Source organism: Mesoplodon mirus, assembly GCF_964341445.2.
Source record: "Mesoplodon mirus genome assembly, chromosome: 19".
NCBI lineage: Eukaryota > Metazoa > Chordata > Mammalia > Artiodactyla > Ziphiidae > Mesoplodon > Mesoplodon mirus.
Genome location: NC_138995.1, coordinates 48016795 through 48285855, shown reverse-complemented (window position 1 = coordinate 48285855; position 269061 = coordinate 48016795). Strand labels below are relative to the sequence as shown.

At 51.0% G+C, this 269061-nt stretch overlaps 2 protein-coding genes across 4 annotated transcripts; one reads left to right on the top strand and one right to left on the bottom strand.

The window, feature by feature from the left end:
* The first annotated feature begins 130588 nt into the window (after window positions 1-130588).
* On the top strand, window positions 130589-247969 carry PEPD (peptidase D). The gene is made up of 15 exons (XM_082605987.1): window positions 130589-130661; window positions 138921-139104; window positions 141048-141175; window positions 149143-149206; window positions 156454-156501; window positions 158076-158137; window positions 166594-166638; window positions 176714-176789; window positions 177698-177744; window positions 223447-223515; window positions 224977-225054; window positions 235143-235291; window positions 243274-243458; window positions 246813-247004; window positions 247459-247969. Exons 1-15 carry the CDS (start codon window positions 130645-130647, stop codon window positions 247594-247596), a joined length of 1482 nt encoding a protein of 493 aa, XP_082462113.1. The 5' UTR covers window positions 130589-130644; the 3' UTR covers window positions 247597-247969.
* Window positions 247970-250979: 3010 nt separating this feature from the next.
* CEBPG (CCAAT enhancer binding protein gamma) lies at window positions 250980-263294 on the bottom strand. 3 transcript variants are annotated; one of them, XM_082608285.1, is made up of 4 exons: window positions 260464-263294; window positions 259674-259861; window positions 254821-254903; window positions 250980-254518 (listed from the first exon to the last, which is right to left on the bottom strand). In XM_082608285.1, exon 4 carries the CDS (start codon window positions 254427-254429, stop codon window positions 253980-253982), a length of 450 nt encoding a protein of 149 aa, XP_082464411.1. In that variant the 5' UTR covers window positions 254430-254518; window positions 254821-254903; window positions 259674-259861; window positions 260464-263294; the 3' UTR covers window positions 250980-253979. The 3 variants fall into 3 exon arrangements, with proteins under 3 accessions (XP_082464411.1, XP_082464409.1, XP_082464410.1); XM_082608283.1 differs by lacking the exon at window positions 254821-254903; XM_082608284.1 differs by lacking the exons at window positions 254821-254903; window positions 259674-259861.
* Window positions 263295-269061: the final 5767 nt, after the last annotated feature.

The following is a 269061-nucleotide window of genomic DNA, read 5'->3' as shown; positions in this document are numbered from 1 at the left end:
GGTGTTAGAGCCGTGCGTGGCTTCCCCTGCCCAGACCCAGCCCTTAAGCTTCAGACCCCAGCCTTCCCCCGCTGCGACCCTCCTCCCAGTGGGGGCTCACACTGAGAGACCATCTGATTGGCTAACTCCCTGCTCCACGTAAATAAGAATCAAAGGTTAGCATGCCTCCCCTCCTGGGAGGCTGGTTTGCAGTTGGCTGGGTCTTCAGTGCCCCAGGAGGGGGCCAACATCACATTATCCGTAGGAGCCTCCTTCCTTTAAAGGGAGGTAGCTGAGAGGTCACCAGCAGACCACCAGACACTCCACAGGGTATGCACATCTGATCCCCTACTGTTCCTGTGAGGGTCCTTGTCTTCAAAGTCACACGTTATTTTCAAGGCCGTAGGGAGAGCTGTCCAAAGGCTGTCTCCCTCTCCTGGGAGTTGAGCTGCTGCCTGGGAAGGGGACACCACACTCTATCACAGGCTGGGGCCGGGCTGCCCAGGGGCCCATCAACACATTCACAGGCCTCCACCCCCAGCTGGGAGGACTGGTGCATCCTCAGCACACACATCACCTTCCGCCCCGATGACAAGTGGAAGACCCTCCCCTACCTCCCTGCTTCCCTTCCAAGGCCAACAGACAATAAGAAAATTCAGATAACGGGGGGTGGAAGGGGGAGGGGTGAGGCAAGAAAAATAAACAGCCCACTGAGTTTTCAGAAGGTCCTGCCTTCCTCACAATTCCTGGTGCTCCCAGTGGCTTCTCTCCCTGAGGCCTGAATGGCATCACCAATTTTTACAGTAAGAAAAAGAAATCCAATTAATCTTGTAAACACCTCCTGGGACACAGGGCAGGGCCAAGGATTTCTCCTATTTCCTTATTTATCTGATTTAAAAATTCGTCTCTAGAAAATTCACTTCAGGGCACAAGCAAGGACTTGGGAATTCAGCCAACAAAACACACGCACCTCCAGTGGCGAAAGGCCGGCAGGCAGACGGACGGACGGCTCCAAGGACACACTTGGCTGTGGATGCTCCAAGGCCCAGACACTCACCCCAGTCACCCAGAGGACTCTGTGCCCCACTGGAGGCAGCCGGATGTATCCAGCCACGTGCCCACTGGGTGCACTCACTTGGTGTGCAGACCCCGGGCCCAGGAAAGTTCTCTGTGTAGTCAGTCTCCTCCTCTAACCGGCAGGAGTGAAGCAGGAGCGGAGAATGACGTGCCTCCCGGCTGAGGGCTCCAGGAGAAGCTGCTCGTAGGGAGAGAGGCTGCTATGGCAACTTGAGGAGAATGGAGCCAGGCACTGCCGTCACCTTGAATCCGGCACCGAGCGTTCTGCCAGGGCAGCGGAGGGGGCCGTGCCTCCGGCTCTGCCCCGCACCGAGGCCGGCGCTGGGGCTGACCTCCCGGCTTCCCTCCTCAGCCTCCTGGCCTCAGTAACTCATTGGCTCTTTGCTGAAACAAAGCACACGGCCCAGTCCCCTGAGAACACCACCTCCATCTGTTTTGTCAGACGAGTTCTTCCGTGTGTGTGGCTCCTGCTTACTTCTGAGATGGGGTTCTTGATTTCAACTCCTTAAAATCCTGCAGCTAATTAAAACTGCTCTAACGGCAGTGGTGGGAGCAGCAGCAAACTCTGGGACGAGACCCTCCAGTTTTTATGCCTCGGCGTAACGTTGCAATGCACTGCGAGGATGATGAATGGCTGCAAGCGCTGAGACTCTGAGGCGGGGCTGCAGACTCCTGCCCCACCGCTGACACGGGTGTGTGTGTGTGTGTACGTGCTCACCTGGGTCCTGAAATGGCCAGGGCCCAGCCTTGGCACACCCAAGTAGGCATGACAGCACCCCATTCCTGGGGGAAGCAATTCACTTGATATGCATTCCCCTGTTACAAGGCAGGGAGTCCTTCCAATCCCCTGTGCTCTCTGCAGGGGGAGAGAAAGGGGACACTAAGGTGAAGGCCGAGGCATAAATCAGGCTCAAACAGTCCCAAGCCACATCGTCACGGCCCCACTAGGAACACCACAGCCTAGCTTCCCACCACTGCGTACACAAAGAGGATGAACGGAAGCCTGCAAACACACAGCCACAGCAAGAGGGTCCTGAGAGCCTGGCCAAGGTGTCACAGGCTGCAGTGCCTTCCACTGCTACTATGGGTATCATCTCTGCCCAGAACATCTTATATTTTCAGGGTGTTTTATGACAATGTAACAGGGTTGTGGAGTAGTAATTCTACAGGTAGAAAAACTGAGTCCCAGGCTTCCCTGGTGGCGCAGTGGTTGAGAGTCCGCCTGCTGATGCAGGGGACACGGGTTCGTGCCCCGGTCCGGGAAGATCCCACATGCCGTGGAGCGGCTGAGCCCGTGAGCCATGGCTGCTGAGCCTGCACATCCGGAGGCTGTGCTCCGTAACGGGAGAGGCCACAGCAGTGAGAGGCCCGCGTACCACAAACAAACAAACAAACAAACAAACAAAAAACTGTGTCCCTCCCCACCCCTGCCCTGGCTGTATCTCCAATCTTGTGAGCATGTGTACCTCAGTTACAGCCCTTCCCCCACTGTGTGGAGAGCATTCACATGCCTGTTTCAGACTCTTTGCTCATCTCTGTACTCCCAGCACTTAGCACAGTGGCTGGCACAGGTGATCGATAAACTTCGCTGCATGTTGAATGAGCATGAGTTAACAGACACAGGTGATTGGGCCATCTGGAGAGAGGCACTCCATGAACCTGGAATTTTAAAAAGGTCACTAATGTTTCAGGGAGCTGTGGGTTTGTTTTGATCAGGTCTGCGTTGGAATCAGGTCCAATGAGTAGTCCAATCCTATGATTGAAGAAGAGACAAGGAACTGAGCTCCACCAGGGAGCCCAGTGGAACCTGACAGCTCCCAAATGCCCAAGGCACACTCACCACCAGGATGCCACTTTTGTATCCTCGTGTTGGTAGGGCAGATTTCAAATCACGCGGCTTGAAGACTAGTATACTTGTGGAGGTAAATGACGACTCTATTTCTATATATACACGTATATTAACACACACAACACATGCACAAACAAATATACAAGTAATTTAGATGCTGTAAAACGGATGATTCCCAAACCTTTAAAATATAGTATGATGACAGGAAACTCCCAAACAAAACTGGAGGTTGAACGTGTTGATCAAAAACCAATGAAAGCTTAGAGAAATGCAAATCAAAACTACAATGAGATATCATCTCACACCAGTCAGAATGGCCATCATCAAAAAATCTAGAAACAATAAATGCTGGAGAGGGTGTGGAGAAAAGGGAATCCTCTTGCACTGCTGGTGGGAATGCGAATTGGTACAGCCACTATGGAGAACAGTATGGAGGTTCCTTAAAAAACTAAAAATAGAACTACCATATGACCCAGCAATCCCACTACTGGCTTATACCCTGAGAAAACCATAATTCCAAAAGAGTCATGTAGGGCTTCCCTGGTGGTGCAGTGGCTGGGAGTCCGCCTGCCGACGCAGGGGACACGGGTTCGTGCCCCAGTCCGGGAAGATCCCACATGCCACAGAGTGGCTGGGCCCGTGAGCCATGGCCGCTGAGCCTGCACGTCTGGAGCCTGTGCTCCGCAACGGGAGAGGCCACAACAGTGAGAGGCCCGCATACCGCAAAAAAAAAAAAAAAAAAAACGAGTCATGTACCCCAGTGTTCATTGCAGCTCTATTTACAATAGCCCGGAGATGGAAACAACCTAAGTGTCCATCATCGGATGAATGGATAAAGAAGATGTGGCACATATATACAATGGAATATTACTCAGCCATAAAAAGAAACGAAATTGAGCTATTTGTAATGAGGTGGATAGACCTAGAGTCTGTCCTACAGAGTGAAGTAAGTCAGAAAGAGAAAGACAAATACCATATGCTAACACAAATATAAGGAATTTAAGAAAAAAAAATGTCATGAAGAACCTAGGGGTAAGACAGGAATAAAGACACAGACCTACTAGAGAATGGACTTGAGGATATGGGGAGGGGAAAGGGTAAGCTGTGACAACGCGCGAGAGAGGCATGGACATATATACACTACCAAACGTAAAATGGATAGCTAGTGGGAAGCAGCCGCATAGCACAGGGAGATCAGCTTGGTGCTTTGTGACCGCCTGGAGGGGTGGGATAGGGAGAAGGGTGGGAGGGAGACGCAAGAGGGAGGGGATATGGGGATATATGTATAGCTGATTCACTTTGTTATAAAGCAGAAACTAACACACCACTGTAAAGCAATTATACTCCAATAAAGATGTAAAAAAAAAACAAACAATGAAAGCAACACATGGTGTAACATGGATGAACCTTGAGGCCATTATGCTATGTGAAAGAAGCCAGTGACAATAGGACAAATACTGTATGATTCCATGTAGTCAAATTCAGAGACAGGAAGTAGAAGAGTGGTTACCAGGGGCTGCAGGGGAGGGAGGGAGGAATGGGGCATTATTAATTAATGGCTACAGACTTTCAGTTGGGAAAGATGAAAAAAGCTCTGGAGATGCATAGTGGTGATGGCTACACAACAAAGTGAACGTAGTTAATGCCTCTGGACTTAAAAATGGTTAAAATGGTAAATTTTATATTATTTATATAAATAATAGTAATGATAGTAATTTTACTGCAATAAAAAAAATCAATGAAAGCAAACTGAGCAGAAATTACCATGTTATCATTTTGCTCATCCCACAGGTGACTGGGTGTGGGCCCAGAAGCTGAGGAGGACCAGAACGGTCAAGTTCATGCCTGTGTGAAACATGACCAGGACACAGAGGAACTAAGTTTATGAACCCAGGCAGTCCCCCCAAAAGCGACCAGATGTCATGGGATGGACACAAGGCTTAGAGTGGAGCTCAGGTTCTGGCCCTGGCTGCCCCTCCAATTAACTGTTGACCCTCAGGGTTTGATTTTCCTAACCTTGAAATCAAGATGCATCCAAAATATGAGCTATAGGTGAGTTTCCAAATTCCCTGCAGCTCTGGTGTGAGACAAGCACCTATCTTGGAGAACAGAAAGGCACCTTGTGAATTTTATTTGCGTGAGGCCACTTTCAGGGCCCTCAACCACACCTGCTGACTATCCCTTGCCACAAATCTGGGTCAATGCTGTGCCCCTATGGACCAAAGCTGCCAAGCTGTTTCTCTTCAAGATAACTCTGTCCTGATTTGAGGGGGCAAGGGACCCTGATGCAAGTGTCAAACTGAAAAATGTGTTCTCAGGTTCTTTCTGATCTACCCCTGAGGCCTGTGTGGTTGAGGCGAGTCTCTCCTGGGTCCACTCTCTACCTAGGTTACCACTGCTCTATGTTTGAACCCACTGAGCCCAGTTGGGACAGTGTTTCACCTAATGATAAAAATCATTTTAAGGCAGAAATCTAAACAGGGCTAATGATTTGAATCCCACTGTATCCATGGTCAACTTTGTCATTTAAAAATCTTTAGTTCTTAATGTAAAAGGGCATCATGAGGCGTCCTTGTGGTGATGGAAATGTCCTCTGTCTTGACTGTATCAATGTCAATGTTCTCACTGTGATATTGGACTGTAGTTTTACAAGATGTTACTATTGGGGGAAACAGGATAAAGGGTACACAGTATTTCTCTGTATTACTTCTTACAACTGTATGTTAATCCATAATTATTTTGAAATAAGAAGTTTAATTAAAAAAATCAAGAACTTGAAAAGTTACTGGCCTTTCAGCTCATGCATAATGGAAGCACATTCTAATGTTGTGCACATAAATGACAGATAACCATTTTCATGGATTAGCACCATCCACTGTTGAATAAGAAACATTTTAAAGGTAAGGGACTATGCCTTTAACAGGAAAATTTGATGTGTTAGCAACTACTGGTTGATCTTTGTGTATTTTTCAATTGCAAATTGCACTTTAAAAATGCAAGCAATTATTAATATTGATTTGGACTAAAACAATATTGAATTTCAACGTATTTCTGGCTCTTTCATGAATTTCCCCGTGGATAATACTCTTTTATCATAATCAATGATAAAGGAGTATTTGCATGCTCGATTTCTTTTCAGTGAGGGACCTTGAAGAGGGCTGATGTGATCCATGGATAATGAACTTCACAGGAACAAGGTTGGCTCCAGAATCCTCTGCCAGGCTCTCAAACTTAGCAGCTGGGACAAACTTTCAGGGCCACTTTCCCCTCTGGTCTTTATCCAGACCGATATTACAGAGCACAGGCTACGAACAAATGCTCAAGGCCTGGAATGGGACTTAGTGTCACAGTTTTTAGGGGAAAAGGAAAAGGAACAGATATTTGTCACGCTTTGTTAACGTTCCAGGCACTATGCTGGATACCACATAAACATCCCATTTAGCTTTCACACAGTAACCTCTTGAAGTGAAAATCTTTATCCCTATTTGTCACAGGTTTGGTTTTCTATAAAGAGATGCTGTGATGGGGTCTGGGGTACCAGATGTTTATCAAGGCTCAACATCCATGAAGGGAAAAGGGAGGAAGGGGAAGTGAGCAGGAGACGTCGGTCAGGGATTCAGGTCCAACAAAGCCTGGATGGGAACTCTGGAGTAGGTGTTGGCTGTCAGAGCACCCTGCAGCAGGCAGAAATGGCTCCACCTGTATGCCTCTACCTTTCTCAGTAGCTGGATGTGGGGTGCCCAGGGAAGGGCATGACCTGGGATAAGGCAGTTTGCTGCAGATCCCTAGGGAGCGGACAGCTGACCACCTGTCCCGTGGGTGCTCAGTGAGTCCTTCCCGGAAGGGGATCCAGACAGCATATCTTCAAGTCCACTGCTCTGTTTTACAGATGATAAAATTAAGACCCAGAGAGGCTGTCAAGGCTACACGGTAAATAAGCCGTCCCAGATCTGTTTGCCTCGCTTCTTCCAAACAAAAGCGTAGATCAGATTATCCTGACCTTCAATTACTGAGTCACGAAGGTTTGAAAGTCTCCAGAGGAACACGCAGAAAGTTTGACTGCGTAAGCAGATACCTTTGTTTCGCCTGCAACGCGCACTACTAACATCCCCGCAACACGCATGCATGTGTCTGTGTGCACACACACGCTTACTTCTTGGCAATGAACTCATTGCTAATGGTAGGCGGGGACGTGGATTATTGGGGTTAAAAGTTCCCCTGACAGTACAGCCTGGAGAGCATCTCCCCACAGTAGAGCCGCTGGATCTTGCGAAGAGCAGCAGACGATGTACGAAGCGGCACAGCCTCCTTTCACTTTTAGAAAGCACCGAGCTACTCACATTTTCCAGCTGCTTTGAAATCCACAGCCACAGCAGGGAAAATTACAGGGAGGAAACAATTGCATATTTACTTCTCAAAATGGAAAGTTGGGGTATAATATGAACAGAAAGGAGTGTATGAGTAAACCCAGAATGCCCTGGTCCCTGGCAGAGTGCAGCTGCCTGCAAGTTGCAAACTGAATCCACAGACTCCAGAGGAGTAGAGAATGGCAAGGAGCTTTGGCTTCCTTCCAGGGAATCCCTCTCCCTGCGGCTGGCGCAAGGAGGCCCCAGAGGACTTGCCTTTGTGCTCCCAGCTGCCAACAGTGCCTGGCACAGAGGAGGTATTCGGGCAATGTGTAGTGAGTGATGAAAGGCTAGGAGGAGGCGGGAGGAAGGGAAGGGATGCTTGTACACTAAGGCCAGCTGGGAGCTTTGAGTTGAGGTCATGTGGAGCCCAGCAGGTGTGCCCTGTGAGAGTGGGCTGGCCTTTCTAAGCTGACGCCAAGGCTGACCGCCACATTCATGATTCCTACTAGTCCAGCATGATTTTCCCTGGAGCTCTTCTCAGAACAGGCTGGTTCCTTCCAATCTAAGGGCTCAAAGACTAAGGATATGGCAGAATAACCAAGACTATTGTCTCTGTCCTGACTGTTCCGTGGAGAAGTGGGTCTCTCTCAGGCTATCAGGATGGGGCCAAGGCTGTGAGTGACCTGGAAGTCCTAACGAGCAGCTATGCATGAGGTAGGAGCCTGCCTTCTTCATGAGACTCTGCTTCATGTCTCCTTCCACTTGACTTCCTGTATTTCAAGTCTCCTCCCCCTCAATGCCTTCCCCCTTTTGCACCACAGAGTGTTGGAAAGACATAAATTTAGACATAAATTCCCCTCCCTTCCCTCTCCCCTGACATCCAACCGTACACTTGGTCCGCTGCTCCTGTCCTGTCTATCTTTTCCAGCCCCTCAGTGTGGCTGATTCAGCACCGGGGGCCTGGACAGCTCCCCACCTCCACACCACTTCTGGCAGTGCATTTGCTGTCCCTCCCTGTTCAAAACCATCTGAGGGCACCCCGTTGCCGAACAGTCCAAGTTTAAATGTCTCAGCATGTCCCACAAGGCAAGTGAGCATCCGGTCTCATCTCACCATTCCCTGACAGCCCCCAGGCCGGGTGAGAGGCATCCAAAGAGCCCCTGGGCTTTCCTCCAACACAAGAGTGAGAAGTTAGTGTAGAGAAAAGACCACTGGGCTCTGAGTGTGTGCTACTCTCAGCACTAAATTTTCTCCCTGGGAGACTTTGGGGATCATCATTTTATATCTCTGAGCTTCAGTTTTCCCAACCAGTAAGTCAGTCCCAGGGGGACTGATACCACAGGGCTATTTGTGAAGAAGATTCCTGCTGTGATGGGATGCTGTCCTGGGGTGGAGGAAAGAGACTCAGGGCAGGTGGGGTGAGCCTCTGAGTCCCAGTCCCTTCCCTGTGGGGCACGCGCTCTGCATGGTTGGTCTTGCCCTTCTCTCCAGTTCTGCTGACTTCTCTACTTACCCTGAACAACATACAAGGCAGGAGGAGGGGTTCTGGTTTTTCTCTCCCTGAGCCTGCAGCCTCTTTTCTGCTGCCCTGCGTCCTGGATGTTCTCATCTTTCAGCTTCAAGGACACAGGTAGACAAGGGGCTAAACCTTTAGGATCCCCGGACATGGCACTCTATGGCCTGTCTGCCAGGCTGGAGTGGTGGGCAAACCCCAGTGAGCGGGGAGCATCTGAAAACAGAATGGCATCAACACAGGCCCCACGCTGTGCCCTATACCACTCTGCATGCAAAGGGTCACTTGAGCCCTGACTTTTTTTATATGGTTGCTGAAAACAGGAAGACACAGGTGCAAATCCACATTTTTATGACGAGACTCAGACTGGCCAATCGATGGTCTTCAGTGAACACTTGTTTAAAGCAGCCCTTTCCTATAATAACCGTAAGACTTTTTAATATGAAAATTCTTTTAAAGTAACCCTTGGTAGCAGATCCAGGCCTGCAGATTTTCTGGTTTGAAAACCTGGATTTTTAACTTGATATTTCCTGATTCTCAAATTGGCAAGTAATGTACACTTTAAAAACCGACTTGACCCAATAAAAACTCATGTCCAAGATGGATTTGGCCCGGGGTCCACCCATTGCCAGTCCTGCCATGAAAAGTATAGCCTGGATTGGGGAAAAGCACCCAACCTCTGGATAAAAATGATGCCTAACAGTTCAAGGAATTTTTGTGCAAAATCATCTGAGGGGAGAGAAAGCTTGTGAGTCAGCTGCAGTGGAGTGAAACTGCAGCAGCCTTGCTGGTCAGGAGCTGCTTCCTACAGCTCTGTAACCAGATGGCACTCACGCAGAAACAGGGGCTTGCAGCCCAGGGCATCTGTCTCCACCTGGAGGACAGTCACTCTGATAGGACAGGGGAGTAGTGACACAGTATCCCAACCCAGCAATGACACACATACACACACAGACTCACACTTGTATGTGCCTGTTATGCATTGAATTGTGTCCCCCCAAATTCATATGTTGGAGCCCTAATCCCCAGTACCTCAGAATGTGACCTTACTTGGAAACAGGGTCATTGCAGGGGTAATTAATTAAGATGAGGTCACACTGGAGTAAGGTGAGCCCCTAATCTAATAGGACTGATGTTCTTATGAAAAGGGGAAATCTGGACACAGACATGCACACAAGGAGAATGCCCTGGGAGGATAAAGGCAGAGATCTACAAGTCAAGAGATGCCAAAGACTCGGGGAGAGGTCTGGAACAGATTCTCCTTCACCTTGCCCAGAAGGAACCAACCCTGCAAATACCTTGATCTCAGACGTCTACACTCCAGAATGGTGAGACAATATTTTTCGGTTGTTTAAGCGCCCCCCCTCATTTGTGGTATTGTTATGGCAGCCCCGGCAAAGGAATACAGCTCCTGTGGCAGAAGGCTCAGCCCCCACCTATAGGGCAGCGTCCTTGGTGGGACAGGAAGGAGCTGGGGTGTTGCCAGGAGACCAGCTCTTGCCTGGTTCGGTGGTTGCCATCCATTGTGTGCAGTGTCAGGCTAAGCATTTGCCACGAGCCCTGTGACAACCAGCATGTGTTTGGAGGTGAGTAATAGGAAACCCAGCTCGGTGGGAATCCCGAAGTTTCACAGTGTCACCAGGACCCAGGTCCTTCCTGTGGCTCCACGCCTCTGTCCTCAGGCAGGTTTTATCTTCAGATGGCTCCTTCATGGTTGTACGATGGCTGAGCCGCAGTCCAGCGTACAGGCATCCGCGTTACATCCAGCAGGACAGAGGGAGCCCTGTCCCCAACTGGGCCCCGAGCCAATGGCACCTCTGGGGCTGGGGGAATGCCCTCTGTTGGTGGATGCAGGCCTGGGTTACTGGAGCCAGTGGGATGGAACTGGCCTCCCTGGAGCTGAGGGTGGGGTCAATCCCTCCCAAACCCAAAGACTAGGGTACGAGCTGGGGAGGGTGACCCGGAGCTGGCCACTGAGTTCACTGCACAATTATCTCCTTTGCTCCATATAAAAGCCACATGAACAAGCATAACCCCCGTTTTACAGATGAGGAAACAGACTTAGAGAGGCTGAATAACTTACCCAAGGCCACACTACTAGGAAGTGGTGGAGGCAGATTTGAATTCAGGTCTAAGTCCAAAGGACGTGCTCCCCACCACTCCTCCTGTTGAGCCCTGGAACTAACCCTGCCTGTGACCGAGGAAGCCACATGCCAGGCACACGGCAGCACAGACCTGTGTCGGTCAGTGGAGAGGTGGTCAGGGCTGCTCTGCCGCTCCCAGGAGCCCTCTCTAAGCCACACCCTGCCTGCAGCACTGGCCTACTGGCTCCCAAGCAGACATTGGCCTTGGTGAGACCTTGAGGGACAGTGAGAGCAAGGAAGGTCCTAAGAGGGCCCTTGGCTCACGTGTGAAAGCGTCTGTAACTACATGTGTGCACACACATGTGTGAGCATACAGACGTGCCTGTGTGACTCCATCCTGTGGATAGAGTGGGTGAAGGGCCGGGTATGTGTGCCTGGGTGAGTGTGTGTGTAAGTGGACATGTGTGTGTGAGTGGATGCGTGTGCGTGTGTGTGCCCGTGAGTGGCGGTTCCAGAACCTCCCACCCCTCTGCCCTGTGACCACCAGCAGGGAGCAGTCCAGCTGCAGCCCAGGCCGTTCCCAGCTCCTGGCCACCAGGACACAGACCACAGCGGCCCTCGCTCCCAGCTCAGAGGTGCTCCCGCACCCCCAGCTGCTGCCTGGGGTCAGGCCTCCTTCCTGGCAGAGGAGAACAAGGCTCCCTTTTCTGCAGGGCCCGGAGGGAAGGTGGCGGGAGGGTGGGCTGCGGGGGGCAGTGCTCAGGGGTGGCAGCCCAGAAAGGCCATCTGCCATCTGTGCTGTGCCTCCCGCTCTCCCCACTCCGTCCCTTTCCACCTCAGGGTGCGTCACTCTGGCGACCCCTGGGAACTGGAAGCTAATTTTCCACGATCATTAGCAATGGAAAGACCTCAGGTTCTGCCTTTAATTAAAGTCAAACGTGGGGCTGAGGAGAAGCGCTGCATGCAGGCATCCTCTCCTCACTTGTAAAAGCCATACGCAAATAATTAAGCCAGGCATGGAAGCCGTAATTAAAAATTTCACAAACCCCCTCATTAGCTGAGCAGCCTGCACAGAGAAGCGGAACTGAGCCCCTCCCTCATGTTGGTAGCAGCTCCTACAGATGGTTAATTGGGGCTGGGAGAGGGGGTAGGCTGCACCTAGCTGACCATGCACCTGGCAATGAGCTGACAAGACTCCTGACCTCCCAGGCCAGCAGTGATGACCTCTCACCTCTATCTAGGAAGCTTCTAGCCAAGGGCTAGGGCTCCCAGAGTGTAACGGGTGGATCCATGTCCATCCCCCCACACCCCCACCCCCAGGTCAAGGAGGACCACAACATAGGACCCTGGTCCCAAATCTCACAGTCTCCCTGGCTCGGGTCCCATCTGTGCAGGGTGGGGTGCACTGATGGAGCAGGAGAAGGGGCTCAGCTAGAGATTAGAGATGGCGCCAGTCGGACATCCTCAAGCCCCCACTACCCCCCAGTGTGCCCAGGAGGGAAGCGGGACCCTTGGATGGAGGCAGGCTCAGCAGATCCCTTCTCTCTCCCAGCAACTGTGTGTCCTGAGGCCCTTCAACTCCTGCCATGCACACAGATGTCGCCAGGCCTGGTGGCTGCTGTGCAGCAAGTGACCCACCTGAAGACAAAGGCCCTAGACAGGATACCTCCACACACCCCAGAAACATTCCATCAGCCCCAGCTTCAGTCAGCTTTCAGACAGCTGTGAGTGGGGTGGCATGGCAGCCTCGCTGGTCCAGACATTCTCTGGCCCCCTCTCCCCCCGCCCGAGTCTCAGTCCCTGTAGACATCTGGTCCACCTCTTGTCCTGAATCGATCCTGCCCTGCCGGTCACCGCAAGCATAATCTCCACGTGCCCTCTAACACTGCCAAATGAATATTCACTTGTCCCTATCGCTGCCACTTGTTTTCCGTCTGGCCTGATCAATGGAGCTCCTCTGAAGGAACTGTTCTCGCCAGAAGCATTGATTGACATCTGGGAAGCTGCCTGACGTGCATAGGGACAAGATGTGTCCTCCCGGCTATGACCAGCTCACCTCACCTGCAGACCACTGGCCCTGGGCTGGGCCAGGGCGTCCACACAGCCAAAACTGGCTCTCAGCACTGGCTCTCCTTTTGTGGATTTGGGGATCTTATGGGGCCACAGGAAGTCATGGAGCCGAGATCTGAGTTCAGTCTCCACCCAGAGGAGCTCCCATCTGAGCCTTCTACCAGGTCCCCGAGCTGAGCCCTTTCCACCCTCCTCATGGTTCAGGAAATGTCATTTCTCTTCTGTCTCTTCACTGGCAAACAGAAGGGATGCGAGTCCTTCTGCCAAGGGTCATCAGACACATCCCTCACCGCCCTCCCCCCTACCCTGCCCCCAGCATGCTGTTCTCGGAAGCTGACCCAGGGCAGCTGTGCTCTTGTTCCTCATCTGTTCTCAACATGTTTTGACGGTCAGCTCTGCGAGTCAGCTCAGGGATCCCTTCATTTCATTCACCCTCCAAGCCAAGCTGCCCTGACGGTCAGAGCCCTCGCCCCACTTTCTCCTACTGTCCCTCCACATTTCCTGCTTCCAAATGCAACTGCCTAAGAACTTGCACTTTCAACCACTGACACAGGATAGTACACAAAAGTGAGCCAATACATTTGGGTGGGGAAGGGGACTGTCCTACAAACATATATAAATACATATGTTTGATACAAACCATATATAAATATATAAATATATATATATATAAATCTTACTTTTTGACCCAATTTGATGTTTTAAAAATAAATATATTTATTTATTTACTTTTGGGCTGCGTTGGGTCTTCGTTGCTGCACGCGGGCTTTCTCTAGTTGTGGCGAGCGGGGGCTATTCTTTGTTTCGGTGCACGGGCTTCTCATTGTGGTGGCTTCTCTTGTTGCGGAGCACGGGCTCTAGGCTCACAGGCTTCAGTAGTTGTGGCTCGCGGGCTCTAGAGTGCAGGCTCAGTAGTTGTGGCGCACGGGCTTAGCTGCTCCGTGGCATGGCATGTGGGATCTTCCCCGACCAGGGCTCAAACCCTGTGTCCCCTTCATTGGCAGGTGGATTCTTAATCACTGTGCCACCAGGGAAGTCCCTCCCAGTTTGATTCTTTAAAATTCATTGTGAAACATTTCAGATAGACAAAAAAATATTAAAATAATATAAGGAACAACCAGTGCACTTACCCTTAGCTTAAAGAATAAAACAATTACCAATATTTGGAGTCTCTTTTGTACCCCTTCCTACTACTTAACCCCTCCCTCCCCCCAGAGGTAACCACATGGGTTAAATATTTAATGAGCACCTACTATGTGCCGGGCACTGTTCTAGGCAATTAGGATCTACTGGTGAACAAAACAAACAAAGATCCTGCCCTTGTAGAATTATATTCCAACCAGGAGAGAGATAGTGCTACAAACATGATAAATGAATAAATTACAAATAACACTAGAGAGTGATAAATGCTACAGAGAAAAGAATAACAGCTGGGTGATGGGGATGGGAGAGCTGGAGGCTAGAGGCAGTCTCAAGACCTAAGCATGTGGGAGGAGGCCTCATTGAGAAGTGACATTTGAACCATGTGGGTATCTAGAGAACAGCCTGTGTAAAGGCCCTGGAGTGGGAGCATTCCTGACTCCCAGCATGTTGCAAAGAAGTGAACATAAGGAAGATGAAATGAGATAAGGTAAAAGAAGTAATGAGGGGCCAATCATGTGGGCTGTTGAAAGGATGTTGGCTTTGACTCTGAGTGAGACGGGGGACAGTGGAAGGATATTATGACTTGGATTTCAGCAGGATCCCTCTGGCCATGTAGATAGGCAAGGGCAGAAGCAGGCGGGTCAGGGAACAGGCAACCATAATAATCCAGGTGAGAAATTTCGGCTATAACATGAGAATCTGCGTCTGCCATTCTCATGAGAATTGGCGCTCTTAGAAGAGGGCTTTATTATGATGTTGAAAATTATATGTTTTTACTTTGATGCTCTGATATCAATGTGTATCTCAGGTCCACTTGCTGAGCTTTTCTCATGTAAATATTCTGGATCCTGAGAAAACTGTAAGTTACTCTTCATGTCAAGCCTGGCCCTCCCAGCTGGTTTTCATACCTAGAAGTGCAGGAAACTCAGTTGCCTGGTATATGTGAATGAAATGGAAATGAGATAATGAGACACATAGTGATGACTGGAAGGAGGGCGATGGAGTGGCCAGGCTGCTTGGGTCCAAATCCCAGCTCCATCACTTACCAACTGTGTAGCCCTGAGCAAGTGACTTAAGCTCTATGTGCCTTGGTTTTCTCATCTGCAAAATGGGGGTAATAATGGTTACCTCCCAAAGTTGTTATAAGGACTAAATGAGAAGTGTCTGGCACACAGGGAGTGCTCCCATGTTAGCGGCTGCTTTGGGGAAGATGAACAGGGCTCCCCAAAGTGTTCCTCTCTCAGGCAAATCCATCAACCTGGACCTGGAGAAACAACTCCCTCTAGCAAAGCCTGAATGACAGCAAGAAATGGGAGTTGTGGAAGCTTCCAACGGGGGTCTCCGAGAAATGTCTCAGGGACTCAGACTAATAGGCAGACCCACAGAAAAATGTGACACTCCTGGAAAGGGCTTCCATGAAACTGGCCCTTGAGCACTTCATCAAGAAGGGGAAATGAGCAGCCGTTCCAAGCACTCTGCCTCTGCAGCCAGCACTGGCCTTGGGCTACCTCTACTGCGTGCGTCATGACGAGCAATGGGGTTGGTATTTATTTCAAAGTACCGTGTTTGCAAAACTGTTTCAATCAGGTCTGCTGAGTATGCCAAACACTTCAGAATGATCAATTTCAACGTTTGATGCAGTTGGTCTTTTCCCTAATGATTAAAAGCATGGTAACGTCTACCTTCAGCCTGTTTACTCACCAAGCACTTTTGACAATTTCAGTTCAGACCAAGAGAACCCAGAGAATTAAGAGAACAGCGCGGCATCCAATGCATTGGGTTTGGGTGGGTGTTTTTGGTTGTTGTGAGGTGTTTTGTTTTTACATAATTATTTTACTAGCAAGGTTGAAGTCTTCTAAAAAAAAAACTGGCAAACGCTGAAGCTTGGCAGGGAATGATGGAGTATATTCTGAAAATATTTGTGAGGTTTTCCCTTGTATTCACACACACACACACACACACACACACACACACACAGAGTCCTTGTCTTGAATTTGGCATTGCAAAAACACCCTTAATGGAAGTCTAATATTATTTTCCAATTCAGCTCATTTACTTCGAAGAAATTTGACTCCAGTTCAGAGACATAATCAATTCTATTGGTAGTCTCCAAGGCTTAGGAAAACAGCATTTCCTCTCTGATCACCTCCTGAGCCACGGATCACACACACCTAGGTAGCTATGCATGGTTTCCTTTATCACCCATTCATCACAGCTAATAGCCAAATAATAGATCTGACCTTTTGCAAAACTTTTAGCCTGCCACCCTCGTAATGAATTCCTCCGGGCTATGTTCTCAGTTTCTTCACTAAGGCAAGGTTTGGCTGCCGTCAATGTAGTTTTCATGGGAATTTCCAGTAAGGTGAGAATCTGTATCCTTTAGGATTGCAAGAGTTTCGCACAGACTGGTGACAAGATCCTGATGATGCTAGTTTCTTTCATGTGAAGTAGAGAATGACGTTTTGCAGGAAAAAAAAATTAGACCCACAGGTTTTAGAGTAAATTTCATGTGACCTTGGTCCAGCATATTTTAAGATATGAGGGTGGCTTGGCATTGACTGCCCAGATTTTCCAGTGCCTCAAGGAAGGTGACCCCATCTTTGCAAGAGACATAAATCTACACTTGATACCAGCCTCATGTGTCATCATCGTCAGCTACATCAAAAGGGACAAAGAAAGCAAAACCTGAGTCCTGATGCTCAATTTGATTTGCAGATGGCAGTGGGACCTCCATGGCCAGCAGCCAGAGGGTAGTGGGGCAGGCCCGGCATCCATCCACACCCAGGCTCCAAGAAGCAGGAACGTGGCTGTGGGCTTGTTTCATATAAAAAGTCGTGAGCACAGTGTACTGGCGCCTGTGGTGATGGAAATGATCTTACTTTGATTTCCAGCTTGTGTAGTGTTAGGACCAACTTCAACTCTTGGAAAGGATAAAACTGAAGAAGTAACAAGCTCACAGTCCCTTTTCTGTGCTACTCTCTAGTAAATACAAAAATCAAAACTTTTCCTCAAAACATATCCTCACTTTAAACCAGAAAATGCTTCTGTTTATGACATGTAATGGGAACCACAGTGCACATGGCAACATAAGCACACAATGACAGTCCACAATATACACAAGTGTCACAGAGCAAAATCTCTTTTGTTCAAAATTCTGCAGAGCCCCACCCACCAGAAGAATTGTGAAAAGCTTTCCTTTCTATAGTTTGATTATGAAAATATAATTTTATACTTTGAACCCTCCCCACAAAACACCTCTCCAATTATGAAATATTCTTTTTCAAGCATTTCAAATCCTCCTCTCCCTCCCCGGATCCTGATACACCTGCCAGAGCTTCATCTGCCTGTCCTTCTTCCTCCCATCTCCCTGGAGAAGTGCTGCTGTCCACGACCACCTCTGGGGAAGGTGGTGAAACAACGCCACTTGTTTTCCAAGCCCTAATTGCTCAGAGACTTTCTTTCCCTCCCCACAAAGCCACAATACCTCTTCCCATCTTGGTTAGGACCAAGCCCCAACACCCAGCACGGTGGAGGGTGGAGTTCCCCGAGGCTGTGTGTTCTCCCAGCCCCATGATGAAGACCAGTGAAGGTTCTCAAAAGGAAGGCAGGGGTTTAAGCAGCATGCCTAGCATGGAAAACCCAGGGTCCCCAAGCTCTAAGCCTCTATCTCTCCCCTGGCAACAATCACTCAGATGCAGTTTAGTTAATTCCCTTCCACACCATCTCTGGGCATGACTCAGCACTCATGGCAGCCTTCCTGCATACAATAGCTGAGGGGGCAGAGTGGTGGGCATGAAGGCACCTCAGAATCATCCTTTCTCAAGCAGAGACGATTAAAAACCAAGCGTCAGATTTGCTCTCTGACATGTGCAGCGTTATGGCCACTCTCATGCTTTCCCTCAGGCCCTGTTGTTTCAGGATGATATGAAGTAACTAAAAATGGCCAATATTTCTCCCCCGACACAAAGGCATAAATCACTCCATCTTTGGTGCTTTCTCTGTGGTATTGATTCTTCGCAGATTGAAGGCAGATGGTTCCGATATGGCATCATCTAATACTCCCCCAGCTTGATTTATGGATTTCTTTGTGCATTACCTGAACATAAACCCGTCTTGCGTTATTTCTTGCACACGTGTCAAATTAAGGTAAGATATTCTTGTTGACCTTTAAACCTAAAAAAATTAAATGTGCCTGAGACATCTTCCAGCAAGCATAAAAATGAGCTGGGTCCTCAGATGCCAATTAAGAGGATGTAATTATGAAGGGGATCGTTGTCTGTGCCTCGGGTGATGATTTAATTTTAGTTTTAATGTGTTCACTCAATGGAGGAAAAGAAAATAAGCCGGTTACGAATAACCTCGTGAAAGAGACGAGAACAATTTGGCACGATCTGTCCCTTAATTTACCAAAATGGGGAGGAGCTGGGGGAGCTTGGCACCCCAGCCTTCCAGAAGGAAGGAACGCTTCTTGAAAGGTGCAGAGAGAAGCAGCAGTGGCAGGAACGGAAATAGAGACAAGGAGGCCGTTTGCTGGGATGTTACCAAACAGAGTCAGCACCAGCCTTCAGGCTGTGCGAGGGTGTGAATTGGATCTAACTTCCAGCAGGGGAGGAAATTCCGTTTGGGCGCTGCATGAAGGCTTTCTCCTATGTTGCTTTTCCCTCTGCCCTTCCCACAACCAGGCCCAGACCCAGGAAAAGGGTCTCTGGGCAATATCCACATGGGGCTGACTATTGTCTGCCAGGACACAGATAAAATGAATGCACCGTTCACCCTCCTTCTACAAACCCTACTCTTCAAGGCTGAATGATGTTGGCTGCACCTATGTGGTCTAGCCTCGGTATGTACAAACCTAGGAGTGCACACATGTGCACACACACACACCTGTGACCACATAGGGCCTAGCCCATATGAGGCTGGCTTTGGCATGCCTGAGGTCCCTTTCAGAAAAATACCCACTTTAATCACTTACAAAGATTGTATGAAGGTTAAAAGACAAGAGTAGTAAAAATAACTATGATTACAACAATTAGTTAAGGGATACACCAGATAAAAAGATGTAAAATGTGACACCAAAAACATAAAACATGGGGGATGGGGGGGTAATAATGTTGAGCTTTACAATGGGATCAAAATTAAGTTGTTATCAACTTAAAATAGACCATTATAGATATAAGTTGTTATGTGTAAGCCTCATGGTAACCACAAAGCAAAAACCTATAGTGAATACACAAAGAGAAAGAGAAAGGAATATAAGCATACCTGTAAAGAAAGACATCAAATCACAAATGAAGAAAGCAAGAGAAGATAGGAGCAGAGAGGAGCTATAAAAACAGCCAGAAAACGATTAATAAGCACATATCTATCAATAATTGCTTTAAGTGTAGATGGACCAAATTCTCCAATCATAGAAAGGTGGTAGATAAAAAAAACAAGACCCTGTGCTGCCTACAAGAGACTCACTTTAGATGTAAGTACACACACAGACTGAAAGTGAAGGGTGGAAAAAGATATTCCATACAAATGGAAACCAAAAGAAAGCTGGAGTAGCTATACTTATATCAGACAAAATAGACTTTAAAACAAAGACGGTAATAAGAGACAAAGAAGGGCATTACAGACAAAGGGGTCAATCAAACAAGAAGACGTAACATTTGTAAGCATTAATGCACCCAACGTAGAAGCAGCTAAATATATAAAGCAAATATTAACAGACCTAAAGAGAGAAATAGACAGCTATACAATAATAGTAGGGGACTTCAACACCCTACTTTCGTTAATGGATATATCATCCAGACAGAAAATCAATAAGGAAACATTGGCCTTAAATGACACATTAGATTATATGGACTTTGTTAAGTATGCTTACAGAACATTCCATCCAAAAGCAACAGATTACACATTCTTCTCAAGTGCTTATGAACATTTTCCAAGATAGATCATATGTTGGGCCACAAAACAAGTCTTAATAAAAATAAGAAGATTAAAATCATATCAAGTATCTTTTCTCACCATCATGGTATGAAAATAGAAATTCATTACATGAAGAAAACTGAAAAATTCACAAATGTATGGAGATTAAACAACATGCTACTGAACAACCAAAGGGTCAAAGAAAAACATCAAAAAGAAATAAAAAATACTTGAGACAAATGAAAATGGAAATGTAACATATCAAAATTTATGGGATGCCCGAAAACAGTTCTAAGAGGGAAGTTCATAGCAATAAATGCCTACTCAAGAATAAAGAAAAGTCTCAAATAAGCAACCTAACTTCACACCTCAAGGAACTAGAAAAAGAACAAATGAAACCCAAAATTAGTAGAGGGAAGGAGATAGGAAAGATTAGAGCAGAAATAAATGAAATAGAGACTAAAAAGACAATAGAAAAGATCAATGAAACTAAGAGCTAGTTCTTTGAAAAGATAAACAAAATTGACAAACCTTTAGCTAGATTTACCAAGAAAAAGAGAGAAGACTCAAATAAATAAAATCAGAAATGAAAGAGGAAACATTACAACTGATACCACAGAAATACAAAGGGTCAGAAGTGACTATTATGAACAATTACACATCAACAAATTTGACAACCTAGGAAAAAAATGGATAAATTTCTAGAAATATACAACCTATCAAGACTGAATAATGATGAAATAGAAAACCTAAACAGACTAATTATTAGTAAGGAGATTGAATCAGTAATCAAAAACCTCCTGACAAACAAGAGTCCAGGACAAGACACCCTCACTGGTGAATTCTACCAAACATTCAAAGAAGAATTAATACCAATGCTTCTCAAACTCTTCCAAAAGACAGAAGAGGAAGGAACTCTTCCAAACTCATTTTACAAGGCCAGCATTACCCTGATACAAAAACCAGACATGGATGCCACAAGAAAAAAAAAAACTACAGGCCAATATCTCTGATGAACATAGATGCAAATATCCTCAACAGAACATTAGCATACCAAATTCAACAATACATTAAAAGAATCATATACCATAATCAAATGGGGTTTATTCCAGGGATGCAAGGATGTTTCAACATCTGCAAATTAGTGTGATATACCACATTAACAAAATTAAGGATAAAAATCATATGATCGGGCTTCCCTGGTGGCGCAGTGGTTGAGAGTCCGCCTGCCGATGCAGGGGACACGGGTTCGTGCCCCGATCCCGGAAGATCCCACATGCCGCGGAGCGGCTGGGCCCGCGAGCCATGGCCGCGGAGCCTGTGTGTCCGGAGCCTGTGCTCCGCAACGGGAGAGGCCACAGCAGTGAGAGGCCCGCGTACAGCAAAAAAAAAAAAAAAAAAAAAAAAAAAAAATCATATGATCACCTCAATAGATGAAAAAGCATTTGACAAAATTCAGCATCCATTTATGACAAAAATGTTCAACAAAGTGAGTATAGAGGGAACATACCTCAACATAATAAAGGCCATATATGACAAGCCCACAGCTAACATCATACTTAATGGTGAAAAGCTGAAAGCTTTTCCTCTAAGATCAGGAAAAAGACAAGGATGCCCATTCTCGCTACTTTTATTCAACATAGTATTAAGTCATAGCCACAGCAATTAGGCAAGAAAAATAAATAAATAAGAGGCATCCAAACTGGAAAGGAGGAAGTAAAACTGTCACTATTTACAGATGACATTATTACATAGAAAACCCTAAAGACCCCATCAAAAAACTATTGGAACTAAAAAACAAATTCAGCAGAGCTGCAGAATACAAAATCAATATTCAAAAATCTGTTGCATTTCTATACACTGATAATGAACAATCAGAAAGAGAAATTAAGAAAAACAATCCTATACAAATACCTCAAAAATAGAATAAGAATAAATTTCATCAAAGAGGTGAAAGACCTGTATATTGAAAACTTGTAAGATATTAATGAAAGAAATTGAAAAAGACAGGAAAAAAATGGAAAGATATACCATGTTCACGTATGGGAAGAATTAATATTGTTAAAATACTACCCAAAACAATCTACAGATTCCAGGCAATCCCTATTAAAATTCCAATGACACTTTTTCACAGAAATAGAATAATCCTAAAATTTGTATGGCACCATGAAAGATAACAAATAGACAAAGCAATCTTAAGAAAGCACAGCAAAGCTGGAGGTACCATGATCCCTGATTTCAAGCTATATTACAAAGCTATAGTAATTAAAACAGTGTGGGGTTGGCAGAAGAACAGACACATGGATCAATGGAACAGAATAGAGAGCCCAGAAATAAACCCATGCATACTTGGTCAATTAATTTATTACAAAGAAGCCAATAAGATATAATGGGGAAAGGAGAGTCTCTTCAGTAAATGGTGTCGAGAAAACCGGACAGCCACACGTAAAAAAAATGAAACTGGACCACTATCTTACACCATACACAAAAATTAACTCAAAATGAATTAAAGACCGTAAGACCTAAAACCATAAAACTAGAAGAAAACATAAGTTGTAAGCTCCTTGACATAGGTCTTGGCAATGATTTTTTGAATCTGATACTGAAAGCCAAAGCAACAAAAGTAAAATCACAAATACAGATAACAGATGGGTGGTTGCCAGAGGCAGGGGGTGGGGGGGTGGGAGAAATAGTGAACTGTTTTGTGGGGTTTTTTTTTTTTAGTTTAAATAAATTGAATTTAAAAAATACCCACTTAGGGACTTCCCTGGTGGTACAGTGGTTAAGAATCCGCCTGCCAATGCAGGGGACACGGGTTCGAGCCCTGGTCCGGGAAGATCCCACATGCCGCGGAGCAACTAAGCCCTTGCAGCACAACTACTGAGCCTGTGCTCTAGAGCCCGCGAGCCACAACTACTGAGCCTGCACACCTAGAGTCCGTGCTGTGCAACAAGAGAAGCCACTGCAATGAGAAGCCTGCACACCGCAAGAAGAATAGCCCCCGCCTGCTGCAACTAGAGAAAGCCCGCGTGCAGCAACAAAGACCCAACACAGCCAAAAATAAATACATTTATAAAAAAAAAATACCCACTTTACAACCAACCTCTAATTAAATCTATCCCCAAAGCTCACTAAGATAACAAAGGGATCCCATTGGTAACACCCAGCTGCCTGTTAGAGCCCTCCGTCCCCATCCTGCTTCGGTATCTTGCGTGTATGCACACCAGCTGTCCCTGTCCCTCTCCTCCCCCTGCCCAAATGCCCCAAACCCCTTCTCTCCTCACACCCACCTCTGAGCTCCATAGCCCACCCAGCCCCTCTCACCCTCCACTCCCTTCTTTTCTTTGCTGTGGTAACTCTGCTCTTTCCTGGGTAACCCTGTTCCCTCTTCCTTCCAGGACCAATGGGATCTGTCTTTCTTCTTCTCATTACCCTGACTACACAGAGGCATGGGAAACACCAGGAAGACAGAATTCTCCTTATGAGGCTGGGAGGAGGGGATGCTCAAGTGCTCGCCTGTTAGAGATTGTTTCCCAGCCACACCCCTCTGCAGGCGTCTGCATGTGTATGTGCAGGGACACACGCACATACACGTGCTCACTTACCATGAAGGAGAGGAGACACACATACTCTTGGGTCCTATGGGGTGTAAGGTGCTCAGTCCCAGAAACAAGTGCTCCATCTTAAGCCACGTGTCTAATAAACGTGGCCCACGTAGCTGGGCGCTAATAGGTCCTTCCTGTCCTGCAGCCCATGGCGCTTAACCTCGGCCCCCTGGCCCGGGAGAAAGCCGGGTGAGGGAGAGGGGCTCTGATGCCCCAGCCAGGAGGGCCGAGGGTGGTCCAGGGGCTTATCTGCCCCAATCTGACCCTGTCCACCACCTCCCCAGGGCTGGGCAGGCCACTCAGAGTCCTCTTCAGGCAAACAAAGCTTACTGAGTGCAACCGTGTGCAAGTTCAGGCCCCTCCCAGACCAGCACAGGGTCGGAAAGCACCTCTCGGAGGGCCTGCTTCCCCCAGAGCCACAGAGGAGAAGTCCTGCCTCTCCTTCCTGGGCTCTGGCAGCCTAACTTCACCCTGGAAGAGGCTGTAGGACGGTGCTTAAGAAAAGCAATGTTTTTTTTCTTTTTCCTTCAGTTTTGCAGATGCCCAAACAATTCTTTCGATATGATGGTTCTGATTAGATGCCTAAAATATTTCCATTTGATATTTTTCTCTACTTTCATACCCATCTGTGTCTTAAACCCCTAAGAGTCAGCCAACCACGGCTCACAGGCCCAAACCCACCGGCAACCTGTTTCCTTAAATAAAGTTTTATTGGGACACAGACATGCTCATTTGTTTTCCTATTATCCATGGCTGCTTCATGTTATGATTGCAGAGCTGAATGGTTTCAGCAGAGACCTTTCGGCCCACAGAACCTAAAATATTTGCTACCTGGCCCTTTAAGAAAAAGTCTGCTGACCTCTGACCTGAACTGCAAATATAATTCACTTATAAATCAGCAGTCAAATAAACTTTTGGGATGTCCAATAAACTTTGAGTAAGCCATTCAACACCATCACTCAAAGATATAAAAATGAAAATCCCAGAAGCTCAGGGTAAAACATATAGAATCTCAATTCTAAATCCATACATCTCTTAAAATGACACATACACACAGGAATATATTCTCATAGGAAAAAACTTCAAACAGTACAATTAAAGATCCCTTTGAAAGTCACCCCAATCCAATCCACTCCACACTGGGATAATTTGGCATAATTCCTTCCAGACTTCTTTCTAGCTATGTATTTACAATTATGTAAATAGAGAATATACAGTTGTGGCTTTTTTTTGCATGCACATATTTTTAAGCCATAAATGGTAATATAAGTACACATTGTTCATAGTCTGCTTTTTAATTTCACAATACATTTTGGACATTTTTCCAAGGCAGTACATACATGCTTTTTAACCATCTAGGATATTTGAAGGTTGGGTGTTGCAAACTCTAATCTCAATGCACACAAACATCTGGAGTGGCCGCTGAGCTTAGCATAACCAGCTATCCCTCTTCCCAGGAAAGAGGAGCCTGGGAAGAGGAGCCAACATCCTAGGGTCAGAAAGCAACCTTTCAGTTGATGCACTGCAGGCCCCTGGCACACACCCCGCCCCATCTATTTGAAGGCACTCCCCACCCCCGGAGGCCCTGGTCCTTGTCTACAACTTGTGCCCCCTCAAGGAGTCTTTGCATGACCCTCAGCCCCTCCTGGCAGAATCCCTAAGAACCATGACTCCAAAAACACCACTCGAACGAGCTATTTGAAAGGAGAATCACTGTGAATTTAAATGACTTTCTCAGAAGCTTGACTTATAAAAAAGGAAGATGAATCTGGCCCTTGCAAATAAAAAACAGATTGAGAAGCTGAGCTTCGCGGAGTGACTTAAACAGGCATTCAGAGCTGGCACCCACTGGGAACAGTGCAGCAAAGGCGGGCGTTGGGAACAGGCAGAGCCTGGAACTTGACTCATGAGCACCTCCCCCCGCCTTTGTATCTCCTCCTCTTTGCCCCCTGCCTTCATCATCCCCCCCACCTTTATCTCCTCCCTTTGTTCCACAAACCCTCACTGAGCACTGCACCCACTATGTGCCAGCTTGTATATACTGCCCTCAAAGAGTTCCCAATGATGCCAAGACAGTCCTGAGGCAAGGGACCATGGCATGTGGCTCTGGCCTGGGCAAAAGGATGTGCAAGGTGAGAACTGAAGGAGGAGCGGGGCAGGTAAGGGATGGGGGAGGGGTATGAACCTCTCCCACCAAATATGTGCGATTTTCTCTTTAAGAAGACCCACTCCGGCTGCTGATGGAGAACAGACCTGTGGGAGGGAGTTGCTCCACCCACCCAAGGGCAGCCTGAGTGGCGCTGGGTAAACATTGGCCAAAGGAGCAGGGGTCCCACACACACTGTGCAGGGGCTGTGCAGGCTGCAGGGAAGATTGTGGCTGGGAGGTGGGTACCGCCTCTCTCCTGAAGGTCCAGCCGTGTTGGTCCAACGGGGTGCCAGACTGACCCTTCCTTGGGGAAGGAGAGAGGGGCTCCAGGGGGTGCTGAGCTCTCTCCAGCTGAAATTCATGAAGCAGCCAGGAACAGAGGACCCGGGTGAAAATCCCACTGGACTACTGACCGGCTGGATGACCACACACATGGGGCTCAACCGTGGGTCCCTTTTCATTCATTGATTGGAATCAAGACAAGGCTGCCAGCTCCACACAGCTTCCGTGCCCTCATGTGGGGCTGGGATGTTTGTTAGAAACCTTCCTTCCTGCCATGAACACATGTATAGATGGACACCTGAGGGTGCTGGGGCTAAGGAAGGTGGTCAAGCTGAGTAAGGAAAGCACATTCATGCCTGGAAAAGCAGTTGTCGGAAGAAAAGGGACTTCTGTGTTAAGGATGACACCGAACACCATTTGTCTAACTTCTTTTCTTTCAAGCTTACTTTGAAAGAATCAAATAAATATAGAAATGGGCGGGGTGGGGGTGTGCAGCCTGTATCCATGGAGGAAAGTTGGTCAGGTCATGGGGCAGGAAATCAGGCACAGCCAAGAATTCTAGCAAGCCTAGTGCAGCGGGCACAGGACGGGTGACAGGTCAGCCTCTGGGAGGTCAGGGTGCCTGGCAGAGCCCAAGAGCCACAAAGGAGGTTCACGAAAGCTTCAGGGGGATGCCAAGGGTCAGCCCCATGGAGTGACCTCCACAGATGGGCACCAATACATCTCACAACACAGCTTCAGAGTCTATAAAGCAAATGATTAAAGGCAAAAGGAGACTTGACAAATAGCCAGTCATAAAGATTTTAACACTTTTTAAATGAATAAATTATGCAAACAAAATTAAGCGAGAATATTAAAGACTTGACTAATAAAATCTGGCGTTCTCTCTCACAGCTTTGTGCTCAGCAAACAGTATACAGTTCTCTCAATCACTCTTAGAATATTTAGAAATATGGGCTTATATTAGACTACAGAAAAAAATCTCAATAGAAGTCATTACTGGGACTTCCCTGGTGGTCCAGTGGTAAAGAATCCGCCTTGCAATGCAGGGGATGCGGGTTTGATCCCTGGTCGGGGAACTAAGATTCCCACATGCCTCACGGCAACTGAGCCCGCGCACCACAACTACTGAGCTCATGTGCCTTAACTAGAGACCCCGCATGCTGTAAACTACAGAGCCCATGCGCTCTGGAGCCCACGCGCCACAATTAGAGAAGAGAAAAACCGCATGTCACTACTAGAGAGAAGCCTGCATGCTGCAATGAAAGATCCTGCGTGCCACAACTAAGACCCGAGGCAGCCAAAAGATAAATTAAATAAATAATAAATAAATCATTTTTTTAAAAAAAAGTCATTACTTTACCATGATGCAGTAGAATAGACTCTAATGAAAAAAAGAGAGATAAAAATGTTGGCTACAGAATTGTTTTCAATAGAAAAAAGTTCAAAAAATATAAACTCCCATTAGTAGAAGAAGGTTTAATTAAATTTTGGTCCTTCCAAACTCTGGAATCCTATACAACTGCTGAAAAGAATCACCTCATTCATCTAATACAGAGTTGCAGAAGAGAATGGGGTACTGGTAGAAAAAGCAATAAATTGAGGGATAATGGCTGAGAATGTTCCAGAATGGAAGAAACATAGTTTTTTTTGTACTGAAAATGTACACGCAATGCTAAAACCTGGGTAAAAATTTTAAAAATTCACCCATCTTGGTAAAACTCCAGAATACCAAAAAGGTAAATCTTAAAGTTTACCAGAAAGAAAAGACTGATTATCTACCAACAGTTAGACCACAGCAGACATCTTAGCATCAAGAGATGCCCAGAAAACAGTGGAGGAATATTATTTTTTGTAGGTGCTGTAGGGAAATAAAGGTCATTCTATTCAATTATTCAAGAATGAGGGCAAAATAAAGACATTTTCAGACACCCAAAGCTGAGGGTGTGCCAGCTAAAATAAAAGAATTACTAAAGGATACATTTCTGCAAGAAAAATGAACTCAGAGAGAATGAGTGGGATTTAAAAAACAGGAACATTGGTAAAATTTGTTGGCAAATTTAATTAACTATCAACCGTACATATTAAAAATACTATTTTTGCATTAAGGTACCAAAAAATTCTCAACTATAACAAGGAAGATGGAGGGAGAAAGTGTTTGGTGTGCAGTCCCTATGTGCAAAGATCCTTGATTGTTTTGGAGGATGACAGAGATAATAACTTTAGACTTGGTAGAAAATTTATAGTTAAATATGTATGTTAACATTTTGAGGGTACTCAAATGATAGAAAAAATTGATAGTTTTCAAATCAATCGAGAGAAAGAAAAAGAAAGAAAATTGTATTGACTGGACTGAAAACAATAAAGGAAAGTAAACAGAAGCCACAAATAAGCTGATAGAAATAAATCCAAAATATTAGTGATAACAATAAATATTAAGAGATGAAGCCCATCTAACATTTAGCGATGCTCATTATATGCCAAACTAAGCATGTTACATGTATTGGCTTATTTAATCCTCCAAACAAGTGCATGATCACATTTTATACATGGGGTAACTGAGGCCCTGGAGGTTAAAGGAATGTGTGCATCACCCAGGCTGGTAGAGAGCAGAGCCAGGATACAGACATGCACACGCAGGATCCCCAGCCTATGCACTTTCTCATGTTCTCTGCTGTCTTCGGAAACAGGTGCTTTCATCTGGCCTACTGCCAGTCAGATGAAAACCATCAATCTTGATGGTAAAACCCTTTAAAAAGCAATACAGAAAGGCTGGAAGTGGCTGGAAAGTGGAATGCCAGGAAGTACTAACCAAGGGGAAACTGACATGATATTATTGATATTATTATCAAATAAAAGTGAATTCAAGGGCTTCCCTGGTGGCGCAGTGGTTGAGAGTCCTCCTGCCGATGCAGGGGACACGGGTTCGTGCCCTGGTCCGGGAAGATCCCACATGCCGCGGAGCGGCTGGGCCCGTGAGCCATGGCCACTGAGCCTGCGCGTCCGGAGCCTGTGCTCCGCAACGGGAGAGGCCACAGCAGTGAGAGGCCCGCGTACCGCAAAAAAAAAAAAAAAGTGAATTCAAGGCAAAAAAGGCATTAATAGAGGCAAGGAGTGGCACAACACAATGAGAAAAAGAACAATCTGAAAAAGAAGGTGTAACAATTAGGTACTTGTAGCCATCTAACAACAGAACCTCACAATACATAAAGCAGAAAGGGGCAATCACAAGGAAAATTAACAAATCTACCACCAGAGTGGGAGATTTTAACAGGTCTCACTCAGAAATGGAAAGATCAAACCAATAAAAAAAATTAGCAAGGGTACAGAAAATTTGAAAAGCACCGTTTCAAGATTGATTTTATATATGCATGTGTGTGAATGTGTGTATATGTGGAATATGCAAATATAAATATGTGTGTGTATTCCTATAGCCAGCAAATAGAGAAGATACATTATTTTCAAGAACATGTAAACATATATAAAACATATATAAAAACTGACCACCATACCAGGTTACAATGTATTGCAAGGAACTAATATACTGCAGATCACATTCTCTGACCACAATGTACTTAAATTTAAAATGAATGATATATGATATCACTTATATGAGAAATATAAAATATGGCACAAACGAACTATCTACAAAACAAAAAACAGACTCAAAGACATAGAGAACAGACTTGTGGTTGCCGAGGGGGAGGTGGAGAGGGAGAGGGATGGGCTGGGAGTTTGAGGTTGGTAGATGGAAACTATTGCATTTAGAATGGATAAACAACAAGGTCCTAACGTATAGCACTGGGAGCTATACTCAGTATCCTGTGATAAACCATAATGGAAAAGAATATAAAAAAAGAATGTCTGTATGTGTATAACTGAGTCACTTTGCTGTGTAGCAGAGATTGGCACACCATTGTAAATCAACTATACTTCAATAAAAAAATTTTTTAATAAAATAAATGATAAACTCCATATTTCATACATTCTAAGATTTACTTTTTCATAACATTGAGGAAACCAAGATACATCTTACAATAGATGGAATGTTAGAGTTTAACTAGCAGTGTTTTGGGTTTTTTTCTGCTTATTGGCATATAAAATAGTGGTATGCATTACAATCAGCATCAATTTAAATTTCATGTAAATATGGTAGTTTTAAAAAAATGTATGGGATACAATACTAACTAGAAATTAATAACAAAAGAAAAAATAAAGAGCTTTAAAATACTCTCCTGAACACCTCTCTCATATCAAAGAGAAAATAAAAACAGCACTTTTAGACCATGAAAAATTATGATAATGGCAACTTATGCACACCAAAACTTATGGAATGTGGCCAGAACTGTACTCAGAGGAAAGTTTTAACACTTTAAGTGTTTTATTCTTAAAGAAGAAAGGTAATAAACGAACTGGACATTCAACTTAAAATGAGAAAAAGAACAAGATAATAAACCTTAAAAGGGGATTAAAGATAAAAGAAGAAACTACAGATTTTTAAGAGTTCAACAGCAGGATGAACAAATTCAATAACTGTTTCTTAGAAAAGGTCAATATAATATAGGAATCTCTGGTAAGTCTAATCAAGAAAAGAAAGAGAAAAACATTAAAGAGAAAGAGATATAACCAGAGACGGAAAAAAAAAACTATTAAAATATAAGAATACCACGTGGAATTCTATGCTAATAAATTTTAAAATCTTGATTAAATGTATGATAGTCTAGGGAAGCAGAAGTTACACAATCTGATTTAAGAAGTAGAAAAGCTGAATAGAAAGTAAGTGTGGAAAACAATCATCCCCACCCCCAGAGGCATTGTCCTCAGACAGATTTCACTGGAACATTTCAAACCTTCAAGGAACAGAAATTTTCTATGCTATTTAAAATGTTCTGGAGGATAAAGAAAGGAGAGAAACTTCCTAATTAATTTTATGAATAACACATAACCCTGGCACCAAAACCTGCCAAAGATGAAACAAAAATAAAATCATAGATTAATCTTGCTTGTCACTCTAGATGTAAAAATCCTAAATAAAAGATCATGGCAGACACACACAGCCCCCACCATCACCACCCCCAGTTCCAAATGTATGGAAATGCTGGATAAAATATAATATAAAATAATTAAATACATAATCAGGCTTAAGGGAAAAAATGGAAATCCTTGGGTGCAAAAAATGGAGAGATGTGTGAACTGGAGCGATAAACTGTCAGCTGGTGCCCCCGAGGCCCTGAACAGCAGATGGCAGACGGAAGAGGGCAGAGCTGGGGCGTTAGTGTCCACAAGGGGCAGGAGATACAGCCTGGCTCTCACCTCTCATAAGAAGAGGAGCTAAAACTGAGCTCTTGCTCTAGAGGGGATCTCACCTCAGTGAAATGGGGCCTGGAACACTCAACCTATGTCTGGGGAAATACAAAAGATCTTGTAGGGGGGCAGTTTCCAGAAAGAAAGGAAATCCCATCCCTGCACTATGGTCATGAAATCCAAATTTACACTACGGATGTGGTGTTAGAATCCCCGCATGTAGAAATAATGGGGAAAATGGGTCCCAACTGGTGCATCCATGGAACTCCCAGCAGAAACAATTTTTGAAATGTACCGAAGCAACACTTTTACAACCCAGGAAGCACAGGGCTACCATTAAAAAAAAAAAAGAAAAAAGAAAGAAAGAAATCACCAATCTTAAATTAGCTTGGATAATTTTTTTGTTTCCCTAGAATATCATATAGAAATTATAATCTGCTCAAGGAAATGATTCACTGTGAGTGAAATCAGCTGATAAACAAACAGAAGGACTAGCACTCCATGATGCAATAAGGAAAAACCCCAAAAGATACTATAATTATGTTTTAAATTATTAAGTGAGTAAAAGAAAGACTTAAAATAATGAAGGAACAAAAACTACGAAAACAAGCATGTAGATTTAAAAGGTCTCCTTAGAATTTCTAGAAATAAAAAATATAATGGTTGAAATTAAAAACACAGTACAAGAGTTTAATAATAGATTAATTAGTAAACCAGGAGATGTAGTGATCTAGGAAATAAATCTGATATAATCACCCAAAATTCATACATAGAAAATATGAGACTGAGGTTACAAGGAAGAGAAAAGAATGAGAAGGTCTCAGATAATACTAATAACCATAGAGACTCTGGCAGAAAGGCATCCCCAGGGACTAAAAGAAAGTCAGATCCTTCTAGAAAACTTACAGTAATGATCTGAAGCAAACGTGCTAGTGTCAGTGGAGGGTCTCTGGAGCATTCCAGAGAACACTAATAACTAAGACTTACAAAGAAATGACCATGTTCCACGAGCTATTTTAAGCACTTTACGTACATTAACTCATTTATTATCACAACAACCTAAGAGTTTGGTAATATTGTTATGCCCAACTTGTAGATGAGAAAACTGAGAAAGAGTTTATATAATTCTCCTCAACTGTTATGCACTGAAGTAGAGTCAGATCCATGTAGCTATCTGCAGAGTCCATATTCTTAACCACCATGCTATACTGTCCCCATACATGTGGTTGGCATTTCAAAGGCTAACATTGAGAATGAAGGAAAAGAACTATTGGAAGAGATGATGACTGAAAATTTTTCAGAACTTAAGAAAGTCATCAGATTGAATAAATAAGTGTTTTAACTTCCAAGCAGGAGAAATAAAATTATATAAGTAGATATATCTGAATGAAGCTGAGGAATATCAAAGCAAAGAGAAAATCACAAAAACTACTGGAGATAAAGATATTATCCACAAATTACTGACAGACTAACTCCCAGCTTCTCTGAGGAATAGTGGACACCAGAAAACAATGGATTAAGTCTTCAAAGAGCTAAAGAAATATAACTATCATCCAAGAATTCTATACCTGATTTAACCATTAAGGGCAAAATCATATTTAAATGAACAAAGTCCCAGAGAGTCTTTGGTCTTCCACACAGGTCTTCCCAGAAAGGACTACTGAAGGGTTATGAGGGGGCAGTTAGAAATGGAACCCAGAGAGAAGGAACAAGATGCAATAAGCAAAAAGTTGGTAAACAGTTGTAAACCTAAATAATCAGTAACTGTAAATAATAATAACAGTAATAATGATTTAAAAATTGGGGAATTTGTCAACAATATGGTGCTAAAATTAGACAAAAGATATGAGATGGGAATATAATCAGAATTAAAGTGTTCTACAGTCATTGTGTTGCTTTGGAAAAAGGTAGAAACTTATTTAATTCATACTGTGTTAAGCCAAGTATGCATATTAAAAATTTGAAGGTAATTAATCACTGAAAGAATAAAAAACAGAATGTGTAACTTTCAAGTCAATAGAGGGAGCAAAAAAGAAAACACAATTAACCTTTTGGAAAGCAGAAAAGATTTTTTTAAAAGAAACAATAAAAAAGCAAGGAAAGTAGAAACACAAAATAAAACAGAAAAAAGAATGCAAATATACCAGTAACTACACACACACACAGATTAATCTTGCTACAAGAAAATTCCAAAACATGATTCAGAAATGTTGAAAATCAAGAGATACTATAAAGCTATGCCATATAAAAGACAAAGAAAAAGTTATTTTTTACAATATTAATATAAGGTTAAACCAAATTTAAGGCAAAAAGCATCGATGGGGATTAAAAGAGTTCTTACACACTAGGAAGATATAAGTCTTGAACCTGTATGCGCCCCATAATATAGCCTTTTAAACAAATATAGAGTAAAAGTTGATAAGATTACAAAGAAAAAAAATCAATGAATTGATAACCATATTAGGAGATTTTAATACATCTCACTCTGAAATTGATAAGTAAAATGACAAAAATTTAAAGATATAGAAGATACAAACAATACAATTAACAAGATTGAGCTAAATAATGTATATAGTTATAGATAGCAGAATTCTGCACCCAACTATTAGAGGATATGTATTATTTCAAACATAATGGAACAAAATATGACCGTATACTAACCAGGAAACAAAGCAATTCTCACCTAAAATCAAAGAATCAATAGCATACAAACCACAATCTCTGGCTACAATGCAGTAAAATTGGAAAAGCAGAAGAGAAAAATATGGCTTTGAAATGCTTAAGAGTCTAAATAACTCATGAGATAAAGAATCACAAAGGAAATTATAAAACTTCTGGCTATCGAACAAGCAGTATAATAAAATAATTATGTACCCCAACAAAGTAAGATTAATCCAGAAATGCATTACAGAATGACTCAATATTAGAATATCTATTAATATAACTTATTGCATCAACAGGTCAAAGGATAAAAACCATGTTTATCTACATAGATAGATTAAATACATTTGCAGGGGAGGGGGAAGCCCTTGATTACATATAAACACTAGTAAGATGAGATACTTTGTTTTTTTAAATTCTGAAAATCTTATCTCATAGATAGCATCATGATTAATAATGAAACATTAAAGTCAGGAATAGAAGAAGGGAAGCCAGCTACTATTTAATATTGCCCTGGGAAGATTTGCCAATTTAATTAGAAAGGAAAATTAAATTAAAAACATATATAAATAAAAAGTAGAAAAGAGTAAATCTTCATGACCTTGAGTTAGGCAAGGCCTTTTTAGATACAATACCAAAGCACAGCAACAAAAGAAAAAAAAAAAGATAAACTGGACTTCATAAAAATTAAAAACTTTTGTGCTGCAAATGACACTATCAAGAAAGTGATAAGATAACCCACAGAATGGGATAAAATATTTGTAAATCATATATCTGATAAGGAACTTGTATCCAGAATATACAAAGAACTCTTACAATTTGATAATTTAAAAAAATTAATTTATGGGCAAAGGATCTGAATAGACATTTTCCAAGGATATACAAGTGACCAATAAGCACATGAAAAGATGCTCAACATCATTACTCATTAGAGAAATGCAAATCAAAACTACAATGAAATCAAATACTAAATGCAAATCAAATACTACTTCATACCCACTAGGATGGCTAAAATCAAAAGGACAGACAATAACAAATTGGCAAGAAGGTGGAAAAATGAGAACACCCATACATAGCTAGTGGGAATGTAAAATGGTACAACCATTTTGGAAAGCAGTCTGGCAGTTTCTCAAAAAGTTAAGCATAGAATTACCAAATGACCCATGATTTCCCCTCCTCTGCCTATGCCCCCAAAAATGAAAACACACATTCACATAAAATCTTGTCCCATAATGTGTACACAGCAGCTTCATTAATCATAGCCAAAAGGTGGAAACTATCCAAATTCCCATCACTGATAAAAGGATAAAATAATAAAGGTAGTATATACATTACAAGGGAATATTATCAGCCATAAAAAGGAATGAAGTGCCACAATATGGATGAACCTTGAAATCATTATGCTAAGTGAAAAAAAGCTAAAAAAAAAAAAAAAAAAAAAAAAAAAAGACCACATACTATACGACTCAATTTATATGAAGTGTCCGGAATAGGCAAACTTACAGAGACAGAAAGTAGATTAGTGGTTGCATAGGATTGGGGAGGAATAAATAAGGAGTGACCACTAATACGTACACAGTTTCTTTTTGAGGTGATGGAAATGTTCTAGAATTGACTGTGTTGATGGTTGCACAACTATGTGGACATCCTGAAAACTTCTTTTTTTTTTTTTTCTGGCCACACTGCGAGGCTCATAGGATCTTAGTTCCCAGACTAGGGATTGAACCTGGGCCTTCAGCAGTGAGAGCGTGGACCTCCAGAGAATGCCCTGAAAACTATTAAACTGTGCACTTTAAATGGGTGAATGGTACAGTATGTAATTATACAAGAGAGGTGGGCAGAGAGAGCAAGACAGAGAGAAACAGAGAACTTCCAGATTCCAATCGCCATATTGGCACCCACTATTCTGCCTTCTTAGCCTTCTCTATGCTTTGCCAGAGGTTACGTGTCTGTACTCCAAGGGCTAATCCTTCCACTTCTACCAGCTCCAATGCTCTCTTACCTTCTCAGGGACTTCGAAACAGCCTATAGAATTTTCCACATTCTACTGGGTCATTCCCATCAACATAAAAATATCCTGTTACAGACTTCCCTGGTGGCGCAGTGGTTGAGAATCTGCCTGCCAATGCAGGGGACACAGGTTCGAGCCCTGGTCTGGGAAGATCCCGCATGCTGCGGAGCAACTGAGTCCGCGGGCCACAACTACTGAGCCCGTGTGCCACAACTACCGAAGCCCGTGTGCCTAGAGCCCGTGCTCTGCAACGGGAGTGGCCACGGCAATGAGAGGCCCATGCACCGCAACGGGGAGTAGCCCCTGCTCACTGCAACTAGAGAAAGCCCGGGCGCAGCAGCAAAGACATAACGCAGCCAAAAATAAATATAAATAAATTTATTAAAAAAATATATATCCTGTTATTTTTCCCATCAGAAAAAATATATCCTGTTATTTTTCCCATCAGAAAAACCAAGCAACAACAAAAAACCTCTCTCAACTCTTTTTGCTTTCCATTTCTTTGCTCAGTTTCACAGAAAAACATGTTACCCATATTCACAATCTCATCTCTTGCCATTGTCTCATAGACCCACTTAAATCAGAACGTTGTTTCCCCCACTCCACCAAAGCCCCTCTTGCCAGGGCACATAGTGGATCCACCAGTCAATCCTTGGTCCTCATCCTACCTGACCTGCCACCAGCATCTGACACAGGTGACCACACGCTCCTCCAGGAGGCACCTTCTTCACTTTGGTTCTAGGACACCACACTCTTGCTTTCTTCCTACCTGACTGGTCACTTTTTGGTCTCTTTGGTTGGTCCCTCCTCATCTCCCTGACTTCTTCATGTTAGAATATTCCAGGTCTCAGTTTTTGGTCCTCTCTTCTTCTCTATCTACACTCACTCCTTTACTGACCTCAATCAGTCTTATGGCTTCAAAAACCACATGATGGACTCCCAAATTTACATCTCCAGCTCTCACCTCTCTCTGTAACCCCAGGCTCATATATCCCACCAAATATTCAACATCTGCAGTGGGATGTGCATTGGACATCTCAAATACAGTGTGTTCTTAACTGAATTCCCTCCAACACCTGTTCTGCCCACTGCCTTTCCATCTCAGTTGTGGGTAATTCTATCTTTCAAGTTGCTTGGACAAAAGCTTTCTTTTCCTCACACCCCATCTAAGGCATAAGGAAATCCTGTTGGCTCTGCCTTCAAAATCTATCTGGAATCCGACCCATTCCCTCCATGTCACTGCCACTGTCTTGGCCCAGACCACCATCTCTCACTGTAACAGCCTGTCAGCTCTCATTGTCCTTTATCATGGTAGCAAGAAAAGAATGACCCTCTCAAAACATAATTTGATATGGCACTCCTCTGTTCAAAATCCCACAGTGGCTCTCTACCTCATATGGAGTAAAGTCAAATTCCTTATCCTGCCGTGCACAACCCAAATTGTCAGCCCTCTTCCCATCTGCCCTCCGACCAGTGACCTCATTCCCAGCTGCCCTCCCATTGCACCTCTCCACCGTTTTACTGTTCCTCACTCCTGCCTTAAGACCTTTCACTAAGTGCCCCTCTGCCAGGAAAATCTTTGCCTAGATCAGGATTTCTCAACCTCGGCACCATCAACATTTGAGGCCAGACAATTCTTTGCTGTGGGGGCTGTTCTGTGCATTGTAGGATGTGGAGCAGCATCCCTCGCCTGGTGGTACCCATTAGATACCAATAGCATCTTCCAGCTGTTGCCAAATTCCCCTGGGGGGGCACAATTTCCCCAGGTTGAGAACCACTGTCCCAGATCACCTGCATGACCCACGCCCTCAGTTCCCCCAAATCTCACCTTAACAATGAGGCCTACTCTGAGCCCCCCATTCCCTCCTCCCCCACCCCCCACTGCCAATCCCCTTTACCCTGCTTGGCTCCTCAAAGCAACTCTCATGTTGGCTTCATGGGGGACTGGGATCTTCCTCTGCTTTGTTTCCTGACGTATCCCCAATGCCTCAAATACCGCCTGACACACAACTGGTTCTCAATAAATATTTGTTGCATAAATGAATCAGAAGACTCAATATGGTAAAACATAATAAATAAATAAAGTAAAAGGTCAATTTATCTGCCAACTTATCCTAAATTTACCTACAAATGAAACACAATCCCAATACAACTATTGGATAGTATTTGAAATTTGACCCAACATTTCCACGAGCGTACCTAAAAGAATAAAAATGTGATATCACACAAGCATAATGAGGTGGTTTGCTTCCACTCTAAGATATTACAAATGTATTCATAAGCTACAATCATTAAAATAGTGGGTTCTGGTACTAGAATAGACAGACCAAAACAGAGGAGTCCCAAAGCGGCCCCAGGAAATACAAGAATTAAGCAAATGATGAAGTTAGCATTTAAAAAAAAATAAGCAAAGAGTGAGTGCTCAATAAATAAAGCTGAGACAATTGGCTGGCCATTTTACACCTGCAGTATATGCATGTGATGTGGAAATAAATATAGAAGTAGTAATACACGCCAGGGAAAGAGCTCAAAGAGTCCTGGGGGGTTGCCTCTGGGGAGCAGGACTGGGAGAGGTGGGGAGGGATAAAGCGGGGGATTGCTGGGTTTATTACACTCCTTTTGTTACCTATGCTTTTTAAATGACACATACATATTACCTTGATGAAAATAAAAGTTATTTTAAAAAAGCAATAAGCATGCCCCTCTTTAACCTGTCAAGTTAACCGAGATTTTAAAAATGAAAATTTGCTGTATGAAAAAAGGCACACTCATGCACCACTGGGTCTTTCTGTAAGGTGATCTGTAGGGAAGTATTAAAAGTCTTAAAATCAGGCATACCCTTTGAGCCAAGAATTCCACTTCTAGAAATTTATCCTGAAATGACACAAAGGAATACAGCAAGAACGTTCACTCTGACATTCTTTAAAATTGAAAAACAACAATGAAAATCCCCCCAAATGTCCAACAGGGAACGGTTTATATAAATTATGATAAATTCATAGGAAGGAATGCCGTGCAGGTGTCAGAAGCGGGATGGAAAGAGATCCGTTAGCAGGCAAAGGTGTTTGTGATGTATAGAGTGATTAAACAGGTTATGTGCAGTAGGCATAAAAATTACTGCACTTTTTAGAAAACGAATATGACTTATGAGTTTATGTACATAAAGTGATTTAAACGTAAGATCTTCCCACCCTGTGAAAATGTATGGGAACCCCAGATCCAGAGGATAGGTTGGGTGATGAGACTTTTATTTTCTTCTTTTTGCTCTTAAGGCAGGGAGTTACTAAGATTTGTGAAGGTGAAGGCAGGAATGCTAAGGTGGGGTCCCTCAGAAGTGGGGTGGGGGTCTGCACAGGCACCTCTGCTACTCACTCATCCACCAAACCCCAAGCTGAGCGGACCAACCGGCCAGCGCTGGACTTGCCAGGATCCAGCTGCACTCAGGGTCCAGGCAGCAGCCCCATGGCCGCAGCTACAGTGGCAAGGACCCCCCTTCTAGCAGATTGGGCAAGGGGGCCCCAGGACGGAAGCCATATTTGGGCAGGCCACAGCTGCCTGCAGCCTGGCAGTTCTTCAGCATGGCCTGCAGTCTTGGCGGTTACTGCCACTTCCTGGGGCTCTGGCCCCCACCCTCCAAGTGGGGAACTGTTCACCTTGCCAGTGAAGCTCTGGGGTCCAAACTCCTCCAGCCCAGAAGCCAAATGCAGTTCACAGGCATATTGTTTGGTCAGTGTAGGACTTGGATTTTAAATTCTGAATTAGTCTCCAGACTTCAGAAGGGGAGAGATTTCATATAAAAATCTACCCATTCTTGAATATTTGAATACCTGGCTACACTGAACCCCTAGCCCTGCCTGCGATGACAGCTGGATCTGAGTTCCCCTCCCCACTTCCGAAGGGGCAAGTGTCCCCAGGCATCCCAAACTGCACCACTTTCTTTCCAGGAAGCCTGGCTGCACTGGGGGCTGAATTTTCCACCCGGGCTGTTCATGTCTGGGCTATATCATGCCCTCTCCCCACTTTACCAGGCCCCTTTTCCCTCCTACCATTGGCTGTGGGAACCAGTGCCCTCAGCCCCTGTTCTGACCTGCCCCTTTGGGACATTAGGGTTTTTGTTGCAGAAAATCTCTCCAAGTCTGCCCCCCACCCAGAGCCGGGTGGTGTGGTAGCTCAGATCCGAGGGAGCCCTTTGGCCCTTCTGCTGCTCAAACCCTCCCCAAGGGGACCTGGACTGAGGCCAAGACCTGGTCACTGCCTCACCCCAGTCCTGGGCTCAAGAAGGGGACACAGAGCAAAAAGAAGGATCTTGGTCCTCGGGGACTCTGATCCCGGCAGAAGATACTCACCTGGCAGACAGCTGGTTTAGGAGAAGCGAAATCCCTAAGAGCCAGTGTTGTGGGCTTCGTTTCCTGCAAACTCTGGGGATTACTGGGAAGGGCTCTTGGAAGAGGCCCCTGTGAGGAAGTGAGGAAGACAGGAGTGGGCAGACAGAGAAACTGACGCAATGCCTCACAACTGAGGCCTGAGCCCGTCCCACAGGGGGCTCCAGAGCGGGGATGGACACTGCCAGTCATCGGATGCAGATGGGGTTGGGCAAAGAGCCCCCAGAGGTCGAGGGCAATTCTTTTTTTTTTTTTTTTTTTTTAAGATGTTGGGGGTAGGAGTTTATTAATTTATTTCTTTATTTTGGCTGTGTTGAGTCTCGTTTCTGTGCGAGGGCTTTCCCTAGTTGTGGCAAGCGGGGGCCGCTCTTCATCACGGTGCGCGGGCCTCTCACTATCGTGGCCTCTCTTGTTGCGGAGCACGGGCTCCAGACGCGCAGGCTCAGTAGTTGTGGCTCACAGGCCTAGCCACTCTGCGGTATGTGGGATCCTCCCAGACCAGGGCTCGAACCCGTGTCCCCCGCATCGGCAGGCAGACTCTCAACCACTGCGCCACCAGGGAAGCCCCTCGAGGGCAATTCTTATTTGGTGAGGAGGGGTACGGCTGGGAGCATCAGCAGCAGAATTTCCCAGCAGCCCCCATGGGAGCTTGTGGGCACAGCACCACCTGGGAGTGGTCAGGGAAGCGCCCTGGAGGGGTGCTGCCAGCCTGAGTGCTGCCCCTCGGGCAAGGCCTTCTAGGAAGAGCTAGAGACGCGAGAGGAGAGTGCACTGAGAATTCAGTCACATCCCGGCATTTATTTGAAACAGAACATTAATTCTGACTGTCATTAGAGTCCATTTCAATTTTGTAATAACATAAAAAGTTTAGAGCCTAATTTATTCATACAAAGCTTGTTAGCATCCAATTTCCACATAACGTAACGTATTCCTTAAAAAGCTGACAAAACAGGAGAAATTAAAAACATAAAAAAAGACATCCAGGGGCGCCCACTGCCACAAAGCCAAAGGTGAGGAGGGGGAGAGCAGGATTGCTCCAGAAAGGGCTGGAAGATTGGAACAGGAACCGGTGGACGCTGGAGAGGCAGGCTGCGCCACCTGAAGGAGCTGCCACCTGAAGGAGCTGCGGTCCATCACATTCCAGATGCTGCAGGGGGGTGGGGCGCTCCTCTTCACCACCTGCACGGCCCCCACCTGTGCCCAGCATGCGTCCCTGCCCTTCCAGCTCCACAGACAGCTCCCTAGCACCTTCCTCAGCAAATCCACCCTCGAGAGCCCATAACTCCTCTTAATTACACGTCTGCAGTGTTTGCATTAGATGGCTGTCACCCTGTAATTTACCCGTACACCGGTTTTAATTGTACATTAATCTTTCCTACACGCCACTCTTCTGCTAGAATCTGTAACAGCAGCAGTTTGGGCCATTTTGTTTATTCCTCAACCAAAAATAGCTGATGAATATAATTGCAGATTGTCCCTCCCCTTCTTTTCCAAGGATTACCTGCTGTGTGCCCGAGAGAGACTCCTGTCACCTGCAGGCTGCCTTTAAACACAATATTGGACTGTTTCATGGCTGACATAAATTTCAGAGGAAAGGTCAGCAGCAACAAGCAATCTTCCAATCACCTGCCAGGAGCTCCCTGGGCGCCTCTGCTCACATCCTTTCTCTCAAGCTCCAGCCTGATGGGTGCTGGGAGCGCTCGCTTGGCTTAAGGACCATTCTCACAAGAGAGGATGACAAGAGAGGGCAACGAGTGAACCTAAGGAATCCACAGGCATGGAGGTTCCAAGGTCACTTGGAGAACCAGGAAGGAGAACTATAAATTACAAAGCCCTGGCTAGCTGCCAGGGCCCCGGGAAGCTACATTTAGCATATGATTCTCCCAGCAGCAGGAGGAAGCTTTAACCCCCTTTCCAACGGAATGTGAATGGAATTTGTTACAGGAATATTGTGATTGAAATATCACCGCTTGGCTTTTCATGACAACTCTGCAATAGCCTGCAATCGTGATGGGTTGTGTGTGTGTGTGTGTGGGGGGGGTGGCTGTTGTGGTCTTCAGGGGACCGAGTGGCAGGAAGAGAGCCCCCTACAATATTTATGAAATCCAGATGAAGCCCTACCCTGGCAATGAGCTGATACCATAACACAGATTTCAGAAACGCCTTGACATTTGCCCAAGATCAAATCTCCCCTTGCGAAACCCCATGAGGCCTTGTGCTGACGGCGGTCTGCCCTCTTGCCCCCCTCCAGCCACCTTCTCCATTTAAACCTGGGTAATTAACACTGGATGGGAGGAACCGAGGGATTGGAGTGGTGCACACTAGACTAATACCATGAAAGCCAAATTTCCTTTGTGGAAAACAAAAGCAGTGGTTTTCAGGGGTGGAAGACAGGAGTTTTGATAATATTTATTGTTCAACACTTTCCAACAGGCGAAACAAAGTGCCAAAGCGCGGCGATCTCCTTACTGACTTACTGACGAGGCTCTGACAGCGTATTTGGATGAAGAGAGACAGGCAGCGATGATCCATCACACATCAGTCCAGGAAACAGAAACGAAAGCATGAAATGTATTTCCTTGGGGCCACAGATCTCGTTTAGGTGCTACCCTTGATTCGTTTTAGGAGACCCCATTAGGAAGAGTGTCACCAGTTTTCCCAGGACCTGGGTAACAAGTCATTTCCAAAGTGGTCCCTTAGGGCATCCTCCACCCCAAAGGGCTCCCTTTTCTACCACTACCCAGTACCCGTGGCTTTTAGAGACATAGGTTCCCCATGTTCCAGGACCTGGAGTGGTGGAATATTGCATGAAATACTGCCTAGGAAACACTGAATGAAATATTGTATGGAATTCAGGCCTGAAGTCCCCAGAGATTGTTTACTAGTAAAAGGCGAGGGTGATTTAGTTGGGTTTTGATAAACACTTCATACAGCACATCCTAAGAGAAGCAGAATCCTTGTCAAGCATGCATCTTTATGAGCTGTCCGCCTATAAACCTTGCATGAAAGGTCCATGCTTAATGTTGGTTTGGCAGTAAATTGGCACGATGCATGCGTCTGCTGCATCAAATTAACATCAACCCATAAATCGTTACTGAATGATTCCTCAAATCTGCCAAGTCTTCAGATCAATTCGGAGAAAGTGTCAAAGGTTTTTTTTTTAACTTTGATAAACTTTTCATATTAGTTATCACAGGAGAGCATAAACCTTTCTAATCTGTCTTTCCACACCACAAAAAAGGTGTTGTTTTTCCCAAACTGCTTTCAGCTCTTCCATCTTTGCACACCCGCCTCCACATCGGCATAAACAATGTGCGTGTCATGGATTCTCTGTTGCCCTGTTTTAAAGTGATTGGTATTTAGCTCACACTGCCCCTGCCCCAGGATCTTGGAGAAAATTTCTACTGGCACTGTAACAGGGAAGAGGTAAATCGGACTCCACATTGGATCTGTTCGACTTTAACCTTTGCTTTTCGTTGCTTTTGTTATTATAATCGTACATAATGGCCTGCCTCAGGGAACGCTTCCCACCTGTGAACGGCTGCAAGAAAAAAGAAACTAACACATCCCCTCACCGAGGCTGGTCATTCCAGATGTTTTGCAAGACTGATGGCCCTTTTACTTTCCTTCTTCACCGCCTCTCCCTCTTTGATTCTATTAATGAAACAGGTATCCAGACCCGGATAAGGTGGTTTTTCAGAGACACTAGTCTGTCATCTTCTCAGTCGGCCAGCTTTCCGAAAACACCTTGTCTCCCATTCAGTGGCCTGTTGTGCGGCAAGCAGAGAGAGCTTGGGCTTGGTAACAGCCCAGGATAAAGTTCTCACCCCTGGCCTTTGATGTGCAGTCCCAAGCACACCTCCTCCAGGAAGCCTTCCATAACTCACCGATGAACGCTCATCCCTGCTCTATGCCCTTGTGTGTCGTGTCAACTAGACTATAGTTTCCTGGGGCCTCAATGCACTTCCTTCCCTGAGGACTTCACATTTTGGACCCTCAGGGATGGGGCTCACACTGAGTGATCCATGAGGTGTCATCTCCCTGCTCCCCATCTTTGAGGGCCAGCCCAGACCGCCCTCTTCCAGAGCCCCCCGCAGATGCTCTGGCCAGAATCACTTGCCCTCACTCCCCAACCTCAGAGATTTCAAACCAGCCCCCCCCCACCCCGTTATTCCCCCATGGGTTGCATCAGAGTTGTATGTGAATCTCTCTCCTGGAGGTAACGGCTGGGTCCCCAAACCAAACAAGAACAGAACCTGGATTTGAACACGGGTCTGATCCAGAACTCTCATCCCCCTGGCAGTGCTGCTTTCCACATAATTGTCACACTTGAGGAGAAAAGGACCAAGTCACACCCAAAGAAAGGAGGCTTTATCATGGTCCCCATCAAACTGTGATGGGGGGCTTCCCTGGTGACGCAGTGGTTGAGAGTCCGCCTGCCGATGCAGGGGACACGAGTTCGTGCCCCGGTCCGGGAGGATCCCACGTGCCGCGGAGCGGCTGGGCCCGTGAGCCATGGCCGCTGAGCCTGCGCGTCTGGAGCCTGTGCTCCGCAACGGGAGAGGCCGCAGCAGTGAGAGGCCCGCGTACAAAAAAAAAAAAAAATGTGATGGGGCAGGAATGGATGAGGTGCTAATAGACTGGCCCTTTCGCCTTCACTTGACCAGAGGGCATGTCATCTGTGCCCTTTGTGTGTCATCTATGAAAAGGTGGTGTTGAAAAGCCTAGCATGCTACATGGAGCAGGGATGGAGTGTTGCTCTCTGCAGAGGGACCCAATGACAGATAAGCGCATCAGGGATGAGGGCCCCCTCGGGGTGCTCCTAAATGGCCAGTGCTTGGAGCACTGGAGGTGAGCACAGCTGCTGTGGGGAGGTCATTTAAACGAACAGAACACCAGGACAGAACACCCTCCAGGGTCCGAGAGCTCGACGTCCAGAGCCATCCCCATAGCAGCCCAGGCTTCCAACAAGTCCCTGTCAAGTCAGCTGGGGTGGGAGAGGACAAAGCCAACAGGCAGTGCTCCGTCCGCTGGCCCTTCGTTCAGTGGGTATTTATGGGCCCCACTCTGCGCCAGGACTGTCCTAAGCACTGGGACACAGCAGTGCACATGACAGACAGGGTGGTCTCAGTGCTCCTGGAATTTGTGAAGGGAAAGAAAAATGAGCCCCGGAGAGACTGATGGACCACGGGAATCCAGCTGGTCATTCTGGGACAGGTGGCCAGGTCCCAGCTTCATCCAGAGAAATACCTGTCCACCCATTGCCTAACGACATGGAGGATTGAAACCCACCTGGCAGAGGGAATTACCAGCACCCTTGACATTTAAGACACTTAATGATTTGAAGATGAAAGTGAGTTTTCAAATTTGTTGAATGATGTTTTCAACTACAACACATCCTTGGCAAAAATAAAAAATACTGTATTAGTCATCTGGGAAATAAAATTAAAACCACAGTGTGATATGTCTACATACTCACAGAAGAGCTAAAATGAAAAAGGTTGACAATACAAAGTGTTGGAAAGGATGTGGAACAGCTGGCACTCTCATATACAACTGGTATGTGTTGGGGGAATTAGTACAACCCTTTTAGAAAACTGTTTGCTGGCACCTACAAAAGATGAACATATGCATATTCTGAGACCCAACAATTCTCTTCTAGGTACATGCTTATGAATATGTGTACAACATATGCCCAAGAGATACACACGAGAATGTCTACAGCAGCACTGTTCATAAGGCTCCAAACTCTGAACAACCCAAATGTCAATCAATAGGAGAAGGGATAAATAAATCAGGGTATCTTCACACAATGGGATCCTACACAGTAACAAGAACAAACAAACTACAACTACTCACAGCAACGTGGCGGACTCTCACAAACATGATGGTAAGCCAGACACAAAGGCACACAGACTTATGACTCCACTTATATCAAGTTTGAAAACAAAGAAAACCAGGCTTCCCTGGTGGCGCAGTGGTTAAGAATCTGCCTGCCAATGCAGGAAACATGGGTTCGAGCCCTGGTCTGGGAAGATCCCACATGCCACGGAGCAACTAAGCCCACGCGCCACAACTACTGAAGTCTGCACTCTAGAGCCCGCAAGCCACAACTACTGAGCTCATGTGCCACAACTACGGAAGCCCTTGTGCCTAGAGCCCGTGCTCTGCAACGAGAAGCCACCGCAACGAGAAGCCTGCACGCTGCAACAAAGAGTAGCCCCCGCTCACCGCAACTAGAGAAAGCCCGCATGCAGCAACGAAGACCCAACGCAGCCATAAATAAATAAATTTATTAAAAAATAAAAACAAAGAAAACCAATCCACGCCATTATGAGTAAAGACAGCAGTCACCCATGCTAGAAGGGAAGTATCAGGAAGCGATCACAGGGGTGCTGCCGTGTTCTGATCCCTGCTCTGGTGCTGGGCACACAGGCCTGTCTTGTTTGCAGATATTCATTGCATTGTACACACAATCTGTGTGTTTTCGGTATGCATACTGTACTTGGAGTTAAAAGTTTTCAAAAGGGAACCCACCTACACTGTTGGTGGGAATGTAAATTGGTGCAGCCACTATGGAAAACAGTATGGAGGTTCCTCAAAAAACTAAAAAGAGAGTTACCATATGATCCAGCAATCCCTATCCTGGGCATATATCTGGAGAAAACCCTGATTTGAAAAAATACATGCACCCCTATGTTCATAGCAGCATTCTTTACTATAGCCAAGACATGGAAACAACCTAAATGTCCAACAACAGATGAATGGATAAAGAAGACATGTTATATATATACAATGGAATATTACTCAGCCATAAAAAAGAAGTAATACCAATTGCAGCAACAGGGATGGACCTAAAGATAATCATACTAAGCGAAGTAAGTCAGAAAGAGAAAGAAAAATACCATATATCACTTATATGTGGAATCTAAAATACGATGCAAATGAACTTCTCTACGAAACAGAAACAGACTCACAGACATAGAGAACAGACTTGTGGTTGCCAAGAGGGAGGGGGGTGGGGGAGGGATGGAGTGGAAGGTCCTACCGTATAGCATAGGGAACTATATTAAATATCCTGTGATGAACCATAAGAGAAAGGATATGAAAAAGAATATATATATGCATAACTAAATCACTTTGCTATATAGCAGAAATTAACACATTGTAAATCAACTATGCTTCAATAAAATTTTTTTTAAAGTTTTCAAAGGTACTGAATGCAAGACAGGGAAAACGCATCCTTGGGAAATTGCTAAGAAAAGGGACAGCAGTCTGTAGGGGCACACGCCCCCTAAGCCTTTGTCACATCACCAGACAAGGTCCTTGATCAACATGCTTCCTTGCACCTGAGACGGAGAAGGACTGAGCCTCGGCTGAAAGACCAAACCCAGGAGATGATGGTGATAATGACGATGAAATAATAGCAGTTTCCATTTACTGTGGGCTGGCTATCTGCTGGGCGCAACTGCTCTATGAGGTGTATTCTATTATCATCTCCATTTTACAGATAAGGAAACTGAGTCCCTAGTCCACAAAGTGATCCCGTGGTGGAGCTGGGTTTTGAATCCAGGCAGTCTGACTCCAGGTGCTGGCTTCGCGCAGGGTGGAGCGAGGGGTGGAGCTGGTTGCCATGGCTGTCCATTGACACTTCAATTCGTGGCAGAGGGAACTGAGAAACGTTAAGTAATAGGCATAGATTGTGTTTTCACAGGGATGAATAGTCAGTCATGAAATTAAATTTGCAGATGAGGCCAACCCTCAGGAGTGGAAATAACATCAGTGGAGACAGAGGCCCAGAATCTAAGCAGGAGACAGCAAGATGGGCCCAATCTGGAGCAGTGCAGTTCACCAGGCACACTGGGGCAGTAATCCACGCCTAAATGACTTTCATGAGAAAAATGTGTGGGAGTGGGTGCTGTGAGGGATGCTGAGGTGGCCGTGACCACGGACAGCAGGCAGCCCCTGCACCACAGCAGCGGCAGGCTTGGCCCCCAAGCACAGTGACGGGAGAGGGGGCATCGGGCTGAGATCGCCATATGGCACCAGGTCACCACGCCCCATGTGCACACCACCCCCAGCCCTGTGCCAGCCTCTGCCAAAGAGATTCGAATAAGATGTGGGAAACTGAGGGAACCATCAAGAAAAGCTCCTTGGAAGCAAGACTCAATTTGGACCCAGATGTGTGTAAGGTAAGGGGTAGAAAACAGTATTCCTGGCAAACGTGTCAAACAGGCTGGCTGTATCACCCACTGGCTCCACCAGTATAGACAGATGGCTTACATCATGAACTGGGCCAAACCAGTGTAGACAGACTGTGTTGCACTTTGGGCTCAACCACCCCAGCTCTGGGAGACAAAGCCTGATGGGCAGCACCATGTCTGAGGGGAAGCAGGGGCCTGAGCTGAGTTCAGCCACAGGCAAGTCCCCGAAGCCAGAGAGAGAGAGTTTCAGAGCTTGTGCAAAGACTCCACAGAAAGTGGGGCAGGCATGGACTAAACGGAGGGTTCCAGTGCTTACACCCTTGACTCAGCCAGTGTAGACAGACTGCCTGCACCATGTACTGGCTCAGCTGGTGTAAAGTATCCGTATCACACACTGGCTCCACCAGTATAGACAGACTGCACAGTTAAGCTCACCCTGCCTGCCCTCAGCAATCAGTGAGTACCTTCTCCATGCCGAGAGGGCAGTGCTTGTACCAGCATCGTGACCCGCTGTGTTCCCCTGGCTTCCTCCAGAGCTGGCAGGAGGAGCTGCACATGAAGGACCACAGTCAGTATTTGCTGGGGGCCTGGATGCTTCCCTCAGGAGCACAGGGAGAAAAGCTCCCCCCACCTTCTCCGGGCTTGGGGAGGGTCTCAGTGCTCACAGGCTTGGACAGATGGGTCTTGTCCAGGGAGATGAGTCAGCCCCCCGAGAAGAGGCAGCCTCAAAGGTTGGGACAACTGGTCTGCCAAGTATGAGTCAACCTGAGCCTGGGCTAGGAGCTGCTGGCAGGGTGCTCTCCTGTGCTGCCTTCCCACTGAGGAGCACGAGGGCATGACCGGTGGTCCACAGTGGCGAGTGCAGCAGCCAGAATAGAAAGGAAGGCTGCGGGCTTCCCTGGTGGCGCAGTGGTTGGGAGTCCGCCTGCCGATGCAGGGGACACGGGTTCGTGCCCCGGTCTGGGAAGATCCCACATGCCGCGGAGCAGCTAGGCCCGTGAGCCATGGCCGCTGAGCCTGCGTGTCCGGAGCGTGTGCTCCATAACGGGAGAGGCCACAACAGTGAGAGGCCCGCGTACTGCAAAAAAAAAAAAAGAAAGGAAGGCCGATCTGGTGAGGCCACACTCCAGGCAAAGAGCCCAAGGGCTGGAGGAATCAGCCCAGGGAGGCCTGGGACCTGTGGAGTAGATCTGTCCCTCCTAGCATCCTCTCCTTGGCGCTCATCCCTCCCGTCCCAGAGTCTGGCCCAGCCAGGGAGGAGCTGGCTCAAGTCCAGGCAGTGAGGACAAGGTGACAGCGACCTGGCCTGTCGCCTGCAGCTCAGGGGCTGCTCGGCTCAGGGCCCGAAGCCAGCAGCGTGGGCACAACAGGAAGCGGGGTGACTCACAGACCTGCTCCCCCGACTCTAGTTTTGGAAGACAGAGCTGAGGGGACCCAGCTGATGTCTGCGGGGAAGCCAGGGCCTGAGCTGAGCTCAGCCAGCTGCACGGAACTCACCGGCATCAGAGCGGGTTTGGGAGCTCAGGGCCTTGGGCAGAGCCCCTCACAGAGGGTGGGGGGCAGGCACAGCCTGGCTCCACAGGGAGGAGGGAAAGGAGAGAGGATGGAGAATGAGGGGAGGGGACAGGAGAGGAGTTCTTTCTGGGGCAGGCGGCAGCCAGCTGCCTGTCAGATACAAGTGGGTGGCAGGTTAAGGACCTACCAGGGATGAAACACAGGTCGAGGCCACCTCTGGCCAGCAGGTGGGCGTGAAGGTGGGCGTCCGAGCAGCCTGTCCTCATGAGGGAGCACTGACACTCAGCTGTCACTTACTGAGTGCCCACCACGAGCCAGGGCTAAACAGTGAATGCACAGGGGAAGGTGGAAGAAGGCCCAAGGGCTTAGGGGACAGCTGGGAGGTGGGCCAGGTGGGCAGGGGCACAGAGGCAGCGGCACACAAGTGGCTGCCTGACCCACCAGCCCTGGAGGATATAACCCAACCAGAGTGGCTGGCCACTTGGAACATTCTGGTCCGAGGAGCGCTAAGAGCTCCCGGTCATGATCCAGAAGTCATGGTCCCAACCATGGTCATCATCTCCTCTCTGCACGTAACCAAGCCGTGGTAGATTCATGCCCACGCATCCCCTCTGTAGGACCACAGCCACCTTCCTTCAGGATTACTGCAAGCCCCCTCCTCACCGGGCTCCTTACTTTGCAGCAGGTGGTAGCATCGAGTCCCAAGTCCCTCCCTGGCCTTCAAGGCTTTTTACGGCCAGGACTCCACCTGTGTCTCCAGCCCCGTCTCCCCCTCCTTCACCCCACTGGCCACATGGGCCTTCCCACAGCTCCTGGCCGGCGCTCTGCGATTTCTCTCACTCGTTCACATTCTGCGCCGGGAAGCTCCCTCCCTGCTTAGTTCCAGCTCTTCCTTCGGAGCTCAGCAGAAGAGTCACCTCCTCCAGGAGGTCCTCCAGAGCCCTCGGTCTAGGTCAGATTACCCTATTGTACTCTCGCGACCACCCAGATGCTTCCTTTATACGTTTATCATGGCCTAGAATCACACTTGTATTGGTGACTTCTTTAGTAATGGGATCGTCTGGCACAGCATGAATCAGTGCATGATGAGGGGATGGTGAGAGTTTCTGCAGGCGACAAACCCCAAGGGCAGGTGCCCCTCTTAGTTTTGCTTTCCCCAGAGCCTGATCCAACAACAGACACAACATATTGGGTTGGCCAAAAGGTTTGTTCAGGTTTTTCTATAAGATGTTACGGAAAAACCTGAACGAACCTTTTGGCCAACCCGATACATGCTCATATACGGTCACTGAATGGAGGGTGACAAGGAGTCTGACACTGGGAGCGTGGGACGGATCATCATTTGGCTTCTGGTTTCAATGTTGACAACTCTAATTTAGTTCAGATAAATATCACTCACCAGGGCCAGCTCTGACCTTGGGTTGGCAGGGACAGGGTGTCTTGCCCTCCGTCACCAGTAGCAAGAAGCACTGATTTCCCAGAAATGCATAGCCTTCAAGGTGGGGAGTGGGAATGCTGAGACCCAGGCCCCTTGCCTGCAGACACTCTCTGACTTCCCCAAAGGTGGGTTTCGAGATGGAATTTTGCTTCTTGATGTCAACCTACCTGGTCACATGCAGGCTTCCCCCATTTTGCTGGTGGCCAAGGCTGCATCTGTGGCCAGCAGGTGCAGGTTAGAGCACCAGATCACAAATGACAGGTAGCTTTGTACAGGGTAAAAGTTACAACTTTTTCCCATGACCAATCTGTAAGTCTCATGTTCTGCCACAGTGATTTACCGACCACAGGGTCACACATCCTCCAGCCGGAAAGAAATGAGACGGCATCTCCGGTGTCCTCTGCCACCTGCGCTAATGTGGCTCTGTCCGCTGGCTGTCTGAGCCCAGGGGTTTCCTCTGCCTTTGGGCAGCCTTTTCCCAGGACGGAGGGAACACAGCTGCTCGCGAGTCAGACGAGCCTTGGCAGTGGCTCCAAAGACAGTGCCAGGGAGCCTACTGTCACCCAGCAGTCGCCGCACAGGCCACCTGCTCCTAACAAATGTCCTGAGGCTCCCAGACACCGTGGCCGCGTATACATCCTTGATAGCTTTTTTATTTCTCGCTGTCCCGTGTCAGAGCCACATTGATCTCCTTGGGCCGGCACTCCATAAATCTCCTGTTTATAACTCATTACCTTCTGATTAGCTGAAAGGCTGGGTATTTATTTCACAGTGTTCACTAACTCGAATTGCCATAGTTATTCATGAAGGAGCTGCCATAGTCCTTTGTCCACTTTCCTGCCCATACACTCCCTCCCTGATCCATATTTCCCCGATGTGGCTGCCACACACGGATAAATCAGGGAGGTGTGGCAGATGCAGCTAAGACAGGTGTCTGAGACTCCAGACCAGGCAGCAGGCAGGAGATGGGGAACCACACCTTTCCCCACCAGCCCCCCAAAGACTCCAGTGCCCACCGCAGGTGCCTTTAACCAGATGCATCAGCTAGCAATGATAAAAGCTCCCATCTCTTCGATTGGCAAAACCACAAAAAGCCTATCAGGCCACCGGTGGCAGAAACCAGGTGAAGAGCAGAGAAGCAGCCTATAAGACGTTTCCAATCAGGAGAATCTGAGTTCCTCCTTTTGAAGGTGAATTCTGAGATGAGCCCACCAGGCACGTCCTCCCAAGAACCATACAGCAAAAAAGTAGCTACTGAACTTTCCCAGACTTATTAGCTTACACAAACAGAGACTTGAATAAATGTTTAAAAAATGAAATTCCCCTGATACTTTGTAATCAGTAAATGTTCATTACGGAAACGCAGCAAATATGCATGAAATTTCCCAAATAGTATTCTGGCTACAAGACTAAAAAGGCATCTCAAACAGCAGCCTGAGTTACAAGCATCCTCCTCTGGTCATAGTTCAGGAAAGCTCAGCCAAGCCCCGGAGGTCAGGTGAGGCTGCTCCTCTCCCAGCCGGAACCAGGGAAAATCAGAAAATGCTCCTTCGGCCTCTCAGGCAATTTGGAAGTGAGCCCCCGCACTGGTTGATGCATGTGTCTCTATAAATAATTAATCCTTGACCTTGCTTTAAGAGAGCCTTGACTTTTTAATTTGGGGTCTTTTAAAAAATCAATACTGGGGGGAACATAAATCACTCTTGTGGAGTCTGATTCCAGGTAAATAAATAAATAAGCTATGCCTTCCCTCTGTCCCAGGGTGAATGGGCCAGGCAACGGATGGGGGTCAGGCTTTGAGGATTTTTTTTTTTTTCTATTTCACTGCTATTGGATTATCGATCATCCTATGAGGCTCAGTTCTCTTCAGGGTCTGAATTTTATCCCTCCTTTGGGTCACTTCACAGAGGCAAGTCTGATGAAGTCTTCAGAATGTGCTTCCACACCCGCCAAGGGCTTCCCAGAACCCGTCCTGCCATATGTAGTGGGCTGTCTGGATTAAAACAAGGTCTCCTCCGGGGACCAGAGTGTCAACCCCTTCTGGTGGCCTATCTGCCTTGCCTTTGGGACAGGGGCAGAGGGTGGGCAGGAGAGGCTGTGACAGGTGGGAAATTTTAAAGAGGGCTCTGCCACTCTTGCCCCAGAGGCTGCACTGTTCTAGGGCAGGACTTAGGAAAAGTTCTCCACCCGCTGAGCAAGGGTCAAGGTGAACACAGATGTGAGAAGTTAGCCAAAGAAAGTGGGCTTAGTAGTGCAGCTGGTAAGCAGCCCAGGGATGGGGAAGAGGCTATTCTGACCCTTACCCCTCTGCAACCGCCCACCCCGCCACACACACTGGTCCCTTCACTCACAGGCCTCTCCTTCAGGCTCCGCTGCCAGGCCAGATCCCCGCCAAACAGATACAGAGGGCCCAACCCGTTCCCCTTAGTATAGCCAATCACGGCTCAGCCTCCAGGTGGGAGGGGGCCCAAAGACCCGGGGTCCACCGCAATATCGGAGACGGCTAAGGGACAGAGAGTCCCAGGGTTGGCTCCTACTTTTCGTCTAGGACAGACAGCCGGGCAGCGAGTGCCCATAGCCGAGGGCGCTGCATAGTTGCCGCGCCAGCTCCACGTCGGGGTCGCGGGGCCTGGAGGCCAGACCTACCGCGAAAGTTAGGGGAAGGGAGAGAGGTCACCTCCGACACAACCGCCAGCACTGGCACAACTAAATCCCGCGAACGCGTCTTCGCCCGGCCGGGCAGGCCTCGGGCGAGGCTGGTGTGCAGAACTAGAAGCTAGCAGCTGAAGCTGCAGACGCCGCCAGAGCTCGGCTGGGTCCCGCGGCAAAGCGGATCCTCTCACCGCCCACTCCTGGGCTCCTGCACTACTACTGCACTCCTGGACACACACACGCACACACCTTCACACGATCACTGACGCACACACACTCTCCTCGAGTACAAAACAGGCTGGTGCCCCGGAGAGTCGTGGGGTGAGGATGCGCGCGATGGAACCCGTAGGCACCTTCCGCCGTTCCGTAGGAAGCCAAGAAGGCAGCCTCTAACTCCTTTCTCGCCCCTGCCCGCCACAACCGGTCCCCAAGTCCCAGTCCCCAGCGCGCGGGAAAGCTCTGGGCTCCCCGGGGCTCCAGCCCGGCTCTCTCCGGGCCCGACGCTGCCTCCCCGCGCCCAGCATCCAGGGCGAAGAAGAGGAGCGGAGGATCCGCAGGGACCGAGGCAGCCCTCGGGGTGGCAGTTCACAGACGCGCGGCAACGACTAAAATCCAAGGAGCAGAAGTCTAATTAAAGTTCCCGCTACTGGAGCCAGTCCCCAAAGTGCGGCCAGACCGGAACCCCGCGCGCTCTATCTCCGCCCGCGGCTTGGGACTCTTACCGGCGTCGGTTCTCGGGTATGGGGCTCAGTGCAGTCCCGGGCCCTCCCGGGACCCTTCGTGGCGCCGCTCCCGGCGGGAGCCGGCACAGGGAGGGGACAGGGGTGGGGCGGGGGCGCAGCGCACCTACCTGGCTCAGCCGGCGCTGGCGGGGCCGCGGGTGCCACCAGCCCGGGCGCGGTCCTCCACGGCGAATCCTCCGTTCCGGTGTGCCCGGGCTGCAGGGAGGACCCCCGCCCCAGCTCGGGCCCGGTGCTTCCTCCTGCTCGGAGCGGAGCCCCGTGCGGTGGGTGAGGCGAGAGGCGTGGGGCCGGCCACCGGAGCGCGCAGAAGAGGGAGAGGGCGCGGCGGCGTGTTCCTCCTCGTTCCCCGGCTCCGGTCCGTCCCCCTCCCGCCGCCGTCGTCGTTGTCGTCTTCGTCTCCTCTTCTCACCGCACCGCCGACTCCTACTCTCACGCTGGGAAGACTCCCAGCGAAGTGTGAGCGGAGCCTCCGGCGAGGCTAGAAATAACGCCGCGCCCGCCCGGCGCCCCGCCCCCGGCCTGGGCCCCGCCCCGGGCCCCGCCCCGCGGTGGTGGAGGCAGCGGCGGTGGCGGGGTCGGGAGGGGATCACTCCTGCGATCGACTTGTCCCTCCAGGGAGCTCACGGGCTCCGCGCCCCCGCGCGCTCTGCGACTCCGGCGGCCCCAGGAACCGCGCGCTGGGAGGTAAACGCCGCTGGGCGCGGTCCGGCGGCCGCCGGGGTGGGGGTGGGGATGCCCGGCGCGGCGCCGGTCTCCCGGGTTCCCTGAGAGCCGGACTCCCGGCTGCCACTTGGCTCCAGACCGTGGCCAGAGTGCTGCCACTGCCTCGGGGGGTCGCACGCCGGCGCCGACCCCGGGCAAGGACTAGGTGTTACCAGAGTGGGCCGTGACCACAGCTGGACAGGAGGGCGCGCCTAGGACCCGACTCTGCGGGGGCGCGGAGCTGGGGAAACGCAGAGGATAGATCCTAGGAAGACTGTGAGAGGTCCCTGGGCTACAGCCTCGGTGGAATTCGGTCAAGGTCTTGGGCAGCCTCGAGCCCCCGTGTCCCCACCTATCCCCAAATTCCTAGGGCTCTGGATTCTGCTGAAAGCGCCCCATGACTCAGGCTCTCCCTTGAGGGTTACCTCCTTGAAGTCCCTGTTGTGTCATGGACCTGAGAGCTGGGAGGGGTCCTGAACGAGGTCAACCTGGGTCAACCAACCCCTCTGCATACATCCCCCCAAGAGGAGAGTGGGCACGTGACAGATCCATAGCCACACAAAGCCAGGGCAGAGCAGGGACGTGAAGGGAGTCTGTGGGGGGCTCTGATATGCTGGTCCTTGTTCTTCCAGAGAAGAGGCAGCCCCCACCTGCAGGGGGCCAGCAGGTGCCAGGAAGGCAGGCAGGCTGGCTTCTCACAGGAGCTATATGAAACTGCTAATCAGTCACCTCTTAGTCTTGAAGGGACACCCAGTATTTTCAAAAACCTGTAGAGAAACCTGTAGTAAAATAAAGTGAAGGATGTTCACCCTCCTTTCATTTTATCGGCTGATAAACTATCATGATCTCCCTTAGTTTCTGCAACAACTAAGTAGGCATTATTATCCCTGTTTTATAGAGGAGGAAACTGAGGTACAAGGTTACCCCCAGCATACAAGTTACAAGCCACCAGGTTGCTGGATCCCACACATCTGGAGGATGGCAGAGCCAGGAGTGGGCTGCTGATTCCAGAGTAGAATGGGTTCGGTGCTGGGGTTCCCTCTCCAAGACCAGGGCCCTAGGCCCAGCCATGCTCCACTGGCTGCGTATTGCTTGTGTGCATATGAGGGAGGGGGATGTGTAAGGCTGAAATCTACCTGCTCCACCTCAGTCAGGTGCAGATTGGACAAACTGAATGTAAGGGACAAGGACTCAAGTGTTAGGGAGAGCAGGACAGTGGTGTCCTTATCCATCCCATGACCAGAAGCTGTCAGAGTTGAGAGGGAGGAAAGGAGATGGCAAACAAAGGGGGTAGGGGCTGGTGGTGAAGTGGGCAGAAAGCTACTTTCCTGAGGAGCCCAGAGTGCCCTGCCCCTCTACCTGTCCCTGTGCCCCCTTGTCCCTACACCTCCAGCCCCCTCTCACCACCTGGGGTCCTGGCTGCTGGTTGGCTGGGCAGCTGGGCTGGTTGCTGAAGCCTGGTGGTCAAGGGAACCTCTTCAGTACCATGCACCCTCACTCGGGCAAACACACACACACACACACACACACACACACACTCACTGGGCAGTGGGAAAAGGATGGGGAGAGGAGTTCCCATTCCCTGACCCCAGCCCTACAGTGAGGAGGAGGCTCTGGACCACAGGTGCCTCCATAGGATGAGTCTACACAAGCTCTACTTCCACAGGACGTGTCTACACAGGCTTTAACCCAGCCAGGCTAACGGTGAGTGTGGCTGGTTAGGCTGTCTCAGCTGCCCTGTGCATCTGTGTGCAGTGATCCTACTGGGAAGGACGGTTTTTCCATTAGCTTTTCCAACTGTACTTATTAGCACTTATTTGCATCTAATATTCAGGCAGACCCACTAGGAATCAGCAATACTGCATTCCTTTGACATAGGCTACATGTTCAGTTTTGCACTCAGACTTCCTTCTTGTTTCGAGAGGCCCTCAGGGAAATCCCCAAAGCGGCCCTGAGGCCCCTGGCACCAACGTACACTGAGATTTCCTCCTCGGGATTTGTCCAGGGCTGTGTGCCCTTTTTTTTTTTTGCGGTATGCGGGCCTCTCACTGTTGCGGCCTCTCCCGTTGCGGAGCACAGGCTCCGGACGCGCAGGCCCAGCGGCCATGGCTCACGGGCCCAGCCGCTCCGCGGCATATGGGATCCTCCCAGACCGGGGCACGAACCCGTATCCCCTGCATCGGCAGGCGGACTCTCAACCACTGCGCCACCAGGGAGGCCCTGTGTGCCCTTTTTTGAAAGTCAGGCTCAGCCTCTGCAGCAAGGAAGGCAGAGAAACGCTACAAATCCCAGGCAGCCCTGTGCTCACTTACGATTCTTGATATGTGTGTCTCCACTGAAAGATTAGTGGCAAACTGTTCCCTTTGCATCCCAACTAAGGTAAAAAGACATTCGCACTGGATGGCCCCCTGAGTCCACATCCCAGGCCCCAGGAGAGGTAACAGAGGTTCAGAAGGCATTCTGTTACGGCCAAAGGGGTGGGTGCAGGAGGGGGCCTGGCCAGGCTTGGCTGAGGGCAGCAGGCAAACCACCCCTCCCCTGCTGGGGCCCAGACCATTCCCGGGAGCAGCGGAGATTCTTGCTGCCTTGGGGCAAGGAAGTGAAGGCAGCACAGCAGGGAAAACACCTTGTGTTTGATGAAGGGCATGGAAACGCTGTAGCAGAGCTGACTCCTAAGTTCTAAACCTTCCATTCTGTTGCAGTGAGAAGCACCAGGACACTGTTCTTGGGAGGGGGATGGAAGTCATCTGAAGTGGCAGGTCTGGGAGCATCTGTCTCCCTGATCCCACGGGAGAAAGAAGAGAATGATGGTATGGACCAGGGGGTCTGTCTCAGGTCTCCAAGGGCTGGCTGGGTGGTCTTGAGTGTGTCTCCTAGCCCTCCCCATCCTGTTTCTTCATTTGCAAAATGCGAACAGTAGACTCAGCCCCGCTAGGGCAGCAGGGATTGGCAGAAGAGATGAAGGGTGTGAAAACATTTTGAAAAGTGGAGTCCGTGGCTGGCCCGCTCTGAAGTCACACTTAGATCAGCCACCTCAGGGCTTAGGTGTCCAGCATCTGGCCCTATACTGGCCTCTAAAATATCATGACCCCAAGGTTTCCCAAAGTCGGTTCACCACATCATGACATGCTGATCTGAGCACCATTCAGATGGAGGACTCTTCCCCGGGGACCTAGCTGCTTCCCAGCTGCTTCTGCTGTGGTCCCGCTGTGGGCTGGTGGCCAAGCCTTTCCTCCTTATTTGAATAGTGAGGGGAGTTCAGCCCAGGTTCTTGAGGCTCCTCCAGGCCTGAGCTGTGATTCCATGATTCCTAAAATTTCCTCACCTGGAAAGGAGGCCCAGAGATTCCCTTGGCCACCTGGGATCTCATCAGATGAATGTCCCTTCCCTGCTCTTTTCCTCCAGTCACCATGACCTTTCTCCTTTTCTGTCCACCCTTGGGTTTCTGAGGAGCTGGAGGGAATATGTCGCTTTGCTTCCTTCTGTGTTGAGTTGCCTGAAATTCCCTGAATATCAGCGTGCCTCTGTGAAAGTTGGCTGCATTAGCAATGCTGCTGGGGTTCCAGGCACCCACGTGTGCCAGATACCTGTTATAATTTCTCAAATTCCACCATCGTAAGAACAGTTCCTTTTTAAAGAGCAGGTTTCTGGAGACACCAGTGTCCATCTTTAACACGACGAGAGCTGGGGAACAGATAGGGTTTCCTGGGTAGCCCATGGTAGAAACTGACTGTGGTTAACTTGAGCAAAAAGGGAGGCCTTCTTGAAAGGACACTGGGGGTCTCAGAGCAGAGAGGGACCTGGTAGCATCAGCAACCAGGGCAGAGGGCTAGAGGACCCTTGGGGTTTACAGGAAGGGATACCCTGCTTCCAATCTAAGATCCACAGGTCTGCAGATAGCCTTTTGTTGACTCCAGAGGCCAAGAAGCAGCCAGATAGATTCAAGTCCAAGTCCAGCCCATCCATATGCAAACTGGGCTCAGAGCCAGCCTGGTTTCTCTGTTGAGTCTTGCCGATATCAAGTTCATTTTGGTGCTTCTTAATTAAAAAAACAAAACAAAACAAACAAACAAAAACAAACCACAAAACACTACTGAGCTAGTCTGCTGCAGGCCACTCCTTCAGTTCCCAAGAATCCTTAAGCCCCATCATCCTCTGGCGGTCTGCCTATGGGGAGAGGACACTAAGGTGGGGGTTAACTGTAGGAGGGGGTCCAATAGACCTTGAACATAAATGGTAGAGATTTTTCTTTTTACTTTGGGGTAAAGAGTTTAAAATTCTAGACTATTTATATGTCACAACTCAGTACATGCTATTTAATTTGGACCAAATGAATTCAGCATTCACGTCATGTGGGGCTGGGCTGAAGTTTACTTTTTCACTGTCGGTCAAAGACAGTGGAAATCGGCTGGTAGGGGGCATGTCTTCCCTACCTGGAGCATAAATGAGTTTTGACTTCTCTTGCCACTGTAGTGTTCCTGTGCATCTATCTGCATCCAGACACAAATGAGCTCATTATGAAGAGTTCTCCCTATTCAATCAAGTTCACTTGGCTGACCTTCTTTTTTGGCTATATGTTGTTAGTCATTAACTGAGATGACTATTAAAATGAGGAAATTACTGTATGACATAAATAAATGGCACTTCTTTTTAAACACTCCCTAATTGGGAGAGCTTGCTGATTCTCTAGGACTCCTTCTGGCTTAGCCCAGATTGGCACGGCTTAGCTTTTCATGTGTCTGCCGGTCACTGCCCAGAGTAGAGTGGCTGTAGGTTACTCAGCTTCATCCAGGGCTCCCTGGGGTCTGAGAGAGGCAGTGGGGTCTCTGAGGGCAGAATTTCCTCTCTAGCATCATCAGCCCATATGCCCTTACCAAGGGGGCATAAATCACTTCATCTCTTTCCATTATGTGGTGAGAAAATGGGGCTTAAGTATCTTCTGAGTTCTTGAGATAGCTAAAAGCGTTTTTAAAAAATGCAAACTTGAATGCTATTCTAAATTTAATGCTTAGTATTAAGAATCATGTTTGGAGATTTTTGAAAAGAAAGGATTGCTTTGAACTGAACAAAATACTTCCATAGGGACACTCCAGAAACATTTATCAGGTGCCATTGGGAGCATGCCATGGGGTAAGGAGGTATACCCTGAGACTTCCCTGTTGGGGGAGGTTTATCATCATATGAGCTTAGAAATGTGACACAAAGATAGAGGACACACAAGTGGCAATTTCTTAGCCAGGCTAGAAAAACCGCTTTCTGGAGGAGCCACAGGTCTGCGCCCACAGAGCTGGAAAACAAGACGGTCACTAAGCTCAGCTGTGATGTGTGCTTTCCTGAAGACAGATACTGTAAGAATCTCCCAGATACAGTGGGTTAGTCTCAAGGTTTTCTCAGATCCTTTTAGCAAAGGCGAGTTGTGCCGTAAACCACGTGGGTGGCCACAGCAGAGATGATAAAGCAGTGGCAGGTACTGCCCTTCTCCAGGCGATCCTGAGCAAGTGTCATTTCCACAGTGTGCCGGGGGCCCACACAACGCCTGGCAGCATGCATCTCTCCACCGGGACTGAAAACAAAAGCCTGGTGCATGATGCGTCCAAGGAAACAGATCAGGAGAAGCCCATCAATCAGGCAGCATGCCCCCAAGAGGGACATCCAAGGGCAGCAGATCAGGAATGCCTGTCCCTGGTCCAACACCCAAACCGGGTCCCTAACCTGCAGCCTCTGCTACCCACTCCTCTGTGGGAAGATGCCTCCACAGGAAACACCCAAGTTTACCTTGGAGGGAAGCACCTGAACCCTTCTCCTATAGGTTCCCCGTGAAGGAGAAACTGGAAAATCCTGAGAAGGTTTAGTTCCTCAGACCCTCCAAAGGTTTTCCAAGCTGGAAGCAGGTCATGCTAAAACTTACTGTCAGCCCCTCCTATTCCATGCCCAGCACATCGCTGAGAGCCAGCCAGCCACCCAGGAAACTCCCCTCCCCACTTTGCGAAGCCATCCTCCAGTGCAGAAAATGTGCCAAGGTCACCAGGCTTTGGAAGGAGATGACACCACCTGGGAAGGTTTGTGGGGGAAGGGACATATCCAGCTACCTAGGATTCCTGGGTGCAGGAGTGTTCTGCAGGGAAACCCTTTTGGATACCTGGAGAATTAAACCCTGTCATTGAAAATAGAAGGCCGTTGCGACAGAAACTGAGATAAGCAACTGCCAGTTCATTGCTGAGTTCTCCCAGAGCCGAGGAAACTTCATCCTGCAAGCAGAGCCTGAGATGCTCTGGAGTTCAAAGCACTGCCCAGTGGCGTCCTGTCAGTAGCTATGGAAACAGTGAGCCCGCTGCCTCCCTGTCAGCTTTTGTGCCAGAGATATCTTGCTGTCAGTAGGGTTTCAAGTTAGCTTTAAAAAAAACAAGACAACCCAAATCGCCTCTTCTGACACCACGTGAAGGGCCCTGTGGCATGGAGGCAGCCCTGCAGGTCCCAGCATGGAGCCTGTCACACTCTGTCCCCATCCCTGTCCTCAGACAGAGCTTCCTGGATGCCTTGGGCTCAAATGAGTCCACCTTTTGTGCCTGTTCCAGCCTTGGTGGCTTGTCCTAAGATTCGGGGGCGGGGGGCGGGGCATGAACCAGGCTCAGCCCTGTTTAGAGGTGTGCTGAGATGATGCACCAGCTGGAGGCAAGCCCATGAGTGAAGCCCAGCCCCTTCTATGGTTCTGGCCACCTGCCTTTAGGCACAGACTGTCCTGCCCCACCTTCACGGATGGACTGCTAGGGACAGGATGGGGGAAGCAGAGGGAAGAGCAGCTCACAGTAAAGGAGGAAGACAGATGTATGGAGTAGAATGCAAGGCAGATTATGATGGAGCCATGACAGACGTGGCTGAGTCACCTTCCCAGGGGGGGATCAGGAAGGGCTTAAGGAGGAGGTAGCATTTGACCTGACCTAATCTCACCTGGCCTGTTCTCACTCCTAAGATTCACAGCTGGGCTTCCCTGGTGGTGCAGTGGATAAGAATCTGCCTGCCAAGGCAGGGGACACAGGTTCTATCCCTGGTCCAGGAAGATCCCACATGCCGTGGAGCAACTAAGCCCGTGTGCCACAACTACTGAGCCTGCGCTCTAGAGCCCGTGCGCCGCAACTACTGAAGCCCGCGCACCTAGAGCCCGTGCTCCGCAACAAGAGAAGCCAGCGCAATGAGAAGCCCGCTCCCCGCAACTAGAGAAAGCCCGTGCAGCAACGAAGGCCCAACGCAGCCAAAAAAAAAAAAAAAAGACTCACGGCCACAGAGAACCAAGGGGACAATAATTCAACATATATTTGGTTAAACATCAAGAATACTTTGGCACTACAGATAAAAGACTCTCACTTCCACACCCAGAAAAAGGGTAGACTCTACAATTAGAAGGTAGGATTGCTGAATTCTGGAAAACAAGTGTAGCATTTAGGAATGACACTGTCTAGGGAAAACAGTCAGGGGCTTTTGAGGGAGTAAAGAGGTTGTAGACAAGGAAAGACAAACATTTTATTTGTGTGGAATAAAAGATGTCTCATCAAAGCTATTAAAAGTATTAAGCCAACATCATCCCATTTTTGAAAATCATAAGCAGGTTATACGACATGAGAAATGTTTGAAACAGGCAAAGCTACTGGAACACAGCTTAGTCTCTGTCTTGGGTTATGGTCCCCCCAAAGCAGACCCAAGACAAGCATTTGGGTTCAGGTAGTTTATTTGAGAGTGACCTCAGGAAGCCCAAGGCAGGCTAACAAGTTCTGATGGTTCCAGGGAAAGCTCTATAGAGAGAAAAGAGATGCAGGAGCTTAAGGTTGGGAACATCTCCTGGGTCAAACTCAGATGGGCTGAGGGGATCAATAGAGTTTGTCACAATGTCATTATCAGCACAAGACACTCTACACAAATGAATGTTTACATAGCTTTTCTCCTCTGGTTCGGTCGTGATGAAGCATGCCTTGGTGGTGTTAAAGAGACAAGGTTAAAACTTCTCCCTGTGGTATTTTTGAGAATATGGCAGCAATGCTGGTATAATTTTGAATCCCCTAATAAAAACAGACAGACCAACTAGGTAGCCAGACCTAAAACCCGTGGGAAACATTCTTAGTAAAACTAGTGGGCAATGGGAATTCCTTGGCAGTCCAGTGGTTAGGACTCTGTGCTTCCACTGCCGTGGGCCTGGATTTAATCCCTGGTCAGGGAACTAAGATCCCACAAGCCACGCAGTGCAACCAAAAAACAAACAAACGAACAAACAAAAAAAGTAGTGGGCAACGTATCCCTCCAACATCAGAATACTAGCAAAGGGAAGAAACAGGGTGCTTGTCATGCCTGAGAACATGAGCACCCCCAGATAGTCAGTAGGTATTCACTGGGAAGCATAGAGATCCTGTTTTAGAACAGTAGCTGAAGCTGGGAGCGTTTTCCCCCTCCGACAGCATGTAAGTGCAAAAGGCACCAGGTAAGATGATTTAAAGGGGATGGAGCATCCTGAAACTGACCAGCCAGGTCTTCCTTTCAGGAGGAGACACTGCTGAAAGAGGAATCAGAGTTGAACCGAGAAGGGATAAAAGAGGGGAAGGAAACAGAAGATCCAGATAAAAGTGGAGACATGTTTATAAGAGCCAGACGTTGGAAATCAAACTGCCAGATCTTTTAACTGCGTGAAACGAAACAGGGAGCTTTGTGAAGTTAGAAAAGCTACCTTGAACTAAACTTCCTCCTAAAAGTTCAGAAAAATTAATTTCCTCTTTACAGAAATGAGCACAAGAAAAGGATCAAGGTCGTACCCCACACAAAGTAAAAGAGAGAGAGAGAGAGAGAGAGAGAGAGAATAGGGACTAGAATACCATCTCCACAGACATTGAAAAGCATAAAGAAAGACATGCTTACAAAACAAATGAGAAGCTATAACCTACTATTTCCAAAGATAAAAGCCATAAGAAATTAAGGAAATGGTATAACAACATAAATCAGAAATTTAAAAACTCAGAAATGAAATGACAAATTCAGGAAAAAATTTGGTTTAAAAGAAAAAAATATTTCAGAAATTAAGACTAAACTAGAAAGAATACATGAGTGAATAAACATGACAGATATTGCACTAGAAACAATAGGAGATGGGAAAAAATGGAAAATATTAAAAATCCATAAGAAATGAACATGATACAAAGGATTCAAGAGAAAGTGACAAATGTTGAAGCTAGGTAAAGATGACTTAACATGCAGAGAATAGGAGTCCCTGAAGAAAAAAACAAAAGTAGGGCTTGGAACAAATGTTAAAAGCTATAATTCAAGGAAAACTGTCATAAACAAGAAAGGGTTGAAACTACGTATTGAAGGGTCACACCATGTTCCTGAGAATACTGACCCAGAATGACCAACTTTAGGGTATAATTTTAGTAAAATAATGAGACTTAAAAAAAAATTCCTTTGGGTAAGCAAAAGTAGCATATGATTTGATAGAAAACTGGATTATCACCAGCTTTTTGACTGTAACACTTGTGTCACAAGAAAATAGAGTACCATATTGAAGATACTCAAGGAAATAAAATGTGAACCAAGAGTCTAGGAAAACTGACTTTCAAGTATAAAGGGTACAAACTCTTACCAATATGCAAAAATTCAGGAAATATTGAGCCCTTCCTGAGGAATCTACCAGAGAACCAAAGTGACTAGAGAAACATGAACATAAAGAGATGAACACGAGCTCTAAATATTTGGTTGTTTATGGAATTAAGAATAATTGAGGATTAAAAAGGAAAGAGTATAGTATGTAATGGCTATACTTTCTGACAATATAGATATAGTACAGCCCTTTATTAATGGGAGGAATAAGAAAATGAGGAAAACATATGGAAAAAAATTTTTAAGTATAATACTTTTATTGTACCTAGGTTTAATAGACGTCAAATAAGATCTTGTTATATCTGTTCCAATTTTGTCAGCAAGAAAAATAACTTGGTATGATAAAATTCTTTTATTTTATTTTTTAATTGAAGTATAGTTAATTTACAATGTTGTGTTAGTTTCAAGTGTACAGCAAAGTGATTCAGTTATACATATATATAATATATGTATATATACATTCTCTTTAGATTCTTCTCCATTATAGGTTATTACAAGATATTGCATATAGTTCCCTGTGCTATATAGTAGGTCTTTGTTTTTTACCTATTTTATATATAGTAGTGTGTATATGTTAATCCCAAACTCCTGATTTATCCCTCACCGTCCCCTTCCCCTTTGGTAACCATAAGATTGTTTTCTATGTCTGTGAGTCTATTTCTGTTTTGTAAATGAGTTCATTTGTATCATTTTTTTAGATTCCACATATAAGTGATATCATATGGTATTTGTCTTTGTCTGACTTACTTCAGTTAATACAATAATCTCTAGGTCCATACATGTTGCTGCAAATGGCATTATTTCATTCTTTTTTAAGGCCGAGTAATATTCCATTGTATATATATCTATACCACATCTTCTTTATCCACTCATCTGTTAATGGACATTTAGGTTACTTCCATGTCTTGGCTATTGTAAATAGTGCTGCTATGAACATTGGGGTGCATGCATCTTTTCGAATTAGTTTTCTCCAAGTATATGCCCAGGAGTGGGATTGCAGGATCATATGGTAGCTCTATTTTTAGTTATTTTTAAGGAAACTCCATACTGTTTTCCATAATGGCTGCACCAATTTACATTCCCACCAACAGTGTAGGAGGGTTCCTTTTTCACCACACCCTCTCCAGCATTTATTATTTGTAGACTTTGTAATGATGGCTATTCTGAATGGTGTGAGGTGATACCTCATTGTATCATTAACTTTTTTTTTTTTTTGCGGTACGCAGGCCCCTCACTGTTGTGGCCTCTCCCGTTGTGGAGCACAGCCTCTGGACGCGCAGGCTCAGTGGCCAATGCTCACGGGCCCAGCCGCTCCGCAGCATGTGAGATCCTCCCGGACCGGGACACATACCCGCGTCCCCTGCATCAGCAGGCAGACTCTCAACCACTGTGCCACCAGAGGTGCCCATTAGCTATTTTTAATGATGTTGATTGAGGTAGTATTAGTGTTTTACACGGAGACTTTTGTGCGTATGCTATGGGATAAAGTAAATAAGTGTTGGATATTCTAATTCTGTTATTCTTGTGTACTCTTGAGAAGTATGATTTTGGGTGAGAAAAAGGAATTCAGGTATAAGAAAGAAGAGTTTAAATAAACACTTGATAATTCTCAAATTGAATTGAAAGAATCAGTACACACTCATGAGGCATTTTATCTTTTTTTAATTAATAGAATTAGTTTTAAAGAACTGCTTTAGGTTCACAGCATAACTGAGTGGAAAGTACAGAGGGTTCCCCTCCACCCACCCCCATCCCCCGAAACCAGCCTCTCCTACCATCAACATCCAGTGTCAGTGTGGTACCTTTATAACAGTCAATCTACCAACATTGACCAACCTCAACCGAAGTCCATTGTTTACATTAGGGTTCAGTCTTTGTGTTGTACGTTCTATGGATTTTGACAAATGCATAGTGGCATGTATCTACCATTATAGTATCGTACAGAATATTTTCACTTCCCTAAAAATCCCCTGAGCTCCACCTATTCATCCCTCCTTCCCTCCCTCCATCCCCTGAACCCCTGGCAACCACGGATCTTTTTTACCATCTCCATGGTTTTGCCTTTTCCAGAATGTATTATAGTCAGAATCATACAGATGTAGCCTTTTTAAATTGGCTTCCCTCACTTAGCAATATGTGTTTAAGTTTCTTTCATGTCTCTTCGTGGCTTGATAGCTCATTCTTTTTATTTCTTTGTATATTTTGGACAACAATCTTTTATCAGATATGTATTTTACAATATTTTCTCCCAGTCTATGGTTTGTCTTTTCATTTTCTTAACATTTTATTTATTTTTCTTAAAAAAGATAACTAGATAGATAGAATCCATTATGTATAGATAGCAAGGAGACTGGCAGTACTAAAAGATATGTCAAAAAGACGTGGAAACCATCTGTAAGAGGCGCTTGGTGGCCAAATATGGAACCATTTGCGCTTCAACAAAGATTATAATTGTAATGAATTAAAACCCATCAAATGTATTTAAACCTTTAATTCATAAAACTACTTAAAACATAGTCACCTTCAGAGGAGAAAGAACAAATTTATTCTCTCAAAAACTGGTAAATGAAGGGAAAGAATCAAACATTTTTCCTGTCTTTAATATGTGAACTATACCACTGGGTAGCCAAACAGTGTATGAGTGGAAGCATCTCTTTTTAAAAATTTAATTAATTTAATTAATTTATTTTTGGCTGTGTTAGGTCTTCGTTGCTGCGTGTGGGCTTTCTCTAGTTGCGGTGAGTGGGGGCTACTCTTTGTTGCGGTGCGCAGGCTTCTCATTGTGGTGGCTTGTCTTGTTGCGGAGCACAGGCTCTAGGCACATGGGCTTCAGTAGTTGTGACTCGCAGGCTCAGTAGTTGTGGCTCGCGGGCTTTAGAGCGCAGGCTCAGTAGTTGTGGCGCACGGGTTTAGTTGCTCCGCGGCATGTGGGATCTTCCCGGACCAGGGCTTGAACCCGTGTCCCCTGCACTGGCAGGCGGATTCTTAACCACTGCACCACCAGGGAAGACCAAGCATGTCTTTATAGAAGTACTCAAGTTAATATATGAAAGAGAAATGATAGAATATCACCATTTTAAAGCCCCTGTGAATGAACAGAGCTAGGTATTGTGCAGCAACAGCTGTTAAACTCACAAAAGGAGAGGCAAACAGACATTATGTGTCTCCTTATGAAAGAACACACCACCACCTGTGGTCCTGCCAAAAGGACTGAACCCGAGTCTGATTCAACCTCTGGATTCAGCTGCAAATTTTACAGGAAAATACAGAGGGACACCTTGAACTCCACCAAGAGTATCAATCAGCAGAACCCAGACAGTGGGAAACTGGGTCAAAAGGCTCAGATTCTTCAACAGATAAATTATAAAGAACAGAAAGGGATGGAGGGGGAAACCTCTAGATTAAAAGAGACTCAAAATGTAGATTGGATTTTGAAAAATAGCAAGACTACAGCACATGTCTAGGAAGGCACTCGGGTGATACAAGCGTCAAGAAAGACAAGAGACCAGATTCCTATTAGAGTCTGGAGAGGGGTCATTTCTGCAGGGAGGAAGGCAGTTAAGATTGAAAGCAGACACATGAGGGCGCAGCTGGGGATGTTGGTGAAGTTCTAGTCCTTGCTCTGGGTGGTGGTTGTTATAATAACTCCTTAAGCTATACATTTGTTGGGCTTATTTTTTCTGTTTTATTTTACAATGAAAATACTTCTTTAAAAATTCTCCCCCTCCCTAGTTTCATCCTCATTCTCCACATGCCCAGAGGCAATGGTTGTGGCTGTGACTGATTTCCCAATATGATGCCTTAGGGCTCTGTCTCCAGAGTAAGGATGCTGAGTGTCTAATTAGAAGGACCCAACGACCCACCAGAATAAATGCTCCAGAAGGGCAGAGACTGTGCCTGCCGTGTTCACTGCTGCACCTGGCATGTAGTAGGTGCTCAATAAATATGCCTTGAATGAATGTATGACAGAAGCTGGACTCAGTGGTTTCACTTTGTCGGGGAGAAATGTGTAGTGTAATCGGTCATATAAAAGATACTGTGACCCCACCACGAAAAGGCCCGTCTCCTCCCTGGTCCTGAGTCGGTCATATCCACATCTCTGAGGTCAGTTTCTGGCCCACCTTTGGACACCACCCGTCCTACCAACAGGGAGAACCTCCTTGGTGCACCACAACTATGAAGGATGCCTTGCTGCTTCTAGAGGACTGGCCAGGCCAGGGTTGGGGCTGGATCATCCCTTCACCTTCATTTTGAACAAGAGTTTGGTGATGCTTCAGAGAAGCAATGCCTTGGTGCAGTCCCCACTTCTCCCTACCTGGAGAAGCATTTGCCATGGTGACTGCCATGGGAGAAGCAGGGATATCTGTGGGCTCTAGGGTTCAAGAGGATTCCTTCTGAAAACATCAGGGAAAGACAGCATGGGCTGACACTGGTGTGTGCAGGCCCTCTGCTGCTCTGCTTCCCATCCCTGCCCTTGAGGGTCCCCAAGAACACGGGGATTCCAGGTGCACCCACATACAAACATGAGGTACAACCTTTATCCTTGGAGACCCAAATTCAGGGCATGTTTGGAAGGTAGCATCATTTAAAGTGACTTAGATGAAATTAGGTTTACACGAAATTACTGAGAATTATTTGCTTCCCTTAGCCCCCTTTATCCTAGTTTATACCCATTTAACAGCTGGGACAACCGAGGCCAGAAGGTTAGTTATTACTCCAGTTGGAGAGGAGTAAGGGCTCTTGAGGGTGGTGCCTCTGTTTTCCATAGATGGTCCCACTCATGACCGGTGCCTCCCAAACTTGACTTTGGAAAGGATGAGCAGGTGGTTCATGGGACTGGAGCCAGTTTCCTTTCATCTGGCATTTGTTTGCAGTTCTCTTCCCAGAGCATGGATGCTACCTGCCCCTCCACATGCACCTCCACCCTGCTTCCCAAGAAATAAGTTCTAGAAATCTCGGGGATTCCAATTCCCTACAGTCAGATCTCTGGGCCACCTATTCCAGAGAGTCACTTGCTGTGACTCGTCCCAGTACAGGGAGCTGATAATTCCTTTCACGTCATCTTCCTAGGAAGTGTCAGGCACAGAGTGAGCAAGACATGCCCAGACCTCCCCTCACAGAGCTCATGGCCTGCCCACTGGACATTCAAACGTCCATGCCTTGCAATTTCCGGAGGTGGATAGAGGTTCCCTTGTTTAATAAAAAGCAGAAGAAAAAATGGATTAAATAAAAGTTCTCTCAAGTAACCCTCTTCTCCACCAGTTAAGTACAGTAAACCTATTTTAAGAGCATCACTCAGGAAGCATAAACTTTATTTCACTGCATCATATAATCCCCCGTAATAGAAAACCAGTGATGAGGATGCCAGCAGCAGGTGCAAAAGGCAGTTTTACATCAATGGAAAATTCAATTCTAATTAATCTCTTCACAGCCAACATAATTGAGTTTTCATGGGGACCACCGGGCTCAGCCCCAACCCCACCCCACTGTTCCCTTTGACGGGGGACTGTCTTGCCCACTGCTGTGCCGGAATTTGTCTGGAAACAAAGGGAAAAACAGTGCTGATACCATCTCGGGCAATGTGGGTTTGCAGTGGAATCTCTTTATTTCCACCACCGAGTTATTACTGACATCCAAGCCTCTGAGAGTAGTCTCAAAGGTCTTCCCTGGGTATGTAAATAGCATCCTGCTTTGTTATTTATTTCTTAGCTCTCCTCTTCCCTCCCCTGCCCCCAAGTTGTTTTCTGTCTTTTTTTTTTTTTTTTTTCTGAAGACATCACAAGGGTCACATCTCTTTCTTCTATCACAGCGGTCTTCACTTTTGCAGCATAAGAAGGAATTATGAGCCGGGTGAGTGCCGGTGTCCTACGCGCGGGTGTATGTCTTGTCGGCTTCCCCATCCTCCCAGGTTGAGGCCATAATTCATGCATGGGTGACAGCCAGTTTAAAAGCAATCACTGTGAAGCCACAAGAAAATGCACAGGATTCATAAACTCCCAATATTGCCTCATCTGATCTATTTCCTTCATTGCTTTCTTCTCCCTATGTTAAACTGTGATCAGCCTTAGCGTGGAGCAAAGTTGCATCAGCCTAATGTTTCATACCAGCTATGTTCATTAAAATGCTCCCTCAATGCCGATTTCCAATAGGCTCTCCTCCCAGCACATGTGAGCGCACAAAAAAAGCCCAAATCAGACTTGTATTGGTTCTTCACGCCCACAGTGAGCAACAGTTCAAGCAGAGATGGGGTGGGGGCACTGCCCAGGAGCCAAGGTCTGGCACAGAAAGAGGATGCTGCAACTTCAGAGTCCTCCTTGAAGAAGGGTTCATGGTCCCTGTAATCAGAACAAGCAGCTTGCCAGGGTGAGCTGTCTCCCACCTTATTTGGAGTCTGGGGTCTGCTTTGGATGCCTCTGAAAACTGCGCCTTCTATTGCCAAAGATAGATCTAGGTTTCTACCTTGCCCACGTGAGGCGTTGGCACTGCCAGATGAGGCTGTGAGCATCGTCAGGTGTGGGTGGAGCAGTCCTGCCCATCCAGCAGCCCATCACCTGCATCACCACCAGATACCCGTTTGCCAACTACCAAATCAGAGTCCCCAGCCAGGAATTCAGGGCTGGGCTTAAGCAGAAAATCGGAGTGCATCTCCTGTTCATGATCATCCTTGGACCTTGGTGTCCCAGAAGCCACGGACACTAGCAATGCTTTCACGTTCATGCCAGTAAAGACGACTAGGGGCAGCAGAAAGCCCAGAGAACCAGAGTAAGGCTTGGGAATGGGGTCCGGATAGACTCCTCACCACTAGGGCTCGGGCTCCTTGGTGGAGTCTGGGGTCAAAGGATCAAAGGGCTCTCTGCCCAGACTCCTCCTGTGCTGGTTTCCCTTGAGGACTTTGAGGGGTTCCTGTTTCCCTGGTCAAACACCCATTTTTAAACACATTGACAGATGAATGGATAAAGAAGATGTGGTACATGTATACAAAGGAATATTACTCAGCCATAAAAAAGAACGAAATAATGCCATTTGCAGCAGCATGGATGGATCTGGAGATTGTCATACTGAATGAAGTATGTCAGACAGAGAAAGACAAATATCATATGATATCACTTATATGTGGGATCTAAAAAATGGTACAAATAAACTTATCTACAAAACAGAAATAGAGGCACAGATGTAGAAAACAAACTCTCGGTTATCAAGGGGGAAAGCAGGGTCGGGGTCAGGATAAATTGGGAGATCGGGATTGACATATACACACTACTATATATAAAATAGATAACTAATAAGCGCCTACTGTATAGCACAGAGAACTCTACCCAATACTCTGCAATGACCTATATGGGAAAAGAGTCTTAAAAAGAGTGGATATATGTTTTTTTAAAAGTTCTGTACTAATTATTTTTTAAAAGTTACAATAAATGACATTGTGAGACAGCCATAAAAAAATTAAAAAAAACCACACACCCCACTTCCCAAACTCCTCACGGGGACAGCCTCCATCCACCTGCTCCCCTCTCTGTCCCCCAAGGGCCATCCCTCCTCCCTTGCCTGCTTTCTGCCTGCCTGTTCCTTGTTGCCCCTGCTGCTGTGGGTGCTGAGCTGGCTTCTTCTCTCTAGTCTCAAGATCTGGGCTCATCCTCTGGCCACCTCTTGCTCTTCTGATGCTCTTATAGCTGGATAGGAAGGGTCAGAAAGTGGTCTGAATGCCGCCCTGGAGACGCTGTGGGGAGTGGGGAGATATTGGCACCACAGTGAGTCACCGTCTCCCAGGCCTGCTTCCCATTCTCATGCCACACCCTTGAGGTCCAGCCATCCCCGCTAACCTAGAGATGCTCACTGAGGTCCCAGACTTTTATGGGGCTGAACTAACCAAGGTCAGAAAATGGAGGATGTGGGTGGTGAAGCCTTGACCACTTTCTGATGTTTCAGATGTTACACTGAAGTCTGGGGCCATAGCCCTTTGAGGCCTGAAATCTTGAGTTTTTATGGATTGCTATTTATGTAACATTCAATGACTAATAGCAAAAATAAAAGGAAATCCCACAAGACCCCATCCCCACTTGGAAGTATAACTGAGGGTGTAGACATTCTTCTGGAGGGTGAGACAGGGAAGGCACAGAGGCTGCCCTTGGGGAGGATCATTAGCTTTGTCCTGCCACACTTGAACTTCTTTGGGAGAAAGCACAAACCTCCCCATGCTACACAGGGCCCCAGAGTTTTAGGACTTAAACCTAATCTCAACAGAAGACCTGGTGTTGCTCATCACAGGGGACACCAGCAGGCACTCCCACACAGGTCCTGTCCTCACCACCTCCACTTTGAGGATTTGTAAGGACCTAACTGGCCACCCTTTCTAGGTCTCACATCCCTCTGGTCCACCCTCCACCACAGTCTGAGTCGTGCTTCTAAAATACAACCTGACCACACCAGTCTGATGTCTACCACTTGTCAAGTCAAATCCACAATCCCCACCCTGGGAGTTTAAGACCAACTTCTCCTTTCTTTACACCATTCTCTAGATGCATCACTGCTTTCTTCCTGCCTACTCCCATTCACGCTGTCTGCTGGAATGCCTCCCCTGCCACCCACTGCCATGCCTCAGTATGCACTTGTATCTGCTACCGCCTCTTATCCAATATTGTTCTGAGAGTCTTAGCCTGTGCAATAAGTCAAGAAAAAAATATAGATATGTATAAGAATGCAAAAAATAGAAAAGAAGGTAATTACTTGAAAATTATATGCATTTCAAAAAAACAAATGGAAAACTGTTAGAACATTGATATCAAAAAAAGAACTGAGATGCATAGTTTCCCTATATACAAATTGTAACTTGCTAAATATAATGAAAAAAATCCCATTTACCATAGCAACAAAATATATAAAATATCCAGGGATAAACCAAAAGAAATATGCAATAACTGTACCAAAAAAACCCTATAAAACTGTACTGTGAAATATAAAATAAGAGCTTAATAAATGAAGAGCCATGTTATGGCATAGGAAGACTTGGTAATAAAAGTATTTCAATTCTCCCTAAATTAATCTATAAATGTAACTCCAATAAAAAATCCCAGCAGGATTTAGGGAGAAGAACATAATAAAATTCAATTGGAAGATTTCCAAATGACCAAGATGAACTAAGAACTGTTCTTTAAAGAGGAACAATGAAAGAAGATTTGGTTTACTGGCTATTGAACCAGAATATAAAGGGATGCTTCTTAAAAATAGAAATAGACAAAACAACAGAAGAGAAAAGGGGATTCCCCAAATGGATCCTTGCATATGTAGACATCTGATATTACTAAGAATAAAAATGGATACTTACTGAGTAAGTATCCCATGTGCCAGGCCCTGTTCTAAGTACTTTACATGTATTAATTCATTTAATCCTGACAACAGCTCTGGGAGTTTGGTTACTATTACTAACCCAAGTTACAGATGAGGAAACTAAAGCACAAAGCAGTTGAATAACTTGCTCAAGGGCATACACCATTATGATAAGAGTGACAGATCAAATTGGTTAAGAAGGATAGTCTATGGGACTATCGATGGGATAAAAGGAAGAAAATGGAATTAGATTTCCTACCTCAGATCATGTACAAAATTGAATCCCAGATATTGGAAAGATTTCAATGTAAGAAGAATCAAGGGTACTAGATGCTCATCACTATTCACAATCTCCAAAAGGTGGAAACAACCCAAACGTCCACCAACTGATGAATGGATAAACAAGATGTGGCTAGTCCATGCCATGGAATATTATTCACCCATGAAAAGGAATGAAAGACTAATACATGCTACAACGTAGATGAACCTTGAAACCATTATGCTGAGTGAAAGAAACCAGACACAAAAGTCCACATGTTGAAAGACTGCATTTATATGAGACATCCAAAATAGGTAAATCTATAGAAATAGAAAGCAGTGGTTTCCAGGGGCTGAGAGTACGTAGGAGGAGATTTGGGAGTGACCGCTCAATGAATATGGGTTTTCCTTTTAGGGTGATGAAAATGTCTTGGAACTGGATAGAGATGATAGTTTCCCAACATTGTGAATATACTAAATGCCATTGAATTGTACACTTTAAAATGGTTAATGGTTAATTTGATCTCATGTAAATTTTACCTAAAAAAAAAATGTACTAGAAGACACTGTGGAAAGAGTGACTTTGACACCTTGGAGTAGAGCGTTACTATACTGGCCTCCACTGAACCACGTCTTCCTGTGTCTGTGCGCCTTAGCAATGTGACCTTGGTGTTCCTTCCATCAAGAAGTGGAATCTGTCTCCCCATCTCTTGAAGTTAGGCTGGTCTCGTAACTTGTTTTGGCCGATATAATGCAGGGAAGTGACCCTGGGCCAGGTGTGGATCCTCTGATGTAAGAGATGTTACAGCTTCTACTTTACCTTCTCATAGTCCTAAGACCACCATGCCATGAAGGAGGCCAGGCTAGCTTCTTGGAGCAGGAGAGGGCATGTGTTGGAGAACTGAGGCACCCCAGCCTACAGCCAGAAACAACTGCAGCTTTAGTCACGTGTGTGATCCCAGGAGAGACCAGCAGAAAAACCACCCAAATGCCATCCAGAGAATCATAAAAAATAATAGATGGTTAATGTTTTAAGCCACTATGCTTTGGAGTAGAGTGTTGAGCACTGATACCTGAGTAGATAACTGATACATTTGGGCTAAGTAAGGCTTTTTTTTAATGCAGTGGTAAAGAAAAATAGATAGTGATGAAATAAAAGTTCACATTTTAAGGCAAGACAAGAAAAATATGAACATAAAACTTTTCCTCTGCCCTTTGGCCTCCTCCCTCCCCTCTGGTGTGCCTTGTGCACATGCATTATGTATTAACCAGATCTCTCTGATGGCAGGAATACCTGCTCAACAATAAAGATCAACTTTTCTTCTTCTGGCACCAGCCATGTAACTCCTTAGAAGATAACATTCTCTTCTCAATCCTGTAAGGGGTCACGGTGACCCACCACTCACCTTGTATGTGCAGACATCTCTGGTGAACTTTATGTATAATGCCAATGTATCATTTCTCTTAAAGATAGAGATTGGTGCAGAACAGACTAGTCAGATGACCTGGTGAGATACTGGGCCACACCTCACAGAAGTTCTTAGCTTAAATATTTACTTATGACCTTATTAATGCTACTAGCTCTATTACTTGTATTCTGCCTATTTTACAAGATACTTGGCAATGCTTCTTGCATTGCCAAATAGTGTGACTGAGCCTCAGATAAAATTAATGATAATTAGGTGAGTTGAAATGATTGGTCAAAAATATAGTTCTAGGGAGTTCCCTGGTGGCCTAGTGGTTAGGATTCCAGACTTTCACTGCTGTGGCCTGGGTTCAATCCCTGGTTGGGGAACTGAGATCCTGCAAGCCATGTGGGGTGGAAACAAAACAAAACAAAACAAACAAAATATATAGTTCTATAAGATCAGTGATTGTAATAGTGTTACTCTAGATATGGGAAGAAGCAATAAGAGGGAACCATTTCCTGGACCATAGCAGACTAGTAAGACAGGTGGTCCAGAGGCCTTTGATTACTGTTAACAGGGCCTAGTCCAGTAATAGCACACTGAGTGTCCTATCAACAAAATCCTCACCTGACCTGGGAATAAGCATTCCTAGCATCATGGGACAAATTGGTCATAAAAATACCTTCTAAACCTTGGTTGAAGTAAAGACCAAAAAGGAAGAGATTGTAAAATAAAGAATGTCACCCACCATTCAGTTCTACAAGAATCAAGTCATTAGCTACTGCAGTCACTGACCTACAATACACCCTGAAAGGAATTCAGGGTGAAGCTCAGGATGAGACACTTTGTGCCCCCAGAAAATGGACAGAACTGGCCCTCAGATAGGGCCAGATATTTTCAGGAGAAGACTGTGTGAACCTAGTATCTTGCATCTTCCCATACTTAGAAAAGCACTAAAACCGCTAACTGAGATGTCTGTTCCTCGTGGCTAGTAGCAACCTTCTACCAAGAGGTGTGCTTGATTGCACATACCCCTTTGCCAAAATCACATATCTACTGGCCTCCCCCTTCTCCTCTTCGGAACAGTTCTCAGAGCTCTCTGAGAGACTGTCTCCCGGGTTATAATCCTCAGGTTGGCTTGAATAAATTTTTTCATTTCTTAGTTTGACTATTGATTAATTTTTTGCGGATAATAGAAATAGGACAAATTTGACTAGGTAAAAAATGTAAAACTTCCACACAGCAAAACACAAACAAATATATCCTGGGGGTATATCAAAACTGCCTGGGAGCTTTCTCAGTACACATATATCAGTCACATGTCAAGGAAACATTTCAGACTCCCCAGGGTTTAGAGTGAATACATGTGGCACTAGGTCATGGTTAGAGCAAGAATCCTGTAGACTGGCAACGGCTTGAATCCCAATTGCCGGCTGTGTGCCCTTGGGCAAGATGTCTCTCTGCCTATAAAACTGGTACAATAGTAGTATGTGTCTCATAGGGTTATTGTTGTATGGATTACAACAAGTTAATACATGTGAATCAATTAGAACAGTGCCTGTCATATAGTAAATACTTAATAAATGTAGTCAGCATGTGAATACTGAAAATTTTCCAAAGGATTCCCATACACCACCCACCAAACCAGAAAACAAAATTTGACTGGAGTGTGTATGTGGACAGAGATTTGTAATACATTATGATGAGCAAAAGTTATCCTCAAGGTACAGACAGCTCTGAACAATCAATAAGAGAAACATGTAAAAACAAATGCAGTCAGTTCCAAAAGTAATGTAAATACACAAAAAACATTAAAAGACATTCAACTTTTGGACTTCCCTGGTGGTGCAGTGGTTAAGAGTCTTCCTGCCAGTGAAGGGGGCACAAGTTCGATCCCTGGTCTGGGAAGATCCCACATGTTACGGAGCAACTAAGCCCGTGCGCCACAACTACTGAGCCTGCATTCTAGAGCCCATGTGTTGCAACTACTGAAGCCCACGCGCCTGGAGCCTGTGCTCCGCAACAAGAGAAGCCACCACAAGGAGAAGCCGGCGCACCGCAACGAAGAGTAGCCCCCGCTCGCCGCAACTAGAGAAAGCCCATGTGCAGCAGCGAAGACCCAATGCAGCCAAAAAATAAAAATAAAAAAAGACGTTCAACTTTAATGGTCATCAGAAATATACATTAACGCAATTTGTTTCTGGTCTTTCATATTTGCAAAGAGTAAAAAAGGATAATTACCAATGTTGACAAGCATGGGGAGAAACAAGAACGTTCATACCCTGTTAGGGAGATTTTGAACTGTTACCATCGTTCTGAGAGCAACATAGCAGGAATGCATACACAATTGTGATGTGATCCACTTCTTGGAATTTATCATAAGGAAATCATCAAACAGGTTAAAAACAATATATGAATAAGGGTGTTCATAATAGTCTCCATGTTAAAACAACTCTGATGCCAGTGAATGGAGATTCATAAAATAAAGGGACAAAGCCAGTTTTAGAGCAAAGTGAATATGGTAGGACCCACTTTTGTAGATACGTATGCAGAGGGTGTCACTAAACACTGTCCCTGCTGTTGGGGAGGGCATTGGTGGCGGGTGTAACATTGGGAAGCCCAACAGGGGCTGCAGATCCTAGGGAATTCACGTCAGCCTCATCATACCCAAAGCTGATGAGTTCATCTCCATCTGTCTGATTACTGAATTTTATTTTTCAGGTGGTTCGACACTTGTTATTGCTCACCTCAAATGCCAGCAAACCCCTCTTCTTCCTTATCTTCCCTCATTCTTTCACAATAGGTCTGATTGGATGAGCCATTAAGCCCATCATTTAGCAACCAAAACTTGGTTGCCCTTTCTTTCCTCAAGGTCAGGAAGAACTTAATATGCATCCCTTCCCGGAGGAGAGATGAAATATTTGCATTCTGTCTCTCTAATGCAACAAAACGAGGAAAGAGATCAAAGAGCTTCGATTCTTTAATAAAGCAGGCTGAGCATGCAGAGTCTGCTACCCCATATATGTAAAATTTACTATAAATAACCGAGAAAAAAGACTGGAGGGATGTGTATCCAAGTGGAGGAGGGGCAGGAGAGTTGAACAAGCTAATTGGATAAATGAAAGCAAGGGTGTTTCCTGTTTTCTTGAATTTTATGATTTTTCTGTAATTTTCATATATTTCTCTTGAAACAGAAAAGCAATCTTCTATATTATTAGACTTTCGTCTACCTTTCAGAGGTGTCTCCTCAACTCAAAAGCATCTCTAATCCCCGCCCCTTATTTTGACAATGTTGGTGGGTGTCTAGCTGTCTTGTACCATGTGCTTAAAGGCTCCCAATCCCCAAACCTGCCTCCATGCAAGCCTGAGGGGCTGAACCAGGGGTGGGTAGTGTGGACAGGGAATGTTGCCTGCCATTCCAGTAAACAATGTTGCCCGTCTTTCCAGTTCTACAAGGGTCAAGCCATCAGCCTCTACAGCTGCCGCTCCCCCCCACCATAGGGCACCCTGAGGGGATTCAGGATGAAGAAAAACAGGATACTGGCCCTAGATGGTTAAGATGTATATCTAAGGAATAATTTCAGTGAGCCCTTGCATTTTCTGATACTTAGAAAAGTACTAAGATCATTAACTTGAGCTGTCTGTTTTTTTTGTGCTTCCAGTAATCTTTTGATGTTCGATTACTTTTTTTCCAGCAAAAGAAACTCCTTTATATCCTGGCTCCTCCCTTACCCCTTGGGAGCAGTTCCTCAGAGCTCTCTGAGAGGCTGTCTCCTGGGCTATAGTCCTTAGTAAAGTCCCCAAATAAAACATAACTCACAATATTTAGGTTGTGCATTTTTCTCCAGTCGACAGCAGTGACCACGCTGGGCCAGTCAAGATCCTCTGACCAGGAATTTGAAATCAGGTTGAGAAAGTCAGTCCTTTGTGTGGCTCAACCAGTCACCTACACAGCCAGGAAAGCTGGGTGGCCTTGTTTTTAACCAGTTCAGGCTCTGAGTGGTGAACCTTCCTGAGGTTTCTGTTTGCAGGTTCTACAGGCTTTAAAAACCCATGTTTTTGTTTAAGCCTATTCTAGTTGGATGGTATAATCAGAAGAGTATTAAGCAATATCAACCTTGGTACCAGAAGTGGAGTTACAAGTAGACAGTCCTTGAAAGACAGTGAGCTGACTGAGGCAGGATGAGAGTGGGGATGACCACAGTGGGGAGTCCCATCCGACACTGAGAAGCCTCCCAACTGGGGTAAATATTGGAGAGGCAATTATGATGCTTGTTGGCTCCTGGGCCTAGGATTAGGGGCTAACAGAGAACAAGGCTGTAGGGGATCCCTACACTTAGATGGCTTAGGTTTTCATGAGATATATTTCCAGGAAAAGGAAAGCCTGGCCAACAGGGGCTTGGGATTTTCTGTCTCTTGGGAAATCCACAGTTCTTAGCTTGGGCTCTAGCTGGGGGTGAGCCATCGAGGCAGTCACTCCCTGGGGGGAATCTTCCCCAGGGCTCCTCTCTGGAGGGTCCCACAGGACACTGGATCTGGAGATCTCCCCTGGGATGGGAGCTGGCTGGGGAAACAAGCCACCAAAGCACTGTGGAAGGCAAGAAACCTCCAGTCCCATCACTCCCAGATCTTTTCTGGGCAGGAAGAAATGGTATCTGTTTTGGACTGGCAACGGAGTGGGGTGTATCTCTGTTCAAGAATGTTCTTAATGTATCCCAGTCTTATAAATGAAACTCACCACTGTCCATAGGATGAGTTTTTACTCAGCCTAGGGTGGCACCAGGCACAGATGGAGTAGTAGAGTGACCTGCTCCTTATAAAAAGAAAGTGAAAAAAAAAAAGAAAGAAAGTGAGCTCTGAGAAGAGGAGCCACACAGCTGCCTGGGTGGGGCGGGGAACAGGCACAGGTGGGTTTTAGGAACCTTTCCATTGGGAGGAAGTCCTCTGATCTAGGATGGGGACAGATGGACAGGCAGGAGGGACTGTTCTGTTAGCTTTACACTCCTAGTTCCAGGCTTTTCAACACTGGCTGCCCTCCTGGCCTTGGTCTCCATGGGTAACTACTGCATCCTTCAAAATATGTGCCCCCTTATGCTCAAGTTAGCTTCAGCTGTGTTTTGTTACTTGCAACTTACAGTCCTGAATTTTTAAAATTAATATATTTTGTACTAAAAAAGTCATAACTGAACATGCTAAAAAATTCAAGTAGGTCAAAGGGTAGTCAATAAAAAAAAAGTAGTTCTCCCTTCCACTCCAGACCCCTGTCCTTTTCTCTGGAACCAACCACCATTAACAGTTTATATAAAGGGTTTCTATAAACCCTTTCAGGGGCTGTCCATGTGAATAGAAGCACTTGTATGTAGTTTTTTTTTGAACAAATAAGAGCTTATTATACACACTGTTCTGCACTTTGATTTTTGTTCTTTTTTTTTTTTTTTTTTTGCAGTACGCAGGCCTCTCACTGTTGTGGCCTCTCCCGTTGCAGAGCACAGGCTCCGGACACACAGGCTCAGTGGCCATGGCTCACGGGCCCAGCCACTCCGCAGCGTGTGGGATCTTCCCGGACCGGGGCACGAACCCGTGTCCCCTGCATTGGCAGGCGGACTCTCAACCACTGCGCCACCAGGGAAGCTCTTTATCAATTCATTTTTAACTTAAAAATCATATATAAATAAGTGGGTACTGTGATAGTTAATTGTTTATGGACATATTAAATTAGCTTCCTTCTTTATACCATGCACCAAAATAAGTCCCAAGTAGTGGATTGAATATTTAATTTTAACAACTGAAGCTCTCAAAAATAATGGAAGGAAACGTGGGTGAGTGATCTTCACATGGCAGATCTTGAGTGCGAGAAAGTCCTTCCAGGCCTGACGTGGAAACTATAAAATCCAAGGCCCACAGGCTCAAGTGTGCGTGTGGGTTTTCTCCAGACTCTACTTTTTCTCCTATAAGAAAAGAGTGTCTTAGGTAGGGCTCCCTAAAAGCAGACCCCAAGATGAGCATCCATGTGGTGTGTTAAGGAGCTGGTCTTTCATACTTCTGCCCCTGTCAGTCATCGACTAAGGGCTGCCCAAGGGACATGCACCTGTGGGCAGAGCAGCTCCTGTAACCCAGGGAGATCCCGAGAAGTTGCAGGTGCAGCTCATAGAATCGGGGCACAGATGCCAAGGGGTGGGGATCTGAGAGGCTCTGGGAGGAGCATCAGTTGTGTCTACCACACAGGGTGTCTTTCACAGAGGCGGGAGCTAGGGGAGGCCTGTGGAGGTCAGATCAATGCCACGGTCAGCTGGAGGTCAAGACATGAAGTTACAACTCTGAGCTTGCAGTGAAAATTCCAAGAGGCTAGGAGCCCCAGGCCCTCATACCCACAGCCAGATGGCCCCAGAGCCCAGGCATCTTTGGGGCAGGGGGTTTATGCTGAGGGCTCTCAGAACGGACCCCTGTAAGGAAGTGAGGAGTGTAGGAGTGGGCAGAGAGGGAAGCCGACTACAGTGGGGTTACAGCCAAGGCCTCGGCCAGTCCCATGAGAGCTCTGGAGCTGGGACAACCCTTCAGTACACAGTGAAATTCCCAACACCCAAGGGGTGGCGGCATCAGCCCTGGAGAGGAGGTCTGGGTGGCACGCCACAGTGTCCCCTCCATGTGGGGATGGGAAAGTCTCTCCTGGAGGCATCCATCTGCTGTGACTCTCCAAGGAGAGGGGCCGAGGGCAAGCCCTGGGAGCCGCAGATCCAAGGCCATTGGGATGGACTCACCCTCAAGGAGGTCCCCTCTGTGGAACCCTGGGGGGGTGGGGGGCCTACCTGTGGGCTCCGTGGAGCTTGGGTTCCCTGGCAGAGCTGCCATTGGGAGAGATCTCAGGGGAGATGTTCTCAGAAACCTGGCAAGGGGGAACACTAAGTGTCAAGGGTGAAACCCTGGTGTGCGGATGCTCCAGCCTGGGGTCTGTCTCCCCCAAGCTTTGCTGTAGGGTTAGGGTAGTAGTCTGATGGAGTGGTCAGCGGGCCAGAGCAAGGTGGGCTTCAGCGAATGCCCTGGCCCTCTCTGGGCTGAGAGGACATGGGCAGCTTTACCCTCTTGAGAAGGGTTCCCATGGAGGGTGGGGGGCCTGTGGCTGGAGCCTGCTGCTTCGCTTTCCAGCTGCTGGATCGGAAAAGCAGAGAGAGGTGCCCAGGAATGACTGGGCCTGGCCCGGCTTGGAGAGAAGAGCTGCCTTGCGACTGGGAGGTTTGTTTCTGGCCCCAAACCCCCATCCCAGTCACCTCAACTGCTGTTGCTTTTAAACAAATTATCCTGAGAACGAGAAGTGACAGAGGGGTGTGGGCAGCCAGGCAGCCAAGGGCTCGTGGGCAGGAGCTGGAGGCATTGTGTCCCCACGCCTGCCCCTTTGCAGATGAGGTTACGGCCGAGGGCAGCCCTGGGAGCCCAGAGGGGTGGTGATGGAAAAAGCAGGCCAAGGCAGGTCAGAGTGTGGCCCCCCAAGGAGAGGTGTGGACCTCTGCACACCTTGGGTCCAGCCAAGGGGTGGGGTGGGCAGTGAAGGCACCCTGCGCTGTTGCCATTCCCCATGCTGCCCAGTGCTGGGCGGGAGCTGGGGTCTCAGGAGAACCTGGCTTTGGGTCTGGTTGCCAGGATACGGCACGGCCCTGCCTAAGCATCCCTGGAAATCTAGTTTCCCTGAAACACCCCCGACCAGGGCCGGAGCGGAAGGGCCGAGCCTCATTATTGGCTGAACAGACGGTTCTTAACAAACTGTCCTCAGCAGACAGGGATGTGTGGGCAGTTCAGCCCCATGAGGAGGTCTGGGAAAGTTCCAGGCCCTTGGTGCTGAGGGGAGAGGGTTCCTGCGCCTCCACATCAGGGGCAGCCAAGCTCAGCCCCCATGCCCCTCATTGGTCTCCCAAAACTGTCCCCAGGACTCTGTGCCTCCACCTCGACTGGACGCCCTGCTCATTGGCATTACCCCAGAGCCTGCGAGGGAGCCAGGCACCAGGAACCAAACATTATGGATTATGCCCCAAACCAGTAAGGACAGCTAACAACTCAGGACGGAGCTCCACTCACACTGGTATTGATCCTGGTTGTGCAGTTGCGTGGAGGCCAGTGAGAACCAGGCTTACTTGTGAAAGGAGAGTTTCCTGCCTCACAGACACTGAAGGATTTAATCGACGCAGGACATCTCAGGGGACTTCCCTGGTGGCGCAGTGGTTAAGAATCCGCCTGCCAGTGCAGGGGTCACGGGTTTGAGCCCTGGTCCAGGGAGATCCCACTAGCCGCAGAGCAACTAAGCCCATGCACCACAACTACTGAGCCTGTGCTCTAGAGCCCGCGAGCCACAACTACTGAGCCCTCGTGCCACGACTACTGAAGCCTGCGCACCTAGAGCCCGTGCTCCGCAACAAGAGAAGTCACCACAATGAGAAGCTCGTGCACCGAAACAAAGAGTAGCCCCCGTTCGCCACAACTAGAGAAAGCCTGAGAGCAGCAACAAAGACCCAACGCAGCCAAAAATAAATAAATAAAATAAATAAATTTATTTAAAAAAAAAAAGAACATCTTAGGACAGCATGTGTTCCCCCACGCCCTGTGCTCAGCTGGGGGGCAGGCTTGGTGGCCCAGGCAGTCAGAGTTGGTACATTTGGGGCACAAGCCCAGGGAACAAGCCCAGTTTCCAAGCCAAAGGAGGTTCCATGGAATTATGAGCCAGGGCAGGGGGCTTCCAAGAAATGGAAAGGAACATCCCCCTTGCATCCAGCTCAGGAGAGCATTAGTCACCCAGCCCAGGGCATGCCCAGCACACAGGTCCTGCCAATGGGATGACCAGGCGGGACACAACAAGAGCCCGTGTGCCTCAGGTTTCCGATGATGGCTGCAAGGCTGACTTGCTCCAGGGAGAATTTTTTTTTTTTTTTTTTTTTTTGCGGTACACGGGCCTCTCACTGTTGTGGCCTCTCCTGCTGCGGAGCACAGGCTCCGGACGCGCAGGCTCAGCGGCCATGGCTCACGGGCCCAGCCGCTCCGCGGCATGTGGGATCTTCCCGGACCGGGACACGAACCCGTGTCCCCTGCATCGGCAGGCGGACTCTCAACAACTGCGCCACCAGGGAAGCCCCCAGGGAGCATATTTGAGATGCGGATGTGATGGGACTTTGGCATTCCATCCTCAATGGCTCTTAGCTCCCCCTCGCATGGCTCATGGCAGCTGGGTTTTCTGGAAGCAGGTCCTGGTGAGGAGGGGGCGGGTGTGGTGTCGGTGGGGCAGAAGTTCTTCCTAAAGCGAAGACTGTTTCCACTGTCCTTCAGGGCCTCATTTAGGGAAGTCCGGGCAAGTGGAGAAGGCTGTGTCTGCTCAGCTGGGAGGCGGGAGAGGTGGGGCAGGCAGATCCTAAATGAGGCAAAAGCCCTGAGATGTGGCTTCCAGACAATGGCCCCGAGGACGATGATGCTTTCAGGTGATGACCAGCATCTGGAGGAAAGCAGGCCCACCAGGCCCAAGAAGGGGCCCTAGTTGTCCAGGGCATGCCGGCCTCTGTCCCCTTTTATTGTCCTGGACCTCATCCTCTGGAATCCAAAGGGAAGGGCGGAATATCTACCCTCAGGCTGGAGTGGAGGCCGGTGCAGCCGGGCCAGTGGTCGCTGGGAGTGGCCTCTGCGTGCGCTCTAACTGGGATGCTCCCTTCATTGCCAGCGCTGGAGGTTTGTCCTCGTCCTGGAGGCTGGACGTTTCCCTTGCACCCTCCACTGCCCTCTCCTTGCAGCCCCCCAGGGCAGAGTGGAGAGGATCATTTACATACGGGTGACGTAAATGTGTAGTCCAGAGATGTGGGTGCTGGCCAGGACCATCGGGCCCCTTTCCTGCAGGCTGCCCCATCCTCGGGGAGCCCTGCCAGCGCCCCTTGCAGGAGAAGAGGAACCTGCAGCTTCACCCATGGGCCAACTGCCTGGAGGGTTCAGGCCCCATGCAGGCAGCAAGTCTCTGGGACATCTGGTAGACAGTGTCCTCAGGGAACCCAGGAGGACTGAAGCTGGGTCCTGGCCACCCCACAAAGAGGGACTGGACTCCAGATGCCCACCCAGGGCTGCTAGGAAGATGGAGAAAAATGCAAAAGTGCTGCCCTCCACAAGCTTAGGATTATGCTTCAGGGACAGAGAAAGCTTCTTCAGACTGGGGTCCTTGTCCCACATGGGAAGGAACAGCAGGAGCAGGAAAGGGATCCAGAGTCCTATCTCAGCTGTTGCGGGTGAGTGAGGCACAAGCCCTTACACCTCAACATCTGACCACGGGCTTCCCACCAGGAGCCTACGGAGTGAGCTATTTGGGATTGCCGAAATTTAAGTCTGTGCATCAGTGCATTAATCATTCATCTTAGTGTTCTGCTAAAGTGTACGGCAGTCAGGCCACACTGCACAGCTCCCTGCACACAGACACACAGGGCGTGGGCATCACCAGTTTCCAGGAAAGAGCTTTGTTATCATAATATCCTCAGACCACTGTGAGTCGGTCACAATACACAGCGCTGTTTTTCTTCGCTTCTCAAGGTACGGGAAATAATGCGCAGTGGAGGAAAAAATTGCTGCTTCAAACTGACACTCTCTTCTGAGAGGATGGAGCCTGGTGAGGGAAAGATGATCATTCCAGGGTCTCCGCTGTTCTTCTCAGAGGGCCTGCTCTTTGTTCTGGCCCAGTGACCCTCGTGTGTGTGTGTGTGTGTGTGTGTGTGTGTGTGTGTGTGTGTATGCTTGCGCACATCCATGGTGTCCCTAGAGCCAGCTGTAGGAGGAAGAGCTGGTACTCCCGGGGGCAGCGCCTCTGGGATGAAGGTGGGGGTCAGACATCAGAAGCCAGGAGCCCAGGCCTGACATGGAGAAAAGGGGTGTCTAACAAGCAGCCCCTCCTCCAAGGTCCACAAACTCGCAGGCCTCAGCTTGCATTCTTAGTTGATTTGGAGAGGTTGGGGAAAGTGGACCGTGATGACTAACTCATGATCATCACGGCATGATCGAGAGCAGAGGACAAGAATTCAGCAGAGGAGGCAAATGGAGCAGGAACGACATGAGAATATAATTCACCCCCTACTCTCAGGCTCAGCTTTGCAGAAATCTCAGTAGAGTTCTTAGGCTTTCTGTTGCATGTGAAATATTATTTAGATCATAAGGGGCATCTGGGTTACATTCGTTAGGTTTTAGTATTGTTTTGTTTAATTTTTACAAGTTGTTAGTAACGCAATGCATGCACATAGTTCAAAAAGTCAAATATTACCAAAAGATTTATAATAAGGAGCAATACTTCCCTACATCCCAATCTTGTTCCCAGAGACAACGCTTTTACCTCCTGGGCCTGCTCCCTCCTGTATTCACCTCCATGTTTCCAATCCACATTCACAACCATGGCCCCCTCTTCCTTCTTTGGTTCTGTCATTCTATTTTGATATCCCACCCTGTGAATGAGTTCCCAGCTTTCCTAGGGCATCCCCTCCCTACTTATCCTCCACCGTCCCCCATCACACTTCTGGTTACAATTACGGCCAGTGTTTATGTTATTTTGACTATGCAAATGTGGTTTATTGTTGAGTCAAGAATATATAATCATCTCATTTCCTTTCTTATCCAACCTTGCTTTTTTCCCTCTAGAGTTATTAATTGCTTCACCTTTTTATTTGCCTGGTTTTCAACATACCTATCATTAATTTTTTCCACATGTTTTGAAATCTCTGCCACAGTCTATTAACAATAATTTTAGATACGTGCTAATATCACAATTACCAAACTGCACCAAGGCACACCAGGATATTGCAGTGAACATTCAGAAGCATCATGGGGTATTTTAAATTTTTGAGAGAAATACAGTGATAGTCAACATTTGTTAGCTGTCACAAACTACTAGCATAAGGCAGTTCACTGTTTCAGTGTTAGTGTGAACTACATTCCTTCAACTGATGTCACATTTTTGCAAAGCTGGGTTTTCAGCATTTACTGTGATAATATGCAAGTACTGGGTAAATATCAGTGTGAAACAGAAAATGAGGGTGGAGGTGTATAATCTGATTCAAAGGTTTGAGAAGCTGTGCAGTGTCCAAACAGGTGCACACATCTCATTAGGAAGTAATTGTGATTTTTAAAGAATGAAATTCATATATTTTGATTTCAATTTATGTGTACTGATTTTTTAACAGGCTACTAGGTTGTTAGGACATAAATACTGATTAAGTTGCTCAGACCTAACTATTTTATAAACAGAACTGTTAGGTATTTCTTTTAACCTAGGAGTATCAAGAAAAAATTACCAAGACAAGGACACCATGAACCAAGAAAATCTGGGAACCTCTGCTCTAACAGACATTCTTTCTCACTCCTGAGGATGTTTCTCCTGGAACTTTCTCCTTCTTGTCACAATCTGCTGTGAAGCTGTCACTTTAGGAGCAACCTTCACTCTATTCCTGTGTAGATCTTCCATTTCCTGGATTCCATGTTCTTTCTCATCTTGCTGGAGCATGTTCTTCAGCTTCCTGAGAAAGGGTATTTGGAAAATAAATCTTTTCTTTTTTTTTTTTTTTTGCGGTACTCGGGCCTCTCACTGTTGTGGCCTCTCCTGTTGCGGAGCACAGGCTTCAGACGCGCAGGCTCAGTGGCCATGGCTCACGGGCCTAGCAGCTCCGCGGCATGTGGGATCTTCCCGGACCAGGGCATGAACCCGTGTCCCCTGCATCGGCAGGCAGACTCTCAACCACTGCACCACAGGGGAAGCCCTGGAAAATAAATCTTTTTAGTGCATGAAGTTCTGAAAATGTCTTTATTCTTCCCTCATTTTTGGTTGATAGTTTGGCTGGATATAGAATTTCATATTGAAAATAATTTTTCCTCAGAATTTAAAAAATTTTGCTCCATTGTGTTCTAGTTTTTACCTTTGCTATTGAAAAATCTGATGTCATTCTAATTTCCAGTTTTTTATATGACATTTGTTGAAAACATTGTCTTTTCTCCATTGAATAGTTTTGGCACCCTGGTTGAGAATCAATTGACTGTATGTGAGAGTTTATTTCTGGGCTCTCTCTTCTATTCCATTGGTCTATATGTCTTTCTTAATGCAGGTAACACGCTGTTTTGATTACTGTAGCTTTGTAGTAAGTTTTGAAATCTGGAAGTGTGAGTTTTCCAACTTTCTTCTTTTCAAGATTATTTTGGCCATTCAAGTCCCTTGAGATTCTATATGAATTTTAGAATGGGTTTTTCTATTTCTGTAAAAAGTACCATTGGGATTTTGATAGGGATTGCATTGCATCTGTAGATCACTTTTGGTAGTGTTGTCATCTTAATAACATCAATCCATGAGCATATGATGTCTTTCCATTTATTCAGGTCTCCTTTCATTTCTTTTAGCAATGCTTTGTAGTTTTCAGTTCACAAATCTTTTACTTCCTTGGTTACATTTATTCCTAAATATTTTATTATTTTTATGCTATTATAAAGGGAATTTCTTTCTTAATTTCATTTTTGAATTGTTCATGACAAGGGTACAGAAATACAACTGATTTTTGCATGTTGATTTTATATCTGCAACTTTGCTAAATTTATTTATTAGCTCTACGTTTTTTATTACTTTAGAGATTTTTACATACAAGATCATGTCATCTGTAAACAGAGATCATTTTACTTCTTCCTTTCCAATTTGAATGCATTTTCTTTTTCTTGCATAATTGCTTTGCTTAGAACTTCTAATACTACTGATTAGAAGTTGTGAATAGAAGTTCAATAGAACTGCTGAATGCAGGCATCCTTATCTTGTTCCTGGTCTTAGGGGAAAAGTTTTCAGCCTTTTACCACTGAGTATGATGTTAGCTGTGGGTTTTTCTTAAATGGCCTTGGTCAGGTTGAGGAAGTTCTCTTCTATTCCTTGCTTGCTGGGTGTTTTTATCATGAAAGGGTGCTGAATTTTGTCAAATGTTTTTTCTGCACCAATTGAAATAATCATGTATTTTTCCCTTCATTCTATTAATGTAGTGTACTATATTGATTGGTTTTCTTTGTGGATTTTTGGTTTGTTTTTCTGGGGTTTTTTTTCTTCCTTTCCTTCTTTTTTTAATGTTGAGCCATCCTCACATTCTCAGCATAAATTCTACTTGGTCATGATGGCTTTTTAATATGCTGCTGAATTTGGTTTGCTAGTGTTTTGTTGAAATTTTTGGCATTGATATTCATTAGAGATGTTGGTCTATAGTTTTCTTTTTTTGTAGTATCTTTTTCTGGCTTTGGTGTAATGAAAAAGCTGGCCTCATAGAATAAGTTAGGAAGTGTTCCCTCTTCTTCAATTTTTTGGAATAGTTTAGGAAATATTGGCATTAATTCCTCTTTAAATGTTTGATAAAATTCACCAGTGAAGTCATCTGGTCCTGAACTTTTCTCTGTTATGAGATTTTTTTTTAAAAGTTACTGATCCAATCTCCTTACTAGTTATGAGTTTATTGAGATTTTATATTTCTTTTGAGTCTGTTTTGGTAGATTATGTGCTTCTAGAAATTTATTCATTTCATCTAGGTTTTCCAATTTGTTGGTTATAATTGTTTATTCATAGTATTCTCTTATAATCTTCTTTACTTCTGTAAAATCTGTAGTAATGTGCCTAATTTTAGTTCTGATTTTAGTAACTTGGGTCTCTCTCTTTTTATTCCTTGTTATTTTAGCTAAAGGTTTGTCAATTTTGTTAATCTTTTCAAAGAACCAATTCTGGCTTTATTGATTTTAGTTTTCTATTCTCTATTTTATTTCTCTCCCCTCTAACCTTTACTCTTTCATCCTTCTACTCGCTTTGGGTTTAATTTGCTTTTATTTTTCTAGTTCCTTAAGGTGTACAGTAAGGTTATTGATTTGAGATATTTCTCCTCTTATTAGTATATGCGTTGGCTTCTATAAATTTCACTTTTAACACTGCTTTCATTGCATCCCATGAGTTTTGGTATGTTGTGTTTTTGTTTACATTAGTCTCAAGTATCTTCTAATTTCCCTTGTGGTTTCTTCTTTGACCCATTGGTAGTTTAAGAGTGTGTTGTTTAATTTCCACATATTTTTGAATTTTCCAGTCTTCCTTCTGTTACCGATTTCTAGTTTCATTCCACTGTGATCAGAAAAGATACCTTATATGATTTCAATCTTTAAAAATGTATTAAAACTTGTTTTGTGGCCTAACATATGATCTATCCTGGGGAATGCCCCATGTGCATTTGAGAAGAATGTTTATTCTGCTGTTATTGAGTGGAGTGTTCAGTATATGGCTATTAAGTCTAATTGCTTTATAGTGTTGTTCAAGTCCTGTTTCCTTGTTGATCTTCTGTCTTGTTGTCCTATCTGTTATTGAAAGTGGGACACTGAAGTCTCCAACTATTATTATAGAATTATTTATCCCTTCAATTCTGCCACATATATTTTGAGGCTCTGTTATTAGGTGCATATATGTTTATAATTGTTACATCTTATTGTATTGAAGCTTTTATCTATCTATCTATCTATCTATCTATCTATCTATCTATCTTTCTCTCTAGTCTTTCTTTGTCTCTTTTAATCTTTTTTTGATTTAAGGTCTATTTTGTTTGACAGTAATATAGTCACCTTACCTCTCTTTTGGTTATTGTTTGCATGAAATATCTTTCCCCATCCTCTTACTTTCAACTTCTTGTGTCCCTATATCTACAGTCTCATATAGACAGCATATAAATGGATCTTGTTTTATTTATCCAATCTTCCAATCTCTTTCTTTTAGTAGGAGAGTTTAATCCATTTACATTTAATGTGATTACTGATAAAGAAGGATTTACTTCTGCCATTTACTGTATTGTTTCTATTTCTGTAAATAGAAACAAATATGTATCTGTTTGTTTTCTGTATGTCTTCTATGGTTTTCATTCCTTAATTCCCCCATGACTGCTTTCTTTGTATTTTGTTGGTTTTTTGTAGTGTACCATTTTGATTACCTTTTTTGGTATTTTTTTAGTTATTCTCTTAGTGATTACCTTGGGATTACAATTAACATTTTAAACTTATAAGAATCTAAGTTGAATAATGCCAACTTAGTTTCAGTAGTATACACAAGCATCTGCTCCTATACATGTCCATCCCTCCCCTTTATATTATTATTATTGTGGCAGATTACAGTTTTATGCAATGTATGCTTATTAACATAGATTTACAATATTTATGCATTTGCCTTTTAAATCATATAGGAAAACAGGAGGAGTTACAAACCAACTCAAAAGTACAATAGTAGCTTTTATATTTACCTTTGCAGTTGATTTTACCAGTGTTATTTCTTCTTATGGTTTTGAGTTACTGTCTGGTATATTTTTACTTCAGCCTGAAGGACTCTCTTTAGCATTTTTTGTAGGCAAGTTCTATTGGTGGTGTTCTCCCTCAGCTTTTATCTGGATGTCTTAATTAATGTCTTAATTTCTCCCTCATTCTTGAAGGGTAGTTTTGCTAGATGTAGAATTCTTGGTTGCATTTTTTTCTTTCAGGACTTGAAATATGTAATCCCACTGCCTTCTGACCCCCATGGTTTCTGAGGAGATATCAGCTGCTAATTTTATGAAGATCTCTTGTATGTGACCAGTGGTTATCTCTTGTTGCTTTCAAAAATTCTCTTTGTCTTTGGGTTCAGCAATTTGAGTATAATATATCTTGGTGTGGATCTCTTTGAGTTTATCCTTCTTGGAGTTAATTAAGCTTCTTGGATGTTTACATCATGTCTTTCATCAGATTTGGGACATTTTCAACATTATTTATGCAAATATTCTTCTGCTTTTTTCTCTCTTCTTCTGTGATTCTTATGACGCATATGTTGTTTTATTGATGGTGTCCCATAGGTCCCTTAGTCTGTGTTTATTTTCCTTCACTCTTTTTTCTTTCTGCTCCTCAGACTGAATAATTTCAATTGTCTTATCTTCAAGTTTGCTGAACCTTTTTTCTGCCTACTCAAATCTTCTGCTGAACCTCTCCTGTGAGTTTTTATTTCAGTTATTGTACTTTTCAGCTTTAAATTTTCTCTTTGATTCCTTTTTATAACTTATCTTTATGGAACTTCTCATTTTTTAAGACATAATTTTCCTGATTTCCTTTAGTTCTTTGTCCATGATTTCCTTTAGTTCATTGACTATATTAAAGACAGTTGAGTTCATGTCTTTGACTAATAATTCCTATGTCTGGTCTTCCTCAGGGGTAGTTTCTATCAAATTCTTTTTTTCCTGTGAATAGGCCACACTTCCCTGTTTCTTTGTATGTTTTGTTAAATTTTTGTTGTTGTTGAGAACTGGACATTCTGAGGATTATGATGTGGTAGCTCTGGTATTCAGATTTTCACACTTCTTAGGGATTTCTGACTTTTGCATGTTGAGGGCTGGGGTCGTCTATTTATGATTTTTTCCAAACTATTTATGTGAAGTGTGTATTCTTTGTTGTGTGTGGTCACTGAAATTTCTGTTCCATAGTCTCTGTGATTGTTCAGTGACCTGACAAATATTCTCTTAAATGTCTGGGGGAGGGGGGTACTCTTTCTTTAAATTCCCTCATGGTGGGAAAGCTGCTTTAGTTCATGGGACTTCAAACAATGATTGACCTCTGTGCCAGCTCCTCAGTGATCAAAAGCAGTATTCAGCAATCAAAACACACAACGCTTATTTTTGTAGGATAAGGTCCTCATTGTCCACCCTGACACCAGCAAGCCATACTAGGAATGTGGGCTGCCATCCCCATGACTGCCTGCCAAGGGGTTGGTGGATGGAGAATGCTAACCACTATATAAAATGTGAGAATTTACCAAATTTTACCAGCCTCTTCATCAAGCTCTCCGCTGGAAACTACAAGTGTTCAACTGGATTTCAGAGTTCCAAAATGATTGCTTCAGACAACTCCAGCTAACTCAATAGTTGTTTGGATGGAGGGACAGATTCCTTTAGCTTCCTACCCTACCATCTTCAGTGACACTACCCAACGTCCCTGTTTTTAATCACGCTAAAACCCCACTCCCAGCCCCAGCTTCCAGAGCCCAGCCCCTCCAATACTGAGCTTGGGAATTCTGTGGTTAATGGGCTTGTGCTCACGAACATCCCCCTCCAACACACCTCTGATATTATTTTCTCTGCTCTGCTCAACCAGAATGCACTCCTCCCTTTATTTTCTGCCTTCCAAAATTTATTGAAATACCTCACTGCTACTATTCCCTCATATGTCTTTGTCTTTGTTGGTTTATACCTTTTAAAATTGCTTTACTTTCATGGTGGCAGGGTTGGGATGGGGAGGAGAAGATGCCTGAGGTCAAGCCATTGGTTTTTAATAGGCACTCACTCCAGGTTTTGCTACTGCTAAAAACCTTGTTCCATTGCAAGGCAGCACTGTTACCATTTGACTGTCAATGTGTCCTTCTGTGTATTGACTATCATGGTCAGGAGAAATGGTGGAATAGGAATTTTGCAAGGGTTTGCTCAACAGTGTAGCCAAGTAATGGCAAAGTAGTCAGCCCTGAGTTTCATTTAGGGGAAGATGAGTCAAAGTGGGATGTCTGGGGACTCCTGGGCATATTACTGGAGGGGACACTGAATTCTAATCATGCCAGTATGCAGTCCTGCTGAATTCCAGAGCAGCCTGCTACTGTGGCTTTGTTCTTAGTCTAAACTGCCTTGAATTGAACGTATGAATAACAGGCACCTCTGATGCTGGGAGGATGCCTGAGCCTTTAGGATTCAAGAGAAGTAGTGGGCCTCTCCTCTGAGCAGGTCTCAGACCCCCCAACACTTGCCTGAATCTAACTGCAAACAGGTAGCAGTACCCTCACAGGACAAGGGAAGGCACCTCCTTTTTCTGTTCTTTGGTGTTTAATATTGAGTTTCAGCCCTGCTCATGATCGCAGCTGTTGTCAAAGGACCTACAGGAAAATCCGTTTTTATTGAAGCTGAAAAGGTCAATTTTCTTGGATGTCTCCATGGTGAAAATAATAAATGCAGCACATTCATACCCTGTGTGATATTTAGGCTCTCCAGCTGGAATGACCCTTGGGAAAAAACACCTGAGATTTTAATTATGTTTCTCATCCTTCCAGGCAACATTTGCTACAGAGGAGACCAGCTGGTTTCTCCTTGGGTCATAGGATAGGTATATGGTCAGGGACTGGGCAGCCCTGCTAGGTGTCATCCAGTTTAACCTGGGCAAGTTCCCAGTGGGCCTTCCTGGATCAGGAGAGCAAGATACACATTTGGTCTAAAATGTGGCCTAGTAGTTACGTGGCTTCTGCTATTCAGGGCTTATCTCATCGATTGACCTGAATTTGCAGGAGGACAGGTATCTCTCCTCTGTCTGTCCAAATCCCATTTGAAGATAGGAACCCCCTTCTGGGAAAGCCTGAATGGCTGAGCCTCAGCTTATGGGGATGGCCAGCCTCTGGTCCCTGAGGACGCTCCTACTCCCTGGGGTATCTGAGCAGCCCAAGGGCAGGGCCACTGGACGTGCAAGTTTATCTCACCTGGAATTAACCAATGATGGACCTAGAGCAGGAGAAGGGAGGGGTCATCAAGAAATCAGAGAAAGAGACTGAAAGTTCAGGGTAAGTTTCCACTCAAGGAGGGCAGGGTGGTAGGGGTGGAGGGAAAAACTCTATGGCCAGCCTGGTATTGATCGCTTTGTGGGTACTTATTCTTCATTCATCCAGGAGACTAGATCATTTCACCAGCTCTCTTTTGATGTTCATTCGTTTTTCCTGGTACAGAGTAAATGCTTTCAACCTACAGATCTACATCTGTCTTCAGTTTAGCAAGGTTCTCCTCGATTTTATTTTTGAATGCTTTTTCTTTTCTGCTAGCTGTGTTCTGTATTTCATCACACCCCTTACCCTTATTGGATTTCCAATATCTTGTCTCCAAAGATGTTGCCTTCTCTCCGATTACTTCCAACTTCCCTTGTCCTTTTTTGCTGCATCCTGAAAAAGCATCTCAAACTCACTCTCCGTGTCACTGCGTCAATTGTCCACAGGCCCCCTCTGGACTTTTACTGTCGCTGATGCCTTTTAAAAGTCTGCTGTGGTGTCATTTGTGTCCTCAGATGATTTGCTCAACTTCCAGCTTCATTTTGATTACAGTTTGCTGTCCTTCTCTCTCCATCTCTTGGTTTTTAGAGTCAATATTTTCATTTTGGAAAAAAAAAGTCTTCTTCTGTTTTTTGGAGGAAATATTTTCAAAATTCACATTTTTTCGCCTTCCTTAATATTATTACAATATGGTTTTCTGCTCCGTCCACCTTTTCTTCAGGTGCTATACGGCTGAGTTCACTCTCATGCCCAGGTTTCTTCCTGCCAAGTTGGGCGTGCTCCATCTATCGTGTGAGTGTGGTGTATCTCTCTTGTTCAGGGCAGGGTCGCTGAGAGCCGACTGAGCCCATGGCAGTGGTGAAGGGGCAGTTGGAGAAGAGCCCTGACCACAGAGCTCTGCCTGGTGCGAAGACTCACCCTTTCCAGGCTCAGCACAGCCTCCTTGTGGCAAGTGGTCCCCGGGGACAAAGAGTACTCATGCCTCTAGTGTACCCCTCCAAGTTAGAGGGTTCAGGAGGGAAGTCTTCCTCACCAGTAAACAGTCAGGTCAGAGAAAGCTTCGAACACCCCAGGGCTGCATCTTGGTGCAACCAAGACCGTGCTCATGGCTCTGAGGCCGGGGCCTCTGAAGGCCCTTGAGACATGGTTGGCACTGGCCCCCACGTCCCCCACGAGTGTGCTCACCGTGTGCCTCATCTGGGGAGGAAAGGACGTGTGTGATGCTCCACCAGCATCTCCTTTACTTACTTTCCTGACACCACACATTTTTTCACTTCTTTCCATGCTCAGGAAGGAGGGCTGTGGTTCTACTTCAAGCCAGCACCTCACCCTGGTCTCAGCTACCCAGCACCTTGCAGAGACTCCTTCAAGTCTGTAAAATGCAGCTGCTGCTTTCCTTGAGTTTCAGCAGGGCTTGCCTGATTTTTGTTATCTTTTTTGCATGTTTTCATTTCAGGGAGGGAGATATGAAGCATTTTCCTTACCCTCCCTTCACACATCTCATGCCTAACTTGTGTGCTGTGTCCTTCACAGCCCTTTGGATACTTTTTAATCACACATGTCAATGGCTAAAGAGATTGATGAGTCATTATTCCCATGAAACTAATAAGGGACAAAAAAAATTTTGTTTTGTCTGTGGGAAATGCGGAGATAAAGAAAGCACAGCTTCTTTATCTGAAGACAGGAAAATAACAGCACCTATGTCAGGTTCTGTGGCTTGAATTAATTAAGACAATCAATATCTGTGAAGCCCTTAGAACAGTGCCTGGCAAGTGGAAGTGATCAATAAGTGGTGCTTAGGCCTTATTTATTATAATAAAAATCGTCACCCTGACTCCTGTTCCAACACGACCTTGTTTGGTTAAATCACTACTTATCGTGAAAGCACATTCTGTATTTACCATGATATATGCTGTGAATCTTCAAAATACAGATGACCTAAGGTTGGGATTATCGCCTTACCTCAAATTCAAATTTTTACTAAAGAACATCAGTGGATAAGTATACCTCTTCCAAGGAGAAATAAAAGACCACTGAGATATTTAGGTTTATCCCATAAAACTAATCTTGTCCCTGAGTCATCTAGGAATAATAAGTTATATACACACCCACACATATATACACATATATGGATACAAACATAGATACACACATATACATGTGTATATTTTATGTATGTAAATATATATGAAAAATATGTATATATAATTTATATATACACACAAATATATGTGTATATGCACATATATATGTTATATATACATGTATATTATATATGCACATACACATATACACACACAGTAATGACTTTATTATTTTTTAAAAAAAATTTTATTTATTTATTTATTTACTTATGCTGTGTCGGGTCTTAGCTGCAGCATGCAGGATCTTCGCTGCAGCATGTGGGATCTTTAGTTGCAGCAGGCAGGCTTCTTAGTTGTGGCATGCGAATTCTTAGTTGCAGCATGTGGGATCTAGTTCCCCAACCAGGGATTGAACCCGGGCCCCCTGCATTGAAAGCACAGAGTCTTACCCACTGGACCACCAGGGAAGTGCCAATAATGACTTTAGAGGGACTAATTTATACCTAATCTTTTAACCCTTTACAACCATATTGAATGTAATTTGGGACCCAGAGTCAGGCCCTTCTTCCCTCAGAGCCTCTGAATCCTGGAATGCAGCCCAGAGCTCCACCCTTTTCCTAAAATTCGAAATGAAGAACTTTTTTTTCTTCCCCTCAGAGCAAAATTAGCAAATAGAGACAACTCTGCAAACAGGGATGGGGCTGACAAAGAAAAACCTTGTGCATTTTGCAGTATCACAGCTGCTCAGTGTCTGCACTAGGTTGTTTCCCCATCTCTGGACCCTGAGCTGGAAGGTCTCAGCACCCTGAGGTCCTGGTCAGGCCCTGCTGTCTGGCTGGAGTGGCAGGAGAGGAGGGCTGCATGGAGGAGGTGGTGCTGTGGGCTCAGCTGACCTCAGTGCAGGCCACAGGCAGCTGCACAACCTTTCTGAGCTTTGGTTTCCTGACCTGTGAAATGGGCTCACAGCACCACTCCTGGATAAAGAGGGCATCTTTGGGAGAAGTGCTCTGAAGATGGACCACACTCGTGTCTCCACCTACTCCCCTCCCAAACACTTCCTGGCCCACTCAAGCTGCTGTGTCACAGCCTGGCTGTTTTCACCAAAATTGGCAGGTTCCACTTAATCACCAAATCCCTCAGCTACCCCCCAGTTCCCAGCCCCTCCACCTCCTTCAGCTTGAATGAGGGAAGTGAAACAGAGCTCAAGGGACTCAGCTGCCCAAGGAAGATTCCTTAAACCCGGTAATGACCCTGTACCTGCAGGTCCTGCCATCAGCTAACCCCCAACAAGCCATTAAGAAGAGAACAGGCCTCCACGGCAGGCAGTGAATTCCCATGCCCCTGTGGCGTGGGGCAGAGTGCTTGCGGGGAGTCCTGCACCTGCTGGGCAATCTCTCCAGCCCTTAGCACAGTCTGTTCCCTGGACAGCACTGAGGCTGGCAGATGAGAGGGCCAGCAAGGAGGTGGGGGGCAGGTGCAGATATGTGCCCTCCCCCCCCATCCCCACCCTATTTGGATGCAACTTTGGGTAAGTCTGTGGTCAACAAAGATCGGTGTTCCTGGATCAGGAAACACAGGTCGTGAGCACGCCCAAATACAGGCACCAATGTGCTTATCTGTGTGCACACGCACTTGTGCATACACACCCCTCACAGATGTGCACATGCACACACTTACATGTAGGTACACACCTGCACCACACACATCCATGTGCACGTACACAGACACACAGGCATCTGTGGGTATCTTTCCTGTCTGCCCCGAGGCTGTCCCTGGCACCTGACTGTCCTTAGATGCCCTCTTGCCCCCTAGAGCCCCCCGAGCCTGGCCTGGGCAGTCCCAGGAGGCAGTGCTGTGATTTCATTTTCCATTTTCTTCTCACCAAGGAGGCCTCTGCAACATGAGCGGCCCAAGGGTATGAGCAGTGCGCAGAGCTGTACGAGATTCATTTGAGAAGCTCCAGTGGTGGTGGTGTCAGACTGTGTCAAGTCCAGAGTGTCAGACTTTATTAAAAAAAACCTGTGTGATGAACACGCACGCACACACACAAATCCTCAATGGCACACATGAGCACGCTCACAAGCTTGCACACTCACACGAGAGATAAAGTGCTCACACAGATGAGAGCACTCCATACACATTTTCACACACACACACATGCACAGCACAAACACAAACATGTATAGGCATGTACACACACACGTAGAGAGACAGGCACACAGGTAAGCATGTGCACAGAAACCAGGCGGCACGCACACATATGCCAAAGCTGGTTTGCGATTCCTGCCCTGTCTTCCTGGGCCCACTCCTTCCAGGTTGGGGCCCTTGGCTGAATGGACAGGAGACACACTGACTCGGCTGACCTCCAAAAGGAGGGAAGCGGAAAATGCTGATTCTGCCTTCTAACTATTTTTCACACGCTCTGGCCCTCTCTCCAGGCTCACTCCCACTCCCCAGATGGCCTCCAGGTCTCTCTGAACCCCAGCTCTGAGCTGCAGAGGTGCTCAGAGCCCAGGCACTTTGGCTTGCTGCCTGTGTCACCCCAAATCGCCCCCCTCACGGACACCCCCCCACCCCACCCCACCCTCCACCCCCATGCTCCAGGCCCTCCAAGCCCCCCTCCCTCCCCCCAGACCTCTAGGCGGTGGGTGCCTGCTCCAGACTCCTATGTACCCCTCCAGGCTGGCTTGGATGGCCCTTTCTCTGATGCCCCCACCCCCACCAGGCAGAGCTGGGCCCCTGTCCTCTGCTGTCCTTGAGCTGGGCACCCATACCTCCATGACTGTCCTGCTCACAGTGTCACGTAGTGCTGCTCTGTTGTCTCTGCCATACCCAATGATCCCCTTCTGGAAGCGCAGGCTCCATCCTCCTCCTCTGAATGTGCCAGGAGGCTGACTGTGGTAAGCCCTCAATAAATATGTGTTGGTGGAATGAATTAACAGATGAATGCACCCATGCTGCTAAGTTGAAGTCAGTTCTGTTCTGTTTGGAGACAGGGACCTCGGCCAGCTGGAGAACCCTCCCTCTCTGCTCTACTGTTTTGAGTCCAGCGGTGTCCGCAGAGGGAAGGATCTGCAGGAAAAACTTAGCGAGGAAAATGCCATCTCCCAGCCCCATAAATCTGCAAATGCCCACCTTCCTCGGGAAACTCCATCCTCTAAGTGAAAAATGTGGAATCAGAGGTTCTGTATTCAAATATATATGAATTTGGATCATTGACTCAAAACTTTGTGTTATCACCCAGCTGGGGCTCAGATGAGACCTCTAGTTGCGCAGAGCACGGACACATCACTCTGAAGGGAAACGTTCAACGCCAGCAGAGGAGAGATATTCCCGTGGTGATGGCTCCAACAGGAAGAGGTCACATCTCCGTTCCCATTTCCATAGGCTGAACCTGTGCCCAGTGGGCACCGCAGGTGACTCACCTCTGCCAGTGCCCAGTATCTGTAACGTCTTCTTGTCCCACGTGCCCTGGGGAGGGCAAGCTCCCCTTGCACCACCCTCTCCCCTAAGTAAGGTCAACTCACCCCCATCTTAGCTGAGGCTTTTGCCTTTTCAAGATGCTTTGGATATTTTGGTTCTTGAGTTTCCACATTTATCATTAAAACAATTATCAGCTAAAACTGCCCTGTTCCCTAAAACGATGCAATCAGAAGGCAGCAGTGTATCTGAAGTTATAAATAACTTCCTTTCTCCCTGCTACTTGTTTGCGGTGCTATATAAATCTTTAGGTGTACGAGTTTCATCATTACTAATGTTCTTTAAAATGTAATAAAACTTTTCTCATTAAAAAAGCCAGCCAATCAAAATAAGCACCTCACAGACCCACAGACTCCGGCGCCGCGGTATTTGCATTGCAGAACAACTGTAATTTTATTCATGGGTTGGCATAGCTGCAGCCCATCAGTAATTAAACACGGAACAGCTGTCACTCTGCGGCATCCAAGGCAGACAGGATGGGATAATGAGCCCCCGTCCCTGGGCTCTGCGCAGGGGCTGACGTAGGAAGAGGGGGGCTGCGCAGGGAGAGGCCGGTGTGGGCAGGGGCTGACCTGTGTAGGATCGCTGAGCTGGGCTCAGGGCTGTCCCGGGCTCACGCGCTCCAGGCTGTCCTCCTTGACTCTGAGGGGAGAGGGGCTTAGAGAGACGGCGACGGGTTTGCTGGATTTGTGCAGACCTCAGGGCTCCTGATGGAGGTGGGCTGGGCTGGGAGGCACTTCCAGCTTCCGCCTTGTATCTTCTGCGCTGTTTGAAAAAGGTTAACAAGCCGGCAGGTGGTGACTTTTGTAATTGACAGAGCTGACTTTTAAAAAAGGTCCAGTGCTGAATGGTGAGAGCAGAGGAAGGGCTCCTGTTGGAGCACAAAGACTCGGAGGGATGGGTCCTAAGTGTCTAGGTATCCAAGCCAGAAAGGGCATCTGCAACCTTCTGGCCCCATGTCCCCATTTAGTAGGTGAGGACAGCTGAGGGATGGAAAGGCACCGTGGTTTGGGGCAGTCACTGGTGAGAGCCCGGTACAGGACTGGGAGTCTGCAGGTCTGGGTTCTAGACACCCACAGTCCACAGTGTAACCCAGAGCAGCTCTGTCTGCCTCTGGGTTTCAGTTTCCTCCTCTAAACAGGGAGTGGGATGGGGTGGGGTGGGGTCTTTAGGGCTGTTGGCACAGACATCCTGGGAGCAGCGTCTTCCCAGGGCCCTTTTAGAAATGGACCTATTCATCTCCCATGGGGCCCAGATGGGGGGCCGGGGTGGTGGTCCAGTTTGTTGTCTGTCTGTCCTTCTAGGAACCCCACCTGGACCCCCCTTATACCTCTCCAACCCCCAGTCTGCACATCAGCTTCTCTGAGGGTCTCCTTCTCCCTCTCTCTCCCTCCCTCTCTTTCTTCCAGGCTCTTCAAGGTGGTGTGTGTCACCTCCCAACAGCAAGGGACATGGGTGATGTCTCCCAGGGCCCCCTGAGGAGCCCACATCAGGGGCCTGAAGGCAGGACCTCAGGGCCCCGAGCTCCTGCAGGCCAAGCTCCCTGCCAACCGCCCGATGCTGCACACCCTCAGGTGCCTGCTGACCATCCTGACCCAGGCTTCCTGCTGGTCTGGAGGCCAAGGGATGGGGCGGCCTTCCTCCATGAGGAATTCTTGGCTTGTCCAGTCTCCCAGGGCACTCTCGTCTTTGTCAATTGATGCCACACCAGAGTCAGGGAAGAACTGAGCAGACTGGCTGGCCAGGCTATGGGTGGGAGACACAAGGGTCCCCCTAAGGGGGCTGCACTGGGGTGGAGAGGGGAGGTCTTCTGGGAGTGGACTGGCAGGTGCCGGCTCTGGTCTGAGATCAGATGGACTCATGTCCTTTACCCACAGTGACAACAGGGGGCAGAGGGGATGCTACTCAGTGCCTTGGATGGGGCACTCTCTGTCCTGGGTGTGCAGAGGGGGATGGGAAGGGTCCATGTGTCCACTTGTCTGGATGATGGCTTTGTGGGAGCTGGGGGGTGGTCCGGAGGGAGGGGTAGCGGCTGGGAATCCCTGGGGCCATCACTGTGGGGAGAGGAATGCCATCTCATAGCTCGGGGAGCGAGGGATGCCCCATTGCCAGTCTGTGCCCTCTAGGACCCAAAGCAGGGGAGGCCTATAACCCAGACCCAGAGGTGGGGAGGGGGTACCTCCACCAGACACACACACTGAGCTCCAGGGGCTCGGCTGTACTGCAGGTGTCCCCGGGTCTGCTCATCTCCCTGTGACTGCGAGGAGTTTATGTCCTCCTGGGCCTGGTGTCCTCTGTACCTTGATGTCTGGACCTGTGAGGGTGGCTGGATTTTCAAAGACATCTGTGGCACCTGAGAGCTGACAACAGAAAAGAATATTTGAAGTCAGGGACCTCTGGTGAGGCTCCTGGGGCCAGGTAGAGAGAACGTCCCACTGGGTAGGTGGGGCCCATGTTTGCAAGGACCAACGGACGCTGGATCTGACCTACCCCTCAGGCTGGGGACCCTGTGGACTGGGAGGAAACGGCCCTCCAGGAGAAGGTGGTCTCCTGGGCTGACATCCCACATGCCTGGGGCTTGTGGCTGCTGCAGAGGCCCTCAGGGGGGCATCTGCCTGGCTCTCTCTGCTCTGGCACAGGGAGAAAAAGCAAGTGCTTTGGGGCACATGAGTGTGCATGTGTGTGCATTGTATGTGTGTGTGCATGTGTGCAAGTGTGGGTGTCTCCACTGAACCATGCAGTCCGGGGGGCCAAGAGTCCCAGGAGCCAGCTGGATGATCCAGCCCCGGCATCTCTCTCGGCCCTTCCTCCCCTGAGCAGTGGACCCATCGGATAAGCCCCAGGAATGGAGTGTGTTGCTTCCCCCAGGCAGACAGTTGGGGCTTTCCCCTCGGCTCCAACTGCTATTTAGGACCAAGATAGTCTGAGTCCAGCAAAGAGAGAAAAGGCTTTCTTGGGGCAGGGGGGCACGGCTCCCACTGTGTCAGCAGCTTTGACAGATGTGGCTTCTTGGGGCGAAAGGCTGCTTGGGGAGAGAAAACCTGCTCAGAGTGGGTGGGGCTTCAGACACTTCTGGCCTCAGTGGCTAGTGGTGTTGTGGGGCTGGGGGGCACTCAGGGCCGCTTAGCTCTGAACGCAGGGCCCGGAGGCTTAGCAGTGTGGAGGGAATGCTGAGGCATCCACCAGCTCAGCTGAGTCAGCAGGTGCTGAGGGGGAACGGGGAGAGGTTGCCTAGTGGGCGCCTCCTATGACCCAGTGCCCCGGGCTGAGCACCATCAGTCGCGTTAGGCCCATGCAGGAGGGGCGCTGATGGAGAAGGCCAGTGAGTACTCCAAGCCAGCAGAAAAGCTGCTCCCGCCAGCCATGAGCATGTGGGCTAGGGCCTCCCAGCAAGACCCAGGCCCCTCCTGGGCTGCAGAGTCACCTCCTAGACTCTCCCTGGTCTCTCTTCCTTACACTGGTGACAAGCATCCGTGCTCCACGCGGCCTCTGACAAGAGCCATGGCCACAGTTTAGGGGGGCGCTCTGCTTGGTGCTGTACAAGCACCTCCCCGTGCACCTTCATAACAAACCCACGGGATGGGTGCTACTGCTCTCCCCCTTCACAGAAGTTACATCAGTTATAACTCTTTGTTGTTAAAATTTGAGCTTTCTATTTTTTTTAAATTAAGTAATTAATTAATTTTATTTATTTTTGGCTGCGTTGGGTCTTCGTTGATGCGCAGGCTTTCTCTAGTTGGGGCGAGTCACGGCTACTCTTTGTTTCGGTGCGCAGACTCCCCATTGCAGTGGCTTCTCTTGTTGCGGAGCGTGGAATCGAGGCGCGCAGGCTCAGCAGTTGTGGCTCGCGGGCTCTAGAGCACAGGCTCAGTAGTTGTGGTGCACGGGCTTAATTGCTCTGTGGCATGTGGGATCTTCCCAGACCAGGGCTTGAACCCGTGTCCCCTGCATTGGCAGGCGGATTCTTAACCACTGTGCCACCAGGGAAGTCCAATTACAACTCTTTTGATCACAGGGACTAAAGCCCAGCTCAAACAGGCTTAAGCAAAAGTGGGATGCGCTGGCTTGAGCATCCAAACTATCCGGGGACAGCCCTAGCTCCAGGGATCTGAACAGTCACGTGCTTAGCCCTGAACCAATCACAGTGGCTGGGGAGTGTGATGCTCTGATTGGCCCACCCCAGAGTTGGTAGGGGCAATCAGCTGCTCCAGAAACAGGACGACAAAGAGTGGGGAGTCCCCAGAGAAGAATGGAGTGACCAGAAGGCAGATGACTCCTGGCTGGCTGGCAAAGCTCACCATGAAAGCCAGATTTGAGCCAGGGCCTGCAGAGGCTCCAGAAAGCCCCATTTTTCTGCTTCCCTACAGTGCTCTGGGGTCACTGGGCTGGCATGCCTGCCCCCAGATCTTTACTGCATGGCCCCTGGAAAGCCCCTGACTGTGATCCAGGCCTTGGGGACCCATTTCTGTCAGCATCAATTCTGCTCTTGATTTTCGGAGGTGCAGGATGCTGGGGCGAGACAGGGTCCTCTAGCACAGGCTCTCCAAGCTGGGGCCCTGGGGACCCCAACTGGACTGTCACTGCAGTTACATAACTTAAATATATGGGACGTAATTATTTTTTTAATCTACCAATAAAATTGTCTCTGATTATTTTTGTCACAATACAAATAGCCTCAATTAGAGCAGAAATAGGGCGAGGGTTTATGGCTCCCATGAATCTGACAGCAACCTCAATTCTGAGGCAGAAAAGCAGAAGCCCCTTGTATGGCCTTCCCATGAATCTTGCGGCAAAATGTCCCTAATTCCAGTGTGGGCGCAGCAGGCTGGGAGGACGGGGGACGGAGGGCACCTGGGTCACCTGTGCAAGGCCCCAACTCCCACAGCTTGTCTCAGGCCTGCTGAGAGAGGGAAGGTCTTCAGGCCTGCAGGAACGCTGCACGTGGGGTTGAGGACCCTGACCCATTTACGGGTCCATGCCCCACCCTGCAGCCGGGTTTTCCATCTGGCCCTCTATTACAGCCTAAGACCTGCAGGGTCTGGATTAGCCCCGCTGTGGACCTCGCTCCCAGACTCTCCTGGGCCTTCAGCTCCAGTCTGGCCCACTCAGCCCTCCCAGCCAGCCTGACACCCAGGTTCCCTTTTACAAGAGGGCAGTTTCCACCTGCTGTCTCCAAAGGCAACCCTGTTGGAGAGACCCAGGCCCTGAGATCCAGCCAAACCCCCACATTACTGATCGAGAAACTGAGACATCATGGGGAAGAATAGTCCAGGGTCACACAGCAAAAGAAGTGGCAGACAGGGGACCCCAAGACTCAGTCCCCAGTCCCGGGAGCCACAGGGAGCCACAGGAGAGTCCAGGACAGTGGTGGGGCAGCCAGCCCTTGGGGGGAAGCCTCATGGTCCTGCCTGCCTTGCCCCACCCTCTCCTTCTCCTCTGAGTGTCTGTGCAGCTGCTGAGACCCCTGAGAGCCCAACCCAGTCCCCTCGGCCCCGTCAAGGACAAGGACACCTCACCAAGCAGCCATGCTCACAGGTCTAGACTTTGAGCTGCACTCAGCCATGGAGCCCCTGCCCTGGGCCCACTGCCATTCCCCTCAGGAGACATTCCCCTTCCTATTGCAGATTCAGTACGTGTGGCGGGTGACCCCATCTGACCTGGGCCACCCGCCCAGGGAACGGCGCGTCAAGGCCTGAGGACTCAGAGCCGGCACACTCCCAGTCCCACCGTGACAATGGCTATGCGTGACCGCGAGGGTCCTGCAGGGCTGGGGCAGGGCAGGTGTGACTCTGATGCGTGGGGACAGCAATGCCCCTCAACCCAGCCACTGCTGCCTTTTCTGATGAGCCTGAGCATTTGTCTCTCAAACTCCAATGGAAATGTTTTGGGGATTTTGAAAATTGGAATTGTGGTCAGAACACAGGTGAACTTGGAGAGAAATAGGATTTTCACAAAGCGAGTCTTCCCAACCCTGAAAGAATCATTTCTCTCTAACCAGGCTTGTCTTTCTGTCCTTTCAATGTTTTAGAGTTTTCTTCATCTGGGTCTTACATGTTTCATGTTCAGTTTATATAGTTTGTAGCTTTACTGATGTTGTGAATGAGGCTCTTTTTTTTTTTTTTTTTTCATTTCATTTCCCAGGCAGCTATTCACTGGTACAGGGGAAGCTGTGGATTTTTCTCAGTGTATCTTCCATCAGCCCACTTTTCCAGGCTTTCTCAGTGGCTCTAATTGCTGTGCAATTAACTTTCTTGGATCTTCCCGGTAAACATAAACATATTGCTTACCAAGAATGAGAATATCATTTCTTCCTTTCTTTTTTTTTTTTTCTTTTTTTTTTTTTCTTTTTGCGGTATGCGGGCCTCTCACTGCTGTGGCCTCCCCCGTTGCGGAGCACAGGCTCCGGACGCGCAGGCCCAGCGGCCATGGCTCACGGGCCCAGCCGCTCCGCGGCATATGGGATCCTCCCAGACCGGGGCACGAACCCGTATCCCCTGCATCGGCAGGCGGACTCTCAACCACTGCGCCACCAGGGAGGCCCCATTTCTTCCTTTCTAATCTTTGGTTTTCCTTTTCTTCACTTTCAGTCTTATTATGCTGGCCAAGTACCTTTGTTTAAAACTCACAGACAGGGCTTCCCTGGTGGCGCAGTGGTTGAGAGTCCGCCTGCCGATGCAGGGGACACGGGTTCGTACCCTGGTCCGGGAGGATCCCACGTGCCGCAGAGCAGCTGGGCCCATGAGCCATGGGCGCTGAGCCTGCACATTCGGAGCCTATGCTCTGCAATGGGCGAGGCCACAACAGTGAGAGGCCCGCGTACAGCAAAAAAAAAAAAAAAAAACCTCACAGATAGCAGGGTCACCTCCAGCTTCTCACTGAGGCCCCAGAGATGGGCCCCTAAGAGCCCACAGTCCTGTGCACACCTATCAGCGTTCCCAGTGGTGCTGGGGCTCCTGTCCTCAGCACGCCCACAGTTCCAAATGCCTTACCTCTCCCTGGACTCTCTTCCTTCTTAGGGAACTCCAGGGCCAGGCTGGGGGTGGAGGCGGCCAATCCCTCCACCCCCTTGTCCAGGGGCTCCAAGGGCGATGTCCCCATGTGTCTCTTCTTGAGGGCCCCGGCCCCTGGGTGTCACAGTGCTGACCACAAGGATGAACTTGTTTCCTGACTTAAAACCCATCTGGGTGTTTCCTAACAAGGGCTGGCAGGCCGGGGGGTGGTATGGGTGCTCCATGATCCTCAGAGTTCTGGCCATAGAACCATGGCCCCATCTCCCAACTGTGCCATCTGATCCTCCGTCCAGCACATGTTAGTGGGTCCTCACTGCCGGCCACACCCAGCACAGTGACTGGGGGTCCAGGGAAGACCAGGTGAGGAGTGGGGAGGAGACTTGCCCACAGTGCAGCGAGATTGGCCGGGGACAGGGGTGCTGCTGGGCTTGAAGGTGAGAGAGGCCTCTCCGACTTGGCTCTGCGGTGGGAGACAGGTAGGGGTCACCTGGTGGAAAGATGGGGGGAACAGGTGGGGGACGGCAGCCCAGAGGTGTGAAAGGAGCACTGACCGCCCAAGTCCTGGGTCCCAGCAGGGCAGGATTCCACGTTGGACGGAAGAGGACACGAGGCTGCAGGCAGATGGGGTTTTGTGCAGGGATGCCCGAGGTAATGAGCTTGAACTTTATCCGGAGGGTCTCGGGCTGAGGATGAGGGGCTCATGTAAGAAAGATCACAGCTGGGGGGAAGAGGGACTGAGGACATTCTGGTGGATTGTCCCCCGCCCCTAAATTACTGGCATTTTGATTTGACCCGTTAGAAATCTGAGACAAAGTCACAGTGTTTGTTAGTTTGGGGATGCCCAGCACCCATTCCCTCTTCTCAGAGTCCTGATTCCCCATGAGTCTCACTCCTCCTGTGTTCTCAGCCTATGTGGCTGGAGCTGTGCCTTACATGGGGCCAGCTTGTGACCCAGGGCCCAAGCCCATCAGAACACTGCTCCCCTGTGCCGCGGGGATGGGCCCTGCAGTACACATGTGACTCTGGCCACACGGTCAGCCCCGTTAGAACTAACCCCAGGGTGTTGTCTGAGCCACTGGGATGCAGTGCCCACCATGTCCTAATGGACCTGCACCTGGACAGGTGTGAGAAACTACCTGACCGCCACGTGGAGCCCATGAATATCACCAACAGAGTCAACCAGAGTCCAGAGTCTAGATACCAGAGTTAGTGGCTGAGTCCAGCCCTGCCTGAGGCCAGTCTGCTCTGGACGGGATCTGCTCAACCCACAGTGGGCTGGGTGTCCTGCCCCTTGCCACCCCAAGAGACCCCCCCATGTCCAGCATCCTTCCAGTAACTGCCCCCTCTTCTGGCTTAAGTTAGCCCAAAGGGGTTTCTGCTGCTGGGTGGAGGAGCTGGCCCCAGAGGACTGCTGTGTTCAAATGGACAAGACTGGGGAGACCCAGCTCTGGGAAGACCCTGGAGCCAGCTCCAGTGCAGGGACAGAGAAACCCAGCATTGTCCTCTGAGGGTCCAGACGGCAGGCGGGAACTCTTAAGGCAGATCCAGGGATGGGCCTCAAGACTGCCCGGGGAGCAGGACGCCTGGGGGGCAAAGTGGCTTGAGCTGGGCCTTGGTGGTGTTTGGATGGGGGAGAGCATGATGGTGTGGGACACCCAGGGGCCAAAGGCCTGAGGCAAGACAAAGTGAGGAGGTCTGGGTCCTGACGCCTGGCCGGAGGAGTGGCCGCTACAGCCTGTGGAGTTTGGATTTGACACCCAGGAAATAGGACATCACCGCGACATGATTTACTCCAAGTGGGTGATCATTGATTTAGGACTCCTGACAGGTGTGCTATTCTGAAACTTGACAGAGAGAAACATTAAGTCCAGGAGTCCCCATTCTGCATGGAGCAATCCCATTTCTCTACGCCTGGTCAATTCTACAAAAGCACTTTTGTCCCCCGGAGGGAGGCAGGATGGATTTGAATTCACCAGGAAGTTCTTTGATTGCTATTTTAAAACTTCTCTCTGCTACCTGGTCTGACATAATAATTACCGGCCTGTGATTTATCTCTGGCCGATTATGATCGATGATAGGATAACTGAGTATGTCCAACACCTCACCTCCTCGCTTGTCATGCAAGCTGAAGCAGCTGTGGTTTTCCCTCCGGGCTCCCGATGATCGCTAACACCTTGCCGAGAACGGGTTACAGAACGAGGTGGGCATTTGCAGGGAGTCCTGTCAGCTCACACAGCACCCTGCTGTGGTCAGCCCAGTGGGGGTCCATCCAGCTTGGTCTTGGCCCATCACCTTGTAAGTCACCCCTTAGACAGAGACTCACAGCCCAGATGCTAAGCCAGACTTCTGCTCCCACCTTCCCCAAATATTTACTGGGCTCCTACTGTGTGTCTGGCACTGTTCTGAGGACACATCAATGAACCAGACAGAAAGAGCCCTGCCCTCGGGGAGTGTGGAGGGAATGTGAGGAGCAGGGTGCCACAGGCACGTAATCAAATCAACAGGAAAGGAACTTCAGAGACAGATGTGCTATGGAGGAAATGCGACAGGACTCGGGAGGGCCCCTTGGAAAGGTGGCATTGGAAGTGGAAGCCCAAGGACCCAGCAGTGGAAAAGGCAGGAAGGAGCAGATCAAGCAAAGGGAACAGCGAGGGGTTGGGGAGGATGGGAAGGAGGTGGGGGGTGCGGATGAGGGGAAAGTGGGGGGCATGAGCTCAGAGAGGTTGATGGGGCATTGGGGGTGGTCTCCTGCAGCGGGGGGTAAGGTTGCCCCAGAAGACCAACCCCCATCCTCCCCCAGAGGACGCCCTTGGGGAAGGGGTTGCAGTGCAGCCAGTAGGAAGCCCGGGATGGAGTTCAGGACGGTCTGCACCAGCACCGTCAGTGGCCCCTGGTGGCAGGGCGGCTCCATAATTGCGGGCCCAGTACGAAATGAAAACGCAGGGCCCCTTGTTCAAAGAGCAGGAAAAAGCTTCCTCTGTTCTTCAACAGTCTCTCTGGCCACATGTCATGGTGTTTTTTAATTTGCTATTTAATGCTGCCCTCCCTTGGGCTCGGGGAACCTTGTGGGGAGAATGCGGGTCCTCATGGGCACCCGGGGTTTCTCTCTGCAACTTAATGCCTAACCCGGCCTCCCATTGCCTGTGCTCAGGTTCCCAGGAGTGGAGGGTGAAAGCAGTCGCTGGGTAGGGTGCGGAGTAGGCAGCTGGCATGTGGGAGGTGGTGGAAGGAGGGGCCTCTAAGCTCCAACATGTGTTCCATGATCCCTTTGAACTTCACTTATAAAGCACAAACTCAAAGATAAAAATGATTAAGAATCTCAGGAGTGGGAGGTACAAACTATCAGGTGTAAGAAAGACGTTTTCAATGCTGTCCCAGCAGTGGCCACAGGTCCCTGTCCACATGGGAGGCTTGCCTCCTCCCCTCCCCTGCTGAGGGAGCCCGGTACCCCTAAGCCATGGACCCTGGACCCTGGCTTGCTACAGGGGGGTAGCTGGATGAGGGTGCCTAGCTTGTTGGTGCTGGTGGTCTGCTGTGCACAGGGCCACAAGCCATGGGGTGGTGCCACAGTGGGTGTATTTCTTTTTTTTCTTTTTATTTTTTTGCGGTACGTGGGCCTCTCACTGTTGTGGCCTCTCCCGTTGCAGAGCACAGGCTCCGGACGCGCAGGCTCAGTGACCATGGCTCACGGGCCCAGCCGCTCCCCGGCATGTGGGATCTTCCCGGACCGGGGCACGAATCCGTGTCCCCTGCATCGGCAGGTGGACTCTCAACCACTGTGCCACCAGGGAAGCCCTACGGGTGTATTTCTTAACAGGTCTCAGACCTGGACTCTGCCCTGGTTCTGCCATCAGCTTCCTGTGAGTCCTTAGGAGAGACATCATTAGTTCAGCTTGGCCTCAGTGTATTTATCCGTGAAATGGGCACAATGCCTTCTCTGCTCCAGGGTTCTCAGAGCTGTGGTGAGGCTATGAAGGACATGAGGGTCAAACAGTTGCTGGGCATTAAGATGTAGTTTGGTAAAAATAGCTGTGTGTGAAAGCGGAGAAATCCAGTGGCGGTGTGTGACTTTCCAGGGCCTGGAGAATCTGTGATTGGTTGGCTTGTCCCCTGAACAAGTTCTTCTGAATGACGATCATCCTGAAAGGTAATATAAGCATACTAACAAACATTTGGAAAGCAGAAGAATATCCTTCATAAGCCCACAATGCTAATATAACTGTTGTTAAAGGTATAATCTGGGGAATATGTTGGCAGAGTCTTTAGTGTCGTTGATGAACTGGTGTGACGTGTTCATTATTCCAGTCTTGGCTCACTCTGGGTCCCTCAGAGGCGACGGTGGGGTACAAAGAATGACTCTGAAGCCAGACCAACCAGGCTGGGGTCCAGCTCTATACAGTTTAAGAACTGTGTGATCTGGGCAAGTTACTTAGCCTCTCTGAGCTTCAGTTTCTTCATCTATAAAATGGGGATAACAATGGTACCTATTTCATCAATATATTAGGAGACTGGAATGAGGTGGAACTGAGAAATACTGGTCCTCTCCTTGCCCCACCTGCCTTAGCCACTGCATGTGCGTGGCCACACACCTCTGATCCTGGCTGTGTGCCGTGTCCTGAGTCCTCCAGCAAGAGCCACCAATGGTGTATTGGGAGGAGGGTGTCACCTCCGCAGAGAAGGGCTGCATGTCTCTGTGGAGGCGTAGTGGACAGGTGCACGCTCGCTCTTTCTCTCTCTCTGCACACCTTAGGATGGGTCTGCAGTCAATACAAGTGTCTTGGGAATGAATCTCCTGTTTCCTCCCAGGTCCTCCCTGCCCCACAGTTTCCTTTGAAGGCGAGTCCCCTGACCTACGATGTGGACATCATATCCCCTTTGTGGCTTTTCAGGAGGCCCAGCTGTGAGGGCTCACAGTTCCACCCTTGTTACCAGAGGAACTGGCTTCCCCATGACGTCTGGCTTCCTGCATCCTGCTCTGTGCCTGGTCACCATGTGTCAGCCTTCACCATCTGCAGGGAACTCAACTGATGCTGGAAGAAACACAGCCACAGTGGGGACACGACCACCTGGGAAGCTCAGGGGCTTCCCAAAGCCTGCCACATGCCCAGTTCAGGCACATCCCACCTCCAGGCACACCGAGCCACTCATTCAATACCTTCCTAGGCTGGGGTACGTACGGGATGCCAAGCTGTCTGAGATGTGAACAGGTGATGCTGTAGCTCACATGCACAGTGCCAGAGCCTGTGTTGCAGGAGGGGCTGGAGCATCATCACTGCCCAGAGAGGGGACCTGCTTGCCAGAGATCACACAGCAAGTCGAGGGGCAGAGCCAGGCCTTGAATCCAGGCCTCCTGACTCTGAGCCAAGTGCTTATCTTTGGGGAGGAGTTGACAGAGACTGGAAGGGTGGGTTGGCCAGAATTTGGGGGCCTCAGTTTTTTCCACACTCCTGAGACTTCCCTGACCAGCCGTCTTCCCCATGAATCTGTCTTATCATCCTGGGGAATGCCAGCATAAGTGCCAGGAAGAAGGGTGGGTGCCTGAGGAACCCGGATGTCATGGGGTAAGTTGTGTTTCCCCCAAAGATACATCCACTTGGAATCTCGGAATATGACCTGATTTGGAATAAAGTCTTTGCTCATGTTATTAGGGATTTCAGGATGCGATCATAAATCCAATGATAAATGTCCTTATGAGGACAGAAAAAGAGAAGACACAGAGCCTGAGGGAAAAGCCCACGTGAAGATGGAGGCAGAAACTGGAGTTACGGGGCTTCCCTGGTGGCACAGTAGTTAAGAATCCACCTGACAATGCAGGGGACATGGGTTCAGTCCCTGGTCCGGGAAGATCCCACGTGTCGCGGAGCAACTAAGCCCTTGCGCCACAACTACTGAGCCTGTGCTCTAGAGCCTGTGCTCCACACCAAGGAGAAGCCCCTGCAATGAGAAGCCCTCATCGAAGAGTAGCCCCTGCTCACCAGAACTAGAGAAAGCCCGTGCGCAGCAATGAAGACCCAACACAGCCAAAAATAAATACAACTAAATAAATTTATATTTTAAAAAGTTTAATTAAAAATAAAAAAGAAACTGGAGTTAAGCCACTGCAAACCAAAGAACATCAAGATCTTCCAGCGGCCCCCAGAACCTAGGAGAGAGGCGTGGAGCGATCCCCTCTCAGAGCCTCCAGGAGGAACCAACCCTGCAGACAGCTTGATTTTGGACTTCTGGCTTCCAAAACCATGAAAGAATAAATTTCTGTTGTTTTAAGCCACCCAGTATAAGGTAATTTGTTACAGCAGCCCTAGGAAATCAGTACATCTGGGGAGCCCATCTAAGGGCAGGGTCTCGGCCAGTCATGTGTCACTTTCTCCTGGGTGGGCTTGGTCAAGTGCAGCGGCATCATCCTGGTAGAGGTGGGGACGAGTCTGCTCACATCCTGCCTGCCTTTCACTCAAGCGTGCATTCTAGTGGATGATAAAGTCAGTAAAGACAGATCTTCAGGAACCACTGCAGTAGGAGAAAGAGACTCCGGTGTAGAACTGAGCTCAAGTCCTCCATGTAGAGGCCACTGGGCGTTTTAGAGGGAAGATGGGGGGTAGGGAGGGGGAACAGGCAGGGTCAGAGGCAGAACTGGGGAAGTGAAAAAGTGCAAAAAGCAGGTGGGGGTTGGTCAATGTGATTAGGCCCCTGGGTTTGCTCACTGGAGCTTATGGAAGTCGGCTCCTACCCTCCCCCAGAGATGGGGAGACAGGGGCCCTATCTTCAGGTGTTGGCTGGAATAGACAGTAAATTTTTTTACAGCCTTGAGCTTTCCAAGGCAGGAACTTAAGGGGGTGGGGGGAGTGGGCTGTCCCAGGGATACGGCCTGGAGCTGGTTTGATGATGTCTCTCAGTGTGGGGAGTGGATGAAATTGTTTGTCCTGAGAGGCTGCAGTTCTTACACGCCAAGGTTGGGGCCAGCAGACAAGAGGGCTCAGAGGAGCCTGAGTTTGGTCAAAGAGAGAGTCTTTGTCAAGGAGATGGAGGCAGATGCAAGCCCAGCCCGCCCAGCATGGAGTTCTAGTGGGGAAGACAGCCACATCAGTGGGGAGTAGGCGGTGATGGGGAAAGTGCGGGAGCAGGGGGCACGTGGAGGAGAGACATCTGAGCAGACAGAAGGCAGGGCCGTCAGGGGAGGAGGGAAAAATCCAGGCTGGACCTGAAGGTGGTGGAGGCAGAGGGGGCAGGGAGGGTGGCTGGGAAACAGCATATGTGATGCGTGAGGCTTGGAAGCAGAAAAGCCAGTGAATCGGGGATGTGGAATTAGGGGAGGTGGGCGGGGGCAGTGAAAGATGGGGCCTGGGCTGACAGCAGGGGGCAGGTGGAATTGTACCAACATTCGGGCCCCTGCCTGGAGGTGGGACCAGATACAGCATCGCTATACACTCTCCGGGCGATTCTAAGATGCAGTCCTGCTTGAGCCCTGACGGCTTTAGCTTAAGGGTAATGTGGCATCCCTGAAGGGCTGTGAGCAGCCAGAAGTGACAAGATCAGGTCTCTTTTACTTAAAAGCTCGCTGGGCAGAAGCTGGGAGAACCTCGTTGAATGTTCTAGCAATAACCCAGGGAGAGAAGAGGGAGCCTGGTCCAGGGCAGTGGGCTTGGGAGGGGGGAGGGATTCCAGCAATACTTGGGGGAGAACTGGAAGCATTTGATGACAGGTGGGATGTACCTGTGAAGGTGAGGTGACACCAGATTTCTGTGTGGACAGCTGGCTGCATGGTCACTGAGATGGAGAATCACAATCGGAATTGGGGTCATCAAGTAGTGACCACGTGAGGCTGTTTGTCTTGCCCAGTGATACCTGAGTGGTGCTGTTGGGAGATACAGAAACAGAGCCAAGGGGAGAGTCTGACCTGGGATGAAGGTGCTGCAGTTGCCAGCACGTGGGCAGCAGTTAGAGGAGAGAGGGCCTGCTGACAGAAGGCCCCTGGTGGCGGGGGGAGGGCTTCATTTTTTGAGGCATGGGCTGAATCTCAGCAGTTGGGAAAAGACCATCCAGAGAGGCAGGAGGAAGTCAGGAGAGGGTGGGCAGCTGGGAGACAAAGCAAGAGAGAGTTTCAACAAGGAGTGAGTTATCCCCAGCGCCCTAAGGTGCCAAGAGGCCGAGTAGGAGGAGGCTGAAAGGCATCTGGTGGATCTGGAGGGACAAAGAGCCTGGGCTGGCTCTCCTCCTGTCCCCCACTCCTGGCCCCCAGGCTGAGGCTTGCTTCTTACTTGGAGCCCCAGGCAACCCAGGTGTCAGGGTAAAAGGCAGCTTTGTGTGCACAGAGGGAGAGATCTCCAGCAGGATGTAAATGTTCAGCTGGCTTTAATAAGGAAACTTCGGAGTTTAGGTGTCTTCTCCTTTCCTGCCTTAGGAAGAGGGAATGCAATTTTTTCCCTCAAGGGCAGCCTAGTATCCTCCTCAAGGGTAGCCTAGTTAATTATAGCAATATTTTACAGACTGAAAAGTGCACATAACCTAAGCGTGCAGCTCTGTGCATTTTCACAAACTGAATACACCTGTGGAACCACCCAGATGAGTCCAACCCAACCTCACTGGCCCCAGAAGTCTCTCCTGTCCCCCCTTCCAGGCACTACTTCCCACAGGTAACCATGATTTTGACTTCCAACTGTTTAGATGAGTTTTCCAGTGTTCTTTTTTACTTTTTTGTTTTTCATTTATTTAGTTTTTATTTTATTAATATTTCTTTTTTATAAACAGGCAATACATTGCTTCCTAAGTTCTCTTAAAAAAGAAAAATTCTACCTAGTTAATTTGGAGATCTAACTGGCTTTATTCAATGAAACATGGATTGGGCAGCATCCCTTCAAACAGATAGAAAGGAGCTCCAAGGAGATGTACAAAATGGAAGACTTTTATAGGCAGAAGGAGGCAGGCAAGGAAGTTATTCTAGCAAAGAGCAGATTGTTTCAGGCAAGGTCACCTTCCTTTGGGGGAGGGGACATCTATCTCACTAGTGCTGACCAAGTAATTCCAGATTGACTGGTTAAGGGTTACTTTCCTGGGAGAGGCTGAAACTGCAATTAAGTTAGGTATTAAGTCTTAGTTTGCTGATGTCGGGACTTAGCACAAGTGACTCCATTTTAGCCTGTTGTTTCCTCTTTTTTTTTTCCTTTCAACAGTTCAAAAACCAAAGCGATATAAAAGAGTGTGCCCATTGAGAAGTCTGGCTTCTATCCTTGTCCTTTTCCATCCCCCCTACCTTATAGATCATGAGACGGAAAACTTTTTTCTGAAAAAGGCCAGATAATCAATATTTCAGGCTTGCAGGTCCCACAGCCTCTGTTGCAATTATTCAGTTCTGCCGTTGTCATGCAAAAGCAGCTGTAGAATCACACAGCACCTGCTCTGTGGCAGGCTGATCTCGCTCCACACCGGGTTTCTGAGATTCATCCTCTTTGTGGCATAGATCCATTGCATGACAGCACTACTCTATTTATCCAATCTGCTGCTGATGGGCATTTGGGTAGTTCTAGTTCAGGGCTTTTCTGAACAGGGCAGCTATGAGCAGCCTTGCCCATGTCTGCGGATGGACAGATGCTCATGTTTCTGCTGGGTGCGCCCCAGGGAATGGAGGTCCTAGGTCAGAGGTGGGCAATCTGTCTTAAGGTTTCAAATGAACAGCTTCCATTCTAGGTTTCATGAGTCATCCAAGCTGAATGTAAAGACGGAGACAGAATTTGGGGTGAATGGTGGAGGGACAAAGAGGCGGAAGGGGCAGGGTACATGCGCAGCCTTCAGGAGACAGGAGCAGAGTGGGGGTGGGGACTCCGTGGGGAACTGGTATGAATTGGTTGGGAGTCAGAAGGTCCTGCCTGGGGACCACGTTTGCCTTCCCTCTTGTGGGACCCCACCGTCCCCGTCGACTCTGTCTTGACGCTTTCTCGATCCTGGCTTCCAGGAGAATCAACCAGGGAGTTTTCAAAAATCCCCATGTTCTATCGCCATTCCTGGAAATTCTGATTCAGTTGTTCAGCATGAAGCGCAGGCACTAGCGGCTTTTAAAGATTGTTCAGGAGATTCCAGTGAAAGCCAGGGGAGAGGACCACTGGGCCTCAGGTGGTAGTGGTCATGTGAGATCACAGTTGGCCCCCAAGAATCTAACTGCCCACTGAAGACCACCCACCCACTGGCTGACATTGTGTCAGTCAGGGCTCCCGGATGTAAACAACAAAAATGGACGTAAGCAAAGGTATACTGAAAGGATACACCTTTGGAAGGGTGTGAGGCAGCTCTCAGAGCCTCCTGAGACCTGGGCTGGGGAGGACCCCATGGCGGGCAGCCTCCGGTACTGCTCCCTTCACAGCCTGCCCAGCTGCCTGTGCCAGCTCCGACGGCGGCTCTCCTGCAGCCTCCGTGAACCTTTTCTGCCTGAGCTGCACCCTAGGCAGGGCACCGGCCTGGCTGGGCTTGGGCCTATACACCCAGCAGCCCTCGAAAGAGAAAGGGTGTTGAGGCACAGGGCAGCCACAGTGACAGTGCCCCATGGGCTCTGGCAGGGTGGAGGTGGGGTGGGGAATGCTCTACCTGTTCTGGAAGGGGCTAAACTGAGCAGGATGGACACTCCCCAGGGGATGATGATCTGTGACTCCCCACCATGGCCCTTTCTCACCTTCTCTCCAGTGGCCCAGATTCTGCAGGAGCACTAAAGCCCCAAGACACAGGGGACCCAAGTGAGCTCTTGGCTGGGACCCTGGGGTCCAGCAGAGCAGAAACCGACCAGCAGTGTCCTCGGCCCCTTCCCTAAACTATCCTGCTCTTCTCACAGACAGCATGACCTTTACCAGCTAGTCTGGACAGTGTCCTGTCTTGCTGTGGTCACTGTTGGCATTTGCTGCCTGGGGGTGACAGTCCCTCAGTGAGCTGGCTTTGAGGTCAGTCAGGGTAGAGCGTGTTTCCCTCCGGGCCACCTAGGAGGATGAGACATGTCAAGTTCCCAGGGAGTCCCCAGCAAATGCACTGGGAGGCCAGGTGCCCCTCCGACCTCTGAGGTCTTTGGGAAGCGGGGCCTGTGGAAGCTGCTGTGGAGCAGCTCCACCTCCCTGGGCCAGCTGACTGGGCCACTTCCCTCACTTCCCTCCCCCTCACTCCGGGCTCAGGTGCTGGGAGCAATCTCTGAATCCATGGAAACCACAGACGAGGCAGAAATCAGAAGGGAGGAGGGCGCTGGGCACTGTTTTGCAAATCCTGGGGAGGGCGAGGGGGGTATTCCTTTCCTTGATAAGTAAAAGCCAAAAGCACCATTTTTCTCTCACTGGTAGCCCCCCCACTGGGGAGGGACTGGCCCCCATTTCTCACCAGAACATAGAACGGAGAGCAGGAGAGGGATTGCTGCTCTGGAGGGAAGCCAGCAGGCCCCAGTGCGGGGGGAGGCAAGGGTCAGGGGAGGGGAGAAGGGGCTGGGGAGCAGGCTGTGGTGGGTGTGCGGATTGGGGCTCGGGGGTCAGGGCTCTGGGACTGGAGGTTGGGAAATGGGGGTCAGTAGTGGCGAGAGGCGGAGTTGGGAGGTAGGGGTGGGGAGTTGGGAGTTAGGGGGCGGGGAGATGGGGTTGGCCACATGGTCTGGGCTCCCGTGAGCCAGGGTCGTCCCCCTACCGAATGGCGCCAACTTCCCAACTGTCCTCTTGGCACTGCCCTGCAGTCCTCTGTGATCCTTGTCCATAATAACCAGACCTTTTCCTGCAAAACACAAACCAACCTGGGAATGTAAGTTGGTGCAGCCACTATGGAAAACAGTATGGAGGTTCCTCAGAAAACTAAATATAGAACTACCATATGATCCAGCAATCCCACTCTTGGGCATATACCCAGACAAAACTATAATTCAAAAAGATACATGACCCCTATGTTCATAGCAGCTCTATTCACAATAGCCAACACATGGAAACAACCTAAATGTCCAACAACAGATGAATGGATAAAGAAGATGTGGTACATATACGATGGAATACTACTCAGCCATAAGAAAGAACAAAATAATGCCATTTGCAGCAACAGGGGTGCAACTAGAGATGATCATACTAAGTGAAGTAAGTCAGAAAGAGAAAGGCAGATACCATATGATATCACTTGTATGTGGAATCTAAAATATGTCACAAATGGACCTATCTACAAAACAGAAACAGACTCACAGGCATAGAGAACAGACTTGTGGTTGCCCAAGGTGGGAGTGGGAGAGGGAAAGGGATGAACTGGGAGCTTGGGGGTTAGTAGATGCAAACTATTACATTTAGAATGCATAAACAACAAGGTCCTACTGTATAGCACAGGGAACTATATCCAATCTCCTGGGATAAACCATAATGGAAAAGAATATAAAAAGAATGTATATATGTGTGTATAACTGAGTCACTTTGCTGTACAGCAGAAATTAGCACACCGTTGTAAATCAACTGTATGTGAATTAAAACAAAAAGTCACAAACCAAACAACCTTTCCTCTCGGACAGAGGGCATCAGCGGTGGCTCCAACAGATTCCAGGGCCCCAGATGAAAGCAAGCTCCCCAGTTTTCAAAGGAGCCCCATAGGCTGCAGGGCATTCCCAAGACAGAGTTCTTTTTTTTCTTTTTTTTTTTTACAGTGGTTTTATTTATTTTTTAATTACACAAATGCCTGAATATATTCTCCTTAAAAAAAAAAAATTCGGCCATTAGATAAAGGTATAGCCCCTCCAAGTTGTCTCACAATTCCCTCCCTCATCCCTGAAGACATCCCTGGTTTATCTTCCTCCAGACCTTTTAAGCACTTTTACAACATATACACGTGTCTGCAGAGAATTCATAGAACTGTCCATTGTTTTATCGGTTTATAAACATAATGATATAATACAGTAGGCACCATTCTTCAACTTTTCACTCAACGAAATGCTGTTGAGAGTTCTCCAAGTTGATACCTGTAGATCTAGGACATTCCTCTTAACGGGTCTCAAGTGCAGGAGCAGACAAGTTTTCTCATGTGGATGAACGTGCAGACTGCTTCTAGTTTTTCGCTATCACAAATAATTCTTCAGTGAAGTTTCTGGTTTGTGGCCTCCCATTTTCACGAGGCAGGATTTCTTTAGGGTAGATAATGAGAATTGCAATTACAGGTCAGAAGGCTTTGTTTTAAATTTTGGGGGTTTATTGCTATTTCTAAGGTACTCGCCAAAGTAGAGGTCCCAATTTATTTTCCCACAGCCTTAGAACTTTTGGTCTTGGCACGCTTTTACTCGACGCCCATCTTGGGGTGAGAGTGATGGGCTATGGGCTCTTTAGCCAGCAGGGGCTGGGGCCCCGTGGACACCAGGGGTCTCTTGGCGAGACCAGCGAGCTTTTCTGACTGGGCCGTGGGAAGGGCAGGAGGAGGGGGCCTCACTGGAAAGTGGGGCGTGAAAGGGCCCTCGATGGGAGGAAGGATGGGAATAAATGTGTGGGTGTTGGGGGTGATGAGCTCAGGATCGATGCCCAGCGCCCATGCCTCATCCCTGGAGAGGCAGCTGACAGGCCAGCATAGGAATGCGTGTGACCTGAGATCACGAGAGAGGTTTAGCTACCTTGGGTGGCTGTTACACAATAAACCCCAACCCGGCCACAAACTACCGGTGGCTAGCGTGTTGGCTAGAAATCCATGTGGCTGGGTCGCCTTTCAGCCCACCAAATCCAGATCTCTGAGGGGTGGGGGACATGTCTGTCCCACCCCTCATGGCCCCAACAACGACACAGAGAGAGCTTGCAGCTTGTCCTGTGCTGGGTGGGCCGTCCCCAGGGAACTTGGACCTCCTTAGAAGGGGCCCTTAGTCTTCACATGGCAAGTGCCCTTGGTGACAGAAGGGACAGAATCTGCCAGATCCAAAGTTAAAACTGGTTCTCGGTGCAGCCAGTTCTGCAGACGGAGTTCAGTGAGCGTCCGCAAAGATTCTGGGGGCTCTCCTCATCCCAGTGTGGGCCTCCTTCTCCCTCTAGCAGAGGTGGTGGCCGGGGGAGACGCTAGGTCCATTCTCCCCCCAGACCCCCCGTAAAGAAGGCCTGGCTGCCCACCCCCGACTGGCACTGCTGCCCTGGTCGGCCGCCCAGCCTCCCCCGGAGGAAGCTGACGGAGGCCCCGTGCTGGGCCAGCAGCTGGTCCTGCGGGCGGATTTGTGATCTGGGAGGAGCCGCATGTGCGGAAGCTCCTGCTTCTGGCATTTCCACTGTGAGATGATTTTCAGTAAATTCTCCCTCAAGCCCTAAATATTGATCTCCGAGCTCTGGAAATAAAATTGTAATTTTCCCAAGGCCTGAACAGAATGTCCAGACAGGATGGGGAAGCGAGTGAGATCCCTGCCGGCTCCTGAAGTCGCCGGCGAACTTGGCATCTGATTAGGAGACTGTGCTACTATCTGGACTGAGCACAGCGGCGGCAACATCTTGGGTACCTATTAATCTTTTTTTTGTTTTTTTGTTTTTGTGTTTTTTTTGTGGTATGCGGGCCTCTCACTGTTGTGGCCTCTCCCGCTGCGGAGCACAGGCTCCGGACGCGCAGGCTCAGCAGCCATGGCTCACAGGCCCAGGCGCTCCGCGGCATGTGGGATCCTCCCAGACCGGGGCACGAACCCATGTCCCCTGCATCGGCAGGCGGACTCTCAACCACTGTGCCACCAGGGAAGCCCCCTATTAATCTTTTTAAAGATGCCCTGGATAGAATGACCAGCTCTTGGAAGTGGGGCAGGCGTTAAGCTTGGACAGTCCAAGCCTTGGACTTGGGCAGGCCTCTCTACAGCAGGACACTTGTCTTCATCTAGGTGAGAAGGTGCTTTGCTTTGGGAAGAGCAGGGCTCTCCTCACGCTCTGTGCTCGGTATCCCACAAGGTTTGGGTCTGTCTGAGCAAGGCTAGCTTAGGGGTGAACTCCCTGCTGACTGTCACCTCTCAGCTACCCCTCCAGGCTACCCAGGTACAACCCCATGCTATGTGTGCCCCACGTTGGCCTTGCTTTGGGGTGTGACAGTGCAGGCCAAGTTCCCAGGCCGGGCTCACTGGCTTTTGCTGCACCCAAGGTGCACACAAGCCTCCACTGGCATAATCGTTTGGATTTAATTGGCTCTAGCACCATCTCTATTACAGAGGCCCTCCAATCCCCTTAAAATTCTCTTTCAGGTATTCCTGGTGGGGTCCCCAGAGGGATTCTTAAGGAAACTCAGAGTCCTCCCACTTTCTGTGCTTCAAGTGGGCTGCCCAGAAAGCTCCACTGGGGGCACCACGTCTCTGCACCACCGCTGCCCAGTCTCCCTCGTGCAGAAACAGAGCTATGTGAGGGTGGTGCCTTTCCACGCCCCCAAGGCGGTGCAACCACACGGTGCCGGGCAGAATCGAGGTCCCGGCAGCCAGACTATGCTCCAGGTAGAGGTGAGCTGATGGTCACACTCTCTCCCCAGGGCCCCACAGCGGGTGCTGCTGGGACCCTGCACCTCCCAGAGTTCCACGTGAAAGCAGCCCCTACGGCCCCTGTCCCCAGCCTGCCCTCCGGGGTGTTAGTTTCAGGCTCTCTTCCCTCTGCCCCGTGGGATAACCCGGCATAACAAATCATCCAGTGTAATGGCTCAGAACAACCGTTTACATGGCTTGGGATGCTGGGGCTGGCATGGCCGGTCTCAACTGGACTCATTCGTGGGTCTGCAATCAATCCTTGGGTTGGCTGGAGGCTGATAGTTCAAGCCAGCCTTGCCTGTGTGTCTGCTGGTTGGCAGGCTGTCGAACGGGCATGTTACATTCTGGCAGGCTAACTAGGGCATCTTCATCCGGTGGCAGGGCTCCCAAGAGTGGCAAGAGGGTCGGCCCCAGTGGGTGAGCCCTTTCCGAGGCCTCTGCTTTTCTGAATGTCTTATTATCCAAAGTAAGTCACGTGGCCAATCCAGATTCAAGGGCTAGGGAAATAGACTCTACTTCTGGATGGGAGGGGCTACAGCATCACTAAGCAAGGACATGGACACAGCAAGGAGAATTTGAGACAGATTTTGCAATCTATTGTATGTCCCTAACCACTCTCACAAGACTCCTTGCAGCCCCTCTTCCCTACGTGCAAATCCATGCCTACAAGCAGAGCCCTGCTGGCTTCATAGGCAGGGCAAAAAGCCCTGGGTGCAGCCAGGGATGCCCTCTCTGCAGCCTTCCCCACTCATCTGTTTTTCTGCATCTCTTCAGCATCTCTGTGTTTGGCTGGACTGCCAGCTCAGGGCTGTCTCGCAGTGGCTAGGCAGCCTCAAGAGCCAGCCAGTCCTCTTGAAGGGAATAAGCACTGACCACCTTGGCTTGGGGCTACGGGCTCCCCCATTTGTGTCAAAGTTGTTCTGTAGGTGGGCAGGGTTAAGAGTGACGTCATGGGGCATCTCACCCACCTTCACTCCATGAGGATGAGGGTCCTGGTGCTTTCCTGCTGCCCCTACTTCTCACATGACCACTGAAATAAGTATGGCAGCCATCCTGAGCCAGGGGCTGTGCTGAGGGTCTCATGGGATCACCCATCTAATCTCTTCAACAATCCTCTGAGCAGAGACCCATCAGCTCCATTTTACCAAGGCGGAAGCTGAGGCTCACAGAGGTTGGGTAACTTGCCCAGCACCACACAGTGAGTGAAGTAAAAAAGCCAGGAATGGGATCTAGGTTCCTGCATCCACATTCCTAGCCTCCATGTACATGCTCGCGGGTAATAAGTATCATAATAAGGAAAGTGACCACTGCCATATCTGTAGAGTGTGAACCTGTTCCCCGAGAGCCCTGGTGTTCAGGGTCTCCTCTGCCCCTTAGAACTGCCTCTTAGGGGAAACAAAAGCACCCTGTTATCTCCAAATGGCAAAAGTGAGGACCAGAGACGTCAGGGGACCCAGGCTTCTGATTTTGAAGTCCATGCACTTCTTTTCTTTCTCCACCACATGATTTCTAACAGGCTGTTTGTGCCTGGGGATATTTATTTGGCAATGATACGGAGGCAGGGCTCGGTAAGACCTTTAGAGCTAAAGAAATGAAGATGATGAATCCTCTCATGTAAACTGAAAAGAAAAACCATGAAACAAGAAACTCACACTTGTGCTGAAATGAAAATCGCTGCCTTCTAGACTTTTTGATTGCAATACTCAGGATAGTTCGTCCAAGTTGACCTTTTCAAGGTTTTATTTGGGGGGAGTTGCTGGCACCCCAAATTGGTACCCACAATATTGTGTGTCACAGGGATTTGTGTATATCTCCCAGCATCTTAACCCCCACCTGTTAGGAGAATTGGATTAGTGAGATGCCAGGCTCCCAACCCTTCCTTCCCCTCTGCAGAAGCCCAAAGGGACAAGATGGCCAGAGCGTGGGCATGAGGCTTGGGCTCTGTCAGTGGTTACACTGCCCGCCAAGGGTTTTGGCCATGCAGGGAGTGAAGCCAGGATGCTGGGTGCTGTGTCAGTCCAAGGTGATGTCCAAGAGTAGGGGTAGTGGCAACAATTAAGGGCAGCAGTGTGTGGTGTGGCCTGGCTGTGCACTTAGCTACCAGCCTGCCTGGTTCCCTTCTGTTTTCTGAGTCTGCCTCTCCTTCAGATGTGCCTCCTGACACCCTCCTGACACATCCTCTACTTGAGGATGACCAGACTCAGGGGCTCTTTGTTACAGAGAATGCTGATGAGCATGGGGCTTAAAATGGGAAGAGACTGCAAGCAGGTAGGCAGGCAGGCAGCCCGGGAGCCTTGGCGTTGACATGGGGGAGTGGGAAGGGACTGCAGGAAGGAAGAGGTGGGGGGCATGGCGGGGGGTGGGGGTGGGAAGACAAGGCACTGAGGAGGAAGAGCAGACAGATGTGAGGTCAGGAGAATGAGGAGTCGCAGGTGACCCCAGTCTTGCTGGTGGCACAGAGAGGTTAGGTGGCTGCTGGGGACAGTCTGTGGGTGATTTCATGATGGGCTGAAAGCATCCCCCTTAAAATGACACCCTGACGGAAACCCACGAGAGGGGCAGTTGTGAATGTCAGCAGGAACATCAGAGACATGCAATAACTTGGAGCGGGGCAGAGGGAGAGCCCATCCCCCCGGGAGATTTCTCTCCAGGACACAAGCCACAGAACCCAGCACTCATACTTCTGAATTTCGTTCATTTTATCAAGATCTTGGAACGTGGTAATAAAGTTACACCAATGAATAGCCCCACACAACATGGGAAATTCAATAAAAGTGAAAGCAATAAAAGGTGGAGAGACAAGCCACTCGGCACTGATACGACTCGGAAGAAATAAAAGTAATTATCACCTGTGCAACCTGGCCAGCCCACTCCGCGTGCGCGCAAGAAAACCATTTCAGAACTTTATTTCCTATATTGAATGTCGATAATTGGATGTATTTATAAGTCTCTCTGGAAGAAAACAGCTTGTGATTTCAAGATGAGAAAACAGTCTTCCAAACAGTGAAAAACAATATACTCCCATTTACACACACACACACACACACACACACACACAGAGCTTGTTTCCTTCGGTGTTTTTAAGGTGCTGTTGGAATGATTTGCCTTTCCGAAGGCGCCGTTCCATTTCTCATCTTGAACTGCCTCATAGACCTTGGCAAGGTGCTCAGCAGGGACCACTTCATTTGAGGCAGTGACGGGGCTTCCTAGGGAAGGCCCCCCCGGCTGCTGCCTGCCTCTTTCCTGAAGGAAGATGGATACCCAGGAGGGCTGGGCGGGGCCAGGAAGGGCATGAGGAGTGTGACGTGGTGTGGGGCTCCTCTGGGGGTGCTGAGGGATGGTGGTGACGGCTGTGGCATGGTCTGGAGGAAGGAGCAGGCCAGGCTGGCCCCAGGAGTCGGAGAGCCATGGCTGCCGCTGCTGCTGATGTTGCAAAGGCTGAGGGCTGGGATCCGCCAGATCCGTGATGGAGAGGTGGTGTCCTGGGCATTTCATTTCCATTTCACGCTCCTTCCTTCCCTACTAGGGAAGAGCTTGGGTTAGACTATGCCACCCCCATTTCCCATCTCACACCCGCACATGCCTGCACCCTTCTCTTCTTTCTGTTCAGTCTCTTTGGTGCTGGTTTCCTGAGCCCAGTCTTCTATTGTCAGCAAAAGCAAATAGTCACAAAAACCCCGCATGCCACCCTGTGTGGGTTTCACCACCGAGGCTGGTGCCCCCATGCAGGTAGCACAGAGCCTCTTGCCAGCACCTCCTGCACCAGATATGGGCTCGGACCCCACTGCTGTCCTGCTCAGGATCTCTCAGTAACCCCCAACTCGTCACACAGCCCTGCTCTCAGCTCTCCCAGATGGTGGGCTCCTTGGGGACAATGCTGAGGGCCCCTCTTCCTCCTCGGCCCAGACCTCCAGGGCAGGGTCTGGGCCCCATCCCCTCCCAGATTGGCATGTGAGACAGCTTGGTAGTAAGGGCAGAGCTGGGATCCAGTGTGGTCACACAGAGCCTTCCGGCAGCATCCTCAGAAGATGGAAGATGGAAGTAGCAGTAGCAGAAGATGGAAGGGGCCCGTGTCCTGCTCTTCCAGGGATGCCCCTGCGAGACCCCAAGTCAGAGTTTGGCTGGTCGCCACCTCTGGGCCAACCATCTCCAGGCAGCCAGCCATCAGCAGTGTCCATGGAGCTGCAAGAGCTTTGTGCCCGGGTCGTGTGGTGTGGGCAGAGCAGGGAAACCTGGCAGTGTCACAGGGACAAAGGGAGCCACGGGAGCTCCAAGGAGAAGCCTTCCTGGGACCAAGTTTCTCTGTGGTCTCTGGCTGGGGCAGGGCACTTCTTGAGAGTCATGATGCCCTGGCCACTGGGCTGGCTGAGCTCAAACACTTCTCAGCCACTTGTAGGTCACGATGAGGGGAGACTGTTTCAACCAACAGTCTATGACCTCAGAGGGGACACTGAGTGAGGCCTGAGTGTGCTGGCTGGAGCTCTCCCTTGCTGATTTATACTCTCTGGCTCCAACTCTCTAAAATCAATCTTTTCCCAATTGCCTCCTGGCTTCCTGCAGCGTTCAGGGTCGGCCCTGCATGAGTAATCTTCACCCACTCCCAGGGCTGCTTCTCCTGGAGCCCCTGCCAGAGCCCTGATCAGGAGCAAGGGGGGCGGGTGGGGACAGCCCTGCCAGAGCCTCTGATGGGGAGGGGTGAGCAGTAGCAGGGCAGCCCTCTGTGCCAGGCTCACTGGCAGGGCAAGCCCTCCATCCAGACAGACCAGTGTGGGCAGGAATCAGGGGCAGGCTCCTCCCACCCCCTGCACTGCCCACAAGCAAGGGTGCTCCACTCACTTGGTAGGTGCCCTCCCCCATTATTTTGTGGCTATTTAGGATAATTACTTCTTTTTCATATTAATAAACACTCAGAGCTGGCAGTTGGCTTAATTTTCACATATTTTTTTTCAAAATAAATGGTGGAGGGGCTGTGATTAGCTCCGGGGCAGGTTTTCCTTCCACAAAAGAGCATGAGAAGCTCATTCTGCTCACCCTTTGTTAATTTTAAAAAGTGTCCAGTCTCTTTAGCTGAAGGTGGGAAACTGCTTAATGGGAAATGGGGGCAGGTCCAAGTTCTCAGGGCAATGGGCTGGGCAGTGGGGTGTGGTGCTTATACCTCTGTTCTCCTCCCTGGAAACGGGCAAGAGGGAGGACAGATCCTCTCTGGGGTCCTGCCTGGAGGAAGTGGGAAGGGGGAGGAAGGATGGAGGTCCCCTCTTCCATCAACTCTCCTTGGTCTTATCTGGGTCAGGGAGGTGGAACGGGCTCTCTGGAGGTGCCACCTTCCTCCTCATGGCTTTGGCCATTTTAGCTGTGCCACAGGCTAAAGGTGCCTGGATGTCTGCTCATGAAACCCTACAGCAGCCCCGTGAGGCGATACCATTAGCTCCCACCTGTCAGATGAGGAAACCAGGGATGGTGCTAGGACTTGAAGCAGGCACGCTGTGTCACCCACCCTGCTTATGCTCTGGTTTGATTCCTCCCCCTATTTAAGGGGCCTGCTCTCTTCCCAGCTTTGTGGGAACAAACAACAGCTGCTTCTCCATCTCCGAGTCCCTGGGGCCTCCCTAGCTCAGCCATGGTGACCCACATCCTTGTTCTGACAAAGAAACAAGAGGCACTCCCAAACCCAAGGTCTTCAAAGAGAAGCTACTTCCAGCTGTGAGATAGCTGGGGGTGGGGTAAAGAAGCCCATGGGCACGTGCTGGGCCTCACATCCTGCCCACACACATCTGCATAACCCTCGTGGGGGCTGGGACTCAAGGGGTAACCTCTCCCACCAGCCCTGGGGCCCCTTCCTTTACTGAGCCAGTGTAAATCACTATCAAGTCACTACTGCATGAGGTCAGCCCCTGTGTGAACTCAGGTGAGTTATCTACCTCTCTGGGCCTCGGTTTCCTCATCTGTAAAATGGCATTAAGGACACAGCCTACCTCACAGGGATATTGTGAGGATTCAGTGAACTGACATTTGTAAAGCACTGGGGCACACTGAGTGCTCCGTACCTGTTAGTATTACTATTATTCTAAGGCACTGGCAACACAGGGAGCTCCCCTGGAACATCTACTTATCACCGCCCTTCCTGTCCCACTCCCCAACCTTCTGGAGGACACTGCACCCAACAAGAGTACCCAGCAGGGCAGAGGGGGATGCCCAGAGTTCTCCTGAACTGTGCCCTCCCTGTGCCCACTTCTCCCCAGCCCTCCTCACTGGCCTCCCTGTCCCCAGGTCCTTCTCCATCCTGCAGTTGAGGGAGCTTGGAAAGGGCCCAACAGACCTAACTCCCCAGCCCCATATTCAAGATCTGACCCTTGCTTACCTCTGAGGCTGCACCTCTCACCCCCCCACCCCCCTCCTGGACACTGAGCTTTTAGTTTATTCCAATTGCCCCAGCCTTTGCTCAAGCCATTTCCCTTCTCAAGCAACAGCTGTCACCTCTGCCCCGTCCCTAGACTGGGTCAGAGGCTCCCTCTCCCAAGGTGTCCTTCCCCTGGGCAGGCTGGGACGCCAGGTCAGGGGCAGAATCAAGGTATCCACTGCGTCGGGAAGTTCCCTCCTATTCTGGAAAGGCCTCTGCCTCCACCCGAGCCCCGCCCCTCGCCTGCAGCCGGGGGCCGAAGAGTAGATAGATCCTTCTCCTCCTTCTGGGCTCCGCCCCTCCGGGTCCTGCGGAGCCTTTTCACTAGAGGAGGCGGGGCAATGGCTCCCGGCCCCGCCCAGGCCCCGCCCCGCGAAGTGGGATCTGGTGGGGCTCAGCTGACGCCTGACTTCACGTGACGCTGGAGCCGGGCAAGCATGGCGGCGGCCACCGGGTGAGTGCTGCTGCTGTCCCCGGCCCTTGCATGGCGGCGCGGAGCGGGGGCTTGGGCCTCCCGGCTGGACAGTGGCTGAGAGCCCCGTTGCAGGGCCGCGTCCCCGCCGGGCGTGCAGTGTGGCCGCGGGCAGCGCGCTTCTTCGCGCGGGTTGGGCGTCCAGCGCGGGGCGTCTGGCTGCGCGTCCGAGTCAGCTCCCTGGCCACTGCCCACTGCCCTCGGGGCCGCAGTGGCGTTCAGGCCCCACCCGCGCGTGTGGAGTCCCCACTGTGCGGCCGAGGTGGGGTCCACGCCCACATTCACGATCACGACCCTCAGATGGGAAGGCAGCGTTGCCAGGGCGCTGGGGACCTGGGGGACCTCGGGAGGAGGCAGCGTTTCAGATGGGCGTGGAATCCCCTCCCTAGCGGGGCACTTCTCCTCTTCCTTCAGGGCCCAGATGGAACTTCCTCAGGGAGACTTCCCTAAGCACCTATCCTACTCTTAGCACCAGCTGGTAAATTATGTAGTACATAACAACAAAAGAAACAACTCGTTTCTTGTCTTCTCTCCATTTAAAGTGTGAGGTCAGGGCCTTTGTCTGGTTTGCGCCTGGACCTTGTTGGTACATGTCTTGCACACAGTAGATGCTTCATAAATTCTGCTGAATGAAACAATGGTGAATGGTCCTAGTGGCAGGAAATGTGGACAGGTGGGCTCACTGAAGCGTTGGGGAGTGTCCCTGATGAAGGAACATCTGAACAAAGGTTGAGAGTTCAGAGTGTTCTGGGGACGGGGGCAGTGGAGCGTGTCCCTGTGCCTGAGGGCAGTGTCCCAGCTGGCTTTTCTAGACTTTGTCCTAAGGGACTGGAAACTTACAAGGGTTTTTTAATCTGCTCTGATCTGCTTTTGAGACGACTATCCCCTGGGCTATATATGAGTTCAGGGCAAGGGCCAATTATGGGGGCGGCATTTGGGCCTGGAGATGCTGGGGGCTGGGAAGGGGAGTGGTAGAGAGAGGGCAGTGCCCCAGATGCCAGGCTGGAAATGAGATCAGAATGGGGGAACGGGTGGACTAAATGCATCTCTCTTTCTGGAAGGTAGGGAGAGTGGCAACAGAAAATGGCCTCCTCAGTTGGCCCCCAACTCCAAGGTTGGGAGAGCTTAGGACATGCAAATCAAACACTTAATAGGCACCTGCTGTATTCCAGTACTGGGCCTACCCTTACATGTTCATGGGCCACTGGGGTGGATGTCATGCCTCTAGTCTTGGTGTGTGCCATTGACAGGCGTGGATTCTGAGCTCAGAGGAGAGTGTGGGTAGGCTTCACTCCCTGGATGACATTTGTGCTAGTCCTTGAGCACCCCTGAGGCAGAGAACTATGCTTGCAAAGTCCCAGATGAGTGTCAAGGAATCTAGGGCCAGATCCTTGAACCCAGCCTGTGACCCTGTCTTAAAGAGCAGAGTGAGCAGTAGGTGTAGGCCAGTGCCCAGATGTGGGTCAATTACCCCTATATCTGGGCCACCAGGTGGTCACAGGGAGTTCCAGGGGCTGCATTTGGATTCAGGGCTCCATGCTGGCTTGAGGTCTGCTGCTCTCTCGAAGAGACAGGGAGCCAGGCTGGTGATTGGATGGGCGTGAGTCTAGAACTGGCTGAATCCTGGAAGGAGGGCCCTTATAGCACAACTGATTCTCTGGGCCATGGAGCAGTAAAACCGAGTGACAGAGGCCTTGGAGAGGTGTGTAATCGGAAGGGAGACCTGACAGGTGCAGGTAGCTTCCAGAGCTTGGCAGGACCTGCTTGGCAAGAGCCATCCCAGGCTGGTATGGGTTACCCTGCTGGACACTTAGAACCCAGCAGATTCTTTAAGTGGAAGAGGCTTCAAGTGTGTTTCCAGCAAAGCTCAGTGCCCAGCTGCATACACAGGACAGATCAGAGTGACAGGCCTAATGAGGCACCATACCATCAAGTCACAGCCACAGGCTCCCCAGGAGTTGGATTTGGTTGCCTGTAGAGTCCTTACAGGTCCTGGGCCCAGGGAGGCCTGGGTGCTTGGAGTGTGCTCCACGTGATGTGGGGAGTAGTGGAAGCCCTAAGTTGGTATCAGATTCAACTAGAAACTTGAGAAGCTCTTCTGGGGAGTGTTAAAGGGCTGATCCTGCTCTGTGCTGCCAGCCTGGGCAGGGACTTCAAGTTTGAGACGGAGGGTCCCACAGCCCCCAGAGAGTCTGCCATGAGGTCGTCTCCACCCCCTCCCCTAATCCAGTATCACTTGGTGGGAGGGAGCCCTGCCTTCTCCTTGAGTCATGCCTTGAGCTTCCCATGGACAGAGATGAGACTTCTCTGCTGTTGCCAGACCTGCTGCATCGGCCCCCCACATGGCTTTTTCCTTTCTCCACCTCCCTTTGCCCTCTCACCGGCTGGCCCTGGAGAGTCCTCATCCTCTGACATATTGTTCACATACTTGCAGACTCAGCTCAGATGGTTCCTCCTCCTAGAAGCCTTTCCTGACCGCCCTCCCTCCTGACCTCCAGTCAAGGCTTCCTGCTCAGTATTCCAGAGCATCCCAGTGTTTCCCACTGGCAGGATGCTCTTCTACATCTGCACTCCTGCCCGTCATGGTTGGGTGAGAGGTTGCTCCCCTTCATGTCTCTCCAGCATCCTTGGAGCCCAGGGACCAGTTCAGTTTGTGTCTCCAGGGCCCTGTGGCTGCCCAGTGATTGGTGCTGGGTGACACGGTGCCTAATGAATAAGAGGAGGATTTACTTTACACTAGTCCAGCATGCCATCCTGCTTTGCACGGAGCCCTCAGTGATTGAGGAAAGGAGCTGTGGGCAGGAGTGGGAACAGAACTCTGAATAGGGTGAAGGAGTATCTTTTTTTTAAAAAAACATCTTTATTGGAGTATAATTGCTTTACAATGGTGTGTTAGTTTCTGCTGTATAACAAAGTGAATCAGCTCTACATAAACATATCCCCATATCTCTGAAGGAGTATCTTTAATTCTTTAGCTGAGTGATTCTCAGGGAGCTGCTGCCCAGAGGGCTTTTGCCCAGTGATAAGCAGCAGGTGAGCTGCCCTGGGTGTGTGCCTGTGGGGTCATAGTTCACGCTGGAGTCAGCACTTCTGGAGGGCAAGTATCTGGAGGAGCCAGGTTCTGGATCAGAGCCCGTCCCCACCCTGATATGAACCTGGTGCTCTTGGAGCAGACGCATTGGGTTGACCTTGGGGGCTGGGGGGGGAGGGGTGGGTCTGTGGGAGGCAGGCGGCCACTGAGTGCCCCTTTGCCTTCCCATGCCCTTCCCCAGGCCTGGTCTGACTCCACACAGGTCCCTGTGTGTGCTTCGCCCCCCAACCCTCCTCAGGAGAAAGGTAGGCAGGGTGGGAGATGCTGACCAGCTGCCGTGTGGCCCCTCCAGCCAGGGTGAGCGGTCTGGCCCTGCTGACAGGCAGCCGGAGGGCTCGGTGGGCTTGATGCCTGGCCTGAGCTGGAGACTGTGGCCAAGGAAGCAGGTGGTCCTTGACTGGCATCTCTTGCCAGAATCTTAGCAGCATGGCCCCATCCAGAAGTGGTGTCACATCCTAATGCAGGGATCTTGTCCTTGTCTGTGCTGTGGACCCCATGGACACCCATGAGACCTCTACATGACTCTCAGTGTGATGAAATAAAATACAGAGGATTACAGGGAAAACCAATTATATGGAAATACAATTATAAAGATGTTAAGAAATAAATTTGTGGTATAGTAGTATATGCTTCTTTATACATTAAATAGTAAAAGCAGCAGGTCTAAGAACCACCTTATTGTTGAAGTAGTGATGAGTAAAAGTGGTATTTTGACGTACTGTGACATCAATAAGGTGACATGAAAATACCTCTGATTTCTGTTGGTGACAGATTCACACACTGCTGATACTGTTGTGGTTTGTTGCTTACATTAATAATTGAAGAAAATGTTAATTTAAAGGTGAGGTTAGAAAAAATAAAGATATAATTTTTTTCCCATCCAAGTAGGTGGACTCCCTAAACACTATGCATGAGTCCCTTGGGTGAGAACCCTGCAGGTGGCCATTGAGGTCAAAGGAGGGGCTGACTCAGTACTGATTTGGGGGACAGGAGAGAGTTTCGGAGCAGTGGTGTCACACCTTCTGCGGGGGCTGGTCACTGGCCATTTCCTGGGCTCTGGCAGGTGGCAGGGGGTGGGCTGGCCCATGGGGGCTGGAGCTTGTTCCGTGTGTCTCTTTGATACCCTGGAGCCTTTGTCTGCCAGCCCCTGCGGTCTTCCCTGGGCGTTGCCCGTGCCCTTGGCTGCCTGCAGTAAAGTGTGCCTTATTTCTACTTGGACTTGGGGACGACCTGGCTTTTGCCTTTTAGATTCCGGGTGCCAGTTAGCAAAAGCTCCAGCAGAAGCCAGTTGGGGATGTTTTATGGGTGCTGCTTTTGCTGAACTTGCAGGGAGAAGCCACCTGCGATGGCTCTGGGCCCAACATTCTCTCTGAGGGGTTGGTTTATGTCCTGAGAAATCAAAGGGCATGTCTCTATAAACCTTGATTCTGGGATACCCTGCCGTAATGAATGACTGCAGCCATCGGCCTGCCTGGGGACTCCGGCCAGGCTGCCTTTCTCTGTTCTGGCTGAGCCCATGGACGACTAGATAGTGTTGTAGATTTTGCAGGAGTAACGGATGCTCACAGGAGGGTAGCGTATTGCGTTTCCTGTCTTGACCTGGGCTGCTTGGCTCTTGGGCCACACAGGTCCTGTCTGGGTGCCCTGAGGAATTTAGGTCTCTCAGAAGGTTCTGGATACGACAAAGCCCAGCCCTTCTGAGAGCCTTCCAGGTGGGGACGTGGTGGCAGTCCAGGTGGACCCGGTAGCTGGTGTGTTTAAGGAAGAAGGTGTGGGGGGCATGAGGCCTGGGGGCTGGATGAGGTGGGTGGGGCTGTGCAGGCCGATGGCCCGAGGCTGGGCATTTTCAGGCAGTTGTGCTGCTGAGTCTGCACGGATCTAGGCACCTTTGGCCGAGGCCATCTGCAGCAGTGCCTTGGTGCTGTTCCCTCTGGGCCGCTGGGAGCCTGTAGAGACGAGGCGCTTCCCTGAGCCCACCCCCTCCATGGGCTTTGCTGAGTGAGGGGAAAGAATGGGAGGGAGCTTGGGGGACTCTGTGCACGGGTGCTGGTGGCTGCACTTTCAGTTCCTGATAGCACGGCCAGCTGGGGCGCTGGCATGTTGGTGAGCTGTCACCTCTGTCCTTTCATCCTTGTGGCTGAGCGTGGCAGCCAAGTGGCACGGCTTAGAGGAAGCCCTGGCTTCTTGTGTCCACCCGCCCAGGAGGGTGAGTGGGGCCCATGCCTGGCAAGGGGGACAGCAGGGAGGCTATAGTCCTGTCAGCATGTGCCGGGTGGGCAAGACCCCTCCAGCCTTCCTGGCCAGGCTGGCCCAAGGGTTCTGCTTCCTGCCCCTCTGGGGCTGATGTGGCAACTTCGCACAGCTGTGTGGGTGGCCCCACGTTGTGACAGTTGTTCACTCAGCAGATATTTATTGAGCACTTGCTGCGTGCTAACCATAGTGCTAGGCACGGGGCAGCGGGGACCAGAGCAGACCCGGATCTCTGTGTTCATGGGGTTTCCATTCTAGTGGACAGAGGCGGACCTCACCAGTGAGCACCAGTACACATTTATGTTGGAGAGTGAACGCGTCATTTCATCAGGGACTTGGACGAGCCTCAATCCAAGGGGTGACTGAAGAGAGTATAATGCAGGGTGGGTTACACAGCTGTGGGCAGGCTGGGTGGGGGGAGAGCGAACAGCCTGTGTAGCTCCAGGTTCCCCAGGGAGGAGCCGGGAGTGGATTCTGTGTCCTTCCCCATCTCTTCCCACTCTCCAGCCTCTCGCTTTGCCTCCCAGTCACCACATCCTCCTGGAGCTGACGAGGTCCTCGTGGGCCAGGCCCGGACAGAGTGGGAGAGTGGATGTGGAGACACGAGTGGGGGAAGCCCGGCCCAGGGCTAAGCGGGGGGACAGGCTGGGGAGAGAGCTGCAAGGTTAAAGAGGGAAGCCAGGGAAAGCCATCCTGAGAAAGTGCCATTGGAGCCAAGATGTGCAGGAGGTGTCACCTTCCTCTGAGGGCCCCATGGCCAGGTGAGTGTGGAAGGTGCCCCAGGGCTGTGAGGGCAGGTTCCATCTGCCCAACTCTCACTGCAGCCCCAGGCAGAGCCCCCTCCCTTGCACCAGCTCTGGGCTGTCCCTCCCCTCTTGGACCTCCATGCCTGCTCCCTGCTGGCCAGAGAGCCTGCAGGGCCTCCCTCGAACACACATCACACGCACTGCCTGACTCCTGCACCCTGGCTCTGGCCTTGCTGGCCCCCGGCCTGCTCGCTACGACTGCACTTCCTTCCTTTGTTTGGTCATTCATGTGACACTATTTTAGGTGCCGGGAAGGAGGCAAGGTCCCTGCTCTCACAGAGCTTACATTTTACTTGGGGAGACAACAAGCAAGTAAATATATACTGTTCGGCCGCGATGCGTGGTTCTAGAGAGGCAGGAAGAGAGTAGTGGGTAGGTTTGGATGGGGTTATCGGAAAAGCTTCCGGGAAGGGGGAGCATTTCTACAGAGGCCTGGATAAAGCAAGAACACGAGCCTGGTAGGCACTGGGAGGGAGCATTCCTCACAGGGAACAGCAGCAGCGAAGGCCCCCCGTGGGAGCGTTCTCGGAGGTTAGGGAAGGGTGGGATGCCTGTGCGGCTCCCCTCAGCGCCTTGTGGCTGGGAGTAAGTCTGCACCGTGTTGTAAGGGCAGTAGAAAGTGGGGAGGGGTTGAGCAGGGTAATGCCTGCTGGGATTTCCACTTTTCAAGGGTCCCTCTGGGTGGGTGCAGACCAGGCTGTGGCAGAGGCTGAGGCTGGGAGCAGCTAAGAGTTCCTGCAGTTGTCCAGGTGGGAGATGGGAATGAGCCACATGGTCCGGGCTCCAGCTTGGAGGTGAGCTGAGGATGGAGGGGGGCCCGGAGGGGCCGGTGCGGGGCCGGGTTTCAGGAGAGAGCGTGGCCTCCAGTGTCCTGGGCGCTGAGGCCCCCTGAGGACTGGGAACCCACCTGCAGATTCAGGGGCATGGGGCCATTGTGGCCTGGCAGGGGCTGTAGCGCAGGAGGGGGTGGGCCAAGGTCTGCTGGCACGGATTGAGGAGAGCACGGATTGAGGAGAGCACGGGCGGCCAGGACACGGGCACGGGCTGGGTGACTCTTCAGAGGATATTTCTTGCAAAGGGAGAGAGAAATAGATGGCTGGCGAGCACAGGGGTCAAGGGGAGTGCTTTTATTTATTTATTTTCAAGCCGGGTGAGGTTCCTGTATGTCTGGATGCTGAGAATGATCCTGAGAGGGGAAAATTGATGCTGGAGCAACTTGGGGGGGTGGGGGTGGGGAGAAAGGCGAGGGGTGGGGCAGGCCATGCCCAGATGGAGGGGGAGCCTCGGGTGGGAGCAGCTGTCTAGAGGGGCCCAAGGCAGGAGGGGTCTGGAGAGTGGGTGCTAGGAGGATAGGGGGTGTTTTCTCAGTGAAAAGGGAAGCCAGTGTGGGCGTGAGGAGAGACACCCACCTGCCCTGCCAGGCCTGGCTCCGCCTGGCCTTCAGTGAGGCCACCACAGCTCATTGCTTGCTGGCTGCCGTCCTCAGGGCCAGCACCCAAAGGGCTGCCACTCCAGGTCCATCTTGTCGTGCTTCCTCCTTGCTCATTTGGCACCTACGAGCCTGGCTCGGCTTAGGGCCTGGTGCTGCATGCCCTGGGCACGTGTGTGTGTTTGTGTGTATGTGTTGGGGACAGGTGGGTGTCCCGGCTCAGGTGAGGAACAGGCCAGGCTGCTGGGTCTGTGACTTGCAGAGAAGATGGAGGCCTGCAGACACATGGGCAGGGATCCACTGTCATCTGGGCCAGATCTCGCATGGATAGGAAGCTCCTTGAGGGCTGGAATTGGGGGTTGGGGGTGTGTCTCCACATCACTGCAGACTTCCCTTACGTGGGCTTCGCCCGTCTATCAGTTACACAGACCCAGCTGCCTCTCCTCCCCACCTGTGGTCCAGTGCTCAGGGACAGGAGGGGAGGGTGTGGTTGACAAGCCCCTGTGGTCCTCCAGTGGCCCAGTGAGGGGCTGTTTCTGGGTCACAGGCAGGCCGAGCTTGGACCGGCTTGCCACGTGCTAATGGGGGTCCTGCCTCTGGGTGGGGGACGTGCCTGGTGGTGCTAACAGAAGCCTGCGTGGCGGTGTGTGCTTGTGTCTTTGCAGACCCTCATTTTGGCTGGGGAATGAAACCCTGAAGGTGCCGCTGGCGCTCTTTGCCCTGAACAGGCGGCGCCTATGTGAGCGTCTGCGAAAGAACCCGGCGGTGCAGGCCGGCTCTGTCGTGGTGCTGCAGGGCGGGGAGGAGACTCAGCGCTACTGCACCGACACTGGGGTCCTCTTCCGCCAGGTGAGCCCAGCCGGCAGACTCCCACATCTCTGAGTGTGCACTAGGCCCGCTGTGGGCTGTCTGCCCTCCTCCAGCATCAGGCCTGGTGGGCCTGGGCAGCTCTGCCCCCTGGGGGACCCTGAAGAGGCTCTCTGAAAGCAGGCCGAGGCTTGGGTCCCCAGGGAGCCCCCTCTGCAGGGGGCAGGGCTGTCGCCAGCCAGCCTCAGCTCTCTCAGGTCAGAGTCTGGAGAGACGATGCTCCTGGGGGAGCAAGCAGGCAAGGCTTCATGGAGGAGGCAGTATTTGGTGTGAGCCCTGAAGGCCGGCATGAATTCTGACTGGTGGAGCTGGGGATGGGCGTTCCGGGCTCGGGGGTAGTATCCACAGGATTGGACCTCAGACGGCGGGCTGGGCAGCCTTCCCTGGCCCGGGAGAGGTGTAGATGGGGCGGGCTGAGTTCCTGGGGTCAGATTCTGCCACGGCAAGGAGGACGGGGGCTGCAGAGGTCCTGGGAGGAGGCATGTGAGCAGGGTCTGAGCAGGAGTCGGCGGCCCAGGCATTGGTCCCGGCTTGGCCAGTGCCGACCCTGTGACCCTCACTGGGGTTTGGTGTCCTCCTCTGGGAAGTGGTCCAGGGGCTCCTCGAGGTTCTGGAACCCTGTGGGGCAGCGGGTGGCCCAGCTGCAGGAAGCCAGCTTGGATGTGGTGGCCTCGGCTGAGAATCACTGACATCACTCGGTTCCCAGGAATAAGAACAAGGACACTGGACAGAGGAGCTCACCCAGAAAGCCAGGAGGGCCCTGAGCTGGCCCTGCTTTATAGATAAAGAAACAGGCTCAGAGGGAAATGACTTGCTAGAGGTGGAGCTGGGATTATTTAGAACCCATCTCCCGACCCCAAGTCTAGCGCTCTCTTCTCCTCCCTGCGCTGCCCTGAGTGGAGGTCTGATGCGCTGGGAACTCCCCAGGGGCAGGCAGAGCTGAGAGGACATGGGCGTCCAGCATCCGGGTCAGGGAGGAGGCAGGGGAACCAGAGGGGAGCTAAGTGTGGAGAGCGGGTGGCCTCTGCAGGCGTGGCCTCTGCAGCTGGACAACATCCACCCCGCAGGGCACAGGCCGAGATCCACTGCCGGGAGCCATGGCGCAGTGTTTTCTGTGGAAAGCACCTCCTCCTGCAGGGCTTCCCTCTGCCACGTCGTCCTTGCAGCTGCAAGCCTGCCGTCCCTGTTGCTGGAGATGTGCAGGTCTAAATAAGTTTTCTCTGACTAGTCTTGGTGCTTCTTGAGGTTTCCATAGTCTGTGGCTTAAAAACCGGCCTCCTAAATTCAGCTGTTGGCTCTCTTAGTGGTGTTATGCAAGGTTAATTTTAGAAGAGCGCCTCCTCCACTTCATACCTTTATAACGCTATTCTAGCTCCGTGTTTAATGCTAAACACTGAAGTCATCAGCTGCCCCGGGGGTGGGAGAAGGAAGGAAGAAGTCCTAAATGGAGGAATCCGGTTTCTGAGCAGATGCCCGGCCTGGGCGTCTAAGTCAAGGTGGCATCTTGCCTGCCTGCAGGCAGTGGGGGTAGCAGAGAGGTGGGGGGGAGGGAGGGGAGTGCGGACAAGGCAGAGACGAACCCGTGGTGCTCCTGGGCACCCGTGTCTTAACCTGCCCTGTCTGGGACCTGAGGCGGGTGGCCGGTGAGGTGGGGTGCAGGTGGGGCTGGGACACGGGCCTGAAGTAGGGTCTGAGCAGCCAGCCAGGAGGAAGGAGGGGACGGCAGCCTGCAGCTGGTGCAGGGGACAGGGTGCTGAGGTGGAGGGTGGTGTGAGGCTGGGGGTCAGGCTCCGAGAGCCAGGGAGCCCGAGCTGACTCTCCAGGGTGCGGGGAGGAAAGCGCTCGGTCAGATACCCCACCTCTCTCCTTGCACCTCACGTTTCTGTCCTGCTGACGGGTGACCTGGGTCCTTGTTCCCGCCACAGGAGTCCTTCTTTCACTGGGCCTTCGGTGTCACCGAGCCAGGCTGCTACGGCGTGATGGACGTGGACACTGGGATGACGACGCTCTTCGTGCCCAGGTTTCCTCCCAGCCATGCCACCTGGATGGGAAAGTACGGAGCTCCCCGGGGCGTGTGATGGGGCCTGCTGACCACTGGCCGGCTGCTGACCACTGGCCGGCTGCTGACCGCTGGCTGCCTGCTGGCCGCTGGCCGGCTGGGGTGGGGGTGGGCGCAGGGCCAGGGCGTGTGACGGTGCCTGCTGGCTGCTGGCCGGCTGCTGACCACTGGCCGGCTGCTGACCGCTGGCTGCCTGCTGGCCGCTGGCCGGCTGGGATTGGGGTGGGCGCAGGGCCGGGGCGTGTGACGGTGCCTGCTGGCCGCTGGCTACCTGCTGACCGCTGGCCGGCTGGGGTGGGGGTGGGTGCAGGTCCGGGGCGTGTGACGGTGCCTGCGGGCCGCTGGCTGCCTGCTGACCGCTGGCCGCCTGCTGACCGCTGGCCGGCTGGGGTGGGGGTGGGCGCAGGGCCTGGCCTGTGGGTGGCAAGCGGCGGGGGGGCGGGGGGCAGAATTAGCAAGGGGGAGGGTTAGCGGGCAGGCCTGTTAACAGTCTACTCTGGGCCAGAGCCTGTTACCCTTTGCTGGGAAGGGGTGTCAGAGCTGGAGCCACAGACCACGGTCATGTTTGTTTGGAGGTACTATTGATTAATCTTGAAATTCCGGATTCCCAGCTTTGTTAAGATGCCCGAGGCTTTGGCCTGGGTCATTGGGAGGCAGCCCCTCCCTGGATGTGGTGGGGAGGGCAGCCTGGGGCCCTTCTCTGCAGCCCATCACTGACTGCAGTGCAGGGCGTTCCTGGGTGCCTCCCGCATGCCGGCCTCTGGGCTAGGCTCTGCGGCTCCCAGGATGTAGGCCCTGCCTCAGCTGGCTCACCTGGGAGACAGGGTCGTGCTCTAGGGTTGTGCTGTGGGAGAAGTGTGAGGCCAGAGGCCTGGGTGAGCCTGAGAGGCTGCCTCCCTCATCATCTGTGGTGCCTGCCAGCTTCAGGGCCCTTGGCCCTGTCCACCCCTCCCGGGAGCCGTTCCTGCCTGCTCAGAGGTGCTGAGGCAGAAGCTGTATTTAACTGGGGCTGCTTGAGGTGATCAGAGGATCCTGCCAAATGCTCGCCGCCTTCCAGCGTGTCATTTCTGCCAGGAGAGTGCTTATTCTGGGCTAATGTATACATTGCAGCCTTTGCTGCGTCGTGGGCCCAAAATGCTCAGTACCGGGTAGGCTGGCAGGTCTGCGGCTGGTTTGAATGATAAGGCATCCGGCTGCTGCAGGGACATTGCTCTGTTCAGAGGGCCAGGGCAGGGCTCCCACACCTCAGCGGGCTTCTCCGGGGAGCGGGTCTGGCCACTGTCGGGCCTCTGATGCCTTATCTGTGGAACAGCGATGATGCCCCTCGTGAGGCACTGCCAGGGCTCTAGTCACAGTGATGGTCACTGTGGAGTGGTTACATTTGTGACACTGAAATGAGGCAGCGAGGGTGCTGGGGACAGGCAGCTTGTAATGTCCACAGTATTTGTGGCCATTCCCTGTGGAGAGCTGGAATCTTTTCCCTCCTCCCTCCCTCAGTCAGGACCTGGGTGACTGCCTCGATGTGTGAACGTGGCTGCGTCACCATGTGACTTCTGAGGCTAGACTGTAAAGTGTGCTACGGTTTCCACCTGGTTCTCGTTCCTCAAGCCCAGCTGCCGCTCAGTGAGGAACCCAAACTCACCCACGTGGAGGGAGGGACCAGAGGCCCCGCTGACAGCCAGCACCACCCTCTAGAGTGGGTGACTCCAAGCCCCAGCCCTCTCAGGGCTTTGTTCCGAGCCCCGACTTTCAGAGTCTGTGAACGTGATACATGCTTTTTTCCTCCCCTGCGTGTCAGGGTGATTTGTCACAAAGCCCTGGTAACTGGAGGAGTTTCCTGGTGAGAGTTTAGATCTGGTCTCCGTGAGAAGATTCTCCCGGACCCCCTCCTGCACCTTGAGGTGTTCACAGAGCTGGTCCTGCCAGTGGCCCCTGTGCCTGCACGGCACCCATGGCTTTGGCCTGGCTGCCCTCTCAGCCCCCCTGTGGCCTTGCCTCTTGGCTCAGGACGTGCTGAGATGCCCACTACTCAGCAGCGCTGCAGTCAGAGATGCAGCACCGTGAGACGTGGGCGTGGACAGTGGTGAGGTGTGCAGGTGTGCAGGGGCTCTGAGTGCGTCCCCTCTTCTGACTGCTGCTGCTTATGCAGAGCCAACTCTCATGAGAAGTCAGGGAGTGCCTGTCTGTGGGGGAGGGTGGACATCCTCCAGGGTGTGGCCCCTGCCTCAGGGACTTCACACTCCATTGGGAAACCTGAGCAAATCTCACCCTGCCTCCCCACAGCCATCATCTGGGGAGCCAAACAGCACTTGACTTGAGGGTTTTTGTTTTGTTTTGTTTTGGCCAAGCCGCACGGCATGTGGGATCTTAGTTCCCTGCCAGACTAGGGATCGAACCGTGCCCCCTGCAGTGGAAGTGCAGAGTCTTAACTGGACCACCAGGGAGGTCCCGACTTGAGGGCTTAAAACCCAGGACCTGATTGGTCAGGGAGCAGCTGTTATCGGTTGGCTGTTCTAGAGCATAATCTCCAATAATACAGGAATGATGTTCTGCACTTTGACCACGGCTGGGTTTTAGAGCCGCTGTTAAAAAGTTCTCGTTTAGTCTGTCCCTGCTTTGCCAGGGCAGCTGATTGTCTGGTACGGACCTTGGAGGGTACAAATGGGTCTGTAGGGTGGGTCTCCCTCTTGGAAAGGCTCCATGTACGCGCTGGGCAGGCCAGACGGCGCAAGCTGGTCCCAATGGGCATTCCGGCTCCGCAGCAGATAGCTCGCCCCTTGTCTCTTGCCGACCTGGCCCCGCTCCGTGCCCATCCCCGGCAGGCCTTTCCCTTCCTCTGTTCTGGTGTGACCCTCCCCTAGTCCCCACGTCCCAAGCCTTTGGGAGAGAAGGCACGATAGGAACAGGGCAGTGGAAGGGGTTGGTTGTCTGGGGCTGGAGGTGGGGAGCAGCCAGATCTGATGTGTGTAGCTGTTTCCAGATGCTCATAATCAATAGAGTGGGAGCGAGGCTGACGGGATTACCTGGCCTTTGCAGTCGAGACCCACTGGACTGAACGTTTGACCTTCAGCTCCCCAGCTTCCTTTTGAGTCTCTGTCTGATGGCTTCTGAAAATCCATCTGGCAGACACTGCAATCCGAAGTCATCCAGGGAAACAACACCCCCGTCTGTAGATCTGCCACTTCCCGTGTAAACAGCCTTTCCTGTTGTCAGGGCTGCAGACGCCAAGGGGCTTGTGGGCAGCCTGGTGCTCCGCCTGTTCCTCACCCCGGGCCTTTGTGGGGGCAGGAGTGTGGTAGCTTCTATTTTGTTTTTATTTGGGGTCTTTGCTTACAAAAGTTTGGTGTCTTTTTTTTTTTTTTTTTGCGGTACGCAGGCCTCTCACTGTTGTGGCCTCTCCCGTTGCGGAGAACAGGCTCCGGATGTGCAGGCTCAGTGGCCATGGCTCATGGGCCCAGCCGCTCCGCGGCACGTGGGATCTTCCCGGACCAGGGCACGAACCCACGTCCCCTGCATCGGCAGGTGGACTCTCAACCACTGCGCCACCAGGGAAGCCCTGGTGTCTTTTTGGTGTGAGAGTGTTTCCCATCATTTTCGTCAGAATCAGCCTCAGCTGATGGCAGTTTTGGCTGCTGGGGTGTCTGGGGTCCCCTAAGCAGGTGGGAAATTGCCTCTTTGGGCAGTCTTAGCACTGACAGAGGATGAGCAACTTTGGGTCAGGTTGGGCGACCCTCCTAGAACCTTTGGAGCCTTGGCGGTTTTCTGCTCCCATCCCTGGCTGAGGCCTTGGGCTTAGAACGTGAGAGACAGTGTGGCTGGCCTGGGGTTTGTAGGGAGGAGGGGGCTCTCCCCAGAGCTGAGGCCCCGAGCACTGCACTTTCTGGGATGGGGACTGATGTGTGCTGTGGTGTGTGTGTATGTGTCTGCAGTGTGTGTGCATATGTGATGTGTGTGGGTATGTTTGCTGGGGGGTGTAGTGTGGTGTAGTATGTGTGCTGGGTGGTGTGTGTGGGGGGGGTGGAGTGTGGGAGTGTGTGTGTGTGGTGTAGGGTTGTGGGGTGGTGTGTCTGTGGGGTGTTTGGGGTGTGCTTTTTCACAGTCACTGCCCCCACCCCATACACACAGCTGGGTCACAGGACGAAGGCTGCCTCAGCCCGCCTGATGGCCTGGCCCCGGCTCCCCCGTCTTTAGGGAAGGCGCCCCGGGCACTGATGAGGGGTGCAGGCCTTCCTGAGGAGGGCCAAGGGAATTACTTTGGCTCTGACCCCAGGCGGTTTGCGGGGAGCCTGACCCCGGTCAGCCCGAGGCCTGGCGAGGCATTTGGCCCCTCTCCCTGGGCTCTGCTGCCCACGGGCCTCCTCTCCATCACCTCTGCTCTCCGCACCGGCCTCTCTGGGAAGTGCTGCCTCGCCGCCCAGGTTCAGGCGCCTGCATAGCTTTGGAGAGCCCTGCTTTTCTCTAACAAGCTAATAGAGCCTTGACATGGTTGCCGACTTCCTTCTGGGGCAAGTGCGGGGTGCCGGGCGGTGAGCCGGAGGAGAGGCCGCTGCGTTGTATGTGGCTGCAGGCAGGCTCCGGCCGCTGGAGATGGATGATGACGGCTGTGATTTGGCCCTGTTACTTACTCATGAGCCCCATGCGGGTGGTCAGCTTGCCAGCTAGACCTGCGCTTGGAAATGTCATTTCCTAGAGGGCTCCACCGTGTCTGCACCGTGGGCATTAATTGAGAGTCTCCTTCTCACAGGAGGGCCCGCACAGGGTGTGGGCACTCGCTGCACCTGCCCTGACCCTGAGTTCTGGGAAAGGCCTCCCCTGTCGCATGCTGGGCCCAGCCGCCTGTGAAAGAGGCCTGCGTGGGCCGGATTCCCAGACACTGGCTCCTTCTTGAAGACACAGACCCTTTTGAGTGGGACCCTCCCTCCCCTCTCCGGCCAGAGCCGCCCCTTCCTTTTGAAGGGAAGAGTTTCTAGGGTGGAGTCGGCTTCCCTACTGACCCATCCTCTCCCATCCAGTTGCTTCTACTTGAATCTCCCACATGACGGGGTCTGGGATGAGCTGCCCTACTGGACCCCAAACTCCAGTCAGGGCTCCATGCAGCCCTCTGTGAGGCTGCTGCCAGCCTGGCACTCAAGTGGCATATAGCTGCCCAGTGACCCCTCCAGCCAGCTCTGTAGGGCTCACAGGGACATGCCACTCCTTCTCCTGTCTAGCCCTCTGGTGGCTGGCTTGACGTGGTGGCATGGCACCCTTACCTCTTAGGGTGACATTTAAATGATTTTTACTGTAATTGGCCCCCAAACAGGAAAAATAAGTACTATTCAAACTTAATTATCTCTGCCCTTTAGAAAACAAAATGACAGGCAAAGTACCAGAAAAGATGCTCCCAGCTTTTCGGGTTGTATCTGTCAAATGGTTATTCTTTTTTTTTTGCGGTTCGCAGGCCTCTCACTGTTGTGGCCTCTCCTGTTGCGGAGCACAGGCTCTGGACGCGCAGGCTCAGCAGCCATGGCTTGTGGGCCCAGCTGCTCCACGGCATGTGGGATCTTCCCGGACCGGGGCATGAACCCGTGTCCCCTGCATCAGCAGGCGGACTCTCAACCACTGTGCCACCAGGGAAGCCCCAAATGGTTATTCTTGCTGCGAACCAGGCCTGTGGCTAGTTGGGCGATCTGGGGCCCTTGAGGCCCAGTGTGTGTTGAGGTGGGCAAAGGGCATTTAATGAAGCTGGCCCCTGAACTCACTTCCTCCTGGACATCGGGATGGCTTCAGCCGGTTCTCCCATGGCTAGCTGGCCCTTGCCACTCCTTGGCTCCCGTGGCAGGTGAAGTGGCTCGTAGCTGGTAGGTGAGGGGTGGACAGGCAAGCGCACAGCCCTGGGGCCGCCCACAGGTCACAGCTGCCTCGAGTTCTCCTCTCCTTTTCCCCCTCGTCCCCCCACCTCCTCTGGTCAAGACCTTGACCTCAGGCTGAATACACGGGGATGTTCCCAGGTCTGCAGTCTCCTAGGTCTCTGCTGAGTACTGACTGCCAAGACTCCCACGTAGGGCAGGCAGGAGCACGTTTCCTGAGGTGTCCTTTGGCAAGACAGCTTGGGAGAGTTAGTGTCCCCGACGGGACGTGAGGTGAAAAGGTCAGTGTCCAGGCTAATGGCCGAGACGCCCCTCTGTAGGGATCATTGAGGCTGGCCTCAGAAGCACGTCCTTGGCTCTTCCGGAATATTTTTGGGGTTTGCTTTTGATGCCTGTCACAGCTGGAGGGGATGAAGTGACTGGGGACCAGGGGTGAATTGGGGACCTGCTGAGAACTCTGGGCGTCTGTCCTGAGCAGGGACTGGAGCCGGGGCAGTCAGCGTGAATGTGGTGGTGACACCGATGGCCCTGCCTCTTGCCTTTCTGGCACGTGCTTTTGTGAATGGCTGCAGGGTCAGCTGTGCTGAGGGTGTCGGTGCTTGGTAGCAAAGGGTCAGCGAGCTCTTTGCAGTAAGCCCTGGAACCGGGCCCTCCAGCATCCAGGCAAGGTGCTTGTCATCAGTTTCTGCCCCACGTAGCTGTTACAGGCAGTGCTAATGGAGGCACAGCCATTGGCCATTTAACTTTGAGTCCCGTCTCAGTCACAGAAGCTAATGCAATTGGATCGTGCAAACTTAATTAACAACGGGAGCTTGATACCCAGTGCCCGCTTCAGAGAAGCCAAAAGGGCGGTAAAGCAAAAAGGGTTCTGGGGCACCGGGCCGCCGCTCTTAGTGGACCACTGTCTCCCTGGCCTGGCTCGCTGCCTACGGCTGTGAGCTCCCTGACGCTGATCCCCAAGGCCACCCATCTGTCCCTGGATCGTGCTCTGTGTTTCCCGGCCACAGTCCAGTCTGGGACGCTTGTTTGGGTGGAGAGGAAAATGGTGCAGGGCCCAGAGAGGGGAGTCTGTTTCCTGGGTAGCGATGCTGGTTGATCAGTGGTGTTTCAGAGGCACGTGGAGCTTGCTTTTAGAGCTGGTCATTTCCGAGTCCCAAAGTGCTCTCCTGCCCTGTCCCCTACGGGCCTCCCCAGGTTCACTGTCCTTGGCACCTCCACCTGCCTGTCATCTGCTCACCCTTGAGAGCCCAGGAAGCACAATCTGAAAACCATCTGCTACTTCCTCTGAGGCTTCTTTCAGATCTGACACTTGGTGACTAGAATATCATGCAATCACAGGCAGGATGGGAGTGAATCCCCCATGCTGATGCGGTGCCCAGGCGTGGGACGGTGTGTGTGTGTGTGTGTGCGCATCTTGGACACCCTTCCCCCAGGCGGCTAGAGCTCCTGATGTGAGCTCTGTCACCAGCAGTGACATTGACTCATCTGCCTACCAAGAGGCAGGGCGGTGGGGATGGTGCTTGCTGGACCCACCAGCCCTGCTCAGTGCTGCCGTGACCAGGAGCCCTTTGTGAGGTGGGCAAGGGCTACCCAGCCTCCTCCGCCCTGCGTCTTTGTCTTCTCACTGGCTGATTTTTCAGGGACCATGAGTAAGCTTGAATGTTTCGCATCACAGTGAGTAATACTGTTACTGACTTCTTTAAAATGTTAACTTTTAAACTTTTCTTTAAAGAGGCTCTGTGGGGGCCTGGGAGGCAGCTAATTTCATGCACCAAAGCATGGGTGGGCTGGCTGGCTGCCCGGTGGGTGGGCTCTCATTGGTAGTAGAGGGAGGTTTGTCCGCAGCTGCTTGCCCCAGGCGGCCAGGGTCACGAGCTCAAAGGAGGAGCAGAGGTTGGCTGGGGGAGGTGGAGGGAGGCAGGTGGGGTTCAGCAGTCACTCTGTGGCCCAGAGTCCTTTGCCCTCCGAGCCTGTGTTGGGCAGACCGGCTCGGTGCCAGGTGCCGGCTGGGGCAGGGATGGACCCAGGGCTTCTTGGCCTGGGCTCAGAAGGCAGCCTGGACCCAGCTGCGGCCAAACCCTGACCCTGGCGTTCCCTGTGCTTCTTTTTGAGGATCCACTCCAAGGAGCACTTCAAGGAGAAGTACGCCGTGGACGACGTCCAGTACACAGACGAGGTCAGTAGTGGCCGACTCCTCCCACTGCAACAGCCTGGCTGGACATTGCGGGACAGCACGGTCCAGCCACCAGCCCCCTCAGTAGTGCCCTTATTTGGAGAGGGCAGGCAAGAAACATGCATCTCAGACCTCCCTGGGAGGCCCCTGCTTTGCTGGGGCAGTGCCTGACTCGGTCGCCGGTGGCTTGTACCTGGGATGTGGCCGCTGAGCTGCTCGGAGGAAGGATGTCTCTGTGAAGGTCTGATCAGGCTTGGCTGGGCCTTTGCGTGTTGGGAGGCCCTTCCCACAGGCCCTCACCAGCTGCAGGTGCCGCTGTCAGAAGAGCCCCAGACAGCGAGAGGCCTGTGGGGTGGGGTGGACTTGGAGGACCCCTGGCTTTAATCCTCTTTCCAGCATGGTTGCCCAGTGGCATGTGGCCTGGGTGGGTATGTGAATGTCCTCCTGGGGCTATGAATCTGCCCCCCAATCCAGGCAGTCAAAAGGGGCTGCCCCTGGGCTTCCCTGGTGGCGCAGTGGTTGAGGGTCTGCCTGCTGTGGCAGGGGACACGGGTTCGTGCCCCGGTCCGGGAAGATCCCACATGCCGCGGAGCGGCTGGGCCCGTGAGCCATGGCCGCTGAGCCTGCGCGTCTGGAGCCTGTGCTCCGCAACGGGAGAGGCCACAACAGTGAGAGGCCCGCGTACCGCTAAAAAAAAAAAAAAGGGAGGCTGCCCCTGACTTCCACTGCTGTTAAGGCCAGGCCCTGGCAGAGGTGAGAGCACAGCCATGTGCCCCCCTCGTCTCCTTGGGGGACCAAGCTCCCCCGATACTGCACCACTGTCAGGCGCACAGGAGGCCTCCGCTTGTCCCTGGGTGCTGTCGCAACCCCCAGCCTCTGTGCAGGTCGGTGCTGGGCAGAACATGAATACTCTGAGGTGAGTGCCTGCCGCCTGAGGCGCAGCCCTGGCCTGGCACGGTCGGCTGCACGGAGCCCCTCTGTGCCTCATTTCCCCAGACAGAGGTCGTCATACACTAAGAGCTGGGGTGCAGTGTGGAAGCTGCCGGAGGAGCCAGCCAGCTGGAGGCCGAGCAGCCCCCGACCCCACTTCCCCTGGGCAGGACACAGTCTGTATCAGGGAATGACAGCAGTGGGTGAGGGGTTGCGTCCCAGGGATTGTGGCCAGGCACACAGTGCTGTGCGGAACTGGTGTGTCTCAGCCCGGCCTGCTCAGGGGCAGACAGCTCACCTTGATGAACCCCTGTGCCCAGCCCCCGGCAGGCCAGCGCCAGTGTCATCCTGTGCACAGGACAGTCCTACAGTTCTGCTGTCCTGGAAGGCCAGCCCACTTCTCTGTCAGTATCCTACCGATCCTCCAAGGCCTTGTGCAGCCCACGGCATCCCCTACCAGCTCCAGTCCACACTGTCAATCCTCCTCTGGCTCTTGTGACCAGTTGTGGACCCTGGCTGTGTTCTGGTCTGTACCCTGCCCTTTGCTGTCTTGTCTTTGTCACTAAGGCCCAGTCCTTTTTCCCCAGAGTTTACGATCACACTGTCTCCCTGCCCAGTCCCAGGGACGTGTGGACATCAGAGCTCGTTGGGACCCAGGGCTGAACTCAGCAGCCAGGGGCACGGTCTGGCACAGAAGGTGACCGCACTGGTGGATAGTCAGCCGTATGGTGGTGCCCAGTCAGGAGGGCCTCGTGGAGGAGTGCACCTTACTTCCATGGGGCCTGTATCTGCAGCAGCTTCTGTCTGGCTAGAGTGTGAAGGCAGGGGGGCTTTTGGTGGGTCTTTATTTTATGTCATGTGATTTCAATACCAGGTTATTGGGGGTGACTCATAGCATCTGAAGAGTCTGTTAATATACACATGATGTGTTGCATCGACCTCTTTGGGTATAGGATCTCCAATAGTCTGAACATTTATTTGCACGCCCCTAATGAGGTCATTTGCCACTTACAGTAAGTCCCTTACAAATGAACGAGTTCCATTCCGAGAGCGTGTTCGTAAGTTCAATTTGTAAGTCCAACAAGGTTAGCCTAGGTGCCCAACTAACACAATCGGCTATATAGTAGTGTACTGTAATAGGTTTATGATACTTTTCACACAAATATACATAAAAAACAAACACACACAAAATAAAGAAAACATTTAAAATCTTACAGTACAGTACCTTGAAAAGTACAGTAGTACAGTACAACAGCTGGCATACAGGGGCTGGCATTGAGTGAACAGGCAAGAAGAGTTACTGACTGGAGGAGAGAGAGGAGGTGGGAGATGGTAGAGCTGAAAGATCATCAGCAATACGAGATGGAGGGCAAGCTGCAATTTCAGTCACGCCTGATGTTGATGGAATGTACTTACGCATCTTTGAAAGTTTGCAACTTGAAGGTTCATATGTAGGGGACTTACTGTACCTTGTATTTTTTTTTTTTTTTTTTTTTTTACGGTACGCGGGCCTCTCACTGTTGTGGCCTCTCCGTTGCGGAGCACAGGCTCCAGACGCGCAGGCTCAACGGCCATGGCTCACGGGCCCAGCCGCTCCACAGCATGTGGGATCTTCCCAGACCGGGGCACGAACCCGTGTCCCCTGCATCGGCAGGCGGACTCTCAACCACTGCGCCACCAGGGAAGCCCTGTACCTTGTATTTTTGAAGTGCTAGAGAGAGAAGGATGCCCATCCTTAGTTCTGATTTTGTTCTGACCCTCTCCTTTGATGGGTGTATCCTTCCTACTTTTGTAAGCTGCATCTTAACATTATTGCTCTTTGTGACCTTGACCTTCTGGGTCTCCTCGGTGTGGAACCTGGAGGGGGCAGCCTGGGGATGGGCCCTGAGGCCCAGTGCATTGAGTCAGAGTGTCTCTGCTGCAGCCTCCCAGCCACAGTCTGGTGTTTTTGCTTTTATGACCGGGGTGGGCGGGGAGGGGGGCAGTGGCCATGAACTCAGCACCATTTACACAGTGATTTCCGGGGAGAAGGAGAGCCGGCCTCCAAATGAGGTAAAACAGAGGAGGTCTTGAGTGTCAGGCCAGGAAAGCCTGTCATGATAGTGTAGGATTACAGCCCCACAGACCAGCTCATTCTGAGTCTGTATTTATGAAGCAGAATCTTAAGTGAAGGCTTCAGTGGAGTTGAGAGCACGGTGCTTTCTGCAGGGCCGCGCCGTTATCACTGTCATCGTGAATCGGCCTTGTTGTGACTATTACTGCTATGGGTCTTATTGGAAACGAGGGCTCCTGTGGACCGTGGGACAGGTGCTTCACTCCAGGATGGCACCTGTGGGTTCCAGCAACCTCGGCAGCTCACACAGATCCCCTCCTCCCTACGCCCTGTCCTGTGGTGGGCCACAGTCTCACCCCGTTAAGAGGAATCCAAGGCTCCAAGCAGTGGAGGGCCTCATTCACGGCCGCATGGCCATGGAGTACCAGGGTTGGGATTTGACCCCACCAACTTTGGACCCCGGGGGCTCGCCCTCCACCTCTGCCTTTGCCCTGTCACAAGTGAGCAGATGTTGCAGGACACGCCTCCGGAGGTGACAAGTCTCCCAAGTGCCTTTGATTTTCTGTGGCTTGAAATGGAGCCCGACTCAAGTACAGACACCTGGGCTGGGAGGCACTCGAGGGTGCCTGGGGCTACTCCATCATGGAAAGCGACAGGAAGCCCTTTATGTTGGGGAAGGGTTCCCTGGCCCAGTTCTGTGGTGCTCAGCTTGATCTAACAACCTTGGGCAGCCTTGGCTACACATCACAGACGAGAAGCAGCTGACGCTTGTCTCCTGTGAAAGAGGGCAGGAAGCCCCCACCCCAGGCCGTGGCCCCTCACTCGATGCCACATGTACAATACAGGTGTCTGATGTGGCAAACCTGGCTATCTAGTTTCCCTCCTCCTGTAGGTGATCCTGAGTTTATTGAGAAGGTAGAGTGAATGGTGGCTCCCCTGAGAGGGGGTAGCTCAGGAGAACCTTGAGAGGGGCTACTAGGCATTGCCATCAAGGTGCAGTGCAGTGGCTGGTATTCATGGGGACGGGAGTTGGCCAGGCGGAGGGCACGTTTTATGTTCTCCTTTATGGCACCAGGCAGATGTTGCCAGGGTCACTGGCTCGGATGTAAGAGACCTTGGTGGCAGCACAGTGATGGATGCTGCCTGCCTCTCTGCCTCGGTGGGTAGAGGCGTCAGGGAGTGGTGGGGTCTGCGGCGGGCCCTCTGAATGCTGTGTGGGACTGCTCGCCCCAGGTTACTAGATACACCAGTCGTTCATGAGTAGCTGCAAATCCATGTTGTTCGTGGTCTTTCCCAATGTTTAAATTTTAGAAACAAATTGAAATTTTTACTTTCTCATTTTTATTTAGCTATTTATTTTGGCTGCACCACGTGGCTTGTGGGATCCTAGTTCCCCGACTAGGGATCGAACCCGGACCCTGGGCAGTGACAGCGCGGAGTCCCAACCACTGGACTGCCAAGGAATTACCCCCAGATTGAACATTTTAAATGCATTGCCGGCCACCAGCGTTCAGCCCTGTTTCAGACTGCCGTGAAAAAGGTTCATTTTTAAAAGCTTTGCTTTTTGCACAGTGAAGCCCAGCTCCCAGAGCAGTGCAGGCTTTCTTGACAGCACTTGTCAAAGATTGTCCAGCCCCTTTTTCTGGATCATCACCCTTGAAGAGTGGCCAGCAGGCCTGGTGGGAGCTTTGGGCACGAGGGTACGTGAGGTGTCCACGGGAAGCCTGTGACAGTCCCCAGGGGAGGATCCTTGTCCATAGGGCTCTGAAGAGTTCTGTATGTGCCATCCGCTGCGACCTGCTGGAGAGGCCAGGCTACTTGGGAAACTGATGCTGTGGCATGAAGCAAGGCAAGGCGTTTAACAGCACTGGTTCATGAGAGCTGGTGGGTCCCCAGTGCCCACTGGTCCATGGAAATGAGGCCCCGTGTGGACAGAGCCATGTCGTCCTGTGTGCGGAGCTGTGTTTCCCACCGGTGACGCATAGCTGCCTCACGTCCGTTGCCTTAATTTCGGAGGCAGGGAATCAGGGTGTGCTGACGAGAGTGTAGCCCTGATTGGTCTCCACGGGGAAGGGTGGGTGCAGCGGCCTGGCTGGGGGAGGTTTTGCAGCCGCAGAGGTAACCAGGGCCCACTCAAGTGTTCATGATCAATAAAAGATGCTGCCCTGCCAGGACCAGCAGATGCCCGGCCTGCTGCGTCAGGCCTCCTCCATCCGTCTGCACATCGGGTGGCATTGAGAGGGCTGCTTTCTCCTCCATTATCCCCAAGCAGCACTTCCTGAGTCACAGCCGAGAGAAGAACCAGCAGCCCACACAGCTGTTATCCTGCTCCCCTCTCCCAAGGACAATAGGACATACAGTCCCCAAGTGCCTACTCGTGCTCTGGTTGTGCTGCCGTAATTGACGGACCCGCTCTGTGCCGATGAACGTAGACCCTTCAGTCGCCGTAACGACACACCCAGGGCCCAACAAGTGCGGCTCTGGTTCCTTCTAATGAGCCGCCGCCTCCTCGCAGAGGGCCTGGGGCCTGCTAGCGACTCACCACGCCGTTGTGTGTGCAGCTCAGAGGCCGGGCTTCAGCCCTTCTCAGAGCAGTGACTGAGCAAACGAGGGTCCAGGGAGATGGAGCGTGGGGCTTGCGGGTGGGAGGGTGGTTGGAACACATCCAGAGAGTTATCTGGCCGTGAGCATCAAAACCTTGACAAAGTGTGGGGCTTGTCACCCAGCAGTTTCACTGGGTCAATTTTTTTTGTTTTTAAGGAAGTCATTTTTTTTAAGGAAGTAAAGACTTTATATCAGGATGCCCATCAGGGCGTGATTTATAAAGTTAATCATTAGAAATAATGCAAGTGCCCAGTAGAGGAATGAATGAATAAACTATGCCAGATCTGTTAAGAGAATATGACACAGCCACCACTGTGCTCTCTCTTAACTATGGGCAGATTAACCCATAAGCCTTTTCACTGGTGAAATCTGGACGTTTGCAGTACCAGCGTCCTGGGTGGTTACATGAGAGGAGTCTGCAGTGACTGGCACAGGCTATGTAATCAAGTGTCCCTGGACATTTACCATCCCCCGCGGTAGTGACTGGTAAAAATGGCGTGTTTGAAGTATATTTAATGACAGGAAGTAAGCGAAGCATGTAACTTCATATGATCCAAATGTCATTACAGATCTCTGTTTTTATGTGCAGAGATAAAAAGTCTCAGGGGATGGTTTTGTGGGTGTATTTTATCTTTTTATAGTTTTCAGTATCTTCCAGGTTTTCTCTGGGAGCCTCTCAATATTAAAAAGCATATATATATATATATATATATATATATATGTCAGAACTTATCAAAACATGCACTTCAAATAATGTGCAGCGTAGAGTATGTCGGTGATGGCTTAATAAAACTGTTGAAACAACAAACAACAAATCCTCCTCCCTCTCGCCCTGTGTCAGAGTGTGAGAGTTTAGGGTGGGAGCGTGGGGAGGGGGCTCAGTACAGTAGGAGTTGCAGTGGCCAAGATGCAGAGCAGACTGAGGGGTAGGGCCAGGAGAGGAAGAAGGTGGTCCCAGCGGGGTGGCCCGCCCCCTTGGGGTGAGGATGTCCTGGCCGAGGCAGTGTGATCGGCCAGGGGGGCAGTAGAGGAGGGAGTGGACCAACCCGCCGGGGGGCCAGAGACCTCAGTCCTGAGTTCAAATTGAGGAAGTGGCTAAGATGGGGAGAAGGCGTCCCAGGCAGAGGTGAGAGCCCAGGCAAAGGCATGGGGAGGTGAGCTTGCATGGCAAGCTCATTCAGGGGGTCGGGTGGGAAGCAGCCAGCGTGCAGGGGCCTGAGTGGGCCGTGATGGGATGGAAAGCCAGGATGTGGGGTTGTGGGTGGCAAGTCCATGTGGTCAGGGGGATGAAGGGGCCAGGGAGGAGGGTGTCTACCCTGGGCACCAGTGCCGAAGATATTGCCTCAGTGGGTCTTTCATGAGGGACCAGGCAGATGAACAGAGGCGCTAGCCTTGGAGGGCGAGTGGGTCTGGCTGTTTGGAGCTGGGATCTGTGTGGGGCTCGGAGCCAGGGCAGCACGTGGGGAAGCCAGGTTTAGGTTTGAATCCCTCTCTGCTACCTGATAGCTGTGTGGCTTTCAGAAATCCCTTATTCTCTGTAAACTTCTGTTTTAAGGATGTGCTGGACCAGTGTGAGCTGTCAGTGTTTAATAACGCTGGTACGGCATCGCCATCAGGCTTCACGTGGTGGCGCTAAAGTGGACTTTTCTTTCTGACCTTTCAGATCGCCAGCGTCCTGACATCACGGAGCCCCTCCGTCATCCTCACTTTGGTAAGTGGCTGGCGTTCAGGGACCAGGCAGCGTTTGAGTACGGGGAGGGGCTTTAGGGAGCCGCTTGCTCCTGCAGAGGTCAGGGCCGTGGGGAGGATTGAAAACTGAGAGCAAGGGTCATTGCTGATAAATACTGACACCTCAGTCTGAATTGCTAAACGTGTCCAGGACCATGTCCTCCATTCTCCAGTCGACCTGGGCTGTGTCCTGTCCCGAGGCCACTGTGGACAAGACGCCACACATACTCCGAGGGTTAAAACCTGACTAGAGGATGTACTTGTGTCAGGTTGAGCTCTTGGGGTTTGTGGACGTAGAATATCAATTTGCTTCCACACTGTCTCTCCTCCATTGTTGATAGAGAACGTATCAAAACGTGCACTTCAGGTAATGTGCAGCGTATAGTGTGTCGGTGAACACACCCTTTGCATCTGCCCATGAGGGTGCTGGGCTGTGTGGCATCAGAGTTTGGACTCGGGGCACTAAATGACGGAGGGCTTGCTGCAGCCTGGGGCAGGCGGGGGTGCACGGTGCACCCTCGCAGGGCGGGGAGGGGGTGCTGAGGCTGTGAAGTGGCTCCGAGAAGAAGTCTGCTTTCTTACACTTCTTCACCCTTGGGGAGCTTCAAACATGAAGAGTATGCAGCCCTTCTACGCTCCCAAAGTGACCCTTCTCTCCTTTGTTAATTGATTTTTACCGAAATAGTTTTTCTCAGTTATTTTTGTTAGCGCTACACATGATCTCTTTTTTCCACCCTGCGTTGTTTTTTTTTTTTTTGGTGGTACGTGGGTATGTGGGATCTTCCCGGACCCGGGGCACGAACCCGTGTCCCCTGCATCGTCAGGCGGACTCTCAACCACTGCGCCACCAGGGAAGCCCCAACCCTGCGTTTTTGATGGCTGAGAAGAAACGTTATGATTGTGGTCACGGAGGGTTCAGTGTGTTTTTTTTTGGGGGGGTACAATTAGACATCGACCTGAAGGTCTTGAGGAAGAATTAAAAGGCGATTTAAAAGGCCTGGCCTCTCTGGTGATGGCACGCTTTCCTCTGAATCTTTTGTTTTGTCTCCGCTCCTGTCTAAGTTCCAGTTGGAGTCTCCTTACAATTAGGGAAAGGAGAGGAATGTGACACAGAGTCTCAGTGTCACGGAGAAAGGCCCCTCCTGCCTGAGTCGGGTCACACCCGTGTCTCTGGAAGGGCCGGATTTGACAGTGCTTTTCAGGACACTGTCTGTGAGGAGTGTGTGTGCACACACGTGCACAGGGAGACCAGCCAGCCTTGGGGCGGCAGGGGGATTTGTGGTTGGAGGTGGTCCCGGTCCGAGGTCTTCTCGCCCAGCCTCCACCTATGCCCAGACAGCCGGAGCTGGGGTCAGCAAGGTGCTTGGACGCAGGAGGCCTTGCTTTCTCTCCTTTTCAAGCTGCAGCAGAGAAAGGAGGGTTGCCCTTGTGCTGGGGCCCGGCCTGGAGTTACCTGAAAGGCGGGAAGGGATGGGTTGGCTGGGCTGAGGCGGGGGCTCCCCGTCGTCGCCCCGTGTGGCGGGTCTGCGCCCTCACGTTCCCTCTCTCTCTCTCCAGCGTGGCGTCAACACTGACAGCGGCAGCATCTGCAGGGAGGCCTCCTTCGAGGGCATCAGCAAGTGAGTCCTGGGGCCCCGGGAACCGTCTCCCTTCCTCCTCCGTCAGCTCACGTCTTCACCAGCAGGCTGGCCCCGTCTACAGACTAGACACAAACACACTAACAGGAGGATGCTAAAAAGGGGTTAGAGTGGGTGATTCGAGGACATGCTTAGAAAAATAATTTGCCTAAATTCACTCCAACCTTGACTTTAAGGATCGATGCCACTTCCCTGTCAAGCTCTACTGTGAAAGCACAGGCCCGCCACGTGCTTAGGGAAGCCCTGGCCACCGTGCACACACATGGGACGGCTGTTTTCCTTCCAGGGACCTGCTCTGAGCTCCGTGGTCTTCGTTGTTATCGGCCCCCTCCCCTCACTTCTAGCCCCTGACCTCCCCCAGCCTGGCTCACAACTTCCCCATGTCCCCTGCTGCCCCAGTCCCAGATGGCACCCCCCTTACCTGCCCTCGCTCCCCAGTGTAGCCCCAGGCCGAGCCCCCCAGCTCTGTTCCCCCTTCTAGCCCTCCCCAGGCAGGAGGGCAGGTGTTGGGCACATTGCCACCCACATGCCCTGGCCCCTGGAGAGTGCCGCCTGCCAGCCATGCCTGTGTCCCCGGGCTGGCTGCTGACTCGCCCTGCGGGGGGCGGTCTGTAGGGCCTGAGACTGCAGCAGATGAGCCCTTGAGGGGAGGCACCTGCTCCTTGGGGCTGCTGAGTGTGGACAGCTCGCCTGCTCTTCTGTTTCTCCGGCCCCAGCCCCCCCCTCCCCCCGCCCACACCTGTACTCTGCGCTATGGAATCCTCTGTCCTTCGGTGGACCGAGGAAGTGCCTTGTAATTATGTATGAGCCTGAGCCACGGGAATTTGTGCGTATGTGTGATGTGTGGTGTGATTAGGAGAGATGATGAGCTCATAAATATGTGTCACTTCCCCCAGTGATAAGAGTGGTGGGGCATCAGGTTTGCGTCTTTTCGACGCACACATCTCCGCATCCTCTTGGGAGCTCCCCAGAGTGGCCTCGCCTCCCACACCAGCAGTGATTAGACCAGCTCATTGAGATGCTGGCCGTGGAGCCGCTGTCTTTCTCTAGGCCCTTGAGGGGAGTGGTACGGGGCACAGCTTGCTGCTGCCTGTCCTGATCCGAGCCTCCCCTGGTCCCCCAGCACTGCCCGGTGCGGGGCGGCTCCTGTGCCCTGCTCACCTGCCTCCACTCTGGTCCCGTGGGCTGGCCTCTTCAGTCTCGACTTGGGTCTCACTGCCTTGTGGGGAAGCCCTGAGCTAGAAGGAGGGAGACCTGGTGGCTGCCACACTGACCGGTTCTGTGACCTTAGCAGAACTTGCCTCTGAGCCTCTGCTCTCCCACGGGAAGCATGGTGCTGCTCAGGCTTGCTGTGGGATGAAATGAGATCCCGCTCATCCGGAGCCTGGCGTGGAGCTGGTGCTTAATAAACAGTTGCCCACGAGCAAGTCCCCATCACGCCCCAGTGCCCCTGCAAGCATCAGTTTCCCCAGCTATGTAGTGGGCCAGCGGACTTCAGGATCTCCGATGACAAGATTCCTGGATGTCAGTGAGCTGTGGGGTCTTTCTTGCCCCACCCCCCAGCCGAGGTCTCTGCTGCAGAGAACGCCTTCTCAAGCACCCGGGGCCCAGGTTTTCTGGGGGAGCGGTGGGGGACTCCAGGGGCATCATCACTCTCTGTGAGCAGTGGAAGTTGAGGCCTCGTCCCCACTACCCCGGGAGGAGTCCCACTGTGAACTGACCTCTTCCTCCACTGAGCAGACCCCAGCCTCTGTTCCCTGCTGCTCCCTGAGTCCCCGTGGCCCTTGCCAAGAGCCCAGAGGAGCCTGTACTTGGCCAACACCCCACCCCACCTTGGGAGGCTTTTTGGAGAGCCTTAACTTTGCACACTCTCCCAGGCTGGCCCTCTCCAACCCATGGTCCAGTCCAGACGCGGACTGGCTGTGAGCCACTCCCCAGGCCCCTCACTGCTGGGCTGAGCGCCTGCCCCCATGCTGGGGGGATCCGTTTCCACACCCATGTGGCAGGCTGAGTTTTCTGACTTGGCTGAAGTATCGCAGGTGAGAGCCCTCCCTGCCTTGGGGTCCCCCAGCCCCCCTGTGGTACTGCCTCCCCTCCTGTCCCCTCACACCTTGTCACATCCCACTGTGGCACCCTTCGTGTAGCTCTGCCCTTAGGGGTTGCTCCATTTGGGTACCGCCCCCCCCCCCGCCCCCACGGCGCACTGTGGCCACTGACCTCGGGCCCCCTGCCAGCGCCTTCCCTGCAGAAAGTCGTGTCTGTATTCCTGGGGTCTGGGTGCAGCTCAGCCCCCTGTCTCCCAGCCACCCCAGCTCTGCCACCTTTCGGCCCCTGCGCCAGGCTGGAGAGGCCCTTGTCCTCCAGAGCCGCTGTGGCTCAGTGACCGCATTCACCTGCCAGCCGTGAGCACCTCCAGCTGTTTGCAGGGATAATAATAGCCTGTTTCCTCTGCACGATGAACCTTGCTGTTGTCCTACTTTCCAACACTCAGCTGCTTCTATCCTCGGTCACTTCTCACTGCCCTAACGAAGTGCCTTATTCCTGGAATTTTTGTTTTTGACCCTTTTGAACTTCTCTGCAACACCTCCCATCTTGGATCCTTCACTGACCTGGTCTGGCAGAAGTTCAGGTTTTGGCCTCTCGGTTTGTCCTGATGGGCCACCCGAGGCCACCTTTATCCCTTGGCCTGGGGGCAGGAGGGAGCTTGTGATGGAACAGTGGCCTCCCCTGTCCACCCAGCTAGGCAGTCAGCCTGTGACCTCTCCAGACGTGGCTCCTCAGGGTCGGCTGCCTTGGGCCTGTCACCTCAGCGGGGCTGTGGGTTTGGTCCTGGGAGCCCTCAGACCTTCCTTGGCCTTCCCAGATCAGGACCAGGCCGCCTGCTGCCCACGACAGGGGGTGTGCCAGGTGTCACGGTGGTGGGGTCGGCAGAGGACTGGGAGCAGGGAGACAGAGGCGGGGTGGGGTGGTAGACATGCGCTGGGCTCTCCCCATGGCCGGGGGCCCCTGGGCTCACCAAGGGGTGTGGCCTCGTCCTCCCCGGGGAGCCAGGGTGTGATTATGCGGGGGTGAAGGAAGCAGGTGGGGACAGTCTGTAGGCCTCGTGCTGAGTTTGACTCCAGCCCCGGCCACAGCTCCCTGTACAGCGGGATTGGCGCCCAGACAGCTCCCAGGGAAAGGGTGGAAGGAGCAGGCCCTGTAGGGGGCTCCGGCCAGAGGACAGGGTCAGGTGCTCGTCGCCAGGTGCTGGTGAGGGCGGAGCCGGGGCTGGTCTGTGGAGAGGGTAGCTCCACAGGAAAGACACCTTCTTCCTGGGGGCGGCACATACCACAGCTGCCTGGAGCAGCTGGGTCCTGCAGCCTGGGAGCAAAGGCAGACATGATTAGTCTTTGTTAGCATCAGAGGAGAGGTAGACTTGAGAGCTGGTTTTCCTCAGACAGACAGACCCTGGCTATGAAGGGAAAGAGATTATCTGTGGGGGGCCAGGTGGCCTATGGGCCGCCTTCTTGGCCTGAGACAGTTCCCTCCAAGGCAGGCAGACTGCCCAGGAGCCCTGGGCGGGGGCAGTGAGTAGAGAGCGCTCTGTTTCACGCCGTTGTCTGACGGAGGAATATGGTCGATGCTTTACATTAGCTGGTTATTCAGGATAAGCATATTTCTTATCTTCTGGCATTTACTTAAATTGCCTTGCATATTTGACGACGATTGGTTACAAATTAATTCCATTTAAATAAGCAGTTAAGTATGAAATTGCTGAATTTGGGGGTTATTAAAGTAGGAATATTAATGTTCAGGGATGTGAATTTTCAAGCCCAAGAAATAGAGGGACATTATTAAAACTCGACAGTTACAATAAAATGGCAGTCTGTGGTGTGGGGACCAGTGGCTTTCTGGTTACTGTTAACTTATGTATCAAGTTAACAATTTGGATTGAGGTTCTGATTATGGCTCATGGAATCTCCATGAGTCTCCTGAAGAGACGAGAACCCGTCCCAGCCCCCAGTGTGGGTGGAGTGGGGGGCCTTCTGGGACCTGTTCTCCATCTTCCAGTTAGAAACTGCAGGGAGGAGCCCGGGGGCTGGAGCAGGGCTGGCTGGACTCATACTGCTCACTGTCCATCACCCAGCCCACAGCTAGAGCCCACCAGGGAGGTACCCTCTGCTTCCAGGACATTGCCCACCTTCATGGGCTCTGGTGGGCTTTGTTGTTGTTTTTACACAATTATTACATGCTTGATATAGAAAGCTCTAACTAGCACAGAGGCGAAAGCAAGGAGTGTTCAAATTTCATTACCCGAGTTAAACCACTGACATTGCAGTGAATGTCTTTTGGACTCTTACGTGTGTGTCTGAGGGTGTTTCTCTATCTGAATGTTTTTGTGTCTGAGTGTGCATTTGTGTGAGTCTGTGTGTTTCTGTTTGTGTGTATATTTGGGTGTGGATCTTTGTGTGTTAGTCCAAGTTTATGCCTTTGTGTGTGTGTGTGTGCATGTATTTGCCTGTGTCCGTGAATATACATCTGTGTGTGTCTGCCTGCGCCTCTTTTCCAAGCGTATGCCTGTCTGTGTGTGTGTCTGTGTGTTCGCATCTGTGTCTTTGTGCCTGGTCACTTTGCTGTTTGTGTGTGTGTGTGCATGTGTGTGTATGTACGTATGTTTTGTAACGTGAGATTTTACTGGCGTGTTTGGCTTTTGAGGAGATAGGCCATCGCTTTTCCTAGCGTCAAAGTGCTGTTTGGCAGAATGGGAGACAGTCTGTCTTGCCGTCTTTATTTATGTCATCTCCTGCTCTGTTCTTCACTCTGAGCCGCGCTGGCTCTCTGTGGTCTCTTTGATATTTCACAAGTAGGGCTTGATACTACAACATTTTGGTAGACTTTGAATTAAGTAGTCTTATTTTTATAGTTAGGGATCCCGAAAGCTCCGAAGATCTGGAATCCTTTCAGCCTGCTAATACCTCCTTCCCTCTCCTCGTCCTTGTCCCTCCTTCAGCCAGAAGTGGGGGTACCCACTGCACAACCACAGCATTAGATAGGTGTTTTCAGACACCCATCAGTGAGGCCTTGGAGGATTCCTGGTGGGTCACAATCCTGTATGCCCTGTGTGATATCCTGGCTTGAGATGGAGCAGGGCTCAGAATCCTGAGGATTGAAGGCTTCCCAAGGCTTCTCTGCTGAGGCCCATACATTGTGCTGGGCCACATTGTGCTTACCTAGCTGTCTCACTGACAGCTTGAGCTCTGAGTCACGCATGACAGAAGTGTCAGGGATGTGCCCCAACCTGATCCTTTTGTCTCCTGGGTTCCCTTTTCAGTTATGTTCATCTTATCAAAGAACTTTTAGTTTTGTAGATTTTTCTCTATTGTATGTTTGCTTTTTATTTCATTGATTTTTTTGCTTTAAAAAATTTTAATCTCTTTAGGTTTTATTTGTTCTTTCTCTAGTTCATTGAGAAAGAAGAAAGATATTTCTGGGATGGAAGTTTATTTTATTTATTTATTTATTTGGCTGCGTTGGGTCTTCGTTGCTGCACGCGGGCTTTCTCTACTTGTGCCAAGCGGGGGCCCGCTCTTCCTTGCGGTGCATGGGCTTCTTATTGCGGTGACTTCTCTTGTTGTGGAGCACGGGCTCTAGGCACGTGGGCTTCAGTAGTTGCAGCATGTGGGCTCAGTAGTTGCGTCACGCAGGCCTCAGTAGTTGCGGAACGTGGGCCCAGTAGCTCTGTGGCATGTGGGCTCTTCCTGGACCAGGGGTTGAACCCGTGTCCCCTGCATTGGCAGGCGGATTCTTAACCACTGCGCCACCAGGGAAGTCCCGGGATGGAAGTTTAGATAATTGATTTTCAATGTTCTTTTCTAATGCCTACATTTAGAGCTATAAATTTTCCTCTAAGCACTGCTTTAGCTGCATTTCACCAATTACGGTATTTCGTGGTTTTATTTTCTGATTTTATTATTATCTCTTCTTTGAACTGTAGGTATTTAGAAGTTTATTGCTTAATTCCCAAACAGTTTTGGATTTTATATTTTTCTGTTACTGATTTCTAGTTTATTTCTACTGTAATCAATGAATATTCTCTGTATTTCAATGCTTTGAAATTTGTTGAAACTTCCAACATATATTGTTTCATGATAAGTGTTTCATGTATACTTAAAGAGAGCATGTAGTCTGCAGTTGTTGGCTGTAGTGTTCTGTATATGTCAGTGAAATTAAGTTGGTTAATTGTATTGTTTGTATCTTCTGCAACTTTACTGATTTCTCTGTTTGCTTGTTCTGTCATCAGAAGAGGTATGTGAAAATCTGAAACTATGCTTGTTGATTTATCTGTTTCTCATTTCTGTCAATTTTTATAAATCAATTTTATTAGAATAAAATTTATATATAATAAAATTTATTATGTGTATAATTCAGTAAGTTTTTAAAAACAGCTTTGTCGGAATATAATTCACATACCTTATACAACTGACCCACTTAAACTGTACAACTAAAATGCCTTTTTGTATGTCTGTAGATTTGTGCAGTCATCATCACAATCAATTTTAGAATATTTTCATCACCCAAGAAGAAACCCTGTACCCATTAGCAGTCATTCCCTTGGCCACCACTAATCTATTTTCTGTCTATGGATTTGCCTACTTTAGCATTTGATATAAATGGAGCCATGCAGTATGTGGCCTTTTATATCTGGCTTCATTCACTACCTGTGTTTTCAAAATTCATCCATGTTGTAGCATGAATCAGTACTTTGGTCATTTTTATGACTGAGAAATATTCCAGTCTATGGATATATCGGTTTCTGTTTGCATAATATATCTTTTCCCATCCTTTCACTTTCATCTGTGTCTTTGAGTCTAAAGTGTCTCTTTAGAGCATATAGTTGAATCTTTTTTTTTTCCATCTATTCTGCCAATCCTTGTCTTTTTTTGGGGGGTACACGGGCCTCTCACTGTGTGGCCTCTCCCGTTACGGAGCACGGGCTCCGGACGCGCAGGCTCAGTGGCCATGGCTCATGGGCCCAGCCGCTCCGCAGTATGTGGGATCCTCCCAGACCGGGGCACGAACCTGTGCCCCCTGCATCGGCAGGCAGACTCTCAACCACTGCGCCACCAGGGAAGCCCAATCCTTGTCTTTTAATTGGAAAATTTAATCCGTTTACATCTAAGGTAATTACTGATAAGGAAGACCTTTTTTCTGCCATTTTGTTGTTAGTTTTCTGTGTCATATATTGTTTCTGTTCCTCAGTTTCTCCATTACTCCCTTCTTTTGTGTTTAATTGATTTTTTTGCAGTATACAGTTTTGATTCCTTTTTTATTTCATTTTCTGTATATTTTAGTTATTTTCTTAGTGGTTACCCAGAGGATTACAAATGACGTCTTAAACTTGTAATAATCTAGTTCACATTGATATCAGTTGATTTCAATAGTACACAAAAATTATGCTCCCTTCCTTTGTGCTGTTATTGCATACAGATTGCATCTTTATACATTTCACAGTGATCTACACAGGTTTATAATTATTGCTTTATGCAGTTGTCTTTTAAATCAGATAGGACTTCAAACGAAAAATACGTTTACACTGTTTCTGTACTTGCCTATGTAATTACCTTTACGAGTGCCCTTTTTCTCCTTATATGGATCCTAGTTACTCTCTAGAAACTCCTTTCACTATAGTCTGAAAGATTCCTTTTAGTATTTCTTATAAGCTAGGTCTTCTAGTGATGAATTCTCTCAGTTTTTGTTTATCTGGTACTGTTTTAATTTCTCTTTCATTTATGAAGCATAGCTTTGCTGGATATGGAATCTTCATTGACAGATATTTTTCTTTTAGCAATTTGAATATGTCATCCCATATTCTGCTTTCTGGCCTCTGTAGTTTCTGATGAGAAATCAGCCATTAATCTTACTGAAGATCCTTTGCATGTGATGAATTTATTTTCTCTTACTGCTTTTAAGGTTTTCTTTTGACAGTTTGATTATGTGTCTGGATGTTGATCTCTTTTGAGTTTATCCCACTTGGAGTTCATTGAGCTTTATGGATGTTTACATTGATGTTTTTCATTAAATCAGCAAAGTTTTTGGCCATTATATTTTCAAATATTCTTCTGCTCCATTATCTCTCTCCTTTTCTTCTGGAACTCCTATTATGTGTATGTTGGTATACGTGATGGAAGAGGCTATATGCTGTCTGCCTAGCGAGGGTGGAGGATGACGTTTTGCAGCCAAGCAGCTTGTTCTCCAACTGACTACACTTGGAGGACATGGCCTGGACTGCCAAGTCTGCTGCAGGACGTGAGCAGCAGCAGGCCTTCTGTTGTCCAGGGAGTCATGAAGTTAAAGTTCTCTCGGTCAGGCTTTCTCTTGGTATGTCTTGAATGAAGTATTTCTTGCTGGGAGATGATAGACCATTGAACTAATGGACTTGACTTGTTTTCTTTCTGTAGGTTCAATGTCAACAACACCATTCTTCATCCAGAGATTGTGGAATGGTGAGTATGGCTGTGGCTGTTCGTTGTGCTCAGCCCAGGAAGGTGAGAGACCCTGCTGTTCCCACCCACTCCATCTCAGAGAGCCCCTCAGACAAGCTGGTCCCTAGAACTCTTCTCTCAGCCTCTTCTGTTTTGTATTTTTTGTTTGTCAGTTGGTCTGTTTTTCCAAAAGGGCACATGTCACTCGAATGTCAATTAAATTTCTCTTTTTCTTTAGGAGTTTTTAAAAGAGATCTTACCATAAATGAGCCGAACGTATATAGCTCAGTTAAAGTAGATAGTGAAAAAGAATAAAAATAAACATCATACATGATCCTATTACCAGAAAGGTAAACATGTTTTCCTCATGTCACGCATATGTCTTGACTAGTTGGCATCCTTTTTACGTGTCTTACGTTGCCTGCTCTCTGTTTTTGCTGGTACTGATAGCCCTACCTGCAGTGTGTTTTCTGCTGGTTCACAGCAGGGCGAGGTGCCTGCAGTTGGGCATCGCCTCTGTGGGCCCTTGAAGAGACCCTCCACTGATGTGCTGCCAGTTTTCTTCATACGCCATCGAGTTTGGTTTTTTTAAATTAATTAATTAATTAATTTAAAAAATTTATTTATTTTATTTCTTTACTTTTGTCTGCGTTGGGTCTTTGTTGCTGCCCATGGGCTTCCTCTAGTTGCGGCAAGCAGGGGCTACTCTTCGTTGCGGTGTGCAGGCTCCTCATTGTGGTGGCTTCTCTTATTGCAGAGCACAGGCTCTAGGTGTGCGGGTTTCAGTAGTTGGGGCACGTGGGCTCGGTAGTTGTGGCTTGCGGGCTCTAGAGCGCAGGCTCAGTAGTTGTGGTGCACGGGCTTAGTTGCTCCGCAGCATGTGGGATCTTCCCGGACCAGGGCTCGAACCCGTGTCCCCTGCATTGGCAGGCGGATTCTTAACCACTGCGCCACCAGGGAAGTCCTCGAGTTACTCTTTTATAGCACTAAAACGTGTTTTATTTGTTGAATGGCTGCACTTACTCTGAATGTAGGAGAGAGGAGAGGCAGGGCTTTGGCTGTATCGTCCCCTGACTGGGAGGCGTGTGGACTCCTCACATCTGATCCTAAGGCCATGTGTCAAGTTCCCTGTCTAGTTGGGAGACCTTGCTCACCTAGTCTTGAAGCACTTGGGAACACTGTGGCCTGAGGATGAGGATGAGTCAGCCGTTGAGTTTGGGGGAAGCGCAGAGTGGGGAGAAGGAGAGCGTGATCCAGGCCAAGGGGCCACTTGTTCAAAGGCTGGAGACAAGAAAGGTTGGTGGCTTTGTGTGGCCAGCCTAGAGCCGCACACTGTGGAATTGGCCCCTGAGGTTGGTTAGAGAGACGGGCAGGGGCCGGGTGGGCCGTGGTGTCTGCCTGGACTTTGTCTTGAGAGAAATGAGAACGAGGGGAAACCTTCAAGGATTTAGGCAGGAGAATGGTAGGATCAGGTTTGCTTTTTTTAAATTTTTATTTGTTTTAAAAAAATTTTTGGCTTTGTTGGGTCTTCGTTGTTGAGCACAGGCTTTCTCTAGTTGTGGAGAGCAGGGGCTACGCTTTGTTGTGGTGCACGGGCTTCTCACTGTTGTCGCTTCTCTTGTTGTGGAGCACGGGCTCTAGGCGCATGGGCTTCACTAGTTGTGGCATGTGGGTTCAGTAGTTGTGGCACGTGCGCTTAGTTGCTCCGCGGCATGTGGGATCTTCCAGGGCCAGCGCTTGAACCCGTGTTGCCTGCATTGACAGGCAGATTCTTAACCACTGAGCCACCAGGGAAGCCCAGGTTAGCGTTTTTTAAAGCTGTGGGGCAGGAGTGGGAGCAGGCTGCCAGTTAGGAGGCTGCTGCAGGGTCCAGGTGGCCATGGAGGGGTAGGTGACAGAGTTGAGAGTAAGGGGCAGTCAAGGGGAATGCTCCTGGGAGGAAGCGGCCTTGACGCCTGAGTGAAGGATGGAGTTGAATGTGACTCTGGGGTTTTGTCCTGAACAGCTGGGTGGTGTGTCACCAAGATGGGGCAGGTGCTTTGGCAGGTGAGGGACTTGTCTGTGGTGTGTTGAGTTTGAGGCAGGTGCCGGCGGGAAAGAGGCTGGGCCAGAGGCGAAGATCTGAGGGCTGTCGACAGGCATCGATACTGACCCTCGCGAGAGCTGGAGGGTGGGCGGGCCAGCAGCTCTGTTGGCAGCCCTGGCCCGGTGCCCATCCTGGCCGCACACTCTGTGAGCAGGGGGGCTTGTGTCCTTCCAGTTCACAGCCACCTCTTCTTGTTTTGATGAAGTAACAAATGCCTGGCCCTTCTGTAGCCCCCAGTTGGCAGAAGAATAAATCCTGGATACTCAGGGACCGCGTCCACTTATGTCCCAGATGTGGCATCCCTTGTGGCCGCTTACATTCTGAGTGCTTTGGAGACCAGGGCTGGGTTGTGCACCCCAGCATCTCCTGAGGGACAAGTCATTAGTTTGTCACTTTGGAACGAGCATGCTTTAATTCTGGTGACATTTCCAAGGCTCTGAGGTAGATTCTGCATTCATAAGATACTTCCCAGTTTTATTAAAGCCAGCAGCAGAGAGGACTTATTTGTCATTTGATGGCAGTAGAACTATTTTAGAAATGTCACATTGTCCTCACTGCCTCGGGTGTGTTTTAGCCGTGTGCGTTCTGGCCTCTGTAGTGACCGCAGTCATTCTTGGTGGGAGCCGTGCGAGTCACTGTCATTGCCCTCCTCCGGTAACTGAAGGAAGGATTCTGGGTGGAATGGCGGGCAGGCCCCTCATTTACAGGAGAGACTGGGTTTCCATGGTATTAAATTATGGCTCATTGATGTATCTTTGGGCCCCTGTCCTGGATGCTTTTTCCAATGCCCCCCTCTCGGCCCGTGGAGAGAAGTTACCTGGGGTAATGGAAAAACTATCCAGTTGGGCATATCCAAATTTTCACCCCAGCCCACCCAACCTAAGGAAGTCACTTAACTTCTCTGAGCCTCAGCTTCTTCATCTATAAAATGGGGATGTAGTAATGCCTAACTCACAGCATGGATGTGAAGATTCATGCTGCCTAACAATTACCATAGACCGGGTGGCTTATGAGCAACAGAAATTCATTTCTCACAGTTCTGGAGGCTGGGAGGTCCAAGGCCAAGGTGAGGACACACTTTCTGGTTCAGAGATGGCCATCTTCTTTCTGTGTCCTCAAATGGCAGAAGGGGTGAGGGAATTCTCTAGGGTCTCTTTTATGAGGGTACCAATCCCATTCATGAGGGTTCCACCCTCATGACCTAAGCACCCCCCAAAGATCCTACCTCCAGATACTATCACGCTGGGGATAGGTTTCAACCTATGAATTTGAGGGGAACACAGTGTTCAATGTGTAACACCAAGCCTCAGTTTCCATACCTGGAGAGTGGACGTGGTCTCCCTTATTTGAGTGAGAGCAAAAGTCAAGTGACAACACATCCTGGTAATCATGCTGTCACCTTTTGAGACTTCCTTTATGCAAGGTGCTATGCTAAGCCCTTGACACACGTCTCCTTATTTAAAGAGGTATTTTATTTATGTTATAAGGTAGGACTCTGATTATCCCCATGCTACAGGTGAGCAAACTGAGGCACAGGAAAGTGATTTGCCCAAGAAAAAGCCAGGAGCTGAGCCCAGGCCAATGGTTCCAGGCTCTGAGGAGTACCCTGGGGAGTGGAGGGTGCTGCCTGCGTGTCAGCCTCTTTCTCGGTTCATTCTTGGCCATCCGACCTGCTCAGAACCCACAGAAAAGATCTTGTGGAGGCCAGGGTGTGGTGGGGTGGAGGGCCTGGGGATGTGCAGCTAAGCCTCCCCCAGCACGGTGCCCTGCCACCCACATGTACCCCAGCTCCCAGGTAGCGGCTGAGCTGGGGATTTGGGATCCTTCCCAGAGCCTGTCTGATTAGGAGGCAACAGGCAGCCTCTCCCAGCACAGGGGAAGCTTCACTTCTCGTTTGTGTTTGGGTGTCATTCATTTCCTTTCTGTGACTGCTTTATTGTTTTCCATTCTCTCAAGCAGTACCTTTTTGATTTCCTGTAAATTCCTCTATAATCATATTCTTCTTCCCCACAAACATGAGATCATAGCTGATCATTTCTTTCCTTGTGCTAGGTATTGCAGTTTGAACGTGGAGGTCAAAAGTTGAAACTTAATAAGAGCAGGCGTCTCTCACTTCCATAATTTAGTCTGTGGTTCTGCATTCCTGTTCAGCAGATGATTAAATTGATCTGAAGGTGGGTTAGGAAATAAAAGGAGATACTTCTGTGCTGTCTAATAGCTCGGCACTGTGGATTTCAGTTAAGCACCTCTGGAAGCGTCACAGAAAAGCATGTCAGCCATTGCCACGCGCCTTCTCGGGTTTTAAGTGAGGCCATGTTAACTTGAGTCGGTGTCATGCCAGTGTTAGAGCTGTTAATTACACAGAGCGGAGGTGGCCTGCGTGTATTCATCAGGCAGCGGGGTAAGCTATTTCTATTCCCCTGCCTTTCTGTGCACGGGAGACGGTGAGGGGTGGATGGTTTGGGGCAGACACGCACTAGGATCCTGCATCCTGGGTAATGTGTCCCAAATTAGAAAAGGTACCTAGATGATGACTTAGGTTCTTGGTGTGTATATGAAAAGTATTCCAGTAGGCTTGCTATTTTTGTTTCCCGGAGAATAGGCATTTAACCCTAAGTCAACGAGAATGCCAAGTGGAAAGTGGGGACCTGAGAGTAGCGGGGAGAACTTGGCTTACTGTGCACCGGGAGGCTGGACCCGGGATGTGGGAGCAGTCAGGCCCTGGTCCCCGCTCTTCCTGCACGTGGCTCACGACTGCCTGGCCCCGGTCAGGTCTCAGGCACACTCAGCTTACCATGGGCTGAACCACCGTTTTCTTCCTGGCTCTGGTTTCTCTAAGAGGACTTATGGATTGAGCTTCCTGAGGATATGTAATTCCAGCCAGCTCTTTCCTTTCTGTCCCTCCTGTTGTTCTGGGATTTTACCCTTTGAATCCCTGGCTCACAGGGTAGGGAAGGAACGGCCGTGGGGGTCCTGCGGTATGGAATTCCCGCACTCCGCTCCCGCAGAAGCCCCTGCACATTCATCTCCGGGAGAGATGGAATTCCTGTCCCTTCAAATGGGTTTTGTGCAACACTGTGGCACTTTGATGCTTAGAGACTGATTTTGGAAATACTTCATCCTGTCTTGCTACTGTTTTAATCAGTGGAGCATTCAGACCTCACTTAATTGATGTCTTAATCCTGCATTTAATGCCCAGAGGCAGTTTTGTGACCTGTGAATATTTAAGGAAGAAAAAGCTTGCACAGATGAGCCTCAGCTTGGTCCAGTGTTTGTCATTTCAGGCCAGCAGCAGGGGACTCTGTGTCTTCACCCCCACCACCCTGCCCGTGGTGCTGCCTTTCTCCTTGAGCAGCCCCCCTTGACGTGGTGATGCTCACAGGCCTGGCCACGAGCTGGGGACCCTGCCTGAGTGCCTTCCTCTCCTGCACACGTCAGGCACCTCCTCTTGCTGCCGGAAGAGCCTGAGTTGCCTTCTGCCCAGATGTCTTTTTTTTTTTAATTAATTAATTTTAATTTTTGGCTGTTTTGGATCTTTGTTGCTGTGCACGGGCTTTCTCTAGTTGTGGCGAGCAGGGGCTACTCTTCGTTGCAGTGCAGGGGCTTCTCATTGTGGTTGCTTCTCTTGTTGCGGAGCGTGGGCTCTAGGCGGGCAGGCTTCAGTAATTGTGGCACGTGGGCTCAGTAGTTGGGGCTCGTGGGCTTGGCTGCTTCCTGGACGAGGGCTCGAGCCCGTGTCCCCTGCATTGGCAGGTGGATTCTTAACCACTGCACCACCAGGGGAATCCTGCACAGATAACTTAAGTGGGGATAGAAGCCTTGCAGATGATATTTCTAACCACCACCCCACATGTCCTTGGGCTGGACAAGGCGGGGGCTGAGTGTGACACTCAGAATCCCTCACTCCAAGGCGACTGGGCCTACAGAGGCTGCACCACAGCAGAATCCCCCTACCTTGCCTTTTTGTGCTCGGGAGTAAAGGAAATAGCCTCCTCAAATTCAGAGCAGTGACTTCTTCCTGCAGATGAGGAGAAACTGTGCAGAATGCTGGAAAGTCTTACTGTTTTCTGCCGTGATCTTAAAAACAGTTTCTGGTGCTTGTGTTGTGGAGATAATGGGGCCAGTCAGGGATGCCTGGCACCGGGGCAAGATTTCAGCCCCAGAGTGCCCTGTGGACAGTTGGGTGAGCTGGCACACAGCAGCCTTTACTTTCAGGGCCCTTAAAGCTTGGATTCAACTGGGCCAGGCCAGTGCTCAGCCAGGCCGGCTTCACTGGAGGACTGCCTTTGCCCTGGTTCAGTTTGATTTTTTTTTTCTTTTTTTTTAACATGACTAAAAAAATACGTCCTGAGGCAACCAGCTAGAGGCCTAGTTTGTCATCTTCCCCAAAGTGAAATTAGAAAAGGAAGCAGGACTCTGGGCCTCGGTGGCTCAACATGCTTATCTCTGATAGGCAGGGAGCATGGTCTGGGCTCCAAGAATCCTCTCTCCTTGGGCTGATGGAGTCTTTTTCCCGGCTCTTTGCAAGACTGAGGGTGCCTACGGGGCAGGGAGGAGGTGAGTGGAGAGCCTGTGAAGTGGGCTTCTGAGGCTGGGGCTGCCTCATCCTGCCTTTGTGGCTGGGGAGGCAGTGGTGGTGGGAGTTTGGATTGCTGAGGCCTGGGGAGGCTGTTCCCCACGCCCTGTCCTGACCGGGGCCTGCCAGGCTGTGCGACATCCCACGATGACCTGGTGAACAGCCCAGGGAGGGCGGGGTGGAGGAGGCCTCCTTTTCTTTTTGAGATGAACCATTCTCTCTCCTGGTTGGAAGTAAGGTGTTTTGCAGCTTTGGTGCAATGCCCAGGTACTGTTCCTAACCCATAGTTACTGTGTGTCTGCTCTGGGCCAGGCACTGTTCTAGCCCTGGGACCCTGCCCTCCAGGGCTATGGGCTTTTAGGGGGAGACTTAAGTGAAAAGGAAATTACAAGCGTGATAGCTTACTGAGGATTCACATAGACTGCCCAGGGAATAGAGGGAGGGATTTAGCCTGGTAGGGGGCTGGAGGGAGCCCCTCCCTGCTTTCTGAGAAAGGAGCTAGAGGATGAATGTGCAGGAGCCGGTTCCAGGCAGAGGAGTCCCTGTCGGGGGTTGGGGGGTAAGTGGTGGAGACAGGCAGGGTGTGGCCTAGAGAGCCTCCTGGTCCCTGGATAGAGTTTTAACTTCATCTGGACGACATCTAGAGGCTACTAAAAGTTTGAAGCCAGGGAAAGCCTGGTCAGATTTGCATTGCCCGAAGATCCACAGCTGTGGTTGGGGAGCAGACAGGGCTGGAGGCCAGAAGAGCCAGGAGAGGTTCTCCAGGCTGGAGAGAGTGGGGTCTGGATGGAGAGAGAGAAAGGGGAGGCGAGAGAGGTTGTGGAGGTGGAATTGCCACCCTTGGTCATCGGTTGGATGTGGGAGTGATGGACGGATGAGAGGGAGGTGCCCAGGTGTCTGCATTAAGCAGTGGGGAGGTGTGGCTGGAGATGGGAGCCTGCAGAAGGGTGGGAGTCTCTGTCCTGCTGAGCTGGAGGTGCCTGGGGGGGTCCTGCCGGTGGAAGGCAGCTGGGAGGCCTGTGCCGGGGAGCTGGGGCTTTGGGGGCAGGTGCAGCGGCAAGGCTGGGGGGCCGGGAGGGGAGGGCCCGTCAGAGCTGGAGGAGGGGAAGCCGCCAAGCACGTGCCAGCAGAGGCAGGCGTCGAGGTGCCTCTTGCTCTTGGGAGGTCACGGAATGCCTCTGGGTTTGGCACCCTGGTGAGGCAGTGCTGGCAGAGTGGCAGGGGCTGAAAGGAGAAGAGGGGAGGGGAGAGGGTTAGTGAGAAGATGGGGAGGAGGTTCGTAAAAGCCTCTCTCCCTCCTCTCCGGAGGCAAGGACTGTCAGGGTGTCCTTTCTGGAAACGTGGCTGGGTGGTGGGGGGAAAGCTTGGCTGGAGGGTGAGATGAGTGGTCATGGAGCTTCCAGTAAGAGCGGCAGGTGCACAGAGGTGCTTGGGGGCTGGGATCTGAGCCCATGTGTGTGTGTTGGGGGGCTGAGCCTCACTGACAAGAGGGCACCCCTTACCTTGTAGGCGGGGAGAGAGGGGAGGATGGGGGTGGGGAAGGCTTGGGAGTTTGGAGAAGAGGTGAGAGTATGCCCACCTGCTGGCTTCTGTGTTCTCCAGGAAGTAGGGGATGAGTTCGTTCATGTGACAAGGAGCCCTGGGAGGGCCCCCAGGTGGAGGAAGTTGAGAGGAGCCTGCACGCTCCCCCTGTGACTCCCGGCAGAGCTGGGGTGTGTGGAGGCAGGCGGCAGCTTACTGTGCCGTCCGCCCAGCTGAGTGCTTTCCCCCTCAGCCCTCGTGTCCTGCACACACAGGCCTGGGCTTTGGTTCATCCCTTGCGGGCGTTCGGCGAGCCTGTGTGGATCAAAGGGCACAAGTCCTAGGGGGTCTAAAGTGTTGGCTGGAGTGGTGGCTAGAGGGCTGGAGCAGGGCTCTAGGCTGAAGAGAGAGGCATGGGGGTCAGAGGCGGTTGTAGCCTGGGCCTGGTTCCCACCTGTGTTGTCACTCTGGTCGTCACCGTCCCCGCATCGGAGAATAGAGAGACCCGCTCCCAGATCCCAGATCCTTGGCTGGTGCCGAGCAGGGCAGGAAGGAAGCATCAGGGGCTGCTAGGTTACCTGTGAGTGCATTTGGACCACCCCCTCCGGGACACGGGAACCAGCTTTCTGTTCCCCCGGGTAGAACTGCTCCCAGCGCCCCGAGGTGGAGCCGGAGCACCTTTATGATGCTACAGAGCAAACGTAGGCTTCAGGGTCTGCCCCTGAAAAAGGAAGGCATATTCGTCTGGAGAAAGTCTCAGTGGGTTGGGGGTTTGTCTTTCCTACATCCCCTGGAAGGTTTTACAGTCTTAGGAAGGTGTCCCTGTGCTGTACGATGCCTTCCTCCCCTCCCAGCGACAAATGGCTGGCTGTCCTACGTGGGCATCGTGGAGACAGCACAGGTCGGTAGCTGCCTCTGGTGGAGGTGGGAGCGCCTCCCCTGCCATCCTCAGACGCCTCGGCTGAGGCTGGCTCAGGACCGTCAGGCCTCAGAGGTGGACGCAGGGGCAGGCGTTAATCTGCCATCAGGACAGTCCGCTTGGCCGACCTTGAGGGGGCTTTGGTGAAGGCAGGTCACCTTCATACAGGGAGCAGGGTCGGCCATGAGGGCTGCACTGAGGACTCCACGCGCTTGAGGACTGGGCCCACTGCCACTTAAATGCCGCGAGCTGGAGGTGCTTACTTGAAATGGGTAGAAGTAGAAAAAGAATATTTATTTAGCTTCTCTACGGGAGGCTTACTTGGGGTTGAGATTGATTGCAAGGACCAGAAACCTAACCAATTTGGGGCAAATTAACATGAGCTTATTGTGACCAGTACCCGCCTGGAGTCCAACTGGCAGGAGGTACAGCTGAGCCTTGAAAGGACGGCAGGGTCTGTTGGTTGCACCGCCCTGTCCCCATTCCCAGCTTAACCCTATCTCACACAGGGGGCCTGAGTCACATGGTTTTCCAAGGCTGCCTGGACAGGTGGGTGTGGTGGGGGAAAATGGGAGAACTCTTCAGCCATCTGGGCAGAGCCCTGGGAGTCAGCACACTTAAGATTCAGGTCCAACAGCCTTGCCATGTAGATTGCATCCCCATTTAATGGATGAGGAAACTGAGTCTCAGTGAGGCACCGTGTGTCCGGCTACAGAATCTGGGTTTCTGCCACCCACAGCGGCTTCCCGATCTTGTAACTGGAAGCAGCCTGCACTCCTGAGGCTGGCGTTGGGTCGGGATGGGCCATGCTTAGTGTAGCTCATCACTCCTGGGGCTTGGTGGCCCATCCTGCCCCCATCCTATGCCCAGGCAGCCCATCTGCAGCCCTGGGCTCCTTCCCAGGCTGTGCAGGGTGTGGAGGTTTCCCTGGAGGGGTCTGCCAGCTCCTGCTGGAAGTCGCTGACTTGCTGCTTCGTTTTTCTCCTTTCTGCAGCCGGGTCTTCAAGACAGACATGGAGCTGGAGGTTTTGCGCTACACCAATAAAATTTCCAGCGAGGCCCACCAGGAGGTAAGCTGGGCACTGGCTCATTGGACCTGCCGTTCTGGGTGGGCTGGGGAGGCAGCATTGCTCTGTGTGGGGCAAGACGGCAGTGTCGAGGTGGACGGTCTTGGGGGGGTGCTGGTCCCCAGCAGGCAGGAAGTGTCACTGCAGACCCAAGATACGGTGCTGGCTGTTTACTGTTCCCCAGTGGGGACAGGGCAGGGAGGGCCTGTCCTCACCTTAAGGTACCCACCCTCAGGGAACTTCCCAGCCAGAAGTCTCGACTTCCAGGACAGTAGAGCTTTCCCTCCTCGCATTCTGGCAGTCCCAGTTCCTTTGAAAGAATCTGTGGTCCTTAACCAAGATTCAAGCACGTTTATTACTATTGTCCATTTTTTGAAAACACCCTCAGCTGGTTCTTTCCCAAACCTTCCCACTTTACCTGAGGAGCAGGAGCAAATAAGGAAGTTTATTTTTTGAAATGGATCCGGGCCATTGGGATAGCCCAGTACTTGCTTACTGACACTGCAGTGTTGTGTCAGGAGACAGATGGGAGTCATTGGGGGCAACACAATCTCTTCTCCGAGTTCATTTTCTCTGTGTTTTATAAGGAAGGAAACCTCTTAGGATAGTTGTCATAGGCTTCTGAGCATTAAGTATTCACCAAACACGTCTTGGCTAAATCTTCACTTGCCTCCCAAGGTGTTTATCGACTTCTGAACAGAAGTGCTCCGGAGTGGTTTAAATAAACTGTATGACTTTGGAGCTTTAAAAAAGTTCTAATTTGTCACATTTCTGCACCACTGTGTGCACGTAGCATTCTTTTTTTTTTTTTAAGAGAAGAGATTCTTTTGAAAAAATGCTATACATTATTTATAAGGTAGTGTTACTTATCTCCTTAATACAAATGTCTTTGCTTAATATCCATCCTCCAGGTAATGAAGGCTGTAAAAGTGGGAATGAAAGAATATGAGATGGAAAGGTAAGCTGCTGTGTTTCTCTGGGTAAAGATTAAAATGTAAAAAACAGTAATTTACGTTCGCTGAGCAAGTAACAGATGAGGCGCGGCAGCCTGGCACACACATTGAGTGGGGATTAGGAGTAGGGCTTCGGCGTCGTGGGCAAAGAGGATTTTTCTTCCGACTGTGGCCACCTCCCTGGCCCTTGGCAGAGTGTTTGATGGTAATGGTCTTTGATTACTTTTCAGGGTGGTTTAGTGCCCCATCATTCCACTCTTGGACTTTGTTGCTGCAATTTGCAGGAAACTACCAAATAGCTGCTATTGTGACTCTGAAAGCCGCTAGTAAAACAGCTTGCCATTTTTATGGGTAAACACTGCCATTATGTCTGCTGTGCTTGGTCGACCGGGTTGCGGGTTGGTTAAGTGGCTCATAAAGCGTTCTGGAGAGCTCCATCATCCTGCAGCTCCAGTTAGGCTGCAGGGAGCCTGTTGCCACCGGGGCCTTCCCAGGGCTGCCCTGCTGTGCTGGGTGTGGCCTGGCCAGCTCTTCAGCCCCGCTCCAGGACCCAGGGGTCAGTTAGCGTGCTGCTGCCCACAGCGTGAAGAAGCCCTGGGGTCAGACCCAAACTGCCCCAGTGGCTCCCCTCCCGGCCACCTCCTGGGGCAGGAAGCCCCCATTCCCGAGTCTGTCACCAGTGACTGCACCGCGTGGGAGCCCCTGTGGGGAGAAGACACTGAAGCTGCCGTTTCTCCCCCTGTGACATAATAGGAAATGCGTATTTGGTCTCTGTCCCCAGTTCCTGGCACGGAGCTTATAAAACCTGTGAAATTCCCTGAGAGGAGCATCTGTTGTTCTTTATAATAAGGCCCTTTCCACCGCTCCTGAGTTTTTGCTAATGAGGGACTCTTGGAGGCCCCGACCTCCTGGGAGAAGAGAGGGACTAGAGATGGAGATTTGAGTCCTGACCAGTGATTTAATCAATCCTGGATCTAAGGAGGTAATGGCACTTGCATAAGCCCTAAGCCAAAGGGTTTGGAAAGCGTCTAGGCTGGTGAACACGCGGAGATGCTGGGAGGCTGGCATCCCTGGAGAGGGTTTGGAAGCTCCACGTCCCTCCCCCACACCTCGCCCTCTGCTTCTCTTCCATTTGGCTCTTCCTGAGTTGTATTCTCCCTAATAAAGTGATAACAGTAAGTAAAGCACTCTCCTGAGTTCTGCGAGCCATTCTAGCAGATTATGAAACCCAAGGCTAGGTTTTGTGGGAACCCCTGATTTAAGGCCGATGGGTCAGAGGTCAAGGAGGCCTGGGCTTGTGATTGGTGCCTGAAGAGGGGGCAGTTTCGTGGGACTGAGCCCTTAACCTGTGGGGTCTGCACGAACTGGCAGTTCGTTAGGGTCAGAAGGTGTCCACAGAGAAGCGGAGAATTGCTTAGCGTGGAAAACCTACATATTTGCCGTCAGAAGTGTTGTGAGTATGAAAAAGCGTTTTACCTTGTACCCTCCGCCCTGGGCTGCCCTTTCCTGCCTGGCCTTGTAAGAGCTTGGTGCTGCTGCCCTGTCCCCACCTTGCAGGGCCCGTGTCCGCCCCAGGTACCCTCAGGGCCACTCTGCCTCCACACCTGAGTAGTGCAGGCTGAGGGCGAGGTACAGACAGAGTCACCAGTGGGCACCGTGGGCATTTACAATCACCATCACGTGGCTTGGGGGTAGGCGGGCACCTTAGCAGAGCACAGTGAGGGCGAGGTACAGAGTCGCCAGTGGGCACCGTGGGCATTTACAATCACCATCACGTGGCTTGGGGGTAGGCGGACACCTTACCAGTGCACAGTGAGGGCGAGGTACAGACAGAGTTGGCAGTGGGCACCGTGGGCATTTACAATCACCATCACGTGGCTTGGGGGTAGGCGGCTTTTCCTCAAAGTCTAATAACCCTTAAAGGAGTCCTGAACAGGGAGCCTCTATAGTTCCCTCCCCTTACCCTGGGACGTAAGAGGTTAACATGGCCTCAGAGGCCCCGCTGCTGTGCCTTCCCAGGAGGGGGCATGGAACAAATGAGTCATCAAGGACCCAGCGCTGTCAGGCCAGCCCAAGGAGGACGGGGGAAGGGGCGGAGCCGTCTAGCTCTTGCCTCCGTGCTCTGGGATTCCCGGGTCCTTGCCCCCACCCCCCACCTGGGACAGGAGGAGTTCTGCGGGGCTGCCAGGGAGGTGGGCTGGGCAGTGGGTCCGTCAGATTGGCACTGGCCCAGAAACCTGTTCCCAGCTGAATTGGCCCATAGTGACCCACAGCTTATGCTTCAAATAAAACGACCCAGAAATTGGAGCAGGACTCGCTTGCTCCAGTGTGGAGCCACGCTGACTGCTGCATTGTGCCCTAAACTGCGGGGAGTCCAGCTCTGAAGGTGGCTCCTGGCAGGGGCCTGAGCCGTCCTCGGTGTCCCAGAGCCAGATCAACCAGGGTGTGAGTTCTGGGTCAGGGGCTGGTCACTCAGCATACCTCCCCCAGCTCCCTACTTCCAAACCCAAGGTAATAGAGGTCTTTTTTTTTTCTTTTAATGACACATTTCAAATAACCCCCACCCGCACGTCGAAGAGTATAATGAACGTTGAAGTCCCCATCAGGGTTTTCTGTTTCATTTTGTTTTACTGGAGTATTTAAAACCAGACCCCAGACATTGTGTCATTTTACCGGTAGATGCGTCAGTGGGTGTCTCAGTGGATGACGGTATTGTTTTCCTTTTCATGTAACCACTGTGTCCTTATCACGTCTAAGTAAGTTAACAATAATCCTTAACGTTATAAATGTGTAGTTCATGTTGTCTAAAACGATCTTTTTAGAACTGGTTTGTATGAGTTGGGATTCAGGGTCTACACATTGCGGTTGGCTGTTGTTTGAAGGAGACCCTCTTGTTGAGCTGAGCTCCGGGGAGATCTTACATTTGTCTACAAACTGCTCAGCCTCCCGCTCCACCCTGCGTCCCAGGTTGGCCCCATTGCTGCCTCCTCTGTGGACCAGGGGCGGCCCTCGGAGAAATGATCCTGAGGCTCTGGGCCAGAAGCAGCCGCCCTGAGGGTGCTGAGTGGCATTAATCCAGTTCAACGTGCCAGATGTGTGCCCTGTTGTGCACCTACTAGGCGTCACGCCCACCCTGCGGCTGGCCGTAGGGGGTACGGGGGGAAGCAGTGGCTACCCTCACACCCTCAGCCCGGCAGGGGGGTCATCTGATCTCTGGGTCCCTGAGACCTGAGAGCAGGGGGGTTCCTGGGGTGGAGTGTGGGGAGGGGTTTTAAAAGCTGAGTTAGAGATGATGAGCAGAAGAGACAGAATCTGTTCCCGAAGGGCAGGTAGGAGGGGTGACCCTGGGAGGCAGATGGTGTCACCCCCTGGAGACAGTGGGAGAATGGTCCTCCCGGGACATTGAGGTGTCCCTGGCCAGATTTGAGGAGGGCACCACTCACTGCCAGTGCCAGCCTGAGCCCGGGGGCGTCTGTAGTGGTAAGGGGGCCGACGTCACTTTCTCTGTCCCCACAGGCACGTCACTGCCCAGGTAGCCTGGGATGCTGTTTTGTGGCCTGTGTCCTTGGAACCTGGGCACTTTCTCTTGGAGGCCCCATCTCGTTAATCTGCAGTGTCTGCCCCACAGTTGGTATCAGGAAATACGTATGGGCGGGTTAGATGGATGGGCAGGAGAGAGAAGAAAATGTCCTGAACTACTTTCTCCTGTCTTCTCTGCCGCTGTGAACTTCAGCATTCTTCTCATAACCAAGTAGGAGTGTGAGGTTGCGTCTAAAGCAGGTGGGGGCTCCCCAGGAGGTGTGGCCTCCTTAACACAGGCTGGACCGATGCCCAGGAAGGTCCAGGCCACCGACCCCTGGCTTAGAAGAGCATCTCTAGAACCTTCTGGACGTTCTGCTGAGAGCATGGCCAGCTCCAGCCCCATGGAGGGACAGAGGGCAGGAAGGGCAGGGACTCCTGGGGGTGGGGGTGGGGGGAGATTGGGGCTGATTTTCTGGAAGGCGGGCATACCACCGGCGCAACAGCGCTCAGACTCAGACAAGGGCTGCTGGCCAGGAGACCCAGTTCTAAGCCTCATCTTTTTGTTTTATCATCAAAGGTTTGTCATAAAATCTGGAAGGCATGTTAGAAACAAGGAAGCCAGCTGGTGGCATTTATTAAGACTCCTCCTCCGTGCTGTGCTTGCGAGCAGGGTTCCAGGGAAAATGAAAATCAGTTTCTGCAATTGAGGTGTGGTAAATTGTGTTAAACCAATAAGACGTTAATGTTTGGGTAAATCAGGTGCTGATGGCATCTGACTGCAGGCCCAACCAGGCAATGCGTTTTGCCTCCTCATGTTACTTATGTTAGTGGCATCACCGGCTTATAGCCGGCTGGCATGGGGCTGGCAGCTGAATCAATTACCGGCAAACACTAATTTAGAGCATGCTCAATTGGCTGTGTAAGCAGGTCCCGGTTCACATTTGCCACAAGGAGATTAGTAACTTGATGTTTTTGACAGTCTGGGACCTTAACTGAAATTATGCTCTCTTTCTCTCCCAACCTATGAGTGAATGGGGCATTTCGGGCCCTTTCCCGGCAGCTCCCGTGGCGGGTGTGGGAGTCATTTAACAGGCAGAGGGGTCTGTGAGGTGTACTAGGGGACAACACGGCGTTGTCTTCCTCCCCTGGCTGGCGTCCTTCTTGGTGGACAACCGGACCCCATCTGGAGACCCCTGACAAGGCCTGGGTTTCCCTGTGCTCCATCACAGGCATCAGCCCACAATAAGAGTCTCCTGTTTTCTTTGTCCTTTTTTTTTTAACATCTTTATTGGAGTATACTTGCTTTACAATGGTGTGTTAATTTCTGCTTCATAACAAAGTGATTCAGCTATACATATACATATATCCCCATATCCCCTCCCTCTTGCGTCTCCCTCCCACCTTCCCTATCCCAGCCCTCTAGGTGGTCACAAAGCACCGAGCTGATCTCCCTGTGCTATGCGGCTGCTTCCCACTAGCTATGGATTTTTCATTTGGTAGTGTATATATGTCCATGCCTCTCTCTCACTTCTTTCAGTCATTTGTTAATGTTGAACTGCACGGCTGGGCTACTCTGTGCTCAGAGTCGCCTTGCTTTTTTCTCCCCTTTGGCCAGAAGGAGCAAGTCAGGAATCTGTGTGTTCAGTGTGCCCACTGGACCCGGATTGGGGGCGGGGAGACAGGGCCAGGCCTGAGGGTCTTCTCCCCAGGGCTGGAGGGTGGGGGTCTCCCCCCTACAGACAACCCCCCACCACTCATACTACACAACACACACACACACACACCCCACCACACACCACACACCACACACACACACACCCACTCATACCACACACCACACATACACACACACACCACACATACACTCCAAACCACACACACACACAGACACACACACACACTCCCACCACTCCCACCACATACTGCACACACACATGTCCCACATCACATACACATACCACACACTCACACACAGATTCCATCCAGGCCACGTGGTGCCGGATCAGTGGCTTGATCGGTGGTTGATCTTTCAGATTATCCACCCAGGGAGCAGGCTGCAAAAATCCTTGCTGTGTTCTTGTTAAAAAAGGCCTGTTTTTTTGTTTTTCCTGAGGATTAGAAAATTTAACTGTAGTGAGGGTAATTGGAAGGTGGGAGAGTTTACAGGAAACCCTGCACCCCTACTAAGCCGCGGTGATTGTGTCTGCAGCCAGCGTAGGCGGGCGTGTCCGACCTTTTCTGTCTCTCCCGCCCAGGCCTCCGCAGCACAGTTACCCCTGAGCCCACCCCTCACTCTTTGCAGTGCCACCCCACCCCCTTCTCGTCTGGACCAGCTTCTCTGTCAGATCTGCAGGAGCTGCATCTCCTGCTCTCAGGTTAGCATCCTCTTCTTTCTCTGCCCATCCCTCCTGGTGCACTGTAACCCCTGCGGGGCCGTCTCTTAGACGCCTGGGCCTGTGTGGCCCTCCTCTCACTCTGGGTCTCTCTCTGCCTGGCATGCTGGGTGTGGTGGTCAGACATGGCCCTGTGTATCTCTGAGCACCCCCATGGGTCATGCTGGGATCCTGGTGTCATTGGTCATGGACAGCACCAAGAGGCCCTTATTACTTCCCGCTTTCCTGGAGGTCCTGGAGATGTTCCCTGGAGTAGTCCAATGTAATCTGGTCTCACCCTAGGCAAGCTTGGGCCTCAGGGAGACTGCCCTCAGTTTATCTACCTCAGGAAGGTGCTAGATTTTGCCTGGAGCCTTTGTGGAAGGTCTGGGTCCAGGCAACCACTGAGACCAGAGCCCCTGGGTAAGAACAGCTGTGATGGGCCCTCCTCCGTGGGCCTGGTCACTGTCTGGGTGGTGAGTACCCTGCACCCTCCACAGCAGACATGTCACTCACTCTCGCTGGCCACTTTGAGGGATTAGGCTGCGGCCTGGCCTGCTGAGACCTCCAGGTCTGGGTGTGGCCCAGCCAGCTCTTTGCCTTGCGTTGCGTGGCTGGTGCGGCTTTCCTGCCAGCACTTCCTCGACGGTTGCAGATGAGCCACACACAGCCCACCACGAAAGGGTCAGGAAACCCCCATCTGTTCGGTGCACCCCTCAGGAAGGCAGCCCATGAGTCCTGCACCCCGCCACACCTTGGTGTATTTGAGCTGAGCCCTTTCTGACAGAAGAGTCAGGGCCGTCTTGGGTGGAGAATTCCTGGGGTTTTGAGCAGGCTTTACCTCATCCTGGGCCCCCCGATACCAGGCAGGGCAGGTCCTACGTGCCCACCCAGCCTGCCCTGTCTGCAGACCTGACATCAGGGAGGAGAACCAAGAGGTTCTGCAGAGCCCAGTGTCTGAGAGTGTAGCTGGGTCTTAGGGGTCGTGGGGATCTGTGGCTTAAAGCCTGGATTGCTCATTTTGCTTAAAAAGTAACTGAGAAATGGGCACATTTAGGACATAAACTTGTGTGAGATCCAGCCAGAAAGCTGGGCAAAGAACCAGAGGGAAGGACTTCCTGCAAATGTGCACCCTGGTTGATGCAGCCCTAATTAGAGCTTTTGGGGGGCAAAGCCAACAGAAATAGGCCTTTTCTTTTCAGATGCTGGGGGAATTGCCCCTGGAGAACGCATTAGGTAACAGTGGTGCCAGCAGGCATCTTCATGGACTTGCCTCTAGTGTTTCACCGTTGAACGTGGTGCTGTTGATTTTCGAAAAATATTTATCGTAAGTTTAAGGAAGTAGTGTCTTCTTCCTGGCTTACTAGGAGATTTTATCAGGAAAGGATGTTGAATTTTATCAGCCTTGTGTGTCTGTGTTTTAAGCAATTAATAAACATTTGACTTTAGAACAGGTTTAGATCACAGAAAAGTTACAGGAATATTACAGACAGTTCTCTTTTTCCCCTGTTGTTAATGTGATTGTGATACATTGTCACCACTCACGAACAGTGTTTTGTTTGTTTTTGTTTTGTTGTTTTGTGTCTGTGTTGGGTCTTTGTTGCTGTGTGCGGGCTTTCTCTAGTTGTGATGAGCAGGGGCTACTCTTCGTTGCGGTGTGCGGGCTTCTCATTGCGGTGGCTTCTCTTGTTGCAGAGCACGGGCTCTAGGTGTGTGGGCTTCAGTAGTTGCAGCACACAGGCTTAGTAGTTGCGGTGCACTGGCTCTAGGGTGCGCGGGCTTCAGTAGTTGTGGCACATGGGCTTAGTTGCTCTGCGGCATGTGGGATCTTCCCAGACCAGGGATCGAACCCATGATCCCTGCATTGGCAAGTGGACTCCCAACCACTGCACCACCAGGGAAGTCCATGAATCTGGTTGATATGTTATTATTATCAAAAGTCCATACTTTATTCCACTTTCCTCAGCTTTTACCTAATAACCTTTTTCTGTTCCAGGATCCCACATTACATTTCGGCTGCCCTGGGCTGTGGCCAGTTCTCTGACTTTCCTTGTTTTCAGTGACCTTAACAGTTTTGAGGGGTACTGGTCAGGTATTTTGTAGACCGTCCCTCGGTTTTAGTTTTTCTGATGTTTTTGTCATGGTTAGATTGGAGATATGTGTCATTGGGAGGAGGACCCCAGAGGTAAAGTGCCACTTGTATATCTCATTGTTTCAAGGGTACATGTTAGTGAACTGACTTATCACTGATGATGACCTTGATCACCTAACTGAGCTAGTATTTGTCAAGTTTCTCCACCGTAAACGTACTTGTTTTCCCCCTTTCCATACTGTATTTTTCAGAAGGCAGAATACACAGCCCACACTTAAGGAGTGGGGAGTTATACTCTATCTCCTTGAGCGGGGAATTATCTACATACACTATTTGTAATTCTTCTGTACGGAAGATTTGTCTCTTGTCTCCTGTTTATTTATTCAATCGTTTATTTACTTATATCTGTATGGACTCATAGATATATATTTTATACTTTGGGTTATAAACCAATATTATCAATACATTATTTTGTTGCTTAAATTGTTCCAGCTTGGCCATTGGGGACTCTTTCATTTGGCTCCCATGTCCCTCTGACACACTGCATAATTTTGCTTTTTGAACACTTTCTTAGTTTCTGGCACTGCAGGATACTCCAGGCTCATCTTGTATATCCCTTGCTCCAGCCCTTGAATCAGCCATTTCTCCAAGGAGCCCTTGTTCCTTTTATTGGATCATGGTATCAGATACCAAGATTGGGCACTGGGTGTTCCTTAGATTAATTTTATGACTAGACTCCCTGGTGCAGAGCCAGCCAGGCATCCCCGGCACACCCTAATTTGTTGTGGTGGATTACTATTTTAATAAGCTGCAGGATTGAAATGGGGAGGCAGTCCACTTTAGAGGTTAGGGCATGGTCTCTAGAGACTGGTGTCCTGGGTTTGGGTCCCAGTTGTGCCACTTACTGTGCCTCAGTTTCCTCATCTGGAAGAAAGGATAATAATAGCACTTCATAGGATAGTTGGGAGGATTTGGTGAATTAATATATGTATAGTATATAGAACAGTATATCTAATAAGCATCATAATGATTGTTTTATGTATTTATTTAACATCTTTATTGGAGTATACTTGCTTTACAATGGTGTGTTAATTCCTGCTGTATAACAAAGTGAATCAGCTATACATATACATATATCCCCATATCTCCTCCCTCTTGCGTCTCCCTCCCACCCTGCCTACCCCACCCCTCTAGGTGGTCACAAAGCACTGAGCTGACCTCCCTGTGCTATACAGCTGCTTTCCACGAGCTATCTCTTTTACATTTGGTAGTGCATGTATGTCCATGCCACTCTCTCATTCATCCCAGCTTACCCTTCCCCCTCCCCATGTTCTCAATTCCATTCTCTACATCTGCATCTTTACTCCTGCCCTGCTCCTAGGTTCTCCAGAAACATTTTTTTTTAGATTCCATATATATATGTGTTAGCATACAGTATTTATTTTTCTCTTTCTGACTTACTTCACTCTGTATGACAGTCTCTAGGTCCATCCAACTCACTACAAATAACTCAATTTCGTTTCTTTTTATGGCTGAGTAATATTCCATTGTATATATGTGCCACATCTTCTTTATCCATTCATCTGTTGATGGACACTTAGGTTGCTTCCATGTCCTGGCTATTGTAAATAGAGCTGCAATGAACATTGTGGTACATGACTCTTTTTGAATTATGGTTTTCTCAGGGTATGTGCCCAGTAGTGAGATTGCTGGGTCGTATGGTAGTTCTATTTTTAGTTTTTTTAAGGAACCTCCATACTGTTCTCCATAGTGGCTGTACCAATTCACATTCCCACCAACAGTGCGAGAGGGTTCCCTTTTTCTTCACACCCTCTCCAGCATTTATTGTTTGTAGATTTTTTGATGATGGCCATTCTGACTGGTGTGAGGTGATACCTCATTGTAGTTTTGATTTGCATTTCTCTAATGATTAGTGATGTTGAGCATCCTTTCATGTGTGTGTGTTGGTAATCTGTATATCTTCTTTGGAGACATGTCTATTTAGGTCTTCTGCCTGGTTTTGGATTGGGTTGTTTGTTTTTTTGATATTGAGCTGCATGAGTTGCTTGTAAATTTTGGAGATTAATTCTTTGTCAGTTGCTTCACTTGCAAATATTTTCTCCCATTCTGAAGGTTGTCTTTTCGTCTTGTTTATGGTTTCCTTTGCTGTGCAAAAGCTTTTATGTTTCATTAGATCCCATTTGTTTATTTTTGTTTTTATTTCCATTTTTCTAGGAAGTGGGTCAAAAAGGATCTTGCTTTGATTTATGTCATAGAGTGTTCTCCCTATGTTTTCCTCTAAGAGTTTTATAGTGTCTGGCCTTACATTTAACTCTTTAATCCTTTTTTTTTTTTTTTTTTTGCGGGATGCGGGCCTCTCACTGTTGAGGCCTCTCCCGTTTCGGAGCACAGGCTCCAGACGTGCAGGTTCAGTGGCCATGGCTCACGGGCCCAGCCGCTCCACGGCATGTGGGATCTTCCCAGACCGAGGCACGAACCCGTGTCCCCTGCCTCAGCAGGCAGACTCTCAACCACTGCGCCACCAGGGAGGCCCCCTTTAATCCTTTTTTTTTTTTTTTTTTTTTTTTTGCTGTACGCGGGCCTCTCACTGTTGTGGCCTCTCCCGTTGCGGAGCACAGGCTCCGGATGCACAGGCCCAGCGGCCATGGCTCACGGGCCCAGCCGCTCCGCGGCATATGGGATCCTCCCAGACCGGGGCACGAACCCGTATCCCCTGCATCGGCAGGCGGACTCTCAACCACTGCGCCACCAGGGAGGCCCCCTTTAATCCATTTTGAGTTTATTTTTGTGTATGGTGTTAGGGAGTGTTCTAATTTCATTCTTTTACATGTAGCTGTCCAGTTTTCCCAGCACCACTTATTGAAGAGGCTGTCTTTTCTCCATTGTATATTCTTGCCTCCTTTATCAAAAATAAGGTGACCATATGTGCATGGATTTATCTCTGGGCTTTCTATCCTGTACCATTGATCTATATTTCTGTTTTTGTGCCAGTACCATACTGTCTTGATTACTGTAGCTTTGTAGTATAGTCTGAAGTCCAGGAGCCTGATTCCTCCAGCTCCGTTTTTCATTCTCAAGATTGCTTTGGCTATTCGGGGTCTTTTGTGTTTCCATACAAATTGTGAAATTTTTTGTTCTAGTTCTGTGAAAAATGCCATTGGTAGTTTGATAGGGATTGCATTGAATCTGTAGATTGCTTTGGGTAATATAGTCATTTTCACAATGTTGATTCCTCCAATCTAAGAACATGGTATATCTCTCCTTCTGTTTGTATCATCTTTAATTTCTTTCATCAGTGTCTTATAGATTTCTGCATACACGTCTTTTGTCTTCTTAGGTAGGTTTATTCCTAGGTATTTTATTCTTTTTGTAACAATGGTAAATGGGAGTGTTTCCTTAATTTCTCTTTCAGATTTTTCATCATTAGTGTATAGGACATAATGATTGTTTTGATGTTATTTTACTGGCATTGTATATAGGTTCAAAATAGGGGATTGAGGTAGACTTTTTTTTTAACTTCTTAGTCATATTTTAAGATGAGAGTTTTTGAGATCATGATCTGGGAAGCTCTCCACATTTTTCCATTTTTTTGGAACAATTTAGAAAGCATAGGGGCTGTCTGTTCCTTAAAGGTATAAAGAAGTCTTTTGAAGCTGTCAGAACCTACTGTTACTTTGGGGCAAATTTCTTTGATACCTTTTCAAGTTTTTCCTGGAAAATTTTTGTTTTCAAGAATTTTAAACTTCTTAGAACCAAGTTATCAATTTTACTGTCTAAGTTTTTAAAAATATGTGCTTTAGGGAATCCCTGGCGGTCCAGTTGTTAGGACTCGTGCTTTCACTTCCCCGGGCCCAGGATTGACCTGTGGTCAGGGAATGAAGGTCCTGCAAGCCACACAGTGTGGCTCCCCACCCCACCAAGAAATTCTCTATAACTGTAGTTGTATTTCCTTTCTCATTCCTAATATTATGTGTTTGTATTCTTTTTCTACTGATTAGCATTGCCAGAATTATACCAGTTTTATTGGTATTTTCATAAAATCAGTTATTAAATGTATTTATTGGTTCTGCTTGTCTAACTCATGGATTCCCAGTTTTATTATTGATTTCTTTCTCCCCCTTCCTGACCTTGTTTTGAACATCCATCTTTTAACTTGTTTAGTTGAATCTTAGTTTTTTATTTTTTCCTCTTCAGTAATAAGTGAATTTTAGCTAATATATTTTTTAATGCTGCTTTGACCATATCCTAAGAGGTTTTGATTGATTTGTTTTTTAACCCAAGAAATGAACTAAGAGCATTTCTTTTCATTTCTAGGTAGATGTGTGGTTTGTTAACTTTTTATTATTAGTTTCTGGTTTTATCACCTTTATAGTGAGAGATTATAGTCTGTGTAAATTTTGAGATTTTCCTTTGTGGCCTATCTAGACATATTCTTTCTCAATCTTTTATAGAATACTGGAAAATGTTTATGTTTTAATAAAAAAAAGTAGAGTGCACTTTGGTGTACATGAAATCAGATTTCTTACCTTATTCCAGTCCTCTGCCTCCTTCCTGATTTTTGTATATTTAAGATTAAGAGAGATGGTTTTATGAATTCCTCTTTGTGATTCTTCGTAGCTTTTGTTTTATTCATTTCCCTCCCAAGTTGTTTGACATATAAAGGTTGATGATTAAGACTTTATTGTGATATTTTACCTTTTTACAGCTTTTAAGAACCATTTTCACCTAATTAATCCTTTTTATCTTTAATCTGACTTTAACTGATACTGGTTTTGCTATTAAATGTTTTCTTTTCTTACATTTTCCTGGTGTATCTTTGCTTACTCCTTTATTTTGAATTTTGTTCATTGGTTGCAGTTTACTTGTTCCAAATTGAGCCCCTCCTAGTGTTAGGAGGGCCATTCGCATCTGTGGTGATGATCAGTATGTTTGGTTTTTCATCCAGAGTCTCCTTTGGTGCTTTCTGGTTTTTGTCCTGGCTTTGAAAGAAAATTTTTTTTTGTCGTTGGAAAGTTGGTGTTAAGAAGTTAATCATTTTAATACAGTTATTTAGATGTCACTGTCTGACTGAATCCAGCGTGGACCCCTATTTTGTACTGCATTTTCCCTTTCCTCTAAAGCATTTAATTTGACCCCGCACGTTGGAGGGTCCTTGTGTTGCCTCCTGTGTGAAGGAGGGCTTTACTGGGTATTGAATCTCTGTTCTATGAAAACGTTCCCTCCATTGTTGCCGGAGATCTTAGGCCAATCATATTCTTTCTCTTTTGTCGGGAACTTTTAATTTTCTTGCCTGATGTTTTTAGGACTCTTGAGCACAGCAGTATTTCCCAAGGATCTGTCTCGGTACCGTTCTGTGCTTCAGCCATGCTTTGGGAGTCATGGATCCCACTAGCCTCGCCAGCTGGGTAGGAGGCCCTGGAGGTGGCTCCTTGAAAAGAGGCATGAGTTGGGCCTCCTGTTAGCCGACAGCTCTTCAGCCAGGCAGCGCGGGTGGGTGCGGAGGGCAGCACAACTCAAGTGGCAAGACTCAGATCAGGTGTATTCTGACCTAAGCCAGTGAAAGGTAGAGCAGAGAAGCAGTCACACCTAGACACAGAGCAGACGAGGTGGAGGAGGACACAGCCTGTTGACTGTGATCCAGGTGACAGGTCCGGTGATGCCAGCAACAGCTCTGTGAAGTCAGGAACAGCTGGGCCACCAGCCAGGACAGGCCAGAGGCAGTGGCCGTGTGCACACTCAAGTGAGAATGTGACACGCTCTGTATTCCTGTCTCTTGTCCCGCTAGTCACTCCCCAGGGACAGGCATTTATCCCCTTGGGTCATGTTATCTGAGACCTGTAATGTAATTATATATCATGTCACCCTGGACAGATTTCACTCCCTGGTCTCTCTGTGGCTTCCTTCTCAGTTTCAGGAGCTAACATGGTGACCCATTGGGTGCCAGCAGCTGTGTAGACAGGCCTGGGGTTGTCCCTGCCTCGGGGCTCTCATCTTTTCTCTCACCATCCCCACTTCTGCGTCGGTGGACAGTTCGCAAGCTTGTCTTCTCATTCACTTCCTGTGACCCCCTTCCAGAAGCTCTGCCCCTCCCGTATCACGCTCATTTTATACCTCGGCCACCACATCTGTGGTCTTAGAGAGCCCCTCTCCACTGTGGCCCCTTCTCCATCCATGACTGTTGGCTCTTGCTCTTCAGATGTGCTGACCTTGTGGAGCCCGTAAAAACATGGGCCAGGGCTTCCCTGGTGGCGCAGTGGTTGAGAGTCCGCCTGCTGATGCAGGGGACACGGGTTCGTGCCCCGGTCCGGGAAGATCCCACATGCCGCGGAGCGGCTGGGCCCGTGAGCCATGGCTGCTGAGCCTGCGCGTCCGGAGCCTGTGCTCCGCAACGGGAGAGGCTGCAACAGTGAGAGGCCCGCGTACCGCAAAAAACAAAAACAAAAACATGGGCCAGAGACTCTAAGTTGCTTCCGGTTTCCCGAAGGGAGACTTGCTCTGGCTGCTTCTGCACAGCTGAACGAGAGCTGTCTGATTGACCCCGAGATGCAGGGTGCCGCTGAAATGGCCCAGGCCCAGAAGAAAAGGGGAGGAAGGTTTGGGTTGCCTGTGGATTCACTGCCAAGTTGAGCCACCCAAAGGAGCTGAGGAGGGCGTGAGCCACACCGGGGGTGCAGCAGGCCTTCGCTCTCGGGCAGTGGGGGACATCTCCTCTGCACTGGCTGCTGCTGGAGCTGGCTTTGGCCATACCCCATTAGCTGGCCTGCCTTCCCCTGGGAGCCCTGGTGAGAATGGGCTGCAGACCCTGTGGCTTTCCAGAAGCCTCTGTCAAGTTAGGGTCTTGTGGGGAGTGGAAACTCTGGTGTCCCTACTTCTTACTCCCCAGGAGGAATTTTCTAGCAAGACAAAGAACAGAGGTTGTAAACTGGGGGGGTAGCCTTTGGGCTAGACCCAGGGTGTAAGCAGTGTTAGTTTGGCCCACACAGTGGAATTTTTTGGTTTGTTTTGGTCGTTCTAAGTCAACAGTTAAAAATCAGGAGACTTCTCTGGGTTTCCCTAGATACTGAACTTGATCGTATCCTTGGGCTGAAACTCCCATAGAGCAGCAGCCCAGTCGGGCAGAGTAGCCTTTGGGGCACATGCTGCAGGCCCCACCCCTCCCTGATGCCTCCCCCAGGACTGAGGCACACTCTTTCCACCACCTTTTCTCATGGCTCTCATGACATTGGTTCTTTCGTAGTTGAGAAAGATTTCTCATACCAGTGTCTCTATCAAAAGAAGGAAAGAGGAAAAATAGTCAAAAGGATCATGTATTTCAAGAAAAATGGGAGTGCTATGGGGAAAATCAAAGGACTGTCTCTCATATTTTGTGTGTAAATCTCTGGTCAGCTTCACTCCTTTACAGGTTACCTTCCAGGTGCCCCTAGGCCTCTGAGCTGGTACTGGCCCTCACCCCGACCCTGGAGTGGCTTTTCTGCTTTTCCGTACAGGAGGAGCCCCATGGCAGATAGGAACAGGTGAGGATGTGGTGTGTGGACCCGGGGCCCATCTCGGAGGGCAATCTGCCCTGTCTGCGTCCGATGGTCATAAAGCATTGCTCCGGGTCTCAGGAGCGTCTGGTGAGGAATTATCCTGTAGGAGCTGTTCTTTCGGTTTGGCCCCCAGAACAAGCAGACAGTTGTGATTTTGCTGCAGGGTCTGGTGCTGGTTTTTAGAAAATTCTCATCCAGACCTATTACATTCTGGTGCAGAAAGATGCTCCCTGTGGGAGCAATTATTCTGGGCTGGGAGTTCTTCCCTGCTAACTCTGAATTCTGTGGATGTCACGAAAGGTTTAGTCCGGGAACTCTGAAAGCCCATGCCCGTATCTGCTAGCAGGCACGCATGCTTTTAAAACCCGGAGGTTATTGATGGTGGAACCACAGAGAGGGTTTCCCACTTAGAGGTTTCAACAACAGGGCCTGCTCTGAAGCCACAGCTGTGTCCCACACGAGCCCCCCCGCCAGGCCAGGCCAGCCTCTGTGCCCTGCACTGGGACTCCTCTTGGTCCCTGGCATGGAGGGTGGGCCGTGTGGGCCTCTGAGCTTCTACTGTTGTCAAAGGGCCTGCCACGGTCCTGGCTGCGGCCTCCTCCTCCCACAGCGGCCCCAGAACAGGGTGAGGAAGGGTGCAGGGTCAGGTGGACGGTCAGGAGATGGGCTCCTGCAGCTCCCGTGGACCTGGGACTCTCCTCACACTGTGCCTGAGGCTCAGAAGAGACAAGGATGTCCAGGAACCAGGCTGCTGCTGCCTGGCTGGGGGCCATGTCTGCTGTTGGTGACAGGCCTCGGGCCAGGGGTCTGGGCTAGCATGTCGTCACTGTGGAGTGTCCTGGGTTCCTTCAGGGCCCAGTACTGCCATGACCTAAGTCCCTTCCTGTTCCGTTCTTCTCTGAGCAGAATAAGACGGCGGCCCCTGCCCATGGCTGCAGCCCTGGCCACAAAGGCTGGCATCTCCCGGCCAGCACCTGCGGGAACCTGGTGTGGTTACCGCTGCTCACAGACCCAGCTGGCTGCGTTTATGTTAGTTCCACTGTTCCGGTAGAAAACCCAGTTCTGCGGCAGCCACGTCTCCTTATCCCCTTCTGCTCCAGCATCATCCAGCTGTGCCTTCCCCCGGGGCCATCCTCCAAGAACGTGCCAGCCAGGTGGCCTGCACTTGTGACAACACTTGGGGCCCCCTCGCTTGTGACTGCTGTCCCCTACCTTCTGTGTCTGGGCCTGAGGTGGGGCGGTTCTCACATCCCGACCTTGAGGAACAGCACTGCGGCCTGCCCGGTGGCTCTCCTGGGTGTCCTGGCAAGGGCCAGGTGCTCTATAGCCACCCCTCCAGCCCTGGGTGACTGGGGCTTGTTGGTGGAGAGCTCTGCCCGTCTAGCCCCTCGCACAGTGGATGCCTGGTGGCTGTTAGGGTCAGGGCCTGGCTGGGCTTGTTTTTGCTGTGTGTGTGTGTTTTTTTTTTAAACATTTATTTATTTTATTTATTTTTAAAATTTTTGGCTGCGTCAGGTCTTAGTTGCAACACGCGGGATTTTCGTTGTGGCCCGCGGGCTTCTCTCTAGTTGTGGTGCGCGCCTGTGGGCTCCATAGTTGTGGCGCGTGGGCTTAGTTGCCCCGCAGCATGTGGGATCTTAGTTCCCCGACCAGGGATCGAACCCGTGTCCCCTGCATTGGAAGGCGGATTCTTTACTACTAGACCAGCAGGGAAGTCCCTGTTTTTGCTGTTTTACTTTGTCTTGCTGTTCATCCCAGCGAGAGAAGTGGGGTTTGACTGCTCGACCTGGAGCTGGGCTGGTGGCTCTGGAGATGGGCACCCTGGGTTGGGGAGGCTGGCATTGGCTGGGCCCTGCCCCCTTGGGTGGTGAGTAGCCCTTTTGTGGGGTAGAGATTCCTTGGGAGAGAGGTACCAGCTGCAGAACTGGGGAAAGAGGGTCCTCCTGGGGCACCTCGTTTGCAAATGGGGTACCTTGTTGGTCCCACTAGCCACAGCCAGCTGGTGTGTGTCCCTGGGGCCCTAGGTGACATTCTGCTGAGGGGTAGGAAGGGCTTGACTGAGGCATGGGCAGCTGGTTCTGGCTGCAGCTGGACAAGTCACTGTCCCGCAGGTGAAAAGACACAGGAAGGAGTGTGCAGGTGCCTGCGTGAGTCTGGGGTCCGGCTGCCAGCACAGCCCGTCCAATGAGAGTGTGGTTGGTGCCTTTCTCCTCAACGTGGGGTTACTCAGAATAGGCTCTACGCAGTCCATATATTTTCAGCATGAGCTGGAGTCTTTGAATCATTTATCTTGGCAGCTCTTCTTGAAACTGGAGAAAGGTAAAAATTCGTCTAGGTGCTGAGAAAGGAGCCTGGAAGAAAAACGTGTCTGGTGGCTGCCGTGATGGGTGGCGTGCTTGCAGATAGTGCTGATGGTTCAGAGATCAAACAGCTGAGAAATGGTTTCCCAGGAGGAACTCAGGGAATTCTAAGTAGGTAATGAGCAGTGACTTTCTTTTGATTTACGGCAAGACTTGGCCATCAATCTATAATGCTTTGAAGAGGAAAGAAATGAATCTCCGAGAGGCTGCAGTCTGGATGGTTCGGGCTGGCAGCCCTTCCTTGGGGTGGGAGTGGGGGTGGGCGCCAGGGGCGGGCTGGGTGGGGGGCTCTGCATCTCTCTTCGGCCATGAAGACACAGGCCCCTCCTGGCAGGCAACAAAGCTGTGGCTGGAGCTAGCCTGGGGGAGTGGCTCCTCATGTCCTCTCTCTGGCCTCTGAGGTCTTGGCTTTGACCCTGGTGGGACTCTGGTTCAGCTTTTAGGTCATGGGCGATTCAGGCTCTGGTGGTTTGCGATCACAGCCTCCCTGAGAGTGTCTGGAGACCTCTCATCCTTCTGGCCTGAAGGTGCCTGTATTAGTTTGCTAGGGCTGCCATAACAAAATATCACAGACGGGGGGCTTAAGCGATAGAAATTTATAGTCTTACAGTGTTGAAGCTGGAAGAGACCAAAATCAAGGTGGGGGCAGGTTTGGTTTCTCCTGAGGCCTCTCTCCTTGGCTTACAGATGGCCCCCCTCTCGCTGTATCCTCACGTGGATTTTCCTCAGTGGGTGCACATCCCTGGTGTCTCTGTGTCCTAATCTCCTCCTATAAGGATGTCAGTCAGATTGGATGAAGGTGCCCATAATGGCTTCAGTTTAATTCAATCACCCCTTTAAAGGCCCTGTCTCCATACCGTCACATTCTAAGGCACTGGGGTTAGGGCTTCAACATAGGAATTTGGGGGGCACACAACTCAGCTCATAGGAGTTCACCGCTGACATTCCAGAGGGGAAGATAGACAAGCAGGAGAATTATCAATACATGTGGTGATAAGTTGGAGTCCAGGAAAGAACAGGGAGCTGACGGCCCAGCGTGACCCTTGCACCGAGGCCGAGAGGGGCTGAGGAGCCAGCCTGGCACTGACCCACCTGGCGAGGGGCACAGGGACCGGGGCCCGGTGGGTAAGAGAGGAGCAGGTAGTAGGCCAAGTCTCAGTGAGACGCCCCTCAGAGATGTCTGTGATTGGCGTGACTTGACCTGCTGAGGCTGTGGCTTTGGGTGGCAAGTGGACAGAGGCGGCCACAGGCGGGCAGTGAGGAGGTGGCAGGGCAGTGAGAGGAGAGGATGGGTTGGAGGACGTTTGAGGCTGGAGCTGGAGCTGAGGGCTTGCTGAGGGATGGCACGTCGGGGTGAGGGAAGAGAAGGAATGGTGGGAGTCCCAGGCTTCAGACTTGCGGCCTAGTGGCGCCAAGCCAGGCAGTGCAGGCCGAGTCACACTTCCCCAAAGCCCCTTGCCTGTCCCCTTACAGGGCAGTCTGGTCCAGGCAGCTCCGGGTGCCGCGCCTCCAGACTGCTTGCTGCTTTTTCTTCCGCCTCTTACCTCCCAGCCACTGTAGTTCTGGCCTGAAACACAGAGGCTCTGCCTTAGGGCTGTGCTTTTTTTTTTTACATTAGGGTAAGCTGTGACAAAGCGAGAGAGTGGCATGGACATATATACACTACCAAAGGTAAAATAGATAGCTAGTTGGAAGCAGCTGCATAGCACAGGGCTGTGCTTTTATGACATCCGTGCGTTTGGATGGAAGAGAGCTCCCTAGGGACCTGGCTCTGCACTTTCATTCAGGGCCTGGCTGTATTTCATGTCCCTGCCTTAAGTGTGTGTGTGTGTGTCTGTGTGTGTGTGTTGTGTAATGTATTCGTGTGTGTGTGCTGTGTTTGTGTGGAGGGCTGTGCACACCCATTAAGCACGTCCCCTCGCTCTGCCTGCCTGAGAGCACACAGGCCTGGCCCTTACAGGTCCCTTTAGACCACGGGCAGGAGGTGGGGTGGGTCAGACAGATCTCTAGAGGGACAGAGCCATTCGTGGGGCTGACGACCAGGTGGAGGAGTGAGGAGGAGCTAGGGCAGTGGGTCTGGGGTCTTAGAAATGATCTGTCAGTGACCTGTGCGGACAGGAAGGTGGTGGTTCTCAGGGAGGGGCAAAGGGGCTTTGGGGATCAGAAGTTCTTGGTCCAGCATGTAAGACACAAAACCCCTGAGGCCGGGGCAAGTTCCCTCAGCTGTACCTCTTTCAGCCCATTCGTTTGTTCTGCAAGCATTTATTAAGCACAAACTGTATGCCAGACACTGTTCTGAGCCCTGGGGATCCAGCAGTGAAGGAGGCCCTTTACCCTGGAGCTAGTTCTGGGAGAGGGAGGCCATGGGCACTGGCCAGGCGGCAGCAACAACCCCGCAGGCATTTCCAGAGGCCTGGGCTTTTCCCTCTTCTGCCATCAAATGAGGGTACGATGCATTTCACCCTCACAGCAACCTTCTGCATGTAGACACAATTGACTCTTTTTTTTTTTTTACATCTTTATTGGAGTATAATTGCTTTACAATGGTGTGTTAATTTCTGCTTTATAACAAAGTGAATCAGTTATACATATACATATGTTCCCATATCTCTTCCCTCTTGCATCTCCCTCCCTCCCACCCTCCCTATCCCACCCCTCTAGGTGGTCACAAAGCACCAAGCTGATCTCCCTGTGCTATGCAGCTGCTTCCCACTAGCTATCTATTTTACATTTGGTAGTGTATATATGTCCATGTTGAGCTATTTGTAATGAGGTGGATAGACCTAGAGTCTGTCATACAGAGTGAAGTAAGTCAGAAAGAGAAAGACAAATACCGTATGCTAACACATATATATGGAATTAAGGGGAAAAAATGTCATGAAGAACCTAGGGGTAAGACAGGAATAAAGACACAGACCTACTAGAGAATGGACTTGAGGATATGGGGAGGGCGAAGGGTAAGCTGGGACAATTGACTCTTTTATAGGCAAGGAAAGTGAGGAACAAAGAGGCTGAGTAACTTGTCCAAGGCCATACCATTGACAAGAGGCCAATCCATTGAGCCAGGATTGGAACCCTGGCCCGTGGCTCTAGAGTGCTTGACCTTCGCTGTTCGGCCATGGCGACCTCTGCCCAATGGATGGGGGCCTGCTTCTTTCATCCTGGCAGTGATCATTGTACAGTGCAGGGTACCAGAAAGGCCCAGGTGTCTTTTATGGGAGTTCTGATTTTTAAATTACCTATGCAAATTTAAAATGATAAAGACCTATCCCTTTATGAATTATGATGACATATAACCAAATGCCAGAATCGGGGTGGGGGGAATCTGGTCAACCCTAGGAAAGGAAGAGGTTCTGCCTCCTAAAGTGGAAGAAATGGCCTCCTGAAGTGCCTAAGAAATGGCAGGGCATTCAAACCCCCCCACCCCACCCCACACCTTGGGTCAAGGTCAGGAAGCCCAGGGGCCATTGTCTAGAGGCTAGGGTGTGGCCTTCAGAGGTTGCTCCAGCCTCTAGAAACATTCTCTGTGGCTCTTTAGAGACCACAGGTCCAGAGCAAAGGGACAGGTCGGGTAGACATGCGGGAGGGGGCAGAGGTCATTAGCAGGCAGAGGTCACCAGCAGGGATGGACAGTTCTGGACTGCAGACAGGGCAGAGAGAACAGGCCCTGCCTCAGGGCCTGTGGCGGCCTGGTACGTAGCAGGTGCTCAGTAAATATTCCTGAGGAAGAGGAGGACTCCGCAGGCTCCTCACTCAACCCTTGGAGGATTCACGGGCCAGGGAGTCTCCAGGCCAGCTGGGGCCAAAGTCGTGCGTGTCAGAGCAAGATCACATCCCACCCCCATCCCACCCCACCCCACCCTACCCACAGCCATGCCCTCTTCCAGGCAGCCTCGCTTCCTGTGGATGTGGTCACTGGCCCTGGTGAACCTGACAGCCCAGTGGTTATCGAGGAATTGGGTCTGCGCCCCTGCGCTGGCAGATAAGAGGCGTGTTGGTGTCGCAGTCGTTCCCAGGTGGTCTCGAGGCCAGACAAAGGCCGGCCTCGCCAGGAGGATGTTCATGCGGCAGGCTGTCGAGGTCACCTCTGCAGACCTGGGACAGCCAGAGCTGACCTCGCTGGGCTTGGCGGAACCTACAGAAACCAGCTTCACTGTCCCTTCAAGACCAGGATTTTCCAAAGTCATTTCCAGATATAGTCCGTGCGGTGAAAACTGGCTCAGAACTATGTTTAGCGTTGTCCGTCGCAGAGAGTTCTGAGTTGACCATTCAGAGGGCTCACCGGGAGGGCAGCGGAAGCCCTGTGGACCCTCCCTCTGGTTGTGGCCGAGCAGGCTGACAGATGCCCCCCACACACTGCCTGTCCTTGGCAAACAGGCCACCCCTGGGCCCATCCTGCCCGCCGGCCAGCAAGTATTGGCTCATTCCCAGCTTGCCTGTGCCAGTTGGTTGGATTACAGACATTTATTGGGGGAGCTACAGGTGCCAAGCAGTGCTCTAGGAGCAGAGAGACAGAACAGAGGGAAACCTGTCTGCAAACAAAATAAATAAGTAAAATGTACAGAATATTCGATGGTGACAAATACTACAGAAAACGGAAAACCGTGAAAAGTGATAGAGGGAGTCCTAGGAGTGATCTGCGGTTTTGAGTTGGGTGGCATCGCAGCCTCGCAGAGAGGTTGGGTACGGCCCAGGGGGGCTGGGGGCCGAGCCCTGGGGTGGCAGAGGAGAGGAGCAGTGCAGAGGCCCGAGAGGCAGAGAGGAGAGGGCTGGGGCGTGAGGGCCGAGAGGCGACAGGTCGGGCAGCGGGGGGACCGTCTGATAATGGAGAGTAGCCTTTGGCAGCTGTGCTGAGCAGACACAGCAGTGGGGCAAGAGCGGCCGCAGCAGGCCCCACGAGGAGGCCCCTGCCGTGGTGAGAGGCGACAGGGCCCCAGTCTGGGGTCAGCACGTTCGAGGGGAGAAGCAGACAGGTTCTGGGTGTATTGCATGGTGGACCTGGTGAACCCGAGGGCTCAGAGGTTATCGTGGAATCTGGTCCTGTCTGACGTGGAAGGTAGAGGCAGCAGGATTTGCTGTCGGATCAAGGGTGACTGCAGGGTTTTCGACGTGAGTACCTGGAAGGATGGACTTGCTCTTAAATGATTGGGGTCGGGGGGAGACTGGCTAGAAGAGTCTGGACCACCTGTGCCTGGGGAGACTGAGGCAGCAAAGGGGAGAGGTTCACCTCCAACCAGGGTCACCCGTCTGATGACGGGTCCTACTGGGCGTCGTTTAGAAGTTTTATAATTGAACCATTGCTAGGCTTGAGGAGAAGCCAGCATACAATCATGCAGAACATTTCTTGGAACCGTCTTCTTGTAAGGTTTAACGTTTGCTCCAGGGAATGTATGAAAGGCGTTAATCAAGGCCTGAGGGTGGCAACACCTGAGAGGCTGTGGTCTGATTTAATCACGGATGCTGACAGTTGGGGGCGCCAGCCACCCTTCACGAGGATGCTGCTGGGCCGCGTGACCCGCAGACCCCCGACGAGCCAGCTGTAGTGGTCATCTCTTGGCTGAGCCCTCTCACTTGGGAATCTTCTTTTGGGTGAGCCCCCAGGGAGCTAAAACCAACTGCCTGGGCCCCAGGGGCCCTGCCGGGTCACCCTCAGAGACCCTGCTTCTTGGGGAGGCTTGACAGGCATGCCAGCCTGCCCCGTGCCTGGTACCCCTCCCACTGCCTCTGTGCACAGGAGAGAAAGCCTTTGTGCCGACCCGCCTTTGTCTAAGATTTGGCCCTTCCAGGAGAGGATTTGGAGGGTCTAGTGCTGCTCCCCAGTCCTGGCAGAAGTCATGGCCAGGACTTCCCTGGTGGTACAGTGGTTAAGAATCGGCCTGCCAATGCAGGGGACACGGATTCAAGCCCTGGTCGGGGAAGATCCCACATGCCGCAGAGCAACTAAGCCCATGCACCACAACTACTGAGCCTGCGTTCTAGAGCCTGCGAGACACAACAACTGAGCCCGCGTGCCACAACTACTGAAGCCCGTGCGCCTAGAGCCCGTGCTCTGCAATAAGAGAAGCCACTGCAGTGAGAAGCCCACGCACCACAACAAAGAGTAGCCCCCGCTTGCCGCAACTAAGAGAAAGCCCATGTGCAGCAACGAAGACCCAAGGAAGCCAAAAATAAATAAATAAATAAATAATAAAAACCCAAAACAAAACAAAAGATAAGCAGTAGCTTTTAGCATTATGCAAAAGCTGTTTAAAAAAAAAAGAAGTCATGGCCACCAACAGCTGGGGCCCCTTGTTTTAGGTGCCCAGCCGAGGGGAGGCGGGGCCAGGAGGTGTAGGACCCGGGCGCTGCTGGTACCCTCTGGGGCCTGTGAATGCCTGTGAGACATGGCAGGTTATGAGAGCCCTGGCCAGGTCACGATTTTCCCTACCCAGGCCATGACTTGTCTGGAGCGTGGAGCAGCCCCTCAAACCTCCACTTCAGGTCCCCTCCGAGAGCAGTCACTGGTGCACTGCCAGGGAGGAGAAGTGTGTCACTGGGCTGTCCTGGAGCACAGGTCCCTCTTTGTTAGACAGCATTCTCCTTGTTTCCTGTGTTCTTATAGAAGCACACCTCAGTCCCAGAGGCATCATTGGTTTGGCTCCACAGTTCTGCTCCGGGGAGAATGACCAGTGCAGGGAGAATGTTTTCCTTCAGGACAGCTGCCCCGCCAGGGCTGGCTATTGATGCGAGCAGGACCCTGCTGTACCCACCTCCATCACCCAGGGGCCGCTCTGGTTTGGCCTGGCGGGCTGGACAGTGGAAGAGCTCACCATCTGGCAAGGCTGGGGGTGTCACGGGCCCCAGCAAAGGTCTTGGTCTTGCAAGGAATAGGGCTAAAGGGCCAGTGGAACCCTTTGACCTGCCTCTTCTCTCGATGCCCTGCAGTCTTCATTTTCTGGCAACCACAAAATCAGGCAGGTCTGGCCCAAGAGAGGGAGCGGCCCAGCGTGTTGGTTGGGGCTCCGAGCTGGGGCAGGATCATAAGATGGGCATCGTTTCTCCCGCAGAACGGGCACAGCATGGGTGTTGAGATGTGGCGTCCCTGCCCCTGGGACAGTTATTTTCCAGGCCCAGGGACAGATGGGTCTGTTCACCCTGTACCCAGCCGAGTGTCTGTGCCAGAAGCCCAGAGCCGCCGGGGCTGCCCTCTGAGCGCCCTCCCCGGTTTCTGGACATTGCACAAAGTCTTGCTGGTTGGTGACATCCTTGGGGGCTTGCCTTTGGGCAGTGGGCCAGCCAGTGGGATGTGGAGGGCGATTTCCAGCTGTCCGGGAGGATCACTCATGGCTTTAATGCACTTCTCTCCTTATATTTCACAGTTAGACGCTTCACTCCATCATTCTTCCTGCGTTATTTTTTTTCTGCCCATGTCATTGGCTCTGCTGCGACGTGGTGGTTGTTGGGGAGAGCTGGGTATCAGACCCCACATGTTATTGAGGGTTGGGAACCCCACCTCTTCCAACAGTGAGGTGACACAACAGGAAGTGGTGAGAGTCAGCGAGAAAACAGGCCCCTCTCCACACAGCCCACACACCTCTGGAAATCACTGTCTGAGTTGCTTCTGATACCACCTCCCCCACCCCGCCCCCCGTCATGTCATGTCTCCTTACCTGTACTGGGCAATTTGGTTGGATTTATTCCTGGGGGCTCTATGCACTTAGCAGCTGAGAAAGATATTTGTCATTTTGCTATACAACATCAGACACACCATGGCCTAAACGATTGTGACAACAGAGTTCAGCCACAGTCTAGAATTTCAGCATTATTTATGATGCTGAGAGGTCCGGCGTCTACAGCATCTCCTAAATCCGGTCTAAATCTAGAGCCCTGTCTCCCGGGCCTGCCTGTGTGTCTCTAATGGCTGTTAATAATAGTCCTCCAGGCACCCTGTTTGCTGATGGAAAATCCATCTGAAGCTTTTGCATATCATGTGGCAGTTAAAAATTGATGTTTCTTTATTGATGTAACTGGTTCCTGCCAAATACTTGGGGACAAATAAAAGTGATTGAACGCAGAGATAAGCAGAGAACCATTTGTTCATGGAATGGCTGGCCAATTGATGTTGGTAGTTAAACAAGCTATCATTTAAAAGAACCTTGAAAGAGGAAGAAGTAGACTGTTTCAAGAAGTTAACGTTCAGAGTGCCAGGAATGGGCGACACAGGAGCTCTGAGGGTCAGAGCGCCCCGAGCTCTGGCTGCCTCCTCGGGCCTTGTTGCTGCTCCTCTCACATGCCCTGCTTCTCTCCGCCTCTGAATTTCCCACTTGCTCTGCCCTCTGCTGCAGACCCCCTCCTCCAGGAAGTCTTCCTGTGAGTCCCGTCACTTTGGCTGTGCTCTCCCTCACATGGCTTCTGCTTTGTCCCAACTTCCCACTGTCACAGTTAATCAGGTAATGTCTGTCTCTCCGTGGACGAGGGCCTGGGTCTGCCTCACTCATCCTGTTGTGGTCACAGTATGTCACGGCTGGTGCATAGTAGGTGTGCGGATGGTATTGCCCAGGGACCTGATGGACAAGCCAGGGAGCTGGGTGTGATGAATCTCTCCCGGCAGCTTCCCATCCCGGGCCCTCCTGGGATGCAGGCGTGAGGCAGATGGGCTCTCGGGAATCACCGGTTTTGGCCTGTCACCCTGTGGAGTAATTACTTTAGACCAGCAACAAGTGTGGAAGATCGAGGAGGCAATATCATTGATTTTCCCATAAAGGTGCAATTTATAGTAAGTGAAAGAAGCTTCCTGGCAATTCCTCACCCATCTTCACCGATGGGCCCCTGAGTCCCTACAGGGCTAGTGGACAGAGTCTCTCTGGTGACCTCATCTGGGGCAGCCCCCGAGGCCTCCCCGGTGGGCACTAGTCTCATGGCCCATGCCAGGGGCAGGTGCCTCCTCAGCCTGGGGGGCACTGGAGCTCTGGATTGTGCTGGTCTTGGTCAGGCAGGAGCAGCCTGTCGTCGCCAGCAGGAGATGCTGGAGAAGGCTCACTCTAGCCTCCAGGTGGGGCTCTGGGGGCCCACTGGGCAGGCTGCCCGTCTGAGCCCTCCCGCCCCTTCCCTCCTCCACCTCTCCTCCCCTCTCCTGCTCCTCTCTCCAGAAGCAACCCTGAAACCAAGCTGGGAGCCAAGAAGTGCGGGGGAGCTCTGGGCCACTTTGACTTCAGGTTTTCCTCGCCTCCCCCAGCTGGAGCCCACCTTTCTTCCTCCTCACTGCTTCCTGGAGGCCAGCCTCTTTCTTCCTCCACACCGGCTCTACCTCCAGTGACGTTCGTTAGGGATATTCAGTGCCAGGCACTGGGAAGGCAGAGGACCTGCTGAGAGCTCTGGTGGGGACACCGACCTGCAGACGGGTCTCGGACTAGCACAAGACCAGGCAGGGGACCCCGTGGGAATGTGGTGTGAGGGGCCCGAGGCAGCCCTCAGCCTGCAGCCCTTGGCGATTCGGACCCCCAGGATGCTGATGTGAGTGAGAGCAGAGGGTCATAGGATCAGCACTTATGTGACAACATGTAGTCAAAAGTGTGGTCAAGGCCAGAGAGGCACGTTCTGGAGCCAGGACCCCAGCACCAGGGTGGACCTGGCCTGGGGCTGAACCAGGGGGAGGGTTCTGGGGGCCTTTGTCTCCCAGCCAGACCCAGGCCCCAATTGCTCATTGTTCTGGGCTGTGGCCAGGTGAGGGAGGGGCCTGGCACCCCCCACCTCCTGACCACCTGTCCATTCTGAGGGGCTGGGCAGCTGGAAGTGACGAGGGAGGCCACCTGCTGAGTCACCCATCCCGAGGCCTCCCCTCGGCTTCCAGATTCTGTTTTCTATCACATTAATTGCATTTATTATTCATAAACTTCTAAACCTGGCTTCTGGGGCCTTAATTTTCCAAGCTCCCCAAGGCTGGCATAGCTGAGACTCTGTGTTGGGCTCACCGGGGACCCGCTGTGGCTTTGAGTCGGGATCAGATGCTGGCTGACGCCAGCCCAGGGCCTTTGAATTTGGAAATGAAAACAAAGGGCTCCCAGCTTGGTGGCTTTCCAGCAGCCCTGGGAGGCTGGGCTGCTTCTCTCCTCTGCCTGGAAGTGCAGGGTGGACATGAAACTGTCACCTCAACTGCCCGCACTTGGCCGCCCCCAGTGCTGGGGGCTGTCTGCCACCTCCTCTGTCCCTCCTCGTCCCTCATCATCAGTTCTGGCCTGTGTTCTGATAGTCCCTGTCCCTCATGCTGCAGTGGGCCTGCACCCTGGGGCTCCTTCCCTGGGGAAGTTGATGTCTCTCTCTGCTCCCTCTCCGGTTATCTTCAAATGTTTGCCTGTCCGGTGTCTGCGCGGCCCCTGACTACCGTGTCTCAGTCTGCACTCAAAGCAGGAAGGGCTGGACCTCGCAAGGCACTTGCTGAGCTTCCTCCTGCTGCTTCCTGACCCCGTTCCCGAGGCCGAGCGGCCACTCAAAGGGCATGACCGGGCTTCCCTGGTGGCGAGTGGTTGAGAGTCCGCCTGCCGATACAGGGGACACGGGTTCGTGCCCCGGTCCGGGAGGATCCTGCATGCTGCGGAGCGGCTGGGCCCATGAGCCATGGCCACTGAGCCTGCACGTCCAGAGCCTGTGCTTCGCAACGGGAGAGGCCACAGCAGTGAGAGGCCCGCGTACCGCAAAAAAAAAAAAAAAAAAAAAAGGCATGACCTTTCCCAGCCACTTCTGGATGCCCCCAGCTGGTACCTTTCTCCCCTACTTGAAAGGGTTTGTGTTTTTCACTCTCTCTGCCTCATCCCCAATCACGTTTCCATTTCTGCGGAGGTCTCTACTCCCAGATGAGGGAGCGTCAGAGTCCATGTGCAGCTCCATTTCTCAGGAGCATGTGACCCCACCTTTGGGGCTGGGGGGAAGGCTAGATGTGCCGTCATCCCACAGGGTAGGTCTGGCTTTAGGAGAAGGCGGTTTCTGCCAGCTGTGCCCGAGATGACCGAGAGAGGCAGGTCCCAGGCCTGGCGAGGCGCTCTGAGGCCTCACTCTCGGGTTCAAGCCTCTAGGTCATAAAGCGATGGGCTTGAAAGTTTCTTCTCCGCCAGGGAAAAAGTAACAAACATGAAAAACAGAGACACTGGAGGACGACTGGCAGCGTCCACCAAAGCTGAGCATCCCGTACCTGGCGACCAACAGTTCCACTCGGCATACAGCAGACACGCCAAGAGCCACACGCGAGAACACTGTGTATGTAGGCTGGGGGTTCTCTGAAGCCGCGGGGACCCAAAGCCCGCCCGTGGAGGTGGACTGTGGTGTGTTCACGTGATGAGTACTGTTGATGAGTACCGTTCTCCTGTGGGAGAACTACAGGTCTCTGCACACGAGACCAAGGTCAGGCAGCTCCCGTGGGGTCAGTGTTGAGAGAAAGGAGAATTGTTCCATTCCGTGAAGTTCCCCAACAGGCAAAACTCTGGTGATGGAGGAGCAGATGGGGGCAGAGAGAGGGGGCAGCGGTGGCACCTGCCAGGGGACTAGAAATGTTCTGCGTCTTGATCTAAAGGGTACATTTGTGAAATTTCATCAATCTGGGCACCTACGATGTGTGCGTTTTACTTTATGTATATTTCAATAAATAGGTTTACCCCCCAACCCCCAAAACAAAACAAACAACTCTACAAAAGCAGAGCTGTTGCAGTGACAGTCTGGGCAGAAAGCCTGCCGCATGTCTCTGTACTGTGTGGTCCTTGTACCTTCCAAATTTATAGGCATCTCAGGAGCTACAGGCTGACACGGTAAGATGACCGTTTGTGTTTTCAGAATTAGTCCATTGGCCAGTGACAGAAAGAAAATGAAAAGTTAAGTGTAATTTGGGGAAGTACCGCCCGGGCTGTCTGGTAAGGCCAGGACCTGAATATTGAGTCTATTAGAAGCAATTATAAAAGGGACAGCATTTTTTAATGTTTCTCATTTGACAGGAAGGTTTTTAAATATGGGACATTAGTTAATAAAAAGTCCCCAGAAGCCTGTTGTAATATATTACCTAATTCCTAACAGTTCATAGTCACTGAAATAGGTAAAAAGGGGGAATGTAAAATTAATATATAGTTATTATTAAAATTGCCTTATAAATTAGTTAAGTCCCCTGGAGGTACCAAGTGGGCATCATTATTCTAAGACCGTCTGAAGGGTCTCTCTGTGCCCTGTGTGTGTGGGGGGGGGTGAGAATGCCCAGCAGGGAAGGGAGCTCTCGGCTCCGTATTTGAGGGTAAAACACCTGCTCATTCTGGAAGAGGCAGGAACTAGCAACCAGACCACAAAAATTTCATAAAGAAATCTCTTCCCTAGTTGTCAGAGTTTCTGAGGAAGCTGGCACTTTGTGGCCTCATGATGCTTGTCCTGTGCCTGAGGCAAGGAAGGCCAGGAGAGATAGCCAGATTCACATGGGGTGGAATTGGTTAGGAGCCGCATACAAGTGTCGTGTAGCTCCTGGGGCCCTGGGGACCACCATTTGTCCCAAAACTGGAGTGGGGGAGGATGCTGGTAGAAGGTGTCTTCCCCCAGAACACCCTGCTGCGGGCAGGTGAGCGGGAGGGTCTGATGCCATGTACCCAGCCATAGCTGCAGGCGGTACAGCAGAGGGGGACCAGAGGCTCCCGGGAGGTGTGTGTGTATTTGATTCAGGCAACATCAGGGCCACTGTCTCCAGGTTACACGTGCAGGGAGCCCCAACTTCCCAGCTTTGCCGTGCAGCAATGCATTGCATTGGGGATTTAGAAGCTGTGAATGTAAATCCATCCAAATCTGAGCTGTTTACTGGATCTGAGTGCTCTTTCCAGGGGCATCTGGTGAATGTCATGCTTTCTGTGTCCTAGGTGAGGTTTTCCCTGTGCATGCTGCATCTGTTTATAGTAGCAGGCTCGCTTCCACGGAGCAGCTCAGTGCCCTGGGCAGAGAAGCGTCCTCCTGCTCCCAGGGGAGATGGGGAGCTGGGGTTTCCCAGTAGCAGCACCAGGGGCAAATTTGCTTCTTAATTTGGCCCTTCAGAGCTGCATGTACGGCCCCATCCTGTCTCTGGCTCCCTCCACTCAGTGGGAGGCCAAGCCCTGTGAGTTTCCCGAGGTGGGGGGGGTGGTCCACGGAGGGCAGTGTGTATGGTGTGGGCGGCCAGAGGAAGCAGGTGAGGCTGCTTTCCAGCCAGTCTCTGACGTCCCCAACTTAGGCTGCAGGAGGGTTGCCTCCTCGCGCAGACAGAATCCCATTCCAGAGAAGACAGATAAGTGAGCTTTTGAAGCAGGGCTGAGCAGACATTCTTGTGGCTTGGACTCTTCACACTCCATACCAAAGGGCCTTCCTACAGCGTTTGTTTCTGAACTGTGATCCCTCAAGCCAGGCTGAAGGCTTCTCAAGGTTCTCAGTGTGGGTGGCGGGCGGTGTGCACTAGCGACCCCTCGTGGCAGCATCGCAGCATTGTCCCGGATCGTGGCCGTGTGGGTTCTGTCCACGTGGGAAAGGGGCCTGGTGGAGCCAGTGGGGCAAGGCTGGCTGCAGGGGAGCTGGTCTTTAACAAGTGGCTTTCATTTCTTCCAAAAAATATTTTCAAAATGAAAACAGCTTTCTCGGATAAAAAGATATTATGGGGGCTTCCCTGGTGGTGCAGTGGTTGAGAGTCCGCCTGCCGATGCAGGGGACACGGGTTTGTGCCCCGGTCCGGGAAGATCCCACGTGCCGCGGAGCGGCTGGGCCCGTGAGCCGTGGCCGCTGAGCCTGCGCGTCCGGAGCCTGTGCTCCGCAACGGGAGAGGCCACAACAGTGAGAGGCCCGCATACTGCAGAAAAAAAAAAAAAAGATATTATGTGTGCCAGCAGGAAGTTCAGTCAGCACAGAGCATTATACAGAAGATATGAAAAATATCCTGTGATGCAGAGGTTCACTAATCCCTGTTGCTTTAGCAGTCGTGTTCTGGACCTCTCTGGGGGCACAGACAGACAGACTCAGGTCTGCTGGGATCACACTAGGCGGAGTTGTCCCTCCTCCTCTGTGAAGTGGAAATCTCTTCCTGTCAGTGAACCAGGACCCGCTGCACCTGCGGGGCTGCACCGTAATCCGCTTATCGAGCCCTCTGCCAGGGCGGCCAGGTGGTTTCTGACTTTACAGCGTGAACAACGCTGTGCTGATCAGCCTTATCTATCCACCTCTTGGGTGATTAACTGATAATCTCTTTGGGGTAGATTCCTGCTAATGGAATTTCTGGGGGGGATTTTGATACACAAAACCTAACTGCCTTCTAAAAGTTGTTCTCCCACACAGCTTGCATGGTGTCAGTGTCAATGTCTGGTGAGCACATACTATGGGCTTCCTGGGGATTTTCTCATTTAATCTCGTGAGGTGGGGATGGCATCTTTGCTTTATAGCACACAGAGCCAGGAGGGCTTTAAGGAACTGCCCAAGATCCCATGGTGTACAGATGGGTCTTAGAGGAGCCAGGTGGCCTCTCTCCAGAAACCGAGTTCTCAGCTACCGAGCCGGACAAACACACACACACACATACGTATACATATACATCCATAGTGCCTGTGGGCCCACTCGGACAGTAAAGTTAATTAGTACTGTTTTTATTATTAATCATCTTTACCAGTCTGATAAGGGAAAAGTAATATCCCACCTTTATTTGTACTTCTTTGTCTACTGACAAGGTTAAACTTCTCTTACAGGTGTTTCCTGGGCATTTGCCTTCGCGGCTTGTCTGTCCTTGGCACGATTTGCTCTTGACATGTGTAGGTTGACTTACTGATCTACAAGAACACTTTATAATAGGGCTCTTCATGTTACAGTTCTGTTGGTCAACATATTTTTCCCAATTTGATATATAGGAATTTAAAAATATAATAGTCAAATTGAGGCTTTCTTGTATAGTTTATGCTTTTTGCATAGTTACATAAACCGTTCCTAGCACCTCAATACAATTCAATTATTTGCGTATGTTTTCTTCTGCTTTTATGATTTTCTTTTAAAAAATATCTTCTGTACAGTTACAAAATATTTTGATGCTGGTATGTATAGTATAGCATATCCATGTATCCATGTGATTTCATTTTTAAGTTGTTAACTCTTTATCTAAAGTGCATTTAAAGTGGTGAGCGAGCAAGGATCCTGGCACTTTCGCCCTCTTGAAATGGGTAGTTGATCCCCTGTCTTTGGAATAATGTCTTTGCCCCACTGACTGACAATTTCACCTTTACCATATTCTAAACTCCTATATGTGTTAGTCAGCATAGGATAGCCTTTGCTGCCATAACAACAAAACCCCAGATCTCAGTGGCTCAGCCTAGGGACAGTTTATTTCTGGCTCATGTTACAGTCTGAGTGGCCCCATGTCTCTCCTCCAAACATGGGGAGGGGCTGCTTCATTGCCCAATGCTGCCCCCTTTGAGAGGGGAGAGAGAAAGCACAGAGAACGTACATCCACTTAAAAGTCTTGCTGAGAAGCAGCACATGTCCCTTCTCCTTGTACTCCCATTGGCGAGAGTCAGTCCCTGGTCCCAGCCTAACTGCAGGGAGCCTGAAAAATGTGCCCAGAAGGAGGAAGTGGAGGGGTGAGCACATGGCCAGGTCTCCACCTGGGGCTCCGCCTAGACAGGCAGGGCTTAAGGCTGTGTGTGTGTGTGTGTGTGTGTGTGTGTGCGCGCGCGCGCGCACGCGCATTTTGTTTTGGTCATTAAGCATGTGCAGGCCAACGATCCCTGCCGTCTGTTACCCTTTCCCCAGATGTTTACTGAGGACTGACCGTGCTCCCCTCACCGTGCCCTCCTCACTGTGCCCTCCTCACCGTGCTCTCCTCACCGTGCCCAGCCTTGGGTACAGGGTGACTTGGGCCTGCTTCTAGGAGTTCCCTCTGAGACTGGAGGGGGAAAAGGCAGGCACTGTGGCACAGCCATGTGCAAGGCTAACAGCCATGAGAGGGCGTGCACGTGTGTGTGTGTGAGAGAGAGAGAGAGAGAGAGGATGGGGAGGAAGGAGCCTCACATATGAAGAACTTCGATGGGGGAGAGGAGGGGGAGGCTACTGGGTGGGCCCTGAGGGGACCTGTGTAAGGCTAGCAGGGTAGCCACGTGGCCTGGGGGGAGCCATGAGGAGGGACCGCAGTGGTCCTGGGGAGAGGGGACCTGACGGGGTGCTGGCAGTGGGTGGTGCTGGAGGTGGAGCCTGGGAGGGAGAGCTCAGGGCACACTGACCAGTATGAGGATGCCCCCTGCAGTGGTCAGCGTGGCAGGTGGGAAGGCACACCTCTCGGGGGGGCCCCCTCTTCCTCATCCTCAAGTCCTCACTGTGTTCTGTGAGCTTTCTGAATTTTGGCAGGTGATTTGGTTATTCCTGCAGGTCACTGGTGAGATGCTTTGCACAGTGTACAGGGAGGGGAGTGGAGAAGTCAAGGGACTTTTCTGCCTGGTGGCTACACAGCAGAAGGGGAAACCCAGGCCCTCATCACATAACTGGTGTGTCCACCTTGGAGTGTGGCTCTTACAGGCCGGGAGCCGGTCGAGCGCTTCCAGACCAGGCAGTTCACTGTAATGAGATTGCTGTCTGCCAGGACGAGGACAAAGAGTCCCTGCAAGTACCTTTGCTCCCTGAAATGGGATTTCACACCCAGAAGAATTCCTGCTACTTGTCTGCTGGCTTTGGTTAGCAGCATTAGTACCATGAAGAAAGATCACTTAACTTCGCATCAACAGGCAAAGAATTATTAAAATATAATTAAAAGCATGAATTCTTCTAATTATTGGCTTTATATAATGTGCATTTTAAAACAAGACATCTGTTAAGGCTTTGTTCTGAATCTATCCAGAAACCAAAAGAGGGTAGCATTTTAATTAAAAATGGATTATTTCAAAAACAGTTTAATCACCCTGTCACCAGAGGACTTAGCCCTTGTTAATTAGCTGTTGATACGTAGGTTTAAGTTACCAAAATATTTAATTCATGGGGGTTAGAGTTGTACTTTTAGGAGCCTACCCTGCAACTCTGGGGTGTCAGTTGGAGAAAGGTTCAGAGCATGGGCGTGAATTCTTAAATCACCTCTCCCATCCCCTTGGACCCAGAGTGGACATCCTGCAGCAGCTTGGGGACAGTGGTGAGCGCTGTGGCAATGGAAGGTGGCATCATTCTCCGACCGTGTCTTCGCTGGGCCTTGGCTGAGGCCCCATTGATGAGTTCCCACGGGAGCACCGCCGCGGCCCCCGCTGCGCTGGAGACGCCCCTGGCCAGGCCAAGCCTCGCTCTATGCCCCCCGCCCCGTGCTTGCAGAGTGTCCACACCGGCAGCACCTCCTCTTTTCAGGGCTGATCTTTCTCCAGGGGCAGCATGAGTGCACCCCCCATTTATCGTCTTTAGTGGATGACGACTTTCACAGTGATAAGTAGAGTCCTCTGTTGTTTCTTCAGCCAATTGTGACTAAAATAACGTTGGAGTCGTGAATGAGGATGGGAAAGCTCATTAGAAGAGGGGTCTTCGGCAGCTCACACCAAACAGCCGATATGCTGCCAAAAAGCACAGCCACACGCAGGGTGGGAAGGGCCGTTTCCACCAAGGGTCCCCGGGCCCTGTCGGACAGTGTCTGGGCCTCCATCCACTGCTGTTTTGACTTCGACCTGGGCTTTGTGGCTCCTGGGGGCTTGGGAGAGCCTTCTCGAAGACGACACATCATGTCGCAGGAACCTGGGGTAGCGGTTGCCTGGTGGAGCACCCATGGTTCTCGCTTCCTGCAGGTGGCCTGCAATCCTGGGCTGCAGGGACGCAGCTCCCTGGGTCCCTCCAGCCTAGGGGTGACCCCAGCCTGCTGCTGCACACTTACCGCCCGGATGAGCATTTCCCTGTCTTCGGTGCCCTGTGTTTAACACTAGAGGGGTTTGTGTGCAGGTGGGCCTGGCTTGGGCCCCACCTTCTGCTCCTTGTCTCCCCTCAGAGCCTTGAGCCAAGGGCAGCTGGGAGGGAGGATGTGGACACGAGACCAGAAGAAGAACCAGAATAAGCCAGGGCCCAGCTGCGGCTCAGCCCCTCGGAAGGTGAGGGCCACAGGGGACTGCCCAGAGCCGGAGCCGGCCCGGGGAGAGAGAACCAGTGCTTGGGACTGCCACGTTAGAAAGGCAGTGATAGAACTTTCCAAAGAAAGTGCTATCTGATATGACACTTTTGTGAAATATTTTAAGATTATAAGGCTGAGAAAGGAATTCGATGTTTGGAAATAAAGTAGCACTGGGCTCTGTAGAAACAAGACACAATACCCTAGAGGGATTCAGAAATCAAAGCCCAGAGAAATTCAGGAATAAGGGTTAGTCATCCTGTCCTACCTGCACTGGGTGGAATCCGGGGCCCTTGTCTCCTGCAGGATTAGCATTTAGGAAGCACCTGTTTGGTGGAAGATTCCAGGTTTTGTTTCTTCCACTGGGGATGGGAGGGGAACTCATGGAGTGGGGAGAGTTGTAGCAGGTGGTACCCCCAAGGATACCCCAGGGTGGAGTCGGGCAGCTGCCCGGCACCCAAGGTGCTATACAACCGTGGTCCCGAGTGGGCCCCAGACAGACAGTCATTGCCCTGACCAGGCCCTGTCAATGCCCCGGCCTTTTGAGGAGCTATTAAATAAAGGAAGGTAGAAACATTGCCAAGCGAGACTCCAGCCAGGATTCTGGGCTGAAGGGAATTCCTCACTCGCCTGCACTTGGTAGGGGAACAGAGCATCGTGGTTAAGAGCTTGGCATCTGCTTGTCCGAGGCCCTCGGCAACTACGTTTGCTGGAGGTGGCTTTGTTCCCTGAGACCCCTCAGCATCCCCAGTGCTAAGGACAGAGGGCCCATTTGGCCTTTGTCCCCAGGGTCCACACTAGCCTGGTGTCCAAGGCTGCTGAGCTGGGGACAGGAGCAGGTGGGGGCACTGGAAAGAGTCTAGGTTCTCTTGGAGTCCTCACAGCAGCTGTTTTCCAAAGACCGGCAGATTTGGAGGACGTTTGGGGACGGGGAGCTTCTGGACTGTCCTCCCACCCAGAGCTAAAAACAGGCTTTTCTTCAGAGAACTTCTGCCAAATCCTTGTATTATGTGCCTAATAGTTTATTTACTTTTTTCTTGAGATATCTTTTCAAAGAAAGCTTTGTGTTCCTGTCATGGGTGAAACCCAGTATAATTTGCAGGAAGGTGACTCACACGTGTTTATCAGTGTACCCCATCCCGTAATGCGTCTCATGGACGCATGTCATGCTTTGGGAAACACTAGCTCAAAGAAAATCCCTTCCCTCCACTCCCCAGGAAGACTCCCTGTGTATGGGCTTCCCGGCCCTGCACCTTCCCGGGGAGGGGAGGGGGGGGTGCTGGCATCCCTTGGAGGGAAAGTAGGCTCTAGATCGTGGTGAATGAGGATTATCTCCCTCCACTGCTTCCTGGTCCTGCAGTTTGATCCTCCCTGGCTGATTCCTAGGGCGACCTGGTGCATTTTTAAAGGGGGAGTTTTGGGTTTGGGGCCCAGAAAGGTGTTCTTGTTGACATCGGCAAGGACTAGTTCGATTGAGTCAGATGAGAGCAGATGCTGGTCTCTGAGGAAGGCAGAGAACAGTTGGCAAATTGTGCCTGTGTTTACATGCTTCTTCCAGGCCCTTCCAAAGCTGGGGCCTCTCACTTGCTGGAGAGTGCCAGCCTCAAAGAGGTCTGGATCTACAGATCTAGGATTTCCCACTTGAGCCATGTGCTGTGAGATCCAGGTTTCATTCTCCTGTGTGTAGTCACCATCCTGGGCACCGGTACTGCCCTGCCTGTGTCTGCAGCTCCTGCCCCAGGCATCCCGTTCTTTTTTCCAGACAAAGAAGGAGCTGGAGAGGGTCAGAACAGGCCAGCCGCTTGCCACGTAGGTGATGGTCAAAACCACTAGCTACTTCATAGATAAATCCCTTAAAGATCTGTAAGAAAAAGATGAACATTCCGTTTTCTAAAATAGAAGCAGGCCATTCAGAAAGAAAGAAATATGAGGAAATAAACACATACACATGTCCAAACTTGCCAGTTAATGAGACAACGAAATCCTTTTTGTTTTGCCTACCAGATTCACAGTCCAGTGGCAAACAGGCCCCATGGTACAGGTCTCAGGACCCTGAAAATCCTCATGAGCTTTCTGGGGTCCTTTTGGCAGAACGTGCCCTGAGACTCAAAACTGCAGATGCTCAGGAATTCTCCTTCTAGGAATTTAGCCCGAAGATAGTGAAAAGGCATATGGCCACGGGTGTCCATCGTAACACGGAGGTGGAAGCAACCTAGATATCTAACAGCGTGAAATCGGTTAGGTAAATTATAGGCTGCGGTCCTGCTCATGTAACCATTCACTTATTCCGTCACTCAACAGATGTAATGAAAGCTTCCTGTGTGCCAGGCACTATTCCAGGCTCTGGGGATTCTGCGGTGAACAGAATAGACAAAACCCAGCCTAATGGGAGGTGAGAGAGGATGGATGGATGGATGGGGGGGGTATTCTTTACCCAGGGGGCTCAGGACAGTTGTCCTTGAGTAGGAAACATGAAGGAGAAGCCCTAAGGAGAGAGAACAAGCTGTGGACCTGTGGGACAGACGTTCCAGGCAGAGAGAACAGGGCTCATCTGGTGGCCCTGAGGTGGGAGCTTGGCTGGTGGTCCCATGAGTAGCAAGGAGGCAGACTGGGAAGTGAGAGAAGATGGGGGAACGAGAGGGAGGCAGTCTGCTCATGGGAAGGCAGGGTTTGAGCACAGGAGTCCTGGGGGCCTACGTACATTTTTAAAGGAGCACACTCTGTAGGGGATGAGGGCTGAGGCAGGGGAGCCAGCTCCACCACTGTCACCATCGACCAGGCACTGTCACCATCTTTAAGAGAAGAGGGTGGCCTGCACCAGGGGCAGGCGGTGGGGAGAAGTGTCAGATTCTGGGCATAGTGGAAACACGTATCTGTTGACAGGGAACAACGTTCTTGCTTTAGAAGGACTCTTCCCTGGCACATTCCGGCCCTCATCCCGGGCTGGGTGGGGCCATTGGTCCTTGCAGACTCCCTTCAGCTCAGTTGGGCCCCGTGCACAGGTATGAATTGGAAGAGGCCAGTGAATACATAGATCCAGTTACCTGGAAAGATGGGCTTTATCTGCTAAAGCTGAACCTACACAGAATCCAGCAACACATCCTGGCTGTGTGCTTGGTGGGGGATGTGTGTGCACGTGCCCTTGAAGACCGCACAAGGTCCTCGGCAGCACTATTCATGACAGCTACAATCTGGAAGCAGCAGGTACGCTCACCAACAGAAGACTGGGACACACTCACCCGGCGGAACACTGCCAGCGCTGAGAAGGAACAAATGACAGTGACCCACCATGGGGGGTGGTTCACCGGCGTGATGTGGAGCCGTGGAAGAAGCCAGACTCAAAGAGGTCTTGGTTTTTTATTCTATGTACATCAAGTTCAAAAACAGGCAAATCTAACCTGTGGTCTTGGAAGTCAGGCTCCCCGTGGGCAGGAGGACTGACAGGCAGGGGCCTCTGGGCACAGAGATGCTCACTTTGTGACAGGCCATTGTGCCGAGCCCTTATGATTCTGGTCCTTTTCTGTATGTATGTCAGACTTCAGTCAAGAGGTGACTTTTTAAAAGTTTAGTTAAGTATTATTTTAAAAATCTGTGTTTATGCACTAAAAATATTGTCTGGAAGGATGTTCAACAAAATATTTGATAGAGATTGTTTCTGGGAGATAAGATTATGGATGATTTTAATTTTTTTCCCTTTGTGTAGAAAATTTCTAAAATCTCTGACACACACAGACACACACACACACACACACACACACACACACACACACACACACACACACACACACACACACACACACACACACACACACACACACACACACACACACACACACACACACACCGTTTATTAGCAGTCTGATGTATCCAGGGCTTTGCCAGCTGAAAGGATGTAGTGCTTTATCCCAGAATTGATACCGAGGAACTCCACCTAATGGAGCACGTCAAGAATAAAGGGGAATATTTGTTAATTGAATGTCATGTTATGTCCTCAGTTATGTCTCATACAAGATAGGCAATTCAGAATTCCCAAGTATCCAATTAAAATGCTAATTATCTCATACCTTGATAAGGCTGCTCTGGCGGAGAGAGAGAGTGGCTTCTCACTGGCACTGCCTCTCCTCATGCCCTGACCACCGCCGTCTTTACGCTGCCCTTGCCTGTGGCAGGCGAGCTTTCCCCTTCCAGGATCTCTGCACCCCCGCGGCCTCTCCTGGAGCACCAGCTCCTGCTTTCCACAGGCTGGCCTGGTGCACCGTCCCTGGAATCGGTGGGCCATTTGTCCTGGCAGACCCTTTCCCGCTCAGTCTGGGCCCAATGCATAGACGAGAGTCCAGGGCCCTGGAAGGCATAGCACAGCATCATCCACCACTGGTGTTTGGGGAACAGAGAGCCTTGCCCCGCCAAGTGCCCCCACCGCTGACAGATGTGAGGTCTAGAGCCATCGGGGTCAGAAACCCTACATGGACCCCAGGCTCAAAGGGACTCTTTTGAGGGCTTTCCCGACCACAGCACGTCACCACACTGACCTGCAGTTTCCTCATCAGCAAAGTAGGAAACCCTCTCCTCCCCTGAAGGATTGTCCTAAACGCCAAACGCTGCAGGTAGCTGTTGGGTCTTTCTCGCTGGCCACGCCTGTGGGAGGTCCTGGGTGAGAAGGCGGCAGCATCCCCCATCCGGCCAGGGTTGCAGGTGGTCCTTTGTCCCTGGTGGTGCTGCATCGGTGCAGGCTGCGCCACGAAGCTGTTCTGTGAGCACTGGTTTTATTAATAATGCATTTCTGGGTTTATCCAAGGCTTGAAATCCGTCCCTTCTTGATGTCGTTCCGTATGAAGGCTACTTGCTCTTTTAAAGCATGTTCGGAGCCTCTCCGTGGTGGCTCGCTGGAGCGCTCTGCATCCTTCTTCACCGGGGGGCCTGGGGAAGGAGGGGGACAGGGCAGCCCCCCGGTCTACCACCGAGTCCCGGAACCCCCCTCCCGCAAGAAGGCCCTCACGCTCTGGCCCTGCCCACCTTCGTGACCCTGTGTCCTAACAGCCTGCCCTCCGAGACCCTCTGCTCGTCCAGGTGGCCTCCACCACCGTGCCCATCTTCTCTTGCACGCTCCTGTTCCTGGCTCGGCCTCCTGGGAACCTGACATGCATCGAGGCCCAACCTGGGAGGGGACGAGGTGGCTGGTGCCACCCACAGCCCCTGCTGAGCTCCCTGGCTGGCCCCGTCTGCTGGCGCTCATGCTCGCACTGAGGGTTTGGCGACCCTTGCTGCCTGGGGCAGCCCTTCTGCCATAACCTTGGGCAGCTAACGCATTTTTTGCGGGGCTATGGCTGTCTCCTCATCAGATGATACACCTCAGAGGGCAGAAGCTAAACCGTGCGGCCAGGAAGGCTCCATGGGCTGGACTTGCAGGCACCTGGGGAGTCCCAGCAGTACTGTCCCCGGAGATCTGGGCCTTGGAATCTGCTGTCCCTGCCCTGTTAACCCCTCTCCAGGCACTGACGGATGGGCCTGCCACACTGTCACTACAGGAGCCCCATTGATGTCATTATTCACAGCACAGACTCTCCCAGGTTACTTAAAGGTTCTCATTTTTGCCTGGATACAAAGCATTTTCTACCTGTGTCTTGCTTGGGAAAAATTTATAGGCAAGAGCGTTCGAGGGATGGCCATGTCGGGGAGCTTCAGGGACCACCGCAAGGCGGGTGGCGGGGCTTTGGGCAGACCCCGCCCTTCCCTCTGCTCGCCAGGAAGCCCCTCCTGCTGCTCCGGGAGGCTGTGGGCCATGTGCCTGGTCGGAGTGCCCTCCGTCCAGGTGAGCAGGAGGAAGCTGGGGTGGTGAGGCCCACCTGACCCTCGCGCTGCACGTGAGAGGCCGATTGTCTGAAACGGCAGGCGGCGCTTCTGCCTGTCTTTCTGTCTGCTGCCCTCTCGTGGGTGGACCAGTCATTTCTAGCGGTGCCGTTGTGACTCTGTAAAACTTGCCTGCTGTGTTTTCAGACTGTACTTCTAGGTGTTAATTATCTAAGGTGTGTTTATGGTCTCTATCTGATGGTTCTTTTTTTTTTTTTTTTTTTTTTTTTTTGTGGTACGCGGGCCTCTCACTGCTGTGGCCTCTCCCGTTGCAGAGCACAGGCTCCGGACGCGCAGGCTCAGTGGCCACGGCTCACGGGCCCAGCCGCTCCGTGGCATGTGGGATCCTCCCGGACCGGGGCACGAACCCGTGTCCCCTGCATCAGCAGGCGGATTCCCAACCACTGCGCCACCAGGGAAGCCCCTGATGGTTCTTTTATCGGAAGTCCTGGGAGGGTCTAACCTGCTGTTTGCTGTGTCTGACAGCTCTTGTGGACTATTTTCAGACTGTGAGTTCATCTTCAGTGTGTGGGGTGTGTGTATATATATGTGTATATGTACTTGCATGTGTGTGTAGACGTATGTGCATGTGTGTGTAGACGTATATGCATGTGTGTCCATATGTGTGTGTGCACATGCAGAGATTGTGGCAGATCGTGGCTCTCCTGCCTGGGTTGAGAGTGTGGCCGCTCAGTTTGGCTTTGTCAGTTTGGCTCCAGGTATCAAAAGTCAGGGACCAAATTTTTTGTTAGTTTCCTGGCTTCAGGGTTTCCAAACCATACAGGTCGTTCACACTTGAACCTGAACCCCGTGGAGGACAGACCTATGCTGCGAATTCTGAGGGAACGTTCATTATTTTTTTCCCAGAGCCCGGGAAGCTTCCTGATGGCCTCCTGTGGTGCTGGTGCATTTTCTCCAAGGCTGTGCATCCCTGCCCAGCCCCCAGCTTTATGTTGGGGAGGGCTCTCAGTTCTGGCCCCCTGCCTCTGGTTTGTCCGGGGCCTTCTCACTGTCCCCACATGGCAACGAATGCCAAGGCCTCCAGGTTAGCAAGACCAGCAGCTTCCTCTTCTCTGCTGGCCTCACTTTCCTTTTGTCCTGTGGATGTGGCTCTGCTTATGATTTTTAATCAGCACCTCTGAGTGTTGGGGGTAGGAAGTCTTTTGGCTGCATACTCTACCTTCATCTTATTGTGGCTCCCAAGGGGCTGATTGGTAGCTCACAGCCGAATTCGGCCATAGACGTGTGTCATCAGTGGTCAGCCCCTCAGGTTATGCGTCAGCTGGACCCTCACCTAGTTCACAGTTTGCCATATTCTCTGTAAAGGTCTAGTGGGTCTTTATGAAGTATCCTCCCGTTGCTGCCTGGTCTGTGAGCCATCCAGTGGGAATGGGGTGCCTCTGCTTCTACGGTCTCTCCTCCAGGCCTGTTCTTGCCGAGCTCTGACCGGGCTGTACGGGAGCCTCACGTCGAGCCTGTGGCCCCAGTTTGGAGCATCCTTACTCCCCATGCCTTGAGAATCAGAAATATGTCGGACTCAGGGTCCTGGGCCACTACACTTGCCCCAGAACTTGGGCGCCTTTGCATGTCCACGGCCCAAGGCTGAGGTCCCAGGGAGAGGGGCCCTTGAGGTGTGTGAGCAAAAAATGCAGCCTGTCGAGTCCACGTGTTATGCCACTAGAGCATCTGTTTGTTCTTGTATCATGTCAGACAGGTTCATTTGAAACAAAATCAGATGCTCAAGTCCAGCTTGAAGGACTTAATTAAACCCTTTTAAGGGAGCGTGAATTTCCAGCATGTGGCGTTTCCCCTCCTCTTTCCAGCTCTTCCTTGTGGGTGTGGGATCGTGTGGCTGACAGAGGCAATCCAGGCTGCAGTTTGCTGTTGAAAACTGGGTCGGCCGTTCCTTAGTCTGGTGCTTCTGTGAGCCATGCCTTTCAAAGGCTTTTTACTTAGAAGCCAAGGCATGCGATGAAGGCTGTTTCTACTGAGTAGATTACGGGTTAGGGAAACACCTGCTTCTGAGACTGGCTGCAGGTGGGGGAACCGATGCCACCCCGTTTCCCCAGGCTGAACCTCCTGATTTGCACATTCACCACCCCTCTGCCTGTCCCCTGCTGTCCCTATCACCTGGAGAGTGGCTGCTGCCCCCAGAGCCCTGCTTCTGTCTGGGTAGGGCATCGTCCCCCAAGGCTCAGGGAGCCCTGTGGCTCCATGGCCTGTCGGCATCCCCCACTCACCGTGGGCTGCTGTGTGGAGTCCCAGTGTCTGAGGCCCCATTGTCTGGGTGGGCGGTGTGGAGCTGCCTCAGGGCCCTGACTTGGCCTGGCCGTCCTGTGGCCTCGGAGAGACGGAGGCTGGAGTCGGGGGCAGCCGCCTGAGCACTCCCGCCATGAATACGGGGGCAGCTGATGCCGTGCGTGGCTTTCCTCACCTCCCTGGGCAGTTCCTGAAATTCTTTGGGCTGAGGAACTATTTCACTTGCAGATGCCCAATTACTCTGTGGGATTTGTAAAGCAGGTCTGCAAGCTGACTGAATACAGCAGAACTGTTCCTGTGTAACAGCTCCTTAATACCGAATCATAACAATTATGCATAATTTGTGTTTACAGTGCCTGGAGGATTAGACTCCTCCGTTCAGACGTGCTCTAAAACAGGCCTAGAACATGCAGGGCAGGATTGTCACTTAGTGTGCCCACGGGCAGCCTTGGTGTTCTGAGCACAGCCCTGTGGTCGGTCTTCCCTGCCCTGGCGGTCAGTGGGTAGGGTGGGGTCCACCTGGACCTGCTTCTCAACCAAGGCCATCCAGAAGGCTGGGCCCGAGCTCTTGCCCAGGCCTCAGGGAGGGGGTGAGGGCAGCCCCCCACCGTTGCCTGCCCCCCACCCCGGCTGGGTTCTGCAGAGGCTGGGGCCTTGGAGCGCCGAGTCCCACGCCCAGATGATCTCCCACACCCCCCAGGTCCTGCAGTGTACAGTGGGGGGAGGGGCAGGGTCCTGGTATCTCCAGAGCTGTTGGCAGTGTGGTCTCCCGAGAGTTCAGCACTGCTCATATGGTGTTGATGTGGCAGTGGCTCATCCTCTGACCTCCGTCACACCCCGGGGCTTGCCAGGCTCTGCTGACCTCCGAGCTCCTGGAGGCCTCCCCTGGCTCTGGCTCTGTCTGGGCTCAGCCTAAGGGTGGGCTACCGGCGACCTGCTCTGAGGTCTCGTCGTTCCCCCTAGACCTTCTCCTGGCCTCCCCTGCTCCAGGTGGGAGCTCGTCCAGGGGGCCAACCGGTTTGCTACTTGGCACAAGTAGGGAAAAGCTGGGCCTGCCCCCAGACCCTGCCTTTCTCCCCCTCCCTGGAGCCTGCCCTGCCTTGCTCCATCTGCACATGGACCTGCCCCTCAACCCCATCCTCTAGGCCAGAGCCCAGTGGCCCCCGCTCTCCTTTCCCTGCGCCCCTCCCTGGGCTCAGGCTCAGGACCTGGGTGAGTCCAACACTGGGGCTGGGAGAGCTCTCGTCCCTCCCTGGCTGTGCATCCAGCCCCTCCTCGTGTGGGAGGATGTGGCCACTGGAGAAGGGAGTCACAGGGAGACGCCCCCTCCAGCCCTGCAGAGGCAGGTGGCCCCTGCCCCAGCCCATCTCCCTGCGGGACCAGGGCTGTCTTCCTGATGGGCCTCAAAGGCTGGGCAGCGCCGTGGCACTGGAAGTGGCGAGCTCTTCCAGCCTTGTCCCCTCTCCGCGCTGACCTCTGTGCTTCGGCGGCCTGTGGACTACAGGCTACCAGCCACAGATCCACACTGGGGAGTTCAGGCCTTCCTGCAGGCGCAGCTGAGCAGGGCCTGGGCTGAAGATTTGCACGGGGGCGGGGGGCGTGCGTGCTCCAGTGACTCTACTCTGACGTGTCTTCCTTCCCCCGCAGCCTCTTCGAGCACTACTGCTTCTCCCGGGGCGGCATGCGCCACAGCTCCTACACCTGCATCTGCGGCAGGTAAGCGCGCCACCTGGGCCACGTGGGAATGCTCACGGGAGGAGGTTAGGGAAAGTGAGGGGACCCCACCGTCCTCCCAGCTTAAACGCACCTGTTGCTCCCATGCCCGAGGCAGTGCCCACCTAAGCCTTAGAAGTCGCTCTCCCCTCCTAAGGTTCTGGGAGCAGAGGTTGCTTCTGCCCATCCTGGGCAGTGCCGGCTGAGGAGGGGAGCCGGCCTGCCCGCTGCCGTGCCCTCCCTCCCCGTCTCCGGCTGGCTGCTCCTCCTGGGGCTGGCCTTCCTCCCCCCCTCCACACAGGCACGCTCCCAGCATGCGGGGACCGGGCCGTGACCTCAGGCTATGCCAGCTTCTGTGTGCAGGCGGTGCAGAAGGAGCTGTATCAGTGCCGGAGGCTGTGGTTTTGCGTGTGTGTGGCCGTGTGGGGAACAGCACAGCCGTGGGTGGGTCTGGGGCTCTGTCGTGCAGGGTGCCACTGTAGGCGTGTTTGTGTGTGGCACGTTGTGGCTGGGGGCGGGGGCTCTGTGTCCATCCTGTGTGTCACCCGCGCTTGGCTGGGTGTGCTTTAGAGGCACAGGGTAGAAATGACCACGAGTATAGGGGCAGCTCATGGCCGTGAGTGTGCACTGCTGTGTGGCTTTGAGGGGCACGTCCTGGGTGTGGGCGGCCCCCCCGTCCCCCAGGCTCACCGCATCTAGTCTCCTTGTGCTGTCCCCTTGGGTCAGAGGGTCTGGCCTCTGTCCAGCCAGGATGGAGCCGGCAGCTCTGCTGATGTGCACGTCCTCGGCACATGAATAATACATGTGAACATCTCAGTCCTTGGAAGTGTTCTTCTCTGGTAGATAGAGAGAAAAATCATTACTTCTACTTTTATGATTCCTAAGACTCCCAAACAGGGCCATAAATATTACACCCAGTGGGTTTTTTGTTTTTTCTTCCGACAGACTTAAAAGTCTTTTTTTTCTTAAAGGCATCTCTCATTAGGGAAGTGTTCTCAAGCAGAGGGGCTAGCAGCCACTGGCTCACCGTCTGTGGCCCTGGCCTGGCAGACCTCCATGGCAGCCCCCTGACACAGCCCGGCCCTTCCCACTGGGCCTCCCCTCTCTGCTAGTCACCGGGAAATACGGGCTTCTTTGGAGTCCCTCCCCCGGGCCCGCAGGCCCTCGCTCCCACATCAGACCCACATCCCCAGCGCCAAGGCCACCTACCCGAACAGCCTCAGCCAAGGGAGCGCTGCCAGCGCCACCGCCAGGAGCCCAGGGGTTGGCCGAGAGCTGTGTGACTGCAATATGCCAGGGCTGCCTTGCCCCTCACCCCCACCTCAGGCTGTGGACCTGGTCCAGCGGCCCTGGGCCGCTGCTGCAAGGTGGACAGTACTGCCCTTGGGGCAGGGAGTTGGGGTGCTAGCGCCCGGGGCCTTCTGGGTGAGGATGAGCTGTTGACCTCCCCCTGGTACTCTGCAGTGGTGAGAACTCGGCCGTGCTGCACTACGGACACGCCGGGGCCCCCAACAACAAGACCATCCAGGACGGAGACATGTGGTGAGTGAGGCCAGCCCCCGGGCTGCCCGGGTTCTGCACGTGAACAGCGGGGCTGTGGTGGGCCTCAACCCCAAAGGTGGCTGCCCACGGCCTCTTGGTCCCACCCTGAGAAGGCTGACCACGGTGAGGTCCCCCCGTTGCTCTGGGTCCAGACTTCTCTGCCAAGGCTTTGGCCTACATGTAGCCTCCTCTCCAGGACCAGGGAGGCCCTGAGAGAGGGGAACGGGGGCCCTGTGTTGTGCGGGTGACGCGCCACCTCAGAGGAGGGCCTGCGCCGTCTCCCAGCACCCACCACGCTTACTTCTCTGGCATCTCAGTTCGGAGCAGAGAAGACCCCTAGGGAGTCCCCCGCCCTCTGAACCTGCCAGCTCCTGCCTCAAGACTCCTTGGCACGAGCGGCCATTGATTCAGGAGGTCAGAGGTGGTGCTTGGCCCTCAAGGCTGTCGGCAGGGCTTTGCTGAGCACAGTGTGATGTGCTCCCCGCTCCCCATGGAGCCGTGACTAAGCAGACGTGGGCAGGACCCACAGCCTCCAGCCCTCCGATGGACTGTGCCCAGCAGGCGGAGTCGCAGACCCTGCTCCCAGACCCCAGTGTGTAGGGCTCATACTGGGCATACGCGCCCCTCTCTTGGGTAGCCTCTCTGGCCTTGGCAGGGGCCTGTGGGTGCCTCACTGACCTGGACCGGCCCTGTCCTCCGCTCACGGGCACTCGCACTGCCCGCCTGTTCTCTCCACCACCCAGACGTCAGGCAGGGCCAGTCCAGGCTGCCAAGGGCTCCCGAGAGCCGTCCAGAGGCCACCAGCCCCACGGGACCACCTGTCTTGGCCTGCAGACATCTTGCTGTGGTCACCGACCCGCAGATGAGGGCAGGAGGGGTGCGCACTGTCCCACCTGGTCCTTTGGTGCCTTTCCCTCCTGTTGCTAAGGCACCTGAGCCAGGCTCCATTGCGCTGCTTCCCGCCAGTGCCCCGCCCCCTCTCGGGTCGTACACGTGCCCTGCTAGGCTCCATCCCCGAGCTGGCATTCTGGTCCTGCCCGCAACACTGGCCAGGAACCAGCCTCGCACAGGGAGTGGGTAAGGCTGCACCCGGGGTTCCCTGGCCCACAGCCACCAGGGGACATGAGCCAAGAGATGCCCGCTTCTGAGCTGTCACTGCACAGTGTTTTCAGAAACCCGCCCAAGCCCAGGGTGCCCCTGCTGCAGGGTGCACCAGGCACCCACTGGCTGCGGTGTTCACTCACCCAGGGTCAGGAGCTGGATGGATGTTCTGGTCCGGGCCCCTGTTGGCAGGAGCCCAGCTCAGCCTTCTAGGAGGAAACAAAGCCTCTTAATTCCCACTCTGAGCCTCAGTTTACTTGCTGTCGGTGGAGATAGCACACAACACTTGGCACTGCACTGGGCAGCAGCAGGGACCCGTTGGGACCACAAGTGCTGGGTGGACACTTGTGGGCCTGGGCCAGCAGGACAGGGATGGGAGCACGCAGAGGGGGACACCCCATGTGGACACAGAGGCCACTGCCGCTCACCACAACCCCCCCATCCCCAGAGTGTCTAACGCCCTTCCTGGCATAGGGGCCAAGGGCGTGCAGCCACTTTGACAGGGTTCTCCCCTATGCCTGGCACCAGGGACAGCTCTTTATGTAGATTTGTTCACCTTGATCCTATGAAGTGTGTGTCTCCCCCTCCCCTCCCCTCCCCCCCCACAACGTGTAGGCAAGGTCACTGAGACACAGTCCAGGTGCAGAGCCAGAGGATTGGGGGGTGGGGTCGGCTGCCTCCGGCTTGACTCAGCTGGAGACTAAGGAAAGTTGGTGGGGGGGGGGACTGCCCTTTGGTGGCCCCAAAGGAAGATCGCCTGGTGTCTTCAGGGACTCGCGCTTCCTAGAACCTTTCCTAACGCTTTTGACTCTGCGACGCCTTCTGGCTGGGCCAGGACGGGGGAACCCAGTCCCCAGGCAGAGGCAGACCCCAGCCACACCAGCAGGCCCCAGCTGTCCCTGTTGGGTGTTCTGCAGCAGGGCCATATGGCTCTGAGTCTTTCTTCTCTGTGAGTTTGTCACGGCCCAGAGGAAAGGACTGCTTCTCCTCTCTTCTCTTTATGTGTCCTAAGACAGTCCTCCCCCCATGAGAGGCTGGCTCCGGGGGCCCTTGGCACGGTGGGGCCTGGCTGACCAGGGGTGCCATGCAGCAGGCCGCCTCCACACATCCAGATGCTGTGGCCTCAACCCTCCTGGGCAGTGTGTGGCACCTGTGTCTCTTGGTTGCAGCTTTAGAGACAGGAGCGATCCAGGGAATCCCATGGTTGTTAATGCCAAGCCCAAGCTGGCGATTTTATTTTTCTAGTGCTCACTTTGAAATGTAGCCAGTAGAATAATTATGAGTTTATTATAGTCAATTTATTATGCAGCATTTAGAACAACATGTTTTGTTGATTACTGCTACTGCCAGGTTGCTAGCGGCATTTATAATCCATTGTTTTATTGAAATTGATCTGCCAAGCGCCTACTGTGTTTGGTAAATAATAAAGCACTCTGTTATCCCAACATAAAATTCACAGCACTTCATCATAAGGTACAAAACCAAAATATAAGCATAGTGCAGAATTTTTCCTGAAGCTGAGCGTCTCCCAGAGCCATGACTATTTTCCAGGTGCCCATCGGGTGATTCGCTCTGGGTCTCAGTTCCTTGATGTCGGGTGAAAATGCCCCAGAGATAGTTTAACATTTAGGAGTGGGACTGTTTGGGGGCCGGAGCTGGTCCAAGACAGTCAGATGCTGCTGGAGAAAGTGAGGCGTGGGTGCCGAGGGGCAGCCAGCCCTTCCCATCCCTCTCCCTCTGGTCCCAGATGTGTGATGATGAACACAGAAGGTCCCCAGTTCAAGTCCCTGCCCTCCCCCTCCCTAGCTGAATGGCCACCCCTCTGAGCCTCAGTTTCTCCATCCATCGTTGGGGGAAGGACAGCACCCAGCTCTGAGGACTGGGATAATGAGGGCAAAACGTTGAGTGTGGAGCCCGGCACAGGTGGCTCTTGGCGGGAGAGAGCTGCAACACAGCGACATTCCCAGAGCCAGCAGCGCACCTGTGCCCCTGAGGCCCACCTTCCAGCAGCTGCTTCCAGGACGGAGGCTGGAGGCGAGAGCCACCAGCAGAGCATGTGCCGGGCCCAGCTCTCCAGTCACGTGGTTGCCTGCTCTGTGTTTTCAGCCCCCAAACTGTCCTCGAGGCGCGTGCCAGGTGGAGCATGTAGCCGGCCAGGGCCACCGTCAACTCCTCTGTCCTTCTAAAACCAGGCACCTCCTGGGAGCTGGGCCGGGAAATCAGGGCCCCGTACGTTAGACGCGCTGGTTCTTACTCCACATCAGACGCGTCACCCGAGAGCTGAGAAGAGGATTTGGGGGACCACTCCTCGCACCACGCCAGCCCCCCGCCATTTACCTCGGCTGGATGCTGCCCCGCTTGCTCTGCATGGATCCCGGGGTGGGGAACTAGACTTTGACGTGGCCGCGGGTCCCCACGTTCCTCCCTCTTGGCTGGTTCAGAGGCACAAGGCCTCTTGTGGGGCCTCTCGGGGCTTTGCTGTTGCCTCTGAGAGCCCTTTCCTGCTGTGGCCCTCGGGGTTCACCATGAGCCCCGTCACCAAGTTGCTGTCCTAGAGAAGCCGTTAGCTGCTGTTTTCATCTTAAGGCAAACAGGCAGACCTTCTAAAACAGGATAACAGAAGTGTGGCGCGCTTCTAATTAATGCCCTTGCCGAGCTCACACGGGACGGTGTCGAGCGTCATCGAAGGCCCTTCCTGGGTGGGAGCCCCAGGAGAACCCCTCACCACCAAGTCAGTCCTGACCCGCTGGCTCTGAGCACAGGAGTGGCTGGGGTGATGGTCCTCTGAGTCCTCACGCACTGCCCTCTCCTCCCAGAACCAGCCTGGGCTTTAGAAACCAGAGTCTCCAAAGGTGGGTAGAAGCGCCGAGGGCTGGTGCCCTGCCCATGGGCCACCAGGGAGCACCGCTGTCCATGTTTAAGTCTCCAAGGAAGTAGTGCACCCAGAGTTGGACCCACGCTTGCACTAGACTCCCCGTCTCCTCTGGGCCCAGCAGGCACACCCCAGGAGGCAGAGGTAGGGAGGGTCCAGGGTCTGCGTCCAGTGGGGTCTGATTTGGAAAACAGCTGGGACACCACTCCTCACCTGCCACCTCCTCCCTCTCCCACCATCTGATCAGGTGGCGGAGGAGTGGTTCCTGGGGTAGCGTGCCCTGTGGCCCTTATCAGAGCCTTCTAGCTGCCCCAGTCGAAGGATGCCCCGGCCTGGGTTGCCCAGGGGCAGAGGTGGGTGGTGAGCCGGACCTCCCAGCACTGGCCAGAAGAGGGCAGCGTTGCCTCAGGGCGCGCTTGCCGGGCTCATCTCTGCTGGCTGTGGTCTCTGTGTCCTGGGGCACGGGAGGGGGGCGGCCAGCTCGGTTAGTGGGGGAGAGAGACGCCTGTCCCGGCCCGTCCCTTAGCAGCCAGCCTGTGTCATTTCCTCTCCTTCCCTGTAGCGGGACGAGGGCCCCTTCTGTCTCCTTGCCCCGATGATGGTCAGCCTGAAGCCCCGGCTTTGCCCTTCTGACTGGCGGAGGGCTGACACAGCACTCCTGGACCGAAGCCCAGAGAAATAAGGGCTACTGATTTCCTCCCAGGGAGGCCCCGGAAGACACCCGAAGTGTCGCTGGCGTGTGGGTGGTGCTTGCTGCTGCTCCCCGAGTTGAGGTGGTGTCAGACACTGTCTGCAGGGCTGCCCGGGCTGCCCCGTCCTTTCCTGCCACAGAGGAGGAGCCAGGCCCACGAGGGGGCACGGCTGGGGCAGCTCTCTCCCCTCCTGGCCACCCTCGTCCTGCCACTGGCACCACTGCCAGCCGGCTTCTCCCTGCCCTTCTCTCGAGTTAGTTCCCTGTTCGACCCACAGGTTTGATGTGGACTAGACGTTAGTTTAAACTGCTTGGGAAGCGTGCCCCCGCCTCACCCCCTCCGTCACACGGTGCCCGGGACAACAGCCTGCGTCTCCGTCATCGACATCCTACTCCCGCCCCTGCGGGCTCCGGGGTGCCCGCTGCTCACCCAGGGTCCCGGCAGCCCCCTTGGCATCTCAGGAAGGAATGGGACGATCCTGCCCACTCCTGGGGGCCACTTGGTCTGATGTCTTTCCGGCATCTGTGTGCTGTTGCCCATGGAGGGGCGAGTCATGCCTGGGGCTCCTCCCCAGCTGGCAGAGAGGCCACCTTGAGGTGTCCCCAAGCCCCCGTTGTCCTGGTGCTTGAGGTGCCTGAGGCCTCGGTCAGCTTTAGGGAATGAGTGTCACCTCCAGGCCCAGCTTCCTGATGCCAGGCCCAGCCCAGACACACCCCCAGCCCGCCCGCACCCGCCTGGCTGTCTCCTCAGAGGACAATGCAGCTGTCACCAGCCAGCCCCCTCCTGAGGATTGGATGGTCTTAAGGACATGCCCCAGTCCTGGGGGCAAGAGAACACTCTCAGGAGGGCACAGGCCCTGGTCAGCCATCTGTCTAGACCAGTGGCCGTGGCCTTCAACCTGCCGTCCAGGTTGAAGCAGCCTTTACCGTTATAACCCAGGACCAGGGGAGCAGACATGCCTAGATAACCAGGCACCCTCACCACGGGGTTTCTGTCCGTCTGTGTTGTCCGTTTATGCTCCTTCCCTGTAGCCCACACAGTTGACGTCACGACTCACAGTGTGAAAGCACCAGTCCAGACAGCCCGGGTGCTCGCAGATACCATGGGACACCACTTACCGAAAAGTGGAATGAAGCATGTGCTGTGCGCGTGACACCGACTCACTGCCTCCCCCGCGGAGGCCACTGCCCTGACGCCCAGCCCTCGCCCCGCTGTGCTGTGGCAGCAGCCAGCCCCGGGGGGGCGCCCGCCGTGTCCCACCCATAGGTCGGGCCGGTACCGGGTAACGTCCTTCCTGGGGACGCAGCCCACACTGGTGCCCTGCTTCTCCCCACGTCATCTGTAGAAAGGTAACAACAGTTCCATCCGGACACAGGAGGCCCACAGCACGTGCCTGCTCTTGTCACCGTGTGTGCCGGGGATTGCTGGCTCGGGGGGTCCTGGAGCTGGTTGCCTAGGTGACTTCCCTGTCTGCCCGGGCCCCACAGGAACAGCTGTCCCGTGACTGGGTTGGGGAACAGGGATGCCCAGAAGGCAGTCTCTCTGGGGAGAGAGCAGCTTGGTGAGTCAGCCTGTGGTACGGAGGGAGCCTCCAGGGCTCCGAGTGGTGGCCTTTGCCCCGCCGGCCACACCTGGGGCTCGGCATTGCACCAGAGGTCTGGCTGGGAGCCAGTGGGTGGCCCGTGGGTCTTGTCTGGCCTGCGGCACATGAACAGGAAAGTGACCAGTACGCCTCCCTCTCTGTCTCACGCTGAGGTCTGGAGGGAAGCAGGAGTTTCCCGCAGCTCAGAAATCCCCCAGCCTGGTCTGGAACGCAGACTGGGGCGGGTGCAAGTTGGGGTCTGAAATGCTGCGACCGTGGTGAACAGGTCATTGAGTTAGTGCATACACACACGTGTGCACGCGCAGCGCCTTATCTGGGGTGAGAGGTAGCTGGGAACGAGGCAGCGGCCCTGGAGCTTAAAATGAAGCTGCAGCCTGCGTACACAGCGGCCCTCGTATAAACACTGCGGCACTTCCCCCAAACCTTCCCCAGGCCTCACATCACTGGCCGAACCGTCTCGTAGGCCTTCTGCCTGCGGTGGAGCCAGGGGGACTGAGGAGGGCCTGGGTGGGCCAATGGTGGCGGGTAGCCCGGGCCTGAAGCTGCCCAGGAGGAGCCAGCGGAAGACAGAACCTCTCATCTGAGCCAGAAATAGAACCAGATGAACACATGTGAGGACTGAGACGCCAGCATATTGCTCGGAGATGTGTAATGTCTCCCCAGATGGCTTAGATTATCACACGCGTTCACTCGGCCAGAGATGGTAAGGTCCCCGGTGGGTGTCCCCAGGCAGCCGGGGAGGACGGATCCGGCGTTCTCGGTTGAGCCAAAGGATGAGCGAATTCTCCATCATCAGCGTGCATTCAGAGGACGGATGGAGTGGACACAGAGGAGTTGGGGGAGATGATTTATAAAAGGCGATGGCTTTCATCCCTGGATTCCAGAATGGCTTAAAATCTGAATAACTTATACATGTAGGAACTCTGAGGGGGATTTAAAAAAAAAAAAAAAAAAGCAAAAAAAGATAGGGAACTGAGAGCACAAAAATAGACGTCAGCCCCGTGCCTGAGCGTCGCGGGGCAGGATGGAGCTGGCCAGCTGGGTGTACACTTCCTTCTCCAGAAAGCGGATGATTTTAAAACAAAAAATACAGCTGAAGTTTTCCAGAACCTGAACAATAAAGCCAGACTGGCTGAGGAACTCCAAGCACCCACCTTCCCACATTTTTGTTTTTGAGAACTTGGTCAGGAGTCTTGTCTGTCCTGGGGAAGAGTCCTGTTTTCACTGCTCTGGATGACTCCAGCGTTTGGCCTGTTCTTGTGGGCTTCCTGGCTTTTTAAATAATTTAATTTATGTTTTTCTTTGAGATCTGCACAGTCCGATAGAAATTTCTGCCGGGGGTGCTGCTACAGGTTGCCCTCTGATGTGGTGGCCCCCAGGAATCCATGTCCCCACGCCCCTGGCTCTATCCTGTCTGCTCAGGCCATTCCTGGGCATTCTGAAACAAACCACAGACGATTTTCCTTTGTTGGCTCTGAGGAGCCCAAATGAGAATGCCCTGCTCTCCGGGTGAAGCTAGGCCGCGGCCCCATGCGGTTCCGCTCCCCAGGCCTGTCTGCATGCTGGCCCTGGTGGACGTGAACATGCAGCAGTGGTGGCGTCCGCATTTTAAAAGTGGGAAAACTGAGTCCCTGAAGGCTGAGGGCCAGAGCCAGGACAGGAGAGCCCATCCCTGGGCTCTGAACTGCTGACCACCGACTTGGGACTTTGCTGGACCAGTGTTCAGAGCCTCAGTTTCCCTGCAGTTTAGGGCTAAGATACGCCCCAGCCTCCTGGCCAGCTGGGAGTGGGGCGGGAGGGGAGTGGGGATGTGCCCCGGGCAGGAGTAAGGCTGCAGACAGCCGTCAGCCCTAACACCCTGGTGCATCTGGAGCATCCTGGAGAGCAGATGCCTAGGCATGTCTGCTCAGGGCTTCTCGACATTTGGTCCTCGGTTCCCACACCAGGCCTGGGCGGCTCCCCTCAAGGGAGGCCCAAGTCCCCCTTCCGTTGGCCTGCCCCAGGCAGGGTCCCCCAGAGTCTGTGACTTTGACCCAACGCGAAGTCTCCCCTGCCGTGCCAGTGGGGCTCTTCCCCCGCCCCCCTGAGAATCACCTGAGTTGTTATCTGATGCTTTTTGCACTATTGACACTGTTTATGGTGTTTTGCAATCAGAAAAAGACAGGAGATTAAAAAGTGCCTGACTGGGGACTTTGGATTCCAGCAGGGCGTCTGCGGATCCCGAGCGTTCGCGTGTTTCCTTTAGAAGTCTGTTTCTGTGGTGTCCCCGGTGCTGCTGTCAGGCCGCGTGGCCCAACTCCTTGCTCCACTTGTAGGGCCAGTTGCTGGGGGTAGGGGTCCCCAGAGACAGGCACACAGGCAGCTTCTGGAATGTTGGTTGAGCCATCGTGTTTACCATTAGAATTTGGGTTTGGGTGAGAAGCCCTTGTCATAGAAGGCGTGGCTCTGCCCTCCGGGCTCAGATTTGCCAGGATTTGTACGGCCTACAGAGTGCCCCCCAGGGGCAGAGCCAGGCACAGAGAGGACAGCCCTTACCGCCTCCACCCCACCTGGCGCTGTGGTCCCCTGGTCCTGCAGACACAGCACGGGTCCAGGCCTGAGGCTGGACTGATGTCCCTCCGTCGGTTCTGTCACTGTCAGCATCCTGACTTGGCCCTGACCCCGTGATGGGGCCGGGGGGCTGGTGGGTCCCTGCTCTGTGCCTGCAGTCGAGCAGCCTGCTGGGGTGGGACAGGATGTGGAGGCTGCTCAGTCTGGGCACCCCACTCCTCTCAGCGTGGGTGACCCAGTGGGAGCCAGGCTTGGACCCAGCAGCCCCTCAACTTACTTAGTCTTATCTCACCGTGGAGGTTGCGTGGGGCAGGATTCTTACCCGTCCTTGACCAGTAAAGGGTGTGAGCGCGTGGTCAGGCAGCAAGGGTGTGGGAGCGAGGCTCGCTCCTCTCCCTCCCAGCCCTGCTGCACCGGGGCCCTGTCACGGGGTGTCCAGAGGGCAGGCTCAGCAGGCCCGTCCTCCTGACTCAGCAGCCTGCCTGCCTGCCTGTCCCAGCACCGTCCTGCCTCTACTGGCTCGTGCTCCCAGCTCCAGCTTCTTCTTTCCTCCCCCTCTCTACTCCCACCTTCTGTGCCTCCTGGTCTCCACTCTGTCACCTGGAGATGCTGGGGGCCAGACGGCCCCCGAGTCGGGGACTTGGCCAGCCGGGCCCTGGCAGAGCACACTGTCCCACCCCAGTGGGGAGAGGGCCACGCTTCTCTGGCCCAGGGGACCCCAGAGCTGGAGCAGAACTGTCAGCTGGGTTTTCACTGGGACACCGGGGCCTGCAAGAAGCAGGCACTGTGGCTCAGCCCACGTCTTCTGTCAGGCGGGTGCGTCTGTCCCAAGGACCCGTCCAGCTCCCGTGAGCATTGCCTCGTGGGCTGCAGCTGTGCCCCATGCTGGGTGCCGGGTGGCCCCGGGAGGGTCTGTCAGAATGCCCTTATGGAGGCCAGGTGGCAGGCGGGGGTCTGGGGCCATCTCCGCCCCTCCCCCTCCCCACAGCTGGGCATCCAGAGGCCTGGCCAGCCTCCGCTGGCAGCCCCACTGCCCCCAGCCTTCCTGCTCTGGGGTCGGAGGTCTCCTGGGACGCCCCGTGGTTCCTTGGCCGCCCGTGTACCGTGAGGGGACAGCAGGGTCGGAGGGCCCCAAGCTGCTGCCTGCACTGGCCACGCTGCAAGAAGGCTCGGGCTCAGCGGCCTTGAGCACCGGGCGGGAGGGAAGCGTGGTTGGAGGGGACGGGTGCCCCTAGTGTCCCCCTGGCCTCATGCCCCACTCTCCCTGCAGCGTGTTCGACATGGGCGGTGAGTATTACTGCTTCGCTTCGGACATCACGTGCTCCTTTCCCGCCAACGGCAAGTTCACCCTGGACCAGAAGGCCATCTATGAGGCAGTGCTGCGGAGCTCCCGGGCCGTCATGAGCACCATGAAGCCAGGTGAGGGCAGGGGCAGGGCCTGCGGGGAGGACCACCTGGCGTGTGGATGCAGATGGCCAGGTGGCAGGGCACCTCGGAGAAGCAGGTCCCGCACTCTGCGACCTGAATCTGTCGCCCCCTCTCACACTCAGCCAGCAAGGCTCCAGATGCTGGCGGGTCCCCAGCATCCTTCCTGGGAAAGGGATCTGACCACCAAGCAGGGACAGAGCTGGGGATCGGGGAGCTCAGTCCAAGGTCACCCCACATCCCATCCGACCTCCACCTGCACATCTTCCTTTCCACACTGGCCACTGGGATGTCAGCATGTCCTCTGCCCTGTCCCAAAGCAGAGTCTGTTCCAGAGAGGGCTTGGCAGCTTGGACACTGGCCTCTGGTTGCGCGTGGAGCACCCTCGTTCGCGGCTGCCGGCTGCGGCTGGGTTGGCGGGAGCTGAATGTCTCTCCGGTATTTGGGGAATGGTGAGAGGAGGTGGCGGGGCCATCTGAGCACCTGGCATGACAGGCCTTGAGGTCTGGGCTCTGAGTTCAAAATAGGGGACTGTGGCAGTCAGATTTGTATCCCTCCATGGAGCTTTTTTTTTTTTTTACAAAGAGAAAAAGAAGAAAAGATCCTGAGCCCCCAGACTGTAAGGCCCCAGTGTGTGGCCCCTTTCGGGCCCAGAATCTGATGGCTCGGTTCTTGGCCTCCACGGCCCCGTGGCCACTTGTTGCAGGCCAGGTGCTGATCGTGAGGGGTCCTCTGCAGCTGCCCCCTTCAGGGGAGGCAGATTGTCAGCAGGGCTTTGTGGATGCCCCCCATCCAGCACTGGGGCCCACCAGAGGCCAGGGAGCCCTGGAGGGGTGATGGGCCCGCACCCTGTGTCCAGAGGGAACAGGGCTTGGTGACCAGATAAGTCCAAGGATGAGGAACTCAGATATACCCCAGAAAGGAGACAAGGAAGGAAACCTCGAAGCTAACCTCCTGCCCGGCGACAGTGTCGACGAGACTTGCCTGGTTTAGCGGCTGGGAAAGAAAACAGCATCTTGTGCTGTAACTGTGTTTAAAAAGCAGCAGCTCCCTCTAGGTAGGGATTAATATGGACACCTCCAGGACAAACCATTGCATGAAGACACAGAAGTGCAGGAGGGGGTGGCCAGGGGACCCCCCTTTCATGAAAAACAGAGGATGGCGAGAACGTGGATCCACATGTGCTTGGAAATCCACAGAAGAGGTGCAGGAAGGGAACCAGACAGACACGGTGGGGCGTGGGCAGAAGGGAGAGTGTTCACCAGAAGCCTTTTTTTTTTTTTTTTTTTTTTTGAGGTACGCGGGCCTCTCACTGCTGTGGCCTCTCCCGTTGCGGAGCACAGGCTCCGGACGCGCAGGCTCAGCGGCCATGGCTCACAGGCCCAGCCGCTCCGTGGCATGTGGGGTCTTCCTGGACCAGGGCACGAACCCGTGTCCCCTGCATCTGCAGGCAGACTCTCAACCACTGCGCCACCAGGGAAACCCAGGAGCCTTTTTATACTTTCTGACCTTTAAACCTCAGAATGTGTGACCTGTGACCCGTAAAAGCCGGCCTGTGTGGGGCAGTCACCCCGAGCGAGGGACATCTCCTCCTCCTCCCTTGACACCCTGGCTTTACCCCAGGGAGAGAAGGAATAGATGGTTCTGCTCAGCTTTGAACATCGGTCGTTTAAGTGATAAGCGTTCCATATGTAGCAAAAGGTTTGGGCCAGTGAGAGTGGGTGGAGGTGCCCGGCCCCCGAGGTGGACGCTCCTCTGGGTGAGCCCCGTGACCCCTGTGCACCCACGCCCCAGGGAGGGTCCCTCTGGGAGCGTGGCGTAGGTCTGCGTGGACCCGAGCCTGGCGCCGGGCTGCGGTACAGAAGGATGGAGGGCTGCTGCTGCACTCCACACTGGAGACGGGCGGGCACAGTGAGGCCAAGGCATATGGCGGTGGTGGGGGGCGGGGAAGGTTGGCGGGATGTCGGGCGGGTAGGGATTTGGAGGGACAGTGTCTCTCCTAGGGCTCTTCGCTCACCTTGGAGCTCCAGGCTTCATGTCCCTGGCACTGCTTAGCTCCGTCCCTGTGCTGAGGCGGGTGGCGGCCAAGGCCTGGCTGACCCCACCCACCCACAGGAAAACCTGCTGCGGCCTGGGCAGGACCTGGGTGGCGCCTCCCCAGCTGGTGTCCCGGCCAGCTCAGTCGGCCAACCAAGCAATGCCAACTCTGCCCAGAAGGTGGCCGGGCCCACAGGCAGGTCCCTGGGGCCACACATTGCACTAAGAGGGCCTGGTGCGTGGTCCTGGCACCGAGGTCTCATGGGGCTGCCTGGCCATGTCACTTCAGGAGCAGTTATAAGGCTTCAGGCCCGGCCAGGCTGGGCTCAGCTGAGCTGGTCCCTGCAGACGGAGGCAAGCCTCCCCCGGCGCACAGTGGGGCTTCGAAGTTCCCTTGTTGGGGGGATGAAGCAGAGCCCTCGCAGAGCTCCCCCATCCCACACCCCGTGCTTCGGGGTTGGGACACACAGTTCCCCGGGGGCCGCATGCGGTGCAGGCCGGGCGGGATGGGGGTCCTGCCCACAGAGCTGCTCTCACGTCGGGGCAGGTCACCTCCCCACAGGCAGCTCAGAGGCCGTGGCCAGGTCAGCCCTGTGCCCTATCCTAGCGGAAATACCCCTGGTTTGTGGGTTTGGCTCCTGGGCCAAGACAAACACCCGCTGAGACTGCGTGACTGCTTCCTGAGCCTTCCAGGGAAGAGTAAATAAAGGCGGCCGGGGTCACAGCAAGATGCCCAGAGGAGAGGCAGGGACCAGTGCTCGGAGCATACCAGATCCTGGTCTACTGCCCCGGGATTGAGGAAAGCAGGCCTGGGGTCAGAGGGGGAGCGTCCCTCACTGCCACTCAGAGACAGCCAGGGACAGAGGGCTGAGCTCACTCAGGGGGCCGCACGAGGTGGCAGGAGCAGGCCAGGCAGCTACCACACCTGGGAGAACGCCACCCTCATCTGCCCCGCGGGAGGGGATGCGGCGGCCACGCGCCGGCTTCTGGCCGGGTGCAGTCGAAGCTCTCCAAGGCTTCCGTGTCCACCCCCCACCCCACCCCCGTCTCCGCGGGCACCCAGGAGCTTGCCGATGGGACCCCCCCGCCCCCGCACCGGCCCGTATGAGGGGAGGAAGCACTGTGGGGAGGCTGGGGCCAGAGCCAGTGTCTGAGCTGGCCGCAGGTGCAGGGCGGGGCAGTTCTGCAGACCCCCGGGGTCGGGGTGCCTTTGCCTGCTCTGCCGCACTCCCTGGCGGGGGCGGGGGCTGCAGCGGCAGGACTCCTCTCAGGCCTCGCCTTAGACATGGTGCGGAATGCAGGGCTCTGGCAGACAGAGGTGCTGGGAGACCGCGCCATCCAGATCGTGAGCGCCCTCTGGCAGAAGCCAGGACAGGGAGGGCTGTGTTTGGCGAGGGCCCTGTGTCCCCACTCTGGCCTGAGAGGCTCCCTTGCTGGCCGAAGGGCAGTGGGTGAGTCCCCGCCCTCCCTGGCGGAGAGGCCAGGGAGGGCGGGGAGGGACCACACGGAGACCACGTGAGGCAGCCACGCTCAACTCGGCATCGAGGCGCCTGCAGCCTGGGCACGTGCTGCCCCTGTCCTGCAGGGCGAGTGGGTCCCCAGAGGTCCTGGCAGCAGGCAGGGCTGTGTGGTGGGGTGGACTGGAAGCCCTCAGCCCTGCGCCAGTGCGGCCTGCCAGACAGTTCCCTGCAGCCCGTGGGGCCTGCCCTGGGACCCTGGCCCTGAGCCTGCCCTCCTGCACCCCCAGGGCCTGGCGCGCTATCATCCCCCGAGGGCCATTGTCTTCAAATGAAGTGAGCTCTTTGTCTGGATGGGGCTGTGAGGATGTAGCTCAAGGGGCCCTCTGCTGCCTTCCCAGCTCGGCTCAGGGCCTTAGAGCCCCCAGGGCTGTCACGCTCTGGGCAGGAGGCCTCAAGCCTGTGATGGATGCTGCCGAGGCTCCAAGGAGCCGGCCCAGGCAGCAGGCCCAGCAGGCTCCCGGCCCAGCAGGGGAAGGTGTGGTCTGAGGGGGGCCAGGTGGGCACAGAAGACCAGCCAGTGACTTGGGGCTGCTCTGGATACATAGTGGGGCTTGGGCACTGGGACTCTGGTCCCTCTGAGCCAAAAGGCAGGTGATGCGGCGCAAACCCAGATGCTGCCCTGCCATCCTGGGGTCTGAGTGCACAGAGGAGCGGGGGGCGGGCACACCTGAATCCTGGGCCCATGAGGTCACAGCACCGGCTGCAAGAGAGCCACGAGGGAGGCAGGGGCTCCTGGTCAGGCCAAACGGTTACCAGCCTCGGAGCAGGGCATAGGCCCCGCCTTCTCAGGGATCAGAGGCCACGACCTGCCATGGCTGTGCCCGTGTGCTTAGCTCTGGCAGCACGGGAAGGGGCAGTCAGAGAGGGCTTCCTGGAGAAAGCCTCAGCACAAAGGCCCATAGGAGGAACGGGAGTGAGACTGGGAAGGCGAGGGCCCTGGAGGGGGTGGTCCCAGCTGAGGGAACAGCAGGTGGAAGGCACGGGGGCACCAGCGCTCAGGAGTGGGTGAGGGATGAGGGTGGAGTGGGAAGCCGGGCCGAGGAGCTCGGGGCTCTGTCCTCGGCGGGGGCCGGTGCGGTGGGGGACTGGCATGGTCTGTTCCGTGTTCTAAAGAGATGTCCTGGTGTCCCAGCCTTGTGCAGGATGCAGCGGGGGTGAGGCATTGCGAGGACTGGGGAGGAACCAGGCAGGAGTCCAGGAGAGGTGGGGGCCCACAGAGGCACCGGGTTCAGGAGATGTTTCGGGAAGACGGGACGAGACTTGGTGCTTGCTGGAGGTGGGAGGGTGGGCAGGGCAGATGGGGCCCAGTCTCTGCAGTGTGATCCCCGGCGTGGCATCCCCAGTAGGAGCAGGCTTGGGGGACTGCCGATGCCCCTGGCTGGGCGTGTGGGCTCAGAGGTGCCTGCGGGCTGCAGAGGCTGAGGAACCCGGGCATCGGGGCGTTAGGTGGGCAGGGAGGCCCTCTGGCCTGTGCCCACCCCTCCAGCCTAGCCCTAGGACAGTAACCTCCACACACTTCAGGGGCCCCTGCCCTGGCCGTGGGTGTCGTAACCACCATCCGGGCCAGACGCTGGGGCCAAGTTGCTGGAGGTTTAATCACTGTCACAACCCTAACCACACGCAGGCAGAAACTCCCACTCCCGGCCAAGAGAGCTGTGTGCAAGGCCTTCCCCAAGGGCACGCAGGCAAGGAAGACTAGAGGCGCCGTGGGGACCGCTGGGGCCTGCACGTCCGGCCCCCACGAGGGGCCACGAGGACAGGAGGAGAGCCGAGCTGCCAGCGCGGAGCTTGATTTATACCTGGTTCCCACCCTCTGCTGCGGCTGGGCCGAGACCGCAGCCCCGCCGTGGAAGTTAGCCAGGCTTGAAGTCAGACTGCTTCCCGGGCCTCTCTCTTGGCCACCGGAAAAGGCCCTGCCCAAGAGAGATGGAGCTGCCCGGGGGTTGGGGCATCGGCCCTTCCTCAGTCCCAGGGGCCAGGCTGAGTGAGAGGAGCCGAGTTCGCTGGGCTGTTTGGGGGCTCTTTTAGGCCCAGAGCCCCAGGCAGGAGCAGACCTTAGAAAAGAGTGTGCTACACGTTCAGCCCTGAACCGGCACCCGCTCCGCCAGGCCCTGGTGTGCCCAGGGGAGGCAGCCGCCCTTCTGGTGGAGAGACCCTAGAAGCAAGGAAGCACACCTGCTGGACAGGAACAAGGTGCACGGAGAGGAGAGGAATAGCCGGGACAGCAGAGAGAGAACAACGGCGGGGGTGGGGTGGGGGGTGTCACCCCAGGAGGGGCTGACGTTTCCGCTGAGACCTCGAGGATGAGGAGTCACAGGCCAGCCGGGTCTGGAAAGGGTCTGACCTGCAGAGATCTCAGTGTGCTTCTGGAACACAGGTGGCCTGACCCGAGGAGGTCGAGGTGGGTGGGTCGGTCTTAGAAAAAGAGCAGCGGCCAAGGCTGGGGCAGGCTTGGCTTGTGCCCCAGGAACGCAGTGAACTGTCATGTGTCCAAGCCAGGGTCTGGCTGGCCACAGGTGGCTAATGACAGTTTGGGGGGATTAGTGAGCTGGTCCCCCAGTAGGTGCCAGAGCCTATACAGCCAGCTTTCTGGGGCCAGCGTTGTGGCCCTGTTTGACAAAAGAGGCATCTGAGGCTCATGGAGGTGAAGGCTTGGCCAGATCACACGGCAGGTGAGCGGCCAAGGTGGGACCCGGTTACCCAGGTCTCCATTTCAGGATGCCAGACCATCAGAGAAAAGCCCCCCATGCCGGCTCCAACCTCAGGGGTGCAGACCTGGTCCCCCACGCTGTCGTGGTTATAGCCAGACTCCAGACCCCAGGATGCCACCCCCATGTGGTGGGCTTGGGCAGGTAGAACGGGGCTGGACTCAGGAGCTGGATTCCAAGGAGGCTGAGCCTTGGGACAAGACTGGGCATCCTCCACCCTTGGCCTCCCTGCAGCTTGGGCCAGGGGCTGGCCACTCCCCTGTGAACTGGCCAGACCGCAGCACCACCTGCTCAGAGCCTGGACCCTGGGGATCCGGGACGTTGGATCAGCCCTGGGCCTCCAGCCAGCCCGACACCCCAGCCGTGGGCCCACTATCTCTGGCAGGAAAGGGGGCCCCCACATGGGGGACTGGTGCCCAGCAAGAGCATCTGAGACGGGAGGGTATGTGTCCCAGGAGGGGCTCTCATCTCCTTTTACCCCTTGGGCCCATCATCTGCCCTCTGCCAGCCAGAGGTTCAGACCCTGGTGGCCTAACCCTCACCAGCGCAGGGTCCAACAAGGCCCCTCAGGGTGTGGCGTCCCAGTGCTCCCGTGATCATCAGGGCATGGCTGGGAGGCCCCTTGGGAGCCAGGGTTACTCCCCACATGGAGGGGGTCGCAGGTACCGGCACTGGCCACCCTCTCTGGGTGCCGGTCCCACCCTGTCCACCTGGCCCTGAGTGTCCTGGGGCTGCTAGCCTCGGCTGGCACATGGCCTGCCCCCAACTCCACCCTCGTAGGATGGGGCGGGGGGGTTTGCCAGCCTAAGGCCTTGTCTGGTGCTTAGGCTGAGCACCCAGTGCCCTCGAGTGAGGCTGAAGGTGGGGACTCCATGGAGCCCAGTGGCCAAGGCGGCCGTGCCCCAGTGACGGCCGAGGCTCTTTGAGGCGGCTCCCTGAGGGCCCTAGGCTCCAGCCCCTAAGGGCCTCTCTGGGCGCCAGGCAGGGCTGAGCCCCTGAGCTCTGCACAGCCTGCCCTCCTCGAAAGTTGGTTACTGGGGATACTCTCCATGGTGACCTTTGCCCCAGAAGGATGGGGCAAAGATGAGTTTGATTAGCAGCCTGGGGCTTGGACATCTGGGCTGCCACGGAGATGGTCACCTAGCGCTTGTAGCAGACAGGGCCACAGACCCCTGCCAGTTTGCCCATGAGGTAGTGCCAGCTGCACTTTCACCCCAGAAACCTTTGCTCCCCACAGAGGCCCCAGGGATGATTCAGCCCCATGTCGGGGTGTGCAGGGATGCCCCCCACCCCCAGCCTGAGGCTCTGAGGCAACGTTTGGACCTGAGCCTCAGCCTGGGGCTCACTGAGGCCGCCCCACGTCCGCTGCTGGGGACACAACGCTTTTCTCCTCCTGACGCCAAGGACCTTACTGGGCTCCCCTGGCCCCAGGAGCAGACACGACATGGGCTGGGCCCCTGTGGTGACCATGGGTGACAGGAGCCTGCCCCTGAGGGCACAGTGGAGAGAGGGAGGGTCTCCAGTCCAGAGCTGTGCTGGGAAAGCCCTGCGTGGACGGCTGCTCGGGACACGTCACCCTTGCCCCTCACCTCAGGCCCTCACGGCCTCAGCCAGTGCGAGGGCATCGTGTGTCCCCCAAAACCTTGCCCGGGGAAGCCCTGGCCAGGCTGCCAGACTCCGCAGCTCATTGCAACCTCCTTCTGAGCCACAGGCGTCTGGTGGCCCGACATGCACCGCCTGGCCGACCGCATCCATCTGGAGGAGCTGACCCGCATCGGCATCCTGACCGGCAGCGTGGACGCCATGGTCCAGGCCCACCTGGGAGCCGTGTTCATGCCTCACGGGCTCGGCCACTTCATGGGCATCGATGTGCATGACGTGGGAGGCTACCCCGAGGTCAGTGTGGGCGCATCAGCCCGAGTGGCCTGCCTGTGAGCCGTAGCTGGGCTTGGCCCTCCCTGGGCTGGGCTGGGGCTCTGGGAGATGGCGGGAGTGTAGTGGGACAGGCAGGGTGAGGAGGAATGGGGTCCCGGCGAGGCCCGCCGCCCCTCCTCCCCCTTCACCCATTGGTTGGTCCTGGCCCAGGTCGCTGCCCTGATGCCCCCCGTGCCCAACGCCTCCCCTGCCATGGCTGCCTCCACAGGACCTGGTGTGGGATGGGCGTGCTCTGCATGGAGCCCCGGGCTGTGCGCTGGGGGCATCGCCTGCCCTGAAAGGTGGTAGATGGTCAGTGTGCAGTGCACGGGGTCCCCACAGGGCAGCGGGAGCCACAAAGCTGGGTCTTAGCGATGGGGCTGGCACTGCACCCGTCATGTCCTCATGCCTCTGGCTTCATTCAGACGGGGTGATGAGGCTCCACCATCTGGTGGCTGGCCCCGGTCCCTCCTGGGACTAGCTGAGCCCAGCGCCCCTCACAGGTCCTACTCCTGCTTCCTCCCTGGTGCAACCTCTGCCCCCCAGGCCCCTGGGCCAGCACGCTCTGCTGGCCTCCTTGTCTCTAGGAGATACCCTTGGCAGGGGAGGAAGGCTTGTGTGGGCGTCTCCAGGCCAGGCTTTCCCCTCCCCCTCCTACTGACCGACCCTTGAAAGGACCACCCAGACGGTGCTCACGGCTTCGGGAGGCCCTGCCGAAGCCTTGCCGGGCAGGTGGCTGCAGCCTGCCCGGCCGGTGGGTGTGGGTAAGCCCAGCCCTGCCACCTGGCCTGGTGCCCGCAGTGCAGGGGGCGGATTATGCAATCGGTGCACGCCCTGGGGCCCACCAGCCAGTTAGCCAAGACTGGGCTTGGCCTCTTAGCTGCAGGGTATTTTGAAAGCTCTAAGAACGATATTTGGGGGTTGGGGGGGGTGCGGAATTGCTCAAGAGAAGCATTATTATTCAATTATTTTTTCCTCAAGTGTAAACAGTTAAATTTGGAGAAACAAAATCGGTTTTAATTTCCTAATTTCTATCCATCACATTGTGGTACGGAGCCAAGAGCTGGGCCTTCCAGACATTGTTAACTGAGGCTCGTTATTCATTAGTCTCCAAAGCGCTCTTTTTCCACCAGAGAAAATTGGCAGCAAACTGTTTTCATCTTTTCCAGTAAGCAGTCCTTTGTGCTCAGAGTCTATTCTTCTGACAGATAAACACTGTGGAAAAAATATGGCTTTTCCTATAAAAGTCATTTGTTTTATTTCAGGCCTATAGACACATCTGGGTCTCTTCTGCCCGGAGCCCAGTAAAGCGGAGGCCCCATCGAGCCCTGAGCCCAGGCAGAAGCCAGCGTGGACCCGGCATGGGCAGGGGCCCCTGAGCCCCAATAAGGCTGGAGTCCCCGGGCCCGAGGGGCTGGGCACTCGGCTGCTCCCCTGCTTGGGGTCTTCTCCCCACTCAGCTTGGCCTCCATCCTTCTCCCAGCCCTGATCTGGCCGTTCCTGGTGGGCCCCACAGGGCAGACCAGAGAGCTAGCGCTCTGAAGGGGAGCGGGGGGTCATGGTCAGTGGGCTGGGGCACGCACATTCTCCTGTGCCCCACGGGATCCCTTCCATTCTCCCCTCACCCCCAGTCTGAGTCGTGGTCCTGAAATCTTCCAGAGGGAAGGCTGTCTGTACAAGCTGGAGCAAACCCTCCACCCTTGGTACACCGCTCTGGGGCAGCGGGGGGCCCACGGTGACCAAGGAGGTCAGGGAGACCTTGTCAGTCTCTGCCTCCGCCAGGCCCCTGGCTTTGACAACCTTGGAGTACAGAGAAGGCGACGGCACCTGGGGGGCAGCATGAAGGGAAGGGAAGGGACAGGAGGGGCTGCCCAGGGGCAGGCACGGGCTTCAGAGGGCAGGAGACAGGGCCCGGCCCCGCCCCGCCCCACCAGCACCTCCCACCTGAGCACAGGGACTGTCATCCCAGACTGTGCCCTTGTATGTCCCCTGCCTTCCTGCCTAGCTCCTCCAGGCACATAGTAGTGCTTTGGGGTCGGGTACCACACCAGACAGGCTTCTGGGCCCAGAGCATGACCCATCAGGGGTCACAGGGCCTTGGTGTCCCCTCATCACCTCCGCCCCAGCCTGACTCACACCAGGTCAGGGCGGCTGCGCGTACCAGTTTCTACACGCCCGCTGTCCCCGCCCTCATGGAATCACGCTCACAGCCTTCCCTGCTGTGCCCAGCCGTGGATGGAGGCTGAGCCAGCCCGTTTCTGGTTACCTTACATGAACCACTAATTGAAGTCTGATGTTCTTGGCCCCCAAACAGTCAGAAATGACAGCTCCATCTCCAGCAGCTGGGCTTCCAGGGGAGAGCTGCGAGCGGGGCAGGGCAAGCTCAGAGCCCGACCAGAAAGCTTGCTTGCTGCCCCACTCACAGGCCTTGGCCAAGGGATGGATGGGTGCTTCTGGGACCTGGGGAAGGCAGGGAAATTTCTGCAAGTGTCCTAGGTACCACCTGCCCTCATGGCCCTGTTGGCCACGCCCATGTGAGTGTTGGCAGGGGAGGGGGGGTGGTGCCCCTGCAGGGCTGAGAACCGGTCCCCATGGTTCAGTGGGGGCCCAGCACACGGGCTTGGTGTGGAGCCACCCACGTGCGCTTCTTGGGGCACACACCCCCAGGCCATGCACACGGGGTGAGCGTGCGTTTGTGCACACACGAGCCAGGGCTCGTACTGATGGCCCGTCCTGCCGACAGCACCTGTCCCTCCTCCTGGAAGGCCACGTGGAAAACCTAGGGCTTGGCTTGTGGGGGATACCAGGTCCAGCACTTCTGGGGCCGGTTTCCACTTGAGCTGCCTAGAAGAAAGCGTGCAGCCTGGGAGGCCCCACAAGCCTTCTTAAAAGCTTCACAAGTTTGGCTTCTACTGTTCCTCTCGCGGGGAGAGGGCCTGGTTGAGGCAGCCGGACCCCCAGCCAGCCCCATGGGCCAGCAGGGGCAGCTTGTCCTGGGTGTGTGCGCACGGGCGTCCACGGGGCACGGTTCTGAGGAGAAGCAGGGGCAGGGACGTGAGAAGTCTAGGGGAGCGTGCAGAGGGCGGAGGGTTTTATCTGGAGTGCCATGTACAACACAGCAAGGCTGAGTCTGGGCTGGAGACCCCCATGGTCATAGAGCCTCCTGCAGCTCCAGGGGGACCCATGGGGCCCGAGCCAGGCCCCACGTGTGGACGCCTGCACGGGCAGGGGCGGGTGCCCCGCACGCTCACCTGTTTCCATCTTCCTCCCACCGATGCGGTGGCCCTGGGCTGGGGCTGCGCCCTCCTGGATCCCCCTCACCGTCCTCTCCCCCAGGGCGTGGACCGGATGGACGAGCCTGGCCTGCGGCACCTGCGCACCGCTCGGCGCCTGGAGCCGGGCATGGTGCTCACTGTGGAGCCCGGCATCTACTTCATTGACCACCTCCTGGACGAGGCCCTGGCTGACCCGGCCCGTGCCTGCTTCTTTAACCGCGAGGTTCTGCAACGCTTCCGTGGTTTTGGCGGGGTGAGTGCTGGTGGGCCCCGCGTCCTTGCTCCCTTGCTGCGTGTCACCTCTTTGTCCTCCAGGACAGGAGGCACACAGTCTTGACTTCCTCACTGGAGAGGGACCTGGCCTGCCCTTTCTCATGGTCTGTCACCAGACAGGAGCCTCAGCCCTCAACACAAGCGACTCAGATTCCTACAAAACCCCTGCCCACTCCAGGGGCTCCCAGCCACCGGGCAAGGGGCAAGGCCAGGGTGGGCAGGTGGCACGAGCAGGTCCCTGTGGGAGGCGCCTTCTTCCCAGCAGCTGCCCACAGAGGCCTTGAGGCCAGCCCCCTGCCCCCGGCAGTACTGACCACTCCTCAGAAAGGGCTCTTACCACTCGGCGGGGGTCAGCCTGGAGCCGTCGGGCCCGACCCTCAAACTTAGCGTGTGAGGCCAGCTCAGAAATAACGAGCGTCCGTCATTCTGACCAGGTCCGGATCGAGGATGACGTCGTGGTGACGGACAGTGGCGTGGAGCTGCTGACCTGTGTGCCCCGCACAGTGGAGGAGGTTGAAGAATGCATGGCAGGCCGTGACAAGGCCTTTGCTCCCTTCTCTGGCCCAAAGTAGAGCCACGGGCAAGCTCACTTCATGGACGGCGGCCTGGCGGTTGGCCCCCAGCGGTGCTCAGAAATCACATGCGGCATCAGCGTTTGATCACACCAAATATGCTGTTTCCCAGGGAGAAACTTTTTTATTAACCTTCTGTGGGATCACACCCTTAATCTGTTTTTACTTACTTTGCTTGAACGACAGTGACAGCGGCTTTTAAAATGCTCATTTTCAATTATCCCGTTATTTTGAATAATCCTGTTCTTCACTAGCAACTAAATGTGTATCTTGCCGTCATGTGTATGCTGCTCAGGAAAGATGCCTTTCTCACGTTTTCTCTCAAAATCAGTACACAGAATGGAATTTGCAATAAAAGATTTCCTAAAATGGACCTTTGTGCCCCGCTCCCTCTCTATTTGTCCCTTTGCAGGTGAGCACTGCAGGGTTAGACCTGGAAACTGGCCCTGCAGAGACCCGGGAGTCTGGGCATAGGTGGGGCTGGGCCTCTGCCCACGTGAAGAGGGCTGTAGAGTAGGAAGCCTCTTTGGTACGGTTACTGCCTCAAAGCTGGATTTCCGAAGGGGGGCATAATTACGCAGCCCTTAAGGTACAGTTATCGACAGACAACATGAGACTCGCAGATTCCTCGTCTGTGATTTCCTTCTCATGCGGGACAGGCTTGCAAAGCCAGCATCTGTTTGAGAGACACTGCCGCCTAAGGCAGCACCATGGCAAAGGTGAGCTTTCTGGTTCCTTCCACGTCTGCCAAGTCCATTTGTCTCCCCTAGGTGGAAGCCCACTGGCCGAACTCCACCCTGAGGCTGTGGAGCCATCCCAGGCCACCTGGGCCCAGTCCCTGCCAGTGGCAGGACACCTGGCCTTCCTCTGCCTGCCCACCTCTCCCACGGTCCCAGAGAACCGCCCCCACCCCTGCAGCGGGCTTCGAGAATTCTGCACACCATTCTGGGGTTCTCTCATCCTTGGCTCTCATCCGAGCCAAGGTGAAGGACAGGTGAGAAGGACGGACGTCAGAGATGAAACCTTAACAGGGTGGGGAAACTCTGTAGCCCAAGCCAGAGACCGCTGAAGTCACTGAAGAGTTGAGTAAATTGATTTCTTCCTATGGCAGTAACACAAAAGTGCTTGTGATGTGGCCACATTAAAATAAAGCAGCATTAGTTTCAAATCATCATTTATCTTTTTCTTCTTAGATTTACAAACCATTTTTTAAGGTTTCCTCCTGGTGCGCAGATATATTCCCTAAGTTATCTGTGGTATTAAGCAGTTTGAGTAATGATCGTCTTTCTGAGGGTCAGGAGTTTGAGTTTGCCAAATCGTTCTCTCCCCCGGCTGTATCTGCGAGCCATGCTGTAGTGCGCAGGGTTTCAGGTTCCCCCACCCCCAGGATAAAACCAGTTAAGGTTATAAAGTTAGGTTGGAACTCTAAGTGGACAGTTTAGTTTAGCTGTGTTAACTAAAAAACATACACATCTTTCTCCTTCCTCTCCTTTAGACGTTTTATACCAAAACTGCCCATTTCACATAAATGTTTGCTCTGATTATCAAACAAGTCATTAGGAAAGAACAAGGAGAAATCTCAAGAACTAAATGCTCTTTGTCCAAGAGGGACACTGGGGACAGAACTGGCTGCTTGAGCCCAGGTAGGCGAGTCAAAGGCATTCTTTGCAGGTGCAGGTCTCAGGGGACTGCAGTAGCCACCTACTCTGCCCCATGTTCTAGAGAATGGTCCAATTCCTAAGTCTCCAACTTCTGCAGAAATTTGTCCAGCTTCAGAAATATATTAGAGACCCTTCCAGAAAGCCATACAGTGCCAAAAGCTTTTCCAAAACCAGGAAAGATCTAGGTATTCATTCAAGAAATGAGCATCTGCTATGTGCCTATGTGGCACAAAGCCATGACCCCTGCTCTCAGAGCCCAGTCTCCTGAGAGGCTTCCCCTTAAACAAACATGCACAAATAGATCATCTCAAACATTAGAATGTGCCAAGAGGGAAAGAAACAGGATTGACCTTATCTAGAAAGCCAGGGGGGCTGAGACGGGAAGGGAGGGAAGTGAAAAAGCAAGAGGAGATGAAGAATTCCAGACCTAAGGAGCTGTCCTAAGGCAGCCGGCCCTGGGCTAAAAAGTGCTGAGAAAAGCCCTGCAGCCAAAGCAAAGTGATGCGGGAGAGTGGAGGGGAATGAAGGCAGCCCATCCCACGGAGACTGGGTCTCGCCCGGAGTGCACTGGGGAACCATGAAGGTTCTGGAGAGCGTGCAATGGTCCAGGGAGACAGAAGCCAGGCAAAAGAGAAGAGGGTGATGGCTCTGCAGAAGGTGGGGAAGGGGAGGTGAAGCACATGTCACAAGATTCATTCAGGAGGCAGAACTGAAAGGTGGTGATGTACAAAGGCACCTGGCTCCAACAGCTGCTTCAGAGGAAACAAGACTCGGGTAACTGGGCTGCAGAAAAGTGTGATGTGTGACAGCCTCGAGCCCAGTTCTCTGGACACCCCTGCACAACCTTCAGGTCTACAGCTCTGGGAGGAGTGGGATGTTGCAGTCAAAGGATATTCAGGACTGCTGCTCTCCTGCGAGTACGTGTAAAATGCATATGAACTCTTCAGATACTCACATGCAGCCAAAGAGCAGTAGGTCTAAAGTGTTTTTACTGAAAAAGAGCTGGCACCCTCATAATCTGTCGATATAAAATTCCCTGACAAGTTACTGGATTCTAAATTACAACTAATTCATAAAAATGAAATGGGACGTATTACCCACAGAAATAATTACTGTACTACAATTTTCACCAAGATGCAATAAATAGAAATCTATTTCCCAAGACATGAAAGTAACTGAAGGATCATAGAAGGCAAGTATCTATGGCACTTTCCCTTGAAACACTCAAATCAGCTTCTCGGACTCTTATGTATGAATTCATTTCGACAGACACCCTATGGCATTGTGTAAACGAAGACGACGGGCATACTATAAACTGTACTGTTAGGGGAAAGGCCTTACTTTGACATTCCGTCAACCTCAAAGCCTCAGAACTTATTTCCTACCACTCTGTAGGTGGAGACCACACTCTTGAGACGTCAGCTGTCTAAGCAGAATGCGAGTTATTGCTTCCTCTATTCTGGCATACATTTCTACATTAGACTAGGGGACAAAGAATATTACTGAAAGGCACTCTAAATTCAGAGAAAACTAGGTTCCTATCATTAAGGGAAGTCTAGACTTGGGACAACAGCGCCTCTGCCTGCCCCCACGCCCACCTCACCCCCGCCCTGGGCTGGGAACAGAAAGGCAGCAGGGAATCTGCCTGCTCCTCAGAGCTGGTCAACATTTGCACTACATTCTTGGTATCTACATAAAGAAACCCACAATGAAATACAGTCATTATTCCAAAGTTTTTTTTTTATTTCAAATTCACTGAAAGAAATAAAATTATATTTAAAAAAATAGAGTAATCTCACAAACTGAGGAAAGCCAGGAACAAAAAGAACAAGTTAGGTACTTCTTCCTGAGAGGCAGATCTAACAGCTATAGGACGGACTTCCTTCCTTCCTAGCTTTTGTCAAACAAAAAATTTTTTCCTATTTCTAAGGCATCAAAAACACTCAAGTGTTTTAACTGGGTTGTTCAGGTACAAAGCTTCAAGCCCTCTAAGGGGGATTAAGAAACATCAAAAGCTGCTACGATTTCCTTTGTTGGAACACCAAACATTAAATTGTACATACTTCTACTTATTTATGTAAATTTGAGAATTTCACGCTCGTGACCTGAATTTCAAACATCTGGTCACATTTTAAAATCTTACTGCTTCTTGGTAAGAATGTCCAAAGTCTCTGAGCTCACATCCCAGTAACTAAAAGGGGCCAGACAGCAGGAAGAACTGCCGGATCGCACCACCTGCAGCCAAGACCTGTCAGAAAACACCCATCCCGGAAGACGCACATGCAGCTAGAGATTTATACTAAAGCCTAATTCCTAAATCACTAGACCTGCCAGCAAAGGCAGATCATATCCTAATGGTTCATACGTAACCTACAGGACAAAAGTTACAGAAGTCCTATACAGTTCCCAAACTTACCCATTCCCCATACTTGGTTTCCCTCCATTCTATACTGATACATCTATCGAACTAAAAACTTTCAGTCCCAAACACTTCAGTGAGACAGTCAAGACAATGGTTAACATTTCTGTTCTACGCATGACTGCTGGTGCTAGTTTTGATTTGCATAGGTAAAAGGAAAGCTTGAATTTTTCCAAAAGGTACAATCTTATTTTCTTATTTGAAATAATTGAGTACATACCTGATGATTTCCCTAAAGCTTCTTTTCCAAGATAGTTAAGTCAATTCATATAATTGGTAACAAGAAATTCCATGAGGACAACCATTTCTGAGAGATATTGTTTAGTAAGTAAGATTAAAAATGTCTGTAGCACCTCTTCTAGGTGCTTAAAGATTCAAGTGACCTAACTGCATCTCCAGTGAGGTGCTATTAAAGATTCAGTAGGATTCTGTGGGTATCTCCTAGTTAGTTGTTTCAGACATCTATCAACCTGCAAGTAGATCCATACTCCAACCACAGTAAACCGATGTTGGACCCTAATAGGAAGCCCTATCCTGTCTCCTGGATCTATAGGGAGTTAACCATCCTGGGACAGTCACTCTCGTGGAACAATACAGGGCTCTTGTCACATGCGGAAGGGACTCTTGGCCTTTAATAATGGCTTTGCTGAGTTGCAGGGCACTGTGATGTCTTCTTCCGCCCAGAAGGGCACAGACGGCACTCTTCCACCAACCCAAGGGTGCAACTTGAGTTACATCCTGGTTACACTGTCCCAGGTCCTAGTATGAAACAACAATGTGGCCCAAAATGACCATGTTCAAATAAGATACCTGGTAACTTTTTAATCTGATGTGACTCAGTCTCTTCTCACCAGCCTAGGTCACCCAAAGACAAAAACCAAAAAAAGAGAAAAACACAAATTTGAGCTAGAATTGTTCTTTAAAAAATAAAAAAAAAAAAAGTCAACAAGGACAATCAAAACTACCAACACTTATATAAGCCAGACCCTAGAGATTTCCATCTTCAGTGACTGCCACTTTTTAGTCTTAACAAAAATGTCAATATCCTGAGTTTTATCAGTATTTTCTTGCTAAAATAATTTATGGGACATAAATGCATACAAATGAATAAAAAGTGGTACAAAAGTCTGGAAGAACAGCCCACTAACTAGAAAATGTCGCAAAAACAATATTAAAACGATGTGTTTAAGTGAAATAAATTAAAGGTTAAACCTTACACTTTCAAGTTTTCTTAGACTATTATTTTGGGAAATGGCATGGAGTTGATGATGTATTTTTCTAATAATCAGTTGTTTAAGATCAAATACCAAGTGATCGTTCACAAGAAATTTTTGCTTTTAAAAACCACAGCCCCACTGCAGTGTATTTGAACACAGGAGAAACTACCTGCTGAAATTAATATTCAAGATCCTAATCAGTGACTTGTGTGGCCATAAACTGTTAAAACGTTTTGTTTACTAACTTGGCTGTCCAAATGGTATGTTTTTTTAAAAAAATGCTTACTTTACTAGCATCTGCAGAAACTAAAATTTTGGTACATAAGTTTCTCTAAACCACTGAGTTGTTTTTTTAATTTTAACAAAATAATGCCAATGCAATAACCCAAAGGTATCCCAAATGCTTTGCTTTTACTTTTAAAAAACCTATTTGCTTCCTAAATGCTATTTATATTTTTAAGCCAGATGGCTGCACACTGCCTTTAAAATGCAATGGAGTTTCTTTACTTAACCTGACATCACTATTCAAAAATTTGTACTTGCTGGGGAAAATGGTACTAATTATGCTAAAACAAGGTTTATGCTATACATAAAATCACTCCAAATTATAAAGTGATTGGTTTCTATAGCTCTAAGCATTTTTAATACATAATTTAGAAGAAAGTCACACATAGATAAACAGAGATGGCATTCAACTTTCTTTCATCCAATTAACCATATCCATTAAAACCAAGACCCTTCTGCATGACTTGCCAGTTCCCCATTCCTTTTGTCAACCTGGAAAAGAAACATTTCTTGGGAAGTCAGGATTTATTAAGAACATCAAGCTCCAGGGCATTTTTTTCTATTTTTACCATATACCTTTAAAACTGTTTTTTATCCCCACAAAAATCCTTATCATTTAAAACCAGATATTCAAATTATGTGGCTAACATTTTTAGCTAATCAACTCTTCAGTGCTGATTCTAGAAAACAACCTTCAATGGATCGTTGAATAATGGAGACTCAGCCGCTGATACAAGTAGTGTAGGTAGTCACACCTTTAACGTTCAAGCCACAAGTTGTGACGTTTGAAAGGGGTGAGGTCTACTGTCCTGCATTATCAGAATCTGTCGTATTTTCAGTGCTACTGGGTTGCACATTATCTGCGAGGTTGTGTGCATGCTCAAGAAATAAATCTTTCAGTACACTTAATTCCTTAGTCAGCAATTTAATTTTTGCTTCCAACCGTTCATTCTCTTCCTTGAGCTGATTCACTCTCTGCAGCGTATCCTGCGCTTTCTGCTTGCTTTTCAACCGGCTCTTTTTCACCGCCATGTTGTTCCTCTCTCTGCGCTGACGATACTCGTCACTGTTGCGATCCATGGGCAAACTCTTTTTGCTCTGCTTGCTTGGAGGCACAGCTTTGCCTCCGCCCCCAGGGCCGGCGGGCACCAGCTGAGGAACCTGCTGTAAGCCACTGGCATGAGCCTGAGTATGAATGACACTTATTCCATTCACGCCCGGGGTAGTGTTCTGCTGTGATACCTTGCTCATTTGGGCACGCTCCCTTGTCAACACAGAACAAGTAGAAATGAGGACAAGGTGATCAATGGTTTGATCTGCCAAGAAATCTTCACATGTACCTAGTTAAAAAATAAATTGCATTAAAATATTTGAAATGACAAGATCAAATAAGATTAAACTTGCATGTACCTAATAGCAGGCCAATATTAATTGATTATGCTGAGAAAAGTCTATGACAACTGCCAACTGCTCCAATGTTTCAGAAGTCTAAGTCATGTAATTTAGAGGTAAGTTAATACAGACGCACCATACGGCCAAATTCAACCCATCTGAACCCCTGAGGGTACTGCCCATCTGTGCTTGTTATCAAAAATGGGAGGAAAAACAAACGAATACCACTAGTTAGGTAGCACATATGAACCAAGAGCACTTGGCAATCGGCAAGAGAGAAACGTGCCGTGTTTGGTTTAAACACAATGAGCTCCATTATGATAGGAGAGACACCTGCAATAAAAGAGGGAACAAGTTTCAACTGTCGGCTCAAGTCAGAAGAGAAGGCTGGGGCAGAGCGCCCAGCCCAGTCTCCAGTGCCCATCGGGAAGCACTGCACTGCGATCTCTGCATGGTCCTTACTCTAATATGCAGAGACTGAGTCATCAAGGACGTGACTTCTCTCCTGGAGCGTAAGAATCTTTATAGGATATTTTGAAAAGGTGTTTTTTGCTTGTTTTTATTTTTTTTAATGACCTCAAATGAGAGTAGTTTACAGAGTTTTTTTAAGTTAGTTTCTTGGATCACAGATTTAGGAGCTCTGAGATACCCAATTTGCTTCCCCATCCCATCATGCTTCTAACAGTGTTTTTTTAATTCTCGACATAATTAGTAAACACATCTAAACACAGTCAGCCTAAAACCGCAAGGAAAGAAACAAAAGCCCTGATGATGCATCCAAGGAGGTGCAAGCACTGGGACTCAGGCTGGACCAAGAGCCAGAGCAGCTGCGGTGCCTGCACCCACTTGACATTGCTCAAGGAGCACAGAGGAAACGCCAGTTCTGAAATACTGCAGCAGTGCGGCCCATAGAAATGAAGTCACAGTTTCAGAACTAGTCATGTTTGGATTACTATGGATTCAACCAGTTCGCTACAACTGCCTCAAGCTGTGTCAAAAGCAGACCTATTCTACCATCATGACGCCACTTCAAGACAAACTGACTCAGCTGAGTGAACCGTGCCCACCAAGAAGTCACAGCACTCTTGGAAACTGAGAAAGCAGCGCTAGGAACCATAAAACTATCCCGTTCTCTTTTCACAAAACTGCTAAAACTGCATCAGTGGAAAAAAACCTGCGGCCAGAATTATGAGCTGCCTCAAATGAGTACACCTTACAGTTCTTAAGAAAAGCTCAGTTAGTAAGCGCCAGTAGCTTCACCCAAACCTTTAGCCAGGCATTTCTGTATAAACACCATTTACTGGTCTGCTTTTTAAAAATCTTTGCTTTTAAAAAGGCCATATATCATTACTTTCCATTGTTTTTCAAGCCACACAGGCAGCCCTGAGCTAGCCGGTCATCTGTTCTCACCTCAGTGCTAAGGAAACACCAAAAGCTTCCTTCCAAACCATGATGGGTATCTACTCCAAGTCTATCTTCAGTAATGGATATTTCACATGTCCCCTATTTTTTCTTCCAGTTAAACAGTGGCAGTTCAGTATATTGTGCTACACTTACCACTAATAGTGTTAAAGGCCATCTATACCATTGCTTATCTATTTGGTGTGAAGTGAAAAGTGTTTACTCAATGTTTTTTTCTTTTTTTTTGCGGTACGCGGGCCTCTCACTGCTGTGGCCTCTCCCGCTGCGGAGCACAGGCTCCGGACGCGCAGGCTCAGTGGCCGTGGCTCACAGGCCCAGCCGCTCTGCAGCACACGGGATCCTCCCGGACCAGGGCACGAACCCGCATCCCCTGCATCGGCAGGCGGACTCTCAACCACTGCGCCACCAGGGAAGCCCTACTCAATTTTTATGAACTTGTTTAACGCGTCTCCTGGGAGTGTCTCAACAATCATGATTATGTTCATCTTATTTATCTTCTTTTTTATGTTTTATATGTCAACTAGGTTTTTAGTCTTTAAAGCTACTCTCTAATAAACTCAGAGATAACAATGATCCACAGAAGTACAAACCAGGAACCAAGTCAGTTCTCATCTTGGCTCTGACTTTCCCCGTTTCACTCTGGACATACCCCTTCCCTCTGTGAGCCTCGATTTCCCCATCTGCAAATGAGGGACGTAAAATGGTAAAATGCCTTCTGACTTTGACAATATACCACGAACTTCAGTCACCAAAAGCTCTTATTATAGCCTCCAAATTTAGTGATGTTCATGCCCATTTCTGTTCTCAAAGATACCGGAACAGGGAAGGGCTCTTTTACGTCAGTCTGACTCAAGGTAGCAGGCTGAACGTAGTAGGCAAGGTTTTGAAAATGAGTCCTTCGGCTTGTAAAACAAAGAGTAATCATCAAACTGGTAAAAATGTAGGAAAAGGAAACTTGGAGATAATAAAAAGAACTCCAATTTTTTTTTGTTTTTTTAAGTCCTCCAACCGAAGACAAGCCAAGAAAGTAGCTCTTAAAGTGAAGAGCTATCCACTAAGGAAAGGGGGTCAGAGCTAAGTGGTCTACGACTTAACTCCAAACCTATTATCAATTTTGTTTTTTACACTGAGCAAAACAGCTGCCCCTACAAGTTACATATTTTAGTTTACACAGTTATCTGTGCTTTTGTTTCTTCCACAAACATTTATTGAGCACCTACAATGCACAAAAAAGTTTATTTCAAATCTGGATATTCAACCCTAAATGAAAGTCTGGCTCCTATGTGGACAAATACTATTCCAAAGTTCAGTCTATAGGAAGCAGAGTGGCACCTTGTTTCCTTGTTGTGAATCATTCAAGCAGGAAGCAGGAGAAAAACTGAAAAGCAGTGGTTCTCAAAGTGTGGTCCCTGAACCGGCAGCAGCAGCATCACCTTGTTAGAAATGTGAATTCTCGGGCTGCCCCAGACCTAGGAATCAGGAGCTCTAGGAATAAGGCTGGGCGATCTTGTTTTAACAGGACCTCCAAGTGATTCTGATGACACTGAAGTTTGAGAGCCACTGCTACAAATCAACCATGGACCTTAAGAAAGGTGGACTGAGTGGGTAACATTTTTTAAATTCAAATTCCTTAATTCAAGTAATGTTCATTCAAATCAGTGACACAGTGACAACTCAAAACGTTAACATGAGTAAAACAAAATCAAAATTTTCTCCAGTTTCACTTGGGAAAATAAACCTCTCAAGGATTCTCCTAACCCTCTTGTCATTTTCTTCACATGTGTACAACCAGATACTCCTCCCCTGCCCCTCAAATAAATTTTTAACTCCAATTTCCTCAACCAAGGTCTACACTCCAAAATATTCAGATGTTTGTCCCTTATTCCAAATCTGTTCAAATCATTGGCATCTGACAATTCTACCCACCCCCACCCCCTCAAAACACCTCACCTCTACTATCCGTCTCCATCCCAATGCCACAGAATTACCTCAGGCTGACATCATCTCTCAGGGGCACCTGTCTGCACGTTATCTTTTCTTTGTGCTTCTGTCCAATTTGTTCCCCCAGTTTCTTGGTCAATGCCAGCTCGATAGTGTGCCTCCCTGTAGACTAAACTAGAGACAGAACTCTGTCTTTATCACCATATGCCCAGCATCTAGCGGTGGTGCTCAAGAAATATTTGTTGAATACAGCCTCAAAAGGCTAAGAGAAAACACTTATTTTTACAAATGTCTTACATAAAAATGAGATTTCTCTAGCATTAAAATCTCTTATATAACAACCATAATTAAATCAAGACTGTTACTAAGATATTATGGTCTTACCACCTAAAGTTCTTGGTCTTTCTTAATGGTATACAGGAAAATAAAAACATTTACTACTTCTAGTCCCCAGCCTATACAGTGAACATCATTCTTGTCTGGTCTTTGCTTCGTAGAGAACCTTTATTTTCCACTTTGCCCAATTATGTTTCCCATAACCTCAAGTTCTTAGACATATGTTGCCAGGGTCTGACAACTCTGTACTACAAGTGAAGTGAAGGTAAGCAAAGTTAACAAACACCCAAATGAGCAGGATTTCTATTTATCTGCCACTACTGGTTTCATGACCCAAAGCAGGGGTCCATGAAGGAGGGTACATCCCTTCAGGGAGTACATAAGTGGTCTACTGGAGTATGAGAAGAAAATGTATGCTCTTTTGTCTTTTTTAATGTCATCTTTTTACTCTACTTTTAGTGCCATTAACAACACACACAAACTAATACACACACATTGTTTATAAATATACATCTATTAGGGAGTCATGCTCAATTCTTTTTTCTTTTTCTTTTTTAACTGATAGGTCTGGAAAGCCAAAAAGACAGGAGACCAATGTACCTACCAGTATAAGAGCCCATGGAAGCACCCCCTCCTAAGAATACACAATAAACCTGGAATTGTGGCTACCTGCGTTTACCATTTCTGTGATCAGGTGAGACAATCTTAGGCCGTAAGACCAAATTCAGCCCCATGAGGTCCTATTTATCTTTACCTAGGACTCAACAGGTGCTGTTTAAATCCCAAGGGATGAAACCACCTGTCCAAGATCAGACAACCTTGCTGACAGTCATGATGTGACCTTGAGAATTTAGAGGATATTCTGGGGGAAAAAATATTAAGTTTTGCTTCCACCTATGTTTTTCAGGGGGGTATTAAAATGACTGAATCCGCCAAGTGTGCCCACCAGAAGCAGGACTCGAACTGAAATATTCTTCAGCTCACTAGCATCCTGTAATTATTTAGCCTTGTTTACACTAAGTTTTTCCAAAACAGTGGTTCAGCTTTAATAGCTTATCCCAAATACTACTGAAGCAGTAACAGCTGACCAGATTTTAACTTTTAACTGTCAAGGGCTTTTAGATGCAGAATTTTTTAGTAAAGCAAACCTTTATACTATTTTATTTCAAAAGTTTCTTTGAGCGTCCCACATCCTATCTGAATCAAAGGACAATCTCTTCCAATAAGAATTCAACTGAGTGAGTGTACACTGGGAGAGAGAACTACCCATTTTTGTGTAACCCACCAAGGTTAAAACCATCCTGAAACGGACACATTTTAAGACGCCAGATGACAGCACAAACCTCAGACCAGAGGAAAGCCCAGCAATTAAACCTTCTGAAGAATAAAAACACACGAGCTTACTTGGAAGAACAGACCCTCCTTCCCCTCGAACATGCATTTCCATCCTCTCCATCTAGACACCTCTGCTGGCAATTTTCCTTACTGTGTTCCCTCCAAGCATGCTAACGAAACACTTCATTTTTTGCCCTTCTCTGTTCTAGTCAACTCGTGGTTGCTGCACGTTCATCCAACCTGTGTTCAACAGTCACCTGAAGGATATTCAAAGTACAGCTCCATAAGGAAGCACAATATTATTTGTGTAAAGTCACATATTTAAAACTCTACCGCCTTCCCTGACTACTCGACTAACTTCTAAAAAGGATTCTCGATTACCCGACACCGAGCAGTTCTGCAGGCGCAGGAAATATCCCAGGTGGCACTGAAGTAAGATACCGTCCACCTTCTGCTATTCTGGGAACACCCTTTATCCCCAGGGGCCAATACGAGCCTGGCTGGTCACACTGCACGTTGCACAAACAGAGGGCCGGGTTCTGGAGGGGGCACAGCCCGGCTCGCATCCCGTCCCGGGCCGGCAGCAGGGGCGCTGGGGGAGCGCGGGGGTCTGCGGGTGGCGCCGCGGCGCTGGGCCGGGGCCAAGGATGAGATCAGCGGCCCCGCCGGGTGTTGCCGGCAGGTTGCATCACACGCCGCGCCGGGCCGCCGCCCGCGCCGCGGGCCGCGCGGGGCCTTCCCGGTAAGCCGGCCGCCCAGGGCCGGGCCGGGTCTCCTCGGGCCGGGGCCGCGCCCACGCGAGCGGCCGGCGGCGCCGCGGCCTCCTCCTCCTCCCTCAGCCCGCCCGCGGCCTCCTTACCTGCGCCTCCAGCCCGCCCGCCCCCAAGAGGCCTCCACTCCCAGCGGCCCCGCACGGCGCGGCCCGACCCAGGCCTCGCGGCCCGCAAGTCAGCGAGGAGGAGCGACGGTTACGAAACCGGCAGCCTCCGCCCGTTCCGCCGCCGCCGCCGCCGCCAGCGCCACCGGGCTCCCCTCCTCGCCGCGGCCGCGCGCCCGGCCGCGACCGCCGCCGCCATAACCAATGGGAGCGCCGGCTTGAGGGGGACGCGCCCTCCCTCCGCGACGGACAGCGCAGCCAGCCAATCGCGAGCTGCCTGGCCGCGAGAGGCGGGCACGTGGCGGAGGCGTAGCTCGCCGCGCGGTGGGCGGGCGAGGCGCGAGCGACCGACCGGGGTTCCCCGGCCTATCGCGCGGGGCGGCACCCCAGCGGTAGGCGACCCGCTGCGAGAAAGGTTCTGTGAAAGTTGGAGGCATTGGAGAACCGTAGCCTCGTGAAGGCAACACCTGTCTTTGGAAAACACAATTTGCTGAGGTGATGTTTTGAACCATCGATTTCTGTTTTGGTTTCACCACGTCCTCGGGGAGCCCCGCCTCGGAGTCGCTGCCGGGGACATTTTCCCGGAACGGCCCACCAGACTCGTCTCCCGGGACGCGGGGCGCCCGACGGTCGCTTCACCGCCGACGGCCCGCGCCCCTCGGAGGGTGCCTGGAGAGAAGTCCTGGACCTCACGGCTCTGAAGGCAGCTGCAAACTTGTTGAAAGACGAAGGGTGCAAAATTTTCCCAACGTAGGATTAGTGTTGATGTCACTGGTGCAGACTGTGGTTACGGAGAAATGAATTTCCACGATCAATTCCCTTGTGCTATCCTCCAGGTGAACAGATTGAGAGACGTGAACTCAAAAAAATGGACGGCAAACCAGCCTTATTTATCTAAGACGATTCACAGGAGGATCTGAAAGCGAATTACAACTGGGAAGCAGCGCGCTGGGTGCAGGCAGACAGGTTTGATTGCTTCCTTTTTAGCAATTCTTATCGTCTAAAAACTGGAGTCTTTGAAAGAGGAAAGGTTTCTTCATCACCCAGGCCATGGCACCACCTCTCCGCATAAGACGGTTTCGAGGAATCAGTAAAGAGGTGATAAAACATTTGCGAAAAAAATAAAGATATAAAAATTAAGAGGGCTGCAACTAAAAGTGAACACTGAATACCACAGAAGCAGACTTGGTAGAATGACACAATATCATCAAAACCAGTACGTTTCTTTCACTTTGGCCCTTAGTGTTCTGAGTTGAAATTTCTTTGATCAAGATTTTAGCACTATTAAAACTGGATTCGATTTTGTTGCTCTCAAAATTATAATTTTATCCTCACCATGTCCTAATCACTTTAAAAATTGTATAGAAAAAAAAAACATGTAGATATGTTCATTTATCACCTGGTTTGCTAACCACTCTGCCAAGCTGCTCCAGCATTCTCTGTGTCTGTCTGGACAGGCCTTCTTCCACACCCAGCGGATTAGTCAATGCCAAGGAGACTAGAATATTTATTTCCTCTTCAGCTGGTAGCTGGTAATTCTGTCTTCTCAGTTTACAAATATTTATTTGGTGCCAACTATGTGCTAAGCTGTGGGGAATCAGCAACAAACAAGACAAGCAGTCCCTGTCCACATGGAGCTTACATTTAGAGGCAGGGAGACAGACATTCAGTAACCACACAATTTTCTAATTACCATTTTCGCAGCTATTACAAGAAGGAAGTACAAGATGCTGCGAGAGATTATAAGAAGGGAATCAAACCTGGTCTGTGGGTTATGGAAACACTGTAAGATGAGCAGGATTTGCCTAGGTGGTGCAGATGAAGTGGATGTGCCTTCAAGTCAGAGGGACTGTCTTATCTAAAGGTCTTGAGATGGGAGAAACACCTTTCTTTGGCTGAAGCACAGTGCCCCGGAGGAGACCAATGAGATGGATAGGGCCTGTGGCCTGAGAAGGGTTCTGATTCTTACCCTAAGAGAGATGGGAATCCTCTGAAAGACTTGCTCTCACCATAAGGAAATGAGGAGAGCCTGGTGGAGCTGTCTCTAGTTTGAGGAGATCCACCATGTTGTTTCTTGCAAGTCACAGGGACACAAGCCACTATAATCAAAGAAAAATTTCCTGCATGGATCTCTGCCTCACTGATACCTGATACATAGTCTGCAAATCCAAAGAATTTGTAAAGAAGTAGTACATTAAAATCCCCTCCAAAGGACATGAGAAGTAGGATCTCCTGCTAATTGAATAGGCTAGTTACCTGAAAGCTACTACAGTTATCTACTTAGTTACCTAACAGGTATGGACTCTAGTGTCAGGCTGTTCTGTTCACAGCTTCACCTCTTACTGGTGTGCGACTTCGGGCAAATTACTTAACCTCTCTGTCATCTGCAAATGGGGAGAACAGTGTCTATTCAATAGAATTGTTGTGAGGATTAAGGAGTTGATAAAAGTTAGGGCCCTAGAACACTGCCCTACTGATACATGGTAGGAGCTCAAAAGTATTAGCTGTTATTACCATGATGCTCATACATGAATTATAAACAAATTATATCCGTAGAATTGTAATAGACTAAAATACACTTCAAAGCAAAGTCGTACTGTGCTTAATATTGCTTTGATGATTCAGGCACTGAAATATTCACAATATTGAAGGTGATGTTGACTCGTTAGGGTATCTCAAAAGGCGTTTTTAGAATAATTCCCTTAATTACCACATCTTATCATTTCACTTCTTTCTGCAGAGTGGAGAAAAAGTTTAGTAATTTGAAATCTCTTACTGTTTGAAAGCCAGATCAATAGACGTTTACTATGCATACTTAAGTATTATCTTAAATGTGTCTTAAGTACTTAGGGTAATACTTAAGTATCACAAATGTGTATTTGGAAAATTTCTGAAAAATTAATATACCAAATTTACCACCTTTGAAAGATCTGGACTATAGCTATATAGCATTTTGAGAATTGAGATAATGTCTGTCACAGGTTCGAGTCTCAGTAGATATGTTTTCTGGTATATTAGCAATAACAGGACAGTGATTGGCCATCATTCTGCATTGGTTAGGGCTGTTTTCATAGGAAGTGACAAAACCATCCCCGAATAGGCTTAGCATAAAGAAGGATTTGGTCAAAGATTTTAGGGCATTATTCTTTCTTCACACAGCCACTAACAGCCTCAGTGTTCACAGCTTTGGTCACTAAAGAAAGGCCCACTCACCTTTTAAGTTCCTGTTACAAAAGTCCTAGGCAAGGACTCTGGGGTTGGTCCAGCTGGATCAAGTGCTCTTCCCTGGAATGATCAAATGGCCAGGACCAGGTCATGATGTACTAACATGGCAGCTATGGATGGGATGTCAGAGGCACTTTCCAGAGGAAAAGGGAGTGCTGAGCAGACGAATCCATCAATATCCACTTCAAACACCAGCTCACACCGCGGTCACTCTGACAGAGCCTTAATCACTCTGGTTGTCTGATCTGTCCTTTCCTGTATCATATGATTCTCCATCCTTGAGGGCAAAACTTAAACGTCCAATTTTACCTTTGGAAGCACTATTTAGAATCATAACAGCTAAGATGCTAAACGGTTGTCTTAGGATATCCCCAAATTTCATGAGCAGGTCCTATGCGTGAAAGAGAAAAATCTGACATAGTTTAAACTTGAACGGGTGGCAAATAGGGTGAATGCCCATTATAAAGCACTTTTTCACATGTCGGATTTCATTATTTTGTGAGTTAAGACATGTCACCTGTACATTTAAGGGTAGTACATGTCATCTGTACACACAAGGATTGGTGTGTACTGTGGTGTGTACCTTGTGAGCACATGAAGCTAGGCACAGACTGTCTGCACACATGAGAGCTGCATGCATCTGTGCTCATAAGAGTGGCGTGACATCTGTACATATCAGGAGAGGTAATCCATATCATGTTGTGGGCCTAGGAGGGTCTTATTCTTATATCGTCACCCCACTGAATAAGAAATGATTACCTGTTACATATTGATTGTAATGCAAGTTATTCCAGTGCCTATGAAGCACAAAACTGAAGATAAACAGAGGGTTTTTTGGTTTGTCTATTTGTGACATATGTGATACCAGTCTCCATCATAGCAGTGTGATGGATTTTGGAGACAGAACAAGGTGATGCTGGCTAGCATTTCCCTAGCTAAACCTCTGTTCCCCATCTGTAGAGAGGGTTAACAGTAAATTCCTCATAGAATTGTTATGAGGATGAAGTAAACTGACATGAAAAGAAGCTAACATAGTGCCTGGAACATAGCAGGCACAAAGTAATCTGTCCGTCCAAAAAGAATTCGCTACCTGGGACTCTGTTCTTGGATTCTAATAACATTCTCCAGTAATAGCAACTGGGCTCCTTGGAGAAATGGCTGATTCTAGGATTGACGCAGGAAATACACAAGATGAATCTGGAGCATCTTGCAAGGCCAGAAATAATGAACACTCAAAAAACAAAACAATGAGGTTATGTGTCTTAGCTCAGGCTGCCATAACAAAGCATCATAGACTGGGTGGCTTAAACAACAGAGATTTCTTTCTCGCAGTTCTGGAGGCTGGCAAGTCCAAGATCAAAGTGCCAACAAGGTAGATTTTATTCCAAGGCCTCTTCTCTTGGTATGTAGGCAGCCACCATCTCACTGTGTGCTCACGTGATCTTTGTGTGGATGCTGGGAGAGAGAGAAACATGCTCTCCAGTGTTTCTTCTTATAAAGGCACTAATCCCATTATAAGAGGGTCCTCATGAGCTCTTCTAACCCTAATTACTGCCCAAATGCCCACCTCTATAAACACCAACATGTTTGGGATTAGGGGTTCAACATATGAATGTGGCAGGGGAAGGGTAAGACACAAACATTCAGTCCAAAATAGCATGTCAAAGGGGAACAGGAAGAAAATGGAAGAGCCCCTAATGCCCAAAGAGTCTTAATACCAATTTGAGTGGAAAACAACTAACGTAGTATTGAATTATAACCCAGAGTATAAAAGAAATACCCAAGAGTCCATGTTGATGTAAATAAATAAATGTTGGAGAAGAGATGAGTCTCCCATGCAGAAGAATTCCAAATAATTTATGTAGATGCTCTGCCCTCAGATGGGGGAGAATAATTCTTCACTCCTTATGTATGGGCTGCACATAGTGACTTCCTTCTGAAGAGCAGAGCATGAAAGGGAAAAATAAAGAGAAACTTTATAGCGGAGAAACCTGACAAACACTACCTCAACCAGCTGAGCAAGGTCAACATCAATTAGACATAAGCCATGTTGCTATAATGAGATGAAAATGGCACTTGACCTCCCAAGAACTCATGGTAGTCTAACTATGAGAAAAACACCACACAAATTCCAATAGAAGGGCATTCTACAAAGTATTATCTGACCAGCACACCTCATAACTGTCAAGGTCATCAAACACAAGGAAAGTCAGAGGAAGTCTGGAGAATCCTAAGGGGACATGACAACAAAATGTAATGTGGTATCCTGGGTGGGATCCTAGAACAGAAAAAGGACATTGGGTAAAAACTAAGGAAATACAAATAAAGTATGGACTTTATTTGATATTGTATCAAATTTATCAGTCCCCCTTCTAGAGTCCCCTCAGCCTTGGCCAGCATGTCTCCTAGTCTAAGAAACTTACCTGTTGGGGTAAACTTCACCCTTCATTTCCATGTCCTTTTAAGGCTTTGGCCGCTGCTCTTGTCCATTTACCATCAAGACTGGCAGGGGATCAGTCACGCAAAGGAAACACTGGACAAATAAATCAGAAACTAATGATATTGGTTACCTATGAGGGGTGGATGGGACTGAGATAGAAAGAATGGGAGAGTGGGAAGTGGGTAGGAGGGATGAGGGAGCAAGTGATACCTCTGTGAGTATATCTTTGTGTATATCTCTGACTCTGAGAACTGTGGTGAGGTTTCACAAACCCCAGAAACAAATAGTTAACACTAACCAGGATGTGGGAGGAACCCAAAATGAAATGTTGTACAAACAGGAACCAATAACCTAACTGTACTACAAATGAACAACACAACCACACTGTGGCAAAGGGACTTCCTTGGTGGTCCAGTGGTTAAGACTCCATGCTCCCAATGCGGGGGGTCCGGGTTTGATCCCTGATCAGGGAACTAGATCCCACGTGCATACTTCAACTAAGATCCCACATGCCTCAACTAAAGATCCCACACGCGGCAATGAAGAACCTGTGTGCGGCAACAAAGACTGGTGCAGCCAAATAAATTAATTAATATTAAAAAAAGAGAGAAAGAAAGAAAGAAAGGAACTAAGCTGAGTAGCTTCAGAACACAGTATTTTGATTGGGTAGGCGAAATACAAAAAGAACTGTACACCGATGATATGCACTAGTTACTAAGTTTTTCAAAGGGGTATTGGTTAGCAATTCCGAAACTATTTTACGTATATGTTAGGACTGATCAATTAAGTAAATACATTTGGATAATGAGAGCAGGTTTCTCACTTTGGAGAAAGGAATTACAAATAAAAAAAGAGCAACACTAGAATGAGCCCTGTGGTGTTGGATTGGAATCAGAGGCTATCAGAATGAATTCATGATTTGTAGTATATTCATAGATTGATAGATATATAAATAAATACAGATGTGTGTGTAGGTGTGTGTGAGGATATATATGTTCTCTCTATGTGTTCTCTAGATTTGTCCACTGAGAGGACCTAAAAGCAATGACACCCCAGTAGCAATGATCCTACCTAGAGACCAAATCATGGTTTCTAAATATCTTTCTTTAATGAGAGGAACTAGGGCTCATTGGAGAAGTGGTTGATTCCAGAGATGGGCAGGGAAAAGACAAGAAGAATCTGGTATACCTTGTGGTGCCAGGAAGTAAAGAAATGCTAAAAAAAAAAAAAAAAAAAAAAAAAGGTAGGAGTATATCAAAAGAACATATGTGTTAATTTGAAGAAGTTCCCAATAACCAAATCTGGTACAATTTGATTAACAAAATAAATAATAATAATAGCTTATAGTTCACAGAATAAAATAAATATCTATTACTTTATACTGATATAAATAATTAAACAAATCAATGGCAGAGAAGAAACAGCTTTTCCTTACCACAAAGCCCAATTAATAAATGTAGAAAGAATGGCTGAAACAGCAAGTCACCATTAGATAAGCACAGCAGTATAATTGTTGCAGGCATGAATCATCAATTAATGTTAAAACCAATGGGTGAAAGTATAATGAGAAACAAAATATCTATATATTCTCAAAGTATCTTCTCACAAGATACTTACTAATTACAATGGGAAAAATAACTTCCAGAAACCTGGAAGATACTACCAGAAACCTGGAAGATAACCACCAAGTAATCAAAGTTAACATCAGCAGGACTAAGACACATTGACATCATGAACCCCTGTTATGAGGCACTGAGAAAGGCATAAATGCATAAATAACCTCAATCCAATCATGAGAAAATTTCAGACAGATGCAAATTGAAGGACTTTCTATGAAACAACTGACCAGCACTCTTCAAAAATGTCAAGGTCGTGAAAGACAAAGAAAAGCCAAGAAATTGTCCCAGCTTGGAGGAGACTAAGGAGACATGACAACCAAAGGCAACACAGGATGCTGCATTGGATTCTGGACCAGCAAAAGGACATTAGTGGGATAACTGGAGAAAATCTGATTGAGCCTATAGATTGGTAATAGTATGTATTGTGTCAATGTTAATTTCCTAATTTTGACCAGTGTTCTATGGTCAGACCAGCATTTTTGCTGGGGTGTTGGGAGTGGAAGCAGCCATTGTGTAAAGAGACAGGCACCCCTCCCTCACCCCGCTGAACCACCCCCTGTGTTCTAGGCAGATACCAATGGTTATCATGGCTAGAGAGGAGCCAAAGGCCAGCAGGAGGTAAGGCTCCCCAAGTACACAGGACAGTAAGAAAAATTTCCCTGATTAGCACTCAAGCCCTGCCCCAAGGCTATCACAGAGGTTAGCAAGTTGCTCCCCTACAGGATAGAAACCTGCCACACGGAGGTTACATAAAATTGACTTCCAAATCAAAAACGACAAAGAAAACAATTCATAGAGTTGAGCACGTAAATACTTGAAACTTTTGGATATAAAAATACAGCATAAATAAAATTAGTAACAAATGAGAAACTGGAGAAATATTTGGAACATATAATAAAGTAACTCTTAAAAATCAATAATCAATATACAGGAATATTACTCAGCCATAAAAAGGAACGAAACTGGGTCATTTGTAGAGACGTGGACAGACCGAGAGAATGTCATTCAGAGTGAAGTAAGTCAGAAAGAAAAAAACAAATATGGTATATATGTGGAATATGTGGAATCTAGAAAAATGGTACAGATGAACTGGTTTGCAAGGCAGAAACAGAGACACAGATGTAGAGAACTAAAGTATGGACACCAAGGGGGAGAGCGGGGAGGCAGGGTGGTGGTGGTGGGATGAATTGGGAGATTGAGATGGACATATATACACTAATATGTATAAAATAGATAACTAATAAGAACCTGCTGTATAAAAAATAAATAAAATTAAATTTAAAAAAATCAATAATC

Excerpts from the sequence above, each read along its gene's own strand:
- PEPD (XM_082605987.1), top strand. Across the intron at positions 225,055-235,142 it reads ATCCAGGACGGAGACATGTG|CGTGTTCGACATGGGCGGTG; the intron begins GTGAGTGAGGCC and ends CTCTCCCTGCAG. Across the intron at positions 235,292-243,273 it reads CATGAGCACCATGAAGCCAG|GCGTCTGGTGGCCCGACATG; the intron begins GTGAGGGCAGGG and ends TCTGAGCCACAG.
- CEBPG (XM_082608283.1), bottom strand. The coding sequence starts at position 259,725 with ATGGAGAGGATGGAAATGCATGTTCGAGGGGAAGGAGGGTCTGTTCTT. Across the intron at positions 254,519-259,673 it reads AGGAGGGTCTGTTCTTCCAA|GTACATGTGAAGATTTCTTG; the intron begins GTAAGCTCGTGT and ends TTTTTTAACTAG.